The 288,358-nt window shown below is 48.3% G+C and overlaps 4 protein-coding genes across 6 annotated transcripts in view; all 4 read left to right on the forward strand.

The window, feature by feature from the left end:
• Positions 1-70,768: 70,768 nt before the first annotated feature.
• PTGR3 (prostaglandin reductase 3) lies at positions 70,769-83,822 on the forward strand. Of its 3 annotated transcripts, none has more exons than XM_078617471.1 (5): positions 70,769-70,898; positions 74,079-74,441; positions 75,575-75,800; positions 76,581-76,850; positions 80,938-83,822. In XM_078617471.1, the coding sequence occupies exons 2-5, from the start codon at positions 74,194-74,196 to the stop codon at positions 81,388-81,390; spliced, it is 1,197 nt and encodes a 398-aa protein (XP_078473597.1). In that variant the 5' UTR covers positions 70,769-70,898; positions 74,079-74,193; the 3' UTR covers positions 81,391-83,822. The 3 variants fall into 3 exon arrangements, with proteins under 3 accessions (XP_078473597.1, XP_078473598.1, XP_078473599.1); XM_078617472.1 differs by having other exon boundaries at positions 70,772-70,875; XM_078617473.1 differs by lacking the exon at positions 70,769-70,898 and adding an exon at positions 70,917-71,803.
• Positions 83,823-88,904: 5,082 nt separating this feature from the next.
• On the forward strand, positions 88,905-231,928 carry LOC144735180 (protein phosphatase 1 regulatory subunit 16A-like). The gene is made up of 11 exons (XM_078617633.1): positions 88,905-89,193; positions 102,114-103,377; positions 167,708-167,778; positions 180,297-180,442; positions 189,171-189,274; positions 193,451-193,575; positions 215,194-215,319; positions 220,764-220,839; positions 222,500-222,629; positions 223,110-223,239; positions 224,628-231,928. The coding sequence occupies exons 2-11, from the start codon at positions 103,092-103,094 to the stop codon at positions 225,471-225,473; spliced, it is 2,040 nt and encodes a 679-aa protein (XP_078473759.1). The 5' UTR covers positions 88,905-89,193; positions 102,114-103,091; the 3' UTR covers positions 225,474-231,928.
• A 19,224-nt stretch (positions 231,929-251,152) lies between these two features.
• On the forward strand, positions 251,153-275,330 carry LOC144735183 (protein FAM83A-like). The gene is made up of 5 exons (XM_078617639.1): positions 251,153-251,473; positions 256,535-257,125; positions 259,205-259,372; positions 268,635-268,759; positions 270,865-275,330. Exons 2-5 carry the CDS (start codon positions 256,619-256,621, stop codon positions 272,090-272,092), a joined length of 2,028 nt encoding a protein of 675 aa, XP_078473765.1. The 5' UTR covers positions 251,153-251,473; positions 256,535-256,618; the 3' UTR covers positions 272,093-275,330.
• Positions 275,331-276,619: 1,289 nt separating this feature from the next.
• The window catches only part of LOC144735184 (leukocyte elastase inhibitor-like), a 16,534-nt gene continuing 4,795 nt past the window's right edge, over positions 276,620-288,358 (forward strand). Inside the window, exons 1-3 of the mRNA XM_078617640.1 lie at positions 276,620-277,464; positions 286,383-286,520; positions 287,807-287,924. Coding sequence (XP_078473766.1) covers positions 276,793-277,464; positions 286,383-286,520; positions 287,807-287,924 — 928 coding nt within the window. The 5' untranslated portion in view covers positions 276,620-276,792. The remainder of the gene's footprint in view (positions 277,465-286,382; positions 286,521-287,806; positions 287,925-288,358) is intronic.

Here is a 288,358-nt window from a genome sequence, read left to right on the forward strand (position 1 = left end):
CGAATGTGTTGAATTTTTTCAGAAAAATACAAAGTCAGTCTGTCGAACACCTTCCTAGATTGTATCAGCTTTGTAGTGTCAGAGGCTAGGGGGGGAGGGGTAGAGGCTCTGAGACTTCTCCCTCCCATAAAGTCTCGGCGCGCCCCTTCTAAGTCCCTTGTTATGGAATGCACAACATCGTACGTGTTTGTTGAAGGAGGCCTAGACAACATTGAGTCGAGCGTAACACGGTGACGCAGTGGGGTTCTTAACCTGGGGTGCACCCCCCCCCCCCCGCCTGGGGGTGCAAGATGCCCTTTCTGGGAGGTTGCGAGACATGGGCAGAATTTTTTTTTCGAAGTTATAATCATCGAAAACACAAATTAAGTATGGGTACGTAAGCAACAACTTACGTTGTTTCATCAAACCCCGATGTGTTTATTATAACATTCTATATTGAAGCTTTCGTGACTGCAGGAATCCATACTCGTAGATTCTTTCGGTAAAGTCACGTAGGTATCAAATAAAATCAATCACGACGTTTCGGGCGCAACACAAGCGTCTGTCATCAACATTCTACTTTTTATTTTTTAAAGATTGAGAACAATGGTGGTGCAAAGGCTGCAACGAAGGTTCAGAACCCGCTGCGGCAATGCGATGATGGTGCGTCGCGTACACTTTTATCCTCGATTTAAAGCTTTCGTGACTGCAGGGATTCATCTTCTTGGCTCTTTCGGTAAAGTCACGTAAAAGGGAAGTAATAAAATAATAATCATAAAACATAATAATGTTATGTTTTATTTTATTACTTCCCTTCTACGTGACTTTACCGAAAGAGCCAAGAAGACTTTTATCCTCGTACGCAAAGGTCCCGAGTGAGAGGAGACGCGCGGGGTGGAGGCGAATGTCCACGCATCGTGTGCTCGTTTCTGCGTCGCGTCCAGCGCGTGTGTTCGTTGACCCCTCGGGAGGAATTCACTTGCACCGTGCCCGCTCCGCCCGCCTCTAGAGTTCGTGTTAAGTCCACCACCACCACCCCCGCTTTTCCTTTAGGGGCCGTCCATGAATGACGTCACGCACCTAGGGGGAGGTGGGGGGGGTCAGACATTTGTGACGATGTGTGACGAGGGGGGGGGGGTATGAGAAATGTGACGTCACATCAAAATGAGCAACTTTAAATAAATATAGAATTGTTATAACAACGCTAATTGTTATAACAACACTCCTACAACATCAGAGTGCAGCGCCACATTAAATACGCACTACAATGACAAAACTTTAAAGTGATTTGAAGCATGTTTTATTTCACTGGTAGGAACCTCCTGGTTACACCAGCCCACATAAGATTATTGTGTCCGTCGTGCAGGGAGGGGCTGGGTGGGGAGGGGAGGGTAGGGAGGGGCTGGGTGGGGAGAGTGGGGAGGGGAGGGTAGGGAGGGGCTGGGTGGGGAGGGAGGGGCTGGGTGGGGAGGGTGGGGCTGGGTGGAGAGTGGGAGGGGTGGGGCTGGGTGGGAAGGGGCTGGTCACCCCGTGGTGCCCTTATAAAACTCAACGTTTAACCTACTCACGCCGGCTTGTGCCCGCCCTCACAGTCGGGCATATTTGCAGAATACACCACGCCGCCGTTGACCCTGGCCATTGACCGAGCAACCCAACGTTCCTACCAGCTCCCTCCGCAGGAATGTGTTAAAAATGTAAATATGGTTTTGGAGTGGGGGGGGGCAGAGCTTCGTGACGTCATATTTGAGGGGAGAGTCTGACTTTTTGTGACGCCGTGTAACGAGGGGGGGGGGGGTCAAAAATCGTCCAAAATCGCGTGACGTCATTTATGGACGGCCCCTAGGAGCCAGCTTTCTGTGTTGTAACTGAATCGTCGACTCTGACGAACAGAGTTCACGAGCCAGCCGGGAATTCCATGGGCCAAGTGTGAGAGCGTTTACCGCTCTCAACGCGCACCGACAATCGCGGTGAAGTATGTATGTTACAGTATGTTGAACTTCTTTCGCACCGTACGTATGGTGAAACAATCTGGGGGGGGGGGGGAAAGTGTGGCACATTATTAATGTGGCGTCGTTGCTGTTATTATAATTAGTATGATTCATCCTGGCTGTCCGTACTCACCCCCGCAAGAGGATTGGGGGATTTCCCATCACCAACTTGGGACCGCTAAGTAGAGAGGAGCACGACTCAGTGCTCAATTGAGCATGGAGATGCGCTGACACTTTGACGATGCAAAGACAAACTGGAGCGCGCCAATGTCTTCATCTTCTAGATTCTCCATGGATTCTTCCTTTGCTGAACTCCGCTCTCATCTCACTCTACTCCCCTCCACGCACTCTCCTACCTCTCATCTCACTCTACTCCCCTCCACGCACTCTCCTACCTCTCATCTCACTCTACTCCCCTACACGCACTCTCCTACCTCTCCCCTCTTATCTCACTCTACTCCCCTCCACGCACTCTCCTACCTCTCCCCTCTCATCTCACTCTACTCCCCTCCGTGCGCTCTCTGCTCGAGTAACCACGGATTTATATTCGCTACGAACACACACGCACACAATGTCACTGACTGCAGGGTATTTGGCCCGAACAACCAAAGGCTGAAATATTACCTGCAAATTACTCAGTTGGGATTACACGTGGCAACATTGCACCACACTTGCGAAACCTTCCCAAGACTCTCCTAAAAATAAAGTTGAGACCCGGTGAGGCCTTGCTAGGTAAACAACTAAAATAATTTCGATTTAAAGCTTTCGTGACTGCAGGGATTCATATTCTTGGTTCTTTCGGTAAAGTCAAGTAGAAGGGAAATAATACAATAATAAAAATAAAGCAATATAATTCTCACGACGTTTCGATTACTGTGGTTTTCACACCTGATGATGATTGTTTGTGTTGCAATCGAAACGTCGTGAGAATTTAATAGTTTTATTTTATTATTTTGCTATTTCCCTTCTACGTGACTTTCCCGAAAGAACCAAGAAAACTAAAATAATGATAATAATACAATCAATCTTCGCTCAAAGGGAGGTCGCTCATTCTCCTCTGCTGTTCCCAAGGTCTGGGACTCCCTTCCATCAGGCATCAGTGCTGTTGGCTCCCTGTGTTTTGCATCTGATTTGGCTGACTGCCTCTCTCTAAATAAAATAAATATGCCCACTGTCTCTATACAGCGGTTGGAGATACGGTTACATGCAGAGGCTATATAAATCTACACGACATTGTTATCGGATTGAGGGCGCAATGTTCACATGACAGTACAGTGCATGGGACACTTTGGGAGTGCGTGTTCTGCAGATATTAACGATCAGCCAAGGCAATCGGAGATTTTTCTTTTTGCCCCGGGTGTAGTGGTGAGCCCAGAGCTTCGCACGTTCGATTCGATCTTCCCACGCGGCAGATCTTACATCCTCCGCCGCCCGACACTTCTGCCCACCCAGCGGGCCAGGTGAATGTGTGTAGAGCACCGTCGATTGGTAGGCCCCTTCCGTCGGCAGTGGCGGCGTGCGAGTAAAATTGCAGGCCTGCGTCTTTGCCCTTCGTCGAGGCCAAATCGAACTACCGAGTCGGCGCCAACACACACACACAACAACAACAGCAACAACAACAAACTGGCGATTGAATAGCCGCAGTCACCGTCAACCACTCGATCGCGGCAGCAGGTAGTTGAGTATCGTGCTAACGTTTCAGTTTCATGTATGAGGTTTAGCCCTGTGAGCCATTCGGCTCTTGAATCGGGTGCAACCGCAACAAACAAAAACATGAACAAGAAAACATCTTATAGTGACTACGCGCAAACAGAATAATCCAGGAAAAAACATCAAAGTCTTCCAGAAAAAAAGCACCGTATTTCAATGCTGTGTGTAAGTGGGATGCACGTCAAACAATAACAACCATGAGACAATTTAGATTAAAGTTATCAATCTAACTCTGTACTACAACAAACAAATATGGCTAAACCAAAACATTTTCGAAATCACCAAAAGAAAGCTATAAAAGCAATGTAACAGTGATCATAGGAGCTGTGATTGAAATTTTACAATGAATGATATACACAACATGTACGTTGTGCATTTAACGAAGCCGCAACGTGATAACAGTGGCTTGACACTAAACACGCGCGCATTGTGCCAAAGTTAACCGCGATCACGCTTCATTATTTGTCCGTGTGTTCGCCGCAACCTTTAGCAGAGAGAGACAGATAGAGAGAGGCAAGCTCACACAACTGTGTACGATCATTACCTGAGTGTGTGGGGGGGGAGGCTGCCATGTGGTTATTTACTTAAGGGAAACAAAAACTAATTAAACGTCTGCATTTTTTTGTTCATAACACCGTGTATACTTTTTGGACATTATCTAAAAAATGTCGTTCCAAAACAAAAAAAAGCATGAAAAACAACACGATGTTCTCTTTTTTTCTATAGATATCAAATTCCATTTAAACATGTTGTGTGCTGGCAAGATAACACACCCAATGTGAACACCGCGGTCGTTTGTCCTACGATGTTCAGTCCGTTGTGTCATGTTTATGTATTTAGCGTCGTGAATTACAATGTTGTATGTGTTGGATATCTGTAAAGACATGTGGCGGCGCATCGGAAGGAAGGCATACCACCCAAATGTCTACACACAAAGTGCAGCTTTAAAAATTAACTCACCGTAATGGACACTTCTTTTTTTTTAAAGCCAACATCACGTATCGTATAACATTACACTTTAAATCTACCACATGCACCGACTGTATGGTTTTCATAGAAACATTATATAGTGTATACAATCTAGTTTCCAGCGGTAGTGCCTAATGCAGTGGGGGGCCCGAGATAGAAATTATTTGGGTGGGGCACCCCTAGCCCCCCTTTCGATTTATAAAATGCAAGTGATTTTATAAATCTAAAGAAGAGAAGAAGGCGACAGATCGAGATGTATTGGGACGAGAGAGAGAGAGAGAGAGCTGTAGAGAAACGTAGAGCATTTAAATCAATACAAAAAGAGGATCAGAGATGTCGTGAGATGAGAGGAGAGAGAGAGACTGTGACGAGGGCAAGTGTTTGGAGTGAAATGAGAGCGATGTGGACAAGAGGCAACGATTGGGTCCGATACAAAAGAAGAGCTAGGCAGACAGACGAGAGAACAATGAGAGAGTTTAATTATCTTTTCGCGTTCGTGAGATGGTTTATGTCTATTGCGATCTGAATTTAAGCTGCCATATGGCTCATCCCGAGTTGCCCATGAATCGGGGTTCCCGACCCGTGGGTTACTTAAGGCCCTGAGCATTTGCTCACGTTTCTCCTCCTACGTGGCTTCACCACAGTCAGCCCTCTGGGTTGGGAAAGACTGCCAGATGAAAGGCGACTGGAACACAATATCCCTTTTGCAAGAGAGACCTGGGTTTGAAAAGCAAAGCAGGAGCGTTATGAATGAGAGTAATACATATTAATGAATCTGACAATAGCGCCGTACAGTGTAACAATGCAGGCATGGAAATGGAATCAAACAGGGGATATATTAGAAGCGATGGCATTATTTTTTAAAATGATATTAAAAATGTGCACTAACACGGAAACGCATTTATATTTTAAGCCGCTGAGCACACCGCGCACACAAAGCTAAGTTGACCTGAGTTTAACTCCCAGCCCTGGCTAGCATTAGCGGCGAGCGACATCTGACCCGCTACTTGACCTTTCGCCACCCCCACACCCTTCACCAACGCACACTGCTGACCGGCGTGGTGAAGTATGGTCGAACAACATCCAACGACTGACTCGGCATTGAGAGGCTGTAATGCAGCAGTGAACCGACACACTGGCCGTGAATTGTTGTATTGTGTGCCCACTCTGTGGCCCGTCACATATGCAGGGATTAACAGACCAATCAGTAAGGACCGTCGCTGGGTGGCAGGGGGGGGGGCATCATCATGAATCATGCGTCAGATTACGTGGGCATCAGGGGGTAGGTTGTGGTTGGTGGCAAGAGGGGGGTGGTGGGGGGTGGGTAGATGGAGAAGGGTTGATAATGAGAGCCTCTGGTGAGGATGATTCTTAAGCGGCGAGACAAACGTCGGAGTTACAGTCAAAGGAGGGAAACACACCCCGGAACCCCTTGCGTATTGCCACACATTGCGGATGAGGAGTCAAAGCAAAAGGATACTTGGGAATCCATACGCTTTGGTTATTTCGGTAAAGTCACGTAGGTATACGTAAAGTCACGTATACCTACGTGTACGTGACTTTACGTATGCCTACGTGACTTTACCGAAAGAATCAAAGAGCATGGATTCCTGCAGTCACGAAAGCTTCAAATCTAGATTGATACTTGGGAAATATTCCTCTTCCTGGCGCATCAGCTCGTGGATAAACGTCATGTACTTTTCAACGATCGAAACGGGCCGCTTTATTCACTTTTTTCTTGTTTTGACGTTACAATTACGAAGGGATGTTGGCCTGTGGTCGAGAGTAGCGATGGAGTGGCAGCCAAATGAGTGAAGCACGCCCGAGAAGATGTCCTCTGTGGAGATGGAGTAATGAGCCATGCTCGTGCGCAGGAGCTACACGGATCGTCACATCGCGAGGGATGACGACGGCTTGGGGGGGGAGGCCTTCATCCAGGAGAGGATTGAGCAAGGCCCCTGTCCCTGCTGCTGCTGATGATGAATGAGTGACAGAGGTGGAGGCGAGTGGCTGGCAGATGGCCCTCGTGACGCCCACGTATAACGCGCCTCCCTCTAGTTGACACCAGTGGCTGGAGTGGAGTAAGACAAAGAAAGGGATCATTAATCAGTGACAATGAACTGCAAAAAAAAAGAAATCGGCACGCATTTGATTTAGTACATCCAAAAACGTGTGCGCAATAGCGCTGCACAATACATTTCCGTTGTCAAAATGATTATACCACGTTTCGTATGATACTTCAAAATTAAACAAATTGCGGTATTTGGTGATGCCGCTGTTGCTGTGTTGGAAGTTGTCGCACACCAGGGATGTGTTGGCAGGCGAGGCAGAGCCTACGAAAAAATAAAAAAAATAAAAAAAATTCCACTGATCTGTGTTATAAATGTAATTTCTGTATGATTCAAATCATTACCGGGAGATAGCAACTAGCACGCGCTCATTGCCCGCGCTCCATCCAGAGTCTGCGGGGTTGCACAATCAGAGTGGAGGCTGAGCTCGTCGCTGCCTGCGTTTGCAACGGAGCTCCGCAAATTTGGCGATTTTGACTCTAAAAACGATTGGAATCATACAGAAATGGCATGACACAGATCAGTGGGGGAAAAAAATCTTATTTTTTTTTTATTCAATCTTGATTTGAAGCTTTCGTGACTGCCGGAATCCATGCTCGTTGGTTCTTCCGGTAAAGTGATTTATTTTATTTCTAACTACGTTTAATTTTCTTATTTGTTTACTTTTCATTGGAGTATGACAGGCGAGGTTCTGCCTCCCCTGACCGCACATCCCTGTTGCGCACGCACATTTACGCTCCTTATTCAAGGTAGTGTTGTCTACGAATGTGGCTCGTAAATATTGTATTACTACTGCGCTGCTCTGCCTGCCACTGACCACTCCATCGCTTCCGCGGATTTCTAATGGCCAGGTTGTTGGCTCAGTTTAAGCCCATATATTGGCAATGATGGGGCCATAGAACCTAGGCAGCGGTCGGAGTGTAAGGGGCTTATCGGAATCGGGTCACAGGCTCGGCTAGGCTAATGAAATCCTCTTGACGTCACTGCGAGAGACACTTACGCACTAATCTATTTAACAGGGCGAACAACTCGCTTCCCAGAGTACTATTAAAACTATCGTGCGAGATACGCAGCGTCGAGTGGCCGGGCCAAAACCCAGGCGCTCACTCGATCGCGCACTCACTCACTCACACACTCATTCACACACTCACTCACACACTCACTCACTCACACACTCACACGCTCGCTCACTCACACACTCACTCACACACTCACACGCTCACTCACTCGCACACTCACTCACACACTCACTCACTCACTCACACACTCACTCACTCACACACTCACTCACACGCTCACTCACTCGCTCACTCACACACTCACTCACACACTCACTCGCTCGCTCACTCACTCACACACTCATACACTCACTCACACACTCACTCACACACTCACTCGCTCACTCACTCACTCACACACTCACTCACACAATCACTCACTCACTCAGTCACTCACACACTCAGTCACTCAAACACTCACTCACACACTCAGTCGCTCACACACTCACTCACACACTCACTCTCACACTCACACGCTCACTCACACACTCACTCACACACTCACACGCTCACTCACACACACACTCACACGCTCACTCACTCACACACTCACACACACACTCACACGCTCACTCACACACTCACTCACACACTCACACGCTCACTCACTCACACACTCACACACACACTCACACGCTCACTCACTCACACACTCACTCACACACTCACTCACACGCTCACTCACACACGCTCACTCACTCACACGCTCACTCACACACTCACACACTCACTCACACGCTCACTCACACACTCACACACTCACTCACACGCTCACTCACACACTCACTCACACACTCAAATGCTCACTCACACACTCACACACTTAAGCAAACAAAGATACAAATCCCCCGTATAGATAGCCTTTAACAGACTGCTGGGGCAAGTGCTGTTAGCGAGCAGCTATGAAAGCCGTAACGGCACACGAGGGGGTGGGTGGCCAACACCACGACCGACCGCTTTTGTCTCCCCAGTGGTGATGTTTTTTACCCAGGTACTCATTTGAGGCTGAGTCAACCTAGGGGAGGCCCAGGACCGGTTCAGATAATTGTCACCGGTGTTGGCGGTATGCGTGAATTGCAACCCGGGTCGCCGGGTTCGTATAATAGCGCGCAAACCGCTACACCACCGCTCCCCACTACACACTTGTGCACGCACTCACACACGCACACGATACACTATGAGTTTAACACGTCGTACTCAGATTGTAAATCTTGTGGCTTGGCCCTCCAACACACCGGTGTGCTGTACTAGTGACGAATTGGCCACGTTCTGTTTACGTGACAACCCTTACTAGTTGGCCGTGTCGGGTGGTGGCGGGTTTAAACGACACGTTTATATATTTACGCGATGACACACACACGATAGTGATTCCGAATGGTACAGTGTGTGGAGTTGGCGAGCGTTTAAGAGCCGCGATGATATATGAAGAATGAATACACACACACACTCACGTGTTCCATTCACTCTCACGGCTTATCGTTTTCAATTCATGCCGGTTCCAAGCACTTGTTCAAAAATTACAGGGTAGTCTGTGAAGGTATCATCCATTATTCATCATCATCATCATCGGCCTTGGTCAATCCATTTCTGGATGAAGGAACCTCCTCTCGTTATCGTCGTCACATCTCATGCCCCTGTGATGTCATAATCTATTTACTATTAACTTGTTTTCACCAGGCAAGGCCTACTTGAGCAATGCAGCTCTTTTGAAGATGCGACCTGGCCACAAATGATGGCTCAACGAAGTGGCTTATCACGTGGAGGGAGGTAGAAACCGCAGGACCCGGCAAAAAAAATCCACGCGACCACGAGGGGGATTGGGGGGAAAAGAGAGAGAGATGCAAACTCGAAATATACAGCAGCAGGCGTCAGTGTCGGAATCGAACCCACGACCTCCTGTATACCAGGCGAGGTAGTCAACATCTCATAGCCACCGTGGCGACCCATCTACCCAGGAGCCTGCACAGGGGCTGATTTCATCAACGAGTCGTCATCGCCGTCGTGGACGTCGTCACGGACGGTGTAACTCCATCCCTCTCCATCGTTATTCTTTACAATCTGCCGTTTCATTGTTGGAGAGTAATAATTACACGGCACTCGAGAGTTGAGCTTTTGTTCGCGACTGATGATGCTGGATGTAACACCCAGCGAATCGTCGCACACAATTGTCAACACTTCGCTTTTTGCTTTGCAGCCTTGCTCCGGTGTTGCTGATTTGAAAACAACCCCACAAATCCATCGTCACGTTCGCACCACGACGTGGCCACTTCATTCGTCTGGCTCTGGCGCTGGGTGGTGGAGGCTTCTAGTGAAAAAACAAACTAATTGGCATTTTTTTCTAGATTTGAAGCTTTCGTGACTGCAAGGATTCATATTCTTAGGTTTTTTTCGGTAAAGTCACGTAGGTAAAACATTTTATTAATTTTAATGTTTTACCTACGTGACTTTACCGAAAAACCCTAAGAATATAATTGGCATTTTGTCGATTTAAAGCTTTCGTGACTGCAGGGATTCATCTTCCTGGTTCTTTCGGTAAAGTCACGTAGAAGGGAAATAATAAAATAATACAAATTAAACATAATAAAATACAATTCTCACGACGTTTCGGCCACAACGCAAGCAGCCGTCCTCAGGTGATGAACAGGTCTGTCGGAAAGACAGCGTCTGAATGAACACCACCAAGCTTGGCAGCGTATATTTAAGCTGGGTTAGAGAAGGAAGGGCGCCTTGACTAAGGAATTATACCTCCACGATGATCTAAGCCAAAAGAAAACAATTGCGAGTCGTAATGTTGGTTGTGAAACCGCGAGTAAAATATCCATGACACAGCAGTTTGAACGAGCGCGCATATCTATGAAGACACGTTCGATTCGTGCCTACGGCTGACATCACTGACAAGCGATGGCTGAAGAACCGGTCCTGCCCACACCCGAGGCCGGATTGAGGCGTGGGGGCTTTAGTGGCTGCAGCCCAGAGGCCTTCGCCGGCTGGAAGGCCTCCAGAGATGAAGTGAAAAGTTATTTCACTTGTGAATGCTGAATTTTATTTGTTGTTAGTCTTGTAAAAAAAACATTTTTTTCCTTAACTTTGTTTTCCTTTTGTAGATATTACTGGGGCCTCACAGTACCTGTAGCCCAGGGGCCTACACAATCTTAATCCGGCCCTGCCCACACCTCCTGCCTTGTACCCTGACCCCTCACTAACCGCGGCGAAGTATGGTCAAACAACTGCCACGATCGACATTGCACGGGGGTGGGAAGGCCGCTGTCCGGCAGTGGCTTGCCAAAGAGGTGCACGTGAATATTATCACACCACCTGTCCAACGTGCTCCTGTCTCTGCTGTGCTCGTCCCGTGTTCGTTTGCAAGCATCTGCTCCGAGAGAGGAGGGGTCACTTAGGCATGGAGTCTCATTCGGAAAATTAAGGTGACCATCGGGCAGTCTAGAGGACGATAGCGAGGATGCCTCCCTGTCATTCCCAGACTTCTGCTCGCATAGCGGCGAGTTGTAGTTCCAGGATCATCGTAGCTGACCTATTGCTCAACACAAACTAACAAAACAAAGCTAAATACGTTTGTCAATAGTACTGCCTATGGAGGGAAGATTATACAATCGTCCAGGTTTATTGCAACGGTCGTTCTTCATACATTGCACATTGCCCGAGACGGTGCCCATATCATGCATTTTGTCCTCTTTAAGGCGACACGTCCTTATTGACAAGTGCGTCGAATTGCTTTGTTGTTATTTGTGCTTGTGCACCACTGCCAATACAACAGCAGAAGCAGCAACAGAAGCATCAGTAGAAGCATCGCCAGATCATTGATTTCCCAGCGCCGTCTCGATCCACAGCGTATCATTTACCCCCACCCCATGCACAAACACCGGAATGCCCCCAGCGGCACGCAGAGGGACGCGTCTCTCTGCTGAACCGTTGAGTGAGACGCGGTCTGTACATTTCATCATGTCATTGATTGGCATCGTTGGCCCACCCCTAGTGGAGATTATCTTGAGATATAGATGACCTGCAACGATGTTGGGATTAAACGGAGGGGGGGGGGGGGTTGTTTGCGTGCGTGAAAAAAGTCTAGGGAATGGCTAGAACCGCCCTCGTAAGTTGGGTTGTCCACCTGGCCCTGTGAACCAACACAAAAAGTCAGAACAAGAACGTCAGATGCTTGAAATGAACAAACTCCCAAGGTTATGACAATGCCATTTTGCACCTCCTGGCATCGCTGTGTGAAACCCGTGAGCGGATTAACATTTCTTCTTCGTCATTAACTACTTGGGTATCCTCTTTAGCTGACTATTCCCGTCTAGGGAATGAGATGATTTCTAGAATAAAATAAACCCGAGCGGTGCCCACGTGGCTCAAAGGTCAGAAGCGCTGAGCTGGCGCCGTAGGGGAAATCCTGGGTTCCTGGGTTGGTGAAGCCATGTACTCCACTGCAGTACTGCAGTGAGATGATGGTCTCATTCCGGTCACTAATGCCAAAAACAACTTTTCACATTAATTGGGTTCTGCAGTTAACCTGGCTATATTATTTATATATATATTGGATTGATTGGAATGCGACGAACATTGCTCTCATACAGAGAGTCGATTGGAGAGCGCTGCCCTCTGCTGTGTGGACCAGAGGTGACCTGTAGAACGGATCTCCGAACTAGCTCTGTGATATCCGCTGCCGTGGGGCCGTTCTCTAGCAGGGAGGGCTGCGCTGCCCTGCGAGCCGTCAGCATGGATTCGTCATCTCACGACATGACGCGGACAGCACAATCGGGATAACATCGGTTACATTTTACGAAGAATAATTAGAATAATAAATCCGGGCGACGCATACTCTACGCAAGTGTGTCCCTGCACGCGTAAAATTTTTACTTATCAGCATTCCGTCGCGCTCGTTATATCCCGTCGCCAAAATGTTCGCTAAACCTGTTTTTTTTATTCCTTGCCCTCCGGCAGAATCTGGGTCTTTTCTTGTTATATATAAATATATATTCCCCCCCTTCCTTTTCAAATAAAGTTCAAAATAATTTCCAGATGAATGGGTTTTTTGTGCGTTAAAATGCTCCATTGACCCGCTATTCCCACTCCCCCTTAAATGAACGCACGTCAAAATTTCCTTTTCAGGCAACACTCCGACCCAGACTGTGCCACTTCGCAAACGTTAAACGCACACCGCTCATGGGTTTTTTTTACTTTAAGTAACGCTGAGCTGGAGAGGTTTTTTTGACCGCACGATGCTCGGATTGCTGCCGTGGTGTAAATGGCCCTCGCACTTGACCCACCAGTCGCGACCCGCTGGATTTACTCTAAACTATTTAAACTAAACTAAATCATTTTTCCTATTTTACCAACTAAGGCCCCACTGAGCTATGTAGCTTTTTGTTTTTAGAAGCCACCTGGCGCAAGTGATAGGCCAATGCAGAGGCTTTTCACGTGGAAATGTTTAGCAGACAAATACTCTGAACGCGTGTTGACTTCTAAATGTGGAGGGAATAAACCGAAGGAGCGGAGAAAAATTCACGCGACCACGGGGAGAGAGAGAGACATGCAATATACAGGCGTAAGGGTCGGGATCGAACCCACAACCTCCTGTATACCAGGCGAGGTAGTTAACATCTCGCCTAGGTGAACCCATTCACACTGCTGCAGGGTGGACAGAGGCGTTGAAGGGAGATTTAAGAAGCTTTCCCCATTGTATGTACTGCCTCGTGGGGAGATAAAATCGAACTGGTGACTTCTGGATTGAATGTTCAGTGTTGCTAACTGTTACAATAAAGCAAAATAAAAATAAAAATCCGAAAAAAATTGCGATGAGAAAACAAATTATTCTCAGCCAAATCATTATATACGCCGTAACACAATGGAGAATAAACTTTAAACATTAAGCAAAACCTCTTAGTTACACATTTCACAACATTATTATCGCTATTGTTATGCTGGTTTACTCAGGAGAGCCTCCCTGCGACTCAAGATATCTGTTTCAGGAGGGCCCTGCCAAGTTTTCGTAGTTGGGGGTGATGTTGCTACTGCAGTGCGTAAATCCAATTGAGTAATTTGCAGGTAATTCTTTCAGGATTGGGATGTTTGACTAACGTTCTTGACGCTGTTTTTATTAGCTCTGGGAGGAAACCAGTGTCGCCCGCAGAGAACAGGGGGGAGACCAGACAGACAGATGACCGAATCAGGATTCGAACCCAGGCCCTTCTTGCTATGAGACACACAAAGTGTTACCACAGCTTCCGTGCTGTGACGGTTCCACCTGAAGACGGAAGCTTGTGTTGCCTCCGAAACGTCGTGATTTTTATTTTATTTTTATTTTACTTTTATTAATTTAAATGTTTTACCTACGTGACTTTACCGAAAAAACCTAAGAATATGAATCCTTGCAGTCACGAAAGCTTCAAATCTAGGATGTTACCACAACGCCCGCTGTGCCGCTCAACAGGCAGAGCTGACGATGAAGCCATCGGAGGGCAGCACAGCAAGGAGGTCCCTGACCGATGCACGCAGATCCCTTTCGCGTAATCACCCAGGGCGCGAGTTTCCTTCTGACGCTGCCATTACTCCGTTCCGCTTTGCACAGATCCTGAGCATCGCCTTCGCGGTTCATCCTCACTGGGGGTGGGATTGTACGGAGGAACGGCTTCGGTGCCCGTTTCTGACAATCTCCCTTACCAGCATTTGTGATGAAGCTGTTGACCCCGGCGTGACCTTGGCTAACTCGCACACGCAATGACGGACGCGGATCACCGCCGCGTCTCTCCCCGACACCCACCCGCTCCATCGCACACACGCCTCAAAAACACACACACACACGTGCGTGCGTGCGTAGAGCTGTGGGTTTGTGTTACCCAGACACGCGTACAAGAGTGCACATTTCACAGACGATCAACACGAGCTCACTTGCTTAATCCGCTCTCAAACGAACCGCGCTGAAACTGAGCACGCCCTCATCCAGAAGTGGATTGACCGTGGCTTCATGATGATGATGAATTTAAATATGATGTCATCTGCTTATGAATCAATAGAATGGCATGTTCCATACACACGCCTTTGCGTGTGTTCAGAAGCATGTACGCCCATGTATTTATATTTTTTGTAACAAAGACAAAGATCCCCCGTATAGCCTTAACGGACTTTTGAGGCAAGTGCTGTTAGCAAGCACCTATGAAAGCCGGCACGGTACACGAGGGGGTGAGTAGCCAGCAGCACACCCGGCCGCCTTTGTCTCCCCATTGTTGATGTTTACATACCGCACCAGGTACCTAATTTGAGGCTGAGGCGACCTTAACGAGGTCCAGGACTGGTTCAGATATTCGTCACCGATGTAGCGCATAACAAAGACACACACACACACACACATGGACGTACGCACAAGTATATGTAAAATGCACACACTCGAGAAACCGTCATATCCATTTCCTCCTCCAAGGACAACAACATAAATAATGCATTACATCACCGCACAATGTAGCCATGCGTTTTTTTTCTCCCGGCTTTGCTAAATACATAACCTGTTCAAACAATGCTACACCGATGCACGACAGAGCAAAATGTTCCGCCTTTGCGCTTTATATGTATAAAGAGATTTTTTCTTTTTTTTAAAACAAGACCGACCTACCGAGAACACGAATGTGTGTGCGCGTGTGCGCGGGTTCCACTCTGCCAGACACTGGGGAAAATTCATGCGTAATATCTGCGAATGCAACATCAGCACATTATTTAAGTAGTAGTGGTAGGAGCAATAATACTAATGGAGTCATTCCCGTCATCTCTATACCACGAGCAGTGCAGCAGGGGCATAGCACTTCAACAGATTTTTGGGCCAGACCAACAACAACAACTACATTGACGTCAAATATCGTTGTAACACAAATAATCGGTTGCGACGATCGCGAAAACGATGGAAGTTATTCAGTCAAGCTACAATAATTATACTTTAGTAATGTTTACAGTATGCGCCATGCTTAAAGGAACGTTGGGGCAGTTTTTGTTTCAGCCAGATGTGTAAATGACACATTCCTTACGGCTAGAACGGTGGTAGTTCGCTAACTGTGCTATGAACCTGTAAGTATGAGTTCGGTTCCCGGCGATGGCTAATGGCGAGTGATATTTGAACTTTTTCTCGGTCTTCTCCCCCTTTCACCGACCTGCGATCACCAGCGTGGTGTTGTACGGTCAAACAACATCCATCGTGCACCTCCGATTAGCACGGTTGGCTACGTATGGTGCGAAAGAAGTTCTACATACATCCATGAAACTCCCTGGAGAGGCCTTCATCCAACGGCGGATTGATTAATGGCCGTGACTTATTGATTAGTTGTTTTTGTGCCAATTGGCAAATCCTCACCAGGTGATAACTTATTTTACCCACCGCAGACAGATGATTATGGCGATGATGATGATGACGGTGGTGGAGCTGGGACGGACCTGGGCAGAGATTGAACCCACAACCTGACAGAAGCTCTGCTGCTCTTATCACTGGTGACCTTTGTTCTGTATCGTAAACGCAGTACGGTAAGGCAGCATTCGATATGCACAGGAATCTGTTTTAGCACGTGGCGTTTACTGATGCTCCAGGTAACGGCCGATTCACCTGGGACTCGTAATCGATTGTAGCGCAACAGCAATGCGACTATCACTCTATACACATGCAGCTAAAACATGACCAATTAATCGAAGGTAAAGGCACAACCCTGCAATTGCTTCCTCACGTGACTGCTGCCGGAAGAGCCAACACAGCGGACAGCTCGAAAGAGTCCCGATCGAGAATACCTTGGTCTACTTTTCCACGCTGCGGGATGGGGGAGGTTGTTGGGGGGGGGGGGTAGAATTTAATAAGTTTGCACCATTGTTTCAACTGATCGAACACACGACTTCCGTATAGTGCTGTGATCATTATGCCACGGAGGCATGTTGCAAATGAATGGATATTAAATATAATAAGTACGTTACCCCTAGGAATCTTTATTTTAATAACTCGTACAAATACACAATTTCCAGAAAATCTCAGGGACTCAAGATTAAATTATTGCGCTTCCTTCGTGTGATAATAATTCAATTATATTTAAGCAAGGACCCAACAACAATAACCGGCTGCGCAGTGAATGGCCGTGGCAGTGTTGCAACTGAGATTTTATTTTCTATAGCACTGGGGTAGAATGTTTGGCCACAATATGGAACGACTTACAATGCAATCCCCCGCGAGTTACTTTAATAATGCGCTTGTTTTTCGGAAACACCAAAAATTTAAACAAAATAATGTTTACATGAATCACTTTATAATTCCAAACACTCCGCTCGCTAACATTTTCCAAACCTTGTGTGTGTGTGTGTGAGAGAGAGAGAGAGAAAAAATATAAAGTTTTCTTTTACAAACCAGTCCGAGCGTAACTGGTGGCAGCTGATACACATTAGCCCGCCTTGGGTTTCTGAAACAAACAAATCCCTTACAGCAACGACACAGAAAAGAAAAAATTCGGCGAGGCGTGCCAAAAAAATTAAATCCACTTTTCCGACATTAAAATGTCAGCGCGCTGTATATATTTACTCGCGATTCGCATAAACACACGCGCCATTCATGCAACGCGTCGTGCGCACAAGGGGTCCCCGCGTACGATACAGTTGCTAACAATATTAGGAAAGTGTAACCCTCTCCAGTAATTTACCGCAGTATGTTCCGAGCGCGCACGCCGAGCGAGCGTGCGTGCGTCTTGCTCTGGCTGCGTGGATATGTCTTTGGGCCTTTTTAAATCCTTTATATTAAGTTCACTTGCTTGCTTGCTTGCGCGCTTACGACCGTGCAAATCTTTCGTTCGTTTTTTAACCCACTTCCCGTGATCCAATCGAGCTGACATTTTGCACACAGACTCGTTGTGCGTGACAATTTATTTTCGTGAAAAAAAATTTCCTAAATTTTCCACTTTTTAGGACATTTTTTTTTCATATTTAATTTAAAATACCAATGTGATAAAAATGAAACTCTTACTCAAGAAAAACAGAAATAATAAAATAAAACCGATGCCACGCATATAAAGGATTTATAGTGAAAAACTTTGTTTTTACGGGTTAATTTTTTCAAACGCCCTCTTGTTTCTGTGTTACACGCATGCGATGTCCTAAAAGAGAGAGAAAGAGATAGAAAGTCAGCCCAATCCCGATAACGTTTCGGAACGCCACCTCGGTTCAAGTTCAAGTTCATTTATTAGGTATAGCCCTGTGAGCCATTCGGCTCTTGAATCGGGTGCAACCGCAACAAACAAAAAACATCTTAAAGTGAATATGTGACTGAGTGCAAACAGAAAATCCAAGAAAAGACAGCAAAACATTGCAGAAAAAACACGATCGTACGCTGTGACGTGAAATCGCCCTCGATGTTAGCGAGCGATTACTACATTCAAATGTTTGTTTTTATTATCATTATTATTGTAATGCGTGGTGGATTCTGTGTGGCTTTTTTAATATCCGGTTTTCAAATATGTTTGGCTTGCCCATTGTGTGTGTGTGTGTGTGGTTGTGGGTTTATCAGAATATTTAATCGTCAAGTTTATTTATTTAACCAGGTGTTAGCTCAAGCGACGTTATACGATGATGGTGGTGGCGGTGGTCAAGAGACCATCAGCGTAATGTGAAACCAACGTTGTCAATCCACTGCTGGATGAAGGCCCCTTGGCGATGGCGTCATCGTACGTGAGTCATTTGCGGGTTGTTGAAGTGAGAGAGCCAATGTTGTGCGGAGAACCCCAGGACCGGTTGAAATATCACCCGCACTGATGGTCGCCGCTGGCGTGCGCTAACCGCTGCGCCACCGCTCCACCTGGTGTGTATTATCCATGTCTGATGTGTCGTTGTGGTTGTTGTACGTGTGTACGTGTGGCTTTCACGGGGCTCGGTACACGTACCACGGAGGTGTCAGGTTACAGAGGTTCATTCATTAAAATGCCAACTCTGCTCATCGATTAAAACAAATAATGCTCGACGAAGGTCTCCCGATCCCGTTTGGGTCATGGAGATTGTTTGACCATACTTCACCGTGCTGGTCAGTGCGGGGTGATACAGGGCGAGGTGCCCAAAACCAGTTCAGAAATCATCGATGTTAGCCGTGGCAAGGAATCAAATTCAGATCATTGGGTTCACAATGCAGTGTGCTAAGCACTCCGCCACCACTCCACCCCCTCTCATGTCCAATAGGGGCAGGGTTGAGCCAGTGCTGGGAATTCCACATTCTCATGGCCGTGACTAGCGTGCCTCGACAGAATAACCACTAAATTTCCCTGAAGAGCGGTGGATGAGTGGTTCAGAGGTCAGAGTGCCGCTGGACGGGAGGTGATAGGCTTGATGACGTCACCAGCTGCGTGAGCCACTCAACGATTGCCATAGCTGGTTAGGGGCTGCCACCATTTTTAAAGGGGTCAGAAAAATCGACCACGAAACAAATATAAGTGGATTAGAATACTTAGTCGATTGATTTGCTACATCGACCGAGGTCATACTCGTTACACACGAAGTGCTTGCTACAAACGAGCAAAAATGCCTCGCTGACCTCGTCAGGGAGCATAAACCATCATCATGCGAACTCCGATAATGCTAACAGCGGCGGCTTTTGGCTCGGCCGTCTGGAACGCTCTTTCGTCCAATATAATGAAGCCACTGGAGCTATGCACTTTAAAATCTAGATTGAAAACTAATTTCCTTAGAACTGCGTTTTTTGTTTTAGATTTTTGTCCTTATCCCGCACCTTCGATGAGCGTGGTTGACTACGTACGGTGCGAAACAAGTTCAACATGCTCACGTTCCATCTCTACGATTATCGCAGTTTGTTATTAGAAAGGTTTATTCTGAGTTGGCTGAGTGGCTCAGGGGAGGGATCGGAGTGCTGTAGCAGGCTCATGGCCCCCCCAGCTTAAATCCTGAGTTCAAATCCATGCATCAGCCACCAGGGATTAAACCTCGTTCTTATCAGTGGCTGCTCTCAGCACAATCATTAACGACTGCACACACACACACAACAACGCCATCGCTTTAAATATGTTTCTGAAAAACGAGCATAATTATTAATATTATTGTTAATGAACTAGCAATATTCGCAGACAACAGCGAAAACGGTCAGATGTATTTTGAAATGTGCGTGCGAACTCCGAACTGCAAGTATCATTAGATGCGTGTGAATTTAAATGGTTGCAACAACAACAACAACAAAACTTTGTTAAACAGACATTCTGCCTGAATAAGAAAAGTGTGACCTCTATTATTCAAAAATCACGGGGGGTTTGGGGGGGGGGGGACAGAGAGAGAGAGAGCGAGAGGGAAAAATATATTGCATTTTGCGAGGGAGTGCATTGTTGAGCAGATAATGTGGGTTGATGCACGATGCGCCGTTTTGTAATTCACGCTCGGTTCGGATTGATGTCAGTCGCAGAAATGGCGCTCCGTTGAAACATATCGGTCTCCTCCGTCCCAAGGATTCCCCCAGCCGTTCACCAAAAAAAAAACCAGGACGGATCACCGCATCCCGACCAGGGAGGCGAAAACTGTCCGAGCGTACAGGCGGTGCAACTGCACAGGGGTTCTACGGGCCAGAGGTTTCACGGCACCAGTCCACAAAGACATGGGAATCATTGACTGGATAGGGAGACCCCCCCCCGCACCCCACATTGCATTACTTACGGCAGGGTCGATTACAAAGGGGAGAGAGAAATAAGAACGCCGTGATTGGAGAGCATACGCAGGACAATCAACGAAGTCGCCTTGTTGAGACGTGGAAGTTGACAAAATGATCGCCAGTGGTTTTGGATTCATGGCGCAGTGGCAGCAGAGGACTGGAACGCGTCCAAGGGGTAGGGACCTCCCGAAGAGACGGAGCAACGAAAATCAGATCGTGTGCAGGTGCTGGGTGGATTATTACACCGTAGGACCCGTGGAACATGGGCCGCAGCTTGTGAAGGCCTTCATCCAGCAGTGCATCGATCATGGCCGATGATAATGAACAGGGCTCATGCCGACCGTGCTATGCCACTACCCCAGTCCCCCATCGGGCGAGGTTTGATTTTAGCGCGCGCGATAGCAACGCTAGACTTCGTCGGCTTTGTTTAATCTATCGGCGTTAACAAAATGGGTCGACCGATAAGGATGTGCGAGTAATAAGATGACAATTGCGAATGGGCTCGCCAACAAAAAAAAATCTGCACCAAAGCGAATTGCGTCGCCGGGGCCGCTCGGCGTTCGAAGCCGTGTCGGGTGTAAAAACGCCCCGCGATCAATTTGACAGCTGCGGAAAGCATTTGTGGTGTATCGAAGTGCGTTAATCACTGCGCCACGGCTCCCAGTGTGCGTATATCCACGCAGTCACACACACACACGTGAACATGCGGCACCATGACGGCAATTTGTATCACATCCTTAATTCAACTTGCAGTCCACACAAGGGGAATTAAACTAATGCCAACACAATTAATTTGTTGTATTTAATTATTATCGGGCCTCATGATATGGAGTACGTTGCGCCAGCACTTTGCCTCTCGAAGTGCCGTTAAGTAGGGCCATTGCGCAAAATATCGCAAGATAATATCTCTTTGTTTATCCGCGTATTTTGTTATATCAACACAACGGGTTTATGCGTCTTTGGCAAACCCTATCGGATGGTTGGAATTCAGACAAGTAAAACATCGAGATTGAAAACTAATTTCTTTCGAACTGATATTTGTGTGTTAGTTTGTAGTCCTCCGATTAGCACGGCTGGTTACGTACGGTGTGAAAGACGTTCAACATGAATACAAAATGCAGCGATATAGATTATAAAGAATCCCAGTGTAGCTGTCCCATTTACAAGAATAGGCCTTGGCTCGTAAGAGCTTGAATAACTGCATCAATTTCCAACCGATATAAATAACTTTCATAGTTTACAAAAGCCAAGCACAATGGTTTTTATCATTCAGTCGTATTTATCCAGATTCCGATTCATAGTACGAACATAATTAATGGTAGTAAAAAAAAACTTTCTCACACTCTGCTTGCCCACCTGGTTGATTGCCTTCAAAGTTTACATTATTGTGTTGCCAATTCACCACGTGAATAGTTTATATACATGCTGCTAAGTGACGATGTTGTACGCATGGATGTTGAACTTCTTTCGCACCGCACGTAGCCAACCGTGCTAGCCGGAGGTGCAGGATGGATGTTGTTTGACCGTACAACACCACGCTGGTGATTGCAGGTTGATGAAAGGGGGATAAGACTGATAAAAAGTTCAAATATCACTCGCCATTAGCCATCGCCGGGAATGGAACTCGTACTTACAGGTTCATAGCGCAGTTAGAAAACTTCCACCGTTCTAGCCATAAGGAATGTGTCATTTCCTCATCTGGCTTAAAAAAAACTCGTGATTGGAGGCAGTGTTTCCAATCACGAGAATATGAGTCTTAATCCCAGTCAGGCTCAACCATCGTCGTAATCGTTATCATCATCATGCTCCCACCAAGGTTGATTTAAAAAAAATACGTCTTACGAATTCTAGATTTGAAGCTTTCGTGACTGCAAGGATTCATACTGTTAGTTTTTTCGGTAAAGTCACGTAGGTAAAAAATTAATAAAAATAAAATAATAAAAATCACGACGTTTAGGAGGCAACACAAGTCTCCGTCATCAGGTGCTGTATTACTTGATACAGCAAATCTGGCTGTGACGGTCCCACCTGATGACGGAGACTTGTGTTGCCTTCGAAACGTCGTGATTTTTATTATTTTATTTTTATTAATTTTTGACCTACGTGACTTTACCGAAAAAACTAAGAGTACGTCTTACGAAGTCAGCATCCACAGCGGTGGTAATGAAACCAGCACTGGCTGTCAGCATGAATGGGCACTGTCCGATGTCGTGTGTTTGAGAAACGGCAAGTGTTTGATGATGAAGGCTAAATGCATGCCGCGTTAAAGTAACGAGCGTGGAAAGCTCATACGCACACACGTGAGAATAATGAGTTCCGTTACCACGTGCGTTTGCCCACAGGTTTTCGACTGGATAATTCCCGAATAATTCCCCTGGAATGAACCGGAAAGAGAGGAAGACCCAACAGAGGATGGCTTGACGGCGACAATTAAGAGATTTGGTGCCAGAAAGATGTGGCCACGACTTGAGCGTATTGTCACAAGACGGAGGAAAGTGAAAACAAATAACGAAATTCGCAGTGGACACAAACGGGCTATCTGCCCATCGATCATGATGATGATGAATTCCCTAATAACAACACACTTCTGCATTAACGTTTCATTCTCATTGGATCATCGTTACAGGGGTTATAATAATAATAATGATGCAATTTGTAACGCGCGCAAATTTTGCGGACAAAACGGCCGCAACTGGGAGGCGCGGAGCCAAGCTCAGAGTCACTCGAAAGCACGTGGTCGCAGAGGTGAGTTTTTTTAAGTGTCCCTTGAAGATTCTAGATTTGAAGCTTTCGTGACTGCAAGGATTCATATTCTTAGGATTTTTCGGTAAAGTCACGTAGGTAAAAAATTTAAATAAATAAAAGTAAAATTAAAATAAAATAAAAATCACGACGTTTCGGAGGCAACACAAGCTTCCGTCTTCAGGTGGAACCGTCACAGCACGATTACTGCATCAAGCACCTAGTTTACACAACAAAGGCTCATTCCTAACAGCGTGCTTCAGCCGCACCGAACCTCACAAAAAATAATATTCAGGGCCTACCTTGGCTCCTCCCACCCTCAACCAGTATATATATACACAAGTCCCTTGAAGGTCGAGACGAGGCAGGTGATGCCACGAATGTGCAGAGGGGGTGGCGTTCCAGACTGTGTGGGCAGCCACCGAGAATCGGCCTGGATCTTGGTTTCATGCCTCCCCGTTTACAGGGCGGAGGGACGGACCGATGGTGGCACGCACGCACGGACGGACGGATGGCAGGACGGAGCTCATGCATAAACACTTTCAATTTTAGTTGGAAAGCGGAAAAAATATATATCTCGCTTTCATATTCTTAGGTTTTTTCGGTAAAGTCACGTAGGTAAAACATTAAAATTAATAAAAGTAAAATAAAATAAAAATCACGACGTTTCGGAGGCAACACAACCGTCACAGCCACGACAGCTGTATCAGGTAAATGAGAGATTGCAGGATACAGCTGTCGTGGCTGTGACGGTTCCACCTGTAGACGGAAGCTTGTGTTGCCTCCGAAACGTCGTGATTTTTATTTTATTTTACTTTTATTAATTTTAATGTTTTTCCTACGTGACTTTACCGAAAAAAACCTTAAGAATATGAATCCTTGCAGTCACGAGCTTCAAATCTAGGAATATATCTCGCTTTGCTAAAAGGCGTCAAACCCCAGTGCCGGCGTTGAGGCTGAACGATGAGACGAGGAAGGCAACTCTTCACGATGTCCCGTTCGCAACGCTCAGTCTGGCAGATGGGATGGCATATTTCACTGATTGACGATTCCCGGGCCAGGAGATGACACATCACTAAAGCAAGCGATCAAACGACCCCACGTTTGGCCGGGGACAGCCCCTGGTTTCAGAAATGCTGCTCCCGGTGTCTTAAAGAGTTTGTCGTGAAAATCTCGATTTCGTCTAAAACAGGGGGTGTCCAAACTTTTTGCAAAGAGGACCACATTTGATCAAGTGAAGATGCCCGGGGGCCAATAGCTCCTTTTGACATTGATTTAACCACAAAAGTTAGGTGGAAATACACACCGTTGTAAAACAATTTTCATTGTCACAATTACCTTTATTTTTCAAATGACAATGTAACCAAATATAAGCCACTCAGGCAGACGGGAACAACTCTAAAAACGCAATTCTGCCTTTCATTCAGTCAGATAACATTGAACAAACTGTATAGAATACCTTACATGTCCATGAGTTTTATGATGTATTTATTCTGACAGAGCTTGCGAGCCATAATTAACACGTTATAAGACCGAAGCTGCGGGCCGTATGAAATCTGCCCGTGGGCTGTGATTGGCCCGCGCGCCGGACTTTGGACATGCCTGGCTCTAAAACGTTCTTAGCTTCTCGCTCGACTCGGAATGTGGACAAAGGGCGGAGCTACGTCAACAGTGGGTGGGGGCTACTCGTGTAGTGGGATGGGCCACCGTGGTAGCGGGCGGGGCTACCAGAATAGTGGGCGGGGCTAACAGAGAAGTGGGCGGGGCTATGTGGATTGCGGGCGGGGCTTATGTAGGAATGGGTGGGGGTCTATGAGCAGTGGGTGGGGGCTGTGGGCAGTGGGTGAGGCTATGGGCAGGACGAGCACATGGGGCCCTTCACTGTGCGTGGCTGTGCTAGTGGCAGAGTGGGTGTGGCTATGTGAAAGTAGGCGGGGTGGAAGCAGGGGCTCTGTCAGCTCACCACCACCACCACCACGTGTTCACATTGAAAGGCCCCAGAAACGTTGTAGCTTTACGGATCACCTGAATTTGTGCAGAATATGCTACAACTATCAAAATTGGGGTTTGTTTTTCTGAAAAATTACCACATTTCACGAACTCTTACAAGTAAACAATAAGCAGTCTTATGTTGCTCGTAACTAGGTCGCAACCCACCAAGATACATTCCTGTTTTGTTATATTTTAAACCAAATGAAATACACTCGGTATATATTTTAGACGAGCATAGTATTATACATATTGTTAATTATAATCATAATATGTAATTTTTATACTGGTAGGAACCCACTGGTTCCACCAACCCACAAGGGATTATTGTGTCCGTCCGTCCGTCGTGAAGGAGGGGCTGGGTGGGGAGGGGAGGGTGGGGAGGGTGTGGCTGGGTGGGGAGGGGAGGGTGGGGAGGGGCTGGGTGGGCAGGGTGGGGAGGGGATGGGTGGGGAGGGTGGGGCTGGGTGGAGGGTGGGAGGGGTGGAGCTGGGTGGGGAGGGACTGGTCACCCCGTGGTGCCCTAATAAAACTCAACGTTTAACCTACTCACGTCGGCTTGTGCCCGCCCTCACAGTCGGCAATATTTGCGGAATACACCACGCCGCCGTTGACCCTGGCCATTGACCGAGCAACCCAACGTTCCTACCAACTCCCTCCGCAGGAATGTGTTACAGCCATTGAGTAAAATACTGGACGAAAGCCTCCCCACGCCGTGTCAGCAATTAGTGTTCTTGACCACAAACAGGAGGCCAAATATCCTCTGCAGGGGCTATTTAGAGAGCTCCGTACAGCAGAGGCCCTTCCATCCACAGTGGCGTGAGCGAGCACATGCAGGACCGCGCGTTTACCCTTTAACTCAACATTGGTGAATGGCAGAGAAGATTCCCCATCAGCATTTGATCGCAACTCTAACATGAAATCTGGATTCAAACTGAGCATCCACATGCTGCGAAACAGTCAGTTCGAGCCACCTCAAAATGTATTAAACATCACAGCACCATCATCATCATCAAGAGCCTTGATCTATTCACTGCTAGATGTAGGCCTTCGAACGGCGCATCCATCCAACAATCCGGTGCCACAATCATGTTTTGCATAGAGCTGGCATTGACACTAAATAGAAAACAACATAAAACGGGGAGCGAGGCTGTCAATAATTCTCTCCAATTTTCACGAGTTTCAAAACTATTACCGCTAAATTCTCCAGCTAGTTTATGCACTTGACTTCCGGCATCAATGTGACGAGACCTCATTAAGATTGGCCCGCGCACCTCCTCGTTAACACTCCTGTTTATATCACCCTCCAATTAACAGCCAGGCAGCCCCGTGGCTACATTTAGACCCAGTACAGTGAACTGCCACTAAGTATTATTCTCCCCCACACCCCCCACCCCACCTTTGTTATTTAGTGCGCACAACACGGCACAGCTACAATAATAATATTTTATATCGCGTCCTCGTCGTCGTTCATGCAAATTGCATCTCACAATTGGAGAGGAACCACAGACAAGTTGGAAGGTAAGTAGCAGGCAGGCGGTGAGCTGGCGCCGCCAAAGATTGCCCAAGCTCTGGCATCCTCTATATATTAAACATGGTATCAGCCATTTAATCAGTGATAACACACATGAGAGGAAGCCAGAGCTCTCGGAGAGAGAAAAAAAACACGAGTGCGAGGGGACAACGCTCTATCTCATACATGTGGGACAGATGGAGATGGGGCGCCACAGTTGAAAGATGTTAACTATCTCGCCTTCTATGCAGTAGGTCGTGGGTTCGATCCCGACCCGGATACTTGCATATTTGGAGTTTGCATGTTCTCCTCGTGGTCGCGTGGATTTTCTCCGGTTTTTCCCACCCACATTTAGAATCAACGTGCGTTTAGAATATTTGGCTGCTTTATATTTCCACGTGATAAGCCACTTCGTTGAGCTTTCATTCGTGTGGCCAGGTGGCTTCTGAAAAAGAGCAATATAACAGCTCTGCGGACCCTACCTGGTAAAATAAAAAAAATAAAAAAACATTGTTTACTTTATAATCCACACTTCCTGTACCGCATTCTCCTGGCAAGCCAGGGTATGGCACCTCAACGGCCGCAGGGAATGAAGTTTCACACCATCTGTACGGGCCGTCAACCCTCGGCTCCACAGCGGGTGGGTGACAGGCGTGTGCCGGCACTAATGATGACAAATCCCAACGTGAGCGACCACGACAATCCTCCAACCAGGATCTGACCTACCAAGGAAGATCCTGGTCCTTCTTAAATTGGAATCCATGGACGATGTGAACACTTTCTCAATGAGTGGAAAATTAACGAGAGTCCGGTTTCTGAATGCGTTTTGCGACATCTGAGACCGTGCAAACATAGCGTGAACGGACCGCCCAATCGGATCATTCAACAGCGATCTGAAACAAATACACGCGGCTACTCCTGAAGCAGTCGAAACGGGATATCAAATCTCGACATCAATTTGTAATTTGTGGCAATCTCCAACAATGCCAGACCGAAGAATAAGAAGAATGGTAATAACGAGAAATGTCAAGGTTTACATTCTTGTTACGCTCGTTTACCTAGGAAGGCCTACTTGAGTAGAAGATCTTTTTTTACTTTAGAGAGCGACTATTGATTGCGATGCACATTTCATAACAGAGTAATTCGCGGATAACTTTTTAAAATTTGTAATTTTTTTACCATGACGCTGGCACACAAATTTGAAAAAACCGCCACTTTTTTCAAATTTTCTTGCTGTGTTTTTCACACCTGATGATGATTGCTTGTGTTGTAATCGAAACGTCGTGATAATGTTATTGTTTCATTTGTATTATTGTATTATTTTCCTTCTACGTGACTTTACCGAAAGAACCAAGAATATGAATCCCTGCAGTCACGAAAGCTTTAAATCGAAATAGAACGAACGACGTAAAATGGAACAAAATATGACAAATGCAGAGCCCAGGCAGCGTTGAGAGGCGAATTCTGGGAATTAAAGACAGAATGAGAAAAATAAAAAAATAAAGAAACATTTATTTTTTGGGAACATAACGCAGCAGTTTGTGGTCTAGGCTTCACACTAGGGGGTGATGACGGTGCCTTGGCAATTGTGACAACACCTAAAGTCTGCCACTCGTCGCACATCGAGGTCTTTGCATCTCGACGAAAAACGTATCTGTTGAAAATGTCCTTCTCTCTCGACGGTTATTTTTCAACCGTCTTTCTCACTTTTTCGTTACTCGGTTGTTGTTGTTTACTTTTTTTTTTCCACTTTTCAATGCATAGCGCCACTGAGAACGATTGTTTAAGGGCGCTTTATCTTTTTAAATTATGATTATTATTACCATGACTGCCAAGATAAGTACGTAGCGTAACCTCAGCAGTGTGGGTCAGAGGAAGGCACGATGGGCGGTGGTCGAGGCTATGAAAGGAGCAGCAGCCAAACGAGGGTGTCCGTGCCGGAGACAGAAGTTTATAGATACACAGGGTGGTCCAAAATTCAGGACACATCGGGTTATTATCTTTATTTTAGCAACTCAGACGGGGTTATTTCATTTGCTTGAACGCTGGCATTAAAATATTAAATGTGTTTCTTTTTTAAGTTTATATTTTGTTTATTATCAAGATGAATATTTTAGTTTTTTCTTCAGCTTCAGACGGCGTTCAAAAGTAGAAAGAAAATTGCCGAAAGATGTACGCGTTCAATGTAGTGTTTCTGTATGCTGGAGATGAAGAAGGCAGCCGTAATTTATTTTTTTAAGTCCTAAATTAATTTAATTCTTGTTAATGGAAGTCAGTTTGAACATTTGTGAAAATAATGAAATAACCTTTTGTGATTTCTGAAAGTTAAAATAATAAGCCTGCGTGTCCTGGCTTTGGGCGTCACGGGCACTAGAGTCATTGACGAAGGCTTTGGGGGGAAAAACCTCTCATCCAGCAGTAGATAGACAATAGCGACCACAATATATACATACATGTATGTGTGTGTGTCCGCACCAGCACAATACACGCGATTGAATTACAACTCAGACGAGTAGAACGTTAATGCATTTAATGTACATTTGTGATGAATGCCATTAATAAATGAAATCGCTGCCGCTTTTACAATTAGGCAAGGGTTCATTAAATATAAATAATAGCCGCATTTTCACTTTCCCCCCCCCCCTTTCACCCTGATTGGCAACAACGCAGCGGAGGACGTGGGATTATTATTATCATCATCATCATCACCCTGGTGCGACTCTCTTCAGTGACAAGATGTCGTTCCGTTACCCCAGAAGCACCAAAGAAGTCGCCCCTCGTGTTTCAGAAAGGTCAACCACTGGAGTCGTTTAAACCCAGAAGTCGCCCCACGTGTTTCAGAAAGGCCAACCACTAGAGTCGTTTAAACCCAGAAGTCGCCCCACGTGTCTCAGAAAGGTCAACCACTGGAGTCGTTTAAACACAGAAGTCGCCCCACGTGTTTCAGAAAGGTCAATCACTGGAGTCGTTTAAACCCAGAAGCCGCCCCGCGTGTTTCAGAAAGGTCAACCACTAGAGTCGTTTAAACCCAGAAGTCGCCCCTCGTGTTTCAGAAAGGTCAATCACTGGAGTCGTTAAACCCAGAAGTCGCCCCACGTGTTTCAGAAAGGTCAATCACTGGAGTCGTTTAAACCAAGAAGCTGCGGTGGAGGGTGGAAATATTTAACTTTCAAACTGCGGAGTGGTCATTGAGACTACAATGTCAGGTGCTGCGGTTATTTATATTTATTTTTGATGGGTGGGGCGGGGGAAGAGGCACTGTACCTGTTAAAAATTTCATGCACAGCTCGTTTTCCATTTAGGCCATCCGATCGTGTAATATTACGCGCCTTGTTGTGTGCGTGTGGGGTTTTTTTTTTCGTGCGTGTGTTGCTGCAGCCTCGCGCGCTTTTGCTTTGCCTGATCAGCTACGCAGGGCCAAATTGAATGATGCTATCGGACTGATTTATGTCGTCTAATAGCGTAATTGGGCCCCCTTCTCAGCGTTCGCCTCGCTCCCTGAGATTTGTGTTTTCTGAGATATTTCAATTGAAAACATTTACTCCATGAGCGTAATTTTTGTTGTTATATTCACATATATATTTTTTTTAAAATAGCAAGCGAACGGAATAACCGTAAACCACGCTACCACTACCTAAGTGACCATAGTTATTACGGGTTATTTATTTAGTTATTTACAAATGTAATTCATCTGCAATTGCCTTTGCTCAAGGTTATTAAGTGCGCGGTATTGTGCACATCACGTGCGCACGCGTCCTTGGCTGCAGTTAAATCATCGCTGAATGGTAATTTGGACTAATTAATGCAAATTAAGGTTTGTTTTTGCAAAAAAATATATCAGAAGTAACTCAAACGACTGCTCCACTCAGTTGGGTGTAAATGCCTTCACGTCTAAACAATACATTCTTGATGTGGCTTTTCTTCTCTGCCTCCGTTGGCCATATGCTATTGGCCCATTTGGCATTATTTTGTAAAGAAACTATAACTATTAAAATAAATAAAATCATTGAAACAATAATTCAGCTATTGTGTATTTATATCCCCCTCCCCACCCTCACACCTCCCACCACAAACAATTCAATTCCCGGTTCATCATCATCACCACTTCATATTTATACCGCACCGTATATATGAACATTATGTTGAACTTCTTTCGCACCGTACGTCGGCTAACGAGCGCTAATCGAAGGTGCGTCGACCATGAAGCACACGTTGAGATGCCCCGTGGCAGGGAACCCCTCCCAGTCCGGCACAAATGTTGAACGTGCCACCGGCATGCACGTGGAGATTCATCGGCCAGTCGGGAAATGATGTTGCTTAAGTGGCCTTTTCCCCCCAATTGCGGTTTGATCGTCGATTATCCGACACCGTTCGATTATCCGGCTGCTTCCAAAGTTATCCGATCCGACGAAACTGCTCCTGAGGCTGAAACTCAGTCCGGCGGTCGGCACCGTTTGCGTGGCAAAAAAAAAGTAGCTATGCTTGATTTCAGTCTCAAATATTATATGCAGTACATTATATACTACGTACAAATTATATAATGAAAACACTGAGCGTATACAAATCACCCCATGCAGAGTACTTGGGATTGGAGTGGTAAGTACGTTCGAGTAAAAAGTAAGTAGGGTACAGTAACTTCTTCTTGGTTATTTCGGTAAAGTCACATAAAAGGGAAATAATAAAATAATAAAAATAAAACATAATAAAATAATTCTCACGACGTCATTCAGACGCTGTCTTTCCGACAGACCTGTTCTTCACCTGAGGACGGCTGCTTGCGTTGTGGCCGAAACGTCGTGAGAATTATTTTAATATGTTTTATTTTTATTATTTTATTATTTCCCTTCTACGTGACTTTACCGAAAGAACCAAGAAGATGAATCCCTGCAGTCACGAAAGCTGTAAAATCGGTACAGTAACGTTTTAAAATCGGATACTTTTTCGTCTATTTGTATGTTTATTGATGCGAATGTCACATAGTAAACAAATTTTAAAACATAAACATATGACAACACCTAGAACCATAACGTCGTGATTATCCGGCGTTTTGAAATTCCGGCGCCGCCTCCTCCACCCCCGAAGCAGCCGGATAATCGACGATCAACTCGAAGTGAACTGAGAGCAAGAGATCAAATTTGACAAACTTGTACCGTGATGCCAGCTCGCAACGTGACCACCTCTTGTTTTTCTATTTATATAAAATTTCACGGGATCTTTAACGTCCACTGGGAAGCAGACGTGAGTGTATTTGTACGGTTAGTACAGAGCAGTGGTTCTTTACCTTCACTGCAGCCTTGCACCCCTTTGGTTCGCAATCGCTTAAACACGTGCGATGTTAATACGTACGTAGGATTTGATGAAACAAAGTAAGTTGTTACTCACGTGCCCCTGCTTAATTTTGATTTTCGATTATTTATCTTCGCAAAAAAATCTGCCCATGTCTCGCACCCCCACGGGGTGCAGCGTGCAACCCAGGTTAAGAACCACTGATGCAGAGTATTAACCAGAGGGGGGGGGGCATTGATACAGAGTATTAACCAGGGGGGCCCACCCAGGCTCAAACAGCAAGTCTCTGCAACGAGTGGCACGCGCGCCACGACTGGGCCACGTCACCGTCCGATGAGATGAAGATTCCCCATTCGGAACTCTTCCGGAATATCGCACCACCGTGTGTTGGAAGAACGGCCCGCGGAAGATGATATCGCAAAACTACCGTCTGAGAGGTAGTGCTTTTCCACACCGCCCTGCTAAAGGGAGTGACGCACATGGCGTGATAATTAAAGCGATATATTTGAATCTCAGTTGGAATTTTGCAAAACCAAAGTGCAGAACCAAATTTTATTGTGATGGTTAGGGCGTTCCGTAATCGCTGAGTGGGCTGAGACCATCAACTCACTACGCTTGACAGTCACGCTTTTTGTTCGGGGGGGTGGGGCGGGGGGAATGTAATCAACTTCACAATTTCAGCTTTCAGCGAGGCTCAAGGCGTGCGATCTCAGCACAGGAGAGGAGTAGAACAGAGGGAGAGGAAGACACGGGCAGTCCGATTTTATTGCACGCGCAGGAGCCAATGTTGACCGCGCGAGGCTTTCGCCACCACGGGTCCTACAGGAGAGATTCGCAGATGGCGCGTGCACGTGAACCGCTAGGACGCTGCGCTGCAATGCCACTTAAACCTATTGAGAAGCGGCCGAGAGAGAGAGCGATGGACCGCGAGGCACCCCACGGGATGGGGGATGCGATGGCCCATCTTCGGCCATTCCTAACCTCCAGGGGCATTTACAACAACACACAAAAAATAAATTCGGTTTTTTTTTGTAGGCGCCCGCAGCGGTAAGAGCGATCTCATTCGACAAGTCGGGCGATGTTTATTCTCTCTCTCTCTATTCTAAGAGAAGAGGTGTTGTCTGAAATTGTAGCCAATTAAATTGGGGGGGTTTTCGATCAGAAGGCAGTAACACAGATGAAGGTGAGCCATAGCGCAACAGGTTTTGCTAAACGCAAAACAATCTTTGTTGGCGGGGCGCAACTGGACAGCACAGAGTTCAGGTTTGTGGTTCGAGCTCAGCGGCCGCCCTGGTCAATACCGTTAGTGTAAATGAAAACAACTGTACGTGCCGTCTGCTTCACAGAAAAAGTTAAAGATTCCGTTACGTTCACAGTGGACGTTAAAACAATCCCGTGACGTCATGCAAAAAGCAACAGGCATTTTTTTGTGCCGAAGTCACCATTCGAATTTGGCAAAAATGTTCCATTCATTGGGTTGTGCCATTGCAAAGCCATGAGGGATGACGATCGGCATAGGAAGGAATTCGTCCAGCAGTGAATAAATCACTGCTGATGCTGATGTTGACGATTATGATGATGATGGTGACGGCAGTGTTATTGATGAATGTGGTGAGCCTCATGGGTTCTTTCCTGTGCTTGTGCACCGCTTTCCGTGCGTGCAGTCCCTTAATGTAAAAAAAAAACTCACGTTAAATTACGTTTTTAACACCACCCAGGATAGATGCAACCGCGGTGGTTGTAACGGTTAGGCCACTGCAGTTCAGCCTCCCCGGCCAAAACATTGTTTTTTACACCCCCCCCCCCCCCCACTACATCAGCCCCCATCCAGCAGCATAAATGGGTAGGCCAGAGTTGAGCGGCAGGTCGTGTGGAGTGGGGTCAAGTATGGGTACCCCCACCTCGTCAACAACATTTGGCCAGCGTGGAAGAGTAGGCCAAAATCCCCTCCATTGGAGTGGGGGGGGGGGGTCTTTACAGCGGCATTATTACGCAATTACAGGGCTGCACCTTTGCCTTTTACCACCCAGGATGAACTTTGCAAGCACCTTCGTACAAAAAATGGTGCGTTGCTCAGCTAATGGGAGCGAACCATTATTTGTCACAATTACAGTGTCACTGCCGTTAAGTGGAGGGGCTCACTTTGCTCGGTACGGGTGTTTGCGGAAAGTGTCCCTCGGGGCTGGCATTCCTAAAAATACAATCTTACCCCCCCCCCCTCCAAAAAAAACGGCCCCATTTAACATGTTTCATGGCTACGGTCTCAAAGCCTTTTTTACTCTAATAACCAGCACCATAACATGCTGTTATTTTGATACACGCACGCCTATTTTGCTTCGTAAAAGCAAATACAGGTTCATATTCTTTGGGTCTTTCGGTAAAGTCACGTAGATGGCTTCAAAGAAAATAACAAAAAATTGCAAAAAACGACGACGTTTCGATCGCAACGCAACTAGCTCTTTTTTTCTTCTTGATGACGAACGCTCGTGTTGCGATCGAAACGTCGTAGTTTTTTTGTTCTTTTCTTTGAACCAACGTACGTGACTTTTACCGAAAGACCCAGAGAGTATGAATAAATCCAGGTTGAGGATATATCCTCCGTGGCGCCACGGCGGGGCTGGGGCGGCAGTGGTACCACGGCAATTACCGCGCCGCTCAACGACACTTGGCCCACCGACAATTTCGACGTTGAGGAGGTTAATTCGGTTTCACCCGCAGGGCGGGGTCAGCCCCACAGTTCCACGTCGCTTCATGTCTGGCGCTTGAACGCAGTCCGTGAACCGAGTAACGTCCCTGCAGTGGAGTGTTGACGCCAACGCCTCTCGCAAGGTGTGCAGATCGGCCTCCTGTCGTGGATACTGGTGACTTTATATGCAGTTGGGTGCAATGGGGTGTATTTTTCTGCTTGCCACTGCACTGTGGACGCGCCGGGTCGCTGAGTTCGATCCCCGGCCACGGCTGACATCGGTGGGGGATTTGCGATGTGAACATGGTCCTGGGCCATCCACCTCACCGAACAGGCAGTCGCCCATCGTGGTGAAGTATGGTCAGACAACTCCAATGCGCAATAAAATGTGTTTGGGGGGAGGCCTTCATCCAGCCCACACCACCCCAGCACTCACAGTCGTCTTGTTTGACTTTCGCCAATGTTTACACATTTTACAACCCACCATTATCTGTCCTCCAATCATTACCCGACACGTTGTTGCCGAATGGATGGCAGCTATAGTTGATGAAGCAGCCAGCTCATAGACATCGGAGCGTTATCCCAGATACCTAATTATTTTGTGTTGCTACATTATTATTATTATTTTAGCGTTAATGGCTGCGTCAGTGGCATCTGGCCAATTTGAAATTCAGCAAATGTGTATAATTCATTAGTGGCATTTGCAATTAAAAATGAGTTCTCAAATGCATCATATCTGGCAGCGTTGCTGAACATTAAAAATGAATGTAATAACTAAACGAGTTTTAAGACGCGTTATCACTCATCAGGTGTCGCCCACAGGCCCTGCAACAATCAATAACGGCTAACAATAGTCAAATTTGGCTATCTTTAAGGACATTTAATTACTTAAACAAGCCAATAAAAACCTCTACTCGTTGCTGGCAGACGCGCAATGCAATATGTGAATGGATGAGGGGGACACATTATTTTTTCTACCTCATGCGCTAATGTAATCAAATCATAAAATCGAATTTTATTCCACCCTATCTCTGTTTGCATTAATATAGAGGAAATTAATTTCTAAAAAAGTGTTGTTTAACAAAGCAATAACTACGTCTGCAACGAAAATCAAAGTGGGGGCGGGATATCTGTAAAGAGACATCGTCTCCTCTTGGTTATTTCGGTAAAGTCACGTATTTTATTATATTATTTTATTATAATATTATATTATTTTATTATGTTTTATTTTTATTATTTTATTACTTCCCTTCTACGTGACTTTACCAAAAGAACCAAGAAGATGAATCCCTGCAGTCACGAAAGCTTTAAATCGAAAAGACATTGTCTTCTCTCCCTTGCAGCAACATCATGGGCCGGGCTCGTGATGTGAGCCCGTGTGGTCCCAACCCATCACCCTCACTGGCCATGATCTTTCCACAGCTGGATTTAAGGCCTTCCTACACCAAGTTTCAAGTTTATTTATTAGGTATAGCCCTGTGAGCCATTCGGCTCTTGAATCGGGTGCAACCGCAACAAACAAAAACAAAAACATGAACAAGAAAACATCTTAAAGCGACTAAGTGCAAACAGAAAATCCAAGAAAAGACAGCAAAATATTGCAGAAAAAGCACCGTACACCAACACTCTGTGCAAAAATCCCAACACAAAGTCATCGCAAATCTCGCGATGCAACGAACGGTCCGTCTCGCTCCTGCACGCGGGTCGACCTCGTCGCTCCATCTCTCAGGTTGGATGGAACTCCCCCTCGGCTGTGTGGGGGGGGGGGCGGGGGGACCTCCCTCCCCCGTTGTGCAGACACCCCCCCATCGGATCGTTCCGTTCGCCGGCCACCGTCGCGGTCCTGCCCCCAAACAAATCCGACCCCCCCCCCCCACCTTTGAAATGAAAGCTCTGAAGAAATTCGACTCTCTCAGGTGGTGATGTAACCTGACCCCCCCCCCACATCCACCAAACCCTTGGGCAAATGAGGCCCGGAGGACGACGCTTGATCTGAACTCTCCATGGTTCGCGTCGAAATGCAATAAAACAGCATAATTTAATTACGGTTTATATCCATCCATATATAAATATAACGCTGCAATAACGTGGACGACGGTTTGTCCATCCATCAACAGGATTTGCGTAAGCGAATGCAAACGTTCGCAGAAGAAGACGAAAAACAGAGGAGGGACGCATGTCCCTTGACTAAGATTTCTAGAGAGCACGTGCTCTCTGGGAGCACCTATGCAGTGTGGCCAGAACAATGCCCCATTGTTGATGTTCACGCCACAAGGTTGAGCTGAACTCCCCGCTTGGGGATGTCAACGGTGGCGGCTGGAGGCGAAACAACGGTGCTGTGCTACGAACCGGCGTGGTTGAAATTGTGGCCAACTAACCCTCACTATGACCTCGACGGCGTGGGGAGGCCTCCATCTAGCTGTGCTTTGGTGTTAATATTATTGACGTGCTTGGGACCCAGCCCGGTTGATTTAACGAACGGTTCAAACGTCGCTCCTAAAAATTCGGCAAGCTCACAGTCGAACTTTCTAATCACCCGTGCCATACGTATGGGGTGTCATTTTGAAGGTACATTCTACATCTGCAGAACGCGAAGAACCAGTGGCATCTACATCTACAGGAGATTATGCAACTTTTGAAGCCATTCCCCTTGTTTAGTGGACATGCCGTACAACATGTTTGGAATCGACGGGAGTAAAGTTGGACTTGCGGGCAAATCGACTTACGAACAGACCTCTGGAACCGAACTCGTTGTACCATAGTTTCAGAAAATATTCTTCAAATATGGATAAGGTTAATAACGGTGTGACACACACACGCGAATGCCCAGTCGCCACAATCCCCAAGCGATGGATTAAACAAGCCGGGGTCGTCTTTGAAGTCGGTCCGACCACACCGTGGGCAGATTTTACGAGAGAAGTTTTTCCTCCGTCATCGAGAACAAAAAGGCGGCGACGTTGTTTCTGAATTGGCAACTTTAAATTCGTCGTTCAGATACAAAAGCCACTTTGCAACAATGGTGACTCGCATCGTTGAAGTGTCTGCAACGTGGAAGATTCGCGGTGGCGGTGGGATTTGAGGGGGTGTACCGACCCCCGTGCCACCCCACGTCTACGTAAAACTTAACCCCTGACACTCCTCACAACGGATTTCTTTTTCACCACAGGCGTAACGGAAACAAAAAACCACGTAGTAATTATCAACAGAGGCAGATTTCCACTTTTATGCCGGGCGCGTTATCAGCATTCAACCTGACCTTCACGGAAACAGTTTGCCTCTCGGAGTCAAACAGTAAATAAACAGCCGTAATACGTAACAAAAATATTTTCCGGCAGATTGCATTAAGCCTAATTGGGCCAGTGCCACAGAAGCCCATGCACTTAATTGAGGTCAAAGCGACGCGCGTATGATTAGCACCTCGCTCGCTGCCCAAAACGCCTACCCACTGGCGCCCTGTGATCATGATTATAGTTAACATCTCATAGCCACCACAGCGGTGGCCATGAGATGTTAACTACCTCACCTGGTGTACGGGAGATCGTGGGTTAGATCCCGACCCTGACTGGACTGTGCACCTGGTGATCCGAGCAGTTCGGTCCCCTGCGGCGAGTGATACATGAGCTGGTCTTGGGCTCGCGGGCCCAACCTTTCCCAACTCGCACTCGCCAGTTGCGGTGAAGTATGATCAAAGAAACCGAGCATGGGGAAGCCTTGATCCAGCAGTGAATTGGCGAAAGGGCTGCAGCATAATCTCTGAAGAAAACGACGACATCCTTCAACAGCAAGTGTAGAACATTACGCGCTGATACCAAATCGCAAATGCCCAAAATTAAATGCACTTATAAATATTTCAAATGTCTCGTGGCTCCTCTGAGCTTTGGGTAAGTGCTCGTTTTATGGCGGTGGTAGAAATTCCCTGCTCCTGTGGAAGGCAGCGGGAGACCCGCTACTCGATTTACAACAACAACCAAAATGTCCAGTCCGTTGTCAATCCACTGCTGGATGAAGGCCTCCCCATGGTGTCGTGGGGGCTTCTTTGAGACTGTTTCGCCACACTGTGGTCACCGCGCCCTGGACCCGTTTCAGATACGAGTCGCCAATCACCGCCCGTCCAGCGGCACACGTGGACACAGAGGTGAGAACAGAGGTCAGACGTCGTCTTTTTTTTCTTCCCCCAGCTACCCCGCAGAGATCTCCACGCTCTCCGAACGGTCGAGCAACGGGATCGATAATGTGTAGAGTAATCGATCACTTAAATAATCCGATTATGCAGCCCAGCTTAAGCTGATGGTGAGCCAACAGATTCGGTGACGTGGCTGCCTTTGGACCGTGCAGGCTGTGGAAACTGCAACTGGGACCAAGGGCCGTCTGGAACGCTCTTCCTTCCAATATTAGGAAGCCGCTGGAGCTATGGACTTTGGAATCTCGTAGATTGAAAAGTAATTTCTTTAATATTCTTAGGTTTTTTCGGTAAAGTCACGTAGATAAAAAATTGAAATTAAAAGAAATAACAATTTTTTTTATTAATTATTACTTTATACTTTATTTTCTACGTGACTTTACCGGAAAAACCTAAGAATATGAATCATTGCAGTCACGAACGTTTCAAATCTAGAATTCATTTCTTTAAGATTGCTTTTTGTGGTCAGTTTGTTGTCCCCCCCCCCCCCCTCCGATTAGCACGGCTGGCTACGTACGGTGCGAAAGAAGTTCAACATACCTAATATGTGTAACTCCGTTCAAGCCATTGTCTGTACGGCCCTGGAGAGTTCAAGGTAGAAGACAGCCGTAGCCACGACGTGTGGTCGCGCGTTGAAGGCGAAACGCGAGAGGGCTCCGTCGTTGTTGTTGTTCTGCCGCGACTGGAAGTTTGACTTGCAGAGCGCGAGTGCGATTGCAACTTTTGACGACAAAATGAGATGCCCCTGCGGGAGATGGGTGAGTGGGTTGTGGAAGCGAGGTAGGGAAACGCGTTGCTTGTTTATTTAAAGATTAACACCTGGTAGGGCTTTCGTGACAATTATTATCCATAATTCAGGCTTTTTTGGGGGGGGGTGAGGGGGGTTAAATCGCGTAAATATGTGTCGTTAAACCCGCCACCACCAGACACAGCTAATTAGTCAGGTTTGTCACGTAACCAAAACATGCTCTCCAACACACCGCTGTGCTGAACTAGTAACGCATTGGCATATATTTGTTTACGAGACAAACTCTACTAATTGTCTGTATTGACGCGATCTAAACCACAACCCGCTAATATGGATGTTCATTTAAAGTTCGCGAAAGGCTTTAATTGCATATTTACTTACCGCAGGTTTCTTTCCTCGCGTTGTCGACGCATTTTTGTAATTCTCACATTCAATCTGTCGCTATGCCTCTGACAATGTGGCAACGCTGACGCTCATTTAAATGCGGGTGGAAATCGACGGACGGGGAAGGACACTGTCCACCAAATGATTAAGTCGTTCACACCGTGTGATCATTCTTGCAACTGGTGATAATGTTTTCGTGTTCGTACGTAGGCGTCGCCGCTGATTTATCTGTTATTTTTTAGCGAGCGGTCATAGTTTCTGCACGGAGGGCGCCAGAAACGGTGTCAACAATCACGGAAGTCCTGTGATGCTGTATGTAGGTGGTGTTCTAGCTCAACTCCATCATTGAGTGTTTGTCCACGTGGGAGGGAAACCAGCGTGCGAGTCGGGCAGCACACGGTCCGCCTGTGTGCCCACGGGTGGAGAGCGAGCTTCGTGAATTTGTGTGATCCACCGGCCCCCGCCACCAGAGCGTGCGGATTACAGGGGTGTTTCCATCAATAATATAGCGGCGTACTTAACCACTGAAGGAAATCGTGGAGTGGAGGAGGAGGAAGTTCGCCGTGCAATAATTGCTATACTGCCGAGAGGAACATTTCGGTTTAAGAGTAATGGGCAAAGGAATATATTACATTATTAATTTATTCATGTTCTATTATAGAAGAACCATCGTTCTGCTAAGTAACCCGTCCATGCCGCATCTGTTTTTTTCATTAATTTATACAGTGCGCCTGCTTTCCTGAAGCCAGTTATTCAAGCATCGATTCAGGCATTTATTTATTCATACAAACAATGTGTTATAGTCATCCGTCCATCTATAAACTCATTCATTTAGTCATTCATGATTCATATTTTCATTCGCATCATTGCCTTCCCTGCGACAATTTTTTATCCCAAGAAAAAGGGCCGCTCGACAAAAATATATATAATAATAAAGAGACGTGGAAATTCCCACGGGAATACTTTGCTCACACGCTGGGCAGTCACTGCATGCTAAACAGTACGCAGATAAGTGCATTGGGGTCGCATACAAAAAACATCATTATCGGCCGTGGTCAATCCACTGCTGGATGAAGGCCGCCCCAGGGACATCGCCATCCCACGATCCTGCGATCTAACAACTGCACACGAACTGATTTCATCGCTCCATCTCCCCATCAGTTCCATTCCTTGGCTGCCACTCCGTTATTGTACTTGGCCATTGGCCATCATCTCTTCTATCCATCACGTGTCCTGCTCAAGGCCGTTTACTTTTAGTAATAGTTTCCGATACGTTTATTAACCTGTGACTGTTCTGTAACCAATGTGTTCCTCTCTCAATGTCAGTCCAAGCATGCGTCTCCCTATGCGTCTTCGGGCACACATTTGTGCCTTGTACCCTATGTCTATCTGCGGGGTCGTCTCACACTGTGGGATGTTGTCAATTGAAAGGAGTGGCCCCACAAAAATGACCGCACTCACGACGCACAATTTCTCACGAGACGCACAATCGTGTTTGGAAGTCGTTCAGAACGAAGCCGTTCAGCCATTCACGGAGAGCGTCGATCCATGCAGTGGATGTTGACCGATATAGGGGGGCCGTACACAGACATTATATTTGCCCCCCCCCCCACATCACCCACTTGAAATATGTAAACTCACTATGGGAACCTCATTTGCCAGTAAAAATATGATAATTGGTTTTTACCCTTCTATCTGGCAACAAAACTGACACCTTTTTACAAGGAGTCATGTTTGCATAGACCGCAATACCTGCAGTCATAATACAAACAAAAGAACATAACTCTGATAATGTGCACTGTCCTTAAAGTTGATTGATCCACACCCGAGACAGCTTTCCTTAGAGCCTAGTCTCATATGGGTTGGACCAGATGACGCCAAAAAGCGCACAACTCAAAGACAATGCACCATCAGAGTATGAGAGCTCGGGGCAAGCATCTACACTATGGGAACCTCATTTGCCAGTAAAAATATGATAATTGGTTTTTACCCTTCTATCTGGCAACAAAACTGACACCTTTTTACAAGGAGTCATGTTTGCATAGACCGCAATACCTGCAGTCATAATACAAACAAAAGAACATAACTCTGATAATGTGCACTGTCCTTAAAGTTGATTGATCCACACCCGAGACAGCTTTCCTTAGAGCCTAGTCTCATATGGGTTGGACCAGATGACGCCAAAAAGCGCACAACTCAAAGACAATGCACCATCAGAGTATGAGAGCTCGGGGCAAGCATCTACACTATGGGAACCTCATTTGCCAGTAAAAATATGATAATTGGTTTTTACCCTTCTATCTGGCAACAAAACTGACACCTTTTTACAAGGAGTCATGTTTGCATAGACCGCAATACCTGCAGTCATAATACAAACAAAAGAACATAACTCTGATAATGTGCACTGTCCTTAAAGTTGATTGATCCACACCCGAGACAGCTTTCCTTAGAGCCTAGTCTCATATGGGTTGGACCAGATGACGCCAAAAAGCGCACAACTCAAAGACAATGCACCATCAGAGTATGAGAGCTCGGGGCAAGCATCTACACTATGGGAACCTCATTTGCCAGTAAAAATATGATAATTGGTTTTTACCCTTCTATCTGGCAGGTATTGCGGTCTATGCAAACATGACTCCTTGTAAAAAGGTGTCAGTTTTGTTGCCAGATAGAAGGGTAAAAACCAATTATCATATTTTTACTGGCAAATGAGGTTCCCATAGTGTTGATGCTTGCCCCGAGCTCTCATACTCTGATGGTGCATTGTCTTTGAGTTGTGCGCTTTTTGGCGTCATCTGGTCCAACCCATATGAGACTAGGCTCTAAGGAAAGCTGTCTCGGGTGTGGATCAATCAACTTTAAGGACAGTGCACATTATCAGAGTTATGTTCTTTTGTTTGTATTATGACTGCAGGTATTGCGGTCTATGCAAACATGACTCCTTGTAAAAAGGTGTCAGTTTTGTTGCCAGATAGAAGGGTAAAAACCAATTATCATATTTTTACTGGCAAATGAGGTTCCCATAGTGTAGATGCTTGCCCCGAGCTCTCATACTCTGATGGTGCATTGTCTTTGAGTTGTGCGCTTTTTGGCGTCATCTGGTCCAACCCATATGAGACTAGGCTCTAAGGAAAGCTGTCTCGGGTGTGGATCAATCAACTTTAAGGACAGTGCACATTATCAGAGTTATGTTCTTTTGTTTGTATTATGACTGCAGGTATTGCGGTCTATGCAAACATGACTCCTTGTAAAAAGGTGTCAGTTTTGTTGCCAGATAGAAGGGTAAAAACCAATTATCATATTTTTACTGGCAAATGAGGTTCCCATAGTGTAGATGCTTGCCCCGAGCTCTCATACTCTGATGGTGCATTGTCTTTGAGTTGTGCGCTTTTTGGCGTCATCTGGTCCAACCCATATGAGACTAGGCTCTAAGGAAAGCTGTCTCGGGTGTGGATCAATCAACTTTAAGGACAGTGCACATTATCAGAGTTATGTTCTTTTGTTTGTATTATGACTGCAGGTATTGCGGTCTATGCAAACATGACTCCTTGTAAAAAGGTGTCAGTTTTGTTGCCAGATAGAAGGGTAAAAACCAATTATCATATTTTTACTGGCAAATGAGGTTCCCATAGTGTAGATGCTTGCCCCGAGCTCTCATACTCTGATGGTGCATTGTCTTTGAGTTGTGCGCTTTTTGGCGTCATCTGGTCCAACCCATATGAGACTAGGCTCTAAGGAAAGCTGTCTCGGGTGTGGATCAATCAACTTTAAGGACAGTGCACATTATCAGAGTTATGTTCTTTTGTTTGTATTATGACTGCAGGTATTGCGGTCTATGCAAACATGACTCCTTGTAAAAAGGTGTCAGTTTTGTTGCCAGATAGAAGGGTAAAAACCAATTATCATATTTTTACTGGCAAATGAGGTTCCCATAGTGTAGATGCTTGCCCCGAGCTCTCATACTCTGATGGTGCATTGTCTTTGAGTTGTGCGCTTTTTGGCGTCATCTGGTCCAACCCATATGAGACTAGGCTCTAAGGAAAGCTGTCTCGGGTGTGGATCAATCAACTTTAAGGACAGTGCACATTATCAGAGTTATGTTCTTTTGTTTGTATTATGACTGCAGGTATTGCGGTCTATGCAAACATGACTCCTTGTAAAAAGGTGTCAGTTTTGTTGCCAGATAGAAGGGTAAAAACCAATTATCATATGTAAACTCCTCGTGAAATGACAGTAGAGATATAGACGTGAAATATTGGTGAAGCAAGGTAAAATAAATGTAGACCGTAATAGAGAGATGTGGACAAGATATTGATTAAGGTGGCTTTTTTTTGGAATTTTAATACGCTCGTTGGGTTGGTCTGAATTTGAGCTGATATATATTTTGATGCATCCCTCCATTCTACATTAATCAGAGGGTGGACCCCCTTGAGCCACCTGGGTCACCCCACGCCTTTGCTCTGTTTGCTTTACACCCACCGCCTTCGCCGCCTCCGCCACTTGATCCGTGCAAATCGAGTCCGATTGGCGATGGCACGCAACGCATCGCCCGTCGCGATGTCCGGCGATCGTGACCCCTGGAGGTCAACCAGCACGCGCGCCGCTCCCGTGGTCCGCGCGCCCGCACGCCCGCCCCCTCGCTCGGAAGAGCCCCGCGCGCGCGCCCGTGTGTGTGCGCGTGCACGTGACTGTCTCTCACGAGAGAGAAGGTGGGGGGGGTGGAAATGCTGTGCATTAATAATAAAATTATAGTGGCTCTTGCGTGTGTGACAGCTTTAACGAAGATTAATAGGCACGAGCAGCCAGGATAGCTTCACACAGTATAGACCCTGCGTTTGGGGCGCAGCTGAGAATGCTCTTAATGCGGTAACAATTTCAATGTCATTTGTTTTACCGCAGTGAAAGGCACACACACAATATAGGTGGCGAATATGCAATGTTTATATCCTTACGATGGCATCAATTATATATTCCAAAAAAAATGTGTCGTGCACGCCGACGCTGATTGGTTAAGTCTGCGTGTTTATACAGTGCCCTTTTTACAAACAAGACAAGCGAATATGAATATCAATGAAATTTTTAATTTAAATGAGACGTTGGGTCTTCGACAGGCCGTGCTCTTTCTGGAAATCCATACGCACTTAAGTTAAATAATTTGCAGAAGGACAATAAGATACAGTGTAGATATATAGGGATGCAATACATGCATAAATGTAAATACGGTACCATTATGTGGGGCAATATATATAGGACAAATTAAAACATGTTACGTGCTTGTGTTTATACCCAGATGGCACCATCTAAATATTACATACCATGCGACAAATATATTTACAATATTACATATCGTACAGCAAATGTGTTTACAAAAACATTTGAAATTATAAACACGTTTGAATTCTTGAATTTGGGCATCAGCATGCTTATTACGTGGATTGGTTTTCGCCGCCCTGTTTATGACATTCGCCTATTGTGCAGAGGCGAAAATAAAAGCGTGGAATTCAATCATAATTTATATTCGCGTAAGGTCTCGTGGTTTGTAATATACACACGCGAAATGAGCCCAGGCTCGCAGAACCAGGCACACTCAGCTTTACACAATCAGACGTGGCCCGCCAACAATAAGCACGCGTTTCTATCCCGTGTCTGGAATGTGGAATGGGCCGACTGAATTCGTCAAATTGACTGCCGATAAAGAGATGCGCTAAAGTGGCAGGAGGTCGTGGGTTCGATCCCGACCACGACAATTCCTGTATATTTGGAGTTTACGTGTTTTTTCACCCGTGGTGGTGTGGAATTTTCTCCCGGATCCTACGGGTATTTTCCCCTCCACGTTTAGAATCAACGTCACGCGTTTAGAGTATTTGGCTGTTATAAATGTCCACACGATGATAAGCCACTTCGTTGGGTGGGCTATCATTTGTGATATCCGTGTCGCTTCTGATAAAAAGTGAGCTAGATAGCCCAGTGGGCTTTACTTGATAAAATAAAAATAGTAAACTGTGAATTCACCTTTTGACCCGCTTCTTGATGATGCCAGCGTGAATTGTACGCAGATTTGCGTGAAGACCCTTGTGTGTGTGTTGGGGGGATGGTGGTTAAAAATGAAAGTTTTATAGACCCAGCGGTTTTTTACGTAAAATAATTAGAGGTACGATATTTCAAAAGTTGTCAAATGGATGGATGCTGTAAATGAAAATTCATATTTTTGTGTCTTGCGAGGTGGGCAGAATAAAGTGTAATGCATCGACCAAATGCATATCTTGACGAATACTGTATTGTAGGTGTGTTATATACATTACTGTATATTGATTTTTTTTTTCCAGAGCGGGTCTATGCAAAAGAAATAATGAATTTCAATGAGCTCTCATCTCAAATAAAGGATTGAATCAAATTTCATGCAGTATAATAATAAGAACATATGCCAACAGAAGCAGGTGTGCCTCCATGCATATGCATACGTGCTACACATATACACAGACCTCATATACTCTGCTGTGATATGTGTGTGTGTCTATATAACAAAAGTGGGGATAAGTGGCACAGTGGTTGGCGCACTGCCCCACGATCCTGGCCACCCGCTCACGGCAAATAACAGTAGAGCATATTTAACCAGCTCGGGGCCTCCCCTAGGTCGACTCAGCCGTTAATGACTACCTGGGGATACATAGGCGGCCAGACGTGGTGTTGGCACACCCAGCCCTCTCGTGCGCCATGCCAGCCTTAATAGGTGGCCCTGTCAGTCGCTGTTAACCTAACCCTACCGAAAACCTAACCCTACCCAAACCTGACCCTACCCAAACCCTAACCAAACCTTGTCCAGCCCAACCCTCACCCAACCCTAACCCTACCTAACCCAAACCCTACGCTAACTTTACTGAACCCTTACCCTACCTAGCCCTACACTAACCCTACCCAACCCTAACCCTACCCAACCCTAACCCTACCCAACCCTAACCCTACCCAACCCTAACCCTACCCCTACCCAACCCTAACCCTACCCAACCCTAACCCTACCCAACCCTAACCCTACCCAACCCTAACCCTACCCAACCCTAACCCTACCCAACCCTAACCCTACCCAACCCTAACCCTACCCAACCCTAACCCTACCCAACCCTAACCCTACCCAACCCTAACCCTACCCAACCCTAACCCTACCCAACCCTAACCCTACCCAACCCTAACCCTACCCAACCCTAACCCTACCCAACCCTAACCCTACCCTACCCAACCCTAACCCTACCCAACCCTAACCCTACCCAACCCTAACCCTACCCAACCCTAACCCTACCCAACCCTAACCCTACCCAACCCTAACCCTACCCAACCCTAACCCTACCCTAGATGCTCCTCTTTGTATTTAGTTTGTTGTCCTTCCCACGCACCTCCGATCAGCACGATTGGTTACCTACGGTGCAAAAGGGGTTCAACATACACACACACACACTCACCAGCCGAAGGCGAGGCTCTCTCCTCCCATCTCACTCAGCCCTCGCCTCCAATCCTGATGGAGACCGCCCGCCAAAGCCGTATCCCATCCGCAAAGTGAAAGCTCAAAACCCCCATGGTGACATTGGGGCTCAAATGATTAAGCCCGCAACGACTGCGATGTGATGGCTATTGAATGGATTGCGTGTGTCGCCATTGTCGTTTAAACACTTACACAATTTGTTTGTTTTTTCCAGTGTAAGGCCCACTGAGCTATGAAGCTCTTTTTCAGAAGCGACCTGGCCACAAATGATAGCTCGACGTAAAGTGGCTTATCACGTGGAAATGTATCGCAGCCAAATTACTCAAAACGCGTGACGTTGATTCTAAATGTGGAGGGAACCCCCGAAAGGACCCGGAGAAAAATCCACGCGACCACGGGGAGAGAGAGACACGCAAACTCCAAATATACAGCAGCAGCAGGCGTCAGAGTTGGGATTAAACCCACGACCTCCTGCATACCTGGCGAGGCAGTTAACATCTCCTAGCCACCACGGCGTCACAGCTGCCAAGTAGAGTGACGATGTCGATGATAGTTATGTCAATGATGGCCATGTTGACAATAATGAAGAGGACAATGATGGTGTGATGATCATAACAATGGTGACGACGACGACGATGATGATGATGATGGTGACGATGATAATGACAGCACATCCAGGGCGCGGACCACGACACCACGGCAGCGTCTCCTTCAATCCGAATCTTTATTTACACCACTGGAGGAAATCCGATGAGCTGTAGAGCTTTTCGGATTGCCGTCGCCCGTAGAGTTGGAACGAAAATTGGCTAAGCAAACAAGTGTGTCCCTGCTGCGTGGAGCAGGCACACAGCATGCAACGCGAAATTTCACAGTCAAGTTTGAGAAAGCATACAACCATCAACTAGTGCGATTGTGACCGTATTATCCGAATTATAACATCTCCCCCCCATACTAATAGGGGTTTTTCCCCTTTATTCTGGCAACAAAACTGACACCTTTTGCAAGGAATCATGCTTACATTAACCACAATACTTGCAGTCAAATGCAAACAAAAAACAATACTCTGATAATTTATGCATTGTCTTTGAAACTGATTGGTCCACACCAGAGACAGCTTTCTTTGGAGCCTAGTCTCATATGGTGTTCGACCAGATGATGCCAAAAGGCGCACAATAGTTTAAATTAAAAGTTTGACGGATTTATGTTATAACCTGGTTGATGTGATGTGTGAGTGTGAGAGTGAGTAAGCGAACACATCTGTTTAATTTCATCGATGCCGCCAGGGCTACGTATTTGGGGTGCGTTGTACTCGTCCCGAGTGTCCCATCGTAAATCTGGAGAATACGGTAAGCGTCAAACTTCGCAAGTGGCATTTGGAAGCGGCAACTCTTAATTCCCGGGCTGTCCCTGTGCAAACATGCCCAGATCTTGAATTCTGTCGTAAACAGGCGGCATCTTCGCAGACACTGGCGGTTAATTTACACTTGTTTAATTGGACACAGGGAGATGACTACTTGTTTTTTCCCCACGTCAACAGCGGCTCCTGTGGGGAGGTTTTTTTTGTTTTTAAAATAGAAAATCTACTTTTGAAACGTGAGCAAAGTTTGGAGATTAAATAATAGCCTGTAGACATAATTTGTTTGTTTTTTCAATGGACGTGTTGAAAGAAATACATTAAAGGTGCTGCGAAAATACTGTGTTAAGTATACATATACCAGATGTGGCAACCCTTTCTCACTTTAAACGTGCGTCTTTGTATAATTCGGAAAACCCTTAATCTTGAGTTGAATAAGTCTATTTTATTTCTTGGCATTTTTTATTTTACAAGGTAAATGTATAGCTGCCCACTATTCTAAACGCGTGATGTTGATTTTGATCGTGGAGGGGAAAACCGGAGGACCCGGAGAGAAATCCACACGACCACGGAGAGAGAGAGAGAGACGCAAACTCCAAATGTACAGCAAGCGTCAGGGTCGGGATCGAACGCACGACCTCCTGCGTACCAGGCGAGGTAGTTAACATCTCCTAGCCACCGTAATTGCCTGTTCCACGCCACTGCCGACAAAGGGGCCTCCACTAACTACAGGGCAGCTCTAAAACAGCCTCATCTAGAGGCTATATGCTTACCTGTCAACCCCTTATCAGTGCCTACCTTAATACAGGCCAATTCAATATTACTTTTTGGTTCTGTCGGTAAAGTCACGTAGTTAGAAATAAAATAAAACAAATCACGACGTTTCGATCGCAACATAAGCGGTCGTCATAAGGCAAAGGAGTCAGCCTCTAAAGGCAAACTGTTTATAAGGGTTTGGGGGTGGACACTTGTGCTACGCCCATCGAAACGTCGTGATTTGTTTTATTTTATTTCTAACTACGCGACTTTACCGAAAGAACCAAAGAGTATGGATTCCTGCAGTCACGAAAGCTTCAAATCAAGATTCAGTTCAATATTGGTCACGCCCTGCCCTTATACATCTCAACGTTCATCCTACAAAGTACCATCACTTGGGAGGAACAAAAACAAATAGACGTCTTTTTTTTGCCCGTTTTGAAACGGCTCTCTGCCTGCCGTATGGACCTGAAAACTCAATTTCCCTGCACAAGAATACGAGTAAACCGTACGGGCCGGCAGCTGTATCTGTGACCATGCCAGATATCTTGCAAGTGGTTGGGATGTCGCCACACTTTCGCCCCGATCGGATTACAAGCGTAGTCCGGAATCACCGATCTTGCTGATATTTAACCATTCAAATGAAGGAGGGGGGGGGGGTCACACCATTAATCGATCCATGGATCGATCAAAAATGGAATCGACACAGCGATTTAACCCGCAAATTACGATCAACCCGGGTGTTTTGTGATGGTTGTTTATCATGGATCGACTGAGCGGTATTCGATACAGTTAATTCTCGATTAACGATCCGCAATGCCATATATGGGCAAATCTGTGATCGGTGATATTGCCGGGTGTACGATTTTGTTGTTCTATTCCGGCGCCGCGATGTCCACCGGTCTGTCTCCTATAATCCTGTGCGTGACCCAAACAAATCTGGACGCATCGGTTTATTTAATTTGTTTTTAACACTGCCGTTAAAACATTTTGTTATTGTATATTCCTTAAGTTAATGTTTTGTATTTATTTTCATGAATACCGCTCATAGTCTTATTTTTTTCGGATGACATTTAAAAATGGAAAACAAAATGTATCGGACTATAAACGCGTCCAATGTAGTTGTTGTGTATGTGTGCTAAAGACGGCAGCGATAATCCGTCGACGGAGAACAACAACAACAACAGAAAGGTCATAAATTTCACGAGATAATTCATGCGCGCGTTCGTGTTAATAGGAAGTCAGTTTGAACATTTGTTAAAATGAATGGGTGGGGAAAAACCTCCTTTTGTTTAAATATGTGCAATAACCCTATCATTGTTGGGCAACCCTGTATATTACGGGGGGGAGAGTGGCAGAGCAGTGTACTGCGAACTATGCCACAATCCTCCTGACCTAAGTTCAATTCCCGGCTATGCACACCATTGGCGATTTGTATCTGGGCAAGGGAGGCGGCAGTGTGGGCAGTGCAGGGCAGCAAACCCCCATTGTTGTGCTGTACACCTATGCTCCTATGCCTATGCTGCCTGACTTCCCCCTTTCCCTGCACTGACCAGTGTGGAGAAGTGTGGTCAAAGAGCCTCCACTGGTGGAGGCCCTCATTCGGCAGTGGATTGACAATCGACTGAACCTAGTCTGGGTCCATTTTCTTGGTTCTTTCGGTAAAGTCACGTAGAAGGGAGATAATGACGATTGCTTGTGTTGCAATCGAAACGTCGTGAGAATTTAATTGTAAAAAAATATATTATTTTATTATTTTCCTTCTGGTCTGGGTCCCTCCGACATTCATCGACTCTTCTTGACATGGGCATCCAAGAGGCGCTCGCTCGCAAAAAAAACAATGCTGCAAGGCAGTCGTCGATGGCTTAACAAGAGATGAAGAGAGTTGCACGAGTCATGGAGCACAGCACCTGGCTGATCTCATCAAGGAGCGTAAACCATCATCACGCGAACTAACCGGTGTCATCCACGCAGCAGATGCGGCTTCTGGCTGCTAGCCGTGGAACAGAGACGGCGGTCATCGCGCGGCGCTTTCAGATGCGCTTCTGCGGCCGTCTGGAACGCTCCTTCCTTCCGATATTAAGAAGCCACTGTAGCTATACACCTTTAAAATCATCCATATTGACAAACTCATTTATGTAGAACTCCTTTTAGTGTTTACTTTTTTGTATATACCTTCCCCCGCACCTCCGATTCGTGCGGTTGGTTACGTACGGTGCAAAAGAAGTCCAACGTACACACGCGCGCGCGTGCTTACACACAGAGAGCGTTCGCTCGATGACTCCTCCCAAAGCATCGCGTTGCACGACACACCATCTTCAAGCACCGTGCTGAGACGTCGGCTGAAACGTGGCCAAGAGGGACTCGTTTCACCTACTTAGTCACCACCAAGTGCTCCCTGGCAGTGACCTGATTTAACTCGGTCTCAGCATCGCAACAGAGGGGGGAAGCCGTTTTTGGCGTCCTCCCGACTCCATCGTCTGCGCTCCAATTTGCGCTCGCCTTGGAGCGGCGACACCACCGCGACAAGCTGCGACGCGGGACATTGGGAATTAAGGGAGCCAGTTAACGGACGACATTTCACGACGCACAAGTGTGGAAAAGGAGGCTGCGGCGCATCGCACGGGCACACTGGACCACGCGCGCATCTAATTACGCACGCGAACTGTAGCTTCTAAAAATTAACCCGTAAAAACAAAGTTTTTCACTATAAATCCTTTATATGCGTGGCGGCTAGAGTCCTCTCGTCCTCTGGCTTGAGATGGCTGCCACCTATGGGTCAGATGATTGTCTGCCACCATTAAGCAATTGGTAATTAAACATTTAAAAAAATTTCCCTAAACAGTGTAAAATTTAGGAAAAACAATTTCACGAAAATGTATTGTCACGCACAACGAGTCTGTGTGCAAAATGTCAGCTCGATTGGATCACGGGAAGTGGGTTAAAAAACGACCGAAAGATTTGCACGGTCGTAAGCAAGCAAGCAAGCACGCAAGCACGCAAGCAAGCAAGCAAGTGAACTTTATATAAAGGATTTAAAAACTGTGCGTGGGACGCACGTTGGAATACTGCCAGAGTGGTGGGGTGGCTAGAGCACTGGGCTTGCAACCCCAGAGGTCACCGGTTCGATTCAATCTCCCGGTTGTTTCTCATTTCTTTCTTGAGAACCGCCTTTGGGGCCGTCCATAAATGACGTCACGCACCTAGGGGGGGGGGGGAGGGGGGATGTCAGACATTTGTGACGATGTGTGACGAGGGGGGGGGGGGTTTAGAAATGTGACGTCACATCAAAATGCGCAACTTTAAATAAATATTGAATTGTTATAACAACACTAATTGTTTTAACACCACTAATTGTTATAACAACACTCCTACAACATCAGAGTGCAGCACCACTTTAAATACGCACTACAATGACAATAGTTTAAAGCGATTGAAAGCATGTTTAATTTTCAAAATGGAAATACGGTTTTGGGTGGGGGGGGGCAGAGCTTTGTGACGTCATATTTGAGGGGGGGGTCTAACTTTTTGTGACGCCGTGTGACGCGGGGGAGGGGGGTCAAAAACCGTCCAAAATCGCGTGACGTCATTTATGGACTGCCCCTTTTCTGTTTAGCTGCCCCCCACACACACCTCCGGTTAGCACGATTGGCTAAGTACGGTGTGAAAGAAAGTCGACATATACACACACACGCCGTTATATTAGTTTTTTTTAGCAAGCTGGCCAGGATTGGGCAACGCTTAGCCTAGCAGCTGCGACAACTTTCCACGCGATAAAATATCTTCTTGCTTGTCTGTTCCCCTCGTCGTCGACACGAGTAAGCGTAAATAAAATAATAAAAATGAAACTTAATAAAATAATAATATTATTATGCACTCTTATTATGTTTTATTAATAATAAAATAATAAAATAGTAAAAATAAAACATAATAAAGTAATTTTATTATTATGCTATTTTATTATGTTTATTTTTATTATTTTATTATTTCCATTCTACGTGACTTTACCGAAAGAACCAAGAAGATGAATCCCTGCAGTCACGAAAGCTTTAAATCGAAATGTGCTGATAGTGTAGCGGCAGAGTTTGGCGAGATGCATGCACGAGCGCGCAGTGAGATGGCCGGACAAATAACTGAGGGTCCACGGCCACGTTTCGTATGTGTGTGTGTGTGTTGAACTTCTGTCACACTGTACGTAGCCAAGCGTGCTAATCGAAGGTGCGGGGTGCTCAGCTCAACAAAAGTAGTTCGTCATCGACCGCACAGAAGCTGCGTTGTAACGGTGCGAAGCGTTCCGCGTTGTAGCGCAAAGCGTTGTGAACGCCACGCGTCAAGCCAGGACTACTTACCGTACATGTCCACACGCCCATATTTGAAAACATATTTTATACTTCGGTTTAAAGCTTTCGTGATTGCAGGGATTCATATTCTTGGTTCTTTCGGTAAAGTCACGTAGAATGGAAATAATAAAATTTAAAAAATACAAATAAAAAATTATTTAATTATGTTTTATTTTTATTATTTTATTATTTCCATTCAACGTGACTTTACCGAAAGAACCAAGAAGATATTTTATACTGTTAATTTATTTTGTGTTTTATTTTTTTTTAAATTATGCCATTCGCTTTAAAATCGACAAACCTTGACGAGTTGTAACACATCTAACAAGAGTACGGTCTTTTGGCTTTAATCAAATAGCATACCATTGTACTTCCATACGCTTCCATCTCTATGTGTACGTATTCGCGTGCTTAATTATGAAAGCGAATCAATAGTTATTTGTCTATTTATAGATAGCTCCGGGGTGCTAAATGTCCCACCCTAATGTTTTTGAGTCTCCGTTGCCAAGCTGGTAGAAGGCAACATGATGCTGGATGTAATTACCATCCAAACGTCGTACTACTTAAATCGTAAATGTTGTGGATTTACTCTCCAACACACCGGTGGGCTGAAGCAGTAACTAATTACCTAGTTAACTACGTGCCTTTACCGAAAGAACCAAAGAGTATGGACTCCTGCAGTCACGAAAGCTTCAATTCAAGATTAGTAACTAATTGGCGCATCGTTTACGCGACAAACCTCACTGGCTGTGTCGGGTGGTGGATGGTTACCACACAAAACTTACGCGATCTAAGCCAAAAACCTTGATTGTGAATAATATCGGTCGCAAAAGCCTCCTTACGTGTTTCTGGCCTTTGTCAATTCCACAGTTGGATGAGGGCCTCCCCTGTAACGCGTCGGTGTTTCTGGGGTTAGATCGACCATACTTCACCCCGCTGGTGGCACGCAGATTGGTGAAGGTTCGCGGAGAGCACAACCAGCATGTCACATTACTTTTTTGTCACCAATACCAGCCCGCACCGGGAATGGGACTTGGTCCGTCGGGTTCGTAGATCAGCGTGCTAACCACTGCGCCGTCGCTCCCACCCTCCGATTCGCCAACACACATACACGATGCACACTTACGCACGAATGCAAAAGACAAAGATCCCCCGTATATCCTTAACAGACTGTTGGGGACAAGTGTTGTTAGCGAGCACCTGTGAAGGCCGGAACGGCACACGAGCGGGTGGATGGCCAGTACCACACCCGGCTGCCATTGTCTCCCTCGTGGCAATGTTTTTATACGTCACACCAGGTACCCAATTGAGGCTGAGTCGACCTAGGGGTTGCCCACGACCGGTTCAGATAATCGTCACTGGTGTTGGCCGTGAGCGGGAATCGAACTTTGGTGCACCGGGTTCGTAGCGAAGCGGAGCGCTAACCGCTCCCCCACACACGCGCGCGTACACGCACTTCAATTTGTTTATCTGCGAGGACATCCAACCGAGATTCTGCATCTCATTTACAGTGCTGTCCTGGAGGTGGCATAGGCTCAAATAAGGGCTGTCATCAGGATTAAGGAGGGAGGCTTCAATTTGCACACCATAGGGTTGGTTTTTTTTGTTGTCTTTGTTGTGTGCCAAACGCTGAGCAGAGTCAATATCCAGGGAGCGGGAGAAATGAGAACGGAGAATTGAGATTTTGGGGTTGGGGAGGCAGTGAAGGGCTATGATCGTGCATTGTCCGATATCGCAAAAAGGTTCGTGCGGGGATAAACTCCACGTGGACTCCGCCTGGAGACCGTTGTGGTGTTTACGTTGTCCACGGTGGACTGCCACCATGGTGGACTACCCCAGATCGATTCACTCAAGCGAGATACAGTGGCGGGCGGAATAGTAGCCACCGACGTTACAATGCGGGCACTTGGGAATGTATTTCAATAATTAAAAATGTGTTCTAAACCGCAGAAAAAAAGTGAACGCAATTTCGGGGGTAAATTTTTTTGTCAGTTAATTAGCTGGACAAAGGTCTCCGCCTGCCCTGTCGATCGCAAGGATTTGTTGGGCGATACTTTTCGACCCCGGTCAGCGTTTGGTTTGTGACAGCGGGGGTTGTGGTGGCACAGGGTCCGGTTCTCATGTCAATCACCGCTGACGTTAACCGTGGCCGTGCAATCAGTCAGGCCACTGGGTTCGTAACGGAGCATGCTATATCCACCGTGCGACCACTACATTACGCATTATTGCAGTGCACATCCTGAATTGAACAATAATAATAATACGAATCGTATTGGATTTACAGGTGCACAGTGCTGTGCGCGACATTCTGGATTCGTACAGCGTGTACGAACCGCCCAATGCACGCCCGATGTGCTGGGAAGCTTAATTAATTCGCATTGAAGCCGGGTAAATACGCGAGGCCATTATCAGCTGGGCTAATTAATGCAAAATGTCCACAAATTACATGTTGTGCGCGAGTGTTTGATCCAGTTCTGTGCAGATGAAAAAAAAAATCTAAAGGTTTTTTTTTTTCTAAAATAGCGTCTGTCAATAAAATCACATTACCGCCATCATCATCGTCGTCGTCATCGTCACTGTCATCATTATAGACACATTATTTATAAGCCACAACTAAACATCTGAAGATCATTATCACCACCACCATCATCATCAAACCACCCGAGGCATGATATTGATCGTCAGCATTAAATATTCTCATGCCCGTTGGTGCGTGCAAAGCAATAGACAAAGGTAGCAGCAGCGGCGGTGAAAAGGAATGAATGCCACCTGCGCCAGCGCCAGGATCCCAAGCAATGCAGAGCACATCGCGAGCATGCAGCCAGGCAGCAGTGGCTACGCACGACAGAAATCCAGCGCTGTTGGGGGGCGAGGGTTGGCGGATCACCAGAGGTCGCAACTGGGTACCCGATACCCGTACCCTACCCGATACCCGGCTACGGGTACGGGTACCCGTTGCGACCCTGGTGCGGCCGGGTACGGGTAGACCGTGAGTTACTGGTGATTAAACTGTTTGTCACTCATTTCCCAACGTCTTGTCTTTTCTCACAATTCAAGTTCCTAGAATCAACCCACCCGCGCCTGCAACATGGCTTCATCCCAGAGGTCGCAATCAGGTACCCGATACCCGTACCCGGCCGGGTATGGGTAGGTTACGGGTACGGCCGGGTACGGGTACGGGTACCCGTTTGCGGCCCTGGTGCGGCCGGGTACGGGTAAGGAATCAAAACCCGTTTGCGACCTCTGCGGATCACACATGTCCTAAAACTCCCTTCCCCGTGGGCGTCCCGATGTCATACCGCGGCTCGCCAGGAGAAGGCGGTGCGGCAAATGTGGACTGATGTCATCTGTCCCTGTCTGTATGGGATAGAGCGTTGCTCCCTCGTGCTCCGTCCGGTTTCTTCCCATACGTATACACGCTCATCGGTTTGCTGAAAACGTCTTAATCCATGCGCTCCCCGTGTGAGTTGATTGTACAGAATTTACACAAATGAAGCTATAAAAAGAAACTCAATATTACGTAATTAAATTATTCGTACATTTTGTATGTGCGCAATCCTGCAAGGGCTATATCGTGCAGTTTCACGAACCCAGTATAGTCTGTAGTCGTTTCATGGCAGAGGGCGATGTTGCAATCTGGCTTTACCCAAAGAGGACATTTGTGAAAATGTCTCAATTTGTATCGTGACACCGGCACACGTGGGCCTACTATTTTGGGAATATCATCGCTGGATCGTAAAACATTCAACTCTGAAGCACGTGTGTTTGTTTTTGTAGAGAGTCAAACGGAACTGAACACCGATATTTTTTCACCCTTCATATTCTAGAACTGAAACGGAAACCCGAACACAAATAAAACATCGATTGGAAACCAGTAAAACGATTCGGTTTAAACCGGTTCAAAAATAAATCGACATCGTACTTTAGTAGCTGGGGGTGTTAAAGTGTGAACAGTCTGCGTTCCCTGGGCAATTTTTCACAGTTAAAACCTATCATGTAAGAGGGATTGTGCGTCGTGGTCCGTCGATGACTCGGTGAGACGTCTCGTGCACAGAGTACTTGGCAGTGAGTCTGCACAAGACCACAAAGTGAGAACTGAGCACACTCACCGAGGCTCAGAGAGCGACATTTTTGTTACATATGTAGTGACATATAATGGGTCACTACGGCGCCTAGCGCCATCTACCGACATAAAGAGTAATTACGTGTGTAGTAGCCCTCTCTGCCAGCAGAGTACACGATGTCATGGAAGAGGTCTCTAGGGGAGCATGGTTCTGGGGGCTGGCAGAGTAGGGGGCATTTGAGGACGTAGTAGCCCGATTGGCTGGCAAGGGCACGTGATAGGGCAAGGTGAGGATGTAGGCCAAAGGTGACAGAGGGGACACGTGTTGTAGGGCCCAGAAACTTCTAGTGAGTTCCAGAAGGGGATGTGGCCGAGGGCGGAGCCAGGCAGGGGACACGTGGAACCAAAGGTGACCCAGAACCTTCTAGTAGGTTCCACAAGGGGGCGTGTCCGAAGGCAGAGCCAAGCCACGCTGGGGGGCATAAAAGGGGAGTCCCGGGGCTGCATCGGGGCTGTCTGCTGGAATGGATCCCGCCGTGCTGCGTCTTCTCCTCGGTCTCCGGTCTCCGTGCTCGGCATCGTGGGTCAGGCAGTGTGCCGACTGACCTGACCCGTTTATGTAGTTACCCCGTTGTGGTTACGTTTATGTAGTTACCCCGTTTTGGTCGTGGGATAAACGTGTTACCTCCTGAGTCAAGTGTGTCTCTCAAGTGAACCCACAACACATACATAGATTCCCCCGTATAGCCTGAATAGACTGTTGGAGCAAGGGCTGTTCGCGAGCACCACCTATGAAGGGTGGAACGACGACCCACCATGGGGTTGGGTGGCCAGCACCACGCCCGGCCGCCTTTGTCTCTCAAGTGGCGATGTTTACACATCGTTTGAGGCTGAGTCGACTTTGGGAAGGCACAGGACCGGTTCAGAAAATCGTCACCGGTGGTGGCCGTGAGCGGGAATTGAACTCGGGTGGCCGGGGTTCGTAGCGCAGTGAGCTTAACCACTACACTACCGCACACGCAGATGGACAGCGATTGGGCTAGATCACAGGTGCCAATTCTGCAATATTATCTCCATATTTCACAGGAGATAGACATTTCAAGTGGCTAATTCTATCCTGTTCTACAACTGTAATATTTCAATTAGAGATTAAAATACATTTGATAAATTCAGTGCAATGTTTATTGCTTTGTTTCCTTGCTCATGGGTGTACGCATTGTTATGTGTGCTATACTGTAGCGCTTGCAATAATGCGTACACCATGAGCAACAAAAAATAATGTCATGAAACACTCCGCAGCATTTATCAAATATTTTTTAAATCCCTACTATATTGATCATTTTGTTGGAAATGCTACAGCCCGCCCCTTAATACACGTTTACATATTGATATATTGATTTAATCTAATAGGCAAAATTGGCGGGATATAAAATTAAGGCTTCATGAATGCTGTTTCAATGTTTATCCGTGCCTCCGTTTGTCTCTCTGTATCAACATTTGTCTCTGTAGCTCTGTCTCTGTGTTCCTTGCAACAGAGAAAGAGAGAGGCGTGTTTGAAGCAATTCAAATGTCTCTCTGCTTTGAAATAGCAAAAAAAAGACAGCTTTACATTTTGGGAATGAATACAGATTTCAATCGTTTGAGACACATTGTTAGCAAAACGGTTGTCCAGAACCGAACCTTCTGAGAAAGCACTTTGAAATAAACCATAGTTAATCCGAACCATACCCAAAAACAATCAGTTTCACTCTCCGTTTTTATTTGTTGCTTAATATATTTACAATTATTAGCCAGGGCTGCCACTGGGTTCCAACCGCGCATTTATTTGCAACAAAAATCAAACGCCCTGCAGCTCGGCCGTATCATCACTCCGCAAAGTAAACCAGCTCCACATTCATTCTCCGCTGTTTGACGGCTGCCACGCAGCCGATGGGCCGGAGCGAGTTATGTTGTTGCAAATTGGTCTGGCGCAAAGCAAGAGGGGGGGAGGAATGGCATGTGATGGAACTTTCACACTGTACGCAATTTTTTTTGCCCCGGTACGCGGATACGAAGCGGCCGAACGGCCCCACAGCGGAGTCCGAAGCGCTGGGAAATCGTCCCTTGTTTAAACAAACAAACAAAAACCCCGATGCCTTCATCTGCCGGCGTACTCACGAAAAAGGGGTGTCCTGGCGTGCACAATTGTCTTTCTGTTTCTGCAGCAACTCAGCTGTGGGGTTTTTTTTTGGGGGGGGGGTGGGGTATTGCGTTAAGATGAATTTGAGCACGTACAGGGAATCTTTTTTTTTTCTCGCTCTCTCTAGCTTCGACAACTATCAAACGGGCACTAAATTTGAATGTTTTGCCGTTAGATGGATGTGATAGCTCGTGCGCTAACATTGTTGCCCTCGGATGACCTGACACCCCCAACCCCTCAACTATATGCTACGGGGAAATTACGGTAGACTAAATTTGTACGAAATGCTGTAATATTAAACACACGGCAATCCCTCCTCTCTCTAACCCCCCCTCCTCCTCCTTTTCTGCGAGGAATAATAAATGATGTAGATAGTTTAATGGAGAATATGAAAAAAAATGTGGGTGAAAGGGATTTTTTTTAACCTTAATCTGACAGAGTAGGTTGTGCTAATATTATTTCACTCGGGAAGAAAGATGATGGAATAAAAAAATGCGTAGATTATAATATCAACAACTGTAAACTGTATTGTATAAACAAAGCTCTTAAATTCTCCCAACCGGAGGACCCCATGTGGAGTTTGAATTTTTTTTAATGCTTTGGGTTAAAAAGGTTAACGTCATTACAGCAGCTAGGAATTGTTTATGCTCAGAAGTATTTTGTGAGCAGGCAAGCTGTGATTAAATATTAATGCCGCAGAATGTGGATTGCTAAGATTATTTCTCACATACAAATCTATATTGCTGCCAGTTTTGACATTTATAATATTGCAATAAACCAACACTTTGGAAAATGCCACACATTGTATATGCAAGATTTCTTTTAATATTATTACTGTTTTTCGTTTTCTAATCTCAATTGGTATTTTTATGTCTTTGACTTTTTATTTTTTTCCTGCCACGTATATACATTTTTACATTAACCTTTTATGTAACCTTATATAAATTTATGGCTGATAGATGACGTCCTTCTTTGACTCCGCCAATCCACTCGCAGATTGACGGCACGCGCCGTTTCGTACAATTATAAAGAGAAAGCACGAACACGATTAAGTGTAACATTTATTTTGACTCTTTGAGTTACCGAATGTCACCATTATTATTGTGTACTGTATTGTAATTTAATTCTACGTTTGCTATGCGGTGACTGTCCGAATGCGTGCATGCGTGCGTGCCGTTTTAATTCAAAATATTTTATAGGTTTGTAAAAAAAAACAATATTTATACCACACTGGTGAAACCACATGACTAAGACATAAGCCGTATTTTAACAATGATATTTTCCAATTTCAATAGAATTCATACATAAAGGATTTTTTTTAATATGTGCAAAAATAAATAATATTTGGAAAATGATGACGCTGCAGCAAAATACAGCATGTCAATAAGCAATTACCAAGACTCGACACGTACACACGCGTGCGTGTGTGTGTGTGTGCGTGCATGTACGTATCGCATATAAAATTTATATTAGTCTATGCATATATATAATTATATATACGCAGTACATGTATGCATCCAATCAAAGATAATGTACACGCACACTTAAATGCACGTACAAGCAAAGCATATGCTCGCTTGTGTGTGCAATATTGCACGCGCCAGGTATGCTCGTGTGTTGCGGACACATTTACGATGCATTGTTTTCAGCGAGAGAAATCGGCTGTACACATGCCCTGCATGTTTCCTTGACTTCCACCGTTATATCTGCCACTTTTATGAAATGGCCCAGTAGATGTGTCACCCATGTAACAGAGCCAGCTGCGATGCCAACAAAGATAAAGATGAGCGTTTGAATTATCAGATAGGCACACTTAACAATAAATGATTTATGAGCCCAGCTTCGGTGTTAATTATGCGCTTGTGTGTTTAATAAGACACATTTGCATAATGTATGCAAATTGCAGAAAAAATGCTTTGCATGTGCGTGCGTGTAGTTTTGGTGCACCGCGCGCGCGTGTGTGTGTGAGCGAGAGTGTGTTCCTTTGTGTCCCTGCAGATGCGTTTCTGCGTGCGTCTTTGCTTTGTGTACTTACGCATTTTACAACAGCGGTTGCTCTCTTACCCCGAGGCTGAGAAGGCAGAGTCCTTTGATTTGTTAGAAATAACATGTCCTAAACACACACACACGCACATGCCTCGAATATACACCATACACACACACATACGCGCGGTGTACATATGCACCATATCAACAGGCATTGGCTGGGCATTATGAATCAAGAATCTTGGGCAGAAGTCAAGAGGGCCCTGCCTTTTGTTTACGAGCCTCAATAGGAGCCCAATCGAGATTTCTAAATTAACGTGGCCCATCTTGGTGTAGACTGCTCCCAGGTTCCAATAATTTAAGCCCACACTCTACAAACTGCCACACTGTCATGGTTAGCACACTGGACTTGCAATCCCAGAGGTTTGCCGGTTCGATCTCCTGGCAGCATGGTAGTTGGATTAATGGTGCCGTGGTAGGAATGGTCACCACCGGCCACAATTCATAAGCACCGGTTCTATTTCCAGGCGCGGCAGTTCAAGCAATGGGTAAAGTTTTTTTTTAAATCGCCTACCTCCGCATGTGTCCACCCAGCGGTGCAATTGGATACAACCACGGTTAGTTGATTGGCCGGGCAGTGTGTGGTGGGGTAAAGTGTGAGTATTACGACCTCCTACGAGACGTTTGGCCGTCGTGAAAGTTGAAGACTAAATATCATCGAGAGCTCAATCTAGTGCGGGTCTCTTCACTTTTCACTTTACATTTCACTGTCAACAAAAAAACATTTTAGCCACATCACCTCACATGTCTGAGGCTCAGGATTACGGGTAGTGCGTGTAAAATAGAACTTGACATTTAAAATCCAGGCAGTTGCCACCCAGACTGCCTGTAAATTCGCGCGGTAGAGTAAACCGAAGTTTTGTTGACTTTGTCACTCGACTCTCTGACATTAATTAGATTGTATATAATTAAACGTATGGGTTTATATAGACGTAGTAATTTCTGAATTACTTGCACCACCTCCAAACCTTCAAAGACATGATATACCTAAAGCATGTGGGATCTCAATCTGACACGCCCCGAGGTACAAACAAAAGATAAAGATCCCCCCTGTAGCCATACAGACTTTTAGGGGCAAGTGCTGTGGGATGAGCATATATTAAGGACGACATTGCACACGAGGAGATAGTGTGGCCACAACTATGCCCAGCCACCTTTGTCTCCCCAGTGCCGACGTTTTACACACCGTAGCAGGTGCTCATTTAAGGCTGAGTCGATCTAGGGGAGGCCCAGGACTGGTGTAGGCAATAAAATACTTCGCAAATGACATATATTTCAAGGGACATAATATATCCGTTGATAATAGAGACACACTGTACAAATACATATTTGGAAACTTTTCGAGTACGGATATTGTTTTTGTTCCTTTATTGTTTTATTTTATTATTAAGTATTGCGTACACACAGTCCTCCTTTTGATGTTCCCACTGTATTCTGGGTTCTTGAAAAACTCATTTTTTTAATGCTTCTAAAAATACTGCACACACAAATATAAAACACACACGGTGAAGCAGGCGCATGTCTGCACACACGTATACGAGTCTGTGAGATCTTCAACAACAAAAGGGTATTTTATTACCCACCTCAATGTAGGCAAGGCCAGAACAATGTAAATTACCTTAACCATTAACATGGAAAACTTACCACATTATAGAGTAGCCTTTGACATAATAGTACAATCAAGGAATTCAAAATAATTTTCATCTCTTTGTCAATCCATTACCGCATTGAAGACCTATCGGTACCATATCCAGTCATGGGAGTTTTTATTTTACCATACCTTACCACTACGGTCAAGGTATGATTACTCAGCACAATAATCTAAACCATGTTTTTTTTATTTGACCAGGTAAGGCCCACTGAGCAGCTACATATCTCTTTTTTAGAAGCGACCTGGCCACGAATGATAGCTCAACGAAGTGGCTTGTCATTTGGAAATTAGTAACAGCCAAATAACTCTAAACGCGTGTTTCTAGATGGGGAGGGAAAACCCGGAGAAAAATCCACACGACCACGTGGAGAGGAGACCTACAAACTTCAAATATACAGCAGGTGTCAAGGTTGGGATCGAACCCACGACCTCCTGTATACCAGACGAGGTAGTTAACATCTCGCCACCGCGGCAATTTGTAGTGATCAAATTCACTCCAGTGAACAAACCACTGCCACCACCCCCACGTTTACCAAGCAGGGCAGGATTTTGATTGCATCCCCTTGTTTTGGAGCTTTATCAACCAATCTTGGATTCAAGATCAGGACTCACGTGCCAAGCCGGGGCGAAGACCAGCAGCCATTGATGTGAAGGCGTGTATCAAGGCCTGTCAAATCCGGGCCCTCTAAGTCGAATACAGTGTCAAGGCTAGGATTGCCACCTGTCCTGGTTGTCCCAGAATCGCCCTCTGTTTGAGGTAGCTGTCCTGATAAATCTGTGGGTCTTCCCAGGACACGCATAGTCCCGGTGTTAGTCAGTTGCTTTGTAAATGCAACCATCAGCGGCTATGAACTCGATGACACATGTTCGTCTTGATCAAGACAACGCATTTACATGCGCTTCTCCGCTCTTCCGGTATTTTGAGATATTCTCTTTGCCACGATTTGTCTCCGTTACTCCTACCTCAGGGGTGGTAAGCTTCGTCAATGCTGGTGCCTCTATAAGCCAAGTTCTCGGACTGAGTTCCAAAAGAAGTGAGAGCTGAGAAAACGTCCTGAAGTTGACCTAGAGGTTGATGCATGGTCTCAAGGATCCAAGACTTCTACCAACTGAGACACAGCTGAGTGGTACAAAGCACGGGGGCATATCATGGGGGGGGGGGGGGGATAAAAAGGGTGGACTTGTCATGTAAAATATTCTGGGAAGATTGCCCAGGACGACTACCTCAAAGAGTATGACCTTGGGGGGGAAAAACACCAGACAGGTGGCAACCATATATAAAGCCGAACTATTTTTACACTACAGTATAGAGTTTCAATATATTTCTCAAGGCTGATAATCCGTTATTTAAAGTATAACTTGTAGGTCAGCTGCATACGTGGCGTTGGAGCATGCATACAAACCTTACCGGTCGATTTCCATTGAAAGTAATTTATAATTGCCCAGAGACACACACAAATAATCAGGAAAACAATCAATGGCAATCTCTAGAAACAGAAATATAATTCACACAAAGTGCCGTTTGTAAATTGGAGAAATTATGCAACCTACCCAAAAAAACGTATGTGCATTTACCGGGACTTAAATGATCTGGTGAAAATAATGTTTCATGACAATGTGTGAATTATACATGACATTCTGTAAAATGAAGTAATTCTTCAGATATGTATGTATTTAGCTTCTTGGTTATTTATTAACGGGATACATAATGGTACAGTACAGTTCCACAAGGCATTAATAGCACTTATTCTCAAAGACTCTTCTAATAGAGGCCTATTTATCGCACAATACACTTGCTGTTCTGCAGCCAGTATAGGGGTTTCTTATATAAAAAAAAAACTAAACTGCTCGCTCGTCTACAGAGATACTACACTGGCTGTTCACAGGAAGCTCAGACTTAACACCTCTATCATCAAATCAAAGCAATTAGTTCACAAAATCCCATTTTAAAAGCTCTGAAACAATACACTACCCCATCAAAACTACATACAGTACATGCGTACATTCGATAAATAAAGTTTTCGGTGTCACAAACTTTGGATTTTTTTTACATAGAAAGCTAAAAAATAACGGTAAATAATAAATACATATACTGAAATGGACAAAACAATAAAACATTAATCGATCGACAGGACTATGGAAATTAAAAGTAAATTATGTGTCTTCTCTATCTTTCGAATACTTGGGTCAGTTTGTTTTTATTTTAATACTGTACAGTATAACGTATACTATTAATTTATATTTTTAAATGGCTTTGTTTACAAAATGAATGGTAAGCAATGAAGTGTTTATGGTATGAAATGGTAAGTTAGGAAGGCTGGGAAGACATCCTCATAGTACTAATGTTATAAGTTATTCACGATACGAAGTTTCAATATCCGAGGCTCCAGGAACGCATCTTACTCTGTATATCGAGTTATTATTGTATTTATGTTGTAGTTAGAATTTTGTTTTATTTTAATGCTGAAAATGATTTTGGATTAGCTCTATCCGTCTCTCGTGTCGATAATCCAATATATATGAACCAACATCGAACTATAAGTTTTGTCGCTGTTGGAATATCACCGCATTGAAAACCAACCAACTCGATTTGAGGGTTTTGCCCACAACTTTAAAGTCCGAGACAAGCTTCTCAGACGGCCCCGCCGTTGGCTTCCCAGCCTGCTAGATGAAGCATCATCCTCGCAAGGCCCTGGCGTCTCCACTGCCACTCCACCTCCCACATTCAGGCGCTCTATGCTTCAGCAATACCATGGACGTTCTGTTGAAGCCCCCCTTTCAATGTTCACGATGCCGGAGGTCGTTCCTGCTCTCCTGTTGCCACCGTGTTTTGCAATTTGTACTTATATACAGGGACGCCTCTACTTACGAACATTTGACTTACGAACTTACAGAGATACGAACAAACCTGGTCCGTATGTCCAGTTGCCCGTTTCGATTGAGAGTCGTAAGTTCAAGCATCCCGCAATAGATGACGGTGGTGGCATCTGCACCTGAAAATCGTGAAGAACCAGTGGAATCTACATCTACAAAAGATGATACAACTTTTAAAGCCATTCCCCCGTGTTTAGTGTACATGCCGTACAACATTTTTGGAATCGACAGGAGTAAAGTTGGACTTACGAACAAATCCACTTACGAACAAAACTCTGGAACCGAACTCATTCGTAAGTAAAGCAGTCTCTGTACTGGATTTCTTTTAGTGACTAGCTTACTTTGCACTCAACTATCGGCTGTTGTATTGTTGTTGTGACTTTCTGCCCGTTCCTGCCGGACAGCTGTGAAAAAGATCTTCATAGCTAATCGATTTTCTTCCACAGTCTAAATCAGGATTCTGATTTCTCACTCTGGCACTCCATCCTATAGCCATCCATATTGCTGAATCAACTCCAAGCTCAGAGCTTTCCTGTTCTCCTACATTATAATTAATTTACCCATGCTGCTCATGTTTGCACGCAGGCCTATTGAGATGCGGTTGCATTTAAATATTGTGTAAATACAAATTGTATTGTATTGCGAGACCTCGCAGTCCACACACGAATCCATCTTTCCACGTCAGCTTTCTCAATTCACCTGCGATAACGAGACACTTGGCGAATGCTTAACACGAAAGATTGCATCAGTCCCACTCTTGTTGCAACGCCGCAACCAAATAAGTCAGATGAATGTTTCACTTTTGGTGTGGGAGAAAGCTACCGACAGAAACCCTTGAAACCTTGCCCGTGACCTGCGTGTGTTTGTCTTGCAACTAAAATTATCTATGGCATTAATAACCAGATAGCAACAACGGCCCCCTTTATTTTGGGCACAAATGAATTACGATTCACTGCACCAAGAATTTAGGAAGCCAGACTTGGGTGGAGTTGCCCTCTGTTGGATTTTTCACGTTCGTGCCAGAGGAAAGGGTTATATTTGTACGTATTGTGGATGAATTGCAATTACAGAGACTCGATCATAGATAGACCTATGCTGAAAATGTTATAAGCTAAGGCTTGTCATAACTGAAATGCCATGAAGGTGCAAAGGCAGTAAAACAATTATAAAGTTACGAGAGAGCTGAGGAGTGTTAAGGACCAATCGTCAGTCAATTGTCAAAGTAAGAAAAATGTCCTTGCAGTTTTTTTTTACATTCTTTAACTTTGTCCTGCTGTTCGTTGCTTGTGTCACTAATATATGCACTGTAGAACATCTGTACCGTCGCAGAACACCTATGAAATCGAGCTCATTTTGGCCCTTCTTGCTGAAATAAATAGAATCTAAAATCGAACAATAATGAATTTTCCCTCAGAAAATACAATAAAATGTATCCTTAGTTTAACTAGAAGATTTCGGGCCCACATCTCCTCGGTCCTGCAGAGGACTTGGGGGCATTTGGGCCTCATTTAGAGCCTATGAAGCCTAACCTAAGGGATTTATATGCGATAGTAAAATCTAAACTACTCTAAGCAAGAAATGAATCGACAATAACGTTCAGGATGATTATTTTTGTTACTTCAAAAATGTAATAATTTTACAAAATCTTTTGATAGACCACATTCATCCAAGCATTAGCCATCTTTGTCCTGGGCCAGAATCTTGATGGCTTTGCTGGGTACAACCATGGGTGGAAAAAAACCCGATTTTTCCAGCGGCAGGCATCGGGTTTTTTTCTTTAATACAATTAAACCCGATTTCGGGGAATTAAAACCTGGTTTAATGAATACGAAACTCTGATCCAAGGCTTAGGCTGCTTCCTCATCGGTGCTGCTATCGTACTCGGGGCCATCGGGCACGGGGTAGTCGTAGAATGCGGCGGGCAGGTTGGTCTTGATGAACACGAGGAGCTTCTCCTCCACAATCGTGGGCGCCAGTGAGTTCCTTCGCTTGGAATGGATGAAGCCCATCGTTGAGAAGTTGTCGAAGTGCGGTTCTGCAATTAGAATCAATTAAACCGGATTTCTCCCAATCTCAGATGATCGGGTTTAATATAAAAAGACAATTAAACCCGATTGTAAAAAAACCCGACTGTGCCACCCTTTGGTACAACACGCGTGGTCCGTCACGTGTAATAATGTGCGTTGACTAAACACGCCAGAAGGGAGGAAGATGCCCATTGTGTCTGCGGTGTTTGTCCTTGGCTCGTGTTGTCGGTGACTCCAAAAGCGTGCTGGCTACGTTGCCGAACACGGGCTAGAAACCTAAATTTTCACACAAAAAAGGTTAGAAATATGGGATATAGTAAAATATATATATGAAATAATCACCACTATTCATGTTAGAAAACAGTCCCTCCGTGCTATAAACTCAGAGGGCAAGAGTGTTAAGTGCACAGTACAGGACTGAATATACAATTTTTTACGAAAATCTACACAAAGCAATTTTAAAAATGAAATTTTTTAATTACATTCTGATGCTAAGGTGACTTGACCTTTTGAAGAAAAAGAAAAAAAATACTCACTGACTTTCGATTCCGTTTCACATTAGAAACATCACTGTTCAAATGTGTTAGAGGAGTCAAGTGGGAAGATGCGTCGCAAATGAAGTTTCTGCGTCTTAAATCGAACCACGGCAACGTTCTATAAGCGTCGCAAACGTGGGTCGTAAATCGGACCGACGTAATGCTTCTCACATTTTTTGTTAACCGACGCAATTTTTTAGCTGACATTTCAAAATGCGTACAGATCAATATTTCATTGATCATCAATGTCTAACGCCCTAGCCACCATCGTCTCCCAGTTGGCCGATGTTTACTCCACACCGCACCAGGTAAACCAATTGAGGCCGAGTCTACCTAGGGGAGGCCCAGCACAACGGTGCGGAAGTGATCGTCACCGGTGAGCGGGAATCGAACTCGGGGTGGCCAGGTTCGCAGCGCACCGCTGCGCATACCCCAGTGACATAGGAACTTTGCATTGTCACATCAGAGATTTGGGTGGGTTGGGTGGTGATGGTGGTGCGGCAATCAGTCAGGGTGGGGCCCCGGTTGCCCCCCCCCCAAACTTCGTGCCCCCCCCCAACTTTGTGAGCCCCCCCCCAACTTTGTGATTTGTCTCCCCGCCCCGTCGCACCACCCCGCGGCTATTCTCCTCTCTTCACGGGATCGCATCGTCCTCACGGTCTCGAACATTTAACGCTGTAGGGAGGCGCGGTGTGGGGTGTGGGAGGGGCACAATCCGTCTTCGCAAACAACGCAACCTCGACTAAATGGAAAGCATTTTCATTTAAAAAAATGTTTTTATGTAAACCGCGTTTTAAATGAGTTGTTGTTCTTTTACACTGATGTTGCTTGTCAAGGGGTGGGGGGGGTGGAGGCCCCCACAACTTCAAGTTCATTTATTAGGTATAGCCCTGTGAGCCATTCGGCTCTTGAATCGGGTGCAACCGCAACAAACAAAAAACATGAACAAAAAACATCTTAAAGTGAATATGTGACTAAGTGCAAACAGAAATACAAGAAAAGACAGCAAAACATTGCAGAAAAAAAAATTAACCCGTAAAAACTAAGTTTTTCACTATAAATCCTTTATATGCGTGGCGGCTAGAGTCCTCTCGTCCTCTGGCTTGAGATGGCTGCCACCTATGGGTCAGATGATTGCCTGCCACCATTAAGCAATTGGTAATTAAATCTAATTTATTTTTTCCTAAAAAGTGTAAAATTTTGGAAAAAACATTTCACGAATATAAATTGTCACGCACAACGAGTCTGTGTGCAAAATGTCAGCTCGATTGGATCACGGGAAGTGGGTTAAAAACGACCGAAAGATTTGCACGGTCGTAAGCGTGCAAGCAAGCAAGCAAGTGAACTTAATATAAAGGATTTAAAAATCACCGTACACCAACGCTGTGTGCAAAAATCCCAGTGGGATGCAAGCCAAACTCGTAGCTTTGGCCACCAGGGGGACTTTGTGGGGGTGCTCCCCTTGCATGCTGCATGCCCCAGGAGTGGGGGGTGGACATCACAGCTCCCCACGATCGCAATCAAGCCCGACACTGCCACCTGCGGGAAGGAATGTGACACGTGTGAGCTGTGTGGGAGGGTGGCAGGGACACGCGGCCCAGGGCTTTGCGGTAATCTACGTCGCAGCAACGCGGTACAGTGTACTACCACCGACTGTGTCTACAGCACGAAGCCTGCGTGTGTAGTGTGTGTGGTGTGTGTAGTGTGTAGTGTGTGCTGTAGTGTGTGTGTAGTTTGTGTAGTGTGTGTGGTGTGTGTAGTGTGTGTGTAGAGTGTGTAGTGTGTGTTTGCAGTGTGTGTGTAGTGTGTGCAGTGTGTGTGTGTAGTGTGGTGTGTGTGTTTAGTCTGTGTGGTGTGTGTGGAGTGTGTAGTGTAGTGTGTGTGGTGTGTGTGTGTAGTGTGGTGTGTGTGGTGTGTAGTGTGTGTACTGTGTGTGTGCAGTGTGTGTGTGCAGTGTGTAGTGTGTGTGCAGGGTGTTCGGTGTGTGTGGTGTGTGTAGTGTGTGTGTATAGTGTGTTTACTGCGTGTGTGTAGTGTAGTGTGTGTGTGGTGTGTGTGTGCGGTGTGTGTGTAGTGTGTGTGTAGTGTATGTGTGTGTACTGTAGTGTGCGTGTGTAGTGTGTGGAGTGTGTAGTGTGTGTGTAGTGTGTGTGTGTGCGGTGTGTGTATTTGGTGTGTAGTGTGTGTGCGTAGTGTGTGTGTAGTGTGTGTGTAGTGCGTGTGGTGTGTGTGTAGTGTGTGTACTGTAGTGTGTGTGTGCGGTGTGTATGTGTTTGGTCTGTAGTGTGTGTAGTGTGTGCGCAGTGTGTGTGTGTGCAGTGTGTGTGTGCAGTGTGTGGTGTGTGTGTGTGTGCGGTGTGTGTGTAGTGTGTGTGGTCGACTCAGCCTCAAATGAGTACCTGGTGCGATGTCGGCTCAAAAGCGTGGGGAAAATGTACTACCCCCCGCGGTTTGTAAATTGAGAAGTCATCGGGTGAGGTCATCGGGTGAGGTCATTGGCTAAGGTCATCGGGTGAGGTCATCGTGTGAGGTCATCGGGTAAGTTCAGGTCATCATCGGTGGCCTGTGGAAGCGCAGTCTAGGTAGTTGACCACCGAGGAGTCTGGGTAGTTGACCACCGAGGAGTCTGGGTAGTTGACCACCGAGGATTCTGGGTAGTTGACCACCGAGGATTCTGGGTAGTTGACCACCGAGGAGTCTGGGTAGTTGACCACCGAGGATTCTGGGTAGTTGACCACCGAGGATTCTGGGTAGTTGACCACCGAGGAGTCTGGGTAGTTGACCACCGAGGAGTCTGGGTAGTTGACCACCGAGGAGTCTGGGTAGTTGACCACCGAGGAGTCTGGGTAGTTGACCACCGAGGATTCTGGGTAGTTGACCACCGAGGAGTCTGGGTAGTTGACCACCGAGGATTCTGGGTAGTTGACCACCGAGGAGTCTGGGTAGTTGACCACCGAGGAGTCTGGGTAGTTGACCACCGAGGAGTCTGGGTAGTTGACCACCGAGGAGTCTGGGTAGTTGACCACCGAGGAGTCTGGGTAGTTGACCACCGTACATTGGGCAGGCGTCATCGGCTAAGTTGGAGGAGAATCAATGGTTGTGACCTTTCAGTATGTAGAGCATATCGTGTGTATATATAAACACACAGGGCGCTATAATTTGCCACACTCCCACCTGGAGAAGATTCCAGGTAATGCGTTGACAATGGTGGCGAACAAGTGGAGACTCGTACTTTTTGAAGCTATTAACATTACATTTGTTATCCTGTTACAGCGTATTATCCGTTCTTTTTCCATTAAAAACGATAGTCCCATATTAAGTGTGAAAACATGTTTTCGAAGCACCCTGAATATATCCTCGGCTTCAACCCGCAACGGACCAGCGTGGTGAAGTATGGTCAAACTCACACCCCCACCCCTCCCCTGGCATGACCGACACAGCGTGGGGAAGGCCTGTCATCATCCAGCAGTGGATTGACAACAAAGGGTAGTAGATTGTTATTTAAACCACCACAGCACTATGTTGCTGTGATAACAATGGCTGTATAATCCTCACGCTTGTTGGAGAACGTACGCTGCCGGGTGGATTATTTTCATGGATTATTTTACATCCAGTAGTGGATTGACCATGGCTCATAATGAAGACATTATTCGTGATGGTGTCGAAATGTTCAAATGGGTAATACAACGCACATGGGGAGTAGAACACAAAGGCAAAGATCCCCCGTATAGCCTGCACAGACTGTAGGGGCAAGTCCTGTTAACGAGCCCCTATGAAGGCCGGCACGGCACACGAGGGGGTGTGTGGCCAGCACCACGCCCGGCCGCCTTTGTCTCCCCAGTGGCGATGTTTACACACCACACCAGGTACTCATTTGAGGCTGAGTCGACCTAGGGAAGCCCAGTACAGGTTCAGCTAATCGTCACCGTGAGCGGGAATCGAACTCGGGTCGCCGGGTTCGTAGCGCAGTGTGCTAACCGCTACCCCACCGCTCTCCACAGAGTATAGTACGACTACTACCAATAACCTTTATACAGGGAAACCTCATGATAGGGTTTGATGAAACAAAGTTGTACCTTACGTGCCCTTGCTTAATTTGTGTTTTCGATGATTTACCTTCTAAAAAAATCTGGCCGTGTCTCAGCTACTCCCAGAAAGGGCATCTCGCACTCCCAGGGGATGCGTGCACCCCAGGTGAAGGACCACTGCTTTAAGTGGATGACACGAAGGTTTCAACAATTTACCGTTTTCTCTGCTGACATCTTCCGGCCACCTCGTGAGCCCAGCGGGTTTGGATGGTTAAACACACGCGTGTTCCACCAACCCTCGCCTATAGGGTGGAATTTTAGTGTAAAGTCTTTAAAGTCAAAAGGATGCCGTTTTAGTGTTACTCCTAGTCTAGTCGACTAAAGCAGTCAAATATTAGTCCACTCTTTATCATGTCAATATTATCAGGTCAGCCAATTAATGCATTCCGTAAATCATTTAATACACTGTACGTATCGTATCAATTCCCATGCAGTCCACTGCAGCCTCTTATGATGTTACTTGATTACGTTACTGATTTGTATTATATTATATTTGTATTAGTAGTCCACATCCTCATTCGTACGTTCTGACTCCTCAAAGTCAGGAACGCTGTTGTGTTCAGTGTTAGTGGTAGGCATTGCCACGCTTGATGGTTTTCGTCCCCGCACAGTCAATCGCCGACTGAAATAAACATATAAAAACACTTGACGACAAATATCTCCAGCACTGATGAAATGAGCAGAGCGAACACTGGTTACCCATTGCGATTCTGTGCGTACCACAGTCCACAGGTTCAAGCCCCGGAGCACTGAAGGATTTCCCAACTTGCCAAAAGGCAAACACGAGAAGAGCGTGGCGTGGGACTTTGAGCCCTCGGACCCCAGAGCGGACCGCGCGCGATGCTTGGACCTGGCGCTCCCCGGCTGGTGACGCTGCTGCTGCCGCCGCGACGCCTCCTGCGCCTTCCATCTCGCGGCATCATCGACATGTCGTACACGCAGCACTTCGTGGAGGGCGGACGGCCGCTTCCGCGCTCGCACTCCAAGCTCGTGGTGACGGCGCTCAGCACCGACTTCCGCGAAGCCGTTCAGCTGCAGGAGGCGCCCGTGCCGAGCCCGGACAGCGACCAGGTGCTGGTGCGCAACAGGTAATGGTGGGCCAACGTCACCGCCAGCGCCTCGTTTTGTTCGTACGCACGTACGTGTGCACGTTGAACTTCTTTCGCACCACCGTACGTAGCCAACCGTGCTACTCGGAAATGCGGGGAAAGGACAACAACACTAAACGCAAGAAGCAGTTGAAGTTGTCCTTCCCCGCATCTCCGATTAGCACGGTTGGCTATGTACGGCGCGAAAGAAATTCAACATACGTACATACGAGGCATTGCCCTATTGAGGTCTCACCTCTATACTTGCCGCCTCCACAAGGCAGCGCTGACAGCGTGAAGTATGGTCATATAACAGCCGTGACTGACGTGGCATGGGAGGTCAACATCCTTACTTCACCAAACTGGTCTGTGCGGGTTGGTAAAGGTCAGGGGAGAACCAGTAACCTGCTCAGATATCACTCGCTACTGACTTTAACCATGGCCAGGAATCAAACTCATAGCGTTGGGTTTGTTGAGCAATGCTGTAACCACTGCACCACCGCTCCAACCCCATCCTATATACAGTACCAATTATTTCTGGTATTGGCTCATGTTCATAATCCTAAATAATTGCCCAGAGACCCAGGTGTAGTTGATCAAGTCTGTGTAATCTGCACCTCTAAGGCACTGGATTACAGATGTGCACCCCTACCAATTATGCATATCCAGTTTCCAAATACAGTGCAGCAGCTGGGATTCTCACATTTTAAACCTGAAACCTCTATGGTGTTGGTTTGTGAAGGCGGCGAGCATAGAGGTGGGAGCACAATAAGACAGTTCAACAATGGCTTTTGCTCCACTTCGTTATATGTATGTATGTATGCTGAACTTCTTTCACACCGTATGTATCCAACCGTGCTAATCGGAGGTGCGGGGAAAGGACAACAAACTAAACACATAAAGTCTCCTGCTACCCACCATTTATACAGTACGATGTAATATAAAAAACAATAACGTACAGCCTTTTTTCAATACACTGCCGGATGAAGGTGTCTCGATTCTATTTGAGTCATGGGAGTTTTTTCACTAGACCGCGCCATGCTGGCCAGCCAGTGCGGGTTGATGGAAGGACGGGTGCGAGAACCTGGTTGCCGGGTTGGTAGCGGCATTGCGGTTACCGATCCTTCGCGCAGGTTTGTGGGCATCAACGCGTCGGACATCAACTTCTCTGCGGGGCGCTACAACCCGCGCGTGCGCCCGCCGTTCGACGCGGGGCTGGAGGCAGTGGGCACGGTGGTGGCGCGAGGGCTGGCGGCGAGCGCACGCTTCTCGCTGGGGCAGCCCGTCGCCTACGCCGCCGAGGGGGCCTTCGCCGAGTACAAGGTCGTCCCGGCCGCAAGCATCTTCCCGCTGCCGGAGGTGCGTCGATCGCGTGCGCAGTGCGACGTCGCGACATCCGACCGTCGCTTATCTGCAGTGGCCGATTAACTGCCCACACCCAGTACAGTGCTTGTGCGTGGTGTAGCTGTCATTTCTACAGATATTTACGCGCGCAGCCGTTTCGCATATCCGCCTGTAGTTTATTCCACCGAATGTTGGATATGCGGTGTTGTGCTCGACTATGTTATTAGAATTCAGTGGTGGGGAACTTATGGCCCATGGGCCACATCCAGCCCGCGACTATAATTCAGCACACGGGCACATGAGGCCTACAGCTTCAAAATGGCCTGCAAGCGATTTGTATCCTTCACTGCCAGTATCGACGGCGCACTAATCGGGTACTGGAGGTGAATATTTTTGACTTGGCACATTAGCTGGCCCGTATCAGTTGCGCAAATCACATAATCCTGTGGCTGTACCTGCTTGGCAAACCGTTACGCAGAAAAGCCACGATCACCATTGCAAATAATTAATGAAATTATAATATATATCCCTTTGTCATTTGTCTCACCGCCTAGAAATGTCATGTGGAACTCAAGGGGATTGCATACCACAGATCAATTATCGTGGAACAAAGTGGCCAAATAATTATTTTTAATACTTGCTGCACCACTCCCCCAATGCCCACAAATGCAGACACTACGTCAACACAACTTTCGTCGCGTTTCACCTCGAAGGCGCCGCCAAGCAATCTCAACACGACCCAGACCATGTCCCCATAACCCCCCCCCCAACTCTCTGAATGGCTCCTGTCACCAGCTGAAGGCCGAGTACCTGACGCTGCCGGTGAGCGCCCTCACCGCGCTGCTCAGCCTGGAGCGTTCCGCGGAGCTGCGCGCCGGCGAGTCGGTGCTGGTGACGGCCGCGGCCGGCGGCACGGGCCAGTTCGCCGTGCAGCTGGCGGCACGCGCCGGGTGCCGCGTGCTCGGCACGTGCTCATCCGACGAGAAGGCCGCCTTCCTCGCCACGCTCGGGTGCCACCGGCCCATCAACGTGCGCAAGGAGAGCCTCGCCAAAGTGCTCAAGGAGGTGCGAGGGGTTTTCGACGGGGCGTGGAATGCGGGTCCCCACGCATCTTGGGCTGCGTGGAGATTTTTCGACGTTCTGGCCTTTCGGCTGACCATCGAAAACGACAGACGGCCGCCGCGTGGTCGCACGTCCCTTCAGACACGCTTCTGCGGCCGTCTGGAACGCTCGGCCGCCTTTGTCTCCCACGTGGCTATGTTTTAAACGTCGCGCTAGGCACTTCGTGCGAGGTACACATTTGAGGCTGAGTCTGCATAGGGGAGGCCCAGGACCGGTTTAAATAATCGTCACCGGTGTTGGCCACGAGCAGCAATCGAACTTGGGTCGCTAGGTTTGTAGCGCAGCGCACTGATTACGACACCGCCGCTTCACACACACACGGACATTAAGCTGCAGAAGGTGTACATTAGTGACAACACCAGGAATCTGAGCGATTGCGTATGCCTATTCCCACGTCATTAAAAATGAACGTACAATTACAGCTCTTCACTTAATGAATTCTGTGTGCTCTTCAAAGCCCTTGCAGGTGAGATCTTAAATGGATAATTATCCCAGTTTAAAAGACGGTGACGCCGTATGCATTTGATGTATGTCTTGACTACTAACACTGAATAGTAAAACAATGTATGCACTGTAGGTGCGTGGCATTCATGTTTTTGGTGAACTGCTTTCCTTTGTAAATTATGTCGATTTTAAAATGTTTAAATAATGTCAGCTGAGATGTTATCAATCTCATATGTAAAGGATGATTCGGGGTGAAACAAAGGGAACATTTATATTGCATTTCTGCTCATAATTCTGATAATTAAAATACATATCACCCATTCTCAAGACTCCAATGGGTGATGGTTTCCCAAAGAAAAGTTTTGACCATACTTAACCACCATGGTCAGTGCGGATTGGCGAGTTTTGGTCAGCACCGGTTGGCGAGTTTGGAGGTAGCCAGGACAGGTTTCTGATGTCACTTCCTGCTGATGTTAACCATGGCCGGAAATTGAACCAAGGTCAAAAGGCTCATAGTGCAATACACTAACCACAGTGCCACCACTCGACCACGATTGGTATATACTCTTCGGTTTTTTCCACGATTGGTATTCTCAAAACAAATTTGGTTGGCTGCAGGGAAGTGCGTGGGGGTGACATCATCAATGCCCAGCTGTGTGATGACGTCACCCACATTGCACAACGCTGAGAAGGGTTCGTGCATATTGACGTCACGCCTCTCACCCCTCCACCCACCCTCCACCACAGCCGTGTATCCCACGCGAATGTGCGGGCAGTGCTCACAAAAAAACACATCAACAGAGGACAGTGCAGCGTAATCTAAAATTTTACTGTTCAGGGTAGTCCAGATGTCTTGTGGCCCAAATTTAATTCTGTAACATGTATATACTTTACTCAAGTAAGATTAATTTAAAACATAAATGAATATCTACATCATTTCCCAGTGCCAAAATATGATCATATGTTTTACCCCTTATTTTTTCTGGCAACAAAACAGTTGTGTTAAGATGTTAAAACACCAAACTGAAACCTTTTACAAGGATTCATGTCTGCATTAACCACAATGCTTGTGGTCAGAATACAAAAAACACACTCTGATAATATATGCATTGTCCTTGAAACTGATTGGTCCACACCAGAGACAGCCAAAAGGCGTCCTCTGGTCTAACACCGTTTGAGACGAGGCTCAAAAGAAAGCTGTCTCTGGTGTGGGCCAATCAGTTTCAAGGACAATGCATACATTATCAGAGCATGTTTTTGTTTGCATTCTGACCACAAGCATTGTGGTTAATGCAGGCATAATTCCTTGTAAAAAGGTTTCAGTGTGGTGTTTTAACATCTTAACATTTGTTTTGTTGCCAGAAAAAAGTGGAAACTCCCTATTATCGTAAACTAATATGTAAATAAAGTTGTAAATAAATATGTAAATGAAGTTGTAAATAAATATGTAAATAAATATGTAAATGAAGTTGTAAATGAATATGTAAATGAAAAAAAATATGAAGTAAATTAATTGGAGGGGGTCACAAGACATGGACCACCCTGTACTGTACCACCATGTCTATGCTTGCTGCCTTCACAACTAGCACTGACCAGCGTGGTGAAGTATGGTCAAACTAGCCCCATCATCATCTAGCAGTGAATTGACAAATGGCTGCACATGTAAATATGTCATGCTTCCTTTCTTTTTGAAATCCTTTATATTAAGTTCACTTGCTTGCTTGCGCGCTTACGACCGTGCAAATCTTTCGGTCGTTTTTTAACCCACTTCCCGTGATCCAATCGAGCTGACATTTTGCACACAGACTCGTTGTGCGTGACAATTTATTTTCGTGAAAACATTTTCAAAAATTTTCCACTTTTTAGGAATTTTTTTTTTTTCATATTTAATTTAAAATACCAATGTGATAAAAATGAAACTCTTACTCAAGATAAACAAAAATGAATAATAAAATAAAACCGATGCCACGCATATAAAGGATTTATAGTGAAAAACTTAGTTTTTACGGGTTAATTTTTTACCCAGGATAGTCTCACTATCATTTTCCTGGAGGGCCCGGATTGAGGTGGTTGCCATTTTGCTACGATGTGTTTTTTCAGGATACGAAGCAATTATTTAGCAGACAATCATTGCTGCATCGCTTTCCCCCGCACTGTTTTAATTGTATTTGACATTTTTACGTAATTGTTTTTTTCTTCCCATTGCCATACTTCCAGTATGAATAATGGTTACTTGAAAGCTCTCTAACAGCAGAATACTCAACGTGGCATAAATCTTTCAATAATGTCAACTTTACAGCCTGTAACGTACACGGCGCACACGCTTTCTATTACACGAATAATTATATAATTACGTGCATCTCAAATATAATCTCGTCTTACAACTACCACGCCATAAATTACTACAAACACCTTTTTTTGGAAAGTACTCATTTAATGGTTAATAACTATTTCGTAATGTACAATACAAGCCGAGATATGATATTTTGCAAAACGGACAGTCCGATTACACTGGTCAACACACTTTTTCTGGCATAAGGTATTCCAAGGGTTTTAATGTAATTTTGGGGTGCTGATTCCAAATCTGGCATCAGGTTTTTTGAGATATCAAATATTGCATTTCCAATAAAAACTGCAGAAGAAAAATATTAAATAAATGTGGATATCTACATAAAATTATATTATAAACACACTCTCCTAAAAATACAGCACCATATTTTAACACTAAAGCAGTCACTGACTCGCAACAACTTGCAATCATAAGTGACAGAGTTAATTTTGGGTAAAATCAATGAAAATGGGGTATGCCGATAGCATAAAATGAGATGTGATAGAGCAAATCTGAGATCAGATTTGGAATCAGCACCCTGAAATTAGTCTAGAACAGCTGCAAAAGTCCAGGCCAGAAAAAAATGTTTTTTTTTTTTTGACCATTGTTATCATCGTGCTCTATATCACAGTGTTGCCAAATCACGAAAACCCTCGTGCCAAATCACACACGTCGGTGCACCACCACCATTGGCGAAATAAGTGACATTTTGGGTGCTGTCTAAACAATTTTTACAGGTAGGAACAACAGTACCACACTGCCCACCAGGGAGTATTTGTCTGTCGTGCATAGCCCCTCCCAAACATGTACGCTCCCGGATTGGTTGAAGTGCGTCACGTGACCGCGAGCTTTCTGTCGTGCACGAATGCGCTGTCCAACCAAGTTCCTACCTGCCCACTCCGAAGGAACGTGTTTATTTTACCAGGTAAGGCCCGCTGAGCTATACAGCTCTTTTTCAGAAGCGACCTGGCCACAAATTATTACTAAATGAAGTGGCTTATCATGTGGGAATTTATCGGAGCCAAATACTCTTATACGCACGTTGATTCTAAATGAGGATCTGGAGAAAAATCCAAGCAACCACGGGGAGAGAGACATGCAAACTCCAAATATACAGCAGCAGGCGTCAGGGTCGGGATCCAATCCATGACCGCCTGCATACCAGGCGAGGTCGTTAACATCTCCTAGCCACCGTGGCACCCTACTGTCGCTTGTTACCTTCAGTGCGACGTGTGTTACCGTTTCTCCCATCCCCAGGAGTGCCCCAAGGGCGTGAACGTGGTGTACGAATCGGTGGGCGGCGACACGTTCGAGACGGCCGTCAACAGCCTGGCGGTGTGCGGCCGCCTCATAATCATCGGCTACATCGAGGGCTACCGGGCAGAAGCGGGCAGCGCCGGCGGTGACAAAAAAACCAAATCCGCCAGGGTCCTGCCGAGCGTGCAGGCGCACCTGCTGGTGAAGTCGGCGAGCGTGCGCGGGTTCTTCCTGCCGCACTTCGTGGCGGAGCACGGGGCCGGCGTGGAGCGGCTGGCGGGGATGGTGCGACGCGGCGAGCTGCTGGCGGCGGTCGACGGCGGCGCCGCCACGGACGGCGGGCCGTTCCGCGGGCTGGGCGACGTGCACCGCGCCGTCGAGCACCTGTACTCGCGCCGGAGCCTCGGCAAGGTCGTGGTGGAGCTGCCGGACTCGCCCGCGGCCAAGCTGTAGTGGCAGCAGTTAGTCGACGGGCAGGGTCGCGTGCGGTGTGGTCGGTCCAGTGCGGGTACTCTCCCTCGCCTCTTCCAGGACTTTGCAAGACGTGAAACAGTACGTCTAAGTACCCTCTAGAGAAGTACTGTCTGCCAGCAGCGGTGTGGGCAAGTCTTTACAGGGCTACAACTTTAAGTAAGTCTTTGCAGGGCTACAACGTCTAAGTACCCTCTAGAGAAGTACTGTCTGCCAGCAGTGGTGTGGGCAAGTCTTTACAGGGCTACAACTTTAAGTAAGTCTTTGCAGGGCTACAACGTCTAAGTACCCTCTAGAGAAGTACTGTCTGCCAGCAGTGGTGTGGGCAAGTCTTTGCAGGGCTACAACTTTACCTTCACCAAGCTGTAGCTTAGGTTGGTTCTGACTGGAACTCGGGAGGGCTTCAGAGTTTTTGGCAAAGTAAGCTTTGACGGATGGTGTGTTAGCGGGCGCCCCTAGCATCGGCGGACCTCAGTAAGAACACAATGTGAGGTGGGCAAGTGGTGAAGGAGGAGGTCGATGGTGCAGAGTTAGAGGTTCTAGATGCTTGAGAATGTTGTGTGTGGATGTGAGCATGACCAGATGTGTGATGAGCGCGAGCGTAAGTGGGTATTGTGGGTGGTTGGTGGTGGAGAGTTATGGCTGTGTGTGCGAGTTATGTGTTATAACGTGATCATCTAGGAGGGCTTGGAGTGCGTGCTGGAGAATTGACGGACGTGATGCAACAAAATGGATATCTAGGTTGGTCCGATGTGATTGCTGTGCTGTTATGGCCAATTATTTGCAGAGATTACTTAATGATTCGGCTACAGGAATCGAACTCAACTCAATGTAGTGGAGTGAACACCGACTACTAGCCGACAAAACTAACAATACAGCTGCAGAAGATGTTTTAACTGTGTATGCCAAGCATGCCGTGATGGTAATTGGCTCATTACTCAGTATGTAATTGCCTGTGTCTTAATGTCAAACTTGCCTACTGTTTGATTTAGCCAGGGTCTGCCAGTGATTGCAAGCCGAACGCAATTACCAGCGTGTATACAATTAACTAGATAAGGGTGAATAAGCGTTGTGATATAATGTTTGAAGAGTTATTTGCTAAAGCGTGTTTGACACCTGCTTTTTGAATGCACACCCACAAACGCGCGCGAAACATTGGGATGCAATGTCTAAAAAAATTAACCCGTAAAAACAAAGTTTTTCACTATAAATCCTTTATATGCGTGGCATCGGTTTTATTTTATTATTCATTTCTGTTTTTCTTGAGTAAGAGTTTCATTTTTATCACATTGGTATTTTAAATTAAATATGAAAAAAAAAATTCCTAAAAAGTGGAAAATTTTGGAAAACATTTTTCACGAAAATAAATTGTCACGCACAACGAGTCTGTGTGCAAAATGTCAGCTCGATTGGATCATGGGAAGTGGGTTAAACAACGACCGAAAGATTTGCACGGTCGTAAGTGCGCAAGCAAGCAAGCGAACTTAATATAAAGGATTTAAAAAGAAAAGAAGATGGTCTGTAATTGGGAACCACACCGACAGGATAAGCTCGCAAGAGACGAACACATTCTTAGTTCACTCACGAGAGGGCCAACGCCCCTGTTGGCATCGCCTAGGAAAGAATTCAAGACCTCATGGTATGTAAATGTCAAAAATAAAAGTTGTAGTAATTAGATAAGGGACCAGGTGTTCTATTCATGTCGGTAATTTGGCCATCAGTCCAATTTTTGGAGGAGAGTTATGGAAATTAAGGATTATTTTGCAAATTGCTGTTGATGCTGATAGAACCACCATCGTCGTTATGTCCAACATCGTCATTATTGTTTTTAAGTGGCGCTCAGCTGCCTTTGCGCTACTATTCTGCAGCTCGCTGGAAGGGCAGCACAAGTTACTCCTGCACACTATAAACGCCAACCCAGATGTGCGCAGCAGGACTAGTAGCTGCGTTCGATCGACACCAACTTTTCAGAGACATTTAAAGGCCCCCACCTCTTTCGCCCGGCTTTCAAATAAGACTTGAGCCTGGCTCAAGTCAAGCATCATTTATGTCTAAAATATTGGGCACGTTATCATTTGCATAATTATAAATGCGTTTTTTTGTGTGTGTGAGACGTAGTCTGATTGGTTTAGCTCGTTCCGTCCACGGGATTTCGCGTGCCGACATCAGAAAGTACGTCCCTCGGTGGCTGTGGGGAATTCAGCCAACGCCAAAATGCCACAAAAGGGTGACAAATATAATGTGAATGGGGCCACAGAAGCCTCTTGCAAGGTTAGAGCTGGTTTAGAGTAAAACTGGAGATCCCAAATTGTGTACAGAATTAGGAAATTTAAAAAAAACGCTATTTGAAAAAGTAGTTTCAAAATTAACAAACTTACTGAATAAAACGTTAAAAATAAAACTTGACAAAGAAACGTGGTCTCCGCATTGTTTGATTTACCTTTTTTAAATGTCCACATTCGTGCTCGCCAATAAATGAACGAGAGCCTATTGAAACTTTTGGTGAGATGTAATGGATTTGCAAAGTGGTGTAGTCCGTGGTATTTGTTTTTTTTTTTCCCGAGCCTCATCGCTGCGTAGACGACGAGCAGCCCGGGGCGTGCGTGGCGTTGGCCACCCCAACACCGCCGTCGCACTGCGGACTATAGTCGTCACTGGCCACGGGTGGAGTGGGAGATGGCCACATCGGCCGTGCGATGTTCTGATGTGGCTCAGTGCAGTTGGTGGGGTGAGTTGAAATGGGAGATGTTCTTCTGTTGGGGTGGGCGATGAAGTTCCCGTTCGGGTTGTTAGCATTGTCACAGGGTGCTCTGCACCGTGCTTCCTGGTGAACTCAAGCCCAAATTAAAATATTTACATCTGTGCGTGGCCCCATTATGCCAAAAGAAGAGCCCTATTCCATGTTATTAATAGCTGCGTGACTCTCGCCCAAATTCTTAATTTAGAACTCCGTGAAAACCCCATGACAATATTGCGAAAACTCATTTGCAAGGGTGGTCTCATAACGCTGCTCGGTGAAGTGTTATTATGCAAGATTACATTTTCCGCATTAGAGTTGATGGTAATTTTCAAAGCGGAAAGGGGCAGACGTGATATTTGTACGGACATTGTTATTCCACTGCTGGATGGGGCATCCTCCATACCATGGGGGTTATTTCACCATACTTCACGCTGGCAAGTGCAGGATGAATACAGGGAGCATATAAGTACAGAACAACAAGAATGTTTTGTTGTTGCACTGTCCTATGCTCACCCACCACGTAGCTTTGTTTGCATGGTCGCCCATCGAACCATTATCCAGGCTCAGGCCTGCTTAGCTTCCGATATCCGACTAGATCGGGCACATTCCAGGTGACTTGGTTGTAATTTTATTCGTGAAAATTGTTAGCGATTTTTCTTAACTACCAATATAACTGAGTGCCCAAATTCTTAAAGGTTAATTTGGATTGATATATTTGTTCAAACTTTCTCATTTTCGGTGGCAGGTAACCAGCGCAATCTGACGAATATTCTCAGAAATTTTTTTAAAATAATTTTCACGTTTTTTTATTTAGTCGCTTGCTTATCATTCTCTCCATTCTACACTGCTAAAGTTGCTTTTGTATTGTTCGCTGTCGTAACTTGCTGACCCCCGTGGCCATACCGGACATCCGTGAAAAATGAGCTTCATAGATCATCGGATTCCTCCTCCTGCGTTCTAAACAAATATTCTGATTCTGAGCAAGTGGACATCTCGCCATGATAGATGCAAGCAGCGATGCTGTTGGTGTTTATGCTCACATGCTCACAGCATCGCCTTTCTTCTGGACTCTCCCCTCTGACCCAAATCCAAGAGAGGTGTTTTACATCTTCGTTTATTATTTTCATTTCCAGGACTGCTCTTGCAAATTATTGCTGCTCTTTAACATTTCGAGTGAGACTCAGGCAGAAAAAAATATTAATGCCTTTGGAGATATCTTTATTTGCTGTCGCCTGGGCTATCCGATGTATTTGACGCTTCGTTAATGAGAATCCTAAAGGTACTGGGTGAAGTGTCATTATGCCACCCAGGTGGTGTGTATATGCATTAACATTTTAACAACGTATCGGAGTAACGCCACGCGTGCCAAAATTGCATTTATAACGGCAGTCATTTTCCATTAACAAAGCGTTTAATCTGTGTGGATCAAGCCCGAACACACACAGCTTAGCAGTGGGGCTGCAAGCGTGGAGCTGTGTCTTTTCGTTGCGTTTTAATGGGAAATCACTGTTTGTGTCGACAACTCCTGGTACTGCAAGTCTAAGATCCACTCACACTGTGTAAAGCTTTGGCCTTCAACAGAGTGCAGGGTACTTGTGAACGGGCTAAGAACTTCACTTGAAACGACAGTTCGGGATGGAAACTGGTAGGGATTTTATCTTGAGCCGATCAGCAAGTACAGCAAGTCATTGAATTAAATGAATTACGAAATTTTCAACATTGTTCTGTGAATTGTTACATAGCCTTGTACTAAACAGTTACAGGTTGTCTCTTCCATTAGCGTGCAAACAGTGTTCCGGCTGGAGTTTTTTCGGGGTTAGTTTTAAATGTTTGTTTCTGGTAACCCGATGGCTTGCCAGAAATTGCAGCTTACTCAAGTCTGGCGTCGAGAGATGTTATTGTGTATTTTTGTGCAAAATGCCGAAACACATTGGGGAACATTCTAATGAAAAGAAATGTGTTTAGGGATTTTATCAGTACGGAATTTTAAATACCAAAGCACGCCCGTGCCTGTAGGCACGCTATGAGAGGCTCATGCAAATTGCATCTCACAATCGCTGGATAGGAACCACAGACCAAACTATAAAGCTTCCAGATAAGGAGCTAGCGCCAACAATTGCTCTGCAGTTCTCTATATATTAAGATGTGTTCAGCCAATTGTGGAGTGTGCATACATGTGGGAAGAGACCGGAGCACCTGGAGAACACCCGAGCATGCGAGGGAGCAACACTCTATCCCATACAGAATGGACATATGATCATTAGTCGCAAGCCAGGGTATGGCACAACATGTGTGAGATCTACCAACCCTCGATCCACAGGGCTGGATTAGTGGCGTGCGTCGCCACCACGACCCGGCTGAACCTTCGTCCATGACTGCTTGGGTGGCTGCTTAAGTTTCCCTGAATTAAAATGTATTTTCACGAGAATACTGTAATCACAAAAAGCAGACATCTGTAAAACAATGAGGGAAAGATTACAACGTTAATCGGAGAACAACACTAAGGCAATAGCGGATGTTCTCTTAAACAATGGGAGCATGCAAAAAGGAAATTGATGATAAGTAAAGCTTAGACGCAATGCTTTAGAGAGCAATATGTAACAATAATTATATATGATAAGAGACTGAATTGTAAAACTAGTGAAAACAAAGTACCCAGATGACGATAGACATTAAGAAATAGACAATCATTATTTTTCAATCTGTGGGCAAGCGATGGTGCAGTGGCAAACATCCTTCACTTTGAATCTGGAAACCCAAGTTTGTTCCCCACTATAACCAACATCAGCGGTGTTATCTGGACCGGTCTCGGGCCCTCCATCTTCACCAACCCACACTAACCAACGTGGCTACGAATGCTCAACTCCCCATGACAAAGGGCCCTAAATGTGGCAAACATACGTTAGAGTGTTGTGCCCGCTCTGAATGTCCACGTGATTTGCATCCCCGGATTAAACGTCACCCGCCAAGTCACACATCCTGAAGCAAGTATGACAACTTTAAGGGTGCCACAATGACGAGATGTGAACTCCATCGCCTGGTACGAAGGGGCCGTCCATAAATGACGTCACGCACCTAGTGGGGGGGCGGTCAGACATTTGTGATGATGTGTGACGAGGAAGGGGGGGGTTTGAGAAATGTGACGTCACATCAAAATGCGAAACTTGAAATAAATATAGACAACACGTTCTACTTAATTAAATATACTTTTTAATAAATGTTTTCTCCTGCAACATCAGAGTGCAGCGCCACATTAAATACGCACGACAATGACAATAGTTTCAAGCGATTTGAAGCATGTTTTATTTTTGGGGGGGTGGGCAGAGCTTTGTGACGTCATATTTGAGGGGGGGGGGGTCTGCGTGTGACGAAGGGGGGGGGGTAAAAAAATTGTCCAAAATCGTGTGACGTCATTTATGGACGGCCCCGAAGGAGTTGGGTTCGATCCCGACCACTGCCTCCTGCTGTATATTTTGAGTTTGCATGTCCCCCCCCCCACACACATTTAGAAGCGTGCGCTTAGAGTATTTGGCTGCTATAAATGTCCACATCAAGCGCCACTTCGTTGAGCTATCATTTGTGGCCAAGTCGCTTCTTAAAAAGAGCTGTATATATATAGCCACGGTGGGCCTTACCTGGTGAAATAAAACGTTTAGTTTGAAATTATATTATTTTTATGAACGTCTTACGTACATTGATATCGATGTTACCAGCTAATAATGAGGGGCCAATCAACCACGTGATCGAGCTGCATTTAAGAAACAAGGATTCACGTCATTGTGGAGCATATCTACGTCACAACATAGATAAGCAGACGAACTTTTGTTTACGTGGAACAAAAACAGATTTACCCTTTGAAGGAGACAGTCCTACACGAGTATTGTCTGTTTTGTTACGAATTCTCAGCTTTGATGAATCGAATGCTGCTGAATTGCCACGAGCCGCACATATCGTCGCAGAGAGAGGTGCCTGAGTATTTGATTCCACCAGAGGGCACTGCTCCACCACAAGCCTGCGGGACATGGGTGGTGGTGAGTGGGTTGGCGGGTGGGTGGATGAGTGGTGAGTGGGTGGATGAGTGGTGAGTGGCTGGGTGGGTGGATGAGTGGTGAGTGGGTGGATGAGTGGTGAGTGGCTGGGTGGGTGGATGAGTGGTGAGTGGGTGGATGAGTGGGTGGGTGGATGAGTGGTGAGTGGGTGGATGAGTGGTGAGTGGCTGGGTGAATGGATGAGTGGTGAGTGGGTGGATGAGTGGTGAGTGGATAGGGTGGATGAGTGGTGAGTGGGTGGGTGGATGAGTGGCTGGGTGGGTGGATGAGTGGTGAGTGGGTGGGTGAGTGGTGAGTGGGTGGGTGGATGAGTAGTGAGTGGATGAGTGGTGAGTGGGTGGATGAGTGGTCAGTGGTTGGGTGGGTGGATGAGTGGTGAGTGGGTGGGTGGATGAGTGGTGAGTGGATGAGTGGTGAGTGGGTGGATGTGTGGTCAGTGGCTGGGTGGGTGGATGAGTGGTGAGTGGCTGGGTGAGTGGATGAGTGGTGAGTGAGTGGTGAGTGGGTGGGTGGATGAGTGGTGAGTGGGTGGGTGGATGAGTGGTGAGTGGGTGGATGAGTGGTGAGTGGATGGGGTGCATGGGTGGATGAATGGTGAGTGGATGCATGAGTGATGAGTGGGTGGGTGGAAGAGTGGTGAGTGGGTGGGTGAGGGGTGGGTGATTGAGTGGTGACTGGGTGGAAACTCAAAACCCAACTATGTAAATATTCACAATTCTCCACCCCATTCGAGCGTTCTTTTCCGGACATTTGAGGCAGCAGGCCAGGCCTACTCATTCCCGTGCTGAAGGCGTGGCAATGAGTGATCTCATTCTTACAACTGTTTAACGCACTTTTACACACACCGCACAGGAGAGAGAGAGTGTGTGTGTAGATGTGCTTTGTGTCTTGTGTGTGAGCTTCAAGGTGTGTCGTTGTGTGTTGGGGCGTCCCCGTTCAGCTGTTCAGTGACGGAGAACAATTTGGAAACTTGGATCTTAACCAGAAAACAATAAGGTGAGCTGCTGCTGCTGTTGTTGTTGCTGCTGCTGGTGGTGGTACAGCGCGCGCGTGTGTGTGTGAACGATACAGTACAGTATGAGCATTGCTTCGGTGCTGTTGTGAGATCGCAGACTGATGTGGTTTGTTGAGCAAGCAAAGGCTTGCCTGGCTGGCTCTGTTGAAGACTCGCCTGCCAACTGAAACTTTTTGTGTTTCGATTGAAGTTTCGGTGGTCGTGATGGCGGTGGGGAAGCGGTAGTGATGGTTGGGGAAAGGTGGTGGTTGGTGGTGAAAGAAGTGGTGGTGGTGCAGCAGTGGTGATGGTAGTGGGGAGCGGTGGCGCAGTGGTTAGCGCTACGCCGCGCTACGAACCCTGCGACCCGGGTTCGATTCCCGCTCACGACCAACACCAGTGACGATTATCTGAACCGGTCCTGGGCCTCCACTAGGTCGACTCAGCCTCAAATGAGTACCTGGTACGATGTCTAGTCAACGTCGCGACGAGGGAGACAAAGGCGGCCGGGCGTGGTTTCTGGCCACCCCACCCCCCTCGTGTGCCGTGCCGGCCTTCATAGGCGCTGCTCGCTTACAGCACTTGCCCCAACAGTCTGTCACAGGCTACACGGGGGATCTTTGTCTTTGGTGTGGGGGTAAGTGAGTGAACGAGTGAGTGGTGGCGCTTTGGTGAGCGCATTGCGCTGACGAAGCCGGCGAAGCTCCAACGCCTGAATTCGATCCCCGCTCACGGGCGAATACCCGGACCGAGGGGGAGGCGGGGGCTGCCCCTAGGTCGACTCGGCCTCAAATGAGTGACGTAACCGGGGATGTTCGCAGAGGGGAGACAAAGGCGGCCGGGCGTGGCGTAGCGTTGCCATTCGGCACTTTAAATCCGCCAGCGCTGCGTTCAATTGGCGATACGAGCAGACATTGTTTGGGACTTGCCCGCCCAGGGCACGCGTTTCGATCACGATGAAGTTGCCGGCGTTCTTGGGAAGTTACTGCGCGAGTCGTGACGTCACATCAAAATGCGCAACTTTAAATAAATATTGAATTGTTATAACAACACTAATTGTCATAACAACACTTCTACGACATCAGAGTGCAGCGCCACATTAAACACGCACTACAATGACAATAGTTTAAAGCGATTTGAAGCGTGTTTTATTTTCAAAATGGAAATATGGTTTTGGGGGGTGGGGGGGGCAGAGCTTTGTGACGTCATATCTGAGGGGGGTGGGGTTCTGACTTTTTATGACGCCGTGTGACGGGGGAGGGGGGTTAAAAATCGTCCGCGTGACGTCATTTATGGACGGCCCCTTAGGCGCGAGACGTTGAAGGGTTATCCATCCGTCTGTCGTGGCCGTTGTGCTGTACCGACGTTTCAGACCGGGGGGCGATCGCCAGAGTGAAGTCGGAACGACCTGTCCGCCAGGCAGGGTTGGAGTTCGCTGGGACTTGCCTCCCAACAACAATTGCATCATAATAACCTTTGGTTCTTTCGGTAAAGTCACGTAGGTATCAAATAGAATCAATCACGACGTTTCGGGCGCACACACACAAGCAAGCGTCCTTCGTCACGCTTTCCCACCTGATGACGATTGCTTGTGTTGCAATCGAAACGTCGTGATTTATTTTATTTTTCTACCCACGTGACTTTACCGAAAGAAACAAAGAGTATGGTATTCCTGCAGTCACGAAAGCTTCGAATCGAGATTGCATCGTGACACATTTAGTGCAGAAACGCCGGTGCCTCGCGAAGTCCTCCGTGGAAACGCGTCGTGTTGGTTTTGGGTTTCGGGTTGTGAGACCCGTGAGCTTCGCCACAGGCCAGAGACAGAGAGCCCGTCCCTACAGCAGAGCTGTCAACCCCTTATCAGTGCCCCGACCTTATTAAAGACCAATTTAGACCTGATTTGGTCACCCCGTGCCTCTTATAAATCTCAGCGTTCATCCTGCAAGGTCCCATCACAAGGAGAGAAACACAAATGGACAATGAATCTTGACTTGAAGCTTTCGTGACTGCAGGAATTCATATTCTTTGGGTCTTTCGGTTAAATTCACGTAGATGGGTTCAAAGAAAATGACAAAAAATAACTACGACGTTTCGATCGCAACGCAAGCAATCGTCATCAGGAGGAAAACAAAGAGAGGAAAGCTGCTGAGGCAGACTGTTTTAAAGGTTTGAAATGTGTGTAGCCCAAGGGTCATAAACGAAGTTGGCGGGGCTATTGATGTTAATGTGAGAGAAATTAGCATGTTGGTGTAAGATCGGGGAGCGACCTCCACAACGAGCGCGCGGAGGTGGCTATGTTAATGTGAGAGAAATTAGCATGTTAGTGTGAGATCGCAGAACTACAGCAACTTCGTGTGCCGACTTCATGCACCAACTTTACTATACAAGTTAAAAATGTATGCTTTTAATGTGTTTTTTTATTTTATTTAGGGCCCCTATATAACATATGCTACAGGCCCCGCTCCTAGCTTAATCCAGCACTGGTGGTGGGGAAACGTTTTACCTACTGAGAGCCAAATATGAATGTAGGACACCATTGGGCGGACCACGCACGAGCACGCAACTTTATCGTCATCAAAATAATGACACAAAAAATAATGACGGCTCACCTTTAACTTCGACGGCGGTGATCGAGCGTGCTAAAATTAGACACGCGTTGTTGTCAGGTCAACAATATTCCTCTCGAGTACTCGATCAGATGATTCAGAACTTATTTTTGGGTTGGGCCCCGTAATGTTCTGACTAAATGTGTGCCATTTAGAACCCTCGGCCCCCTCTCGGGCCGAGCTAAACAATTTTAAGTTTCACGTTTCCAAGCGCTTAATGATGCGCCAGTTATTATTCTTTCAGCCTAAGAGCAATCCTGACAACCACCTTTAGCATACGAATGACGTTTAAGCTACAATTTCAGTATGTCAAACATCATCTGGACCCTATTTACAAAAGCAAGAGTAACAATACAAAATCAGGTTGTTCCGACTTTCCCGGATTATTAACAGAAAATTACATTGGCGCATTAAACACTTGTACACGTGGAAATTAAGTCGTGAGGTTTTGTCTGGTGGTCGAGGATTCCCAATGACACAGAGCTGGTGAGATCATCACGTGGCCTGACCCAAAAACCCGTCATGAATTATAATATTGGCTGCGAAAATGCACGCGCTAACATTACATCCTCGCTTGCAGTGACGGAAAAACATCGTTTTGTGTGGCCATTTTAAGGTGGCAGGCCTCATATGTCAAGTGGTGGGGGTTTCCCCACCACTGGCCTACGCTGTTAGGGGATGAGAAAAAGACGAGGTCTGTGGATAATAATAATAGCGCGAAGATTTAATAACTCCCAACTGTGGGGGCGCCATGTTGGCGAGATGTTAACTACCTCGCCTGGTGTGCAGGAGGTCGTGGGTTGGACCCCCACCCCTGACGCCTGCTGCTGTATATTTGGAGTTTGCACGTTCTCCCTGTGGTCGCGTGGATTTTTCTCCAGGTCCTCTGATTTTTTTTTCTCCACATTTAGAATCAACGTGCGTTTAGAGTACTGTATTTGGCTGCTGCTATAAATTTGCCACTTTAGTGAGCCATCAAAAGCCACTTCATTGAAGTCATCATTTGTGGTCGGATCGCCTCTAAAAAAATAGCTTTATAGGTCAGTGGGCCTTACCTGGTAAAATAAAAATTGATTAAATATTCCCCACCCAGATAATAGGGTCACGGATGAGAAAAGCTTTCCTGAATTTCTTGGCCAAGGCTCGGGCAGAGTTACTCTTCGTCACGCATAACTGCGATTCGCGCACGCTCGTGTTTTATTACCGGCTGTTGATTCGGAGAGAACCGCCGGTAACACTTGGAGGGGTTATCCCAAATTCCCTGTGGGTCCTCGCTAAATGCGTGAATGTGATCAGCCCAGTGCTACACAACAAAAGATCAAGGCTCCTGGCGGTGATAGGTTTTTACCCTTTCAACTGGTACAAAAACTGACACCTTTATACAACAAGGCATCATGTTTGCAATAACCACAACACAAGCAGTCAAAATGCAAACAAAAAGAAACAACCCTGATAATGATATGCACTGTCCTTGAAGTTGATTGGTCCACACCCGAGACAGCTTTTCTTAGAGCCTAGTCTCCATTGGTGTTGGACCAGATGACGCCAAAAGGCGTATATTTTGCCACTGGTAAAGGAGGTCTCGTAGTGTAAACTCCTGGCGGTGTTCACGCACCGCCGTGGATTTATCCGTACAACTTTGCGACTGATGTATAATGGTACCGTCAGCAGTTTGGTTCTGTTCAATCGCGACTTTCTAGAGCTTGGTGTCATCCCAAATCGATTCGAACCACCTGTGTTGTGACCCTTTTATTTCCATTGTTTCCCAAACTGCAGGTCTCATGCCCCCCACCTTAACGCTGGTTTCCAAATTTCAACTCTCCTAATGCCAGCCGAATATGGAATGCTGCCATTGTATAATTAATGGTTAGTAACAATGAGCTATCAATCCAGAGGTGGTCACTGGTTCGTTCTCTCGATGCGGCAGCTAAAACAGCGGTCAAGTTTCCTTAAATGCCCCCCCGCCTCTGTCCACCCCGCAGTATAAATGGGTACAGAGCAGTCTGTCGATCGGAAGGTGGCGCGTGGTGGGGTAAAGTGTGGGTACCCGCACCTCTTCCAAGACGTGTGACCAGTGGGATAATTTACCCTCCAGTGCTCAGGCCCCTTTCGCCGTGCATGTATATGTACATATGTTGAACTCCTTTCGCACCGTACGTAGCCAACCGTGCCAATCGGAGGTGCGGAGGTGCAGCGTCGTGCAGGGCCGCACCTTAACTTTTTGCTACCTTTACAGCGATATCTATAAATCGTATAATGTTTTTAGCCTCGGGCACACATCGTCACTTTTGAACCTCGTGCGCTGGATTGCCCTCCTCTGTGAGGAAGCGGCGGTGGCGGTCTGCTCGTGGGGGGGGGGGTGCGGGGGTAGATGAGCGAGCGGTCCGTTTGTGGCATGCGGTCATTTCTCCGAGTCTCCCAATTCCGGCGGCCGCTCCGCTCAACTTTTCATCCGTCCGCTCCCCTCCGTCGTGGCAGCGCTTGGCGGTGGCGGTAACGGCAGCAGCAGCCGCAGCAGCAGCCGCTTCGGTGCGAGCGGCTTTTCTTTTGATTGATGAATCCGCATGAGAGATTGCGCTCGTTATTTCCATTTTATCAGAGGCACTCCGAGACCTTTTCATGAATCAGATGGATTATCTGGGGGGGGGGGGGTGGTTTTTTTTCTCATCCAGTGTTGTTAATGCGCGTCTAAGCGATCGACGCAGCCCGCGATAATTGTATTGCCTTGATTCATTCTCTCGCCTGAAAAAGATAATCCGAAGCGAATTTGTGGCTTTGTCGTTTTTAGTTAGCGACTTGTTTTTTTTTTCAAATGGAAAGTTGCATATGGATGTGGTTTAAAAAAAAAAGCTGAAAGGTTAGTTTCAGCATTTGCTACCTCGTGCCGTTGATGGTTGTGAAGGTCCTCCACTATAGCCTACAGAGGGCATTATTGCCTTCTCGTCAACGTTGGCCAGACGTCTTGGAAGACTATCCAGACTCCATCACACAAAACCTATAAATCGACCAACTGATATACTCGTTTATACTCCTGCATGGACAGAGGCAGAGAGGGGGGGGGTAGGTTTAAAGAAAAAAAACCGTGCACGTTGTTTATCCTGCCATGCTGGGAGATTGGATTAAACCGGTGACTTGTACATTGCAAGTCCAGCGTGCTAAACATCACGCTGCGGCCACATCTCCTGTTGATGTTGGCGCTCCAGGCTCGATATTCGTTTGCAACCTCAAGTAAACAAAACCCTGAATTCAGAGATCCTTACAAGCAGTTGCATAAATCTTCCCGAAAAATAAACACCGCCGCTGTGACGCTGGCCCTTGGAATAACTTAATGTACGTGCGTTTACTCTAGCCCTTCCGGTGACCATGAAAAATGAGAGTTTCCCATTTTATTTCTTGAGTCACCTTAAAGTCGGGGGGCGGGGGGAATGCAATCTTGGTAAATGGCTTTCATTCTTAATTGATTGCCACGCAGACTCCATCCATTTAGTGGCGCAGCACATTGAACCAAAGCGATACAACGAGAAAGGTTCGTTGTGGTGTCTCATAACGAAACAGGAACACAAGAAGTGCCCGACTTCTTGTTTTCCTGTTGCGTTATGTTCACGCATTTGCCAGTGCATTGTTGAGCGAAAGACAAAATTGTAAGCGTTTTGTATGTCGTATATCAACCGCTTGTAAGGGCCGGTGAGAAAATTGCTCCCGTATTCTCTCGTTTAAGAGACGCACCTTCCCCCCCCCCATGTATTTTAAATACAATTTTGGGGTTGCGTCATATAATCCAGTCAATGCGTGTGTGTGTTCTCGTGACAATATATGCATGACTTTATTGACACCGGCCAATAAGGCCGAGGTGCGTCTTACTCTCCGTCATCTTTTTCTTTCTCTTCTTCGGAGACTGTTGTGAGATAAAGTCGGGATACCCCCCCCCCCCACCTCTTCCATGATATCTGGCCAGCATTGAAACGTCGGACAAAAATAATCTCTGCGTGTGTGTTGAGGTTAAAGCTACCCTTCTATCGGAAGCCCTTCCGTCGGCAGTGGCGCCGATCAAACAATTACTGGGCTGCACATTCATTCCCCTTATTAAGCATTGTGTACTGTGCGTTGGATATCTTAAGGGATTATGGCCAGGGGAGGGAGGGGGGTGTGGGGGGTTAACTTCTCTCATTATAAATGTGGTGGACGGTTGCGCTTCGCGTTTCTCCAATTAGGGGAAAGCGTTTGCCCGGGCCGAATTATTCCGTCGTCAGCGCCGTGCGCCGCTCTGATGTTTGGCGCTTTCTATGCGTCGATTCGTGACCACGTCTATTTTGGTGCTGACACTGGACGGGGGTCCACTGAGAGTTCTAGATTTGAAGCTTTCGTGACTGCAAGGATTCATACCCTTAGTTCTTTCGGTAAAGTCACGTGACTTTACCGAAAGAACTAAGAGTATGTCCACTGAGAGCATGGAGGCTTGTTTAGATTGAGGGCCCCCTTCATCAAAGGTGTGTCCCCTCTTGCATTATCACACCCCATGACGCCTCATGTGTGCGGACCCCCCCTTAGCTCCCCTGACACCCTGCTAAGTCATCCAGAGGGGATAATAGATCCCGAGGAAATAAGTGTTGGGTCATTGATGCTGTTCTTTCCAATTACTCTACTTAAATTTTTTTATAATGGTTCGTCATCATCATCAGCCATAATCAATCCACTGCTGAATAAAGGCCTTTCAAAGATGCCAACATCTCCCGCCGATGTAATAATCCATCTGGCACCCGCATATGAGCTGATTTAGTCGCTCCATCTCCTCGATAGGCTTCTTCTCTGACGCGTTCCATTCCTTGGCTGCTGCCACTCTGTCGTTAATCTTCATCCGTGGCCATCATCCCTTGGAGCGGCGTGTCCTGACGAGCCCACTTAATTTTCAAAACACTTGAGATTGTCAGTCCACTGCTGGATGAAATCCCTCCCCCCGCCCCCCCTCCTCACTGTTGGCCGTGGAGGTTGCTTGAAAATAGTTCAGCCTGCTCGTCAGTGCAAAAAACACAAGCAGGCAAGAATGCCACCTCCATACAATCTGTCTCTACATGTAGAATGTGAAGTATTTCTTGCACAACCCATTGCCCTAAAGGCCTTGTGGGGGCGTGAAATCATTTCGGCAGCATTGATTCGGTACGGTACAAGCAAACTCTGGACTGGATCTGACGTAGTGTCTCATCAGCAGAGTCAGGCTTGCTTGAATCAATGGCGGTGAACGCCCAGATGTTTATCGGCAACGACTCTCTCCTTAAGATACTGGCCCTCGTTCAGTTCAAAAGTATCGTCAACGTGTAAATCGTTGGCGTCGTTGTGGCGAATATTAAATAACAAAGTCGACGAGCGGTTAATACGACGCCTATCGCGCAGACGCGGACTCGTGAAGGGGGAAGAATCCTCCGGACGAGATCGGATGTCTCCCGTCACCTATTTTTGTTACGGCTCATCGCCTCTTGTTAGCTGCGGGCCGGTTCATCGCCGGGGTCAAAGATTGTCGCCCAAATGATCGTCGCCGCTTCGTGCGATGACCATGAACGCTGCGAGAACACCGCCGCCTGCTCCGCTCGCAACGGACATTAAAGGTTAAAGGTCGCCCCCCACGTCATTCGCCAGAGTGGGGGCAGCTATCGTGTGACGGCGTCGGGGTACAAATTTGCTAAATAAAGTTATTTTTTACCGAATTGGGGTTACACACACAGCAGCGGCAGACCAGAGGTCGTAACCGGGTACCCGATACCCGTACCCTACCCGATACCCGGCTACCCGTACCCGGCTGGGTACGGGTACCCGTTTGCGACCCTGGTGCGGCCGGGTACGGGTACGGGTAGGCCGTGAGTCACCGGTGAGTAACCGTTTGTCACTCAATTCCCAACGTCTTGTCTCTTCTCACAATTCAAGTTCCTAGAATCAACCCACCCGCGCCTGCAACATGGCTTCATCCCAGAGGTCGCAATCAGGTACCCGATACCCGTACCCTACCCTACCCGGCCGGGCCGGGTACCCGATACCCGCACCCTACCTGTACCCGGCTGGGTACGGGTAGGGTACGGGTACGGCCGGGTACGGGCGGGTACGGGTACGGCCGGGTACGGGTACGGCCGGGTACGGGTGTGGCTGGGTACGGGTACGGCCGGGTACGGCCGGGTACGGGTACGGCCGGGTACGGGTACGGATACGAGCGGGTACGGGTGCGGGTACGGGTACGGCCGGGTACGGTTACGGGTGCGGGTACGGGTACGGCCGGGTACGAGTACGGGTGCGGGTGCGGGTACGGGTACGGGGGGTAAGGAATCAAAACCCGTTTGCGACCTCTGTGGCAGACTATTGCCCCAGGTTGCTCTTGCATCCAATTGAGACCATCCTCTCGCCCCTTGAGCTTCTCGCCTGCTTGAACTGGATCGACTAAATTCACTTAGTTGCAGTGCAGCACTAACCGCTGTGCCACCACGCCGCCCCTGTTATCTTGTGACGGATTTGTTGTTGTTGTTGTTCGTATCTTGCGCAGCTGTGGCTTTGAAGGCTGAGTGCCTCATGGCCCCGGAGCTCTTGTCAGACGCGTTCAACTGCGGACAATTGCTGTTTTATGTTTTTTTTGTATTATAGTCGGCGCAGTGCAGGATTATGACTGCGTTGCAATAACGGCTGCGGATAAGCGTGCTCGGGCGGGCACGTGAGTAACAAATGGAGGAACAGAAAGACCTCGGGCGTAAACAGCTCCGGAGCAATGGAGATGCAGTTAACACTCGGGCATTGCAGCGATGCCTCGGTGTTTCGTTGGTGTACAACACTATGAATGCCCCGTGACCATATCACCCAGAATACGAGTTATTTATCGATTGCCACTCGCTTACCCCCCAGGAAAGCTCTCGCCGAGTCTCAAGACTTCTTGCCAGGGGCCGTCCTGCCAAGTTATTGCGCTACGGGGCGACAATCGCTGCGTGTTTTCCCCATTCCCGTTATACACGATTACACTTTTTAAAAAAAATTTGGACCGCGATGCCGGCACGCAATTAACCAACTCTTCCCCGAACAAAATCTCGCGGTCTTTAATGGTCCAGCGTGCAGCAGATGGCGTGTGTTTATTTTATGGTTCTCAATTCAATCCGGCGGTATGAACGAGGGCGAGTTTAACACGCCACATCGTACTCGGATTGTAAATATGAAAAATAACAACAGATTTTACCCTCTCTGGCCATAAAACAGGAGGAGTTCAGATAATCATCCACCAAATAGAAACATTTTGCAAGGAATCGAGTCATACCTGTGAGCATGCCAAAAAAACATGCTCTGATAAAATATGCATTGTCGTTGAAACCGATTGGCCTACACGAAGAGAGAGCCTTCTTTAGCCAATAAGTGTCAAAGCCAATCAGGCTCAAAGACAATCAGGCTCAAAGACAATGCAGATATTATCAGAGCATATTTATTTGCATGTTCACCACAAGTATGTGGTTAATGCGGACATGATTCCTTGCAGAAGGTTTATATTTGGTTTAACACGTAGGCTTTCGCGACCAGTATTACCTCCATATATATAAAAGGCAAAGTTGTGATTATGTGTGTCTGTTCAAAATGTTTAGCGTACTTCCCGACATGCAACAAACTTGAAATATGCCATGTGGGTACTTTCCAGACTGTACACCATGCACAAATTATAAAAATACACTTTAGCGTTTTTTTTGGTGGGGGGGGGGGCTCAATAATGCAGAGATTTTTTGCATGGCAAGTGAGCTGTGACGTCACATCTGTCACGTGACCCGCGCACGTGGAAGCCTAACGCATTGTAGTGTTGTGGGTAGCACGCTGCGCTTCGAACCTGGCGACCCAAGGTCGATTCCCGTTCATGGCCACCACCGGTGACGATTATTTCCAACCTCTCCTGGGCCTCCCCTAGGTCGACTCGGCCTCAAACGAGTGACTGCTGTGGTGTGTGAACATCGCCACTAGGGAGACAAAGGCGGTCGGGCGTGGTGCTGTCACCCACCCCCTCGTTAATAAATAAAGTTTTTTGGGTTAGATCGCATTATTAATAAATGTGTCGCAACCCTCCACCACCCGACACAGCTAATCAGTAAAAAATGTGTCATGTTGACAAAAGACAAATAGTTCACTACTTTAGCGCACCTGTGTGTTGAATAGTGGATCCGCAACATTTACAATTTGAGTAGTACGACGTTTCGCTGAACATTTCATCCAGCATCTTCTGGCGATTTGGCAGAATAGTGAAGCCATCCACCTGCTCCCGGTTTTAAATAGTGCAGGATGACGTCATCACTGTTGAACCCAATCAGGATTCGAGATGAAAGGCGGAGGTGGGGGTGGGGGGAGACAAAGGCGGTCGGGCGTGGTGCTGGCCACCCACCCCCTCATGTACCGTTCCGGCCTTCATAGGTGCTCGCTATCAGCACTTGCCCCAACTGTCAAGGTTATACGGGGGGTCTTTGTCTTTACATGCAATTATGTAACATATCAGTAATCAGCCACTTAGCATGTGACTCACCTGTAAGGAATTGCAATATGTGTTGTGTATTACTTAATAACACGCTTCCAGGCTGCGTTTATCGCTATCACAGCGATGAAAATTATTTGAATTCTTCTCAATTTCAATTGATTCTCTTAACTAATCTTGGCCAGTCATAATTAGTTCTGCCTAACACTTCAACGTTATCAAAATATATTTTATTTGGTGTTTGAACATCTTAACACCTGTTTTATTGGCAGGAAGGGTTAAAACCATGATACCCATTGTAAATGTGTTGGTTTACTTTCCAACACACCAGTGTGCTGAACTGGTGACTAATTCATCTTCTTGGTTCTTTCGGTAAAGTCACGTAGAAGGGAAATAATAAAATAATAAACATAAAACATAATAAAATAATGCTCACGACGTTTCGGCCACAACGCAAGCATCCGTCCTCCGGTGAAGAACAGGTCTGTCGGAAAGACAGCGTCTGAATGAGTCTTTCCGACAGACCTGTTCTTCACCTGAGGACGGCTGCTTGCGTTGTGGCCGAAACGTCGTGAGAATTATTTTATTATGTTTTATTTTCATTATTTCCCATCTACGTGACTTTACCGAAAGAACCAAGAAGATGAATCCCTGCAGTCACGAAAGCTTTAAATCGAAATGTAGTGACTAATTGGCACGTTTTGGTAACGTAACAAACCTTACTAATCGCTTGTGTCGGGTGGTGGCGGTTTAACGACACATTTTAGATTCACGTTACCTAATCCACATTTTTTTAAATTATGGATTATTAACAAGGGTGGACTGCGGGGTTTTAATCGCACGCCCAAACAACAAGTGGCAAATGCGCTTCCACCACTAGGCCATGTCACCGCCACAAGTGAATGAATGCCCTCATCTCGTAAGGTCTCAGCAGGGTTGATCCGAGGCAGCGCTTTCGATGGACGACAAGTGTTATAGACTGCTGGGCAGCGTGGTGGACGGCAGGGGACATTGCTTGCAAGATCCGTTATTGTACTGTACCGCGTTGACCGGTGTGGTGGAGTGTGGTCAGATAGCCCCCCCCCCCCCGGCGATGACTGGTGGAGGTCCTCAATGAGCTGCGGTGACAAAGTGCCGTGCACGTGCGTGTACACGCGCGTACTCTCAACACTCTTGGAATAGGACCGCTGGCACGGTGTCAGAGTTGGTGAGCGCACGTGGCTCGCAATCCAAGCCAGCGTGGAAGAGGAGTCCAACATAGCCTCGAGTGCAGTGGTCCTTGAACTTTACTGCAGCCTTGCACGCCTTTGGGTCTCAGTCGTTAAAAAGTGTTTAATGTTAATAAAAACATCGAAACGTCGTGATTTTTATTTTACTTTTATTTTACTTTTATTAATTTTAATTTTTTACCTACGTGACTTTACCGAAAAAACCTAAGAATATGAATCCTTGCAGTCACGAAAGCTTCAAATCTAGAATAAATACATCGGGGTTTTGTGATACAAAGTAGTTGTACTTGAGTGCCCGCGCTCAATTTGTGTTTTCAGTTATTTACCTTCTAAAACAATCTGGCCCGTGTCCCACACCCCCAGAAAGGGCATCTCGCCCCTCCAAGGGGTGCGTGCACCCCAGGTTAAGAACCACTGATCTAGAGGAGCTCGCTAGAGCGTCCTAAATTAGAGGGGCCTTCCACCAGCAGTGGTGTGGCCAAGCAATTGCAGAGCTGCGCCTTTGACCTTTTTTTACGCACCATCGGAATAGGTGACCTGCAGCAAACGTGATGCGGTTAATTTTTTTCTTTAGTTCGCCTCATGTCTGTGTTTAACGCCCCTGCCTCTGTTTATTGCAGATGTGATTGGAGCAGTGCCTCTGGACGAAGGGTGAAGCGTCTCCTCACGGGAGAGACAGGTGGCAATTTGAACCGTTATCTGCGAGCGCTAATCAATGCTTTCTTCGCGCCCAAATGGAAAAAAAAGGATGAACGTGACGAACGACGCCGCTTTGAAAACGCAACGATAGAATAACCACAAGAAAAACAAGAAGAAAACAACCAAAGCACCCCCATGCCAATTCAATGCACACATTTAGTTAGCATTGAATGTGATTTCATCACAGCAGGGAATTGCAGGGCTGCACCTTTACATATATATAAAAAAAACGATTGCAGTCACGCGCCTTGGTGCGGTGACCCGTCGCACCGCATGGGCGGCTCATCACACCTCTGAAAGATTTTACAACGGCCCCGTTTTAAGAGCTACGCAACGTGTCGCTCACAGTCTCCAGGGATCGTTAACAATTTGCCATCCATTAAAATTAAAAAAATAGTTGTTCCGTTCAAAAGCCCATCGTGCTAGTAAATGGTTAATTGAATCGCCGCCGGCTAGCAGTGATTTTTTTCTCTCTCTCTCCTCCTCGCTATTGAATTGGATGGGCTTGGTGCAGTGGGGAGGCCGACGGGAATAGGGCACTCCAGCAGTTGAGTGCTACATTGTGGTGGGCACGTTCGCAAAGAGTGGGGGGGACAGGGTGATTATGGATGGTGGGATGTGGGCGCAGTGCCCAGCTCTGTTCGAACAATGACAGCCAAAGCAAGAATCCTGGCACAAGGACGCATACAATAATCACAGCAGCGACAACAAAAACCGCGCGACGTTAACGAACCGTACCGGCGACGGCGGCAACGACCAGCAACCGGGGGAGTGGGTGACGTAAAGAGCGACGAAAGAAGAAGAATTCGAAAAAAAAAACTCCACGGGGGGAGGCGGAGTTGAATTTCGAGGCGGGGATTTGAACGCACGAGAAAAAAAAACGCCCCTCGTATAAAGCCATGATTTCGGCAAGCGAGGTTGGGGAGGCTGCAGCTGCGATGCCACGCGGCTCGGGGCAGGAGAGAGCGCGCGCCGCACAGCGCGAGAGGGTCCACCAGGTGCGGCGCTGGATGCAGTACGACAAGGACGAGCAGAGCAAGGGCACCAAGAAAAAGTCCGGCGGCTCGGCCAAGAAGGCGAAGAAGGGCGGCAAAAAGGGCAGGGACGGAGGGCAGCAGCTCGGCCTGCGCTTCACGCCCAGCGTCACCCTCCTGGAGGCGGCCGCCCGGAACGACGTCGAGGAAGGTGAGGCTTCAATTTAACCTGCGCCCCGTTTGCTGCCGGCGTCGGCGCCACCACCCGCCGCCGCCGCTGCCGCCGGTGATTAAGAATTAATGGAGTTATAGATCGATCGCTTTGGGCATGCAGCGTGTTTTCGTGAACGCTTTCCAAAGAAGGGTTGAAGGCGGCGAATGCGTTTGCTCGTCCGTCCACGCGTCTGTCCACCTGTAGCGGAAGGGGGCCTCGGTGACTCGAGCGCTGAAGGACAATTCCATTACGAGTTAAACTTTTGTGAAAAAAATAAAGGTTGTGTTGCTATTTTGGACTCACCCTGTCGTATAAAAAAAACTGCACAAATTGATCGAAGGGTTGCCGAAGACAAACCAGACCAAACAGGACTACCGAGTAAACATGGCAACAACATTCGGCTAATGTTGGCATTTGGTTGGAACCGTTGGACCAACATTGCCAAAATGTTCCATGTCTTCTGCGTATTTTCAATTATGAAAGCGTGGTTTTTTTTTCCCGCCCTGACGGCTCTGCCGCCAGCTTCTATTCTGCTAATTAAATGTATCTGAACACTGAAAAGAGCATGTTGGGAATCATTACTTAATCCACGGCGTGTGCGCGACTTATTCTTAATCGGTTTTCAACATTTTTTACTTGCCCGATGTGCGATACTGTGAGCGGTAAAGTTTGGTGCCGTCTTTAACTTTGATCTGCAGGGTATAACCACCACTCCGAGTATGAAGGGGCATTGCTTGCGATGTTAACTCCTTATATATACACATATTCTTTTTCTCATTGGGCATTACAGTAAAACCTTAGATTGCGAGTAACTTGGTCTGCGAGTGTTTTGCAAGACGAGCAAATTTTTAAATAAATATTAATTTGATAAACGAGCGAGGTCTTGCACTACGAGTAGCGCGTATATACGCTTCGTCTGCCGAGCGTCACGTGATCACAACTGATACACGAGTGCTTTGGATTACAAACACGTTTCCGGAACGAATTATGCTCGCAATCCAAGGTTTTACTGTATTTGTTAAAGAATAATGGCAGTAATATATGTTATGGGCTCTGCACTCAGAAGCCAAAAATAGTCCAGTAGATTTCTACGTTTTTACACCAGGGAAATTCCGCAATTCCGGATGTACATTTCACACACTTGTGTGCAATCATTAGTGTAATAATGGAGTACCTGTTTACTTGGGCATAGCGTGTCAATCATTTAGGACTATAATTTGCACCTTTATCACGTTTTCCTGCTTTCTTGATGAGGGATGAAAATGCTCGTAAAGTAGCCACGTTGTCGGATGTACTCGGACGCACTGGCTTTTTTTTTTGTATCCACACTTGAGATGGCGATGGGTGAAGTTCGTACCGTGCACATTGTCACAGCGTATTCTAAAACGTCTGATAATTGTTCCCTCCTGTGTATCATTACGAACGTGGATTTTCTTTTTTTTTAAATCCTCTGTCTGAGGTTGCATTTTGAAGTCTGCGGCGCTGTCCCCAGCCAGTCGCTCAAATCTGCTGCGCGGGTTTTCGCCGTTCTGCCGCCCTGCGTCGCTCCGTCCGCGCGTTGTTTGGGTTGCACCGCGGGCGTGTAGCGCGTGTTTTTCGGCACGGTGTCCAACGTTTCGCTGCCACTCTCTCGGAGATTTCTTCGAGACGTGGCACAACCCTGTGAGTCACATCCAAGAGAGATATGGTCGCCAAATGCCCGAGACCTCCTTTGCCAGTACCAATATATAATAATTCAATAATAAACTGAAACATATGTAATAATAGGTTTCGGTTTTGTTGCCAGAAAAAAAGGGGAAAAACCCCTATTATAATGTTTTGGTACTGGCAAAGGAGGTCTAATGATGTAGATGGTTGGTCACCACGAGCCCTCATTACTTTGATAGTGGCATTGTCTTTGTGCTGTACACCTTTTGGTGTCATCTGGTCTAGCACCAATTGAGACGAGGCTCAAAAGAAAGCTGTCTCTGGTGTGGACCATTCAGTTTCAAGGACATTGCAAATATTATCAGAGTGTGTTTTTGTTTGCATTTTAACTGCAAGTATTGTGGTTATTGCAGACATGAATCCTTGTAAAAAGGTTTCTGTTTTGTTGCCAGAAAAAATGGGAAAAACCATTTTTCGATTTGAAGCTTTCGTGACTGCAGGGATTCATCTTCTTGGTTCTTTCGGTAAAGTCACGTAGAAGGACCTTCTACGCGACTTTACCGAAAGAACCAAGAAGAAGGGGAAAAGCCCTATTATTAAATGCTCGAGACTTCCCCCGTCGCATGGATGTTCACGCGACTGCTGTATGTGATAGTTGTCAGTTCATATGCATCTCTTCCAGCCCACCTACCCAGGCTGTTTGTTTTTTTCTTAGCGTGCTTTCTGCCCCCCCCCCCCACCGTGTTAACTTCACCAGCTGTCCGTTGTTTTATCAGCCTCGGGTAGAGAAACTTTTTGGCGAAATAACTAACAGGACACTGCTACGTAGTTTTTTGCGGTTGTGTTATATTATACGCATCTCGCCCAGTGTGTGTCCTTGCGATATGGCGCGTGGTTGGGTAATCACAATAATTAAGATACAGCGGCCTATTTGTTCTGCGTGAAGTATTGTCAACCGAATTAGGAATGTAACTCTTCAGCTCCTAAACAAGCGCCCGGCACGGGGAAGCAGGCAAGCCGCTGCCAAATGTAGTTATCTGTGCCTCCAGGACATCGGGGCAAAACCATCCCCCCGTCCACTGCCACCCCTGGGGAAACGGTTAATCTATGTCACAGGGGGAAAATTGGAGGATTGAGTTAAAACGACCGTGCAACATCCATGAAGCTGTTATTCACGTGAGTGCGACAGTACGACATTTTTTTATTTTTTTATTATTTCCCTTCAACGTGACTTTACCGATAGAACCAAGAATAGGCGTGCTCTTCTCGATGCAAAACTCGCATCGCACGTCTCTGCGATGTGTGTGTTCGGGCTGCGTGCCGGCCGTGCCGTGGTGCTGCCTTGCAACAATAATGTCTCCATGTTTCCCTCCGCGTGCCCCGAGAGTTTTCTCCGGAAAACTGAAATTCAGTTCCTGTAGGCCGTCGCTGTCGTACGGAGGAGCTCACGGCGGGTTTGTAGCGAAGCGGTAAACTGCACGCGGCACAACCAGAAAGCGCACGGGGAGATGTCGCGTAACAAATCGCCTTTTGAGTCACTGCCCTCGATTTGACAAGGGGGGCTGTCAGATTCATCTCAAACTTCTATTGCTGAAAGCTCGTCAGCCAATTTATATTGCCCTGCGGCAAACCCGACTCGGAGCCAATAACTCTCCCCCTTGTTGGCGTCAGGCCAGCTTGTCTCGATAACTGATTGGCATAATCCTCTTAGCTTCGAAAGGGCGCTTTGCCAGCCTCCGCTAATAGATTCTATGCAAATATGCTTGGGAGACCTGTAAATCATTAAATTAACTCTGATAATTATAATTGTACCTGAAGGCTCAGGCCAGCAACAAAACAACGACCCCACTGTGGTGGCAGGCTCCGGAAAAATGTGGGCAGCTTCAGGGTTTACGTTCAAATGTACTTAAAACTCTTTGGTTATTTTGGTAAAGATGATAATAATGATAAATGATCACGACGTTGCAAATGTACTTTCTTGCGGATCAGCTTTTCCATTAAAAAAATGGGTTGAGAAAGTGCAATGATGATGACGACGCTGCTGCTGCTCTTACCGAATCCAATGGAGTAAATCCAGATTAAGACCACGGTGTTTCGGCTTCAGCTAGCCTCGTTAGGATGGTGATGCTACCCTCGTTAGGATGGTGATGCCACCCTCGTTAGGATGGTGATGCCACTCTCGTTAGGATGGTGATGCCACTCTCGTTAGGATGGTGATGCCACCCTCGTTAGAATGGTGATGCTACCCTCGTTAGGATGGTGATGCCACCCTCGTTAGGATGGTGATGCTACCCTCGTTAGAATGGTGATGCTACCCTCGTTAGGATGGTGATGCTTGCCTCATTAGGGTGGTGATGCTACCCTCGTTAGGATGGTGATGCTACCCTCGTTAGTATGGTGATGCTACCCTCGTTAGGATGGTGATGCTACCCTCGTTAGAATTGTGATGCCACCCTCGTTAGGATGGTGATGCTACCCTCGTTAGGATGGTGATGCCACTCTCGTTAGGATGGTGATGCCACCCTCGTTAGAATGGTGATGCTACCCTCGTTAGAATTGTGATGCCACCCTCGTTAGGATGGTGATGCCACCCTCGTTAGGATGGTGATGCTACCCTCGTTAGGATGGTGATGCCACCCTCGTTAGGATGGTGATGCTACCCTCGTTAGGATGGTGATGCCACCCTCGTTAGGATGGTGATGCCACCCTCGTTAGGATGGTGATGCCACCCTCGTTAGGATGGTGATGCCACCCTCGTTAGGATGGTGATGCTACCCTCGTTAGAATGGTGATGCTACCCTCGTTAGGATGGTGATGCTTGCCTCATTAGGGTGGTGATGCTACCCTCGTTAGGATGGTGATGCTACCCTCGTTAGTATGGTGATGCTACCCTCGTTAGGATGGTGATGCTACCCTCGTTAGAATTGTGATGCCACCCTCGTTAGGATGGTGATGCTACCCTCGTTAGGATGGTGATGCCACTCTCGTTAGGATGGTGATGCCACCCTCGTTAGAATGGTGATGCTACCCTCGTTAGAATTGTGATGCCACCCTCGTTAGGATGGTGATGCCACCCTCGTTAGGATGGTGATGCTACCCTCGTTAGGATGGTGATGCCACCCTCGTTAGGATGGTGATGCTACCCTCGTTAGGATGGTGATGCCACCCTCGTTAGGATGGTGATGCCACCCTCGTTAGGATGGTGATGCCACTCTCGTTAGGATGGTGATGCCACCCTCGTTAGGATGGTGATGCTACCCTCGTTAGGATGGTGATGCTACCCTCGTTAGGATGGTGATGCCACCCTCGTTAGGATGGTGATGCCACCCTCGTTAGGATGGTGATGCCACTCTCGCTAGGATGGTGATGCCACCCTCGTTAGAATGGTGATGCTACCCTCGTTAGAATTGTGATGCTTGCCTCATTAGGGTGGTGATGTTTATGGAGATACCGTAATTATGTGATTTCAGTTGCGACGGTGCTAACATGGTAATTGATGGCGAGGAGGAAAACAAGAAATCGCTTTTCATTATTGCACGTAAATGTTCCTAAACGTGGCACACAACAAATGCTCCCAATTATGTGAACGGTGAACGGAGAAAAGTATTTCTTATTGCTTCCCTGTTTTTTTCCCGCGGAAAATGTAATTACTGAACGCAAGGCAGCGTTTTTGTTGACGACTCTAAAGGTTATATATTTTCCACTGAAACAAAAATGTCAATCCACGAGTACATCAGCTGCGGTGGGTTTAAGGCGTAGTACGGTTAGTGCCACAATAGGCCATCGTGCAGCGTCCGCCTTGATCGGCATCACTTGTACGAAATATTCTCTCTAAATTCTGGAAAATGTGAAATATCACAGCAGAACACATAGATACGTTATTTAACATCGTCGGCCGTTATCTGTCCACTGCTGAATGCACTCCCAAATGCGTCACCGTATCCCACGCGGTCCTGCGGAACGACGACCTGTCTGGCTCCTCGTGACAGCTACGCCCGTGGACACAGATACTGCGCTGGGGTGGAGGAGGGCGCACAATTGGATCGGGGCAGAAATATGCGTGTCCGTCGGGGTGTATTTGATGTTGTGCTGAAAAATAACAAGACAAGAATCTTTCGATTTAAAGCTTTCGTGACTGCAGGGATTCATCTTCTTGGTTCTTTCGGTAAAGTCACGTAGAAGGGAAATAATAAAATAATAAAAATAAAACATAATAAAATAATCGCCACTTTCAGTGAGCTAATTGCTCTTCGAAGGGCTCCGTGAAGATTTTCACGCCGCCGTCTGCCATGGTTCTCCGAGTCAGGGCGATGAATGGGGGCCGGGGGAGGCCTTGGGGCTAATTTTTTTGGCGTCACCTTGAAGGGGGTCGGGGGGGGGCACGGGCGTAATTATTGCGTGCCATTAGGCAGGCGAGGTGTTTAATGTTGCGCGACAAATGTGCGCGTGGGTTTATTTTTGTCCGTGCCGTTGTTGCCCCAAACCCCAAACGCGGCAGACGTCAGAAGGGCCGGAGGAGCGGGGCCGGGGTGGGGATGGGGGCCGCTGACCCAACGTGGTGACCCCCGAGATTAAAATACGACGGGGCAACGTAATTAAAACGAAATCTTTAGTCGCCACTCTGCGGAATGTGCGAGTGTGTAGCAGCTTCTGCCCGGTTTTCCTCTCGTCGATAACCCTTTGCCATCATCCCGCACCTCCCCTGTGGCATTGTCGCCTCCTTCCTCGCACTCAGGGCTCCTGTTTGCTGCCTGGGTTGCACGAAAGGCCCCTATTAATGTTCTTGTGGGCCCAAGGCACCTTGTGTTTCGTAGGCCTTCGGCGATAACTTCCTAGAGTCGGTTCTGCTGCCCCATGTTACTACTACCACCGTCGCTGTCACTCGCTCGATTGGGCGAAAAACACAATTTGAAGATGTTACACATTGACATGACTCTGCCTTCTTTGTATGTACAGTGTGCCTATCCTTGTTGCTATATAAATGTACTTATCCAAGAAGATATTTTGGTGAAATGTTTTATCATACATATACAACATTTAAAAAAACATGGTCACATGTTTTTGGAGGCCCTTTTAGTGTTTCGTAGGCCCTAGGCACAGTGCGTACTGCGGCCTGTTGGATCATACGGCCCTGGCTGCACGGCGTGTCTTTTCCGCGTTGACGTAACCGTTGTTTTTTTCAAATGCATTGGCCTTAATGTGACTTTAGCTGGTCGTCTGCATGTTCGTGTGTAAGCCTCGGTGTCCTGCCGTCAATCCGCTGCTGGATGAGGGCCTCTGCCTCACATCGTGCAGGCCATGGCGGGGGGTGGGGGGGTTATTTGAACATACTTCATGCCGGTCAGTGCGGTGTCGTTCACTTTAAGATACACCTTGGAGCATAGCACATTAAAGTATTGGGTTGATGTCGACTGCTCTCTGCTAACGAAGCACAGCCACCGGTTTTACGCCTGTTGGGCCTCCCATCCAAGCGTTGTCCAGGCCCCAACCGCAGCTTAGCTTTCCGTGATCGGTCAACTGGGAAAAAATGTATCTGTGAAAGGGAAAAAAACGGCTACTTTGCCAGATCGCAATGCACACTTGGAGCACGATAGCGGACCAGCAGTGCAGAACTAGGTAGGATTAGAGCGGAGAGATTTGGGGATTTGTTTTTTTTCGAAGGAGGATGTATCTCGCACTCTCTTCAGTCGGATACCACAAACACAGGAGGGCGTGGGTTCAATCCTGATCCTGACGCTTCTATAGTTGGAGTTGGCATGGTCGCGTGGATTTTTCTCCGGGTCCTCCAGTTTTCACATTAAAAAAAAAACGCACGTGTCGAGTATTTGACTGCTATAAATGTCCACATGCCAGGCTGCTTCTTTGAGCCACGTCGCTTTTGAACGATAAGTTAATACCTCAGTGGACTTTGTCTGGTAGGATGTGATTACTTTTATTTGTATGTGTTTGGATGATTTGGTTATCTTTCTTGTACTTTGCACTCCTAACGTGTTTTTGTATTGTTGTTGTTGTATTGTTCTTACCCGCCCCCCCCCCCCGACTGGACGTCTGGGAAAAACAGCTTTTTAGCTCATCGAATTCCTCCTCAAGTACAAATAAATATTCTGATTCTGAAAAAAAATTAACCCGTAAAAACAAAGTTTTTCACTATAAATCCTTTATATGCGTGGCGGCTAGAGTCCTCTCGTCCTCTGGCTTGAGATGGCTGCCACCTATGGGTCAGATGATTGCCTGCCACCATTAAGCAATTGGTAATTAAATATTTTAAAAAAAAATCCTAAAAAGTGTACAATTTTGGAAAAAAAAAATCACGAAAATAATTTGTCACGCACAACGAGTCTGTGTGCAAAATGTCAGCTCGATTGGATCACGGGAAGTGGGTTAAAAAACGACCGAAAGATTTGCACGGTCGCAAGCAAGCAAGTGAACTTAATATAAAGGATTTAAAAACACTCAAACCGGAGAGCCACACGGCCCATCCTCGAACACCTCCGCAGTTGTACTGCGAGTGCCACTTTGTGTAAATTGCTCGTCCCATTGATATGCTAAGCCACCACCGTCAACAACTGTGGGACGTCCACCGTTGGACAAGTGCCGCCAGCGTAGCACTTGCCCGCGCGCTTGTGGCGCACGCAGGCACTTTCACCGTTTGCCGCTGTTCGCGCTCAATCCGTGTTATTTTTGTTCCCAATTGATGATGCTCGTCGCGTAATTTTATTTGCACGCAGCTCCCAAATGCAATTGCAGCAGCACTGGCTTTAGAAGAAGAATCTAATTAATCGCACGCGGGTGGTTAATGCCCCTCGGTGTGAACCCGGTGACCTGGGTGCGGCTCCTGGCCGGGGCCGACGTCGGTGGCGAGTAATATCCAGACCAATCCTGGAACATCCCCCCCCCGCCTCTCACTCGTTAACTTAGTCCAGCAGTGGATTGACACACGCGCAGCTGTCTGTCAATGCCTCGTGCCGTGTGGAGGCGGGATTCGTTTGGCCATGCTTCACCACGTCAGCCAGTACAGATTGGTGATGGTGGTGGGAGGGGGAGTCATACATGCGGGAGCATAGAAGAACAGTACCAACACTGGCTGATGCTACGCTGGCTTTTGCTACCCGCAGCGTAGCCTCGCAAGTCTGTAACACCTGTTATCGAGGGTCGGCGGGCGAATTTAATATTTTTAGCATTTACAATTCCGCCACTTAGCGTTGTTATTCGGCCGCAGTTGCTTGCCCCCCTCCTGCCCCCCCCCCCCCCCTCCGTCAACTGAACTGCGAGATTTTACATCCGTTGCGGGCAGCGCTTGAGATGTTCACCCTTTCCCAGCGAGACTCCTCATGAAAACCGGTGCCCCCCCCCATGGACTTGCTCGCCAGTCAGCGCACGGAATAATGCGTAGAAGGAGAAGGTCGCTCCGCAAGAACCAGAATGGGGAATCTTTTATTTATCCTGGAGAAACAAAAGCAGGCGCCGGTTGGGGTGATTAACGCAGATGCGCAGACACGCGCAGAGGGGCCTCTCGCACGACGGTACGGCCGGTACCCCCCCCGCCACCGTGCGTCCCCCACTCCGTCGAGTGATCCGTGACGGGTTTCCAAAAAAACATTCGTCCGCACCAGCTGTGCCTGTCAGAATATCGGCGAAATGTGCTGGCATGAGGTTAAGAGTCCAGCGACGACGGGGGGAGGTTGCGACTTTCTCCCTCTCTCTCGCCCTCTCTCTTTCTCCCTCTCTCTCTCATTCTCTCCCTCTCTCATTCTCTCTCTACCTCTCTCTCACCCTCTCTCGCTCTCTCTCTCGCTGTCTCTGTCCCCGCTTATCATGGCTGTGTTTTGGTCCAATTTCGGCCGCAGGTGGACGCCGCACGTGGCTTTAACGGCTAATTTGGTCAGCTGTTTTTATTTGATTGTATTCATTCTCTTAGCTCGGCGTTCTTCACTAATTTGCAGAGGGGTGGGACACTTTCGCCGATAAGACATCAGTGTGAGAGCCGCCACACATTTGAAATCATTGGGGTTTGACAGCAATATGGGGTCATTTCACATTTGTGTATTGTCGAGGGTCGCGCATTAGGGGCCAGGGGCCGCCAGTGGCCCGCAGGCCTTGCAATGAAGAACGCTTTCTTGGCTTGTTCGGCGAAAGCAGTCAAAACGTTTAGTCCACTCTCGGTTATTAAACGGCGGCATGGGGGCCATGCAATTTTTTCCACCCCAGCCCAATATTATCAGGTCCGCCAATCGGTGAACTTTGCATTGGCTATATAGCTAAACATATGGAACCAATGACCATGAATGGTCTTCCTCGGGACCTCTGCTGTCTCTGATAACGTTGCAACAGACTCGTTCATCTCGTCACAATTGGTCGCACATTGGTATGTAAAAATAAACTGGCCACAAATGATAGCTCAATGAAGTTGTTTATCACGTACGAATTCATAGCAGCCAAATACTCTAAACGCATGTTAATTCTAAATGTGGAGGGAAAAACCAGATGACCTGGAGAAAAATCCATGTGACCACGGGGAGAGAGACGTGAAACATATGCAGGCATCAGGGTTAGGATAAAACCCACGAACTCCTATATACCAGGCGAGGCAGATAACATCTCGCCACCGCGAGATGAGGCTGAGTCGACCTAGGGGAGGCTCAGCACCAGTTCAGGTAATCTCCACTGGTGTTGGCCATGAATGGGAATTTTAATTCGGGTCACCGGGTTCATAGCGCAGAGCACAAACCACTGCGACTTCCCACACACACACGTACACACACGTGTACGCACGCACACACACACACACACGGACACACACGTGTACGCACGCACACACACACACACACACGGGCTGATATTTGCACACAATTTAAATGTAAACTGATGAGCCAGTACCAGTTACCAGTGATGTTGAGTCATGTGCGTGCACAGCAAACAGAAAGCACAGTGCCGTCTTGAATTATAACGTGAAAAAAATCTGCACGGACGTACGTTGGCTGGGAGAAAAAATCAACAAAGATGATCATCTGCAGCCTCTATCTCAGCCCGCTGCTGAATGAATGCCTCGCCGCGCCATGTCAGGCGTTGGTGGTTGTTCGACCATATTTCACCACGCTGGACAGTGTGGTTTGGGCTGGAAGGGAGAGGGCCCAGGACTGGTTGAGGTGCCGCTCCCTCCGAATGTTTTCTCTGGCCGGGAATCAAACCTAGGTTTCCAGTCTCGTAGAGTAGTGCGCTAACTACTGCGTCACGGCCGCCTCCAGGGTGCTTTGTAATCGCTCGACAGGTTTTCGTACCGACGTGTTTGCTGCTGTTCGAGTGAGCCTTGATGATGCGTGAAGAAATTAGGGTCACGTACAAAATTAGTTTTTTTGCCAAACGGGAAATGAACTCTGTGCTGGGTTCATAGTTCAATGCGTCAACCACGGCGCTGCCGCTCAACCTCGACGCTTGAGTGAGTGACATTATAGATCATTAAACGAGTGATCTGGCGGCGCTGCGTTGGCAGCAGAGGTGCACAAGCAAAATTAACAACGAGAAAAAAAACCCTCAACACATTTGTCAGTCTCACACTGTTGCCTTCAAAGAACAGAAAATACATATGGAACACGCCACGTTTGCAGCTAATGGCCCCTCTGCGCGCAGCACACTGGATACTATTTTGCACACTTATTGCTGCTGTTCCAACATTGTTCATTGACCTGCTGACCCATAAAAGGCGATGAACGTTGCCGCCACTCTCCGTTTACACGACTCGAACCGAAGCCAAACGCATTTCACAAGGCGATTAACGTTGCCGCCACCCTCCGTTTACACGACTCGAACCGAAGCCAAACGCATTTCACAAGCCAACGGTGGCCGCGTCGAACCAGAAGCAACAAACTCAGAACGGTGAGTTCCAGCGTCTCTGACTGTGGCGCCGTTTGTGCGCGAATGATAAATTGGCGCCGTTCGAAAACCCGAGCCAAGGGCTTTCGCAATCTTGAGTTTCAGATGTAACATTTCAAACAGAAGTAGCCGTGTGCACGCGGCACGAAGCATCGTCGTCCTCTTTCCGTACAGGCTCGCTCTTTCAGGCGCGCTGGGTTTTTACGGGTTTTTTTTTTACGTTGAAGACCTTGCAAAATAAACCCGTCCTAAACACGCGTGCGTGTGTGTGTGTATGTGCGGTGGTGTAGTGGTTAGCGTACGGTGGTGTAGCGGTTGCTTTGCAGCGCTATGAACCGGCGGCCCGAGTTCGATTGCCGCTCACGACCAGTAACGATATGTCACACAATTTTTGTTCCTGGGTACTAAGTGTTATTTTTTAATTGCTTGTGCCTAAAAAGTATAGAAAATGGCTATTCCCCACAAACTTTGCTTTTGTGGCGTGGCCACCATCCAGCAGTGGATTGCTGGATGGTGTTGTTATTTACACGTCTGCTATGTGTATGCATGTTGAACTTCTTTTGCACCGTACATAGCCAACCCCGCTAATCGGAGGCGCAACCTTGCTCATCAGAGGTGTATGAGATGTTGATGCGACACTGGACTAGGTTGCGAAGCAGTGCGATTCTGTGCATAGGACAATCATCGTCACCATCATAGGCTATCCCGCGCAATCAAGGATGATTGTCTTCCATAGAAAAGTTGGATTATCTGTGGGTCCGAAGATTGCCGAAGAGACCGCGTCCGGGATTGACGGATTCTGCCGCAGCTCGGGCACATGCGTGTCCAGAACGAGTGCGTGGGTTGGAACTGGATTAGTCAGTCGGGCTTGCAGCATAGGACAATAGCTGGCAGGTGTGCACTCTGACACCTTTAACTCTCTGCGCTCCCTTCCGGAGCAATTAACGTTGACGGCCAATTTGGCGCGCAGTGACCCCCGCGCACCGAACATGTTGGCGAAACGCGATATCCCGTGGGCTCGTGGCCCTTTTGACGTGTTCCCCTGCGCGCTTTAAAAGAGCTCCCGGTGCGTTTTCCAAAATCCGCAACGTCGCGCGCGAATTTGATTAATGGTTGAAGCGCTTTGTTCCGCATAAATTTTGCACGTGTGTTAATTGCTAAACGTGCCGTGCGCAATTTCGTTCGGCGTTGTGTACCCAAAAATAAAACCATTAAGTAACGATTTGAATAAGAGGGGGGGGCGGAGCGGCGAGCAGCGGTGAGCAACAGTGTGGAACGTTCCTGCGACGCCGGCTTGCACTTTGGCCGAGATGAGGTTTTTTTCTGGGCTCGGCAATAAAATATAACGGGTGAGAAACCCAGCAGATAATTTTATTTATGAACTATTATTTTTTAAATAATAATAAAAAGAAATTGTGCGCAGCCAAACGCCTTGTGGCATGGGCAAAATGCAATGACGTGCGCAATTACTCGGCTGTCAATTAAAGTGTCTCTATCTTAAATAAGCCTTCGGCGAAAATAAATATTCTAGAACTTATCTCGTGCGCTTCGCAGTGAGCGTTTAGTGCAAGCGAAGCAAATTTTTATTTGCTCAAAATTTCTTCTGTGCCTTGTAAAAGGGGCAAAAGGCGCAACCCTGCAACTTCATTGCTGACACCACTGCTGTTGGAAGGCTCTCCACTCGAGGGAGCTTTCGAGACCCGCTCTTGGAGGGTATATATGGCCTGCCCTTCCACGCTGGTCGGGCATCTTGGGAGAGGTGGTGGGATTACCCACTCTTTACCCCACCACACACTACCTGCAGATTGATAACGCGGGGTCGACAGAGGCGGAAAGGGGGTGGGTATATTACAAAACTGGCACCGTTGTTTCAACTGCCGTGCCCGGAGATGGAACCCCACGACTTCCGGATCGCAAGACCATCGTTTCACCACGGCAGCCTCGTACCTCCTTGTGCATGTTACACATTCGTAAATAAAAACTAAAAGCAACTATTTTCAATTGACCAGTTGAGGCTCACTGAGCTGCTATACAGCTCTTTTTCAGAAGCGACCAGGTCACCATAAACGATAGCTCAACGAAGTGGCTTATCACGCGGAAATCTATAGCGGTCAAATGCTCACGTTGATTCTAAACGTGGAGGGAAAAACTCGCGCACCCGGAGAAAAATCCGCGTGACCACGGGTGTCGGGGGATCGGGATCGAACCCACGACCACCCGCATACCAGGCGAGGGAGTTAACATCTCATCATTCTGGGCCATCCTCATTAGTTGGCACGCTTGCTTTGGGATGTGTGATTTGGTGGGTGACGTTGAATCTGGGGGTGCGTGTCGATATTCTTCTGCACCAAATGTAGCACTCTGTGCGGAGAGGCGGCGGCGCTGCTCCGCTTGCGCTAGCGTCCTGCGAGCACGTCCAATGCTCACGGACGACCGCTCCCTGCGTCATCATTAAGGAATATCAGCCATCAATCTCCAACTAAAAAAAAAATCCCTTCTGTCTTCTCCACCCCCCCTTGTTCGTCTCCCCAATGCTCTCTTGGCACACCGCAGAGGACCGTACGATTACCGGGGGGTCTTAAAATGCGCCCGATTTTTCTGAATTATTTTGAGAAACACTCTGCGACGATGTCGGTCGTTGTAATTGAGCAGCGCTGCACGTGAAATACAGGTCAAGTCAAAAGCAGACGAAATATTATCCTGATCTAGATGTAAAGCCCTGAGTCATTGGGAGAATTACACATTTCCCTGGCTAGAGGCTGGTATCTCCACGCCTTGACCACTGGTGATCTGCCCGGATAATATTGGTGTGAAAAGCCAGGAGGCCGGCCGGTGCACTAAGATGTATTTGAAGTTATCGGTGAGGACACGGAACAGAGTTCTGATCGTAAACATTTTACCCAAAGTGTTCTGCAGCAACGCAAAATGAGTTTGTTGCAATGGCTCTCTCACCAAATTAACTCGTCACGAGCCGAATTATTCTATCCTCCTCCAGGATTTGAACGTGCATGCTTCCGACGGTGAATTGAGGATTCTGTCCAGAGCGCTAGTTCTACGCGGCTCAAGGGAATGACCCTCACATTTGCATCATCATCAATAGCCATGATCTCTCCACTGCTAGATGCCACAACGCATTTTTAATCTCATCGCGCCCTTCCATCCTTCGACTGCAATTCTGTGACCAGTCTCATCCGTCGGCCGTGGTCCTTTCTAGCGATGTATCTTGCTCAAGCCCACTTGCTTTTCTTCACCCCTCGAATGAGGTCTTTAACCTGCTTGTGTTTTCCATTGCATGTGTCCCTCCGGCAATTAAAACGGAATTTGAATTTGCCGGCGGCGGTTGGCAAGTGGTCGCATAGTTGTGGTGTCTCGGCGACGTCCGTTCTCCGATCCCCGTGTCCCCCCCTCTCCGTCTCTCAGCGTAGTTCTCAACACGCACCTCTTTGTGCGTTTCTCAGTTTTCGGTTAGCTTCCATTGTCAAGCATCCGCCTTTCACAACGATACGTCATGGCGGGCAATATGCACCCGATTTAAAACTAGGGCTTGAACACCTAGGAGGCTTTCGCCACCAATTTTATCCATAATAGAGGTTTTTGGGTGAGACGGCCTATTCGAATTGTAAATGTTGTGGGTATACTCTCCAACACGCTGATGTGCTGTGCTCGTAACGAATTGGCACGTTCTGTTTACGTGACAAACCTTGCTCATTGGCTGTGTCGGATGATGGCGGGTTCACCGACATATTTATATTTACACGATCTGACCCAAAAACCTCTATTATGGGAAAACTTTCATCTATAGGCACATTTGTATATTCTTTTTTTTTTATTATCATGAAATGAGCATCGGGCATTTTTCTTTTCCAATATCAAAATAACAAAAGGCATCGTCGTACGACTGAGCTCACGGTAGAAAGTTTCCAGTCGATGCATATTGGCCGCTATGAGAAATGGATCGAAAGCATGACTCACTTTAAATGCCGCCCACTCACGTCTGCACGTATTCCCGACTCGGCGTTGTGTCCTTGCTTGTGCGGACTGAACCCTGCAGGAGCGCGAAATTAATTTAAACGGGGGGGGGGGGGGGGGTTGGGGTAGGCGAGTGTTTAAAAATTTTGGGGGGGTGGGCCACTACACGACCTTCTTCTTCACCAAAGCCACATCGATCGGCGTGGTGAAGTATCGTAAAACCAGCGTTGGTGTCCTTGGTCCACTTGGTTCATCGCTGCTTGGAGGAGTGGCGGCGCAATGGTTAGCGCACTGCATTACGAACCGTTCGGCCTGACCCGCATTTCACGGACGCGGTTAGCCCCAGGTGAAAGATGTAATTTTTGTTTCGTTATCCACGCAATTGTTTGTTCTAGAATCGGAGCGGATCTCGTCCATTCCTACTTTAAAGGAGTGGAGACTGCAGCAGCAGCAGCAGCGGCAGCAGCGGAGGGTTTACGACGTGGTGGATGGCTTGGGATTCGTGGCTAATGTTAATCAAACTTTGAACGAATGTTAAACGAGAAGCAGGGACGAGTAGCGACGCCATCCGCTTGTGTCTGAGCAAGCTCTCACCCCCCCCCCCTCCCACCCCGTGTGTGTCTGAGTAAAGTATGAACTTCGATGTAAAGCTTCTTTCGTGACTGCAGAGATCCATCTTCTTGGTTCTTTCGGTAAAGTCACGTAGAATGGAAATAATAAAATAATAAAAATAAAACATAATAAAATTATTTTAAAGCTTTCGTGACTGCAGAGATTCATCTTCTTGGTTCTTTCGGTAAAGTCACATAGAATGGAAATAATAAAATAATAAAAATAAAACATAATACAATAATTCTCATTATTTTATTGCTGCTTGCGTTGTGGCCGAAACGTCGTGAGAATTATTTTATTATGTTTTATTTTTATTATTTTATTATTTCCATTCTACGTGACTTTACCGAAAGAACCAAGAAGATAAAGTATGAACGTTGAACTTAAAGGGCGCGCGACCCCCACCGCTTAATCTCCGCCGGTGATCAACATTGTACCAATGTTTTATTTTTTTACTCGACCTAACGGTTGTGGACGCTGCCACGGCGGTGCAATGTACGTGTGTACGTTGAACTTCTTTCGCACGGTGCGTGTGCCAACCGCGCCAATCGGGAGGCGCAGGGGAAGGACAACAAACCAACACGCAACAAGCCTTTCCACTGTTGCGTGAAGCCACGGCTGCAAAGGCGACGTCACGCGACGTCGCACGCACGCGTGCGTTTTGAGCCGCTTCGAAGTCCTGGTGGGGCGAGCGCGCGACTCTTGAGATAAGAAACGGAACGCGTCCACGGTGCGGGTGGGCAGGGGGGGCACAGCGACGAGATCCACCGCTCGTGCTCAGGCACCAGGGGTGGGTTGTCACGGCCCCACGTCGCGGGATCGCGAGAGACGGCGATGGCTTGGGGCGGGCAGAAGGAAGGAGGAGGCCTTCACCCAGTGGTGGATTGATCCTGGCAGATGTTGGCGATGAATGTTGAGGTCGTAGCCGCGTTGCTATTGACCCACTTTGCTCGGTCGCGGTCGGGCGATGATGAGGCGTGTGCTGCTGGAGACGAGAAATGAAATTGAAAATGATCTCTCTCTCTCCCCGCTCGCGTCCTTTTCATCTTCCCCCCTCCATGCTGCCGTTTTAAAAGGCGGTTTGGTAAAAGGCGGCGTTACACCTTCCGTAAGTGCTAGCGGGGCCTGGCGTTCATTACAGCGGCACTTTCTGCCCTGGAAAGCATTACAACCCCATTTCTGATGGAATATTGAATACGGCTCTCGCTTGATTCCATTAATACGGTAAACCTGCCACAAGCAACGTGACGGTGCACTTTCAGTTCGTGGCCGTTCCCGCTCCCCCAGCGTGCACGAGCGTTCAGATTCGGTTTGGATGATTTACGTGTTGCCATAGCGGCTTCGGGGGAGCGTCGCAAGTGGCCAATTTCCACTTTGTCACTAATTTTATTTGTTTATAACAAAATAAAGTGCGAGAGCGGTTGTCGTTGATGTATTGACGATGCCGCAGCGGGCTGTACAAGTTGCAATCGGAGGCTGTGGCCGCTCGCGTTAAAAGTGAAGGTGGATGGAGGAGGCCTTTCTGCTGCTGCTGGTTGAAGGAACTCCACACGGCAACTCCTTTAGAAGGACCTACTCTGCCACGCCAGCCAGATGCACGCGGCCCGACGATTGACTTCACTACGGCTGTACCCACTTTTACGCAGCTGCGTGGGTGGAGGCAGCAGGGCTGGGCACCGCGGTGGCGAGATGTTAACCACCTCGCCTGATATACAAGAGGTCGTGGGTTCGATCCCGACCCTGACGCGTGTATATTGAGAGTTTGCGAGGTCTCTCTCTCCCTGGGGTCGCGTGGATTTTTCTCCGGGTCCTCCGGTTTTTCCCTCCACATTTTAGAAACGTGCGTTTAGAGTATTAGGCCGCTAAACATTTCCACGTGTAGAGGCACTCTGTTGGGCTATCATTTGTGATAGCCAGGTGACTTCTGGAAGAAAAAAAAAAGCTGTACAGCTAAGTGGGGGTCTTACCCTGGTAAAATAAAAATAGTAGAAGTCGGATTGAAGAAAACCCGCGCCGTCGTTTCAACTACCACGACCGCCGGGAGATCGAATCGAGCCGTCGGTTTTCGGCATGCCGGCCATCACACCACGGCGGCAGCATAAAACCCTTGCCACTTGCACGGTACCGAAATGCCGAGCCGTCGTTCTTCGCGTTGGTACTCTGCCCCCCGTCTCCTGCCCAGTCGCCGTCGGCTAGCAGAGCGACCGAGCGTGGCGGTGCGCTGGCGCCGTTCGCTGTCACATTTGCAGTGTAACAAAAATTACAAGACAGTGGAAGTTGGATATGAGTACGCCTCATATAAGCACTACTATGAAGAAGGCCCATTACCCAAAACATCACCTATTTATGTACATATATAGATTTTCTCTTTTCTTTTCCTGTCTAGGGCAGTGTTATTGACAACACCATTGCTAGCAATTAGTTTTTTTGCTCACGTTTTCATCCCCTCATCTCCTTGGACTTTATCCTCTTATATATAACTTATTTCTGAGCCCCATCGGCATGCCTGCCATACATAGACCGGTAGTGTACTAATAGTAACGTTGAAATATCCCACATTGTTTTTTATAATAATGCCCCGGTGACGGTTATAAATTGTGGGGGGGGGTGGCACGGCCACGTGACTTGCATTCCCACATTCCCACTGTTCAAGAGGTATAGTAGAAGCTGCCGCCTCCTCCTCCACCTCCTCCTCCATTAACCCATTGACCCCCCCCCCACCTCGGTCCTCCCACGCCCGCAGGAAGGAACATTCTACAAACAAAAAATAGCCCAAAAAGTAATTCCCGTAAAATGTGCGCGGCAATCAAATCCAGTGGTCCGGAGGTGGTGGACGGGGCAGAGAGGGGGGTGGGGGAAGCCCCGCAACGTTTTTTTCTTTTTACAAAGGAAAATGACTCACTCCAAATACTGTTATATGAAGAGAAAAAATAATAAGGGAAAAATGTGTGTGATGGGTAATTCCACTGGTGGCGTGAATTGTGGGTATTGTGTGATCACGGTGCTCCGGGTGTGGTGCGCCGGCCAGATGATGGATGGTCCATAATAGCGGGGAGGCTGGTAAGCCCGCGTTTGTTTGTGTTATTTGTTGGGAGCGGCGGTGTCGTGGTTGTAGACGCCACTACACTGCGACGAACATGGTGACCTGAGTTTTATTCCTCTTTATAAAATGTTACGCTGGCACTTTATTCTTTTATTGTGATCGTTCGGCAGTAGAAACAAAGATTGTGCAGGTTTCATAAATCCCCCCCCCCCCCGCCGCCTGTCCACCCAGCAGAGTTAGAAAAAAAAAGGGGTTCACAGCAGTTAGTCGATGGGCAGGTCACGTGTTGTGGTTGGGCAAAACGTGGGTACTTCGACCTCCTCCGAGATGTCCGGTCGGTGTGGAAGAGGAGGGCAAAATACCCTCCAGACGGGGCTTTGTCAGAGTCGGCAGCCGTGGTGGACCTTCAACCAGCGGGTGGTGTGAACAAGTAATTGGCAGGATACACCTTCAGCTTCTTACCTAATTTCTATGTTGGGCTTATTGACCTTTTTTTTTATTTTTTACAAATCTACAAGTTGTTGGATTCCATTGGCAGTAGCGCTTAAGCCAAGCACACAAACAAATACGTGCTCTCCGGGCGTGACTCATTCATGCGCTGGCATTTTAACTGGATCATAAACTCGACACATTCATCAACAGCCCTGCCTTGCCACAGAGAAGGGGAAAAAGGCCCTATCCAATATGCTGATAGTTTGGGCAATTTGCTCCCAGCCCCAGAACGAAGAGGGCAGAGAGGCTGACTAGCTCATGTGGTTATTCAATCAGCTCAGCCCAGCCCAGCACCAGTCTCGCAAGCCCCCGGCATTAATTTCTCTCTGGAGTGCCCAGTACATGAGCAGCACACGCGTTCCTGGTAAACGCTCTGCGGCGTGTGGTGCAAGGTGGAGCCTTCGTGCAGAACTCCAGTGCGCGATGCCAAAGCCTCTCTCTCTCTCTCCCGTCTTCCACGTCTCCCTGCCTCTCTATTCCTCTCCTGCCTCTACTGTATCTTCCCCCCCCCCTATCTCTTTCCATATTTTTCTCTCTCCCTCACACCCTCACTCTCCTCATTCCCATCTCTCCCTTTCCGCTCTCACTCTCTCTTCCCTCTCCCTAATTCTCCTCCCCACCACTTGCCCACTTTCCCTCGCTCTCCTCTTTCCATTTTGCTCTCTCTCTCTTTCCTCTCCGTTTCAAGCCCTTTCACTCTCTCCCCACCCTTCTCCTCCCTGTTCCTATCCGTCTCTTCACTCCCTCCTCCATCCCTGTGACGGGGGCACGACGCACGAACCCGGTTGAAGCAAACCCGCGCCACGGTGCAGTCGGACCTTCGTCTGGCAGCGGATTGCCAACGTGACGATACGTGTATGGGATATATATTTTAAATAATGTTTTGAATTAAAACTTTCGTGACTGCAGGAATTCATGTTCTTGGTTCTTTTGGTAAAGGCACGTAAATAGAAAACAACAAATCTAAAAATAAAATAGAAATTTTAATAATAATAAAAACATTTTTTATGGAAAATAAAAGCTCAATTATTTTTATAACTGTACATATTTTTAGCCAATTAACTTAGAATCTCATGAGCAAAAAGGCCACGAGACACAGCCCAGCCCCGTTCGTCTGCCTTGTCTGCAGCCGCCCACGCCGCGTGTGTGGGTGGCTGAGTGCTTTGCGTGTCCTGCTGCATCCAGTTGACTCCCACAACGCAACCTCTCACTTGTAGCTGGTGCGGAGAGACACAAAATCTCTTAACGCCATTAGCGCCTCTATCCGCGATGGTCCGCTGTTGACATTGATGCTTGTCTCTGACCTTGGGGGGGGAGAGGTTGGCGTGCTTCGGGAAAGAAGAGATTTTCTAGGTTCTCAACTTGAAACTTTCATAATTGGTGATACCGCATTGGCGGTGGTGCCACACGCACAACAACTCGATAGCGCTGGCCCAAAAGAGTGACATTTTTTTTTTTAATTCACGTGCTAAAGCAAGTGGCCTGGAGGAACACGTGCCGACCTACTGCTTCGGAAGGTCCCAAGGTCGCGGCGTGGTGGAGGTTAACGACGGCCGAGTCACCCCGAAGCGGGCGCCCTGACTTTCGAATGGGTCACCGGGAATAGTCGGGAGGAGTGGTCCCATAATCTGGAGAATACGGCACAGCGGAGGAGAGCCCTCTTCCACGAGACAATTGTGAACGCGCCAATTTAACACGGGATGAGATGTCCTCGGGGAGATGATTGTGAATAATTAGATGAAAGCACGTGCTCCCGAAGGCGATGCATTTGCCGGATTGTAGGATGCGTTGCCCACATTTTTTTTGCTTTCAAACACGGTGGGGGGGAAAAAGTGCACCTTAAAATCGGCAATGTGTCATTTATGCGGAGTAGCGCTTCATCGAATACCTCTCTGTGAAGAAGATGATCCATTGCCCTAAACATCACCCGTTATATAAATGTCTTTCTCTCTTTAGGGCAGCGTTATTGACGAACCTCTTTTCATTGTTGTTTACTTTTCCGGTCGGTAGAAATGTTGTTGCCTTGGGATGCAAAGCCGTGGGGGTTATTCTTATTGATGGAGCGGCACCTCCACCTGGCACCCCGCCCCCCTGGACCCCCAACCCCCCAGCTCCCCAGCCCCCCAACCCCCCGAGCCCCCCAGCTCTCCCGCTCGCCAGCCCCCCGGCCATCGGCTCCCTAATTGCCCATGTTCGTACATTTGGCAGCAAATTGAGATAAAGTATGGTGCCAGCGTGAGTGATTTTATGCTCTGGCTATAACCAAATCAAAGCCACTCTCCCTCCGTGTTACATTTCAGAGACTCTCTCCGCCACGCTGTTATCACATCGATGGCGCTAAATTATTCACTTCTGAAAGCATTTTCACGGAATGTTTTTTTGCTAAGTGCTCGTTATTTTTCGTTACTTAATATTTGTGACACTTTTTTTTCAATCATGATGATCGTTCGCCAACAATAATTACCGAATTGTTGGTAGGTTAGGAATGGATTTTTTTGACATTACAGCGCCTTGGAGGAAGTTGTCGCTGAGTCGTCAGCCGCGCTGCGTGATGAACCCCGTGACCCGAGTTAGACTCCCGGCCGCAGCTACACGTCAGTAACGAGTGACATGAGCCAATCCACACGGACTGGTGTTTTTGAGGCATCGGAGAACGAAGCCCCATTGACTGACACGCCGTTCCGTTCGGAGGCCCTCATCCATCACCGCATTGACAAAGACCTGTAAATTATGTGTCCACGCTCTCGACAATTTCACGGTAGCATAACGTAATCTACGAGCGTAACGGTGACGGTGAACCATTGCTTGTGAGAGCTGTCAGATGGTCACAACTGGGCAATGTCTGCGTAAGTCACCTCGACCTCCCGTGTGTCTCGTTGATGCGGAGCACTTGACCGTTTGACCTTATGGTAATCTCATCTCGTATCTGCGTACCTTGAGCACGACTGTTTATTTTTATTCGGCCAGACATTTGTTTAGTCTCAATACTATTATCCATTTATTTCGTCAACCTGCGAGAGACTTTGCCGCCGTGGTCGTACGGTCGGCGTGCCGGCGTCGGCATTTCGGCGGTCACCGTTTCGTTCCGATCTCCCGGTGAGGCGGTTGACACAACGGTGCGCGTCTAGGCCCATCGCCGAGGCCCACCCGGCCTTGATAGAAAGCGGTGCGCTGCGACGAGTGGATTGGCACGAGTGAAGCGCGGGTTTCACCCACCTCTTTTGCGAGAGTCGTTTAAGGCGGCGTGTAAAGAGTATGGCCGAAATCCCCTCTTTAGCGGGGTTCCCTGGAGAAATCCGATGAGGTATGAAGCTCTTTGTTCGTCACAGATGTCCAGCACCGGACGATCCGGAGGAGGTCGCCCGTTCGATTCCCCAGCCGCACGACGGTTGAAGCGACGCTGCAAGTTTATTAAAGTTCCCGAAAAGAGTTCTCTCCGTCAGAGCACAAATCCTCCTGCAGTGGCGTGTGAGCAAGTCACTGCAAGGGGCTTTGTGCATTCACCTTTACCGACTGTGTACCCTTTGAAACGTGGGGCATCGCCCGGTGGGCAATGGTATAACAACAACGACAACAACAAGAACGGGCGACGCGGCAAATGAATGTCTCGCCCCAAAAAACAACCGAGGAATTTAATTTCTATCTGACTCGATCACTCTGTGTGTTCTCGGATATAACAACAATGTTAAATTATTATTTTTTTTCTCCCCATCTGCGTGGGTGGGATCCCGATGGATGCTCCGAGCGTCGGACCATATTGTGCGAGAGCCTCATTACGGAGCGAGCGGACAGCCCCCCCCCCCCCCCCCCCCCCACGTGACTTGCCCGCGTTTGTGTTTGCAGCCCGATCGTACGTATGTTGGACTTCTTTAGTACTATTCGTAAGCCAACCGCACTAATTGGAGGTGCGGGGGGGGACAGACAACGAACGAAAACACAAAAAGCAGTTTGGAAGAAATGAGTTTGTCAATGTAGATGATTTAAAAGTGCATAGCAACCAGTGGCTTCCAAATATTGGAAGGAAGAGGCGTTCCAGACGGCCGCAGACTTGCATCTGAAAGCGCGCGATGCTGTTGACCATCTGTGTTCAATGGCGAGCCAAAAGCCGGATTTCGCGTGATGGTCTATGCTCCTTGAGGAGATCAGCAAGGTATTGTGATTCCATTTGTAGCAAGCGCTTGAATGCGTGTTTGTAATGCGTGTTTGTAATGCGTGTTTGCGTGGCCAGGCATTGTGTGATCACTGTCCCCCAGTGCAAGTTACGCGTCGTCGCCGCCGCGGTGTGATGGCTGCAGTGGCGCCGAATTACAGTCGGAATCTTTATCCTGGAGAAATCCGATGAGCTATGAAGCTATTTTATCACAGATGTCCAGCGCCGGACGATCCAGAGGAGGCCGCCCGTTCGATCTCCCCGCAGCGCGACGGATGAAACGACGCTGCAAGTTTATTACATTCCTCCCCACCACCTCCCCCCCCCCCTCGCCTCTCCTTCCGCAGCAAGACACTCCGCAGTCAGTTGATCGACGGGTCACGTGCGGTGCGGCAAAGTGCGGGCACTCCCACCTGCTGCAAAACATTTGGCCAGCGTAATAAAGTGGCTGACGGCGGTTTGTTGCCTGCCACGATTACGCTGCCTTGTACATGTCAATAAATGATTGATTATAATCAAACGATGCCGTGGAGTGCGATGTGACCTTTGTCAACCGGAGTTCAACCTTAATAATACATTAATTGGCTTATTGCACCGGGCTGGTCAGCGTGGGTTGGTGAAGAGAAGTGATTCGAGGGGCAGGGGGCACCCAGGACCGGGAATGGAACGCAGGTTTGCCAACTTCAAAGTGAAAGCGTGACAACTGCTGCGCCACCCCTCACCCGCTGCATTCATTAAACCATCGAATATTAAAATGCACCCACTGATGATCACGAAATCACATAAAACATAAAGTTTACCGAGTAGTGCACTGTTTTCCAACACTTTTTTGTTGGCACCAATGCCATGGAGGTGGTGGTATTTGAGAATGTAATAATGCCGCTATTAAAAATGTAATAATGCTAACTCCTATAAAAAATTTAATAACGCCACGACTGTGAAAAAATGCAATCATTTCAGACGGAAATACAAAATACACTCGAGTGAGTACTGGGCAACCTGTGTCCTGGTGATCTTTACACCGAGAAAAAAAAAAAGGTGAAAGCAAGTGAAAGTTTTAACCTGAATAAAAGAAGATGGAATTTATCGCACGTGCGCTGTAGACAACGATGGCTGCCATGGTCTGACACTGCGGATTTACAGTCTGGAGGTCGCCGCTTTAATCTCCCTGGCTGGCATTTAAAACATCGGGAGATTTTGATTCCGCACGCGGGGCCTCTCGCAAACCACATTATTATTCACGATGAAAGTTCCATCGCGTACGTGTAAAAATTGTGTTGTAAACCCACCGCCACCCGACACGGCCACAGCGAGTAAGGTTTGTCACGTGAACAAAACGGGCAAGTTTGTTCTTAATCCAACACTCCGGTGGGTTTGCTCTCTTTAACACCACCGCTGCTGTCCTGCCAAATAATTGGTAAATAATTATAATTATTTCAAATTTTGCCACATTTGCATTTATGTCCGACATGCTAAACATCACTGTTCCACGCTTTTATTGCGTCGTCGTTATTTATTACGAGGTGTACAGTAGACTTTTTTTTTTGCGGTGGATAGAACATTGCCTGCAGATTCACCGCATCGGCCTAAATCAAGCCCGCGGCATTCAATAAGCAATCGCCAGTTAATGGAGTTCATTGCCGGATTGTAAACATGGGGGACGTGGGCACAAGGTTATCGGGGCCACTGCAAGCTCGCGCACAATGTGGACGCTATCGATTTGAACCGGCGGGTCGCCCGTAATATATTCCGTTTAAATTGACGCATCAAAAATCCTTTTGTCTTGAGAGACGCCGTGGCACAGGCGCGAACGAGACGAGAGTTTCATTTCACGTAAGTTCACTCGCCACTGATGTTCGCCGTGGCTGGGAATCAAACTCAAAGTGGCAGCAAACATTTTAACGACAATTGTTTTCTGTAAAGGAGTACCTCATTTAGCAGAGGATTGATAGAATGGCATGTACTTACAGTGTGCATGTTATTCAATATTAAAAGCGGTTTGGGAGAGAAAAAAAATCTTTAGGATTTGTAATGTTTGATAACAAAAAAAAAATCACCAACTATACAGTTGATGTTCTTTCCTACCTGCTTGTCAGGATGTTGTTGAATGTAATGAATTCCTTTTCATCACTTTTCAGTTTGCATTTTAATCCGACAATCCACGAACATCAATAAAGTTGTTCTTTCTTTTTTTATGGAAAATTGGCAGCAAGCATTGAACACGAATCAATTAAAATGTCACCATCCCACGGTCCGAGTCAATTGATTTACATTGTAGTTTTGTTCTTTAGCCTATGGTGTCGTCAGATATTTTCCTAATACGCCACAGTGCCGAGATGGTAACTACCGTGCCTGGTATGTAGGACGTTGTGGTTTCAAACCTGACCCTGACGCCTGCTGCTGTATATTTGGAGTTTGCGTGTCTCTCTCTCCCCATGGTTGTGTGCATTTTTCTCCGGGTCCTCCGGTTTTTACCCGCACATTTAGAATCGACATGCGTTTGGAGTATTTGGCTGCTATACTTTTCCACACGATGATAACCCACTTCGTTGAGCTTGTGGCCAGGTCGCTTCTGAAAAAGAGTTATGTAGCTCAGCGGGGCCTTACCTGGTAAAAAAAAATATATAAAAGTTTTTGAAGTTTAGTTGAATACCCTTGTCTTTTGATCTCTGTCAGCGGACAACTTTCATGGGATCTAGACGGGGGCAGTGAGTGTACAGGCGCTGCAGCTGCCGTGTTGGAGGCCCAGGCTCTGGGCTACGAAGAGGTGGAGGCTCAGGTAGGACAGGAGGAGGTGAGCTCCTCTTTCGCTCCTTGCACCAGTGGCCCTTGCCACTGGTTCCACCTTTGATCGTCGCTGCGTCTCGTAGAAGACTCACCAACTTGATGATTCAGGAGGCTCGTAAATCCGGACTAAGACTCCCCTGAGGTACCGTTCGGTCCGTGGCACAGCTACCAGATTTGCGGGCAGAGCCACTGCACCTGGGACTCGTGGACTGGAGGGTGGGCCAGGTGCAGGACTACGAAGAGGGGTGGGTGGAGGGCATTTCATGTCTAGATTCAGGGTCCATGCCAACCATGCTCCGAGCTGCTAGCTGGAGGCACTTTTGTTTTGCGATCGTTGGCTTGTTTTAGGGGAAGCACTTGATGAATGCGTGGTGCTATCTCGGCCTCTGTGAACCCGTTCAAAGGGTGGGCGAGATAAAAACAGGGAGCGGGGGGGGGGGCGCTGGGGGAGGTCGAGTCTGGGGACGGTGTGTGCTGGCACAGTCCGGCGCGAGCAATTTCCAGGGTCGCTTGAGGTCAAGGCAGCCTCTCGACCTGGGTTTCGTTTTCTCAAGCCCGCAGCTTTTCTTCCGCGTACTGTAAATAGTGGCACGATGGCCGCACCTTTACCTTTTTACATTATTTTGGGCGCCACGGTGGCGAGATGTTAACCACCTCGCCTGGTATACCTTTTTATTAATTTAAATTTTTTACCTACGTGACTTTACCGAAAAAAGCTGAGAATATGGTATACCAGACTTCGTGGGTTCGATCCCGACCCTGATTGCGTATATATTGAGAGTTTGCGATGTCTCTCTCCCTGGGGTCGCGTTGATTTGTCTCCGGGTCCTCTGGTTTTTCCCTTCACATTTATGGTCAGCATATGTTTAGAGTATTTTCCTGCTCTAAATTTCCACGTGATAAGCCAATTGATTGAGCTCGCATTTGTCATTGGCAGTTCGCTTCTGAAAAAGAGATACAGAGCTTAGCGGGCCTTACTTTGTAAAATAAAATAAAAGTTTTAGTTTGTATTAACTCAATCCCAGTGTGCCCTTGGGGATGAGCTCGCAGATTAAAGCATTCGTTACTTAGTCTTCACTTGTGTCTGCTGTCGCCTCAAACCACAAGCAGCGCTTCTCTCAAAGCTAAAATGCAGGAGGAGGTCTTTGTCGGCCGCATTTTGTTCATTACGTTGGTCCTTTAAAGAAAAACAACTCGTGTTGAAGGTGCAGCCTCAGGCAATGCTCTGAAATTGTTGCATATTGTTACATATTCGCAAAAAAAAGTTACACATTAGCAAGCAACAATTGGGGCCGAGAAAATAAATAAGTGCACGGGCGATGCGTGGACGTTATTGAATTGCCCTTAAGGTTGGTGACGGACCCGGTAAAGTCTGGAGAGCACTGCGTATACAGAATCAGAATCTTTATCTAGACCGCAGGAGGAATCTTGATGAGCTATGAAGCTTTTTTCACGGATGTCCAGGATGCGCGGGTTTCATAACCGTTCCCTAACGGCATCTGTCGTCGGATCCGCTTGGCTTTCGTTTGAATGCGTTGGTTATCGCGGTGGTAGGAAGAGGCGTTTTACCCTTTCTGGCAATAAAACGGGAGGTGTTAGGATGTCCAAACACCAAATAGAAACCTTTTGCAAGGCATCAATTTCGCACTGGCCACACAGTACTTGTGGTGAACATGCAATGAAACGCGTGGCTCTGATAATGTGTGATGCATTGTCTTTGAAACTGATTGGCCTACACCAGAGACAGCCTCTTTATGTCCTCGTCTCTCACCGGTGTCAGCCGAGAGAACGGCAAAAAGGGTCCCATAGATATGGGGGTGGTGGTCTTTGTGGGTCGGTGATTTTTATTTTATTTTTATTTTACTTTTATTAAGTTTAATTTTTTAACTACGTGACTTTACCGAAAAAACCCCAATAATTTGGAAGCTTTGGTTCTTGAAGAGGCTCCCAATGCTTGGGGGTGTGTGGGGGGGGTTGAGACGTCGGACAACGTGGTGAGCAAACATTATTTTAGCACAATTTGAGATCCATGCTTGCAATTGCACGCTCGGAGTGAGCATGAAAGAGACGAGAGGAGTTTCGGAGAAGGCAGGACAAGCAAGGTGGACAGGGATGTGAGTCGGCTCTTTCATATCAAAGCAATGCCATTCATATACCATTATATAACGACAAAGATCCCCCTTGTAGCTCACACAGGCTGTTGGGGCAAGTGCTGTTAGCGAGCAGCGCCTATGAAGGCCGACACGGCGCACGAGGGGGGTGGGTGGCCAGCACCACGCCCGGGCCGCCTTTGTCTCCCCAGTGCTGACGTTTTACACGCCGCACCAGGTGCTCATTTGAGGCTGAATCGACCTAGCGGAGGCCCAGGACCTGTCCAAATAATCGTCACTGGTGTTGGCCGTGAGTGGGAACCAAACTCTAGTTTACTGGGTCCGTAGTGCAGCGCGCTATAACCGCTACACTGCCTAATTCTAGATTTGAAGCTTTCGTGACTGCAAGGAATCATCTTCTTAGGTTTTTTCGGTAAAGTCACGTAGAAAGTAAAATAAAATAAAAACAAAAATCACGACTTGTGTTGCCTCCGAAACGTCGTGATTTTTGTTTTTATTTTATTTTACTTTCTACGTGACTTTACCGAAAAAACCTAAGAAGACGCTACACTGCCGTATATACTCACACACACACATACATCACATGTCACAAAAACTCAGTACATTCGTCAATAATGCTGCCCTAAAAAGGAAAACACATATACTGCACCCGGTGACATTTCTCGCAATGGGCCCTCATTTGTAGTGGAGACAGAGAGAGGCCACAGAAGGCGTGGTGAATCATCGCTGGGGATACCGCAAGTGTACACCGTGGGGCCTTGACAGGAAAGTAATTAAGAATGTTTGTAGATGAATTGTCTTGAATTGGCGGCTGAACTGTTTCCCATTCGGAGACTTTTAGTCACGAGAAAAAAAAAACATTTTGTAAAACTGCGTCAAGCACCTTCCGATTTCCCCCGGTGCCTTCGAGGTAAATTACAGCCCCCGTCTTAATTTGAGTGCTGGATGAAGGCCTCCCTTTGGCTTTCCGGTTGTGGGTTTGTTTTTTCTGTACTTCACCGCACACTGGTCACCGCGGGTTGGTGAAACGGGGCGCGGTGGAGGGCCAAGGACCGGTTAATCTATCACTTCGCCACTGATGTCAGCCTCTCGCGGACATCGATCTCAGGTCGCCGAGTTCATAGCGCTCACGTGATAAACCGCTTGTGCCGATGCACCGCCGTCTTCCAGGTGCCACGCTTTAAAAAAAAAAACGTTTGCCTGCCACTGTGAAGCGCTTTTATGTTTGTAGCCTGCTCCGTCTCCCTCGCCCTACGTACTGCGATGGGGTCGCCGCTCTCTTGAGTTTGTTTGCCTACGAAGTCTTTCTCTGCTAAGCGGTGTGGCGATGGGGCAACTGCTGTGGCGTGATGCTTCACCGTTATTTCTGTTCGAATTATCATTCCTCCCGTCTGTTCACACCCCCACCCCCTCCTCTCTCGCCTCTCCTCCCCACTCCCTCTCCACCGACCCGTACCCTCCGGGTGACCTCGACGTTTGTCAAAGTTTTATAGCCGCACGCGCACGAAAAAGGGGCTACCGTGGTGCACGCACGCAGACTCGGGAAAGATGCATGGTCACACTCGCCAACACGCGCACAAAGACACAGATCCCCCCTGTAGCCTTAACACACTGTTGGGGCAAGTGCTGTCAGCGAGCAGCACCTATGAACACCCGACATGGGGACGGTGTTGTCGGCACGACGCGCATCCCCCGTGGCGATGTTTACACACGACCCGCCGACCGACTAATCGCCTCGCCACTAGGTGCTCATTTAGAGCCTAGTCGACCTAGGGGAGGCCCAGGACCCTTGCAAATAATTGTCGCTGGTGTTGGCTGTGTACACAGCTGTCTAGCGGACTGACGCTCATTGCCAAATCCTTTCACACCCCTCCCTCGCCCCCCCCCCCAAAAAAATACAATTTGATGACATTTAACAAAAATGGGCTGAATATAAAGACGGCACCATTAAAGCACATTGGCTTTATGTGCTGCATTGCACAAAAAGCCTAGACTCCGTTTGTCATCGCCCTTTATTTACTGTGTTCTGCTGGAATCGAACTCGGATCGCCGGGTTCGTAGTGCAGCGCGCTAACCGCTACACTACCGCTCCCCACCTTGCATACATGCAGACGGACACACATACACATACACACACACGCACACCACGCGCACCCGAATATTTACCGCGTGCGTAAAGGTTGCCTAAAGCTTGCCGGTAACCGTGCATAACATGTGCAGAAAAACACGAAATGCATTTTTAACAAGCACCCAAGAGCCTCGGTGTACACAGCTGTCTAGCGGACTGACGCTCATTGCCAAATCCTTTCACACCCCTCCCCCGCCCCCCCCTCAAAAAATACAATTTGATGACATTTAACAAAAATGGGCTGAATTTAAAGACGGGACCATTAAAGCACATTGGCTTTATGTGCTGCATTGCACAAAAAGCCTAGACTCCGTTTGTCATCGCCCTTTATTTACTGTGTCCTGCCCCCTTTTGATGTTGCCTTCGTGTGTTTTACAACCGTAATAATAATTATGCCCAATCTATTCCCACCCGATGGTTGAACCTTTGACCCCCGGGCTTGAAATGGCTCTCGAGCGACGGGAGATTTGGCACGTCTGAGATAATAAATAACGAGCGGGCGCCGGGACCCTAAAAAGTGTCGACGTCATCAAATTGATCTTCTTTGTTTCATCTTCTTTGCGTCGGAAGAATTTTGTAGATGCAGCGGCAAAGGCGCAGCTCTGCAATTGCTCGCTTGCGCCTCTGCTGGCGGAAGGGGCCTCCACTAAGAAGAGGGCGCTCTGTTGATTTTGGCCTACTCTTCTAACGCTGGCCAGACTTTTTTGAAGGTGGGGGGGGGGGACACGCGACCTGCCGATGGACTAACTGTGCTGTGCCAATTGAAACCGCGGGGGGTTGCGTGGAGGCACGGGTGTGAGAGGGGAGGTTTAAGCTTCCCATCCAAGGCGGCACTATCCAGCTACAGCCCCGCTCAGCCGCTGAGATCGGATGAGCTCGTCATCTGATCATAGGCGCATATACATTGTGTAGAATTCTTAGTTTTAATGTACTGTGTGCAGAGAGATGCTGATGTGTGTTCAGTGGTTGAGTGGAGCGGTCGGTAGGCTGCTCTCGGAGAGCTGTTTGGCTTTGGCCAGAAAACCCAAAATAGAACGCGTAATAAACTTGATTCCATCCTTCTGATTGCAAGTAAGTGAGATTGTAGAATTATTGCGAGTGCCCATACATTCCCCCCCCGCCGCCAGTGCCCCTAAACAAAACAACAACCACGCCAGCAACTTGTTTTAGTCTCAATAGGCTCTGCAGCAGGATGTTTGATTTACAATGGGCAGCGGGCCGTGACAGCTGACCAAGCTAAACTCGTGATGACTGCGAGATAAGTGTCGTTTATCTGTCCCGTGTGAAGCATCGCGCAAGTCACGCTGCCGTGCCTTCGGTGGCAGTCTGGGAAAAATGACCAGCGAGTGAACGAGTGATGGTTGAATTTTTTTCTTTGCGAATCGAGTATTATTCAAGTGGGTTTAGAGAGTTTTCATTTCACACGGCCGGTCGTGCGCTGTTATTGTTTTGCGAGGGAAACGATCCCCCCGTGGCGTAATGGTCGGCACACTGCGGGCACCCGAGGTTCGCCTGTTCTATCTCCCGGCGCGGCATTTGAAACAACGGTGCAAGTTTCTCAACAAGCCCTCCCCCCATTACCCTCCGCAGCCTTCGTTCACCTGGCAGCAGAGGTCGCAACCGGGTACCCGATACCCGTACCCTCCCCGGCTACCCGTACCCGGCCGGGTACGGGTACGGGTACCCGTTTGCGACCCTGGTGTGGCCGGGTACGGGTAGACCGTGAGTCACTGGTGAGTAACCGTTTGTCACTCATTTCCCAACGTCTTGTCTCTTCTCACAATTCAAGTTCCTAGAATCAACCCACCCACGCCTGCAACATGGCTTCATCCCAGAGGTCGCAATCAGGTACCCGATACCCGTACCCTACGCATACCCGGCCGGGTACTGGTAGGGTACGGGTACGGCCGGGTACGGCCGGGTACGGGTATGGGTACCCGTTTGCGACCCTGGTGCGGCCGGGTATGGGTATGGGTAAGGAATCAAAACCCGTTTGCGACCTCTGCCTGGCAGTATAAATGGGTGCTCGCCGCACCGAGTCGATTTGCAGGTTGCTTGCGGTGGGGTAAAGTGTGGGGACTCCCAACCTCTTCCTAGACATCTGGGCAGCATGGAAGAGTAGGCCATACTCTAGATTTGAAGCTTTCGTGACTGCAAGGATTCATACTCTTAGGTTTTTTCGGTAAAGCCACGTAGGTAAAAATTAAAATTAATAAAAGTAAAATAAAATATCAGCAATTGCTGTATCAGCAATCGTGCTGTAACGGTTCCACCTGAAGACGGAAGCTTGTGTTGCTTCCGAAACGTCGTGATTTTTATTTTACTTTTATTAATTTTTACCTACGTGACTTTGCCGAAAAAACCTAAGAGTATAGGCCATACTCCCCACTTGAGAGACTTTCTAGACCACCTCCCCTCCGCCCCACCCCGCCCCATCTCGTGGAGAACCTTCCGTTATCATTGCCGTGATGGAGATATATCCACACACATATATAAAATCTGAATGGCAGATTTTTGGTCTCTATTTAGAGCCTTACAATCAAAAGAAAAAGCTTGAAAGATTTTGAAGATGGCCTTTTGGCAAAAAGTGTCAACCATTTTCTATTTAAAGCGATGTCTTTCTCTCGAACTTAGACACAGCACTGTGCGGTAATTGAAGCGGCAACAATAAATTAATTTTTCGATATCTCGAGGCAAGATAAAGAGGAGGGGGGGGGGCGAGATGTATGGCCGTTCGTTTGGGTTGAAGGGACGGATGAAGGTGGCGGGTGAATGATTGGATAGCGGGGGTGCATTGATGTGCCTTCCGCACAGATTCCACCTTCAGATAGAGCCAAGAACGGGTGCATAATCTCAGGCCGGAGAGGCCCCCGTTGAAGTAAATAAACACGTAATTACCTCTATCGCCTGGCTGCTCACACGACCACGGCGGCAGTGTGAAAACGCCGCAGGAATGTCGACAGTGGGCCACGATTCTGATGTGTAAACAAAAAAAAAACCTTCCCGTTTATCGATACGCACGGTTGTCCTTGGCCGCCGGAGATTACCTGCACATTCGCCTAACTTTTTTAAAATCGCGCTGCTTGCTCTCTCGTGTTTATATTTGCGCCGGTTTTTTTTGTCATTTCGCGCACCTTTAAAATTCCGCGCCTCGTTTTGCGGGTTGTGCGGCGTTCTTCGAGGACCGCATGAGCGTGTCCTCGCTCTCCGCAACGTTGACGTCTTTTGCATTTTGTTTTGCTGTTGCCGCGCGCGCTCGCTCGCCACGGATCCACGTCGTAAAAAAAGCGTCGAGGCAGCAGCTGGCCAAACGGGATCATCCGTGCGACAACGTCGAAAGAAACTTCAACTCTAATGCAGCGAGGCTCTCGATCATCCGTGCTTGTGACGGGGAGGACGGCAGCGGATGATTCAAAATTGCGGGTAATTAAAAAAAATTGCCATTTTCCGCGGATCTCTGTGTCAAAGATCACATTTGCCCGCGCAGAAGACTCCGCTCACTAAGTGGATAGCAAGCCACGCCAATCAACATCAACCAAACTCTGCCACCCACTGTTGTAAAGAAATGCAACTCCTGTACTGTAGTGGCAGTCACTTGGATTTCGGATTAACCGGAGCAACATTCGTTCGGTTGAAGTACGTGACTTGCAATAAACATTTCCAAGAATAACAATGTAGAACTCTTTTTAGGTGATCAATCTGGGCTTAGGGGAAATCTACGAGTTGTAGAACCCTGTTGAAATAAATAAATAAATTATATCTCACCATTAAAGTTAGCCGAGGTATATTTTCTTTGCTGTTTTTTTTTTATACAGCTGACATAATGAGTCTGTAAGGGTTTGCTTGCCGTACTATCTTGCTTTCTCACCTGGTTTAATTAACACGATTTGAGCACCCTGTCCTATTGAGAGTGCCATGTTTAAGCGCACGGACGGACGGACGGATGTTAAATCCTCCACTGAACAACTTTCCAGCAATTCGGCAAGATTTCGTAATAATTCCTCGCACGGTTAATTCAAACAATTCGTCTACAGCCCCTTTGTTAATCCACTGCTTGGACGAAGGCCTCCCCAGGCCATCGCCACCTCTCGTCATCGTGCTCCTGCGGTGTGCCGATGCGGCGGGGTACACCCGCGCGCACGAGCTGATTCCCCTCCTGGTGGACGTCCGCTCAGACGCATCCCATTACCTTGGCTGCCGCTCCGCTGTCAGTCTTTGGCCATTGGTCACCGTCTCTTCTGGGCCGTGACGCATCATGTCCGAGCCCACGCACACCCTTCTCAACGGCCTTGAAGTGATTTCTTTAATCCCGCCCGCGTTCTCTCGTCCGCGTTGTTCCTCGTTCTTGAGTCTCGGCGGTGCAATTCCAAGCGTGCATATCTCCTAGGGCGCATTGCTTCATTAAGTAAAATGATAATAGGCTTATAGCTCTTAGTCATTCCACTTGCCGACGAAGGGACAACCGTGTCGGTCGTAGGGCTCGTTTGACCGTCATACTTCACCGCGCTCATCGATGTGGGTTTGGTGAAGGAGACGACGAAGATGAAGACGACGAGGAAGAACGTTCAGATACCGCTCGTCTCTGGGGCCAAACCGTGTCCGTGAAATGCAGTCGAGCCGAGCGGTTCGTAATGCGGTGCGCTAACCGCTGCACCGCCACTCCACTAAGCGGCTATTAACCAGAAAACTAAATTACGTCTAGTTTGTTGCCCTTTCCACCGCACCTCCGAATAGCTTGTTTGGCGACGTACGGTGCGAAATAAGTTCACCATAGATACGTACAAATGCATACAATGATTACAACATCATATACAGGAATATGGACTGTACACTGAATATTACATCGAGTTATTTGGCACGAAATTTATGTTAAATAGGCTAACTTCAGTCATCGCTAGCGTTCGGCGGCGAGTCATATCGGAACGGTCGCGTGTCTCCCCGCCTGCAGCAAACCCGCACTGACCAGCGTGGTGAAGTATGGTCACACAACCCGCACGACCGACATGCCATGGGGTGGCCTTCATACAACAGTGGAGTGCCCAAAAGGCTGTACATTATGATTATACATTACGAGGGGGTGTCTCCCCCAGTCGTGATGTTCACACACCACAGCAGTTATTTGTTTGAGGCTGAGTCGACCTAGGGGAGGCCCAGGAGCGGTTAAAATAATCGTCACCGGTGGTGGCCGTGAGCGGGATTCGAACTCGGGTCGCCGGGTTCGTAGCGCAGCGCGCTAACCGCTACACTACACTGCGTTACGCTTCCACGTGCGCGGGTCACATGATAGATTTGACGTCACAGCTCACTTGCCATGCAAAAAAAAATGACATTATTGAGCTCCCCCCCCCCCCAAAAAAAAATCAAAAGTGTATTTTAATCATTTGTGCATGGTGTACAGTCTGGAAACTACCCACATGGCAAATTTCAAGTTTATTGCATGTCGGAAAGTACGCTAAACATTTTGAACAGACACACATAATCACAACTTTGCCTTTTATATATATGGAGATTATACATTATGATTATTGTACATTATTGTACATTATTAGTATACGTTATTATTTATGATTATTATACATGACTATACATTATTATTTATGATTGAGCTTACGAAGAAAATGTTTTATATTGTGCGACAATATGAAAAGGATACAATACAACTGCAGTCGTGGAATACCTCTAACATAGTTTATATATATAGACACAATACATTCTGTAGACTCGGTTTTATTTTTATTGCGTGGGATAATTCTTAGCGGGTTTATGGGTTTCATGGCGTTTCCCTGCGTGTCATTTTGGTCTTGCCCCACCGTATCTCTCCCTTCTCACCCTCTGCCTTCTCAATCTGTGTTGTCTCTCTCTCTCTCGCCGTTCGTCTTCCTCCTTGCGCTCAATCCACGCTTTCACTCTTTCTCTCTCTCTCTTCTAGCCCCACCACCCTTCACTGGAACGAACTTCCACCTTTTACACCTTCGCTCACCAAGTTTCCGCTCCTCACTCAAAACCAGAGGTCACAAACGGGTTTTGATTCCTTACCCGTACCCGTACCCGGCCGCACCAGTGTCGCAAATGGGTACCCGTACCCTACCCGAAATGAGTGACAAACGGTTACTCACCAGTGACTCACGGCCTACCTGTACCCGTACCCGGCCGCACCAGGGTCGCAAACGGCTACCAGTACCTGGCCAGGTACGGGTAGCCGGGTATCGGGTAGGGTACGGGTATCGGGTACCCGGTTGCGACCTCTGCTCAAAACTCACACTCGTTGTTGCCTTGCTCACCCAATGACCCCCTCCACCTCTTAACCACTGCCACCGTTACTGTCCCCTCTTCCTATTCTCATTACTTGGCTATCACTCAATAACCCCGTTAATTAATTCATTCCATTCATCATCATTCACTGTCATCAATTTCGCTTTTATGAAATTCACGCATCATCACAGAATTGCCTCCCATAGCGTCCTCTCATCGATTTCATTCGCCTTACCTCCACCACTGCATCCATATGTACAGGGGCTCCTGTACTTACGAACGAGTTCGGTTCGTAATTCGATTTGTTTGTAAGTCCAACTTTTCTCCTGTCAATTCCAACATGTTGTTCGTTAATTTTGCGCGAAGCGCCTTATTCAAGGCGCTATGTAAATTATTTTTGAGATAAGGTTTAAGAGAAGATTTTCACGAAGGTGTCACATCCACGATTAAATGATTACGAGGAGAGGGTGACGTGAGCCGTAATCTTGTTGAGATGTTCGCGGTTCAGTGAGCGATAATAATAATAATGAATAATAATGAATAATAATGATTTTTTTACAGATAGGCCGTGTCGGGTGGTGGAGGGTTGCGACACATTTATAAATAACGCGATCTAACCCAAAAACCTTTATAGTTAATAATACTGGTCGCGAAAGCCTACGTGTTAAACTGACATTTAGATGACTCTGTTCCATGGGCCATTTCTTCTCGGTGAACGAGTTGGGTTGTTGCTCTGGAGGCTGGGAGACCGTTGATCGATGTTCGGTCGCCGGGTTAATGGCATTTGTGGTGATTTCTCACTTAACGGAAGGCTGCCTTCTCCAGCTTCCACAGCAACACCCCCCTCTCCCCGCCGCCGCCGCTGACGCAATTATCCGGCTCGGCCATCTCAACGTGAAGTCGGAGTTGTTGTTGCTCCGCGTCTGCAGCATCGGCCGCTGCGAGGACACGGACTGGATGTAACAAAAACACGCGCCTTTGTCTTCCCGCGTCGCGTTGGTTTTCAGGCTTTGTAAATGAACGAGTCGGCGCCGCTCATCTTGGCCCATTGCTGCCAACGGCCCCTTTGACGTCGCGTGGGCCGTGCCCGCCCGCGCGGCGCTCTGCCGTAGGCGACCCGTCGGCCCCCAACCACCCCCCCCCCCCTTTTTTTTCCCTGTTATTTTTTTTTCCCTGTTATTTTTTTTCCCGTTACTTTTTTTTCCCTGTTATTTCTTTCCCCCCGTTGTTATTTTTTTTTCCCCCCTTATTTTTTTTCCCTGTTATTTTTTTTTCGCCCGTTATTTTTTCCCCCCCGGCAACGGGCGAAATGCCCCCCCCCCCCCCCTCGTGAGTTCCCCGCTCCGTTCCGACCGGTTTCATCTTGCACGACCGGCGTCCGAAAATCGTCGCGCACAGCCAATCGTTTCCTCTCGGCCCTGGCGCTGGGACCCTGCCCATCAATCTGGGGACGGAGAAGGAACGGGGGGACGTAGGGGAAGTCGGGCGGCGAGAGACTAGGCAGACGGGACAGATTGATTTATGATTGTTGTTGTTGTTGGGTTTATTGTTTTACCCACCGCTCTGCCGACAGTGAGCGAGAGGACCCGCAAGCCACGGCGACGCTTGGGAGCCGCGCTTCACGTTAACGATGAACTTCGGTTCTGAGTAGATCACTAACGTGGGGCGGACTCGAGACTCCGCGCTTCTTATAACGACTCCCGCGGCCCCCTCCGCGATTTATCTTCCTCCGTCGTTGTCACGGCAACGTCGCCACGATGCCGCCACCGTGTTGTGACGGTCGACGCGCTGGACTTTCATAGCTCACCGGAGCTTCATAGCCAATCGGATTGCTCCAGTCTGGTCTGCCAGCAGAGTGACACGGTTAGTCGATCGGCAGGTCACGCAGTAAAGTTGCGTCTTACTCCCGCCTCTTCAAAGACGTCTGGCCCATCGTGGAAGAATTTTGGAGGCCAAAATAACCCTCCTTGAAAGAGTTCGCTCTCATGGAGGCCCTTCCGCCACCAGTGTCGTGAGCAGGTAATTGCAAGGCTGCGCCTTTACCTGTGACGGACAGCTCTATCCTGTCAGGTGTTGCTGTGGTTAAACCGCTCCACTACCAGCCAGACGTTCCCTGTACATAGTCGTGAGACGCGGTCGCATTTCGACGCTTTGTTAATCTACGTTTTATTCCGCACGGATGTTGAATATCAACCGCTCGCTGTGGGCCACCAGCAGAGATAGGCGTTGCTCCATTGCTCGATTTTGTATTAAACACCCCGCTTTCACCGTTCTTAGAAAGCGTCGTCACAAACGCACGAATTTTCCATTTGTCTAATACGTGAACGCGCTCGTCAATAACGCCCCTGTGTGTGTGTGTGTGGCCTTGAAAGGAAAAAATATATAAGAGGCTGACGTTCTGGGCAAAGGCCCATTCTTCATAGCACCGAAATCATCGCACGTGAACCATTTATTGGCTACTAGGATGGGCTATTGTTTGAAAAGTTGCCTAATATATATACTTACATTTTAACGCCAAAGTGCTGTTGATGAATGTGTCGAGTGTTTTAGACCGGGTGGGCGTGAAATCCCAAGTGAGAACTAAACTATTAAACTAAACTCTTTTTTATTTGACCAGGCAAGGCCCACTGAGCTATGTAGCACCTCCGATTGGCACGTTTGGCTACGTATGGTGCGAAAGAAGTTCTTCATACATATGTAGCTCTTTTTCAGAAGCGACCTGGCCACAAATGATAGCTCAACCAAGTGGCTTATCGCGTGGAAATTTACGTCAGCCATATACTCTAAACGCACGTTGATTCTAAATGTGGAGGGGGAAAACCAGAGGACCCAGGGGAAAATCCACGTGACCACGGGGAGAGTGAACACGCAGCCTCCGAATATACAGGAGGCGTCAGGGTCGAGATGGAGCCCGCGACCTCCTGCACCCCAGGCGAGGGAGTTAACATCTCGCCACCGCGGCGAGACGTTTGGTGCAGCAGGAGTCTTGCGACAGCAGCGGTCGCCTGACGCCTGATCCGCAACCTCCCACACGTTGCCCCCTTCTCAACGTCGTGCAGGGGGGGGGGGCTTCTGTCGCGGGCTTTCGCGATGCATTAAATCGGCGCTTCCTTGAATAGCTGGAAATGTGTCAGCCGGCGCTGCTTAATAAGGCCTCGAACAAGCCTGGGATTGCGTAACGCGACACGGTTCGGCAAATTGGCAGACGTGATGAGGCGGTTGGCGGGGTTGGAAGGCGAGAGGGCAGAATCTCGTTTGAAATCCTTGAAGGCGAATGTGCCAGCTACATAGAATAATTACTCTTTTAAAGTATTTGAAATAGCTCTTTTTCAGAAGTGCCTTGGCCACAAATGATAGCCCGATGAAGTGGCTTATCGCGTGGAAATGTGTAGCAGCCAAATGGCCGAAATGCACTTTGATTCTAAATGTCGAGGGGAAAAACGGGAGGGCCCGGAGAAAAATCCACATGGCCACAGGGAGAGAGAGAGACACCGCAAACTCCAAATATAGAGGCGTCACGGTCGGGATAAAACCCACGGTATGGTTTGACAGGTACGAGAATCGTATTTGTTTAACCAGGTGCGAACTCAAGAGACGAGGACGAATCTAACTTTCGCGAGAGTGGCGCGTGGCATCAGCCTGCCAGTAGGGGCGCGATGGCCGCCGATGTACACGAGCAGTAAACTCCCCCAGTCGAGTCGCTTGCGGTGTAAAATGTTGACCCACGTGACGCCGGCCCACGCGACGGCCACCCGCCCCGGTCTAGCGAACGACGCCGCTGGATCACCTTCACGTCCGCCGTGAAGCGGGGCGCCGCGTAGCAGCGTTCTCGTCACGGTTAATACGCACGCACGCACACACACACACCGCTACTATGGTATTAACCGGGGCTCCCACTGGGTTTCGAACCACGAGCCTCTGCGACGACGAACGGAGCTAGGGGGTCGCGTCACCGCCCGCTCGCACGAAGCTTTGATTGAACGAGTTAATTTGCTTTAATAAGGTGCAGGTATGCATTTCTATTTTTGAATAAATGTGCCCCCGCTAACCTTCGTGTTCGTTTTACTCGGTTGTAGCGCCAATAATGGCGGTTATGTAATCAATTATCACGTGACAATGGTAATGGTGATGGTAATGCGAGTGTGGGTTATGCATGACTGAAAATATTCAAATGTTTCCATTTAACCGTGGCGCACAGGCCAAGACGGAGTGAGACATGCATTATGATTGTATGATTAAAAAGATAATCTCAGATTCTCTGATGTCTCGGTTTAACTTTAAAAAGTCAATGCTGAGCTAACATTAGCCAATGGCATTTACCGTATTCTTTCAATTATAGAACCCCACTGGTTTTTTCCTTCTTTCTCGTATTTTAAAGCAACGAGTTAGTGTGTGAGTGATCATGATTTGTGTGACTTTGTTTGCACCAGGTACAGCGAACAAACAAACATTATTGCCACCACACAGATATTCCCAACCGAACATCAGTTCGAAAGTGCAGAACTGCATTGTGGGAGCGAGCGGTTATCGTTTTCTCCAGATTATAAGAGGCACTTTTTTTGCCCCAGTGTCGACCCTCTATTTTGTGACTTTCATATTTTTGAAACCCTAGTATCTCACTTTGCCAGGACATCATGTTTTCCTGACAATCCTTTTTATTATGTGACCTCATTGTTTGGTTGTCTTTACTTTTCCGGAGCATCTCACAATCCACAGTGCTGTCAAAATCGTGAATGTTGGTGCAACACCGAATTTTAATGTGGTGGTGGTGGTGGGCGGTGTTTTCATTGATGACCAGGCTCATCCCGTCAGCTCGCTGTTCCGGAGGGTCAATCCTGTTTCAATCACAGGTGAATCAAACCTGGATTCGCAACCAAGATTTTTTTGCATTGTAAATGGTAAAGGTGTAAAGGTGCAGTCCTGCAATTTCTTGCTCACGCCACTGCTGGCAGAAGGGCCTCTGCGCACGGGAGCTATAGAGAGCCCCTCGAGATGGTACTTTGGCCTACTATAAAAACGAAACTGTTAAGCTATGTTTAATTTACCGGGTAAGGCTCACTGGGCTATGTAGTTAGTTTTTCAGAAGTGACCTGGCAAAAAAATGATAGCTCACCAAAGTGGCTTATCACGTGTTCATTTCTAACAGCAGCGAATTACTCTAGACGCGTGTGAATTCTAAATGTGTGGGGAAAAACCGAAGGTCCCAGAGAAAACGACACGGGACCAAGCGGAGAGAGAGACATGCAAACTCCCTGGGAGATCGAATCGACGACCTCTGGATTGTATGTCCGGTGTGATGATCATTACAAAGACAAAGATCCCCCGTATAGCCTTCGACAGACTGTTGGGCAGCAAGTGCTGTTAGCGAGCACCGATGAAGGCCTACACGGTTAGCACTCACCCACCCCTCCGGTATTGAACGAATGCCCAACAAGAGGGGGCTGCCAAATGCTAAAAGGCCCTTCCTCACATTCTAAAGCAGTGCGGCGACAGCATTAGAAATTAACGATAATTGTGAGTGCATGTACCTTCACTATCTGCTGCTGACAACATTTCCCCCCTCCTCCCTGGGTCATCACGTGTATCACGGTCTTAGCGCGTAAATGTCCCATCTGGCTCCTAGGCACGAGTTGATTTCTTCGCTCCATCTCCACGGTGGACGTCAGCTCGGGTGTGTGCGTGCGTGTGTGCGTGTTTGTGCATATCTGTGTGTCCTTGTGTGCGTGCGTGCGTTTGTGTGTGTCTGTGTGAGGGGGATATGTCTAGGTTAGCGTGCTGCGCTACGAACCTGGTGACCCAGGTTCGATTCCCGCTCACGGCCAACACCGGTGACGATTATCTGAACCAGTGCTGGGCCTCCTCTAGGTCGACTCAGCCTCAAATGAGTACCTGCTGCGATGTGTAAACATCGCCACTAAGGAGACAAAGGCGGCCGGGCGTGGTGTTGGCCACCAACCCCCTCGTGTGCCGTGTCGGCCTTCATAGGTGCAACTCGCTAACAGCACTTGCCCCAGCAAATCTGTTAAGGCTACACGGGGATTTTTGTCTTTGTGCTCTCCTTTGTCTGCCACTCTTCGTCAGGAGTTTAGATGACAACGCCCTCCTAGGGGGAGGCCGTGTGGAGCTCCCTCTAGCATAGGCCGTTCCGCCAGCAGGGGCGTAAGGAAGCAATTGCAGGGCTGCGCCTTTAGCGCCTTCTTACCTTTTAAATAAAAACACACGGCCTGATTTAGTTTACTCGGCGTGACAACGCCTTTCAAGCACAATGAGATTACGATGATTTATATGTCAACGCTGTAAATTATTACCGTCCGTGCAAAGGGAGATTTATTTATATTTTTTTCCGGCAAAACAGAAGTTCCACTGAGCCGAATCGCATTATGCACAGTCGTGGAGGATTGCGATGAATAATGCACATTTTAATTCTGCAGATTAATTGAACGTAATAATACGTCGCAGCGTTTGGTCAGTCCGAGTCTTGGATGAAGGACTCCCCATACCGCGTTGTTCTGGGAGGTTGTTTGTATGTATGTGTGTATGTGTGTGTATGTGTGTGTATGTGTGTATGTGTGTATGGACCTTATGGGTGAGCGGTAGTGTAGTGGTCAGTGCGCTGCGCTACGAATCCGGCGACGCGAGTTCGATTCCCGTTCACGGCCACAATATTATCTGAACCGTTCCTGGGCCTCCCCTAGGTCAACTGAGCCTCCAAGGAGTACCTGGTGCAGTGCGTAAACATCGTCACTGGGGAGGCAAAGGCGGTCGGGCGTGGTGCTGGCCACCCACCCCATTGTGTGCCACTGCAGGGGCAAGTGCTCATTAACAGCACTTGCCCCTGCAGTCTGTTTAGGCTATACGAGGGGTATGGTGAACTTCTTTCGCGCCGTACATAGCCTACCTTGTTAATTGGAGGTTTTGTGAAGACAGTGACGTCACCTATCTCGGGGCTGGGAATCAAACTCGGGTCTGCCGGGCTTAGAGAGCAGTGCAGGAATCCCTGCGGCAGAACCTCTTCTGCCTTCCAAAGTACCCTTTTGGTTGATTTAGTCAAGTTGACGAAAGCGGTCACACGTTCAGTTTGACGCCCTTAGTTTGTTAAACGTCGGTGTGAGTGGCATGCAATGTCCTCTCCCCATATTATTACATCACCCAATCGGTAAACTTGGAAATACATTTTTTTTGGAGTCTTCACCACATTCTCTTACAACGCATCTCCGTCAGCTCGGTGCATCCGACGTCGAATTCTGCTTCTGAAGGAGGCCTCCAGCAAGTTGGCACGAAACGTCGGACATCGTGCCCGAGCGACACGCAGCACTCGATGAGGTCCGGGTTACTGAGGTGGCGGGCGGACGGGTGGTGGGTAGGTGGCACATTTTAGGCCTGCTAGGGACTTTTTTTTTTTAATACGTTGAACATTTCGGCAGAGTTAATCATTTCCGTCGACTTATAATTTTGTCGTTTTCGAGCTCGGGCGTGGAATCTGATTTCCGTGATTAGTCGTTAATGCGCCCCAACCCGTGCCAGCGCGCCTTCGGCGAGGAGCCGGAGGAGCCTGGCTCCTCCGCTCGTGCCGCTCGCTGGCGCGTGCGTAATTGCGAGCGCGTGTGCGCCTGCAATCACCTCCGCGTTTACGTTTCTCCGACGGACAGGGAGTGGATTTTTTTTTTTTTGGGGCCTGCGGAAGTTTTGGGGAAATGTCGGCTCGCATCGATTTGGAAATTTTGGCCTTTCATCTTCGGCATGCCGAATTTTTGTACGGTAGCTGCGATTGTTCACTTGTTTATTTATTTATTTTCACCCTTGGCTGGTTCATTTGCAGCGAGCATCTCGCTGCGCACGATGCACTTGCAGTAGACGTTTATTTGACGTGATAGAGTTTCATCTTGTTTCAGTTCAAGTTCAATTTTGTTTCACCGGTTGAGAACTCAAGAGGCACCAGGATGATCATCTCAAATGTGCAAGAGAGTGGCCCAGGCCATGTATACTTTACTATAGGACTGGACGTAACAGACTGTTGCCGCAGTCTACGCGGTGTTGGATACTCCCCACGTGTTCGAAGACGCCTGGCCAGCGTCGAAAAGTAAACCAAAATATCCTGGAGATGAGACCTCTAGAGTTACCGCACGTGGAGGCCCGTCGGACAGCAGTGAGCGTGAGCCCGGACATTTCAGGGCGGCGCCTTTACCCGCCTCTTTCCCACCGCCTCTACAAAGGTCGCTCAAAGCCACCAGAGAGCCCGTTGCATTGCTATCCCCGGGAGAAGTGTTAAATCCTGTGCAAGGTCTCTGTGTGTGTCTGTGCATTGTCTGTAAACATGGACAGCCCAGACAAAGATCCCTCAATTACCCTCGCAGACCGCCGCCGGTGCAAATATCGTTATCGGAGCACCTCTCGCGGCCTGGTTAAAACCCATGGCTTGCCGTTGCCAACAAAGACAAAGGTCCCCCTTGTAACCTCGAGGGACATGTGCTGTTCGCGAGCACCAATGAGTTGGATACCTGGCCACAGCTGGCCGGTCTTTGGCGCTCGCTTTGCCAACCCTGTACGGACCAGTGTGGTGAGATATGGCCCAACAGCCCCATTACCAACAGAGTATGAGAAGGCGTTCATCCAGCAGTGAGTTGACAAAAGGTTATAAACTTGTGCTATATATATTTTAAAAAATAGTGTTTTTTTATCACTCGCTGAATAAAGTTCTCCCGGTATGCATTCACTGAGTCTCAGGACTCTTTTTTCGGGAGGGCCCTTGCATGCTTTGGGTTGTTTGGCAAATTCGGTTTTCGCTGGGAGTTGAAGCCACGCATCTCTCGCGCGCTCGTTACGGCACGCAGTGACAACGCGGTTTGACAGCGGGACCTCGGGTTTATGCTTTCTGCCGTTTAGCCAGGCCCCGGCTCCAGCTTCTCTCTCAGATTTGGGGACGGGTGGCGGTGGTTAGTAGAACTGGCGTGGTTGTTTGGGGGGCCACCATGACGGTGATTCAGGAGAGTTAACTTGGGTGGCGGGGGGGGCAAAGGGATGACATTCGGTGGTGCGGGGCCCACCCCCCCATCAGCCCCCCCCCACCCTGGCCCGACCCCACCCAAGCCAGCCCCCCCCGCCCCCAGCCCCCCACCCCAGCTCCCCTCCGTCACGTTGCGTTGAGTCCGATCGATTTGCGCCGATGGAGAAATAAAACATCCCGCATGGTGGCGAGGAACCTGCCCGGTCTCCCGCGGCGCCCCCCGTGGGTGCCACGCCGTCACCCGCCCCGCCAGACCTGCGCCCCTTTTCCCCAACCCCGACGGCGGCCCTCCTTCGGCCCCCCCCCCCAGCCCCCCACCGCTCCGTCTACCCGCTCCGTCGAAGCGCGGCATTAAAAAGCCACAGCCCCGGCCGCGAAGGGTCTGCTGCTACTGCTGCTGCTGCTGCGTCCATCTCCGACTGCGGAGACGCTTTGGCGGTTTTGTGTTTTCAGCTTTCGACGTTGGTTCCTTCCCTTCTCTTCGCACTCCGTCCCCCTCCCCCCCTCTCTCTCTCGCTCGCCCAACACCACTCCAACCTCGGAGCTTCAAAGTTTTCAAGGTAGAGTTGAACTCTAGATTTGAAGCTTTCGTGACTGCAAGGATTCATACTCTTAGTTCTTTCGGTAAAGTCACGTAGGTAAAAAAATGAAAATAATAAAAAATTAAATCACGACGTTTCGGAGGCAACACAAGTCTTCGTCATCAGGAGGGACCGTCACAGCCAGATTTCACTTGATGCAGCAAATCTGGCTGTGACGGTCCCACCTGATGACGGAGACTTGTGTTGCCTCCGAAACGTCATGATTTTATTTTTTATCATTTTCATTTTTTTACCTACGTGACTTTACCGAAAGAACTAAGAGTATAGAGTTGAACTCATTTTGTAAAAGGTCGGAGGTCACAGGCGCCTTGTGCCTGCTAAGCGCGCCCGAGTTGCGTCCGCCACTAAAAGTACGTACAGTAAAAATCGATGTTTTTTTCTTTTCTTTGAATCCAAATGAATGGAGAAGTGCATTGGCGAATTTGCTTCTCGCGAGTTAGAAAGCAGAGTCGGGGATTATTTTACAAGTGCAGCCAAGGCGTGAGTGAAGGCGCATGGATCGGCCGGGTCCAGGACGGCTTGGGACATTCCTTGCCCATAATAGAGGTTTTTTTTAGTTTAGATCGCGTAAATATAAATGTGTCGTTAAACCCGCCACCACCCGACACAGCCAATCAGTAAGGTTTGTCACGTAAACAGAACGTGCCAATTCGTCACTAGTACAGCACACCGGTGTGTTGGAGAGCAAATCCACGACATTTACAATCTGAGCACGACGTTTCGCCAGTGATTACAACCAGCTTCATCAGGCGGACAGCCAAATTCATTGCCCACTGCACTCGGGGATTTTTGTTAAGTTTCTTTATTTCCGTGGTTTGGAGCGATTGCTACTTAACGCTGAATTGTAAGAAGTCGACTCGGCATCAAATGCGTACCTGGTGCGGTGTGTAAACATCGCCACTGGGGAGACAAAGGCGCCCGCTCATGGTGCTGGCCACAAACCTCCCTCGTGTTCCGTGCCGGCCTTCATAGGGGCTCGTTAACAGCACTTGCCCCAAAAGTCTGGCTAAACGGGGGACCTTTGTCTTTTATATATAAAAACTACATGTGCCATGGATTTTCATTTGTACGCATCATTAATTTTAAGTCGGTAGCGTTCCGACAGTTTGCCGTCGACCATGATCGATCATCTGCAGGCTGAAGGCCTCCCCCCAATGCCATCGTCACAATCCCACACGGTCCTGCGATGTTGACAGTCCATGCCAGGGCACCTGCGCTTGAGCCAAAAGTGACAAAAGGGGCATAACGGTGGCTAGGAGATGTTAACTACCTCGCCTGGTATACAGGAGATTATGGATTCGATCCCAACCCTGACTCTTGCTGTATATTTCGAGTTTGCGTGTGTCTGTCTCTCCCCGTGGTCGTGTGGATTTTTCTCCAGGTCCCTCGGTTTTTACGTCCACAATTGGAATCGACATCACGCGTTTGGAGTATTTGCCTGCTGCTATAAATTTCTCCACGATGATAAGCCACTTCGTTGCGCTATCATTTGTGGCTTGACCACTTCGGAAACTCGTGGCTGTACGTTTGCAGTTAACGAGCGAGCGGACGACAAACGATGAGGTATGCGTATATTAATGAAATTCCCCGTCGGGGATATGTAACTATCTCCCCGTGGGAGAAATTAAAGCTATGCCTCCTCTGCGTTGCTGAATATATTAGCTTGCTGCTACCGTGTGTACGTTGCCTGTCGTAAGTGGATTAGAGCTGTGACTCGGTGGCTCGCGTACCGTGCCGTGTCCTGAGTTGTAGTCGTATGTCGCTGGTTGAAAATGACTTTAATAATAATAACAATATGCGGAGTCGATTGCGATTGTTTTTCGCCACGCGTATGTCTGCCTGGACTACGGGTCGGCAACCTGCGGCTCCGTAGCCGCGTGTGCGGCAGAGGTCGCAAACGGGTTTTGATTCCTTACCCGTACCCGGCCGCACCAGGGTCGCAAACGGGTACCCGTACCCGGCCCGATACCCGGCTACCCGTACCCGGCCGGGTATCGGGTAGGGTACGGGTATCGGGTACCCGATTGCGACCTCTGGGATGAAGCCATGTTGCAGGCGCGGGTGGGTTGATTCTAGGAACTTGAATTGTGAGAAGAGACAAGACGTTGGGAAATGAGTGACAAACGGTTACTCACCAGTGACTCACGGCCTACCGGTACCCGGCCGCACCAGGGTCGCAAACGGGTACCCGTACCCGTACCCGGTCGGGTACGGGTAGCCGGGTATCGGGTAGGGTACGGGTATCGGGTACCCGGTTGCGACCTCTGGTGTGCGGCTCTTCAAGGGCCGCTCCGTGACGTCGTTTATTAAGGGATCAACGCCGGTCTCGTATTCGCCACGTGGCAGTGCGGCTCTTGAAATATAGAGTTTTTGTTGGGGGGGGGGGGTTACCGAATTCGGTTGCTGACCCCTTCCTGGTCTATACGGACCATTTGAGGGGGTGGAGCGGTGGTGCCGACGATCAGCGCCGCGCTCTTATGAGCCCGGCGTCCCGGCCACGGCTAACATTGGTCGGGAGCGATATCTGAACCGTTCCCGGCCCGTTACCTCCGCGCCGCCGCTTTGTATGTGTGTTGAGCTTCTTTCGCACCGTACGTAGCCAACCATGCTAATCGGAGATGTGCGAAACTAACCAGCATGGTGAAATATGGTCAAACAGCCCCAGTGAGCAACCAGGCGTGGGGGAGGCCTTCAATCCAGCCATCGTTTAGCGGTGGCTGTACGTTGCACCTGTGGGGGTGGAGCCGTGGTGCAATGGTTGGCTCGCTGCGCTCTGCACCCGGCGGGCGACCCGTGTTTGATTCCGTGCCACGAAACGTCAACGTCGCATCTCATCAACCGAGGATTTTTGTTGTTGTTGTTGTGACCAACTACAGGATGGAGTCTCCACTCTGAAAGGGTCTCCTATAAATGATGTAAGTGAGTAAATAATGCACTTGATGAATAAATAAACTCATAAGCAAGGGCTTTATATATCGTGTTTATGCGGTTCAGCGAGGAGAGGTGCCAATGGTTCACACAACGTACCTTGAATCCGGTCACCCGAGTTCAATTCCCAGCCAAGGGTGAGATCTGAACCAGTCCCCGAGCAGAATCATCAGAATATTGACACTGGAGGAATCCAATGAGCTATCAAGTTATTTCCCACAGATGTCTGGAGCAACTCCCCCCCTCGCCCTTCACCCAAGACACGCACACTGACCGGCACGGTGAAGTATGGTCAAACAACCCCCACGGCCGATATGGCAGATTTCCTAGAACCTCACCCGGCCACCGGGAACCATGGTGTTAAAACAACAAAGTTGTGCAGACAAAATTTATATTTCGAAAAGTGCAAAATGTGTTCGTACGGCGGCCGTCGACTCGCTGCCGCTCCGTAGCGTGGAAGAGTAGGCCAAATACCCGCTGGAGGAGGCTCTCTAGAGAGCGCCCTCGAGCGGAGGCCACTTCCACCAGCAGTGGCCAGAGGAGCAATTGCAGGGCTGCACCTTTACCTTTTTCTACCTTCATAATGACACTAAAACATTGCGTTATTTATGCTCTTTAGGACTTAAAAAACGAGGCAGTGGTTTAATGTTCGTGCGCACATGCGCAGATGTAACTACGCTTGTTAGCGGCTGGAATAGACGAATATCCGTTCATCTCCGCCTTGAATATATTCTCCAAAACGCTTTTGCCGTCACCGCCACTACCACCACCTCCACCACCATCGCCACCGACGACGCCACCACCGCCACCACCCGTACCAGGTGGCTGAGGATTGATTTTTTTCCCGGCCATCTTTAATTGCAGGACGGACAAGAGAGAGGTGGGGGGGGTTGGTTGGTTGCTTGAGTGCATCCCGCTTGTCGTGCCTCTCAGATCGGGAGATCGACCGACGGCTCCACGAGCCCATGAATAAATTATGGAAACCGCAAAAAAGTTGGACCCACGCCCGGGCCAAACAGACACGGGCCGCCCCTGCCAAACGGTGTTGCTTGGGCGTGAGGCCCAAACCACCCACCCCCACCCCGGTTTTTATGGACGGTGGGGCGGATTGCGTACGAATAAGGACGTTCGTCCCGTGCCCAAAACTCTGCAGAGTTGGCCGACGACAAAATAACGGCGTCGGATTGACGCTGCCGGGAAGCGTGTTTTTTTTTGTTTTGGGTTGTGCCGTAACTCGGACCCCGCAGAGGCGCTCTCCGGCACGTGGGGCGGGAACGTCGGACGCCACGCGGGCAAAGATGCGTCGGCGAGAGAGCAGACGACGGCTCAGCCGCAAACGCCTTCGCGCTCCCAGTAACTCTCAACCTCTTACACTATGAGACCTCCTTTACCAGTAGCAAAATATAGTAATAGGTTTTTACCCTTTCAACTGGTACAAGAACTGACACCTTTATACAAGGCATCATGTTTGCAATAACCACAACACAAGCAGTCAAAATGCAAACAAAAATAAACAACTCTGATAATGATAATGATATGCACTGTCCTTGAAGTTGATTGGTCCACACCCGAGACAGCTTTTCTTAGAGCCTAGTCTCCATTGGTGTTGGACCAGCTGTCTCGGGTGTGGACCAATCAACTTCAAGGACAGCGCATATCATTATCATCATCAGAGTTGTTAATTTTTGTTTGCATTTTGACTGCTTGTGTTGTGGTTATTGCAAACATGATGCCTTGTATAAAGGTGTCAGTTTTTGTACCAGTTGAAAGGGTAAAAACCTATTACTCTCAACCTCTTGTTCATATTTACCGCTCGTCACGGGAACATTTTATTACAATCGCCGGTGTGAACTGATACCCGTGAACATTACAAACAGCGGAAGAGGTTGCGGTGCCCCCCCACACTTTACCCCGCCACGCTCGACCTGCCGATCGATCGACCCGCCGTTCGGTGAACCCATTTATACCTCTGGGTGGACAGGGACACCTGGGTGGGGAATTAAGCGCCACCAATTAACTCGGTTGGCTACGTGCTGTGCGAAAGAAGTTCCATGTGCGTACAGTGCATGTTTATTTGTTTGCACGTTCGAGGCATCGTTACCGTGGAAGAAAAGAAAAAGGTTTTACAGCCGCTTGTATGGCCTACTCTTTTCCCCGCTGGCCAGCTGTCTTGGATAGAGGTAGAAGTACCCACACTTGCCCATCGACTAAACTGTGGCGTGTAAGATTTATATTGCTGGGTGGACATAGGTGGGTTGAGGGGAGGTATTTGGTTAACTTTTGCCGTTGCTCTAGCTGCCGCGCCGGGAGGTTGAACCCGGCGACCTCTGTATCGCAAGCCCAGTGCACTGGCCCCTGACAACCACGGCGTCATCCAATCGCCGTTAAATTCCCAGAGTGCGGTACATTTTATTTGACTAATCTTGGATGTGTGATTGGTTGAATTGTCTCGGTTTTTTTAATTGCAAAACATGCGCTTCAATAGATTGTTCCTGAAAACGATTTGTCTCGCTTCTTATAACCGTCGGATGTCAGAATAAGAAATAATTAGCGTAACGTGGAGTTCTTTTTGGCTGGAACATTTGTACAAGTAGTAAAAAAACAACTCCCTACACTCGACGGTGGCTGCTGTGCTACAAAATGCAATATCTCTAATAATTTGGGGGCAGCATTCCCCGGTGCTAGCCAACGCAGTTTTTGGCTCTTGATTTCTTTCTTGTGCCAGTCCAGAGAATCCGGCCAAAGCCATTGACAATCTGGAATGGTGAGTGAATACAAAAAAAAATCTAAACCTACTTAATGAAATTAAACGGAATGGAATGAGAATGTAAATGGGCGACACAAACGCCAAGGGTGATCTAGCTGGGTTGGTGCGGTGGTTTTATAACCCAGTGACTCACGATTCAAAAAGGTTCAGAGTTCAAGTCCCGGTCAGGGGTTCGACTCAGCTTTTCGTCCCCATGGGGTGATAAAGCGAATACCACTTTGTATAAATATTAAACTCGCCCCTGCCATATGAATGTGGAATGCCAGAACAGCGCTTTGACTCCTGATGTCACCAGGCCACTTCTTTGCATCATCTTATCTTCATCAAAATTAGATGGGTGAACTCGATAACCCACGGAGAAACCCACCCACGGGGTCTGGAGGTTGAAATCCTCCGGCCTAATGGGGCGAGGTGTGTGTGTGTGCGCGCCCTTTTTACCCGCAGTGAGATTTTCATTTAAATTATTGAATGTGTGAAACAAAAAAGACGTATATATTTTGTCAAAAAAAAAAACCCCACATGACCACGATCTTCAAAGGCCGTCTGCTGTCTCTAGATGAGGAGTTTGGGGGGAGGGGGTGCAGGGGGCAGGGGCGTGCCCCCCAAGTTGCAGACCCACACTCGCACCGCGTCGCTCAAAGTTGATTCTCCCCAGTGCCGGCGGTGTTCCTGCGGTGCCGAGTTACATTTTTAAAGTCTGCATCAACGATTCAGAAGGAAGTCGCTTTTTTTTCATGTTTTTTTTAATGTTCCCGATGCTCGCATGCACTCCGTGTTTCGTTGCGTAAATTGAAGAGGGGGGTGGGGGGGCGAACGGTGGTGCGGTGAAATTTCGATTTAAAGCTTTCGTGACTGCAGGGATTCATCTTCTTGGTTCTTTCAGTAAAGTCACGTAGAAGGGAAATAATAAAATAATAAAAATAAAACATAATAAAATAATTCTCACGACGTTTCGGCCACAACGCAAGTAGCCGTCCTCAGGTGGAGAACAGGTCTGTCGAGCTTGTCATTCAGACTCTGTCTCCTCGACAGACCTGTTCTGCACCTGAGGACGGCTACTTGCGTTGTGGCCGAAACGTCGTGAGAATTATTTTATTATGTTTTATTTTATTATTTCCATTCTACGTGACTTTACCGAAAGAACCAAGAAGAAGAAGGTGGTGTGGTGGTTTCGCTGCACCGCGAATGTGTAGGCGGTGGTGTGATTGTATTGATCTGGTCCTGGACCTCCCCTGGGTCGACTCGGCTTTAAATGACGCGGCGAGTAAACTTCAGCGATGGTGGAGACAAAGGTGGCCGGGCGTGGGGGATGCTCTTGCCGACCTAGGGAGGTGACTTTTCCCTCACAGAGCCGAATGTCCACACATACTATTCTAGATTTGAAGCTTTCGTGACTGCAAGGATTCACACTCTTAGTTCTTTCGGTAAAGTCACGTAGGTAAAAAAATAAAAAAAATTTTTTTTTTATTAAATAAAAATCACGACGTTTCGGAGGCAACACAAGTCTCCGCATACCATATTGTGGTGAGAATTTATAAAACTTTTTTTTTGCTCCAATTGCCTGCATTTACAAGGGTGACCTCGGTATAATATAATGCCATATGACGAATGGAAATAAAGAACAGTCTTTGGGTTACATCGTCCTCGGATTATTGAGAAAGTCGAAATAGCTTAACATTGTTGAGTTTCCCATTCTCCGTTGGGAGTTGATTTCGTTTTGTAGTGCGCTCAACAGTTGTGTAAAAGACTTTTTAAACGTCCGTGGAGGACGACTTTTAAATGTTTGGGGGTGGGAAAAGATAGGATGAGAACATCGGGCGAACTTGAAGAAAAGCAAAGTCTGCAATGCCCTGGATTTTTTTCGTAATTAAGTTAAGAAGACAAACCAGGAGACTGCAATACATATGAAAAGCAATTACTGCTTTCAACTGCATTATCCTGATGTGCAAGGTACATTTCTCTTTTCTTAACTTCACATTCATGTTTAAAAATGAACGGGGTGTCAGATATATATTAATGTTTCACGGCTGCAGCCGGTCGCATTTTTTCGTAGTTTTTACATTTTCTCTGATTTAAAAATTTCCCCCGTTATTCTCTCGCGTATTTCCAGTGACGTTAACTTATTATCGAACACCGGGACACTTTTTTTTCCCATAAGGAGTCTTACTCGTACCGTTTGTTATTATAAATAATATAATGATGTTTTGCTTTTGTGTGTATATATATATCTGCGTTGTCGTTCGTAAAGATGTGCATCTCACTATTCCCGAGGAACCGCAAACACGAGCCGAAAGGCAGCAGCAGCAGCAGCCTCGCGACGCAGTTGCTAGGAGATGTTATCTCCTTCGCCTGCTATACAGGAGGTCGTGGGTTCGATCCCGATCCCGACCCTGACGCCTTCATATTTGGAGTTTGTGTGCCTGTCTCCCCATTTGTCGTGTGGCCTTTTCTCCAGCTCCTCCGGTTTGTCCCCTCCACATTGAGAATCAACGTGCGTTTAGAGCGTTTGGGAGCTATACATTTCCACGTGATAAGCCACTTCGTTGGGCTATCATTTGTGGCCAGGTCGCTTCTCAACAAAGCGATATAGCTCAGTGGGCCTTACCTGGTAAAATAAAAATAGTTTAGTTGAATGAGTTTGAGTTTGAGAGCCGGCAGCAACTGTTTCCCAAGCTCTGCAATCCTTACACTTCTACGTTGAGATTAATAATCGTGATAATGACCTCTATCTTATCAAGCGCCTTTCGTATTGAAGTATCTCAAAGCGCTGTACGTAAACATAAACCGAGTGTCGATACAATCTTAGGCGGAATACAAAGGTGATAATAGCCATGTCAATATCAATGACTACAACTCGAAATTCCAATACAATGAAGAAATACGATGGAAGCGAAATAGTAATAATTATAGAGTAATCTTATCGGACAACAAAATCAAAAGTTTTAAGTTACGGGGGAAAGCCCGTTGTACAAATAGCTGAGTTTTAAGACGGTGATCTAAAAAGTGAAACACACTCGGAATCCCTAATAGAATCAAGGGAAGGGGATTATTTTATCCCGTGATCAATTTAAAAGATCTTAAAATGTAAAAGACATCCGTCGAGGTAGCTCAGTGCGCCAGCCAATTATTGATGGGCATGAGGAAACCAGAGCACCCCGATACAAAGCGATGATCGATCATCAGCCATTATCTATCTACTGCTAGATGAAGACCCCCCGCCCCCCCCCCCCCTCCGACCAATACTTCACACCACGGCGGTCAGTGCAGACGCATCCTGCCCAAGCCAGTTAACTTTTGGGGGTTTTTTTCACAGTCAATACAATGCGTCTGGGTTTGTGTTGTTTCATCCGCGTGATTTCTGCTACTGTCTATCCGTGTAATTGCAAGCGCGCATCTGGTCCGTGCGTCTTTTTGCGCGTTTTTTTTCACTCACGCTTTGTCCTGTCCCGCGTTGCACAATCGGGCGTTACGCACTGATTAAAAGGCACACTGCCACGTTTTGCTTTTCGCAATCAGGTTCAGCTTTCCGAACGCTGCCCCCCCACCCCCTCCATTCCCTTCATCTCAGAGGGGCACTGCAATGGACGAGATGTTAACTACCTCATCTGGTATGCAGGAGGTCGTGGGTTTGATATCGACCCCAACACCTGCTGTACATTCTAGATTTGAAGCTTTCGTGACTGCAAGGATTCATATTCTTAGGTTTTTTGGGTAAAATCACGTAGGTAAAAAATTGAAATTAATAAAAGTAAAATTAAAAATAAAATAAAAATCACGACGTTTCGGAGGCAACACAAGCTTCCGTCTTCAGGTGGAACCATCACAGCACGATAATTTTTTACCTACGTGACTTTACCGAAAAAACCTAAGAATATGAAACCTGCTGTACATTTGGCGTTTGCACGTTCTCCCCGTGGTTACGTGGATTTTTCTCTGGCTCCTCTGCTTTTTTCCCTCCACATTTGGAATTGCCATGCAATAATACATTTCCACGCTGTAAGCCACTTCGTCGAGCTATCATTTGTGATAGCCAGCTCGCTTCTGAAAAGATGCTATACAGCTCAAATGGGCCTTACCTGGTCAAATAAAAAAAATGTTATTAGCTTCACCGTCGGTTCCACGTCCGATAGCCGCCTTGGGCAACGCACATTCATTCCCTGCCGCGTGTTGCAGCAGTGTGCCCTTCCCACGGAGATCTCCTCCGCCGCTTGTCGAGCGAACGCCCTTGCACCGTGACCTTTGCTTCCTCGCTTCGTATGAGATAAACCGGCACCGCCGACTGGCCGCGCGAGACAACCGCTCGTCTCGGAGGAGTGTTCCGGTTCAAAGGGCGGTGGACCAATTGGTGTTGCTGTGATGATTCGTGGTTTTGTTTTTACTTGCACGTTGGAGTTCGGCTGGTCAGGGGTGGGGGAGGGGGGCAGTGGGTGTCTCGCACGCTTTGCCCTCGGTAGAATTGAAAACTTGTAAAAAAATATTTTTTATTTTACCAGGTAAGGCCCACTGAGCTCTACAGCTCTTTTTCAGAAGCGACTTGGCTATCACAAATGATAGCTCAACGAAGTGGCTAATCACGAGGAATATTTATTGCAGACAAATAATCTAAACCCATGTTTTCGAATTGCGGAGGGAAAAACCGGAGGAGCCGGGAAAAAAAAATCCACGCGACCACGGGGAGACAGACACTCAAACTCGGAATAATACAGCAGGCGTCGGGGTCGAGATCGGGTCCACGGATTCCTGCGTTACAGGCGAGGTAGTTAACATCTCCGAGTCACCGTGGCGCCCTTCCGCAGTCCTTCAAGCCCTCGAAATAGCAGCGCGGCGCTTTGGCAGTCACATTCACGCTCCGGCAGTGCTGGGTCACCCCGAGAAATGATTCTACGGCTGGCTGAACTTTGCTAAATTAAGTTTATTTATGCGTCGCCTTGCAGCGTGGCGTTGGGGACATGCTTGGCCTGGCCTGTTGCTCTCGAGCACTCTGTCTTGAGTTAATTCGCCTCGCAGCTGTTATATTTAGTATTCTCTCGTATTAGCTCTTATATTTAGTCGCAATGTTTGCACGTGTGAATTTTTGGTTGTTATTTACGTATTCTTGAAAGAAGAAGAAAAACGTGTACGTGCAATGGAGAAGGACCATTTCCCCCAGAGCGTTCTCTCTGTTGTGTTTCGTTTAATTTTGAAGGTGGCGATATTGACGACTGTGTGGCAGCATTGTTGTTGTTGATTATTATTTTATTTCTATTATTTTTTTACGTGACTTTACCGAAAAAACCTAAGGGTATGTTGATGATGGTGTTTGTTGCACCGCGGCAACGCAGCAGCAGCATCACTGCCAAGTAATTTGGTTAATTTTGAATGATGTTACGTATTAGCTGTGTCCGTCCGTCCATCTGTGGCGCAGGGATTGCGGCAACCTGTGCAAAGATGATGGAATGTAAATTACGTTTTGGTCATGATGTTGTGTTACTACTAGGGATAACCCAAAAGTGGGCAAATTCAGAATCGGTGTCTTTTGTTTCATACTGGAGGAATCCGATGAGCTATGAAGCACTTTTTCACGTGTCCAAATTTATCTCAGGGTGACCCACAAACCTGGAAACCGATAAAAAAACAGCGATAATAGGAAAGCTTTTTACGCAAAGGTGGTGACATCACACTCCGTGCGCCCCCATGTGACACTATCTCATCGCGCGGCTTGTCGTCAAGTCATTATTGTGACTTAAGTGATCCCGACGATGCACACGTGTTGGAAAGTGGTCAAGAAGGCATGCATATGCAAAAACTAATTAAGCGCGGTGGATTTTCCCGTGTCCTGTTTTTGACACTTATTCTCATGGCCTTCGCCCCCACACTGGTGAACCAGGTGAAATGCAATTTCCCACCAGACACTTGTACAATTGGCCACGTAAATTGCCTGAAGGCTATGCCGTACCAGCAGGAATTTTTTTGGTTTAAAAAATTTAATGGGGTTTTTTTTTTCTTCTCCCATTTATATGCCAATGGGTCAATCGATAACCTGTTGTTGTTTTTCCAAACTTGCCGGTGAGGAAATGAACGTTTGTCATTCCCCTGTGGCTTTAGCGATGCTCCATCACCCTCTGTCAGAGAAAGGCCCGTGGAAAATGATGTCATGGAACTACTCTTGAAAGTCACTTCAGTCGGCCTCCTTTATATCCACACGAGGGGCGCCGCTCTTTGCTAGAACATAACTTCAATGACCATTGCAGTGGTGCATTCTGGGTCACACAAACAAACAAAAAAACTGTTGTTCCTTATCTCCGCATAAATGTGAATTGTGTTTCAGTCTTATCAGCCCCGCCGGGCTTTCCAGACACATATTAAGCAGCAGTGTCTGTTTTTAAACGTGCAAACCCTGGGACCAGAATCACTCTCTGGTGCTCATCGGCAGATTCAGGCGTGCTGGCAGCAACCACTGCACGTGTTAGCGGGCGTTATTGGCAGCTGCCTTCTCTCTCTCTCTCTCTGCAACGAGGGCCGTCGGGAAAAAAATAAAACGCAATCTTGTGTCGAACCGCACCGATCAACTGCGGCGATGGGGAAGGACCACTTTTTTTTTTCCGTGTAATTTCAGAGCTGCATTTTCTTTCGCCATTTTTCGGAGGAAAACAAATTTCCCGTGCGACCCTTTTCTTGACACGGTCATTGGTGACCAGGCCTGATGAGACCACCAACTCGCAACACTGGAGAACCGGGTTTACTCCCAGCACCTGGGTTTGAATCCAGGTCTTCAGTGGTGTCAATCGAGTGTTGTCTAACCCTACCCCCCCTCCCCGTGATCCACCTCAAGAGTCGAGCATATTTATGGTTCAGCACATCTCTGATGGCTGATAAATGTCACTATACTCTTTGGTTTTTTCGGTAAAGAAAGAAAATAAATTAAATCACGACGTTTCGGAGGCAACACAAGCTTCCGTCTTCAGGTGGAACCGTCACAGCAACACTTCAAATCTAGAATAAATTTCACTATGTCAGAAAAGCAGTGATGTGTGAATGGCTGCGTTTCAATTACGTGCCTCCGGAGATGCTTCCTGCTGCTTTGACTCCCACTCCTTTGTTTTCCTTAATTATCTTTATTATGGCCTGTATGACTGTGGCAGATATTCTCTTCATGCAATGTATTTGTTTATTTGGGTTGACAGTGGATGGTGGTTCTGTAAACGGTTGGGCACAATTATTTGGTGATGCTGATGATGCTGATGATGCATTAGCAGTGGTGCACAAACAACAACAACTCTACACGTTCGTCAATAGCACTGTGTGTGCGTGTAGCCTTAAAAGAAACAAACATTTTTCGGGCGACGTTTCGAGAGATGACCCCTCCTCATCCATAACTTGCTTTCCCTTTGAAGACTGTGCTATCGACGATTGCGTTGAGTATTTTTATGAAGATTGCGATGGGCTCTGTGTTCCCACGTCCGTGCTGCCCTCCGTCGCTGGGCCAATGTAACCCCGGGCAACGCACGTGGTGTCTGAAAGGCCCTCATCCAGCAGTGGATTTTTAAAGAAGGGCCGGTGATCTGCGGGAGTCTGTGCCATGCGCGCTAGAATAAATACCATTAAAACGGCGATGTACGCCCCACTTCCCTCAGGGGAGCCGTCCCAACACCTAGAACACGAGAGATGCAAGGGGCTATAAATGCACGCATCATTAAATAATCCGTGAGTGATTTATGCGTAATTAATTGGCTTACAGAAAGGGTTCCAGTTGCGTTTGTAGATTCTCGTTTTTTTTATTGGATGGATGTGCCTCATGTACTGGAACTCCCAGATAATTTTTTTTATTTTTGTTTTACCAAACATTAAACTTTGCTTCTAGTGTCTCCTTTCCACTCTCGTAGTACAGCAAGTCTCGCCATGCAGTGCGGCAAAATCTGTAAGGAGCAGTCTCTGTTATCTCGTAATGGAACTGGGGGCAGATTACACCAGCCGTCATGATATATAACTAATTAATTTTTATTTTACCAGGTAAGGCCCACTGAGCTGTATAGCTCAACAGAGCGGCTTATCGCGTGGAAATTTATAGCAGCAAAATACTTAAAACGCGCGATGTTCATTCTAAATGTGGAAGTGAAAAACCGGAGGCCCCAGAGAAAAATCCACGCGACCACGGGGAGAGAGAAAGACACGCAAACTCCAAATACACAGCAGCAGGCATCAGGGTCTGGATCGAACCCACGATCTCCTGCATACCAGGCGAGGAAGTTAACATCTCACCGCAGCGGGGCCCCAGGATTATGATTGCGGTGTGTAATAGCCGTGATAAACAACACTCCGGCACCGACTGCTTCGCAGTGGACGTCAAAGGTCCCCTGGCCTCATTCGTGAGGGCAAGCCCATCTTGTGCCATTGCCAGGGTCCAAAGTTGTAAAATTCTAAAGTTACACCGCCGCAGGTTACTCAGTTGGCAATCATCGCCCCCTACTGGCAGTCTTAATGCCCCAGGTCGCTTGTGAAATATGAGAATGTTGTGGTTGTTGAGGGCAAAGTCTTCACTTGGGCTCCAGGGAAAGCAGTGTTTTACCGCAAAGGCAGTGTTTTTCATGCAAAGGTCATTTAGCGCAGCAGGTCGTTACTCACGGCGACTTGTTAATAATTTAAGAAAACCCAATGAGGCCTGGAAAATGTTTTCCCGCGCGATCACATCTCGGCGCGACACCCGCCAGGTATGGATTCTCAGTCATGTGACGCTGCCCGGATTATTCCCCCCCTCCTCATGCCTACGCACGACCTGTCACGTCGCGTCGGGGTCGGCACGCTTGACCTCATGTTCCAGAGATGACCGGTTCGATTGTCGATCTCCCGGCACTGCACTTGCAAACTACAAACTATTTGTATTTTACCAGGTAAGGCCCCGCTGAGCTGTCTAGCTCTTTTTCAGAAGCGACCTGGCCATCACAAATAACAGTTCAACGAAGTGGCTTGTCACGTGGAAATTTATAGCAGCCAAATACTCTTAAAACACGTGAAGTTTATTTTAAATGTGGAGGGGGGAAACTGGAGGGCACAGAGAAAAATCCACGCGACCACGGGGAGAGAGACACACAAAGTCCAAATTTACAACAAGCATCAGGGTTGGGAACATATCCACGACATCTTGTATACCAGGCGATGTCGTTAACATTTTTTCACCACGGCAAACGGGGCCACGTTTATTTTAAATCTCTCCTCCCTCCCCACCACCACCCACCAGGCTACTTCCTCTGTCCACCCAGCATCAGGCAGCGGTATAATAGGATGAACCACATTTAGTCGATCGCCTGGTCGCGTGTGGTGAGGGTAATGTGTGGGTAACTCCCACCCCTTTCGAGATGTCCGCCAAGCGTGGAAGAGTAGGCCAAATAACGTCCCCGAGGTGAGCTCTCTTAGGGCTTCGCTTGCGCCAGCGGTGACGTGTGGCAAGAAATTGCGGGGCTGTGCCTTCACCTTTGACGCGTGGCACATGCGTGGCACATGCGTGCCACATGCGTGCCACATGCGTGCCACATGCGTGCCACATGCTGCTAGAGGCGGTGAAGTGGTCACGCACCTCACTGTATCACTTCCGTCGTGAAAGCACCGTCAGCATCCACCGCATACATAAGGTCTATACATTCGTAATAAAACTGAATAATTCACAACTCTCTGTCAATGCAATGCTCGCCCACGCCGTGATTGGTTGTGGGGGTCGTTTGACCATACTTCACCGTGCTGGTCATTGAGCGTTGTTTTGGGGTAATGAGGGAGCCGGGACCAATTCGGATTGACCATGGCCGGGAATTGAACTCTCAGCTGGGCCCGATTGATGGTGCGAAAGCACTGCGTCTCCGCTCCCCTGCCGCCCCCGCATAAATAACATCGCACATCAATAATAAATTCAGGTGTACGTGTGAAATTCATCACCTGGCAGAGTTACGCGTTTCTGCCCGAGCCGTAGACTTGAGTTCACCCTTTTCCGCGTTCTCCGCTGCTGTTATTATTGTTATAAATCCCGCTGTGCCAAGTCTCTGTCCGCTGGCTCAAACTGTGTCTTCCCATCTGGTGCGACGTCTTCTTCTTCTTCCGTGGCCTCACGAGCTCTTCCCCCCCCCCGCCCCCCAAGTTGTTTTTCCCCACTGCAAAATCCGAGCCGTGCCGTTGCTGACGACGCGCGCAGTGGAACGAGTCGCGACGCGTCGCTGCCGACGCTGTGTGTGTCCTCACAGCCTCCTGACTCGACGTCGCCCCCCCCACCACCACCCCCCCCACCCCCTGGCCCTGCTTGGCCCCGAGCCAGATTCAGAAGTCTCGCGAGCAGATTCCCCCGCTTTGGTTCTGGCTCGGCGCGGCAAATAACCTGGGCGGTGGGAGAAACCACCTGTGCCGCGATTGGACTTGCCTGGAGAAATCGGAGTGTTCTTTACATTTTTCAGCGCTCCGTCACTGTTCTTCTTCTTGGTTCTTTCGGTAAAGTCACGTAGAAGGGAAATAATAAAATAATAAAACATAATAAAATAATTCTCACGACGTTTCGGCCACAACGCAAGCAGCCGTCCTCAGGTGAAGAACAGGTCTGTAGGAAAGACAGCGTCTGAATGGAAAAAAAAAAAATCCGTCACTGTTATCGGTGAAGTTACAACGGAGTAGTGGTGGGGGGGGGGTGTTTGAGGGGGGATTGGTGGGAGACCGGCACGCCGCACGGCATGGTTTACATGCGGCCTATTTAACGCCTCATTTGACGCTAGGAGGCAGGCAGCCAGCCTGTAACTGCGGATAGAGTGGAACATCTGAACGTGACATTCCGTGCTGGCTGTTATGGCTCGTGTGCTAACTACCAACTCCGGCCTCATCAAAACGGCGTTGCGGTATGAATGCGCTGCTGCTGCAATGAATTTATTAAATTACCTCGCGGAAAGTAAAAATCCGCCTTGGGTGGTGTGCGATTGACGAAGCGCTCTAAGTTAGCGTATTTTACTAAACAAGTTAGAGAAGCCACGGGCGTACGCGTGGAGTGACGCGAAGCCCTTCAACCACCTTTTTCGCTTCGGGAGTCTTTCATGAGCAGTGAGAGAGCTGGCGGATACCTGTCGGGACGTGTGTATGTATTCTAGATTTGAAGCTTTCGTGACTGCACGGATTCATATTCTTAGGTTTTTTCGGTAAAGTCACGTAGGTAAAAAATAAAAATTAATAAAAGTAAAATAAAAAATAACATAAAAATCACGACGTTTCCGAGGCAACACAAGCTTCCGTCTTCAGGTGGAACCGTGACTTTACCGAAAAAACCTAAGAATATGTGTGTATGTATGTTTCTAGAACTTCTTTCGCGCCGTACGTAGCCCAAGCCTGCTAATCGGAGGTGTGGTGACAAATGTGATTTAGCCTTTTTAGAATGTAGTCTTTTTGTTTTTTTTGCTCTGCTTTGTCTCCATGTTATGGGCAACCGGTTAACAAATTGTTAGTCCACGTTAGTCCTCAATAGCAATTCAACTCTGCACTCGAGTATCTGTCATATTGGATCAACTTCAGGAGAATTATGTTACAGACACATGGACGGACAGACAGACAGAAATAGTAACTGGAAAGATAACTACCTCGCCTGGTATACAGGAGGTTGTGGGTTCAATCTCAACCCTGACGCCCGCTGCTGTATATTTGGAGTTTGCATGTCACTTTCTCCCCGTGGTTGAGTTGATTTTCCACTGGGTCCTCCGGTTTTTCCCTCCACATTTAGACTCAACGTCGTGCGTTTAGAGTTTTTTTGTCAGCTATAAATTTCCACACGATAAGCCACTTCGTTGAGCTATCATTCGTGGCCAGTCCGCTTCTGAAAAAGCGGGCCTTACCTGGTGAAATACAAATAGCAGTCTTAGTTTGGTGCTTAGAATGATAATGATCATTATTATGAGCGGCACTCGCTTCAACAGTCTGTTCGCGTGCGCGGTGGCTAAGCGTAAGACCCCCCTGTGTGTGTGCGCGTGTGCAGTGCGTTCCTTGCTGCGGAGCGGAGTGAGCCCCGACCTGTGTAACGAGGATGGATTAACGGCCCTGCATCAGGTGAGACAGCCTCCCGTGAAGGGGGGGCCGGGGGGGGGGCCGGGTGGGGGGGACTGTGTGGGAGAGGGCGGACGGGGGGGGGAGCTTAGAGCTGCGGGGACGTCCCACGGAGGAGGTGGAGGGATTAAACCGCGGGCGGATTGTTGCGTGGCGATCGTTGCCCCGGCTGTCCTGTGGGTTTGAGCGCATTGACGTTTAATGGACTGCCTCACCTCAGATTAGCCCAGTTGGCTACGTACGGTGCGGAAGAAGCTCAACATACGTACGTAGATTCATACATACGTACATACGATCGACTCCTTTTTTTTAAATCGTCGATTAACAGGCCCCCTTTAAACAACAAAAACATCCGCCCGGACTTCCTGCCTCCCGAAGGCGGGCAACCCCGTACAGGCCACGCCCAGCATGGCATGGCCAATGAAGATGGCTGTGACTTCACCAAGTCCTGTCCTTCACCTCCCGTCCAGCAGCACACACGTGGGTAACGGGCAGGGCTTTTATTACGCCACGTTTTGCTATCATTAATCCGCTGGGTCGAGTAATGGAACCGAAATCCAGAAGGCCGGTGACTCAGAATGCCCTATTTGTCGATGCAGACGAAGAGCGGAGGTCTGTTCCGAAATATAAATCTTTATATAGGTCATGAGACGTGATGCTTCACAGCAGTTGCGCCATAAAGTTTCATCTAGTATTCCTTTTTGCATTGCACAGGGTGGCATACTGTGTATGGAGTGCTCTTGCCAGTAGCATTTGGCAACTCAGCAGCGTTTGCTTAACAAGTCCGACTCTGCTTATGAAACCCGGAGTTTCAAAACCGTGTTGGCGCCGTGGGTGGAGGAGGTGGTGCAGTGGGGGGAGAGGTGGGTAGAGGAGGTGGCCCTGTGGGTGGAGGAGGTGGCACGATGGGAGGGGGGTGGGGGGGTAGGTGGCGCGGTGGGGCAAGCTGAGTGCGTCGGGGACGTTTCGTCTGCGCCGTATAAACCGCGCGGTACAGTTCGTTAAGAAGCATCGATTGTTGCCGGGGATTTATGCCGCGGCGCCGTCGCTCGAGGGCTCCGAGATCACACGGAGCCACGCGTTGATCTTGCCAGGGATTACGCTGCGACCGGGCCTCGGAGCGCCGCCGTGTGCCCGCGCCGGCTCTCAGCGGAGAGAAGTTTGCCGACGGCGTGTGTACGAAATACCCCAGAGATGGTCAGGCAATTAATATCGGGAGGCTTGCCGTGAAATGTTTGACCGCACGGGGTGTCGGGAGGCCCGATGTGATAAGCGGCCAGCAACGAACAGCACCGTTGAATGTGTAAAATATGAGCGTACATTGGTTTCCTGAACTGAGCGAGGTTGTAAGAGAGGAGGAGTGCGAGGGAAGAAGCCGAAAGGGAAGTGATGTGACCTGCAGTGTGGTGAGTGGGTGGGTGGGTGAATGAATGAATGAGTGGGTGTAACAGTGAGTCAGATGTGGGTGGGGTGAGTGAGTGCCTTGTTGTGACCTGCAAGTGTGGGGTTTGTTGAACACAGTACGGGTGAAGCAAAACAGTCGGTTTGATCGAGATCGAGTCCTCACCATGGGCGGAGGAATCAATGAGCAAAGTCATGGGGACGTTAACCACGGTGGTAATGGCGATGGAGGTTTTGGCCGTTCTGCCAAAGATTAAATGTAAGCAAAGGCCGGAGGAAACGCGTTCCTGCATCAGCCCTCTACGTTCAAGGCCTGCCGTCGACGTCCTAGTGGACATCTGTGTGAAAAAGAGATTTGTAGCTCATCGGATTCCTCCGATATAGGTAAATATTCTGATTCCGATTCTGACGTACGTCTCCGGCGTATGTCGGAGACTTGCGGCGATATCGCGTTCTTCATTGCAAGGCCCGCGGGCCACTGGCAGCCACTGGTGGCCTTTAGTGCGGCCCCTGACGTGCGGCCCCGACAGTGCACAACAGTTAAAACAGCCCCCATTATCCACCCAACAACGGTTTCAAATGTGAGGCGGCTCTCACACTGATGATGTCTTATCGGCGAAAGCGGGTCCCCACCCTCTGAAAATGAGTGAAGACAACTTGTCTAGCCCATCAGCACCTCCTCCGGCCTCACCAGACTGGACATCTGTGAGAAAGAGCTTTGCGGCTCATCGGATTCCTCCAGTGTAATATTCCGATTCTGATTCTGACATTACCGGGAGATGGAAGCAACGGCAAAAAAAACGAATTTCGGAGTCGTACGGCGAAATTGCGGAGATAGAACGAGGCAGTCGTGATACGCGTGGTGATATCGCAGAGATAGAATGCGGCAGTTCCGAGCACGGAGCGGCTTTGGCTGCGGCCATGTAAGAGACAGCCGTGAGCGGATTGTTCGGGGGGGAAAAGGAAAACAACAAAAAACGCGACGCGTGACGTTCTCCCGCCGATTGCAATCTAAATGCTATTTATATTATTTTAGTTTGTAATGAGAATCTCAGGAATAATTTCACATTTTCGGGCCCGCTTGGATGGCTGCCGACAGTTCATTTCCATACCGTGCCGGGGCGTTATTATTTGTCTAAGCGTGATGTGTCGTAATAAATCAAATTCGCAGATAATTTCCTGGACATAGCAGCCGCCGCTTGCCTTAAGACATTAATAACCTTCATGAGAGCACGCGCCTCACTTTACGTGAATTAGAATTCGGGCCAAAATGACCTTACTCTGATTATTTCCGAAAATACACATTCCCTTAAACGCATCGGCGCCGGTTTTCAGTCGTGCTTTCGCGCTCGCTCTATCGCTCGCTCGCCCGCTCGCACTGCAATATTTGAACGCATGGCGCAGCGTCGCGTAAACGACCGTCACGTTCTCCGTCCCGTCTGATTAGCCGCGTCTGCACTCTTGTTCACCACCCCGGCCATTTCCCGACGCGGTCACGCCTCTCTTGAATCTCCTGCGTAGCATTCGGCCACTTCTGAAGCGCGGTGAAGCATTGGGGCGCCACGGTGGCGAGATGTTAACTACCTCGCCTGGTATGCAGGAGATCGTGGGTTCGATCGCAGCCCAGATGCCTGCTGCTGTATATTTCGAGTTTGCGTGTGTCTCTCTTTTCCCGTGGTCACGTGGATTCTTCTCCAGGTCCCTCGGTTTTTCCATCCACAATTGGAATCGACATCACGTTATTTTCTTCCACAATCAGTGTTTGGCTGCTATGAAAAAAAATTCACGTGATAAGCCACTTCGTTGAGCTATCATTTGTTGCCAAATCGCTTCTGAAAAAGAGCTGTATAGCTCAGTGGGCCTTACCTGGTAAAATAAAAAAAACATTTTGTTTAGTTTTCCCCACGATGTTTGTAAAGCAGTTTGCACTTTGATTGTGTCCAGTAGGCTATCTCTGCACGACGTAGCTCCAGTGGCTTTCTAATATCGGAAGGAAGATCGTTCCAGACGGCCGCAGAAGAAGCGCATCTGAAAGCGCCGTACAATGCGGTGACAGACGCCTTTGTTCGACGGCCAGCCAGAAGCTGCTGCTGCTGCGAGGACGACAAAGGAGTTCGCATGATGATGGTTTACACTCCTTGACAGATACGCGGACGTTGTAATCTATTGAGAGCCAATCCTTAGCAGCAGGCCATTGTTGCGTTCGTCCAAGAATGTGAGGCCAAAGGTAGACTTATTTTTAGCAGTCGCGCCGCCAACGTAACCGCGTTTGTCACCATCGCTATCGTCAGACAGGGCCTTTGATGACTAAAGCACGGCCCGTCCCATCGCGTCTCGTCTCCGCGTCCGCTCCCCGAGGTTGTCTTGTTTTTAGCGCAAAGACTGCCTCCCTTGACTGCCGCTCGCTCCATCAACAGTTTTGTTCATCGATTTTTTTTTTTCTGCCGGCGGCGTTGAACTCGCCGCCGTTTTTTTTTGCACCGCGAAATGTACAGGTGACTAAATAAATAAATAAGCAGCCAGCGGAACCGGCTGGATAAATAAATAAAAAACACCGAGTGTGATTCGCATCTCGCTAGCATTGATGATAAACTCGTGTTTTGTCCGCAAAACTAATTGGTGAATAAATCCTAAATCCCCTTTCCGCAAGAGAACTCGTGACAGTAATGGACTCTTATCTCCTTTTGTACAAGTATTTTCTTTAGTTGATAAAAGTCAATAAGAGACAATCATTGGACAGGAAAGCATGTCTTTGTAAACAAAAATCTACTCATGGCCATTATCATCATCAACAAAACTCCGACATGTAATTCACGAATACTAATACAGAAGTAGGAATAATAATAAAGGAGCGGATTCACTTTGAAGGAAGACCATTGCGGAGATGGAACAATGAGATCGGCCCGTGTGTGGGAATGAGATGGATCATTGCATCCCAGGACTGGAGCAATGTGATTGGAGCAATGAGATTGGAGCAATGAGATTGAAGCAATGTGATTGGAGAAATAAGATCGGAGAAATTAGATCGGAGCAATGTGATTGGAGCAATGAGATCAGAGCAATGAGATCGGAGCAATGTGATTGGAGCAATGAGATCAGAGAAATAAGATCGGAGAAATTAGATTGGAGCAATGTGATTGGAGCAATGAGATCAGAGAAATAAGATCGGAGAAATTAGATTGGAGCAATGTGATTGGAGCAATGAGATCAGAGCAATGAGATCGGAACAATGTGATTGGAGCAATGAGATCGGAGAAATAAGATCGGAGAAATAAGATCGGAGAAATTAGATCGGAGCAATGTGATTGGAGCAATGAGATTGGAGCAATGAGATCGGAGCAATGTGATTGAAGCAATGTGATTGGAGCAATGAGATTGAAGCAATGTGATTGGAGCAATGAGATCGGAGAAATAAGATCGGAGAAATAAGATCGGAGAAATTAGATCGGAGCAATGTGATTGGAGCAATGAGATTGGAGCAATGAGATCGGAGCAATGAGATTGGAGAAATGAGATCGGAGAAATGCGATCGGCTTGCGTTCAGGAGTGAGATGGATCGTGACGATGATGACGTGGGGCTGCATTTATCGTCGCTGCCAAGCCGTCACCATCTCCCTCGGTCTTACGATGCAACGGACGATGTCGCCGCTGCCTGCGCTCGCCGATTTCATCGCCCCGCCATGGCTTTCGACGCCCTCTCGGGCGTGCTTCCTCCTTGGTCGCCTCTCCAAAGTTCGTCTCAAGCGCTGACCATCGTCCCCCTGTCAGTGACGGGTCTTGCTCAAGTCCGCTTTACGTTTCTGAACGGATCTCCGGTGCCCCACGTGTCCCCCCCTTCCTGTCTCTCAGTGCAGATCCGAAGCGTGGACTTCCACCGTGCTCTGTGTGCACTTTTCGGCTCGCGTTCCAATCGCGCCATGCAACGTTCCATTTTTCTGAGTTTCGTTTCACTTTTCTGACTTTTATTTTTCTATACATTTTACCCTGGGGGCCCCACCTTTGCGGCCTTATTTATCTTCTGTCATTTACCGTAGTTCATCCCCATTGGTTGCGATCATCATCATCATCATCGTCATCATCGTCGGCCGTGGTCAAAACCTCCGCTGAATGAAGGCCTTCACAAGCCCGTCATCACCACCCACAATGCTCCTGGGATGTAGCAGCACGCGGAGTTCCCCAGCGCACGTGACCTTCCGATTCGCGACCTGCGGCGAACCCATTTGTACCGTTGGGTGACCAGGGCACGTGGGTGGGGTGGGGGGGTTTGTGGTAAGGCGGGAGGTGCGTGGGAGATGGAGCGTTGGGGGGTGGTTGGGGCGGATTTAAGACTGGTGGGCTGAAGTAGTAACTAATTGGCGCGTTGTTGACGTGACAAACCTCACTGGCTTTGTCGGGTGGTGGAGGGTTACGACACAACATTCATACTTCCGCAATCTAACCCAAAAACCTTGATTATGAATAATATTGGTCGCGAAAGCCCTCCTAGGTGTTAAAGCCGTTTCAACGTGGCTTGCGTTGGGAGATCAACCCGGGCGAGCCGGCTCCCTCCACGTCGCGAGCCCGGCCCAGCGAGCGCTGACCGTCGCGCGCGTGCGTCCGGCGTGACGCGTCAGCTCGCGTCGCTCGGCCGCGAGGGAAATCACAAAACGTCGGCCGCCCCCCCCCCCCATCGCCTTCCAGATTAAATAAATACGTAGCTATAAATAAATATAAAAGAAATAACCGCACAGCCTTGCTGCGCTGCTCAGATACCCACTATCGGCCTTTCAAAGAAAAAATGCGGTCTTTGTAACGAGAAAAGGGCATATTGGTTTTTTGTGTCTGTGGGAGGAGATTAACCGCCGACAAGGTAATTTGTGAATCGCCGAAGGCTAACGCGTTTCGGTTATACTTTGAAAACCTTACGGTAATTAGGTGCGACAACTACTTTTAATTTAATGACCTACGAGGGGAGGGAGAGATTTATTTTTGCTCATTCGAGGGGAGTGATGAGTGTCGCTTTGTCAGAAGGCCGGCGGGTTTTTTACACTACCACCTCCCCCCCTACCCTGTAAATGAACCCCTGATGGAGAAAATTGTCACGTTCTCATTTTTGCATACGCGTTTTATTTAGAGTGCAAGGCTTTTAACGTCGAATTACAAAATGAAAGTGCCCCACGGAGCAAACTCCAAAAACTTCTCCACCCCGCAAGGATGACTGCGAAAGGCTGTGTGTGTGCGTGTGTGCGTGCGTCTGTACGTTGGCCAATGTGTGCTAATCGGAGGTGCGGTGAGAGGAATAATCGAGAGTTGATGGGAAAGCACACTTGGAGTGGATTATCTAGTATTTGTTTTTATATTACTCTCACAAAAAAGAGGAGTGAAAGACGTGCAGTGCAGATAATAAACCTTCGAGGTAAAAAAGGTGATGCAGGTGAGGTTTGAAACCGCCGAGGGCTGACATGAAAACCACACCCAAACAAGTACAACACAGATTGTTCAATCAATTAAACAAAGCATACTAATTACAATTAAACACGTTACACGCGAGTGTAAAACAAAAACACGTTTGTTGTTTGTGTGCGCGCGCGCGTGTGAGCATGTGTGCGAGTTAGTAGGGGGCACAGGTGGTGCATCAGCCAGTCATCTCAGTCGGTCGACCCGTGGCACCTGAGTCTGCCCTGTGACCTCCTGCCAGGGGACGTTCGACACTTCACGTGGCCTCAACGTGCACATAGCCTGGCACAAGCATCGTGGTGACATCACCGCCACTTAGTGGCGAATGGCGGTTGTTGTTGTTATTATCGGGAGTTAGGCTACATGGAGGAGACTACTGGGTTGTTTTGCTACCCATCAGGCTGATCCGTAGTCTATGCTTGAAGTTGTTGAGGGATGATGATGATGATGATATTTTGGCAGTGTGAAGATAGGAATCCAAGAGTCCGTCCCTTTGTTTGTGTAGTGAGTCATTCAGAGACACTATTTAGGAGGCAGCATCGTTTATTCTACACTTTATGCAACACCGTTACACACGGGACTAAATACATCTATTCTCACTCTTGTTACGCGTAGGACCACAATACACCTATTTATCTTACATACGGGATAACTATAATCGGGTCAGAGCAGCCAACGTGTGCTGCCTGACTCACGATGTCGAAGACAGGGACGGAGACGTAGCACTTGGGTTCCACTTCACCTGCAGACAGCCCGGATCTGTGATCGGGGCTTCCCTTTTATCCCTCTCGGCGCGGCCTGGCTCCACCCTCGGCCGCGCCCTCCATCCAGAATATTCCCGACGGTTCCAGGTTACACCGCAGGTGTTCCCTCTCTGGCTCCGCCCTTAACCACGCCTCTTTCGGGAACTCTGTAGACGTTCTCAGCTACTCCCGCTATGCCACCTCGTTCACCGTCGGCTCACATTAATTACTTTCCTTCCGATTTAAAGCTTTCGTGACTGCAGGGATTCATCTTCTTGGTTCTTTCGGTAAAGTCACATAGAAGGAAAATAATAAAATAATGATAAATAATCTCATGTATTCTGTGAAAAGTCGATGGCATGTACTTACAAAAAAAAATGCAAGTAATTTATCCCAAAAAAACTTTGTCTCAAATGTGTTTTTTGTTGTTTTGGGTCGTTGTCTGGATTGTCACAAGTCCATGGACCCTCTCGCTTAAGTCAAACCCTCCCTTATCAGCCATCAACCACTCCCCAGCTCCACCCATGACCCCACGTTCTTGCTGCGATTGCAGTATCCAGCTCAGGTCCTTCCCAAGGCAGTTAAACATAACGAGCCCCGATAAAGCTGAAACTGCAGGGCAGCCCAACCTTCACACAGGGTGAGGTAACACTCATCACTCAACTGACCCTCCGATACCAATACCTGCTATTCGCACACGAAGTGACGGTGACATCACCACGGTGCCTGTGCCAGGCCAGGTGCCATCTTGAGGCCACGTGAAGTGTCGAAGGCTCGCTGACAGGAGGTCACGGGACAGACCCAGCAGGTGCCGTGGGTTGACTCACTGAGATTCCTGGGCAGATGCACCAGCTGTGCCCCACTACTTTGCCGGCTTGCTGTATTTTAACTGCCCGGCGCTCCGCTCATTGTTGTGAGCGTCACTCCTCTGCCCTCCGTTGTTGTTGGAGGGCGACTGCCTCCAACTGACCAGTAGCGGCGTCATTCACGAGCCTCCTCCACCCCGAGACTCACTACTCCCAAGACATTTCACACTCACCAGTAAGCACTCACCACTAACCAGATATTGATACTTACATTGACAAATCACCAGACACTCACAGGAAGTGATGTCACTTATGTGCTTTTCCCACCAAAAGTGTCATCACATGACACCGTTTTAACAACACATGGAACCTGCATTGGCTTAATTTCTGAAAATAATTGCTTTACAAAAAGCACTTTTGTGTATTACTTGGATGACGAATTTTGCAAATCATTATTATTAAAGTTTTACAATTTTCTGCAAAATTTCACACTGAGAGGTATGAAAATTGCATTAATTTAAGCCCAAAAATAGCGGCAAACATCCTAAATCGGGCCTGAAAATCCCAACGCCCCAAAAGAATAAATTCCGAAACGCGTCTCTCATGCGCGCACACACTACACTCCGTAATGAGGTTGATTGCTTTAATTGGATGTTCCAAATTTACACAACGCAGAACGCGGGGGGGGAGAGATCTCAGCCTTTCACGGGAAGGGTGCCGGAACAAACGGAGGCGCAAACGTCGTTGATGACGCCAAGGACACCGTCGGTGGTGCCACCAACGCCGTCATTGGCGCCAACGCCATCGCCTCGGCGCTGTCACAGAGGCGACGGTGTTCTCGCGTGTAATCGCGAGCGGGTAGTGAGCTTGGGAGTTCAAGGGTCGTGTGGGCTCATCCGGGGACCCCCAGCGCAAATTATCTATTTTAACTCGTACAGTATTCCCTCGTTATCCGCAAGTGATGTGTTCCGGAGATGCTGGCGAATAGCAAATTTCGCGGATATTGACATTGGCTTAAGAAAACCTACATTTTTCATGAATTACCTTAAATACGAAAAAAAAATGCTATTAAATGCATGAAAATGATCTCACCAATTTATCTCATCACTTTCTCTATCGCTCTGTCGATGCATTGGTCGTTTTGAGTTCCAGATGCGATTTGCGGAGAGCGGATAGCGGACGTTCTTGAACAGCGAGGGAATACTGCAGATGTGCTGGCCGCCACGTTCACCACCCGCACCCCCCGCCCCCACCTCCGATGGAGAAAATTGTCACGTGTTTTTCATTTGTGTTTTACAAACTCGTCGTGAGATGCAAAAAGGATGTAGTGACACGACGGAAGAGGTTCGGACAACGGAGGTGTAGTGGTATGGCATGAGAGACGTCGGATACGCGGACGCGTAGAGATGTGGAATAGACGTTGGCAGTGCACAGGGATGCGTGGACGAGAGAAGTGAGCGATGTGTGGGGGAGGTGAGAGAGGTGTAAGATGGAGGTGCGGTGGAATGCAATGCGATGACACGCGAATGTTGACGGAATCGGCGGACGTTCGGTGCACCCCGATGTCCCAATCGGGGTCCCTGAGCTTTTGCTGAATCCTGCTCATGCGCAGCGTCGCCACTGTGAGAGCGAAACTGTGGCCGCGCTGAGACGTGCGGTGTAGCGAGCAATTGATAAATAATTGCGGTCTCATAAATGCTCTTTCATAAGCGCCCGCTGATGGTAATGAGTATCTGTGACGGTGGCGATTACGCTGATGGAAAAATCAATGGTGGTGGTGGTTTTAATTAATTTAAGATTTGCTTCGGAGCACTGCCGCCTCCCGAAAATGGGTCATCACACAAGACATTAGATTACGATGTGGCTTATCGTTCAGTCAGAGGGCAGTGTTTGTTAATGACGAAGGTTGGTCGGGAGTGTTTTAATCATGCGATTTTGCAGCCGCTTCTCCATTCCTTCTCTTCTCACCGGCGGCCGTTAACCCTTTCCCGTTCAGCGAGACGTCTGCAAGTGGGGGGGGGGGTGTCCCCGTTCACCGATGGTTCTCGGGAACGCCCCAGCGGCTCAGCGTTAATTGTATTGAGAGAGGCGCCGTTGTTTTTAAAAGACGTTGTTACTCACCGCGGAGAACTGTAGCGACAAAACCGCAACTCGACGATAGCTGGCGGCACCAAGCTGTGTCACAAGTTTATAACGCAGTAGGCTTTCGCGACCAACATTATCCATAATAGAGGTGTTTTTTGGGGTTAGATCGCGCAATTATATACGTGTTGTTTAACCCGTCACCACCCGACGCAGGCAATTAGTAAGATTTGTCATGTAAAAAAAAGTGCCATTTCAGCCTCATTTGGCGACAGCCAGAGTTGGCTGTTGCCTGCTGATGCTGGTTGTGACACACGCCCTCCCGCATGGCCTTGTGGGAGCCTCTGTGCGTCTTCCAACCTGAAGACGGACGATGATGTAACACGTGCATCATCGCAAAGAGAAAGGGTTAAGAACCCTTCACCGATTCCTCCGACAGATTATTTCGGTTCTCATCGTCTAGGCCCATTGGTTCGCAACCTTTCTTGGAGCCACGGTTTTTTGTCAACCGCTGAAGATAAATTTGTCACCACCATGCACGGATAAAACATTTTAAAAAATCTAAATCGTAATGTCTGCAACAGTTCCATGGACTACTTCCGACGGCCGTGTGGACCACAGAATGGGAACCTCTGCCCATCATCCCTCTGGGGTCACCTGGTACGCAGGAAGCCGTGGGTTTGATCCGACCCCTTGACGCCTGCTGTATATTTGGAGTTTGCATGGCTCTCTCCCCGTGGTCACGTGGATTTTTCTCCAGGTCCTCCGGTTTCTTCCCTCCGCATTTAGAAACATGCATTTAGAGTGTCTCGCTGCTAGAAATTTCCACATGATGATAAGCCACTTCATTGGGCTATCATTTGTGGCCAGGTCGCTTCTGAAAAAGAGCTATACAGCTCAGTGGACCTTACATGGTAAAATAAATAAAAAACATGTTTTTAGTTTAGTTTTAAAATACCGCATCATGGGGAAGTCACCGGTGGTTGTGCTATGGATAAACTCGGTGGGCGGGCCATAGGAACGTGGAATTTCCACCACTTTCCCAGGGCTGTATTGATGAGCAGCGAGCGTGTCGATGCTGATTTGAGGAGGAAACCACTTTGACACTTTTTGTGAACCAATGTGTTGAGGGAAATCTTAGTGGGGGTGCGCTCCATTGATTTGAGAGTGGCGGTGACAAAAGGGGGTAGGCTGCTGCCCCGAGAGGGGGCATCTGCGTTCAGGAGCCGACAGATGGTCCATCATCGGTGGTGGATATTTTTAGCGCACACACACACACACGGTCGCATGGACGCACGCAGCTATGCACAGGCACACATGCACGCACACACGCACACCTCGTATACAAACATACGCGTCTGGCGCATGAACGCACACAGCTATACAAATATGTGCAGATATGAAATTACAAATATCCCCCCATTCCTCCCTGTAGCTTACATAGACTGTTGGGGGCGAGTGCTGTTAGTGAGCACCTGTGAAGGCCGACACGGCGTGCCAATGAGGCGAAACTGTCGCAGACGCCGCGCCCGGCCGCCTTTAACAGGGTGGCAGAGTTAGGCTCGGTCACGGAACGGGGAACGCCCCACCGAGGGGACGGAGCGGTGCCGGGTGGATTGCTACATCGCAGGATCGGGAGGTAGTTGTCAGCGGCTTGGGGAGGCCTCCATCCAGCAGTGGATCGACCATGGCTGATGGCGATGTGGGCCGTGGCTTGAGGATGGGTTCATCCAGCAGTAGATCGGCCATGGCTGATGATGATCGGGGCCATGACTTGGGGATGCGTTCATCCAGCGGTGGATCGACAAACGCCTCCCTGCGAGTACTCACACCGCTGCCACTAGGAGAGCGTCCCTCCACTGGACGGAGCTCCGTAGGCTGGTATTTGGCCTACTCTTCCACGCTGATGGCCGACGACGAAACGCCGATTCCCCCGGTCGGGGACCGCCCTGCGAATGACGACGCGGGGGGAGGATGTTGAATCTGCAGCGTCGCTGACCGACGTTCCTCACCGTGTGTTTCCGCCGTGTGCCCCCCCCCCGCCCACCGGCAGTGCTGCATCGATGACTACTCCGAGGTGGTGGCGCTGCTGCTGGCGCACCGGGCGAACGTGAACCCCCGCGACTCGGAGGGCTGGACCCCGCTGCACGCAGCCGCCGCCTGCGGGAACCTTCCCCTCGTGCAGCAGCTGCTCGGCCAGTCAGTGGCACACGCACACACACGCACGCACACACACACGTGCACACACGCACACGCACGCACACGCACACACGCACACACACACGCACACACACGCACACACGCACGCGCACGCACACGCACGCACACACGCACACGCAAGCACGCACGCACACACGCACGCACACGCACGCACGCACGCGAAATGGCAAACATCCCCCGTGTCGCCTGTTGGGTTACGTGGTGGTCAGCAGAGAATGGCAGAAAAATAGCATTGTTGTATTGCACGTCTATGCTCCCACATCTACAGCTCCCCACTTTTAACAACCACCACGAAACCGCATGGTGAAGTATGAGTAAATAACACCCCCCCCACACACACACACACACAAAAGAAAAGACCCCCGTATAGCCTTAACAGACTGTAGGGGCAAGTGCTGTTAGCGAGCACCTATGAAGGCCAGAACGGTACACGAGGGCGTTGGTGGCCAGCAACCACGCCCCACCGCCTTTGTCTCCCTAGTGGCGATGTTTACACACCGCACTGCGTACTCATTTGAGGCTGAGTCGAACTAGGGGAGGCCCAGGACCGGTTCAAATAATCGTCACCAGTGTTGGCCGTGAGCGGGAATTTAACTTGGGTCGCTGGGTTCATAGTGCACTGCACTAACTGCTACATTACCGCACACTCACACTCACATGCACTCACACGCACACACACGCGCGCACTCACACACACACACGCGCGCACACTCACACACACACACTCTCGCACATGCACAAACATGCAACAGCAACAACCAACAACCGCCATTCGCTACTAAGTGGTGGTGACATCACCACGACGCTTGTGCCAGGCCAGGTGCGCTTTGAGCCCACGTGAAGTGTCGAACGCTCGCTCGCCGGAGGTCACGGGACGGACCCAGCAGGTGCCATGGGTTGACTGACTCGCACATACGAAGACAAAGATCTCCCGTATAGCCTGTAACAGAGTATTGTGGAAGGTACTGTTAGCAAGTAGTACTGATGAAGGGGGTGGGTGGGAAGCACCACGCCCGGGTCACCTTTGTCTCCCGAACGGCGATGTTTAAACACACCGCACCGGGTACTCATTTGAGGCTGAGTCGACCTAGCAGAAGACCCAATTTCGGTTCGAATATTTTCCACCGTTGTTGTTCACGAGCGAGGATCGAACTCGGGCCGCCGGTGCGGTTTGTAGCGCGGTGCGCTAAACAGCGCGGGCGGGCGTGCGGACGGGTGGACGGGCGGGCGGGCGTGCGGACAACGGTTCAGATGGGTACCCGTGCGTTGTGACTCGTGGCCACGGCGCAAGAGTCGGGGCACGGTGCGAGTGACCACGGCCGACGGGCGAAGATTAAAAACGCTTCTCCGGGCGCACGCGTGTCCTCCCACTCGCCCGCCCGGCGGGCCCCGCACCGCGTCGCGTCTCCACAATATCACGAAGAGTATTTGTTATTTGTCGATTGCCTCCCACTGCTCCGAAGCATCCCGGTGCGTGGGGCTCCTCCGACCCGAACGTCTTCCACCTTGACCCCCGGCAGAGTCGTCCGTCTGGCGAATTGTTGTTCACCGTCTTGCTCGCTCAAACGCTTTCTTTGCCCGTGAATCTCGGCCGCAAACCAAGCGGAGCTTCGATTCTGATTTTCTTTCTCCTCTCCTCTCTGCCTCCTCTCCTCTCTGCCTCCTCTCTGCCTCCTCTCTGCCTCCTCTGCCTGCTCGTGTTTCCGTGATTCTTGGCCGCCAGTTTCAGTCGCCCCTGTCACGTGCAGGGCGGCCGTGGCCCCGCGTCGCAGGCTCTGATCTCGCTGCGGTGACCCAGGCCTCGACTCAAATCTTTGTTCTGGCGACGAGGCCCCATCCCCCTCAACCCTCCCCCCTCACCCCCCTCCACCCCGACAATTTGGCGCGGCTTGAAATTGAGCACCTGGAGCTGTCGACAGAGACGCGGGGATCTTTCATTTTTAGATTAAGCGCAAAAAGACACAAAGGCTGCCCTGGATGCCTCAAGTAAAAAAAAAAAAAGATGAAAATATTTTTGAAAGCCGCGGCCTTCTATTGAGAGGTTGCTCTCGATGATGCTGCGCGTCAATCAGTGGTAGGCGTGGGATTTGAGGCCGACCCCTTGTCGTGGGTATTCATGCCTGCCCACCTGCCTGAGTTCCCGCGCGCGCGCAAGTGCACGCAAGTGTGACACTCGGCCTCCTTTGTGCGTCGCGTGTCAAAGCCACGCACATTACCGCAGGTGCGTCTCCTTCATTCGAGCAAATGTGAATGTAATAATAGTATTAATAATGATGGGGAGCGGTGGCACAGTGGTGAGCGCACCGTGCTTGAAACCCGTTGAGTTTGATTTACAGCCGCGGCCTAAGCATGTATGTTGAACTTCTTCCGCATCGTACGTAGCCAGCCGTGTTGTTCTGTCAGTCAAATTTTAATCGCGGATGGAAAGTTTCGCCGACTGATCTCCCGACAGTGGCCCTGAGGGCGGGGCGCTTTGGCATCGTTGAAGTTGCCATTTGTTGTCACCCTGATTTCGGTGAGCGTCGTCCGGTGGCCGTGGCGATGGCGATGGTACGGGCCGTCGCAGGTGGACTGTTGCGGAAGATCCGCGTCTTGCACCCCCACGCACATCAGCGAGGGGCAACAGCAGCGAGTGGCGGGGTCATATCCGAAGCAGCCTTGGGCTGCCACCACCATTTCACTGACCCGCACTGTGAAGACGACGACGAAGATGAAGACGACGAATTTAGTCAAATTGAGCGCGCTACGAAGTTGTGTTCACGTTCTTTTTGCCTTTTTTAATTTAAAAAAAGTGTTTTCCATTTGTCTCGGAGGTCGCCGCATCTGCCGTGCGCGACGATTTGAGATGGTCATCGTTTTTCTCGGACACTCATTCCCCCCCCACCCCCCCCCCCCCCCTGGCAAATGCTGGCTCAGCATCCGGTAAAAAATCACGATTCCCCCTCCTCTGAGCCACTGCGACCATTTCCACTCAGAATGGATCGATTTCATAAAGGGGGTTCAGTGATTGGGCGACACTTTATCCTCGGCTCGATTTCTATTTAGTTTAAATTTTTTTCTCTTCCCCTTTTCCCGTAACTTTGCAGTTAAAATAGTAATTGCGTTTGGCGCGCGGCTTAGACATTGAGACGGATCCGCAAATAGTGGAAGGTGAAGGCTCCGTCATTGATCACGGTTGGTAGCGTGCGTTCAGTATGCAGCGCCGGCGCCGCACGTGCCCCTGTGTTCGTTCTGTCTGTGGCCCGGCCAGGGCGCCCAGGTGACAAGATGTTAACTACCTTGCCTGCTCTGCAGGAGGTCGTGGGTTTGATCCCGACCTTGATGCCTGTATAATTGGAGTTTGCAAGTCTGTCTCTCTCTCCCTGTGGTCGCGTGGATTTTTTTCTCCGGGACATTTGGAATCAACGTGCATTTCGAGTATATGCCCACGTGATAATAATCTACTTTCGTTTAGCCATCATTCGTGGCCTGGTCGCGTCTGAAAAAAAGAGCTTTATATCTGAGTGGGCCTTACCTGGTCCAATAAATAATAGTTTAGTCCTTTATTAATTGTGCTGTAACGCGATAAAAGCGGACTGCGAGCAGAACACCGATCACGCAGATAATTATCAATCACTACTCTTTGGTTCTTTCGGTAAAGTCACGTAGGTATAAAATATAAAATAAATTAAATCACGACGTTTCGGGCGCAACACAAGCGTCCGTCATCAGGTGGGAACAACCACAGCAAGACACGCTTGCTGAAGTAGGCCAAAGAGCTGCTAGTAACAAGGGATTATATAGATGAGGGAGGGGGAGGAGCCAGGGATAGAGAGGGTGAGGGGTATGGATCCTTGCAGTCACGAAACTTCTAATCTAGAATTAGCAATCAATCCATATCGGCCCGCTTTTCCGAACTGAACTGGGTCATGGGGGGCAGCACCTCCACCAAGGCCTCCTTCCATCCTGCCCTGTCCTCCGCCAGCGGCATCAACTGTGGCTCTCGGATCGCCGGTTTCTCCTCGGCCCAGGCGCACCACCACCTGGTCTTTCCAGCACGATAGCAAGCGCCCTCTGGGGATGATTAGCCAATCAAAATATGGCGGTGGAGCCGTTTCAATATACGGGCAGATCCACCGAACGCCGATCTCGTCGGGTGTCCGATTTAATCGCGGTGGCGATGTCGTGGGCGGTTTTCATGTTTCACTTCACTCGCCGTCTCAGTCTCGTCTTTCACCAACTCAGCTCGCGCCAAAGGGCAACTGTTGTTGTTGTTGTTTTTGACAACTTTCCAACGCAAGTGAAAAAGACATGAGTGGATTACCTTCGTGTCTTGTCAGTGTTCGTAACGGGGGCGGTGGGTGGGTGGGGTGACGATGGTCTGGGTGGCAGTGGCGGGCGGGCCGGCGGCTATGATACATCGGATTCCTCCGGGAATAATTAAAGATTCTGATCCTGATCTTGTAAACAAGCTTCAATTACGAAGACGACTTTTGTTTCAGCGTTGTGTCGCTCATGAGGACCCTGCCCCGTTGAAAGAAAAACCGGCCATATTGATATAGAGAACAAAATGAAAACATTACTCCTGCGCAGTATTTTGCAAATACGCAAAACAAGTTTTGCCCTCAGAGCTGCGTGTCGGGCTCCCTGCTCATGCATATTAATAACCTCCAAATGAATTTGTTAAAATGCATCTGCAGAATCCACGTCCGCCTGCCGCGTGATTTATCCCCACTTTTTTGCATTGCCCCTGGAGTGTAGAGGTTGGGCTCTTCTGACATGATTATCTGCGTTGCGGAGTTATAGTTCGAGGTTCATAAAAAAAAATGCACGCATTGAGCTTGGCCGTCGGCCAGATCTTGTCCTGAGCTAGAGAGCGAGCGCGTCCCAGATAAATCAAAAGCAAAGAGAGGTACACGATAAATTAAAACGATCGCACATTGAAACGCTTTCATATTCAAATTGCACCTTCGCTTTTCATCACTTTGTCAGTGTATCGGCGATAAATAATCGCGCCCTAAGCCGTTCCGCGAAAACATGACGGAAAATAAACACGTTTAATTCAGAAAGTAAAACAAAAGCAGTGAATAGCTGATGCACAGTTCGTTGCCATGACATTAAAATTAGTTGTCTCTCAGCTTCACTCGAGCATCAATTGCGCCTGTGCTGTCTTTACACCCTTTTGTTTTACGCTTTGCTTTGATAACACTTGTAGCTTCATGATGATAATGATAACATTTATTTACCTCGGGAAAACATCGTTGAGTCTCAAGACTCTTTTTTTCCAGGAGGCTCCTGTTTAAGTTTTGCAGTTGGGAGCGATGCTTCTGCCAATGTGTTGTTTTTCTTTCAAATTCGCCAAAAGCTGGACCCACGGTTGTGGCTGGCACACGCACGCACGCACGGCGTCACTTTTCTTTTTCTCAAACGTCCGCGGCGTCTCTTTAACGCCCGTTCCCCTTTCGAAGCAAGTCGCCGACGGTTAACGCAGCCATCGGCAGTTTTAGTTTGGACGGAGGGGTTTGGCTGCCCGCTGCGGGATTTGACGACAAACTTCGGCAGGGCCGTCTCTCGCGCTCTCTCTCTCTCTCTCCCCGAACGGAGATGCGCGCGGTTTCTCAATTCCTGAGTCAGGCCGAAGTTTGTCTCGGCAGAGGAGTGACGTCGGGTTGAAAACTTTCCCCGACGTCACTTTCGTAGTTCTATTTTTATTGATTTAGTGGACGTCTTAATCTGCGTGGACGAAAGCGGGGGTTCACGCATCGTTAGGAGAGCCAGACATTGTCCACCTCTTCGCTGTTGTTAGATCAGCCAATCGGTGAGCTCCGTGGATCTTTTTATACTTACAGTATATATGTACAGTGTATATATACACATAAAGTATGTAGTGACAGCCGAAACAGCGGTCATCAACAGTAGTAGTCTTTATTTCCACCCCACCCTTATATATACCTCAAGCCCCCTTTCTCGAAGGTTCCTTGACCCACTCTCCCTCCAGCCAATCACCTTCCACTTTGCTGAACCGATCTCAACTGACCTCCCTGTCAGTCATCCTCCGTTTCCCTGCTCTGTCCATGTTGTATTTCTCCCTCCAAACCCCTTCAATTTCCCTGCCTCGAACCAGAGGTCGCAAACGAGTTTTGATTCCTTACCCGTACCCGTACCCAGCCGGGTACGGGTACCCGTTCCCTACCCGTACCCTACCCGAAATGAGTGACAAACAGTTACTCACCAGTGACTCACGGCCTACCCGCACCCGGCCGCACCAGGATCGCAAACAGGTACCTGTACCCGGCCGGGTACGGGTAGCCGGGTATCGGTTAGGGTACGGGTATCGGGTACCCGATTGCGACCTCTGCCTCGAACCCAATCCCCTTTCAGCACCGTTAGGTACCAGAGGCCTTTGTTTTGACTTCCTTAGTATCCGTGGCACGCGGTGTCCCCCACATCAGGTGAGTTTCGTCAGTCGGTGATATAATCTCGATGCGCACACACACACAGAGTACATAGCGGCTTCATTCAGACTCGCTCGTCTGGGCTCGCCACGACAGAGTTGCGCTTTTGGCCGTAGCCGTCGCCGCGCTCGGTGATATTCTCTGTCCCGCTCGCGTCGCGACGTCGCTCGCGAGGGAAACGAAAACCGATTTGCCGTCTGGAGCCTCGTCGGCCGACTGGGGGGGGGGGGGGGGGGTTGCGATTCGTTTGGTTTACAGCCGCGGGGGAAAAACGAAATAGGCGCGCCGCCCCCCTCCGCCTTCCGTTGGGAGGCTCGTGCGCGCTGAGCAGAACGTCGCACGGCATCGTTGAAATGTCACGGGGGGGGGGGGGGGCGTAATTAAAATAATTTCTATCAAGTAAAACTGGGAGGATAACCTTTTCGGATGCAGTGTGCCGTAATAATCGTGAAACACAGAAGGCCAACACCGATGCATGGTTTCGCCTGCTTCATAACGACACACCGCTGGAAATAATGTTTTTATCCCTGACGGCCCGCGGCTAATGGACCCCCAAATGCTATTTGTTCTCTTGTATAGGAGCAGATGTTGTGTGATCTTTTCAGATTGATCATAATTGTTTATGGGGCTGCCGAATTTTCAGGACAATCTATATCTGGGCGCCACGGTGGCACGATGTTAGCTGCCTCGCCTGCTATACAGGAGGCCGTGGGTTCGATCCTGACCCCCTGACACCTGTATATTTGGAGTTTGCGTGTCTCTCTCCCCGGGGTCGCATGGATTTCTCTCCGGGTCCTCTGGTTTTTCCCTCCAAATTTACAAACGTGCGTTTAGAGTATTTGGCTGCTATAAATTTCCACGTGATAAGCCACTTCGTTGACCTATCATTTGTGGCCAGGTCGCTTCTGAAACAAAAAAACTACATAGCTCATCGGGGCGGGCCTTACCTGCTCAAATAAAAAATACATATTTTTTTATCAAGGTGCCTGACCACAAAGCACGACGGCCAAAAACGTAAAGTGTCCAGCAACCAACAAACAGCACTGTTGATTTTGTAATAGATAAGAGCGCGTAATAAGCTTCACGAATTTGGAGCGAGGTTATATAATGCCGTGGGGAAAGAGGCAGTGGCAGTGCCAGAGAAGAAGCAGAAAAGTGGGTGTTGTGAGTGAGTGGGTTGAATGAATGAGTAGGTGAGTGGGTGGTTGAGTGACGTGTCAGTGGATGAGTGAGTGTGTTGTTGTGACCTGCAGTGTGGCGGTTAAACGCAGTGTGGATGGGACAGTCTGCTAGACCGAGTCCTCAACATGAGCGGAGGTATCGATGAGAGACGTTTGCGGGAACAGTAACCATGGTAGTAGCAACAGAAGAATGAAACGGAGGCGACTGCCCGCTGGTGAACGAGCGAGCGACCGGATTTAATCCTTATCAAGTGCAGTGATGAAAGGAACTGGGTTGCCCGACCCATATATGACAACATCAACTTCATCCAAATATGGGCTACGAGTAATCATCGTCCGTAATTAAATACGACTTTGGCATGGAAAATAAAAAAAAGCTTCTAAGATGCTTCCTTGGGCCAGATGAGTAAAAGAGCCGTTACATGATAGGTCACGTGACATCATTGTGCCATGCAAATTCGTGGTTTTCCTGTGGACCAGAATATCATTGTTAATAATAGCATTGAATATCATTGCTGTCAAGAATATAATTGTTCATGATGACGGAAGAAAATCATTTAATATTGTTGAATAATGAATATTGTCAATACACAGTGAAGACTGTCAATACAATCCTGACAATACACAGTGAATATTGCCACTGAATATTGTCAAAGCTATAATTGTCGTCAAGAATATCATTATTGTCAAGAATATCATTATTGTCAAGAATTTAATTGTTGTCAATAATTTAATTGTTCACGATGATGTTAGGCAGAGCGTGGAATCGCCATGCCTGCCTCTGGATATTACCGTCGACTTGAGGGGCTTTCTGTTTTTTGTTTTTTCCCCCCTGATGCGTTTACGGGCTTGCAACCACGTTCTGATCCGCGCGGCGTTCCGCCGTTTCTCCTCCGCGTTGCCCCGGCAGCTTCTTCTGGTTCCTGGAAGCGCGTCGGCGAAGCCGGAATTGCGCGTCGTGCAGCAGCAGCCTGCGAAAAAACCCGCACGCGGGAATGCCGTTTGCGTGTGTGACGCGTGTCCGTATTTCTTCGTTGCTTCCGTTTTTTTTCAACTCGTTGAAATCAAACCCGTGTGTGTGCCGGCGTGCAGTGGGGCCGATCTGCTGGCGGTGAACGTGGATGGAGACATGCCCTATGATATTTGCGAAGAGCCAGACACCCTGGAACACATCGAAGGTGCCATGGCCGCCAAAGGTAAATATTTGATCTTTGTGCGTCGCGTGCGGAAATAAAAAAAATGTATATACACGCGCACGTCCCGGAGTAGCCACCAACTCCTCGCGCCCGACGCTCAGTCGGTTGAATGCAGCAAAAGGCAAAGGTGCGGCCCCTGCAATTGCTCGCTCGTGCCACCGCTGGCAGAAATGATCTCTGCTCGAGAGAGCTGTAGAGAAAACACCCTCTGGTCGCGGGAGGGGGTATTTTTGGCCTCCTCTTCTCTTTCACGCTGACCAAACGTCGGGGAAGAGGCGGGAGTCGCCCACACTTTACCCCACCGACGCACGTGACCTGCCCGATCGGCCACCAAACTGCGATGACGTTGCTCCTGCTGTGGGCCGCTGGGCGTGTAGGCGGTGGGGATTCAGGAAGCTCGTTGTTTCAAACGGCTCGCTTTTGGAGAGATGCAATCGAATCGGAGACCTGTGGATCGCGACGGTCCGGCGCTCCGCCGACCGTGAACGTCGTCGTGGCACTGGCGTGCGAGCGCGCTTTCGTGAAAATTGAGGCTTGTAAATTACACTTGGTGAATTACATCTCGTAACGAGGGTCTCTCAACCAATCGGCGGCGAGAAATGAAAGGGGGGGAGAGAGAGGCCAGCTGCCCGCCGGTCGGCCAGCTGCGTTTTGAAAAGGCTTCGACTCCGCATCCTTGGGAGGCGAGAGAGCCGTTGATTGTACCGTTAAAGAACGGCGCTCGCTCTCTCTTTCTCTCGCTCGACGGTGGAGGCGGTAGGCAGGGGGGGATTACCGTTTTATCTCAGCGAGCGAGACGCTCGCCGAGTGAAATACATCTATTGCGCACCGGGCTCTACCGGAGAATCCTTTGCAGCTTTTAAATTAAAAAGCCCCGAGGGGCGATGCGCCTGGAGACAGGACGGCGATTGTTGCGGAACACTCGAGGTGGCGCAGCGTTAAATCCCGAAATCCACTCGCACGAACCGCGTCGCTGCGGTCACCGCTGTTTTATGCGCTGTGGTTTTAGTGCCGTTGTAAAACCCCGTGACGGATCGCGGAATCCTGTCCCTGCCGATGGGATGACTCTGTGTATTAACGATTGACTGCCGCTCGACACCGTGAACTCGTAGCTCTCTTGCCCCTGTGCAACCGAGCCGCTCTGGGTGGCACCAATAGCCCAGCGCGGCTCACGAGGTGCCAGGTTGGTTTTCCAAAGGCGTTAGGGGGTGGCGGGGGTGGGGGTACTTGTGGTCTCCCGTGAATCACGTGTGATGGGTGGGGGGAGGGGCGGGAACCCTGCAGTAAATTTCTTCCGTTTTCCAGCCCCTGATAATAACGTGTGCACGTACTGCCCCGTGAAAATCCACTGCTGGATAAAGGCCGTGTCGGTCTTGGGGCTTGTTTGACTATGCTTCGTCACGCCGGTCAGAGCCACAGCAATCAGAGCCACAGCAATCAGAGCCACAACAATCGGAGCCACAGCAATCAGAGCCACAACAATCGGAGCCACAGCAATCAGAGCCACAGCAATCAGAGCCACAGCAATCAGAGCCACAGCAATCAGAGCCACACCGGTCAGAGCGGGTTGGTGATTGAGGGGGGCCAATGGCCACTACCCCCGTCTCCCACCATGGCTGGGAATCGAACACAGGTCTCGTCCAGCAGGGTACGAACCACTGCACCACTTCTCGCTTGAGCCCCGTACACAATACACAATATATATACAAATATAAAAATGCACCAACGGAGGTGGTAAGCCTCCCGCTGATGCGTTTATTTATTCATCAGGCGCATTATTTACTCACTTAATTATTTATGGACGAACCTTTAAAGCGCAGACATGCCTTCACGGTTAACTTATTAAATAAACAAACCACGCTGCTGCCGGTGACGGAGGTGACGCTGGCACCCCGTGACGCGGGGGTTTGCCGGCTCTGCTCCCCTGTCCACCTCGGCTCTCTCTTGCCAGACTCGCGCTTTCAGTTGGCGCGTCACGTCGGCTGAACTTCTCGGGGCGGTTCTGTTCCGTTAACCCATGGTGTAACGGTCAGCACACCGAACTTGCAATCCAGAGGTCGCCAGTTCGATTCCATCCTCAGGTGCGGCGGTTGAAACAGTTGTGCAAGTTTCTTAATTCTTCTCCCCCCACCCCTCATCTGCCGCCTATGTTCACCCAGCAGTGTGTGGGGTCACCACGGGAAGCCGCAGTGGCTAGGAGATGTTAACTACCTCGCCTGGTGTACAGGAGGTAGTGGGTTCGATCTCGACCCTGACGCCTGCTGCTGTATATTTGGAGTTTGCATGTCTCTCTCTCATCATCATCACGGTGGCAAGGAGATGTTGACTACCTCGCCTGGTGTACAGGAGGTCGTGGGTTCGATCTCGACCCAGACGCCTGCTGTATATTTGGAGTTTGCATGTCTCTGTCTCTCTCTCCCCGTGGTCGCGTGGAATTGGTCTCCAGGTCCTCTGGGTTTTCCCCTCCACATTTATAATCAACGTGCGTTTAGAGTATTTGGCTGCTATGAATTTCCACGCGATGATGAGCCACTTTGTTGAGCTATCATTTGTGGCCAGGCCACTTCTGAAAAAGAGCCATATAGCTCAGTGGGCCTTACCTGATACAATTTAAATAGTTGATAGTTTTTTGTAGTTTGTCGATTGGCAGGGCGTGTGTGGTGGGTTAAAGTGTGCGTACTCCCACTTCTTCCAATGTGTCCGGCCGGCCAGCATGGAAGAGTAGGCCCACGATACCCACTAGAGGGGCTGTCGAGAGCTCCCTCTGCTGGGGGGCACTTCCACCAGCCGTGGCGTGAGCGAGCAGTTGCAGGGGCTGCACCTCTACCTTGAGACGGCATGTGTTGGGGATTGGCTTATCGAGCGTGGGATCGATGGTGTGGTTAATCGAGCGCCACCTGCACGACAGTCTGGCCCATGTGGTTCTGCCGGTGGAGCAGCTGTCTCACAGCCACGAGGTTGTAAGTTCAAATCCCAGATGGGGTGTTGAATCAGCCGATTGTCATCATTCCTTTCGGGTGGGGGAGGGTTAATAGAAATTATTTTCGGTTAAGGAAAAAGCTACAGCGGTTGTCATTCAGAGAGATTGGTCCCCCACCTTTATCATCATCATCATCATAAGCCATGATCATTTCCTCTGCTGGATGAGTGCCTGCCACAGCCGTGTAACAATCAATTGACAGTCCACGTCGCTCGTGCACACGATCGGAATGTAGAATAATTGCGTAAGGCCGGCTCAGGATCTCCGTGGGCGAGGAGCTTTGCCCAATTGGTTGGCATTTTGGGCACGATTCTCACGTTGGCAAACGTTACCTTTTCATCAAAGTTTGATTATTTTGCTAAAATGCGCCAAGGGGGGGGGGGGGGTATCCATCACTGACAATGCGTTAACTATCACTTGGCCGATGTGTTTGAGACATTCCATCAAGGCTTGAAGCTGGCCCCTTTTGACTTTTGGCACTTTGCTTTTCCTCCACAGAAATGTATTTTTAAACCGTCAATTTTATTCCATTTGTGCTATTGACAACCGTGTCATCAGACAATTTGTGTCCAATTTGAAGGTTGGAACTGTTGCTGAGCAGTGCATTACATGGTGTTCGATCTCAGTCTTCATCACAACTCATTGCATGCGAGTCTATGGGTCTCTATGTAAGTCTATGGGTCTATATATGAGTCTATGGGTCTCTATGTGAGTCTACGGGTCGCTTGTGTGAGTATATGGGTTTCTGTGTGAGTCTACGGGTCTCTGTGTGAGTCTATGGGTTTCTGTGTGAGTCTACGGATCTCTGTGTGAGTCTATGGGTTTCTGTGTGAGTCTATGGGTCTCTGTGTGAGTCTACGGGTCTCTGTGTGAGTCTATGGGTCTCTGTGTGAGTCTACGGGTTTATATATGAGTCTGTGGTCCCTGTGTGAGTCTACGGGTCTCTGTGTGAGTCTATGGGTTTCTGTGTCAGTCTACGGGTCTCTGTGTGAGTCTGTGGGTTTCTGTGTGAGTCTACGGGTCTCTGTGTGAGTCTACGGGTCTGTGTGAGTCTATGGTCCCTGTGTGAGTCTACGGGTCTCTGTGTGAGTCTACGGGTCTCTGCGTGAGTCTATGGCTCTCTGTGTGAGTCTGTGGGTCTCCGTGTGAGCTGCTGACATTGCTGCGCCTGTCCGTGCCACGCCGCGCGCCGCCAGGCATCACGCAGGAGACCATCGACGACACGCGCTCAGCCGTCGAGAGGCACCTCATGGAGGACGTGCGGAGGGCGATCGCCAACGGCGACAGCCTGGAGCATCGCGACGCGCAGGGCGCCACGCTGGTGAGCGCACCAAGCAGCCCGGCTCACCACACTAACCGCACCATCCCCAAAGCTACTAACCATCCCGGCGTGACCGGGGCAGTCCCTGTGTGTCCCCTCCCTTTCTCTACCACCCCCCACCCCCACCCCCACCCCCCCCCCCCCCGTTGAAAATTTGAATGTCGTGCGAAATCTGAATGTGGGTTCTGGCCTCGCGCTTCGCTCGTCATTTTTGGCAGAGGACCCGGGAGCACATGTGCAGTGGGCTGGGGTTGGCAGAGGTGCGGGCTGCGTGCAGTGGCTTGGTCACGTCTCTTCGGAGATAAAAACGTTACGAAGGCCGGGCGTGGTGTGCCTACGCCGTCTCAGAGTGTTGTTTTGCTTTTGAACGGAAGGCACGGCAATAACGCGATTCACTCGTGTTCGGATCGGTACGATGGAGGCAGGCTCGGCAGCTTCGAGGTCAGCGCACCAGAGCTGACACCGCTGAGATGCTGGGCTCAAGGCTGGATTTCAGCCGCCCACCTGCAATTATAAGCCGGCTTGCTGCGTTCGCAATTATTTTTCTTCGTAATGAATGCCGTTCGAGATTAAACCGGACTCTCGAGTGTGGCGAGTTGATGGGTCTCAGGCCATTCACCGATGACTGCAATCAACCAAATCACATTAAAATTGGATTTGCACTCAATTTGGCAAAATTCCACTCAGGAGAATAACTAAATAATAATATTACCTTTCCCTGTCGTGCGACGATTTAATGTAACAACATATATATAGGTTGGTGCTATCCCTGCTATGAAGGTAAAGGTGCAGCTCTGCAATTGCTTGTTCACACCACTGCTGGAGGAAAGGGACCCCACTGGAGGATATTTGGCCTACTCGTCTAGGAGCATAAACCATCGCTACGCAAACTCTGGTCATCCTCGCAGCGGTTTTTGGCTGCTCATCAAACATAGACGGTCACCGCATCATCGCGCGCTTTCGGATGCGCTTTTGCGGCCGTCTGGAACGCTCTTCCTTCCGATATCAAGAAGCCACTGGAGCTACGCGCTGTTAAATCGTCCAGGTTGAAGACGAATTTCTTTCGAACTGCTTTAGTTTGTTGCCCTTCCCCCGCACCTCCGAAGAGCACGGATGGCTTAAGGTACGGTGCGGAAGAAGTTCAGCGCGCGTGACGTACAAGGCGTCTCGAGTGAGGCAGCCCCTACGCGACCCGCCGACCCGCTGGGTGTCGTCGTTCAAATCCGTGAACGACGAGAGGCACCATCGGGGCAGGAACATCACCGTGGCGTGACCGTTCACGCCGACGACAAACGTCACGTCCAGGACGATGTGCGTTGCGGCCGTTTCATCGGGACGCAAATCTTGCTCCCCCTGTGACTCGGCGGGGCCCAGTGCGGTTTGACGCATGAGCAAGTTTTAGTTTGTGGGGGATGGGAGTGGGTAGGTGGGTGGGTGGTGGACCGCAGTGATTTCATAAATGTGTCCGTTTTCTTAAGGAAAAATGAGGTCTTGGGGGGTTTGGATGAGTGTAAAAAAAACCTGTGAAATTTCACGACATCTGGTAATTATAGATACGTTCTAACGGCAGCAAAGGTCAGTCGGTGAGATGTAGTAGATTGTTAAGCCCAGCCGGTGGAGACGCGTTGGCTTCGCAAGCGTTTGTTTACAGACAAAAAAAAATCTTCATTGTTTACGTAATGGGCTCTGACACAGCATAGGGCCTGTAATATAATTGCGCTGTAATGCGCTTGTGCCTCTGTTTCCCTGGAAACTGCTCTTTAAATCGAATCATCGTCCCCTGCACTCGCGCTCGTTTATCCGTCGAAAAATCAGCGCGGCGCGGCAAAAAGCGTCGATGTCTCTCCTCGGTGAGTGCGCGCAAGGCCCCCGTTAACTAGCGGCGCCCCCGTTAACTAGCGGAATTGTATTTCATTTCATCATGGCATTCATTGCAAAATAAAAAAAGCAGTGAACGGAGCAAGCCGGTTTTATTATGGGGGGGGGGCGGTTAAGAGAAAGACTTAAGGCCAGGATCTCAGCGGCATCAGCTCAGGTGCTCTGACCTCGCAGCTACTGGGCCCACCTCCATCGCACCTAGCTGAACATTAATGAATCACATTGCCGCCGTGCCTTCAGCTGTTCCAAAGCAAAGCAAGACTCTTGAGACGGCGCACGTACGGCGCGCCCAACCATTGCGTCACGTTTTCTCTAAACGCAAACTCACCCAGACTCTGCATTCAGTCAATTACCACAAAAAAACAAAGATCCCACCGTATCGCCTTAACAGGCTGTCGGGGCAAGTGCTGTTAGCGAGCACCTATGAAGGCCGACACGGCACACGAGGGGGTGGGTGGCCAACACCATGCCCGGCCGCCTTTGTCTCCCCAGTGGCGATGTTTTACACACCGTGCCAGGTACTCATTTGAAACTGAGTCGACCTAGGGGAGGCCCAGGACCAGTTCAGATAATCCCCATTGGTGTTGGCCATGAGCGGGAATCGAACTCGGGTGGCTGGGTTCGTCGGGCAGCGTAGCGCTAACCGCTACACTACTGCTCCCCACAGTCAATTACCACACACACACATCGTGCGCGCTTCCCGTAAACCGTGTTTAGATTTAACTCAATTACAAATCACTGGCGCTTTGAGGCCTGGCTTGAAACTCGATGCAGACTTGCGTGAACGTAGTTTCTTTTCTTTTCGTAATTTCTTCTCTCCCGCTTTTCCCCCATGTTTGTGCTGTCGACGACGTCGCGTCACGAGTTGAAAATCGATTCGAGCGTCGCGCAGAGCGGTGCAACCCTCCGTGTTCTGAGGATGGCCCACGGACATGGGTATTGCAGAGCTAGCTCTGAGACCCACTTCAAATGACCTCTGGTCCACACCGTACATGGCAGCACCCCCTTACCTCCTCTGCGTATGAGAGTAATGCTCCTCGCATATATATATTTAAATTTCCAAAAGAGACTACATAAATTAAACACCATGAGTTTAAATTGACACTCAAAAAATTATCCACCTCACTGATGTTTGCCACTCGTCCACATTTCATTAACATTTTATTTGACCTTGACCCAAGACAAGAGGACCACAATGCAGTTCTTCAGGAACTGTTGATGGTTTATTTTTGCATTATTATAATGACATATTATAATAGTGCACAAAGCCGAGTGCTTTTTTAACACGTTTTTTTGCGAACAGTTTCTCAGTCAGGAACTCCCTTCCCTCTGCAGTCTGTGCTCTCAACGTCCTACCCCTGTTCAAGTCCAGGCTGAGGACAGCCTCTCTTTGTTCCCTCCGCCGATGACCGACTGCATCTCTCTCTATATATATGTAACATGAATCAGAATCTTTCTTTATCCTGGAGGAATCCGATGAGCCGCAAAGCTCTTTTTCACAGATGTCCAGTGGTAAGCCGGCTATTCCTACGCGGGCGTCTTGGGGGTGCGGTTACATTTACACGTGATATGAATCCAAAGTGCGTTATCGCACTGTAAATGTGGGAAAAAAGATTGAAACGGTTAAGACAAATTGGAAGTTATTAAGTGTCTAAATATGATCGTATTTCAAGGTAATTGCCCGTAAATGTCATCCACAACTGCAGTTGGAATCCCTCTTCTCCAGTCTCCACCGTAAAGTGGGTCCGCGCCCTGACACGTATTGTTACAAGCTAATTATTAGGCGTTTAATTAATGATCGAATTAACATCTAGTTCTTACGCTCATCGTACAGTATACGTATCGGATCACGCCGTACGAGAATCGGTTGTTCGTCATTTATTTACATTATGAACTACTGTAGATAATTTGTCTGCTATTATTATAATGAATGGCACCTGAGAGGCAGGAAGAGGATGGCAGCATGGGTTTGAGAACATAGGCAAGATTTAAAGGGGGCCCTGCCACCAACCCACACGTTGACACACTCGCCAATCTAAATTATCCACTCGCTTACCCACTCACCCACACTCTCGCTCGCTCACTCACTCACCGAAAATACATTCTGACAACGGGCTATAGGTAAGGCGTTTTTTCGTGATGCCGCTTTTGTCAGTGACACGCGACCACAAATAAAAACTCAACACGTTTGTCAATAGCGCTGCCCTAGAAGGAAATGTATATGTAATAGGGGCAATTGCTTTAGGCAGTGGCCGTTCGTGTGCTCTAGAGAAGGGGACGTTGCTTGACAAGCAATACCCGTACACAAGTGCAAAATTAACGCCGGCCGGTGGATTGAGTCCAAAAGTAAGGGGCGGCCACCTCCCACAAAGTCTCGCTCGCCACTATCGCAGACCCCGGGCGTGCAAGCGGCGGCTTTCCGCTCATTGGAGAACGGTCCGCACCATCGGGCGTTTGCCGAATTCACCCGTTCGGTGCCGGAAACGTCTCCTCCAATATCTCTGCTTTTCGCCACATCAGGTCACATCTTACCCCCCTCCCGAGCAGTTCAAGATCTCGGGATGAGCGTCCGCTCGCAGTCATTTTTAAACAAGAGCCGTGCCGCCATCGCGGATGCTCGGGTGCCACTTATTTGGCGAGATCGACAAACAGAGAAATATAACAGTATTTTTTTTGGTTCTTTCGGTAAAGTCACGGAGAAGGGAAATAATGTCTTTCCGACAGACCTGTTCTTCACCTGAGGACGGCTGCTTGCGTTGTGGCCGAAACGTCATGAGAATTATTTTATTATGTTTTATTTTTATTATTTTTATTATTTCCATTCTACGTGACTTTACCGAAAGAACCAAGAAGATGAATCCCTGCAGTCACGAAAGCTTTAAATCGAAAAGTTTTATTTTTTTTAAGAGCAAGCGGGCTGCCAGCCGGCTCGGTGCGCGTCAGCACGTAGCCTGATGTTTCTGCGGACGCTGGCGAGCGTGCCGTCCGTGCCGTGCCTCCGCGTCCCAGGGCACGCCGTCTTAAAAAAGCAACGCCCTCCCCATTGTGCTCATCCATCCGGCCCGCATTCCAAACAACCTGCTCGCTCGCTGGGTGGGTGGGGGGCCTTACGCAATTGTCACGCCAAATATTTGGCTATTCGACTGTACAACTGGCCCTGGGAGCTTTCTGTGTATCGTGCTCGGCTGAGTTGAATCTAATAAATCTAACCGGCTGAGTTAAATCTAATAAATCTAACCGGCTAGGTTAAATCTAACCGCCTGAGTTAAATATAACCGGCTGGGTTAAATCTGACCGTGCCCTCGGGGCCAATGACTGTCGCACCAGCCAACCCAAAGCATTGTGTGGTCACACGAGAGCCTTGGTGTGGTGATCTGTGGATCATACAAATATCAGCAGAACTCCCCCCCCCCCCTTTGCTGAGTAACGTTCCTTCCCTCAACCACAGTCTCTCACTGCCAATCACGGACACCTTCTCTTGGTCCCCCCCCACCCACTCGCCCACCCCCCCCCCCACCCTCCGTTCATCAGTAAGTCGGTACATGCCACCTAGCGTCCGGCGGTAAATCCGGTCCGGGAGCAGGTGCCGACCTCCACAGCTCCGGGGCACTATGGGCCTTCCCTACCGGCGTGTGGGCATCTCCGGAGACTCGGCAACGGAGCTCTCCCCGTTCCCTTGAGGTTTAAGTGGCAGTCGGTAGGCGGCTTTCGCTTCCGGGAACCCGACATCGGCATTCCCAGCCCACGCCTAACCCTGTGTCCCGTCGGCAAAGGGACCGGCGGGAAGTTGAACGCCGACAACTCCTCCCGTGAGGGACGCCGCCGAGCGGTGCCGGTACCTTTGCACCGCACCAGCGCTCGCCTGCGGCACCGCAATGTGCTGCTGCTCAAGATTTGGCAATGCCGATCACCAGAAGCGGCGGGGGGGGTGGCCTGTGCAGAATGTTTGGAAAAGACGCCATATCGGTCGGACAGGAGACACGACGACTTCGAAGAATCATCATGGGACCTCCTTTGCCAGTACCAAAATATACTAATAGGGGTTTTCCCCTTTTTTTTTCTGGCAACAAAACTGACACCTTTTGCAAGGAATCATGTTTACATTAACCACAATACTTGCAGTCAAATGCAAACAAAAAACAATTCTCTGATAATGTATGCATTGTCTTTGAAACTGATTGGTCCACACCAGAGACAGCTTTCTTTAGAGCCTCGTCTCATATGGTGTTCGACCAGATGACGCCAAAAGGCGCACAAGACTTCGAAGAAAACGACGAAGACGACGTAGAAGACGCAGAGGAAGAACGGTATTCATGACGCATGTCAAGCCTGGCTGTCAGGGCCCAGTCGGTGGTGCTCGCCTTGGGTATTGAAAACCTTTAAAGCTCATCTTGGGGTCCGAGACGTTCGGTTTAGAAGTCGCCCATATTTTTGAAGTCAGTCGATAATATGGGCGTCGGTGATATTTTGAGCTTATCTCAAAGACCCGCCCGTACATTTGACATTGGCAGCAATTTTTTTTTTACATAGAAATTAATGAGTTCTCTCTATATATTTTTTGTAATTGATTTGCTCTCTTGCAATGCACACGACGAGGAAAGGTGTTGACGCTGATTGCAGCTCCGGTGATGCCTGGTGTTTTCTTTCCCTGCCTGCCCCAATGAAGTGCCTCGTGACATCATCAGCGACATTTGCGTTGTGCCATAATTACCTATCCTGGTGACACCAAGGTTCTTCTGGGGCGCCACGGTGGCTAGGAGATGTTAACTACCTCGCCTGGTGTACAGGAGGTCATGGGTTCCATCCCGATCCTGACGCTTGCTGTGTATGTGGAGTTTGCGTGTCTCTCTCTCTCTCATCATCACGGTGGCTAGGAGATGTTAACTACCCCGCCTGGTGTACAGGAGGTTGTGGGTTCGAATCCCGACCCTGACGCCTGCTGTATATTCGGAGTTTGCGTGTCTCTCTCATCATCACGGTGGCTTGGAGATGTTAACTCCCTCGCCTGGTGTACAGGAGGTCGTGGGTTCGAATCCCGACCCTGACGCCTGCTGCTGTATATTCGGAGTTTGCGTGTCTCTCTCTCCCTGTGGTCGTGTGGATTTTTCTCCGGTTCCTCCCTCCACATTTAGAATCATCGTGCGTTGCGAGCATTCGGCTGTTGCTATAAATGTCCACGCGACGGTAAGCCACTTTGAGCTATCATTTGTGGTAGCCAGGTCGCTTCTGATAAAGAGCTGTACATAGCTCAGTGGGTCTTACCTGGTAAGATAAAAACGAGTGTAGTGTCGTGTTTCATCAGGAGTATGAGGATCCTAGAACCTGGCTTCTGCGCCCCCCTGAGTCACGACTGAAAATGTGTTCTCGTGACAATGTGTACGTTGTAAATTGTGTTTTACTGTTGTTAGTATTTATACTCTTGGTATGTCTGCTTGGTGCTGTGCATCAGTGACGTTGCTGTGAACACAATGGACTTGCAATCCGATGGCTGAATATAAAATATGTTTTAGTCTTATTGGCCTATTGGCTTTCCGGATCAATATTATCCGGCGGCATTTGTCTAAGCGATCAACCTCCCAGGCTGATTTTCACTTGAGTCACCCTGGCAGGGAGGCTGGCCGTTCGCAGATTGAAGAGGCGTTTTTCTGCGATCGGTTTGGAGAAACGTTATCATAACGCTCCCCTATTATTTGAGTAGGGTATCTATAAATAACTCGTCTGCATATAATAATACACGTCTTTCTTTTTGGGGGGGCTGTGGGCTGTTGTTTAAAAGGACCAATTGCAAGGTCGCTAATCGGGTGAAGGGCTGCAGAGGCCGAGATTGAATCACCGCTGGGGCGACTTTGTGGCTTTCTCTGCGGTAACCCGTCAGGTAAACAAGGAGTGTGTGTGGGGGGGGGGGGTTGCTTTGGTTCACGAATGACGTTTTTTTTTCCCGCTTCACGACATCGACTCCGTCTGAAGTCGGACAACAGTGCATCCTCTGCCGGTCGGCGCTTTGAGCTGCATTCGCCCGCACGGTTATCAGCAAGCCCGAGGGCTTAAATGAAAGGAAACCAAAACTGTTGGTGGCTCTCTGACGGCCCGCTTTTTTCTACTGGCGCAAAGCAAGCCGAGCCAGCGCCGGTGAACGCTGTCTTACGGGTGTTTTTTTTCCACTGGACAAAGGTCGACTGGACGTGTGTGTGTGTGAGAGGAAGAGAGCTTTCTAGCTCGTCGTAGGCGGTACGACCACTCCTGGCGAAAAGCCTGTTTGCAAGTCAGGAGTGTGAAGGAGAGCCCACCGGGTCCTATAGCCAAGGTTAGACTTGGCACGCGAAACGTCCGCACCACGCGCGAGACATCACAGACGGCCCAAGATTACCGTGAAGGACGAGCTGGCGGCAGCGGTCGGCCTCTCTTGGGGCGAGGAACAACAAGTTGCCAAGGACAGGCAGAAGTGGGAGGGAACTGATCGCCGCCTCGTGTCCCGCAGGGGATGAAGAGGACCAACTGACGAGCTAAAATCGACTGGACGTCTGCGGGAAAGAAAAGAGTACTCTTAGGCTTTTTCGGTAAAGTCACGTAGGTAAAAAATAAAAATGAAATTAATGGAAGTAATAATAGAAATAAAATAATAAATCACGACGTTTCGGAGGCAACACAAGTCTCCGTCATCAGGTGGGACCGTCACAGCTAAAATTACTGCATCACTTGATGCATCACTTGATGCAGTAATTTTAGCTGTGACGGTCCCACCTGATGACGGAGACTTGTGTCGCCTCCGAAACGTCGTGATTTATTATTTTATTTCTATTATTACTTCTATTAATTTAATTTTCTACCTACGTGACTTTACCGAAAACGCCTAAGAGTATGAATCCTTGCAGTCACGAAAGCTTCAAATCTGGAAAGAAAATAAATATTATATTTTTTCATCATTTGCCGCCTCGCAAGACATCTAAATCTGGCTCGGGGGGCCAGGGGCGGGGATAATAATGCCGCCAACTGCTGACAGTCGTGGGCTTGTGTCGTCCTTGTGGGGATGAGATTTGCTTGGCTCGATAGACCTCGCCAGCTGCGGTAATGTCCGAGTAGTCTGAATTGCGTGATTTTTGTGCACGTGCTGAGTACAAGAGACGCAAACTCTGAACGATCGTTACGGTTTCATCACTTAATTTACATTTCACTTGCGTAGTCTATGGGGGGGGGAGAGCAGTTCATTCCTTAGACGGCGCTGCGGCCACACCGACCGCTCCCCCCCCCCCCCCCGGCGAACCCCCACTGCGTTTGGTCGCGCGTTCTCCCGCGGCTTGCCGTATGACACGGTTCGCAAACTTAGCACCCTCAACGTGCAAATTCGACACGAACTTGCCGCTCGCCGGAAGGTGGGAGGACCCGACCGTGGAAGTTGCCGCGGGTCTCTCGCGACGCGGCCACGGTGGAGCACCGCTGCTCGGACACGGCACGGGAGATGCGTGTCTTCCCACGTTGTCCCACGTCGTCCCACGTCATCCCGTAAGTGGAGAATCAAAGAGTCGCCAATCTGCGGCTGTGGACAAGCCCATAACCATCTGAATCAGAAATCAGGATCTGAATATTTATTTATACTGCAGGAGGAATCCGATGAGGTTCGAAGCTCTTTTTCACAGGTGTTCAGTAGCGGCGGATAAGAACGTCACAACAACAAAGTAACAAAAACACAATAAATTTCGTTTTAAAGCTTTCGTGACTGCAGGGATTCATCTTCTTGGATCTTTCGGTAAAGTCACGTAGAATGGAAATAATAAAGTAATAAAAGTAATAATAAAAACAAAGCACAAAAAGTAATAATAATTAATTAATTGCTCCCTTATAAGCCATAATAAAACATTTATTTTATTATGTGTTTTTTTATTATTTCCATTCTACGTGACTTTACGGAAAGCACCAAGAAGAAAAACACACAACAGGAGTGCAAAGTACAAGAAAGGTAAACAAATCACCCAAACACGTCCAAGTAAAACTAAACCATCCCCAATCCTACCAAGAAAATCCCACTGAGCTATTAACTGATTTTTCCAGAAGCGACCTGGCTCTCGCAAATGATCGCTTGGCAAAGTGGCTCATCTTTTGGACATTTACAGCACCAAAATAATCTTGAACAATCACCGGCGAGTTGCGCCATCCACGCGCACGCTGGCGGCATCGCGGCAATCCGTGCGGCGCCTACTGCCGCCTGGAATTGGTTGAAAGCCCTTCACATTCAACCGTGACATCATCTCTCCAAACTGTTGCTTCCATGCCATGCGACAGAAGAAGCTAGAAGATGAAACGGAACTCGTCTTTCTCGATGCTTTCTCCGCTGTTGGTTCTCAGGTCATTTCTTTTCCTTCCCCCCCCCCCGTTTCATTCGTTATTTATTTGTGTTTTTATTACATTTCTGGCGACATTTATTTATTTGTGTGTCTCGCGTTCCGGCGACCTTATTTGACGTCGGTGCATTCACGAGGACGGAACGTCAAAGCTGAACCGCAAGCCCCGTCCAAAATACAAAATTATATCTCGGGAGGAGGAGGAGGAGACAGGCAGGGCGGTAGGGGAGTGGGGGATGAGAGAGGTGTGGAGGGGGGGTATAACAGCGGAGGGAGACAGCTGGTGGTGGCGGTGGTGGCGGTGAGCGAGGGCAAAGGTGAGAGAGGTGAGAGAGAGCGGTGCGGAGCAGGGCAGGGAGGGGAGGCACCGTGCCACTCGCTTGCGCTCACCAGCATCGGAATGAGCCTGTTCGCCTGCGCGCCGCATCCTTCTCGAGCTCTCAGAAGCCGCTCCCCGCGTCGCTCATAGCCCGACGAGGGGAGGACGTCGCCCAAGAATCAATGTGAGCAGCCGTGCCCTCCACACAGCGGGCGAGGAGGTGCCGTGCTGGGGCTATGAGAGAGTCGGGGTGGTACGCCATCGTCGGCCGTGATCTATCCACTGCTGGAAGAAGGCCTCCTTGAGTCGCCTGCGGGCTGCTCGCGCGAAGCTCCGGTTCGTAGCGGATGGTAGGCGTTCACGACGTTGTGTTTTTATAGCCGCCTGTGGGCGCAGACGCTCGTTTGGGAAGTATTCACACAAACCGAGCGTGCGCGCGCGGTCTCTCTCCCTTGTGTTCCGAGTTGAGTTTTCGGCCACCTCCTATGAACTTTCAACTATGTTTGATTGTTTTACCAGGTAAGGTCCCACTGAGCTATGTAGCTCTTCTTCACAAGCGACTTGGCGACAAGTGACAATGAAGCGTGCTTATCGTGTGGAAACTTATAGCAGCAGCCAAATACTCCAAACGCATGATTCTAAATTTGGAGGGAAAAACCGGAGGACTCCGGAGAAAAATCCACGCGACCACGGGGAGAGAGAGAGAGACACGCAAACTCCAAATATACAGCAGCAGGCGGCAGAGTCAGAATTGAACCCACGACCTCCTGTATACCCCGGCGAGGTAGTTAACATCTCCAAGCCACCGCGTGCGCGATGCACTCTCTGACGCCACGAGCGATGTTGGTTTTGCAAATCCGACGATCCCTCGCTGGCCCTTGTTACCCAACTGTGCCGGGCGCGAGCGCGGCCGTTCAATTTGTGTTCACGGTGAATGGCGGCGGCGACGCTTTGCCTTGGAAGGCGTTCGTTCCTTGAGCGCGACGCTTCGACGGGGCAACCCCTTTCCCCCGCGAGCCTTCTCGTCGTCACTTGCCCGTCATTGGCACATGACGACGGCTAGACGGTTGTGATTTAGGTGCACGCGCTTGACCGTGTGCGTTACTCGCCCACTGTGAGGAGCGGTGGCGTGGCGGTCAGTGCTACGAACCCGGCGAACCGAGTTGGATTCCCGCTCACGGCCAACACCGCTGACGATTATCTGAACCGGTCCTGGGCCTCCCCTAGGTCGACTCGGCCTCAAGCGAGTACCTGGTGCGGTGTGGAAACATCGCCACTGCGGAGACAAAGGTGGTCGGGCGTGGTGCTGGCCACCCACCCCCTCGTGTGCCGTTCCGGCCTTCGTAGGTGCTCGCCAACAGCACTTGCCCCAACAGTCTATTGAGGCTATACGGGGGACATTTAGATGTCTTTGTCTCCTCGGTGCTGATGTTTACACACAATGGTCACTGGTGTTGGCCGTGAGCGGGAATCGAACCCAGGTCGCCGGGTTAGTAGCGCAGCGTAGTGCTAACCTCTACGCTACCACTCTCCAAAGACAAAGTCAAAGATCCCCCGTATAGCCTTAACAGACTGTAGGGGCAAGTGCTGTTAGCGAGCACACAGCCACACACACGCACACACACATGCACGTGAGTCTTCCCAGGGTGCGCATTGTTGTTTTTGCACGCATTCCACATCAGAGTCCCGATTATACATTAATATTTTTTTGTTCCTCCTTGTTATTTTACGGAGAACAATGACTGACTGGAATGTCAAACGGAATGCAGTCTCACCGCGCAAATCATATTTATTTATTCGTACATACCATATGTGTGTGTGTGGGTCCATACGCCAATGCCAGGCAGTGTTGGCGTATGGACCCACACCGTCGCGCGTTATTCTCATCGCGCGTCTTCATCGTCGTCGTCGTCGTCACCATCGCTGGGCTCCACGGCGGATCGCATGTCACAGCGCAGTTGTCAAGAGCCCGGGGCCAGAATAAGAAAAACAAAAAACACCGACGTTTTGTTTTGTGTGTTTGTTTGTCGCCCGGACTGTGATGCCCGGCACGCACCCAACGCCTCCTTTCTTGTCTCTCGTTGCAAAACGACGGCTGTGAACGTCGTCACCTATTTTGAGGGTAGCAAGGCACCGGACGCACCACGGGAAGCCGAATGTACTCCAGATGAAAACTCATTTCTCCGAAAGCCGCTCTTTGCGTGTTAGTTGCTTTGTCCTTACGCCGCACCTCCGATATGCACGGTTGGCTACGTACGGTGCGAAAGTAGTCAAACATACGTACGTACAGTATAATATTACTGTTATGCAAATGATGACAAGCCGCGGTTTTGATGTCCCCGGAATAGTGACAGATTTCCCAGGGCAGCTGCCTCTTCAACAAGAGGATAATCCTAGGTGTTCGAGATGTTAACTACCTCGCCTGGTATGCAGGAGGTAATGGGTTCGATCCCAACACTGATGGCTGTATATTTGGAGTTTGCGTGTCTCTCTCCCCCGTGTTCGCGTGAATTTTTCTCGAGGTCCTCCGGTTTTTCCCTCCGCATTTAGAATCAACGTTGCGTTGAGAGTAAATTGGCTGCTATAAATTTCCACGCGATAAGCCTCTTTGTTGAGCTTTCATTTGTGATGGCAAGGTCGCTTCTGAAAAAGAGCTAGATAGCTCAATAAAAAAATAGTTTCAATAGTTTCAAAGCTTGGGAAAACCAGCACAAGTGGCAACCTGAGTAAAAGCGGACGGTACAGACGAGACAATGGAGACACGACTGACAGTACAAACGAGACGGTACGAAGGAGAGCATTGGTACTGGACAGCACGGACAGCACGGATGCGCCAGTGCACACGACGAAACGAACGAACGAGTCAGACAACATCGAAGAGACGTGCAAACTCCAAATATTCAGCCATCAGTGTTGGGATCGAACCCATTACCTCCTGCATACCAGGCGAGGTAGTTAACATCTCGCCACCGAGGATTATCGTCTTGTTGAAGAAGCAGCTGCCCTGCGAGATCGGTCACTATTCCGGGGCGAACGTTGGCAATTGGTCGGAACCGTTGGGACCAACGTGAACCCAACGTTCCACGTTTACTGGGCCTCTCCACGGGCATTTCCATCCTGCTGTTGCACACCAGCCAAACGTCCTGAAGGAGGTGGGAGTCATACCCACATTTTACCCCACCGCCGACCTACCGATCGACCGAACCCGCGGCGTAACCCGTTGACACCGCTCGCTTGGGCGGAGATCGAACCGGCGACCTCTTACGATCGCGGCTCCGGCGACCCTAAGAACCACGACAACATTGCCGGCGGGCGTCCTGCACCACGCCGCGACCGACCTTTGAACCTGCGTTGGCGTCAAGCGCCCTGGCGAGTGATGGCTTGCCGCGCGCCCCCAGCGTGGGCAGAGCGAAACAACAATTGGAGGATGCATCTGCGGTGCCATTTCCGAGACGTGGGTCGGTGCGAGGTGAGGTGGGGGCGGGGGGCCGGGGGGGACTCCCTTTGAGATGCGCGCAGGAGGAGGAAATGGACTCGAAACCTGCGAGGAAAGCGGAGCAGAGTTGGATTATTTTTTTCATGAATTATTTTCAAGTGAGATGAGTCGGGGGGGGGGGGGGCTGTATTCAGTTTGGAATTTTTATTAGGAGCAGGTAAGGAGGTGTATTCGAGGAGGCGTTGTTGTTGCTGCTCTGATGCCGAAAAAGAGCTTCACGGCTCGTCGGATTTCTCCAGTTTCACTAAAGATTCCGATGATTCTGTAAATCTTCAATGAAATTCTAAAATAGATTGGATTGCTCATTGGGGGGGGGGGGCTGGGGGGGGAGTGGTGGAGGCTGGGGGGTGGTGGGGTTAGCGAATGCTGCTGGTCTGCTGTCATAGTGACGAGATTGCGCCGTGCAATCGTGGAGACGATGCACGGTCCATGTGCGGTGGAGGCCGAGGGTCCTCCACACAGGTGGTCGGAATCGACGAGTGGAGTTCATGGGAACAGCATTCACTGCCGTAGAGGTCTGTGAGCTAAAACAACCTCCCATTTACTCTCACCAGGGATCTGTGGGCACATTTTCCTCGCTCACTCTCACAGAGATCCATTAGCTCAAGCTAAAGTGATCTCCATCCGCTCTCACGCGGAGACAGCCGCTGCGCTAACAGCTGCCATGCTTTTGCCCAGCTCCGCTCGCTTGCACGATGCCGCGCGGGCTCGTGCAAGCTCCGTGATTATTTAACCATTCGCACCATTCACCAGACGCTTCCCAGCAAGAGCTAATTGAACACATTGCCCTACTGCCAATCCATAATTACCTGGATTGGCCGCATCTGGTGGGGAGAATTCTAATGAACCGTTTGACAGTTCCTCCTCGAGGGGAATTGATGAAGTCTGGACCCGCAAGGCCCCTGGCCTTCATTTGTCTGTTGACTCTGCCCCCCAGTGATGCAAGAAATTAAAACCGGGCCGTGTCCACGAGACGCGTTCCCAAAGCCTGCACGCCGAACACCGACACGGCCGTGCGTGTGCATGCTTGGCGCACATTCACGGCCGCGCCGTATCGTGTCGTGTCGTTTGGGGGGTCGCTGCCGCGGCAACGTGCCCGGGGAGGGTGGGGCAGCAAGCTGCTGGACTGGATTTGCGATCCAGGGGTCGCCGGTTCAAATCTGTCTCCCGGCGAGGGCGGGGGGGTTCTTAAATCTCTCCCACGACCTCCACTGTCCACCCGGCAGTGCCACGGTTTTGTCACCGCAGTCACAAGATTGTGGGCACTGCCACCTGTTCCAAGACGTCTGGCCAGCGTGGAAGAGTAGGCCAAATACTCTTTAGAGGGGGCTCTCTAGAGCTCCCTCTCGTGGAGGCCCCTTCAAGCCAGCCGCGTTGTGAGCAAGCAATTGCAAGGGCTGCTTCTTTACCTATAAGGTCACACTGAAATTTGACCCCTTCGGCATTGCTCGTTCCATCCCTACCGTCTCTATGGATTGCCCCCCCCCCCACTCCGCGCGTGTGCGGGTGTTGTCCGGGCGCTCTGCTCTTCCCTGCCACAAGGTGAACCACTTGTTAACCGGCCGATAACCTCTTCGTATGTAGAGGATCGCAGAGCTTGGAGGGTGGGGGGGGTGAATTTGGTGCCGTCGAAGCGCGTGGCTGCTGCTGCTGCTGCTGCCTTCCCCGCTCCTCGCTGCCTCGGAGCCGTTCCCTCCCGTCGAGAGCGAGCGAAAGTTCTACGTATTGTGATCGTTGTACAGTACGTAGCAGCAGCAGCAGAAGTGATGTCAGCACCGCTTCTACCATCCACCTCCTCCCTTTGCCAACCCTCATTGACCAATGAGATGAAGTATGGTTAAAACATTTTTTTTTAAACCCCATCACTGACATAGTGTGGTGGGTTGAGATTGACGGCAATATATATTTTTTGTCTCTCAATAACCTCAGATCTCCACCGCATAAGAGACCCTTATCTCCGTGGATTCTCACCAGGATGTAAGCAAAGGCCGTTGATCGATCAATCGGTGCGGCGATTGCGTTCGTGCCAAAGCTTTCCAATAGAAACGCTTCAGTCGCAGCGTCAAAAGCCCTTCAAGATAAGCACCAGTATTTGTTGCTTTTTGCATGAAGCTATTTTCCAACTCCCCCCCCCCGCCCGCTTCCGACCTTTCAGAATATCTCATCCGTTATATAAGCATTCAGACCAAATTGGCCCTTGTGCATTCTCCGTGCGCGATTTCTCTGAGAGCCCTATTTTTATACGTCGGCACAATTGGGGCCCATTGTAAATGTGCCACTTAACCAGCGACCAATTAGCTCTGATTAAATTTAGCTCTCGGCTCCGGCAGCCACGGGGTCATCGTTCTAAATTAACGGCGCCGTAATTAAAGGGAAGTGCGTTCCCCGCGACCGCATTGCAAACGCGCAGAGCCACCGCTCCGTCGTCGTCGTCGTCATCGCGAGGCGGTTTCTAGCCACTGATGGGTGGGATGGAGGCCCTCGCCCCGTTTGGCCGGCAACCACAGTCCAAATTTGCTACATTTTAAAGTGTATCAGCAAAAGTGCTCATTTGAAATGTACACGGCAATCGTCGTAGCCCCACTACTGCGAAAGCTTGGCAGTGCCCTCCTGAAAAATAGTCTGCAGACTCAGTGAGGCCTTTCCGCATTAACGTGCTTAAGAGGAATAATAATCGTCACCTTAGTACATTTCTTTAATAGTTCATCTTAATCACTCTGTTATAATCATTTTCGTCAGCAAAGCTGAGATGGCTGGTGATTATTTTTCCAGTCTTAATTTCGATAAAATATTTCCTATCCCGATTTCAAATGGAAAATATGCAGCGGGCCTAACATTCCCGGGGACATGGAGCGATAAAATGAGCCCGTGTGTGGGTGCAGTTTGCTTTGTTACCTCGCAGAATCGTGAGAGATTTTGGCAGTGGCTCTGAGGAGGCCTTCATCCAGCAGTCGATTGATCATGGTTGATAGACTTTTTTGGCAATGACCCTCCTGAGCAACGATATGGGCAGTACTCGACTTACGAACACAATTCGTTCCGGGGACCCGTTCGTAAGTCGAACGGTTCGTAAGTCGGAACACGGTAATCTACTGCATTTAAATGCCCACACGCAAACGCTCACTCCCAGCACGCGGCCGACTCGTTTAGATCTCGCGGAGGATCGCACGGCTGGACAAAATAGTGCCGCGGTTCGATTTGCAAGCGAGAGTTCGCTTTTAAAGTCAAGGTAAAAAATATATATATATCTTGTGGAAGCTGGCTCGTAAGCGAGGGTGTGTGTAAGTCGAGGACTTCCGTGTTTTATTCCGTGCTTTTACACGGCTGCCGAAAGTGCCGTGCCTGTCAACGAACTTCGGATTGATTCCACTGATGCCGGTCGAAAGATGCGATTAGCGGCAGGCAATTCCGCATCCCTACGGCAAGGGTGCAGTCCTCCCCGTGGAGCCACGTCTGTTGACCAATGACCCGGGCAGCGCAGCATATGTGATTATGTTCCAGTTCGCTCGCCGTCTCTGAACCCCGGCTCTGTACCCGCTTCCATCGTGCACGAGAGGGAGTTCCAGAGAGCCCCCCCCCCCCATCTCCGGAGGATTATTTGTCCTACTACTCCACGCTGGCTGGATGTATTTGGAGCTGGCGGGGACTAATACTCACGCTTTAGCTCCCCCCTCCCCACCCACCGCACACGCGACCCTGCCGATAGACGAACTGCGGTTTACCCCACGGTGGCGGCGGATGGTGGTGGCGGTTGATGGCTCCCACCGGCCAGCACGCAGCTTGACCGCCGCCAAGCCTGCATCGCCGTGGACGAGTCGACGCTGTCACGCAGTGCCAGGTGCTAAATGCAACCCGACCACTGCCCGCCCCACAGACCTTCGGGCCATGCTTCCACCCCCCCAGATGAAAGACGCCGTGCCACCTGATTGTGCGCGACCCTTGCCAGAACATTGCTCCCTGGACGGATATGGAACTGCCTTGCCGATGAACACATTGTCGGCGAAGTCACCGATTCTTGGTCTTCATGGCCTCCAAATAGCGAGCACACGCACGCATGGGGGATGTCTCCTAACTTCACCGCACGAATTTTCGGGGACTGAGTCTTCGGGCTGCAGTCAACCCACTGAATATGCCGATTAGATGTACAAATTAGATGTACTAATTAGATGAACGAATGTACTAATCAGATGTACTAATTAGATGTACTCATGTACTAATTGGATGTCCTCATGTCTGATATATCAAGTGTTCACAATTGCAGCCAGGGCAAAAAAGAATCTAGTAGACTCTCCCAATTTTATCGGCAGGCAGAACCTGGCGACCCCCCCCCCCCCCAGCATGGTACCCGGGACACTGCAGTAGCAGCATCAGCATCACCACCATCTCGAAGATGTTGCGCTCATTCTAAAGGGGTTGTTGTTTTTCCTTGCCCGACAAAAGAAGATAATTATCGGAGGGACACAGCGTGAAATCACGGCTAGAGTACGCGCACACCTTGGCCAATTATTAAAAGCGCATTTGTATCAAAACGATGATGATATAACGAGGCGAGTGAGAGCAGCATTTGGAACACTGCATTTTCACAATTAAAAGCAACATAGTGTGTCTAAATAAGTACGGCTGTGACAAGTGCTCATTAGCCACAACAACGTGCATCGGCAGACGTGGGCGGCGCCACACTTGAAGGCGATGCAGGTCGGGAATTACGCGGTGGGGCAGCCCATCCGATTGCTCACTCACTCCACTTCTGGCAGAAGAGCCTCCTCCAGTGGAGGGAGAGATCGCGAGAGCCCCATGTAGAGCGGCGGTCCCCAACCTTTTTGGCACCAGGGACCCGGTTTCGTGGGAGACAATTTTTTTACGGACCGGGGGGGACGGGGGGGTTCATCATTGGGTCTTTCCCCCTTTTCAAAGAAGCTCTTCAGCGACGTTTGTTTTTTACTCATTGTGGCTAGGGTTATTAGCTTGTGGGCTCACCAACACTGTGACTGAGACAAGAGACAAGCGTGCAGTGCGGGAGAGCCCCTGTAGAGAGCCTCTCTGAAGATCCCCCGCTGAAGAAACTCACCCATTGCTTTGACTGCCGCGCTGGGAGATCGGATCTGACCTACGACCCCTGGGTGTGCAAGTCCAGAACGCCGGCCGTTAACAGCATCACCGTGGCAGTGCTGCGCGGTGCTTAACGTGGTGTACAATGCCGTGTATAACGTGGTGTGTAACGTGGTGTACAATGCGGTGTGTAACGTGGTGCTTAACGTGGTGTACAATAGTAATAGGTTTTTACCCTTTCAACTGGTACAAAAACCTGACACCTTTATACAAGGCATCATGTTTGCAATAACTACAACACAAGCAGTCAAAATGCAAACAAAAAGAAACAACTCTGAGGATGATGATAATGATATGCACTGTCCTTGAAGTTGATTGGTCCACACCCGAGACAGCTTTTCTTAGAGCCTAGTCTCCATTGGTGTTGGACCAGATGACGCCAAAATGCGTACGAGGGCGGGGTGTACAATGCGGTGTGTAACTTGGTGTGTAACGGGGTGTATAACGCGATGTACAGCGTGCGGTGTGTGTCCCCAGAGTGAGTCTGCGATGCTCGGAATTAAACAAACGGCTCACGTTCAACGAGAAGGAATCCTGCCCAAAAAAAAAATGAAATTTGCGGCTCTTAAACGATCGCCGGCTTCTGGGCAAACACCTCGGCAGCGCCCCGTTAATCCCGGCCAAATTGAAACGAGACGGCGGCGCGCGGTCTTATTAGCGCCTCCTCGTCGAGTGATAGACGCACATCGAGGCAACGAGATGGGGGGGGGGGGATGGGGGGGAGGATGCAGTGGAGGGTAGATTGCAATTTCACATTTTGGGTGACGAGGATGAGGTGGGTTGTTGTTGAAGCCGTGTCTGTGTGTGTGTCTGTGTGAGTGTGTGTGTCTGTGTGTATGTCTGTGTGTGTGTGTTTGTGTGTGTGTCTGTGTGTGTGTCTGTGTGAGTGTGTGTGTTTGTGTGTGTGTGAGTGTGTGTCTGTATGAGTCTGTGTGAGTGTGTGTGTCTGTGTGTATGTCTGTGTGAGTGTGTGTGTTTGTGTGTGTCTGTGTGAGTGTGTGTGTGTCTGTATGAGTCTGTGTGAGTGTGTGTGTCTGTGTGTATGTCTGTGTGAGTGTGTGTGTTTGTGTGTGTCTGTGTGAGTGTGTGTGTGTGTCTGTATGAGTCTGTGTGAGTGTGTCTGTGTGTATGTCTGTGTGAGTGTGTGTGTTTGTGTGTGTCTGTGTGTATGTCTGTGTGAGTGTGTGTGTCTGTGTGAGTGTTTGTGTGTGTGTCTGTGTGAGTGTGTGTGTTTGTGTGTGTCTGTGTGAGTGTGTGTGTGTCTGTGTGAGTGTTTGTGTGTGTGTCTGTGTGAGTGTGTGTGTTTGTGTGTGTCTGTGTGAGTGTGTGTCTGTCTGTATGAGTCTGTGTGAGTGTGTGTGTCTGTGTGTATGTCTGTGTGAGTGTGTGTGTCTGTGTGTATGTCTGTGTGAGTGTGTGTGTTTGTGTGTGTCTGTGTGAGTGTGTGTCTGTGTGGGGAGCGGTAGCGTAGAGGTTAGCGCCCCGCACTACGTACCTGGCGACCCGGGTTCGATTCCCGCTCATGGCCAACACCAGTGACGATCTGAATTGGTCCTGGGCCTCACCTAGGTCGACTCAGCCTCGAATGAGTACTTGGTGCGGTGTGTAAACATCGCCACTCGGAAGACAAAGGCGGTTGGGCGTGGTGCTGGCCACCCACCCCCTCGTGTGCCGTGCTGGCCTTCATAGGCGCTTTATGCTAACGGCACTTGCCCCAACAGCCTGGGTCAGTGGTCATCGGCATTCGGCACTACGAACCTGGCTCCCCCAGTTCGATTCCCGCTCACAGCCAACATCAGTGAGGAATATCTAAACCACTCCTGGCCCTTGAGGTAATCTGCGCAAGCTGATATACACCATTGGAACCTCATTTGCCAGAAGAAAAAAATATGATCATTGTTTTTTTACCCTTTTATCTGGTAACAAAACTGACACATTTTTTTTACAAGGAGTCATGTTTGCATAGACCACAATACCTGCAGTCGTAATGCAAACAAAAAACACAACTCTGATAATGTATGCATGCAAACAAAAAACATATCTCTGATAATGTATGCATACATTATCAGAGTTGTGTTTTTTGTTTGCATTACGACTGCAGGTATTGTGGTCTATGCAAACATGACTCCTTGTAAAAAAAAAAGGTGTCAAGCTGATATACGCTGTTGGGAAGCCGCTGGAGCTATGCACTTAAAAATCTCGATTATAAAACTCATTTTCTTTAGAACTGCTTTTTGCGTTAGTTTGTCCTTATCCCAGCACCTCCGATTTGCACGGTCGGCCACTTACGAAGGTGCGAAAGAAGTTCCAACGTACGTGCGTAACATCTCGCCGTCGCGGCGTCCCCAGCCTCCGAGCCACCCGGCTGCCTCCCCGATGGCGGTGTGGCTGACCCGGGCCGTGTCGCTCTGTCCCCCCCTGCCCCCCCCCCTGCCCCCCCCCTGCCCCCCCCCCCCCCTGCCCCCCCCCCCCCCCCACAGCTGCACGTGGCGGCGGCTCACGGCTGCTCGCGAGTGGCCGAGCTGCTGCTGGAGCAGGGAATGAGCCCGGACGCACGCGACGAGGACGGCTGGGAGCCGCTGCACGCCGCCGCCTACTGGGGCCAGGTACGGGTGGGGGACCTACTGGGGCCGGGTACGGGTGGGGGACCTACTGGGGTCGGGTACGGGTGGGATCCTACTGGGGCCGGGTAAGGGTGGGATCCTACTGGGGCCAGGTACGGGTGGGATCCTACTGGGGCCAGGTACGGGTGGGATCCTACTGGGGCCGGGTACGGGTGGGGTCCTACTGGGGCCAGGTACGGGTGGGATCCTAAAGGGGCCGGGTACGGGTGGGATCCTAAAGGGACCGGGTACGGGTGGGGACTACTGGGGCCAGGTACGGATGGGATCCTACTGGGGTCAGGTACGGGTGGGATCCTACTGGTGTCGGGTATGGGTGGGATCCTACTGGGGCCAGGTACGGGTGGGATCCTACTGGGGCCAGGTACGGGTGGGATCCTACTGGGGCCAGGTACGGGTGGGATCCTACTGGGGCCAGATACGGGTGGGGTCCTACTGGGGCCAGGTACGGGTGGGATCCTACTGGGGCCAGGTACGGGTGGGATCCTACTGGGGCCAGGTACGGGTGGGGTCCTACTGGGGCCAGGTACGGGTGGGGTCCTACTGGGGCCAGGTACGGGTGGGGTCCTACTGGGGCCAGGTACGGGTGGGGTCCTACTGGGGCCAGGTACGGGTGGGATCCTACTGGGGCCAGGTACGGGTGGGATCTTACTGGAGCCAGGTACGGGTGGGATCCTACTGGGGCCGGGTACGGGTGGGATCCTACTGGGGCCAGGTACGGGTGGGGACTACTGGGGCCAGGTACGGGTGGGATCCTACTGGGGCCAGGTACGGGTGGGGTCCTACTGGGGCCAGGTATGGGTGGGATCCTACTGGGGCCGGGTATGGGTGGGATCCTACTGGAGCCAGGTATGGGTGGGGTCCTACTGGAGCCAGGTATGGGTGGGATCCTACTGGGGCTGGGTACGGGTGGGATCCTAAAGGGGCCGGGTACGGGTGGGATCCTAAAGGGACCGGGTACGGGTGGGGACTACTGGGGCCAGGTACGGGTGGGATCCTACTGGGGCCAGGTACGGGTGGGGTCCTACTGGGGCCGGGTACGGGTGGGGTCCTACTGGGACCGGGTACGGGTAGGGGACTACTGGGGCCCCTTGATCTGCGACTGCCAATACGTTTCAGCGGAGACTTTGATCAACGCTCCGCTACATCAAAAAACCGGAGAATTAGCACGGATTATCTCAGCGCCCTTCGTTCTACCAAAGGGGGAATTTCTCGGACTCTTTACGCGGCTATTGCACGCTGGATTTTTACTCACAATCCTTCCCGCACTTCCTCGGTTAATCGTCGCAAAACGGAGCAAATGCGGGAGGGGGGGGTTGCCACCTCCGAGGGAAGATAAACGGGGACGACGTCGTGCCGAGAAGAATATTTCGCAGTAGCAGAAGAGGGGCGAGAGTCGCCGCGTGAATGCGTTGGTCCTCGAGCGGTGGGTAATTGTTCCTCGGCTGACGAGAGACGCGACTTGTAATGCCCGGGGGAGGCTCCCCAATTTCCCGGGACAGCTGCTACCTCACGAAAGAGAGGACAACTCTGAGACAAACCAGGACTGGTGGCAACCCTACCACACCTGCCCGCATCCTCTTTTGTTTTTTTGGATACGTAAAGGGGCACGGAATTAAATCGTGTACGCACATTTATCCCCTCGGCCAATCCGCTGTTGAATGGACCCCCCCCCCTTCCTCCCAAGTGGGTCGGTTATGGTGGTTGTTTGAAAATCACTGATCAGTGAGCGAGTGGTTGGTGGTCAGCGAGGGTTGGAGGGGCCACAGGACCGGTTCTGATGTCACTCGCCGCTGATATTAGCCGTGATTGGTAATCGAACTCAGATTCAGATTCACGGGCTCAGAGAGGACCAATGTGCCACCCACCTCCCCCGCCGCGACCTAGCATGGCAGCGTAAACCTGAATTAAAAAATCTCATTACCAGCCACCGCACGCAGAGTGATGGACACACACGCACAACTACATGAGTCGCACACGCACACACACAACCACACAGTCACACACACACACACACATAGTCACACTAGCCACACACACACAACCACACTAGCCGCACACACACACAACTACATGAGTCGCACACACACACACACAACCACACAGTCACACACACACACACATAGTCACACTAGCCACACACACACACACAACCACACTAGCCGCACACACACACAACTACATGAGTCGCACACACACACACAGTCACACACACACACAACTACACGAGCCACACACACACACACAACTACACGAGCCACACACACACACACAACCACACGAGCCACACACACACACAACCACACGAGCCGCACACACACACACGACCACACGAGCCGCACACACACACACAACCACACGAGCCGCACACACACACAACCACACAGTCACACACACACACACATAGTCACACTAGCCACACACACACAACCACACTAGACACACACACACACACAACCACACTAGCCGCACACACACACAACTACATGAGTCGCACACACACACACCCACACCAGCCACACACACACACACAACTACACGAGCCGCACACACAAACACACACGACCACACGAGCTACTAACGGACGGCGCCAGACGTCACGCACAACGCACAAGGCAGTTGCGTAACGCGCTCGCCGCGTTTGGAATGTCGGGACCGGTGCAGACGTCGCTCGCCTCCGCTTGCCAGTTACAGACGTCCAATTTCACGGAGCGCCGGTGAGCGAGCGCCACTTCCCTCCCCGCTCTCCCTCGGCCTATCCGCCCGTCTCGCCGCGTTGTCTATCCGCTTCTCCCCGTCCGTGCGCTTGCCATCGTCTGTCCCTCCCCGCTCTCCCTCGGGGTGCCTGAGCACGGCCTTGAGTACGGGATGACCGGCCGTTTGTTGAGTTTCGCACAGCGCTCAAATAAAAAGGTGCCTTGAATCTTGACTTGAAGCTTTCGTGACTAAAGCAATTCATGTTCTTTGGGTCTTTCGGTAAAGTCACGTAGAAGGGAAATAATAAAACAAAATAAATATGAGAATTTTAGTTGTTTTATATTTTTATTATTTTATTATTTCTCGTTTACGTGACTTTACCGAAAGAACCAAGAATATGAATCCCTGCAGTCATGAAAGCTTTAAATCAAAATTTAGGTTCAAATCAATGCATTTTTTTTTTACAAAAACCACGACGTTTCGATCACAACACATATTTATTCCTCCTGACAATCGCTTGTGTTGTGATCAAAACGTCGTGGTTTTTGTTAATTTTATTTGTATTAATTCGAACCTATCTACGTGAATTTACCGAAAGACCCAAAGAATATAAAAAGGTGCCTTGCGAGCGAGGGAAAAAAAAACCTCTTGCTGGAGAAGCGTCCACAAAATTGTGGTTTCTCGCTTCTCATGCGGCAACAAAGATTCCGTCGCGGTGGTGTGACGGGTCGGCACGCACGCACCACTTTCCCGCAGGTCACCGGCTCATATCCATCTTCAAATCATCCCCTCCGCTTAGTCGATCGCCACACCGCGCGCTTAGTCGATCGCCAGGTTGCGCGCTTAGTCGATCGCCAGGTCGCGCGCTTAGTCGATCGCCAGGTCGCGCTGTTGGCGGGGTGGTAAAGTGCCGCGGGTGGCAACCCAGAGCGGCTCCCCCACCCCCCCACTTTGTGGAAGAGCATCGGCCAGAAACGGCGCGGGCAATACATTTTTATTGCAGGGCCCGCACCGTTACCTTCGTGCGCGGCGGTACGCACTGCTCAGAGGCGCACGACTGCCACGCACACCGGCGTGGGGCAGGAAGGGCGGGGACCCCCTTGCACTCTGTAGGGAAGGGGATTTGGGGGGACCCTCTCCGAAGTTTTTTTTTCTCGCCGCTGCAGAAGGGAGATTATGCGGTAATACCGGAGGAAATTGCTGCTTTTTGCGGGGTGGGGTGGTGGTGGGTGGGGGTATGAAGACAAAAAAAAGGGACCGAGCGCGCTAATTTAACTTCGGAGCCAGCGATGGGAGCTCACCGCGCGAGCGTGCGTACATCCTACACATGTCCTACACACGTCCCGCGTGTTACGCAACCGCCTGTCTCATATATTATTCCCGGTGTGTGGCGTCTTCCTTTCGCTTGTCTGTGTGCGCGTGTTTGCCTCTGTGTGCGTGTGTGCGCGTGTTTGCCTCTGTGTGCGTGTGTGTGCGCGCGCGCGTGTTTGGAGTGGCGGTGGCGCAGCGATTAGCGCTGCGCTCCGAAACCACGGCGACCCGAGTTCGATTCCCGCTCACGGCCAACACAAGTGACAGTTATCTGAATCGGTTCGGGGCCTCGCCTAGGCCGACTGGGCCTCAAATGATCACCTGCTGCGGTGTGTAAACATTCGCCACGATGGAGACAAAGGCAGCCGGGCGTGGTGCTCGACACCCACCCCCTCACCATTGGAACCTCCTTTGCCAGTAGCAAAATATGATAATTGGTTTTTTACCCTTTCATCTGGCAACAAAACTGACACCTTTTTTTACAAGGATTCATGTTTGCATTGACCACAATACCTGCGGTCGGAATGCAAACAAAAAACACAACTCTGATAATGTGTGCCAATTCCGGGTCTCGTAGGCGCTGCTCGCTTACAGCACTTGCCCCAGCAGTGTGTTAAGGTTATACGGGGGACCTTTGTCTTCGTGCTCATGCGCAGCTCTTGGCCCAAAATCCTACGATGGATCTTTGTTTTTTGTGCACGTAAAGACTGGACACTAACCACTGCGCCGCCACTTTCTGCGGTCAAGGATCACGGCGTAACCCTAAATTATGAACCGCATTCACAGCCGCCGACAGCAGTGTGTGCACATTAACTTGAAGGATCCATCGGAGGCGTTTGGGCCAAGTGCTCCGAGGGTGCACAAAGACAAAGATGCCTCTTTGGGGGAGGCAAAGGCGACCGCCCACGATCCTCGTGTGCCGTGCCGGCCCTCATAGGTGCTACCTGCTTAACAGCGATCATCCCTAAAGTCTGTTACGGCGACACAGGGAATCGTTGTCTTTGATGGCAGTGGAGGCTTTGTGAATGCTAACTTGCACTGTCTTCACGCGTGCATGTTCGGGCATGTATGTGTGGGTGTGTGTTTGCACAGATGCAGTGGGGAGCGGTAGTGTAGCGGTCAGCGCGCTGCGCTACGAACCCGACGACCCGAGTTCGATTCCCGCTGACGGCCAACACCGGTGACGATTATATCTGAACCGGTCCTGGGCCTCCCCGAGGTCGACTCAGTCTCAAATGAGTACCTGGTGCGATGTGTAAACATCGCCACTGGGGAGACAAAGGCGGCTGAGCGTGGTGTTGGCCACCCACCCCCCTCCTCGTGTGCCGTGCCGGGCTTCATAGATGCTACTCGCTCGCACCACTTGCCCCAACAGTCTGTTCAGCCTGTACGAGGGAATCTTTGTCTTTGTCTTTGCACAGATGCAAGTTGCTGAGGTCTTGGTTTGTCACGGCGCCAACCTGAAAGGAAAAACCAACCTGGAAGAGACGGCCCTGGGTGAGTGTTGCCGTGAGGTCCGCTTGTTATAAGTTTTAATTTTGTTTTAACCAGGTTTGAGAACTCCAGAGACCAGGACTCGGTATCGTGTTAGCAAGCGTGACCTGGCGCGTTAGTCCGCCATTCGGGGCCGACGATTGTTGCTGTGCGGGCGGAATCCCCAATGGAGTAATTTTCGCGGCGTCATTTTCAAAACTTGGCAAACATTTCATTGGGCCCCGTTTGCAGGCCACATGGCGGCCGCCCTTCTCGTCGCAAATGACGTCGGTTGATCTTTTTAACGTCCACAGCCAAGCGGGGCGGCTCGTAGTAGCGTTATCATTACGGTTAGTACACACCACTACCACCACCACCCCCACCACCATCACCCCCACCACCACCACCCCCACCACCACCACCCCCACCACCACCACCCCCACCACTACCCCCACCACCCCCACCACCACCACTCCCACCACCACCCCCACCACCACCACCCCCACCACCACCACCCCCACCACCACCGCCACCACCCCCACCACCCCCACCACTACCACCACCACCACCACCACCCCCACCACCACCACCCCCACCACCCCCACCACCACCACCACCACCCCCACCACCATCACCACCCCCACCACCACCACCCCCACCACCACCCCCACCACCACCACCCCCACCACCACCCCCACCACCACCACCCCCACCACCACCCCCACCACCACCACCCCCACCACCCCCACCACCACCACCCCCACCACCACCACCACCACCACCACCCCCACCACCACCACCCCCACCACCACCAACCCCCACCACCACCACCACTACCACCACCACCACCACCGCGGTATTAACCGGGCGGCCGCTGGAGTTTGAACCGCGAGCCCGTGCGACGACAAGCGCCGCTCACGGCTGGAGGTCGCGTCACCGATTGGCGACAGTAAAAACGACCACCATACTCGCCAATAATTTGGGTGGCGGGGGGGGTGGGGAGGGTTCCATCCAGCAGTGGATTGACAAAAGGTGCCTCGCGAGTTAATACCGTGCCCCGGTCACAAACTCCGTCACAAACGGCGGAGTTTGTGACCGCTTGCTTGCTTGCCACTCAGGAGGGGCGAAGGGGTGAGTGGGCGAGACGTGTTGGCGATTAATGCGTTGACGCGACTGAAGGTGTGCAAAGAACTGCCGTGAGTCAGCCGTGTAGAAGGTCAAACGTGTTTTTGAAGTCTCACATTTTTGTAATTCCAATTCCAGATGGCGATGCATCAACTGAGCACACCCCTTGTGACTTTGTCTGAGCTGCTGGTCATTGTTCGGGCTCAGATAGGACTGCTGCCTGAACACCGCAGAGGGTAGCCTGAGCACGCAGACGTGTAGCCTGAACACCGCGGCTCTATCGAGATGTGTCGCAGGGTGTGCCCCTCTCGTGCGTGCGTGCACGCGAGCGTGTGATGCGTTTTCTCGTCACATTAATGCGGCGCTGCGGTGGCTAGGAGATGCAAACTAAGCTGACGATGGCTTTGCGTTTAATTTTTATCTTTCTTTTCTGGTTACTCGTCAGGAGTTTTCTCTTTTCTTCTTTCTCGTGACTCACTGCCTAACACACACTCGCACTCGTTCGTTTAAAAATCGGCGCTTCGCGAACGTTTCCCCGTCGCCCCGCGATTGGACCCAGACCTGTGCGAGAACGACGAGATGAGGAAGCAGCTGCTGGAGATGAAGACGCGCCGGGAGAACATTCTCCGCACGCAGGGAAAGCCGCGCGCCTCCCTGCAGCGACGCACCTCCAGTGTCAGCAGCCGAGGGTACGGTTGCTCCCACGCCGCCCCCGCGCCCCAGCCACACCGCTCGGTCACGTCACCCGGCCACACCACCACTTCGGCCACAGCACCTAACCACACTGCCCGGTTACAGCCTAGGCCGCAACACCACTCCGGCCGCAACAAGGCCACGCGGCCACACCACGCGGCGTCCTCACGGAGTTGTTTACCGCCTGACGACACTGCCCGTAAACGAACCCGTCCTTTAGCCCCCCCCTCGCCCGCTGGCCCTGCACGGCTCTGGGCCAGAGCCGGATGGCCTCTGACGAGGCCGGCTAACCGCCCTCTGGTTTCTGGCTGGGCACAAAATACTGTCGGTGGAGAAAGACGACTCGCAAAGCGAGGGGCCTTCGCTGGCTCGCCTCAGATTTGCCAGTGGTAAAAGGAGGTACCAATCGGTAATCGCCCCCCCGCCCCCCCCACTCCATCTCTCACCGTCTCTCCCTGCGTGTGCGCGCGAGACAGGAAGCTGGAGAGAAAGGCGAGTCTGGGCGAGCGGACGAGCCTCTACCGCAAGGAGCACCAGGACGAGGCCAAGCTGTGGCAGGAGCGGCAGGACATGACGGAGGAGGGCGACCAGGAGAACCGCGACCCCGTGAGTGGCAGCGCAGCAGCCAACGTCGCGACGCACTGCGTTACGACGCACTGCATCGGAATGCACTGCATGGCAATGCACTGCATCGGAATATACTGCATGGGAACGCACTGCACTGGAATGTACTGTAACGCACTGCAGCACGCGAGGCACTGCAGTGTTGTAATAGACTGCAGTTCATTGCGGTATAAAGCACTGCACTGCAATGAAATTAACATTTTATATAATGAATTAAAGCAATGTAATTAATCCGCAACTCAGATTGGCACGGTTGGCTACGTACGCTGTGAAAGAAGTCCAGCGTACGTGCATTAAGTTCCGTACAATACTGCACAGAGCATCGCAACGCCTAGCCCGGAATTTTTTGTTGCATTTGAATGTGATGATTTGATAGCTGTAGAAACAGTGGGTGGCAGGGTGGCGCAGTGGTGGCAAACGTGCCTCGCAGTCAGAAAGGGCCTGGGTTCGATTCCCGACTGGGACAACCTTCCGTGTGGAGGTCGTGCCGTGTTCTCCCCCTGTTCTGCATGAGCTCCCTCCAGGTAACCAATTCGCCCGACATCCTCTTGCACAAGATCGCCTGAAAGTTAGTCGATTGGGATTTCACACGGAACAACATACCCACCCCACTGCCGTGCTACCAGAAACCTTTTTGCAAAGTATTTTATTGAACAGACGATTTGGGAACAAGCAGAGGGTAATGTATGGGAATTGACACCAGTAGTATTGACACAATGCGAAGTGACAATAACAATGTACATGTATTTGTAAGCCGCCTTCCACTAATGTCTCAAGGCGCCTTGTAAGCATAAGGAAAGGCCAAGAGAGACAGAGAAGCTAAATAGAATACGTGGTTTTAAGACGAGACTTAAAAGTGTCCACATTGTCGGATAAACAAACTCCCACCGGTAAGGAATTCCACCACCGTGGCACAGCCAAAGCGAGGGGCCACTCACCCCAGGAACGCAGCCGGGATCGAGGTACGCACAGAAGGGCCGGAGTCTGCAGATCTTAACGACCTTGAGGGTGTACGGATGAATTAATTCGTGAAAAAAATTGAAATATAAGTACAATGGTTATCACCAACGTTTTAAAATGTTGAATCTGTCTCTGTGTTTCAATAAGGTCTACCTCCCTGGTGTCTACTTCCTTAACTCGGACAACCTTCTAGGGGAAGGATGCGGTGGGGGGGGAGAAGTAAAAAGAAAATGGAGGGGTGAGGGGGAGGGGTGGGCGGATGCCTAAATAAATGATCTTAAAAATCATTTCCCACTGGAGGTAAATCAGTGAAGGGGTTACAAATTTGGTGATATGCTTCTTCCCTGCCCCTTGCTGCCAGAAACTTTGAAGCTCAACCCTTTCTCTTTCGCCCGCCCGCTCGTTTGCAGAATGTCACGAGGGAATCTCCGAACAAGAGAGACTCCCGAGCGACGGCGGAGTCTCCCGCGCGGCCCGAGACGAACGGCAAGCGCCCATCGTCCGCCCCGCAGGACAAGGCCCGAAAGCGCGACTCCGTCTCCAGCGTGACTTCGCCCGAAAGGGCCGCCACCGCCACCGCAGACGGAGAGAGAGCGCGACGCGGCGACGCCTCCACCGACCTCGCCGCCGCCACCGCCGCCGCCGCCGCCACGGCCAAACCCTTGAGCTCGAAAGCCGCGCTGTACAAGGAGGTCACTCGGGCGCGCATCTCATCGCAGGAGCCGAAGAGAGAGCCGCGCGGTAAACTGGAGAGGGCGGCCACCGCCGGGGCGATCGCGGTGACGGCACCGGCGGACGCGCGCGCTCCTCCCGCGTCCGTGGAGCAGCGCTCGTTGTCCGTGGGCACCGGCGAGGCGGGCGCCAGGGGTCAGAGGGGGGGCGCGGGGTCGAGGGGGCCCAGGGAGCCGTCGCGTGAAAGGGACGCGGGCCGGGACGTCGGCAGGGACACGAACAGGGACAGCCAGACGCTGAGCGAACTGAAGCGCGATCGCGTCAAGGACCGTCTCAAGCACCAGCTCGCCGTGGACATTCCCACCGACGAGGAGGACGAGGAGACGGAGGGAAGGAAGAAGAGGCCCGCCGGCAAGGAGAGGGAGCGAGAGCGCGACGGGCCGAGGCAGCGCACCGTCAACGGGCAGTCGAGGGAAGCGTCGGCCGTCTCTTACGACGGGAGCAACAGTGCCAAGAAGCCGCAAGTGAAGCGGACAAACAGCACGTTTGCGGGGAAGTCGAACAGCTGCTGCGTGGTGATGTAGCGGCCGCGGGTCGCGGCGTGGCTCACGGCGCGACGGGATTTCTGCACCGGGAGCAAGCGGGGAGGGCGACGGGACCTCTCCGTTTGGCGTTTTGCACTCGCGGCTGGCGGGTTTTTTTGCGACGGTCGAAACGGGAGCGTGCGCGCGCGAAGGAAGGTGCGAGCGAGAGAGAAAGAAAAAAAACGAACAAACGTTCACCGGGGTCGGGGTGCCGAGTGCAGAGCGCCGGTGGGGCGCGAAATCTCCCACCCCCCTCCCCCGGGTGGAATCTTCAGGAGGTGGTGCATGTGCATGTCAGACGAGAAAAATGTGTACCGGTCGCGCGCGATGAGGGGGAACCTGTTACCGGATTCCGGCCAAATTGACGAGAGCTCCGCCGTCGCTGGAATTGTGCCGATTTTTTGCCGACAGGATATGGCACAGCTCCCCCCCCCCCCACCCCTGTTTGGTTCGTCAAAAAACGAATTACAAAAAAAAAATTATTCCCTGCATCCCCAGGGGTAGAGATTTTGAAAATTGGCAACCGATGAGGATTTGTGTTGTCTCTACACTGCCGTTTTTGCTCGTGTATTATAATTGTATTTTAACAAGCACGTATTCATTTTTATAAAAACAATCAGGACCAAAGCCTATTAAATGTAATATATATATACGACAAAGCTCTAATTTGTTGTGGATATTGATTTTTGTCATTTTTTTTTTTAAGTTGTCAAGTCCGCTTGTATCAAATGCTGTCGGTGACTGAACAGTGTTTGGCATGTGTTCCCTCTTGAGACATCTAAGATAGAATCGGAGAAATCCCGCCGTATCGAAGGACCGTGAGATATCCGTTCCTTTTCTTTTCGGTCGCAAGAAAAAGTCTCCCTCGTTCGGCTGACATCGTCGACCGAGTTTGCCTTCTCAATTGAAACCCCTTTATGATTGTGTGAAATTGGCCGTTTTTTTATATATATTATTTTCCTGCCAAGACTGAGAGAGGCGTTGGATGAACGAGTGAAGTGGGGGGGGGGGGTCATAGATCTGTTTGTCTTAAGGCTTCAAACTTTTTCGAAATGGGACCAATTTTCGGGTCGCTTAGATCATGCAAGTTTTCTTTTTTTTTGGTTTATAATCGACGATGCTGCGTTTTTTTACCCCCCAAAACTTGTTCCCAAATTGACTTACCTCATCTGCCATAGTGGATTAGATTAAGATAAAAAAAAAATAATTATCAAAAAAACCCATTGGCTGTAGGAGCTCGCTATTGTGCACACCACCCCTTTCATACAAGCTTATAAAGCACGGCACCAAATAGTAACGCAAGTAAACAAGCAGCTCGTAAATAATAAAACCAACATAAACTTGTTTGTGCCGTCAAGCCAATTTGTTTGAATAAAAATTTCACGCGTAAAAGGTGAAGGTACCGCTACCGGAAAGGGCCTCCAACAGAAGGGGTTCTAGTGAGCCTCTCCAGAGGGCATTTGGCCTACTCTTCCACACCGGCTAAACGCCTTGGGGGAGAGGATGAGGGCTCCTACACTTCACGTCACCTCACGTGACCCCCCGGTCGACTGCGGTGCAACCGCCGACCTCTGAACTGCAAGTCTAGTGCGCTGGACCACAACAGAGCGGCAGTATCGTAAAGAAAACGTATTTGAGATGTACGTTATAACTCTTGTTACGCTTCAGATGACACCGTGTGTAATGTAAACGTGTGAATTGCCTTTTATTTTGGATCGCTTGGAATAGCGCTTGTCTCCCGCGCGCTGTTTTTCCTTGCTTGCCGCAATGGCCTGAAACCCATCTCCTGGGATTGTGGTTTTTTTTGTTCAGTCACAAAGTGGCTCCGTGTTCCCTTGGCTTTTCAAATGTGCCACAGCGGTTTTGTACGCGAAGAATGCTTTTGTTTTACTCGCCTCGAATAGACGGAGGGAAAAAAATGTAGAAGGAAAAGCGGGGGGCGACTTTCTTCCAAAGAACTTCACAATTGTTTGATTGCACAATTGCGTACACCTTAACGTAACTGCACGCTATGTGCTCGCACCAAATGTACAGAATCTATATTATGAATGATTGTCCGTTTGTTATATCTGTGAAACCAACATTCCTCTATAACCATCTGTATTATCAGGTGTCTTCATCTATCCACAGCTGGATGAAAGCCTCTTTAACCCTTCTCCATCCCTGCCCCATGTTTTTATCGCCTCACCGGGAATTCGAACGGGCAACCTTCGTCGCGCTACGGCGACACCCGTGAGAATTTTTTCTCGGGTAAAACATTTTTTAAAACGAAAAAGATGTCTCACCGGGCACAAATCACAGCATTTAAATCCATCCATCGGCCTATGTGCCTTTTGCGTCAAATGTTTTCTGGCAGCATTTGTTCAACGTAACAATCCCAAATTTCCCGAACCTCCGATTAGCATGGTTGGCTACGTATGGTGCGAAAGAAATTCGACATACGTAGGTACACACTTTGTGTAGCGTTCAAATGCAATTGAGGTTCGCAAGATGCTTCACGAAATAATTAAGGGTAGAAATGGGTCTGCCGTTGATCAAGTTTGAACAACCCCCGGGAGAGAGGAGTGATAGCAACTCCCAAGGCGCACAGCATGGGACCCAAGTGACATCAACGAGCCACGGAGACAGCTGGGGTAGTACCAACCAATCACCGTAGTCCATGGGGCCCGAGCAGTAGTTGCTGCTGTTTTTATTTTACCAGGTAAGGCCCACTGAGCAGATGCGCCCTGGTTGTCACAAATGATGGCTCAACAAAGTGGCTTATCGTGTAAAAAAAATTAACAGCAGCCTAATATCCTGATTTGAAGCTTTCGTGACTGCAGGAAGCCATACTCTTTGGTTCTTTCGGTAAAGTCACGTGGGTAGAAAAATAAAATGAAAAATCATATATCACGACGTTTCGACCGCAACACAAGCGGTCGTCCTAAGGCGGAAAAAATAATAATCCAGCAGTGTAACTGCTGAACCAGCGAGAGAGCTGCTACAACAAGACGTTATATATTTTTTTCCGCCTGAGGATGACCGCTTGTGTTGCGGTCGAAACGTCGTGATTTCTTATTTTATTGTATTTTTCTACCTACGTGACTTTACCGAAAGAACCAAACAGTAAGCAGCCTAATACTCTAAACGCACGTTGATTCTAAATGCAGAGGGAAAAGCCATAGGACCCGGAGAAAAATCCACGCCACCACGGGGAGAACATTCCAAATATACAGCAGGCGTCAGGGTTGGGAACGAACCCACAACCTCCTCCATACCAGGCGAGGCAGTTAACATCTCTCCACGACTTTACTTGTACCGGTGCATTTATACGGCTAATGCGAGTCGATTCTTTGTTATACCACTCATTTCAAATGATCATCACGTAATTAACTGTTACTGGAACCACGAAAGTTATGCCAACCTCAAGTGACTCTGACAAGTGACATATATGGTCTTGGACTCATTAACTACAGCGCATTCATAGCAGGCTTGGACCCATCCTCCAAACGAGTCGAGGGGATCGATGAGACATCCTTTCAAGGCTACATAGTTCTCTGATGAAACAAATTGACAGTATGCTGGATAACAGACCTGAAAGCCTGATAGTTCCATTGTCTGAAGTGTATTTGAGTTTCTATTTGTCAGGGTGAAAATGTATCCGTTGAATACTTCTCATGACGCACGGGGCTAAATCGTGTCAATTCATCAGCCGTGGTCCATCCACTGCTGGATGGAAGCCTCCCCATACTCTTTACTCTTTGGTTTTTTCGGTATAGTCACGTAGGTAAAAAATTATATTAAATTAAATCATGACGTTTCGGAGGCAACACAAGCTTCCGTCATCATGTGACTTCTTGTCTCGTTGTCTGTTAAAAACTCTAACAGATAAGTGAAAATCCTCCCCGTAGAGGGCATTAATTCTAGATTTGAAGTTTTCGTGACTGCAAGGATTCATACTCTTTGTTTTTTTCGGTAAAGTCACGTAGGTAAAACATTAAAATAAATTAAACCACGACGTTTCGGAGGCAACACAAGCGTCCGACTTCGTTAAAAACTCTAACAGATAAGTGAAAATCCTCCCCAATCCACCACCGACCTCTCACGATCTTACGACGTTATAATGGACCTGCACACGGGCAGCTTTGGTCGCTCCATCTCCGCTCCGAAGGACCCCTCTCAAGCGAGTTCCATTCCTTGTTAAATGATTGTCCATCTGACGCACAGCGTAGTAGCGTGTATGTGTGTGTGTACATGCTATATACACGCACACCGTACCGTGTGTCAATCGTGGCCGTGTGTGCACTATACCTCTACCGTACGGTCTGGCAATTTATTTTTAATCTGCAAGAACATGCCTGTAGCAAATGAGTCACGTTTCCTTTGAGCAACGCCACGGTCGTTTTTTTTTCTCTTTTCCAAGTGTGAAATGAAATGCAATCAAGCTCGCATTAACCCATTACCGTCTGGATATTAATGCGTCGGTGCTGCTTGGAGCTTCGCGTTTTAAAATTGTCCCGTGGGTCCGTTTCAATTTCCACGCCTCTCCAGAGCGGCGTTTCTCAAACGTGTTCGGGCCGCAGACCGTTCGGCCGATGCAAACATTTCCGCGGGCACACACCCCTGCCCGCCGCACCCCCCTTGGTGACAAGATACATTCACTTATCTATAAAAAAAATACCAGGAATACGACAATTGTTCATATATATTGGAAAATAAAAAAAAATTGTAAACGCAACTACAATGTTTTTGATAATTGTTTTTTTTACCCTTTTATCTGGCAACAAAACTGACACCTTTTTTACGAGGAGTCATGTTTGCATTGACCACAATACCTGCAGTCATAATGCAAACAAAAAACATAACTCTGATAATGATATGCACTGTCCTTGAAGTTGATTGGTCCACACCCGAGACAGCTTTCCTTAGAGCCTAGTCTCACATGGGTTGGACCAGATGACGCCAAAAGGCGCACAACAATTATTTGGTTCTTTCGGTAAAGTCACGTATAAAGAATAATTCCAGCAGTCACGAAAGCTCCAAATTAAGTTTGAGCGCACAACAATGTTTTTGTTAATGGGTTGCATTTAGATATTCGTCGATTAATCGGGGTATTTTGCCCAACTAAATTGTCTTCAATTTAAATACAAGAAAAATATTCATTCATGTCCGGATCGACCTGCGTTTGCATCCCAGCCCCGCGGGCCACACTTTTGAGAACCGCTGCCGTCTTGAGACGCGAGGGTGTGGAGCGGTGGCACGGTGGTTGTGAACGCGTCCCACCTCCGTTCCATTCCCAGCCGTGACTAACTTCAGTGTGAAGGGATGAGCGGAGCCGGACGTTCCCTGCCCCCACTTCTTATTCACCGAACCACCGATGACCGGCGTGGTGAAGTATGGTCGATGAAACCCAATAGCGGACATGGCGAATGAGGAGGAAGTCATAATTGATTTAAGTTGAATGACACCATATACTTTGGTTCTTTCGGTAAAGTCACGTAAAGTGACAAAAATAATCGATCACGACATTTCCATCTCTATCCCACCTGAGGACGATTGCTTGTGTGGCGATCGAAAAGTCGTGATCTATTATTTTTTCTACCTACGTGACTTTACCGAAAGAACCAAAGAGTAAGGATTCTTGCAGTCACTAAAGCTTCAAGTCAAGATTTAATGACACCGTACGGGAGGTTGGGTAAATCTGGCCGTCGCCTGATGAAGCTGGTTGTAATTACTGGCGAAACGTCGTGCTCAGATTGTAAATATTGTGGCTTGGCTCTCCAACACACCGGTGTGCTGTACTCGTATACTACACTATACACTACACGACACACTAGTGCTGTACTAGTGACGAATTGGCGACTTTCTGTTTATGTGCCAACCCTTACTAGTTGGCTGTGTCGGGTGGTGGCGGGTTTAACGACACATTTATATTTACGCGATCTAACCTCCCAAAAAAACCTGTATTATGGAGGTTGGGCTAACGTTGGCCCTTTGTCTTGAATGTTTTCTCCACTCTTGGTTATTTATCCGCACACAGCGGATGGGGTTTTTTTTTGCCCAGGCACCGATTGCCTCCGACTTGCTCCATGAGATGACTGCTTTCCAATCGGCGCCTTCCAGATAGAGAGAACGATGAACGTGACAATTCTTTCCGTGTGATAATGCTAATTTTCTTAATTGATTCCTGGATTTGATGTCGATCGCTTAAAATTTGCACCGTCGCAACTGGTCTAATATCTATTTAAATATCTATTTTTATGGCAATTTGAATGCTGCATGTCTGCTTGGATTTTGTAACAATTACGGTATTGTGGCGAGCGGTGATATATTGTGGCATGTGCGCACGTTTTAATAATTCATGTTTTTCTTACCGATGCGTTTTGTATTGCTTGCTTTCTGAGTTCTGCTGGTGCCAATTATATATTTTCTCGATATTTTGCTTTTTTTAATAATAAAATGAATCTCTATTGACAGTTTCCCTCTGAGAGATTAACAAGTAGCGCCCGTTGGTATTTTTACACGCCCAAACAAAACGAGATCAATTCTTTTCCACAGATACAGAGTACAGCAGAAACCCCTCTTAACGACCGCCCCTGTTAACGACTAATCGCTTAACGACGGGCCTCCATAGAGCCCAACGTGTAGTGTATAGTGTAGTGTATAGTAGTGTATAGTGTAGTGTATAGTAGTGTATACAAGTGTAGTGTATAGTGTAGTGTATACTAGTGTAGTGTGTTGTAGTGGAGTGTATAGTAGTGTAGTGTATAGTAGTGTATAGTGTAGTGTATAGTGTATTGTGTAGTTTAGTGTATAATAGTGTAGTGTATAATAGTGTAGTGTATACAAGTGTAGTGTATAGTAGTGTATAGTGTAGTGTATAATAGTGTAGTATAGTAGTGTAGTGTATAGTAGTGTATAGTGTAGTGTATAGTTGTGTAGTGTGTTGTAGTGGAGTGTATAGTAGTGTATAGTGTAGTGTATACTAGTGTAGTGTGTTGTAGTGTAGTGTATAGTGTAGTGTATATTGTAGTGTATAGTAGTGTAGTGTATAGTGTAGTGTATAGTAGTGTATAGTGTAGTGTATAGTGTAGTGTATAGTGTAGTGTATAGTAGTGTAGTGTATAGTGTAGTGTATAGTAGTGCAGTGTATAGTGTAGTGTATAGTAGTGTAGTGTATAGTCGTGTAGTGTATAGTAGTGCAGTGTTTAGTGTAGTGTATCGTAGTGTAGTGTATAATGTAGTGTATAGTAGTGTAGTGTATAGTAGTGTAGTGTATAGTGTAGTGTATAGTAGTGTAGTGTATACTAGTGTAGTGTATACTAGTGTAGTGTATAGTAGTGTAGTGTATAGTAGTGTAGTGTATAGTAGTGTATAGTGTAGTGTATAGTAGTGCATAGTGTAGTGTATAGTGTATTGTGTTGTTTAGTGTATAATAGTGTAGTGTATAGTAGTGTAGTGTATAGTAGTGTAGTGTATAGTAGTGTATAGTGTAGTGTATAGTAGTGTATAGTAGTGTAGTGTATAGTAGTGTATACTAGTGTAGTGTGTTGTAGTGGAGTGTATAGTAGTGCAGTGTATAGTGTAGTGTATAGTGTAGTATATAGTGTATTGTGTTGTTTAGTGTATAATAGTGTAGTGTATAGTAGTGTAGTGTATAGTAGTGTAGTGTATAGTAGTGTATAGTGTAGTGTATACTAGTGTAGTGTGTTGTAGTGGAGTGTATAGTAGTGTAGTGTATAGTAGTGTATAGTGTAGTGTATACTAGTGTAGTGCGTTGTAGTGTATAGTGTAGTGTATAGTGTGGTGTATAGTAGTATAGTGTATAGTAGTGTAGTGTAAAGTAGTGTAGTGTATAGTAGTGTAGTGTATAGTGTAGTGTATAGTAGTGCAGTGTATAGTAGTGTAGTGTATAGTAGTGTAGTGTATAGTGTAGTGTAAAGTAGTGTAGTGTATAGTAGTGTAGTGTATAGTGTAGTGTATAGTAGTGCAGTGTATAGTAGTGTAGTGTATAGTAGTGTAGTGTATAGTGTAGTGTATAGTAGTGTAGTATATAGTGTAGTGTATAGTGTAGTGTATAGTAGTGCAGTGTATAGTAGTGTAGTGTATAGTAGTGTAGTATATAGTGTAGTGTATAGTAGTGTAGTATATAGTGTAGTGTATAGTAGTGTAGTATATAGCAGAGGTGTGGACTCGAGTCATGTGACTTGGACTCGAGTCAGACTCGAGTCATGAATTTGATGACTTGCGACTCGACTTGGACTTGCATAACAATGACTTTGTCCCACCTATGAGATGTGGACTCGAGTCATGTGACTTGGACTCGAGTCAGACTCGAGTCATGAATTTGATGACTTGCGACTCGACTTGGACTTGCATAACAATGACTTTGTCCCACCTATGAGATGTGGACTCGAGTCATGTGACTTGGACTCGAGTCAGACTCGAGTCATGAATTTGATGACTTGCGACTCGACTTGGACTTGCATAACAATGACTTTGTCCCACCTATGAGATGTGGACTCGAGTCATGTGACTTGGACTCGAGTCAGACTCGAGTCATGAATTTGATGACTTGCGACTCGACTTGGACTTGCATAACAATGACTTTGTCCCACCTATGAGATGTGGACTCGAGTCATGTGACTTGGACTCGAGTCAGACTCGAGTCATGAATTTGATGACTTGCGACTCGACTTGGACTTGCATAACAATGACTTTGTCCCACCTATGAGATGTGGACTCGAGTCATGTGACTTGGACTCGAGTCAGACTCGAGTCATGAATTTGATGACTTGCGACTCGACTTGGACTTGCATAACAATGACTTTGTCCCACCTATGAGATGTGGACTCGAGTCATGTGACTTGGACTCGAGTCAGACTCGAGTCATGAATTTGATGACTTGCGACTCGACTTGGACTTGCATAACAATGACTTTGTCCCACCTATGAGATGTGGACTCGAGTCATGTGACTTGGACTCGAGTCAGACTCGAGTCATGAATTTGATGACTTGCGACTCGACTTGGACTTGCATAACAATGACTTTGTCCCACCTATGAGATGTGGACTCGAGTCATGTGACTTGGACTCGAGTCAGACTCGAGTCATGAATTTGATGACTTGCGACTCGACTTGGACTTGCATAACAATGACTTTGTCCCACCTATGAGATGTGGACTCGAGTCATGTGACTTGGACTCGAGTCAGACTCGAGTCATGAATTTGATGACTTGCGACTCGACTTGGACTTGCATAACAATGACTTTGTCCCACCTATGAGATGTGGACTCGAGTCATGTGACTTGGACTCGAGTCAGACTCGAGTCATGAATTTGATGACTTGCGACTCGACTTGGACTTGCATAACAATGACTTTGTCCCACCTATGAGATGTGGACTCGAGTCATGTGACTTGGACTCGAGTCAGACTCGAGTCATGAATTTGATGACTTGCGACTCGACTTGGACTTGCATAACAATGACTTTGTCCCACCTATGAGATGTGGACTCGAGTCATGTGACTTGGACTCGAGTCAGACTCGAGTCATGAATTTGATGACTTGCGACTCGACTTGGACTTGCATAACAATGACTTTGTCCCACCTATGAGATGTGGACTCGAGTCATGTGACTTGGACTCGAGTCAGACTCGAGTCATGAATTTGATGACTTGCGACTCGACTTGGACTTGCATAACAATGACTTTGTCCCACCTATGAGATGTGGACTCGAGTCATGTGACTTGGACTCGAGTCAGACTCGAGTCATGAATTTGATGACTTGCGACTCGACTTGGACTTGCATAACAATGACTTTGTCCCACCTATGAGATGTGGACTCGAGTCATGTGACTTGGACTCGAGTCAGACTCGAGTCATGAATTTGATGACTTGCGACTCGACTTGGACTTGCATAACAATGACTTTGTCCCACCTATGAGATGTGGACTCGAGTCATGTGACTTGGACTCGAGTCAGACTCGAGTCATGAATTTGATGACTTGCGACTCGACTTGGACTTGCATAACAATGACTTTGTCCCACCTATGAGATGTGGACTCGAGTCATGTGACTTGGACTCGAGTCAGACTCGAGTCATGAATTTGATGACTTGCGACTCGACTTGGACTTGCATAACAATGACTTTGTCCCACCTATGAGATGTGGACTCGAGTCATGTGACTTGGACTCGAGTCAGACTCGAGTCATGAATTTGATGACTTGCGACTCGACTTGGACTTGCATAACAATGACTTTGTCCCACCTATGAGATGTGGACTCGAGTCATGTGACTTGGACTCGAGTCAGACTCGAGTCATGAATTTGATGACTTGCGACTCGACTTGGACTTGCATAACAATGACTTTGTCCCACCTATGAGATGTGGACTCGAGTCATGTGACTTGGACTCGAGTCAGACTCGAGTCATGAATTTGATGACTTGCGACTCGACTTGGACTTGCATAACAATGACTTTGTCCCACCTATGAGATGTGGACTCGAGTCATGTGACTTGGACTCGAGTCAGACTCGAGTCATGAATTTGATGACTTGCGACTCGACTTGGACTTGCATAACAATGACTTTGTCCCACCTATGAGATGTGGACTCGAGTCATGTGACTTGGACTCGAGTCAGACTCGAGTCATGAATTTGATGACTTGCGACTCGACTTGGACTTGCATAACAATGACTTTGTCCCACCTATGAGATGTGGACTCGAGTCATGTGACTTGGACTCGAGTCAGACTCGAGTCATGAATTTGATGACTTGCGACTCGACTTGGACTTGCATAACAATGACTTTGTCCCACCTATGAGATGTGGACTCGAGTCATGTGACTTGGACTCGAGTCAGACTCGAGTCATGAATTTGATGACTTGCGACTCGACTTGGACTTGCATAACAATGACTTTGTCCCACCTATGAGATGTGGACTCGAGTCATGTGACTTGGACTCGAGTCAGACTCGAGTCATGAATTTGATGACTTGCGACTCGACTTGGACTTGCATAACAATGACTTTGTCCCACCTATGAGATGTGGACTCGAGTCATGTGACTTGGACTCGAGTCAGACTCGAGTCATGAATTTGATGACTTGCGACTCGACTTGGACTTGCATAACAATGACTTTGTCCCACCTATGAGATGTGGACTCGAGTCATGTGACTTGGACTCGAGTCAGACTCGAGTCATGAATTTGATGACTTGCGACTCGACTTGGACTTGCATAACAATGACTTTGTCCCACCTATGAGATGTGGACTCGAGTCATGTGACTTGGACTCGAGTCAGACTCGAGTCATGAATTTGATGACTTGCGACTCGACTTGGACTTGCATAACAATGACTTTGTCCCACCTATGAGATGTGGACTCGAGTCATGTGACTTGGACTCGAGTCAGACTCGAGTCATGAATTTGATGACTTGCGACTCGACTTGGACTTGCATAACAATGACTTTGTCCCACCTATGAGATGTGGACTCGAGTCATGTGACTTGGACTCGAGTCAGACTCGAGTCATGAATTTGATGACTTGCGACTCGACTTGGACTTGCATAACAATGACTTTGTCCCACCTATGAGATGTGGACTCGAGTCATGTGACTTGGACTCGAGTCAGACTCGAGTCATGAATTTGATGACTTGCGACTCGACTTGGACTTGCATAACAATGACTTTGTCCCACCTATGAGATGTGGACTCGAGTCATGTGACTTGGACTCGAGTCAGACTCGAGTCATGAATTTGATGACTTGCGACTCGACTTGGACTTGCATAACAATGACTTTGTCCCACCTATGAGATGTGGACTCGAGTCATGTGACTTGGACTCGAGTCAGACTCGAGTCATGAATTTGATGACTTGCGACTCGACTTGGACTTGCATAACAATGACTTTGTCCCACCTATGAGATGTGGACTCGAGTCATGTGACTTGGACTCGAGTCAGACTCGAGTCATGAATTTGATGACTTGCGACTCGACTTGGACTTGCATAACAATGACTTTGTCCCACCTATGAGATGTGGACTCGAGTCATGTGACTTGGACTCGAGTCAGACTCGAGTCATGAATTTGATGACTTGCGACTCGACTTGGACTTGCATAACAATGACTTTGTCCCACCTATGAGATGTGGACTCGAGTCATGTGACTTGGACTCGAGTCAGACTCGAGTCATGAATTTGATGACTTGCGACTCGACTTGGACTTGCATAACAATGACTTTGTCCCACCTATGAGATGTGGACTCGAGTCATGTGACTTGGACTCGAGTCAGACTCGAGTCATGAATTTGATGACTTGCGACTCGACTTGGACTTGCATAACAATGACTTTGTCCCACCTATGAGATGTGGACTCGAGTCATGTGACTTGGACTCGAGTCAGACTCGAGTCATGAATTTGATGACTTGCGACTCGACTTGGACTTGCATAACAATGACTTTGTCCCACCTATGAGATGTGGACTCGAGTCATGTGACTTGGACTCGAGTCAGACTCGAGTCATGAATTTGATGACTTGCGACTCGACTTGGACTTGCATAACAATGACTTTGTCCCACCTATGAGATGTGGACTCGAGTCATGTGACTTGGACTCGAGTCAGACTCGAGTCATGAATTTGATGACTTGCGACTCGACTTGGACTTGCATAACAATGACTTTGTCCCACCTATGAGATGTGGACTCGAGTCATGTGACTTGGACTCGAGTCAGACTCGAGTCATGAATTTGATGACTTGCGACTCGACTTGGACTTGCATAACAATGACTTTGTCCCACCTATGAGATGTGGACTCGAGTCATGTGACTTGGACTCGAGTCAGACTCGAGTCATGAATTTGATGACTTGCGACTCGACTTGGACTTGCATAACAATGACTTTGTCCCACCTATGAGATGTGGACTCGAGTCATGTGACTTGGACTCGAGTCAGACTCGAGTCATGAATTTGATGACTTGCGACTCGACTTGGACTTGCATAACAATGACTTTGTCCCACCTATGAGATGTGGACTCGAGTCATGTGACTTGGACTCGAGTCAGACTCGAGTCATGAATTTGATGACTTGCGACTCGACTTGGACTTGCATAACAATGACTTTGTCCCACCTATGAGATGTGGACTCGAGTCATGTGACTTGGACTCGAGTCAGACTCGAGTCATGAATTTGATGACTTGCGACTCGACTTGGACTTGCATAACAATGACTTTGTCCCACCTATGAGATGTGGACTCGAGTCATGTGACTTGGACTCGAGTCAGACTCGAGTCATGAATTTGATGACTTGCGACTCGACTTGGACTTGCATAACAATGACTTTGTCCCACCTATGAGATGTGGACTCGAGTCATGTGACTTGGACTCGAGTCAGACTCGAGTCATGAATTTGATGACTTGCGACTCGACTTGGACTTGCATAACAATGACTTTGTCCCACCTATGAGATGTGGACTCGAGTCATGTGACTTGGACTCGAGTCAGACTCGAGTCATGAATTTGATGACTTGCGACTCGACTTGGACTTGCATAACAATGACTTTGTCCCACCTATGAGATGTGGACTCGAGTCATGTGACTTGGACTCGAGTCAGACTCGAGTCATGAATTTGATGACTTGCGACTCGACTTGGACTTGCATAACAATGACTTTGTCCCACCTATGAGATGTGGACTCGAGTCATGTGACTTGGACTCGAGTCAGACTCGAGTCATGAATTTGATGACTTGCGACTCGACTTGGACTTGCATAACAATGACTTTGTCCCACCTATGAGATGTGGACTCGAGTCATGTGACTTGGACTCGAGTCAGACTCGAGTCATGAATTTGATGACTTGCGACTCGACTTGGACTTGCATAACAATGACTTTGTCCCACCTATGAGATGTGGACTCGAGTCATGTGACTTGGACTCGAGTCAGACTCGAGTCATGAATTTGATGACTTGCGACTCGACTTGGACTTGCATAACAATGACTTTGTCCCACCTATGAGATGTGGACTCGAGTCATGTGACTTGGACTCGAGTCAGACTCGAGTCATGAATTTGATGACTTGCGACTCGACTTGGACTTGCATAACAATGACTTTGTCCCACCTATGAGATGTGGACTCGAGTCATGTGACTTGGACTCGAGTCAGACTCGAGTCATGAATTTGATGACTTGCGACTCGACTTGGACTTGCATAACAATGACTTTGTCCCACCTATGAGATGTGGACTCGAGTCATGTGACTTGGACTCGAGTCAGACTCGAGTCATGAATTTGATGACTTGCGACTCGACTTGGACTTGCATAACAATGACTTTGTCCCACCTATGAGATGTGGACTCGAGTCATGTGACTTGGACTCGAGTCAGACTCGAGTCATGAATTTGATGACTTGCGACTCGACTTGGACTTGCATAACAATGACTTTGTCCCACCTATGAGATGTGGACTCGAGTCATGTGACTTGGACTCGAGTCAGACTCGAGTCATGAATTTGATGACTTGCGACTCGACTTGGACTTGCATAACAATGACTTTGTCCCACCTATGAGATGTGGACTCGAGTCATGTGACTTGGACTCGAGTCAGACTCGAGTCATGAATTTGATGACTTGCGACTCGACTTGGACTTGCATAACAATGACTTTGTCCCACCTATGAGATGTGGACTCGAGTCATGTGACTTGGACTCGAGTCAGACTCGAGTCATGAATTTGATGACTTGCGACTCGACTTGGACTTGCATAACAATGACTTTGTCCCACCTATGAGATGTGGACTCGAGTCATGTGACTTGGACTCGAGTCAGACTCGAGTCATGAATTTGATGACTTGCGACTCGACTTGGACTTGCATAACAATGACTTTGTCCCACCTATGAGATGTGGACTCGAGTCATGTGACTTGGACTCGAGTCAGACTCGAGTCATGAATTTGATGACTTGCGACTCGACTTGGACTTGCATAACAATGACTTTGTCCCACCTATGAGATGTGGACTCGAGTCATGTGACTTGGACTCGAGTCAGACTCGAGTCATGAATTTGATGACTTGCGACTCGACTTGGACTTGCATAACAATGACTTTGTCCCACCTATGAGATGTGGACTCGAGTCATGTGACTTGGACTCGAGTCAGACTCGAGTCATGAATTTGATGACTTGCGACTCGACTTGGACTTGCATAACAATGACTTTGTCCCACCTATGAGATGTGGACTCGAGTCATGTGACTTGGACTCGAGTCAGACTCGAGTCATGAATTTGATGACTTGCGACTCGACTTGGACTTGCATAACAATGACTTTGTCCCACCTATGAGATGTGGACTCGAGTCATGTGACTTGGACTCGAGTCAGACTCGAGTCATGAATTTGATGACTTGCGACTCGACTTGGACTTGCATAACAATGACTTTGTCCCACCTATGAGATGTGGACTCGAGTCATGTGACTTGGACTCGAGTCAGACTCGAGTCATGAATTTGATGACTTGCGACTCGACTTGGACTTGCATAACAATGACTTTGTCCCACCTATGAGATGTGGACTCGAGTCATGTGACTTGGACTCGAGTCAGACTCGAGTCATGAATTTGATGACTTGCGACTCGACTTGGACTTGCATAACAATGACTTTGTCCCACCTATGAGATGTGGACTCGAGTCATGTGACTTGGACTCGAGTCAGACTCGAGTCATGAATTTGATGACTTGCGACTCGACTTGGACTTGCATAACAATGACTTTGTCCCACCTATGAGATGTGGACTCGAGTCATGTGACTTGGACTCGAGTCAGACTCGAGTCATGAATTTGATGACTTGCGACTCGACTTGGACTTGCATAACAATGACTTTGTCCCACCTATGAGATGTGGACTCGAGTCATGTGACTTGGACTCGAGTCAGACTCGAGTCATGAATTTGATGACTTGCGACTCGACTTGGACTTGCATAACAATGACTTTGTCCCACCTATGAGATGTGGACTCGAGTCATGTGACTTGGACTCGAGTCAGACTCGAGTCATGAATTTGATGACTTGCGACTCGACTTGGACTTGCATAACAATGACTTTGTCCCACCTATGAGATGTGGACTCGAGTCATGTGACTTGGACTCGAGTCAGACTCGAGTCATGAATTTGATGACTTGCGACTCGACTTGGACTTGCATAACAATGACTTTGTCCCACCTATGAGATGTGGACTCGAGTCATGTGACTTGGACTCGAGTCAGACTCGAGTCATGAATTTGATGACTTGCGACTCGACTTGGACTTGCATAACAATGACTTTGTCCCACCTATGAGATGTGGACTCGAGTCATGTGACTTGGACTCGAGTCAGACTCGAGTCATGAATTTGATGACTTGCGACTCGACTTGGACTTGCATAACAATGACTTTGTCCCACCTATGAGATGTGGACTCGAGTCATGTGACTTGGACTCGAGTCAGACTCGAGTCATGAATTTGATGACTTGCGACTCGACTTGGACTTGCATAACAATGACTTTGTCCCACCTATGAGATGTGGACTCGAGTCATGTGACTTGGACTCGAGTCAGACTCGAGTCATGAATTTGATGACTTGCGACTCGACTTGGACTTGCATAACAATGACTTTGTCCCACCTATGAGATGTGGACTCGAGTCATGTGACTTGGACTCGAGTCAGACTCGAGTCATGAATTTGATGACTTGCGACTCGACTTGGACTTGCATAACAATGACTTTGTCCCACCTATGAGATGTGGACTCGAGTCATGTGACTTGGACTCGAGTCAGACTCGAGTCATGAATTTGATGACTTGCGACTCGACTTGGACTTGCATAACAATGACTTTGTCCCACCTATGAGATGTGGACTCGAGTCATGTGACTTGGACTCGAGTCAGACTCGAGTCATGAATTTGATGACTTGCGACTCGACTTGGACTTGCATAACAATGACTTTGTCCCACCTATGAGATGTGGACTCGAGTCATGTGACTTGGACTCGAGTCAGACTCGAGTCATGAATTTGATGACTTGCGACTCGACTTGGACTTGCATAACAATGACTTTGTCCCACCTATGAGATGTGGACTCGAGTCATGTGACTTGGACTCGAGTCAGACTCGAGTCATGAATTTGATGACTTGCGACTCGACTTGGACTTGCATAACAATGACTTTGTCCCACCTATGAGATGTGGACTCGAGTCATGTGACTTGGACTCGAGTCAGACTCGAGTCATGAATTTGATGACTTGCGACTCGACTTGGACTTGCATAACAATGACTTTGTCCCACCTATGAGATGTGGACTCGAGTCATGTGACTTGGACTCGAGTCAGACTCGAGTCATGAATTTGATGACTTGCGACTCGACTTGGACTTGCATAACAATGACTTTGTCCCACCTATGAGATGTGGACTCGAGTCATGTGACTTGGACTCGAGTCAGACTCGAGTCATGAATTTGATGACTTGCGACTCGACTTGGACTTGCATAACAATGACTTTGTCCCACCTATGAGATGTGGACTCGAGTCATGTGACTTGGACTCGAGTCAGACTCGAGTCATGAATTTGATGACTTGCGACTCGACTTGGACTTGCATAACAATGACTTTGTCCCACCTATGAGATGTGGACTCGAGTCATGTGACTTGGACTCGAGTCAGACTCGAGTCATGAATTTGATGACTTGCGACTCGACTTGGACTTGCATAACAATGACTTTGTCCCACCTATGAGATGTGGACTCGAGTCATGTGACTTGGACTCGAGTCAGACTCGAGTCATGAATTTGATGACTTGCGACTCGACTTGGACTTGCATAACAATGACTTTGTCCCACCTATGAGATGTGGACTCGAGTCATGTGACTTGGACTCGAGTCAGACTCGAGTCATGAATTTGATGACTTGCGACTCGACTTGGACTTGCATAACAATGACTTTGTCCCACCTATGAGATGTGGACTCGAGTCATGTGACTTGGACTCGAGTCAGACTCGAGTCATGAATTTGATGACTTGCGACTCGACTTGGACTTGCATAACAATGACTTTGTCCCACCTATGAGATGTGGACTCGAGTCATGTGACTTGGACTCGAGTCAGACTCGAGTCATGAATTTGATGACTTGCGACTCGACTTGGACTTGCATAACAATGACTTTGTCCCACCTATGAGATGTGGACTCGAGTCATGTGACTTGGACTCGAGTCAGACTCGAGTCATGAATTTGATGACTTGCGACTCGACTTGGACTTGCATAACAATGACTTTGTCCCACCTCTGATTATTATTATGAGCAGGACAATCTGTCGACAAATCGGCGAGCGAGTGTGACATTTCGGACTGGCACGCGTGTCCATAAAACACTTCACGTGGACGCTTCCTCTCCTTTGGACCCGCACATGAACATTGGCTTAGCGAGGGGAAATGTTGCGTGCTTTGTTGCAAGCGGCCACATGGTTCAGCTTACTTGGGGGGGGGGGTGGGACGCAGGGTGTGGCGGGCCTCACAGCAAGAAGAGCCTGGGTTCGATTCCGCGAACTGGGGTGCCTTAGGGGCCGTCCATAAATGACGTCACGCACCTAGGGGGGAGGGGGGGGGGTCAGACATTTGTGACTATGTGGAACGAGGGGGGGGGGTTGAGAAATGTGACGTCACATCAAAATGTGCAGCTTTAAATAAATAAAGACAACACGTTCTACTTCATTAAATAGACTTTTTAATACATGTTTTCTCCTACAACATCAGAGTGCAGCGCCATATTAAATACGCACTACAATGACAACAGTTTAAAGCGATTTGAAGCATGTCTTTTTTGGGGGGAGAGGGTAGAGCTTTGTGACGTCATATTTGAGGGGGGGGTCTGACTTTTTGTGACGTCGTGTGACGAAAGGGGGGGGGTGGTCAAAAATCGTCCAAAATCGCGTGACGTCATTTATGGACGGCCCCTTACTGTGTGGAGTTTGTGATGCCCTCCTCCTGTTCCGCATTGGTTTGTTCTGGGTGCTCTGGTCTCCTCCAGAAGCTAAACGTGAGCCCGATGCAAATGCTGTTGGCCAAATAGCGCGATGCTGATAATTGCTTGCAAATGACACGCAAACAAATGTGGGTTACACGTAGCAACATTGCCCCCTTCTGTTGAAATTTGACAGGACATCTCCTGAAAAAAGGTGCTTGAAACTTTTAGGACTTTCTGGTTAAACGAGCAAAATAAAAACGAGCCGATAATATTCTAAAGGTGGCCAAGGTGCAGCCGCACAATTACTGGTGGAAGGTTGTCTGCTAGAGGGACTGTCTAGATCAGGGGTCGACAACCAACATAACAATTAGATTAAAAAAATCGAATTTGGGACAAAACTCAATCTTTCAAGAGCCGCAATGCATGGGGAGCGGTCGTGTAGCAGGTTAGCGCACTGCGCTACAAACCCGGCGACCCGAGTTTGATTCTTGCTCAAGGCCAACACCAATGACGATTATGTGAACCGATCATGGGCCTCCACTAGGTCGACTCAGCCTCAAATGAGTACCTGATGCGGTGTGTGAACATCGCCACTGTGGAAACAAATGCAGTCGCCGGGCGTGATGTTAACCACCCTCAACCTTGCCCCAAAAGACTGTTCAGGCTATACGGGGGGTCTTTATCTTTGTTTTTTACACACATGTCACGAAGCAGTCGGTAACGAGCCACTCCGGAGCCGCAGGTTGCTGACCCCTGGACTGAGGGCATTTTGGCCAACTCTTAAACACTGAATTTTTTCACATTTTTTTGCTGTGGTTTTCACACCTGATGGAAACGTCGTGAGAATTGTATTGCTTTTTTTATTGTATTATTTCCCTTCTACGTGACTTTACCGAAAGAACCAAGAATATATATCTTAAACACTGGTTAGACATGCACGGAAGAGGTGGGAGTTACCCACACGTTGCCTCACCGCACGCAACCTGCTTATTTTAAGTAACTGCTTACCATTGTATTTATTGAAATAGAAGAAAAAAAAACTGTTTTAAATAAATACTCACTTCGAATGGAATTTGTTTCAGGATGAGAAACTGCCGATAAACGGTAGTAAAATTTAAAATAATAGTTTGGAACGGTTTAATATATACATATAAACGCATGCCATGTAACGTATTACATTCACAATCCAGCTTGCAAAGAAAGCCATATTCCGTTTTTTTTGGGGATAAATTGTAGTGAATGGTGGGACATTCGCATCTGAAACATGTTTAGTGTGGAATTTGATCAAGCTATGACTGGGATTGTACAAATTCCATCAACATTGTCTGTGCAAAGATTAATATAATATGCCTTCAGAGGGCTTCAAAGGATATGAATGGTGAGTATAAAAATGGTATTTGAGGTATTTTAAATAACACAATCTGAATAGTTTTATTATTATTTAAAATATACTGTTCTGTGACAATAGAGCAAGAGATTTAAACATTTTATTTTACTTTTACCTTGTTTTACTTTTTTTCTCAGCCAACTGATGTCGATTAAAATTGCAAAAAGCCATAATGCGGAATCAATAAATTTGAGACGAAAACATGTTTTTTTTGTTATGTTTCTGATTTCAGGTGTTTTTTTTTATCATTTATGTTTTGTGTTGCTATTGTACTTGCATAACACGCACTTTTGTATTTAGTCAGGGCCGTGTTATCCAATAGGCAGAACAGTTGGCACTGTGTCTAGGGCCTAGAAAAAACATTTTTGACCATGTTCTATTGTTTGTATGATAACACATTTTTACCGAAATATCTTCTTCAATAAATATTTATGGCAATGATAGGCATAGTGTATATACAAAGGCAGAGTCGATCCTTTTTTTCATAAGGTAAACACCGGAGATGCACCTTTTCGAGATTGTTTTAATTGCAAAATTATCAATAACTTCAAATGGCGTCTTTCGCACAATCTCATTCTCAATAGAGAGCAGTGCAAAGGGAAGACACGCGGTGTTGTTGACCTATGGTTGATCGGATACGTTTTTTTTTATCAGCTTTAGCAACTGACAGCCCCGGTTGTAACATGGGGCAGCATCGACTGTAACACATTCCTCCTGCGGAGGGAGCTGGTAGGAACGTTGGGTTGCTCGGTCAATGCCCAGGGTCAACGGCGGCGTGGTGTATTCCGCAAATATGCCCGACTGTGAGGACGGGCACAAGCCGGCGTGAGTAGGTTAAACGTTGAGGTTTATAAGGGCACCACGGGGTGACCAGCCCCTCCCCACCCAGCCCCACCCCTCCCACCCCCACCCAGCCCCACCCTACCCACCCAGCCCCTCCCCACCCTCCCCTCTCCACCCAGCCCCACCCCTGTATTCCGCAAATATGGCCGACTGTGAGGGCGGGCACAAGCCGGCGTGAGTAGGTTAAACGTTGAGGTTTATAAGGGCACCACGGGGTGACCAGCCCCTCCCCACCCAGCCCCACCCCTCCCACCCCCACCCAGCCCCACCCTACCCACCCAGCCCCTCCCCACCCTCCCCTCTCCACCCAGCCCCACCCCTGTATTCCGCAAATATGGCCGACTGTGAGGGCGGGCACAAGCCGGCGTGAGTAGGTTAAACGTTGAGTTTTATAAGGGCACCACGGGGTGACCAGCCCCTCCCCACCCAGCCCCACCCCTCCCACCCCCCACCCAGCCCCACCCTCCCCACCCAGCACCTCCTCACCCTCCCCTCTCCACCCAGCCCCACCCCTCCCATTTTTGGATTCACGACGGACGGACGGACACAATAATCCCCTGTGGGCTGGTGGAACCAGGTGGTTCCTACCAGTATAAATGTATCACTGAAGGCCTTCAAAACAGAAGTGCCTAGGGCCTACAAAAACCTAAATGTGGACCCTGGGTCACTCTTGCAAATTAAACTATCCTGGTGAAACTATCTGTGGAATCTTCAGTTCTCACCCTGTGAGATACAACGGAAGTTTTAAAATAATTTCAAGAGGGTTGTTGAACAATATTTTGCAAGTGAGACATGGAAATATATTCTTTATTTTCAATTACAATAGTGATAGTTGTGTTTAGCTATTTCTCAAGCCAACACTGCAGAAAGTCCCCCCGCCCGCCCCTCTCACCCTGTTGTCAGCCATTGTGGTTTAAAAAAAATAATTTTCACCACGCTGGTCAATGTGAGTAGGTCAAGGAGGACTTAGAACTCGTTCAGATGTCACCCGCCGCTTGATATTAATCGTGGATGGGAATCGAACTGTGGTGGCAGGGCTTATAGCGCCACCAACCCACGGCAATATTTGTTCGCACTGCTGTATATAAAACGCAGCGGTGTTTAGTTATATTTACATGTGAGATTTTGGCTGACACTTGCACAAAATTTAGCAATTATATGTCAGGTCCTTTGCACGAGTTGGCATTTCGTTTCTGCATTCATAACTCCCTGCAGACATTACCATTTTGGCTGCAGTTCAGTTTGAGAGTCGAAGATGAGGACGTCATTGCGGCCAAAGCCGTCGCGACATGCCACGACACCTCCTCGCCAACGCGGTTAACCCTCTGCCTTATCCCGCAGCTGCTGCACAGTAGACAAGCGATCTTGATGATCTGCCCTAACAGCCTCCCACCATTCGCCCTTAGGTCTTCTCTTCCCCTTGGTGGCCAGACGAGTGGAGACAAATCCAATCCCGGTCTCAAAAACCGGCCCTCCTCCGTCATCTGCACGTCCTACCCAGCGTAGTATTTTTTTGCTATATCATATCGATACAATGCTTAGCTTCCTAGTACCGTGCGATACAATAATATTTGTAATTAGCTTAAAAATGCGGCAGTATCTCAAGACTTTGTATCAAAAGAGTGCATTTATTATATCAGTCGTGTCAAGGGAATAAAGGATTATCTAGAGCCTGCAATTCAACAAGGGCAGGACGTGAACAACAACCAAGGCTTTCGCAAAAAGCCTTGGTTGCGGAGCAGAGAGAGAAGGGACGGGAGCAGAGTGAGATGAGAAAGAGGGAAGATGTGGGCCGGAATGAGTCTATGGAAGATATTAAAGATGGAGAGTGCCATCCTGAAATTGATCTGGATTGGGAACCAGTGGAGAGATGCAACAAGCACGGCTATTTATAAACAAAAAAATAGTTGATGTTTTTGATGAATGGATAAATAACGTTTTCAATTTCCCAAGAAAGCCTCTCTTGAGAGTTTCAGCAGTTCTTTTTTAAAAGTCTGGAGTGCCCTCCATGAATTCCATATTAATTCGTATTTGGAATGTGGCACCCATTCATCAAGTGAGTACGTTGCTCAAACGCACACTGACGCCCTTTCAATCCAGGGGTTGGGCAATTGAGCCACACCGCTGATGGGGGCCTTTTCCAGTCACCACACGCCCTGTAAGCAGACGATCATTACGCTGTAGCATGAGCAGACAAGCCCCCCAGACTTTTAAAGTGAAACAGACGACATTGCTACCGTGCCACAACTCGCATAAGTTTCAGGCTTTATCCGTTTACATTTGACGTTAATGGAGATCGTGCGTGTATTAATTTAGATTTATATACTTGTTGTACTTTTAATGTTTTATTTCTGCTCAGTAAATGATAGTCGTTTATCCTCCCCAAAAATGTGAAGTCTTCTGGCTTTTTTATTATTTTCTATTTCATCGTGAATTATTCATATACTTCTTCCATAATCGGCATTTGTTTTTAATATTTACATTGGTCTTTCCTGGAAACAGTTCTTTAAAAAAAAAACGTTGGAAAAACATGGATGTTTTCATTCAGATGTTTGAATGCACGGCACTGTTTTCATCACAAACATCTCGTGTTCGATACATCAGTCTTATTCTTAGGTTTTTTCGGTAAAGTCACGTAGGTAAAACATCAAAATTAATAAAAATAAAATAAAATAAAAAATAAAAATCACGACGTTTCGGAGGCAACACAAGTCTCCGTCATCAGGTGGGACGAATTGATGCAGCTAATCTGGCTGTGACGGTCCCACCTGATGACGGAGACTTGTGTTGCCTCCGAAACGTCGTGATTTTTATTTTTTATTTTATTTTATTTTTATTAATTTTGATGTTTTACCTACGTGACTTTACCGAAAAAACCTAAGAATATGAATCCTTGCAGTCACGAAAGCTTCAAATCTAGAATACATAAGTCTTTTTTTTCCCCTGTCAATGTCCCATGCATTGTGCTGTATGTTGAACTTCTGTCGCAACGTACGTAGCCAACCGTGCTAATCGGAGGTGCGTCCCTGGTTGATGCATGGTGGACAGGTGACCTTTAATATCTGACAATGTCCCTACATCTGGCACGAGACCTGTGAAAACCATCCCATTTCAACGTTGACGAATTACAGATTTAATTGTTCTTAGAAGATATCTAATCCTTTTTATTTCATGATCACAGTTAAGGAGGCCCATGTTTGATGAACACATCTTCAAATAATCCGTCTGAGGTGCGGTGAAATAAGGCAAAAGCACGAGCAGATTTCCTTGATCCTGTTCCCCGTTTAATGCGAGAATTCATCTTCTCATCTGAACAGGCATTTGGCAGCGCAGGGGCAACTAGCTGAGAAATGATTGCCCTTTTGGCCTTAATTAAAGGTCATTTCCTTCCACTGTGTGATTTTGATGGCGGAATTATCGCCGCATAATATAACACCGCTCTGCAACGGGGCAAAGTCCATTTTCTCCATCAAAACGAATCTTCTGCATTCACACGCAAGGGATACATTGAATAATAATTTGGTATTTCACGCATTCGTTAATTGACCGATTCAGAATACAATTTTTTTTACAGCTTTGTCTAAACCAGCGAGGGCTGACTTTTTCCAGGAATTTTAGATGGTACATGTGGTTGTGCAAAACAAAAAGTGATTCCACTGCCCTTGCAATAGCTAATAGGGTGTTTGGCCTACTCTTTCATGCTGGCCAGGCACCTTGGTGTAGAGGTGAGAGTTGCCCACTCTTTACGACGTTTCGGTCTATAGGGCCGTCCATAAATTACGTCACGCACCTGGGGGGGGGGGGTCAGACATTTGTGACGATGTGTGACGAGGGGGGGGGGGGGTTGAGAAATGTGACGTCACATCAAAATGCGTAACTTTAATCAATATAGACAACACGTTCTACTTAATTCTTTGGTTCTTTTCGGTTAAGTCACGTCTAAAAATAAAATAATAAATTAAACGTGACTTAACCGAAAAGAACCAAATAATTATTCCTGCAGTCACGAAAGCTCCTAAATTATGACGTTCTACTTAATTAAATAGACTTTTGAATGTTTTCTCCTACAACATCAGAGTGCAGCGCCACATTAAATACGCACTACACTGACAATAGTTTAAAGCGATTTGAAGCATTTTTTTTTGGGGGGGGGGGGTCAAAAATCGTCCAAAATCGCGTGACGTCATTTATGGGCGGTCCCGATGTCCCCTTCTTCATTGCACACAGTAATTGCCCAACACGTTGGGGCTATTACGTAGTTTTCCTTCTGAGGCCACTTTGTTATTGAAGAATGCGTTTTTTTGTGGTGGTTGTTTTTGTTGGTTATGTGTGCTTGCGCACCACTGCAAACAGCAGCAGCATCATTAAACATTTTAAATGAATACACAGCAACATTATTATTTAAATTATATAAAGTCCAGTGCAGTCTATTGGATGTCGCAAGGCAACAGCTGCTACCCCCCCCACTACCATCCCAGCTCTCCCATTGGTTGTCGCCACGGCAACCATCACGATTGTAACGAACTCTCCCCCCTTCTCTGTTTGAATATACCAACAGCGGCCCTCCAATTGGCCACCCAATATCCCAACCTCGACCAATCAGAGCTCGGCGATTCGAACCCTTAGCCGCCCCTTCCGGCCGAGGGGAGTTTTAATCGGCGCTGACCCGCGACGACGCTCACGATTGGTCGGCTGACGAGTCACGTGATTGGCAGCCTGGCCAATTGGGAGGCGGTATTGGGGTTTTTTATTTTTTAAACCGCGCGGGGCTTGACGGAGGCGAAGTACGTCCGCTGAGGGAAATCTAAAGAGGTAAGAACTTTACAAAGTTACATTTAAAATACCATTATTATTATGAACAATATTTTAATGATGTTACATTGATATAAATATATGCTGTAACACGGCCCAACGCTTAGCGAGCGACCTCGCCTCCTGAGGTGAACTGACCCGCGTTCGATCCCAGTGCGAGAGGCCTTCATTCAGCAGTGGATCGATAATAATTATCCCATTTATTTCGCGCTTTTCATCAAGGATCTCAAAGCGTTGTACAGGACACAGCAGCAGCGGCAGACAGTCGGCATTAAAATAATATAAATACAAGTTGTGCTTTAACGATGTGTGCTCAATTCACTTCTTGGATTAAAGCCTCACCGACTCGTCGGCTATGGGGGGGAGGGAGTGTTGACCATCGTTCTGGTCAGCCTCATGTGTACCTGGTAGTAAACATCGCCACTGGGGAGACAAAGGCGGTCGGGCGTGGTGATGGCCACCCACACCACCTCGTGTTGTACCACAGTGCCGGCCTTCATTAGGTGCTACTCGCTAATAGCAGTTGCCAAAAACAATCTTGATTTGAAGTTTTCGTGACTACTCTGGTTCTTTCGGTAAAGTCACGTAGGTAGGTATATTTGATTAGATATCTACGTGACTTGGCCAAAAGCAGTCTGCTTAAAGCTATACGGGGGAATCTTTGTCTTTGAGGTGGCCAGGACAACTTGTGTTCAGATTTCGCTCGCCACTGGATGATTACTCAGAGATTGCAGTGCGTTAACCACTCGGATTTGGTTCCAACAACGTGGTACAATTGGAACCTCCTTTGCCAGTAGCAACATATGATAATTGTGTTTTTTTACCCTTTTATCTGGCAACAAAATTGACACCTTTTTAAGAAAAGCTGTCTTGGGTGTGGACCAATCAATTTCAAGGACAGTGCATACATTATCAGAGTTGTATATTTTGTTTGCATTCTGACCGCAGGTATTGTTGTCAATGCAAACATGACTCCTTGTTAAAAAGGTGTCAGTTTTGTTGCCAGATTAAAGGGTAAAAAAAAACAATTAACGTGGTACAAATTTAAAGTCTAGTCAGAAATTTGAACTCGCATAGCTATGCGGCAGAGGTGTGGACTCGAGTCATGTGACTTGGACTCGAGTCAGACTCGAGTCATGAATTTGATGACTTGCGACTCGACTTGGACTTGCATAACAATGACTTTGTCCCACCTATGAGATGTGGACTCGAGTCATGTGACTTGGACTCGAGTCAGACTCGAGTCATGAATTTGATGACTTGCGACTCGACTTGGACTTGCATAACAATGACTTTGTCCCACCTATGAGATGTGGACTCGAGTCATGTGACTTGGACTCGAGTCAGACTCGAGTCATGAATTTGATGACTTGCGACTCGACTTGGACTTGCATAACAATGACTTTGTCCCACCTATGAGATGTGGACTCGAGTCATGTGACTTGGACTCGAGTCAGACTCGAGTCATGAATTTGATGACTTGCGACTCGACTTGGACTTGCATAACAATGACTTTGTCCCACCTCTGCTATGCGGAGTCGAGTGCGCCAATCACTGCGCCACCGCTCCACTCTAGTAATGTGTTTAAACTCTACTGTAATTATAATACAGGCAGTCCTCTACTTACGATGGAGATGCGTTACGACGACCCCATCGTAAGTCAAAAATATCGTAAGTCGAAGACGGCCTAGCCTACCCAGGAGGAGGAAAGAATGATGATAATTTAGCAAAACAGAACAATTTAGAGTACCGTACTATGTAAACTATATACTGTATGTATTTATTAATTACAATACTGTATTGCACAGTAAAATGTAAATAAAAACCAAGGTAAATTCTTAGCCTACCTATATGAACTGCAATTTAATAGAAAGTTTTTCAGGAAACAATCCTATCTGCTATAAAAAGTTTAACATGCATTCAACTATCGTATCGTGGTAACCCTAAAATGAAATCGCTAAAGCGTACCTCTTAAGCTGCTGCGTTTGCCTGCTGCGCGAAATTTAAAATATTTTACAATTTTGTCGTATCGCTATCACCATCGTAAGATCGAAATATCGTAAGTCGGACCATCGTAACTCAGGGACTATCTGTATATAATGCTTACCCCGAGCTCCCATACTCTGATGGTGCATTGTCTTTGAGTTGTGCGCCTTTTGGCGTCATCTGGTCCAACACCATGTGAGACTAGGCTCCAAAGAAAGCTGTCTCGGGTGTGGACCAATCAATTTCAAGGACAGTGCATACATTATCAGAGTTATGTTTTTTTTTGCATTCCGACTGCAGGTATTGTGGTCAATGCAAACATGACTCCTTGTAAAAAATGTGTCAGTTTTGTTGCCAGATAAAAGGGTAAAAAACCAATTATCATATCCGTATATACATTGGAAGCGTATGCAAGCACAGTTCTGATATAAGGAGCACAGTAATTACAATACTGAGAGGGGGGCAGGTAAATGACAACTTATGATACAACCACATTTCGGTTATAAGCACAGCAAGTGATACGCTTGCTCCCAGAGTGCTTTTATTGTATCCGCAAAGCCGTAAAGTTAATGTTAAATGGCCTCTGATTTCCTTATTTTGACGTTACGTTTCGCCGTTGTTTCCACATTTAAACATTTAGAGCTACGGAGTCGCGTCTTTATAGCCAGGCGAGAGGCAATTCGGGCTATGTGATCAGTGCATATCCACTCTCTACTGCTTGATGAGGGCCTCCCCACAACGGGCAGATCGTAGTGGTTTGATTTACTTTACCACAGCAGCTGAGGTGCTAACGTTGTTGTGGGCAGCAGCCAGGGCAGTGCAGCAAAATCCACTGTTGTACTGTGCTCATATGTCCCCACGTCTATACATTACTCTACGCTCAGTATGGCTCAATAACCCCTACGGACCCACACTGCATTTGGGAGGCCCTCATCCAGCAGTAGGATGGCAAAACCGTTGTACATTAAATAAAACCGGAACTGCTCCTTCCATGGCGTGTTTATTAAGCTTAAGTGTCCATTACACGAAGGGTCAAAGAACAGTGGGCATTCGCCTGGTTATCAGCATGAAATGTACACTATATGCAGCACCGTATAAGCCATTTAAATGCAGATGTTCAGCCAGATTATTTTTGATTCGCACGCGAGTGGAAAGCCAATGATCCGGAGATAACCCACCATGGATGAGGAGAAAACGCTCAAAGATAAACACTGATGGGTTTAAGAACCCACTTACTGTACTGCCATCTCGTCCACACATTGCAGTCAAACGAATTTTGGAGTTTTGCAAATCTCTGGTCTACTAATCCTCCAAAACGCTGGATCACGGCCATTTTTTCCACCACACCAATCATAAAGATCCAATTAAATAAGCATCTACAGTATCAATCCCCAGCTCTTCTTGGAAAATGAGAATATTGCCCCATCCAATTCAATTGCCCTGTGGTTCTATATTGAGTACCGTAGATAGATTTTAGGGAATCATGGCTTTGCGATTTTTATACGCAAGAAAAATTTGTATTGGCATGCTCTTCCACACTGGTTCTACTACGCATTGGAAGAAGTGGGAGTACCCACACTTTATCGCACCACATGCAACCTGCCCATCAGCTCTCCGTGGTGTACCAATTTATGTTGCTAAGTGTACAAATGTGGAGGGATTTTATAACACTGACCATTGTTTCAACTGCAGCACCAGGAAAAAACAGCTACCAAAATGCACGAACCGCTGTCCAAACGGTTGACGCTATATTGAAGAATGGATGTACTTTGGGAGAGGCAGCATTCACCTGGGGTGGGTCATCCACTCCTGGTGTGAATAATAATGTCTGATAGAGCAGGCGGCGTTGTATCTCCAAATTGGATTCATGCCACACTGTGTGGGTGGACAGCCTCTCGACTTAAATTACATTCTGGCTGAGGATATGAAGGTTCCTGCTTATTGGACTTAACCCCACTTGCATCCCTTATGTGTGTGTCGTACTGTGTGTGCGCGCACATACATACACATGAACAAATTAAGCAATACATTAAACCCATTCGATCGTTAAATGCAATGAACCTTGCTATACAGCTGGGACAAATGGCCATGATTGGTCATCTTTTAATGCTCACTAATATTACAATTATTCTCACCCGGACTTGTCATATCTCGAAAGCTAAGTACTGTTAGTGCTGGATAGTGCTAGGATGTGTGCCCGCTGTGGATAACAGGTGTTATAGGCTGTGTGACTATATGGTGAGCAATGCTGTGCTGTACTGTACTTTACTCATCTTCCACGTTTGTGCTTCCCTGCCTTTAATGTCCTGCATTGACCAGCATGGAGATGAGTGGTGAAATAAGTCCCACATTTTGCGTGGCTTGGGGGGGGGGTGGCCATCATCCATCAGTGGATTGACGTACACATAGTACTTGACCATTATAACTTGACCAACAGTTTCCACGAAACTCGAGAGTAATTTCACACCGACCAGCATGGTAAATTACAATCAAACCATCCCCATGACCAGACACAGCAATGGGTGGCCTTCATCCAGCAATGGATTGGCAAAGGTCTGATCTTATGAACGAATATTTTTACTTGAAATGTTAGACAATTATAATTTTCGCACATTAAAATGGAAAAACTGATTAGAATTGAAGTTAAATAACCTCTGCTCTACGAGCTAGACCTTTTGAAAGATGTTTCAATTATAAATACAACCGAGGTTGAAATGATTTATACATTTACTCTGGCCAGCCTTCTGTCTGTGACATGCTATATCATGCATTCAGGATTACGCTTGTTATAATATTTCAATATGAATATTAAAACAATGTATGAGGTTTTTATGATTAGGAATTTACCACCGTGAAAACCAAGTCGATCAAAGGTTTGCCAAACACTTGCAGACATAAACCATGAATAAATTACTATTTGCAAAGATACACACACATCCTAAATACCCTGATCCCTACTCATCAGCTTTTGTTCTACTCATAAAATACTTCCAAGTGCAGACACGTGCTGGACAGCATTACTGAATCCGAGCGTTATGCCTGATTTTTTTTCCTTTCTTTCGTCTTTCTCTCCAGAACTAGCGTCACTCGTGCCCAAGAAGAAGTCACCGGGGGGGGGACACGTTGGGCAAAACCCCGCCGTTGACAAGAAACAAAACGATGGCTGGCGAGGGCTCGCAGTGTTTGGAGGAGCAGTGGAGCTCGCAGCAGTGGCTCGCCGCCAAGCGGGAGGCCGAAGAGACGTACGTGGAAGCTCAACGTGAAGCCGTCGAGGCCCTGCTCCGCTCGGGCCGCGCCGCCTACGACGATTTCGTGCTCAAGGAGCACCTGCGCGGTTTCCTTGGCCAGGGCGAGATCGAGGAGCTGCTGCGCTGGGCCGTGGCGCCGCCCGCTGCCGCTGACGACGACGCGGCGGCGGACGCCGAGCGGACGCAGCGTGAGCGGGAGGACGGAGCCGTGCGGGAGGAGCACGAGGGCTCCGTGGCCTCCACCTACTTCCCCGAGCAATCGGACGTGGCGACGCCCATGCTGGAGCTGGGCTGGCCGTGCTACAAGGGGCAGTACCGCGGCGTGTCGCGCGCCGAGGTCTACCTGCAGCCCTACGTGGGCGAGGGTGCCGGCAGCTGCCGCGACGGCGTGCGCAAACTGGCCAGGGGAGCGCAGTCGGTTGGTCCTCCTCCATTGACAGAATTTATCTTCGCCGTTTATATTTGAATACGGTAGAACCCCCTTGCTCTGAACGACGGTAATTGGTTCCACCAAACCGGCCGTTAAGTGATATGGGTCATTAAGCGAGTATAGGAATTGCACGTTAAAGGCGTAATTCGTTTGGATAGCATCGAAAGTGACTTTTTTCACCCCAGAAACTTACTTTGTAATATTTAAACAATGGATATTAATACGTGAATATACTAACAACATTATAAACACGTAATATTAAAAGAAACACGGTTAATAAATGCATTAATTCATATTTACTGTACCTACAACAGCCCGTCGTTAACAGGGGAATGGTCGGTAAGCGAACACGTTGGGCTCTACGGAGGCCCGTCGTTAAGCGATTAATCATTAACAGGGGTCCTAATGTACATCGACACGGCTTCATCATTAGAAAAACGATGATGATGTGCGGCCCTTTGTCGATCCTCTCCTGGATGAAGGCATTCTCAAACCATGTCGTTCACGGGGTTTCTTTCACCACATTTCACTCACGCCGGTCAGTGCGGCTTAGTGAAGGGTTAGGCAGGTGAGCTAGGACTGGTTCAGATACCACTCGCCACTGACTAATGTTCGCTGTGCAGAGCCTTTCCAGGCCTGGTGTAGCCCACGGGTTGCCATTTGAATATCCATCATGGATGTAGAAATGTAATTAAGTTCCACTCTTAGATAGTTCGATATTTGCTGTCTGCCTTTGCAGTGAGAAAGTACATGAATGAGAAGCAGCCCATGGCAGTACGCTTGAAGCTTCTGTGTTAAATGAAAATGCACACACTTTCACACGCATATGCTGACTAAACTGTATACTGGGAGTGTCAAAATATCGACTTCTCCCGCATGCGGTGTAGGCGGTTGTGGAATAATTTTTACGTCACTTAGTCATAGGAAAAGTACAGTGGTAACAAGGATACTAAATTTGCTGAGTGAGAGTGGATCGGGGCATCGATAGGTATATATATGTCTCAGCTGCTGAGATAATAATTTCCTTAAACCACCACATTCTAATGTGGTTTGGGTGCTTCTGCTGGCTATGTTAATCTGTGCAAATTAAAACTCTAATGCAGCGTATGAAAAGCCATCAATATTTACATTATATTGCGGTTATTTTAATTTCAGGAGATCAGTTATTATTTTGATGAAAATACAGGCCTATGAAGTATATTACTTTTTCTATTAGCCAGAGTAGTTCACATTTTAAAATATTTTGCAGTTTCTGATGTTCTGAATTTTTACAAAGCACATTGCAAATGTCATGGATTGCAGTCAAATGGAGCATCATATGAGATGCCCCCTCAATGCGAGAAAATATTGTTGACGATGCAGGAAAGTGAGGTTGGTGGTGTGAGGCTGGATGTTTTAATTCGGTAATATTATGGCTAGTTACAGTGTAATCACACAATACAACATCAACATCATTATTTAACTATACGTTTCAGCAATATTCGCTTCATATGCAATTATCTGCATGTGTTTAAAATGGCAAATAAAATTCTCCCCCACTCAGGACCAACTACTGTAGCGAATTTGATACGCAAACGTTTGCAAGGGGATGCTGGTGAGGTAACAACGCATTTGTACCATTACGTTGAGTGCCCGGAGCATGTGGCTGCATTGTGTTTTCTTGTAATCTCGTTCGCGTGCCTTCCAAACGCTGATGTTGCATGGTTTGAATATAGTGCACAAGTTGGCCTGCGGAATGTTTTTTTTTTATACAGTAAAAGCCATCTCTAATGAAATAATGCCCTGAGGCGCCATTTTCAAACACGTGCCGTTGCAGGAAGATGACCCCCTTTATTTTTGAATAAGGTCAAGAGGTCATTATATCCAGTGTCATTAAAGTCGAGCTGGGATACCGAATAGTTACGTAATTGACTACACTTATCATTTATTGGTTCCATTGCTTGACTCGTAGCCTTAACATGAAAATTGTTGAGAAAAAACAACATACTCTTAGGTTTTTTCGGTAAAGTCACGTAGGTAAAAATAAAACTAAGCATGTGTGTGCGTGTCTCGTGTGTGCCTTCACAGCTGATTGCTTTGGTGATGGACGCCTTCACGGACGTGGAGATTTTCCGTGACCTTGTGGAAGTGTCCGTCAAGAAGAGAGTGCCCGTGTACATCCTCCTGGAGCCCTCGGGGGTCCCTGACTTCCTATTGATGAGCGAACGTGCGGGACACTCGCTGAGCCAGCTCAAGGTAACCCCTGCTGCCACCCATATGTATGTATGTTGAACTTCTTTGCGCCATACGTAGACATCCGTGATAATCAAAGGCACGGGGGATGGACGATAAACTAAATGTAAAAGCAGCTCTAAAAGTACCCCCCCCCTCCCCCATAACATCTACCAGAAGATGCAGCCCAAAGGATCAAGTAACTCTTCTCTCATATTTTTACCAGCACTCGCTAATTCACTCCAGTTATTTGCTTACTGGCAATCAGCCGCCTCGTTTTCGCTTTTCAATGCATGCCTAGGCTCTGCATCCAGAGCTGTCCAGTAAGCTGTTTCGTTCCTTAAACAGAGGGATAGATGTGATGATGTCACTTGTGAGCATTCTTGTGCGAATGGGTGGGGGGGATTAATCTAGTTAGTTGAAGCTAGTTGTAATTACTGGCGAAACGTCGTACTGAGATTGTAAATGTTGTGGATTTGCTCTCCCAACACCGGTGTGCTGTACTAGTAATTCATTGGAATGTTATGTTTACGTGACAAACCTTACTAATTGGCTTTATGGGTGGAGGCGAGTTTAATGACGCATTTATATTTACGTGATCTAACCAAAAAAAAGTTATATTATGGATGTAGATTTTTTTTTATCCTATAATTTTGACCGGACAGTTTTCACTGGAATGTGTGCCCCTTAATTGTCGTCGTCATTCGTGATTAATCCACTCCTGGATGAAGCTCCTCCCCAAGCTCCTCCCCAAGCTTGTCACCATTTGTTGCTGTCCAAACAAAATTAGCCCTTATTTGAACCTAATTAACACTCTTTACACAAACTATAGTTGACTATATGTTGACATAATTACGTTTCAGGCAATGGCCTCTCTTGATCTGTCTGTCAGCTTAAAGCCACCATGTGATGGTTGTTTTTATGGGGCCTGTTTATTCGCCCGGGGGAGTGGGTTGATAATTAGTTTTTTTGTAAGTTTAACTTATGCGTCTACCTTTTTATTGTGTAATAAACATTTCTATTGATTTAATGTTTAATATATTTTCGAGGGCTCCTTTACTATTTTAGCGTGAAGGGCACTAAACTAAATTATATTTGATTGATTAGTTTACTTTCGCCAGCTTTTCAGAGTAGTGCTTTCAAAGAGATGAATGTCTTTAATGGACTATTCAACACGATGTTGTTAACGTCCCACTCGGGTTTCGGCATCCATTTGTTTTCGGTTGCATAACCTTACATTTATAGTTTCGGACTTTAAAAAAAAGTATAACTGGCGGGAGGTGGGGGGTGGATTAGTGTACCCGTGTGATGAACGCGCGCTATTGCTGCGCACGCAGCTCACTGGTCACCCTCATGGCAGGCAGGCCCACAGCGGGGGGGAAACGTGGAACAAAAAAAAATAACCGTTCCATTTGTCATCCAGAAGCATTTCGAGCAGGACCAAAGATATTTTTCAATTCCAGTTTTCGATTGTAATTTTTTCCAACCCCCCTGCCATCTCCCAGTTTCATTCAACTTAAAGAACCCTTCCGTGGGGCTTAAACAGCAGCCCCCGTGATGCTACGTGATTTAGTTTGGGGTGGGGGGGGAGTAAGGCTTTGAAACAAGTTTGACGGTGACAAGGGCCGAGCAGTAGCGCTATTGTCCCTTGTTGCGAGGATCGTGGTTCGAGCCCGAGCAACTGCCCTGGTTAATGCTGGCAGTGTGTTTACCGTTGCACGGTGGACGGGAAAGATCCCGTGATGTTATTTGAAACGGGGGTTGGCCATCGCGTACTGGAGTCTAAATGTACCAAATTCCTAAGAAAATCCAACATTTCTCCATTGGAATTACACGCAGAAATAATCGCCCCCTAATAATAATTTAAATGTATAAAGCGCTCTTATATCTGACCGTACTATCCGCCAAGCTGTCTCTCCCACCACACAGAAACAACCACATGAAACTCCGACCAAAACTATCACGTTACCATACATAGCAGGCGTGACCAAAAAGATCTCCAAAATTCTAAACAAACATAAGATCCAAGTCCGATTCAGCACAGTGCATAAAATCCGTGATCTGATTCCATCTGTGAAGGATGTCGTTCCTGACTTACAGTATCCTGGAGTCTACAAATTGAGTTGCATTTGTGGTGATTGCTACATTGGAGAAACAAAACGTCATGTTGCTGATCGTGTCCGCGAGCACAAGTCAGATCTGAAACACGGCAGAACTGATTCTTCGGCCGTTGCCGATCATTGCTACAACTCGGCGGGCTCTCATGATATTGTCTTTTCCGAGACCAAGGTTCTCTGCAAGCCTCCTGGCTACCATCAAAGGTTTGTACACGAAGCCATACAAATATACAAACACAGACATAATTTCAACCGTGATGATGGGTACAAACTCAGTAATCACTGGAAAGATGTTATTAACCACGCAAAAAAGACTTAATTACACTTTTTGGACCATCTTATCTGACAGGCACTATTTTAATTTACTTCACCGAGTGTTAACATCCCCAGTTATTTTTAACAGTACTCTCTTCATTTTTCAGCCTGCATTGGTATAAACATGGGCATTTTCGTTCCTTTGTTCTATCATGTGTATCAGACCTCCCCTCCCCCCTTTCTGCCCATTGTGTTGGCGTGCGCAGCAGCCGCGTCCAAGCCGTCGCCAAATGTTTTGTTGGCTCCCTCCCCCTCCCACCCCCCTCCCTCCCGATACGTTCCATTCATTGGCTACCACATTCTGATGAACTCCCCCCCCCCTCTCCTCCCCCCCTTCAACTTGCTTATAAGGGATTACATCTTGAATCATTGCTTCACTTGATGCAGCTAATCTGGCTGTGACGGTCCCACCTGATGACGGAGACTTGTGTTGCCTCCGAAACGTCGTGAATTTTATTTTTGTTTTGTTTTATTTTACTTTCATTACTTTTAATGTTTTACCTACGTGACTTTACCGAAAAAAACCTGAGAATACGCTCTTAAACAATTGTCTAAGGGTGCTTTGTAACAATCGTTCTCAGAAATCATCGTCCCCTATTGGCATGCTAATGCCTACTTGCAGGCCAGGTCTTTAGTGACCCTTGTACTGCACATGGACAGCTGCCACTGTGGGGGGGGGGAGGCGCCCTTAAAAAAATTGAGATGTGATGTTAGTATTATCTTAAAAGCACTTTGAGATACCCCAGTGTATAGGATGTTGTATTTTTTTTATATCAATGCTGGATGCCTGTTATGAAAGGTTACAGCGTTGGTTTCCTTTCAATATGTGGGTGCTATGATTAACTGACATGAGTATTGTGTTACTCTACTCATTAATGTCTTAATTTGGCTGTCTGAGCCCACTACCTGCCAATTCTTAGATTTTATATTAGTGCAGTCGGTCATCCCTCGTCACACTCGAGCTTTCTTAATTAAACAAATTATCGTTTGACTCTAAAAGTGGTGCATCAAGTCGTGGTGCTTTGTCACAGTCGTGCAAGTGGAGTCCTATCTATTGTCCTGTCCATTTATATTGAGCACATCCGAGCCCACTGTTGGATTCAAAGCAAGTTCCATGCTTCCCAAGCAGTGGCCCAAGGGAGTCATGAAAAGGCAATTTGGGAGGTCGCAGGATGTCTGTCTCTTTCTTTCTGTCTCCTCGAGTCTCTTTTGCTATCTACTGATCTCTGCTCTGGTCTCTCTATACCCGTGTCTCATAAAGTCATCATATCTCTTTCTCGTTGTGTGTGTGTGTGTGCGTGCGGGAGTGTCGCGGTGAGAGTGCTGTGCTACGAACCCGGCGACCCGAGTTCAATTCACGTTCACAGCCAACACCAGTGACGATTATCTGAACCGTTCCTGGCCCTCCCCTAGGTCAACTTAGCATCAAATGAGTACCTAGTGCGGTGTGTAAACAATCGCTACTAGGGAAACAAAGGCGGTCAGGTGTGGCGCTGGCCACACACCCCCTCGTGTGCCTTGCCGGCCTTCATTGGTGCTGGCTAACAGCACTTGCTCCAACTGTGTTCTGGCTATAGGGGGGGGGGGACTTTGTCTCCCTACTGTCTTGTGTCATCTCTCTTTGGGGGCTTTCTCTCGTACTGCTCTTCGTGGTTATCTGTGCTCGTCTCTCTCCGTGTCTCTCTTCGTGTCACCGATCGTGTCTCTCACCTCGAGTGTTATTACCCCGTGCTGTTCTTTGACTCGTTAGGTCGATGTGGAGCAACCTCTGCGTAACATTGAGCTGTGATCGTCTCTCCCTGTGTGGCGTGCGGTCAATATACTACAGCGCACGCCTTTTTAGCATCCAAAAAAATGGCGTGCTTGATCTTGCCTACAGAGTGCCTCTGATGTGAATTCCATGTTGTGTTGGAGAAGTCGGATGTTTCCATTGCATGAAGATAATGATTTTGATATATACGAAGTCTGTTTATCCTGGGAAAATGTGGGGGCGGGGGAGGCAGTACCCCCGGTCTAAATATACAATTGGAAGAGAAAACCAAGTACTCTTGCCGGCCCAGGATAAACCAATTCACGGATAATTAATCAGACAATAGATAAACCGAATATGGGGCTTGCTTAAATGATTAGCAACTCAAAGTGCCTTACCTCTCACATCTTCATCTCAACCATTCCAATGCCTTGCTGCACTCTAGCTAAGGGGACCCCCAGTGGTAACTGTCCCTGTGGTGCACAAGATGTATGCAGCATAGGTCTGCAACTGGGCATTCGTCTGTCAATGAATTGCTGTTAGCAGTGGGGGTCGTAATGGTGAATCTTCATCTCGCCACTGGTAATAAATCGCATTTTAAACAATGTTCTCCTCTGCCTTCACGAGGTGCATGCTTGTCATCAGACTGCATCAGCCTCTTCCTGTAAATTTTTGCACGTCAGGATTCTGCAGACCCATCGTACACACCCCCCGATGTTTTTCGCCCCAAATTATCGTCCGAGATTGTTTCCACTGATCACACAGAGGCGGCGGCCCTTCGTTGTCAGCTCACTGCAACAGAACCACGGCAGTCTTTCAAAACCTTCCAAGGCTGCGTCGCGCACAGGCCCTGACCTCGGGTTATCTTCAAGGGTCTCTCTGCCACGGCAACATTCTGTAGCCCGCCTCTTGCCCGTTGCGTGCGACGGTGCATTGTCCCCCCACCACCGTACTAAAGCATGTTTTTGTAAATTTCCTTTGGTTCAGTGTTGGCCAAGCGTGGAACAATCGATGACGGCACCACGCTTGATGTTCATGATTTTTCGGCATCCGCGCAACGGTCTGTCTGCAACATAAGCGCGATGCGATGTAGAACGTTGTGTCCGGGATGAATGCGCCAACTCAAAACTGATTACAAATAGCTGCACCATCAACGGTCTCTTAGATTTCCTTTGTATATTAAGCTCAATATAATTGTACCACCTTCGTGTGCATGAGTGCATGTATGTGTGTGTCTTTGTTGCAACTACATTTGAGCTTATACATATGAACCTTGTGGTGGTACCCCGGGGTAACATAGTACCCCGGCTCTCGCATAATGTCCGTGATGCAGTCATTTTTAGTCTGTTGATGATCAGCGATGTGGCAATCGATTATTCTCGACGAGCTGTACACGATGCACTCTTCAATGTAGAGTTTTTCGATAACAGATTTTTTTTTTATGCTAATGTTTGGCAAAGAAGGACCGGATCGATTTATCCCCCTTGAGCGACGCCCGTTTTCTTCTTGGGACACCCAGGCTTCGCCTTCGATGCCGCAGTGGTGTCCAGATCCACCATCGCGTCAATCGAAACAAGCTGGCGTTTGTTCGAGCGGGTGGGGACTGCTTGCCGAATCGGGTCGTCGATGTGCGAGCTGATCTCGCTCGTGATTGCCGGGTAATACGGCAGGTATTCCGTAGGAATAGAAAATAACTTCTTTGAGAGCGAGAGCAAATTCTTCATCGTCAGGCTGCCGACAGGAGCCGTCGGCAAACGGGATTGATTGCAACGTCCCCTTCTCGATTGTGTCTACGTTGTTGCCGAACATATGTAGAATCAATCGACGGACGAGTTCGACATTCTCTTGCTTGATCAGTGGGACGTGGAGGACCTCACTAGAGGGCGTCAAGTTGAGGTATCTCATGTTAATGAGCCCTTCATCGATCTCAAAAAAGTAGTTGAACGTGTAGCGGGTTGGCATCTGCTTGAAGTGCTTCTTCAAAATCGCATGTGTGACCGCAGGAGCGCGTCGCGTATGAAGAGTGTCGATTCCAACTTTGAGGACCTTGCATGGACGCGTGGAGGGAAAATGCACGTGACCCCGGGGAAACATGCAAACTCCAAATATACAGCATACCAGGCGAGACGGTTAACATCTCGCCTTCATGGCATCCCACCGTACCCGCCGTTGAGCTGCGTTGGTGACCTTTGAGAAGTAAAGAATTAAATATCAACCAAAACCGAAGTAAAATTAAAAAAGAAAGACCGACGGAGTTAAAAGAACGAATACGGAGGAGCAGAAAGCAAAATAGGAGGGCTCCTTGTAGTGTGAGACAAGCCTATGGGAAGTTACATGCAGGTACAAAACGTGCACCACCTACTGTGTAAGTACATGCACTGCAAGCTGCGTGCTCTGGTTGTGTTGGAAGCTGTGTCGAGCCATTTATTATCATCGTCACTGACTGGGAATTTAGTTGATTGTAACCAGGTTTTTGTCACCGCAATTAAGAATAGGTAAGTTGGTGGTAATTGACAGTGAATAATATGTGCGTTGGGCAGCGTAATGTCTATTGCCTTCAGCTTGTGATTTAAATGAGTGCGATGCACGAGGCGTGAAGTCGTTCCGCACAGGAGTGCATCATATTGCGAGTGAAAGATAACAAGTCCTTAGTTAAGGGAAGAAATCATGTTGGGAGACAAAATACAACTTGTCGGAGACCATTTTAATTGTGAAACTATCAGTCTGGCTACCCTGAACTTCTGTGTATATATGTTGCGTCGTAGAACCACGCGGAGACAGAACTTCTTGTAAGGGCTTTCGCCGTTTCGTTAACACGGGTTAAACACTCAGCTCACACCAGGGGTAGGTGTTCTCTCTGCTCGGTCCTTCCCGCGGACCCCCAAGCTCTACTCGGCCTAACCTCGGCTATCCCTTGGACTCTCTCACTCGGGCCGGGACGGGGGTTCATCCAACACCGCCCGGCCGAGGAGAGAAGAACCCCACTCACTCTCAGCCGATTCTCACAGACTTCTTTGAGGCCTACTCTCGGCTATCTCTTCGGCTCTCAGCCGACACCGTCCGGTCACGAGCGGGAGAGACCTCCTTCAGCCGATCCACGCTCCGGGGCTCCCACAACGACCGGGGCTCCCACAACGACCATGCCTTCGTCACGGGGTCCCCCTTAAGTACCCCCTTGGGCGGCTCCTCCCCTTCACTCGGACCCGCCCCTGTTCTCTAAGGTGTCTCCTTACAGCGCTCATGACATGACGTCATCACACCTTACAGCGCCCATGACATGACGTCATCACACTATACATTTATATAGACCTGTCATGTAGATAGAAATCCACTTTTTTCCGATTTGAGTGGATTCCGAATGATGGTTGCTTGGAAATTAGTGTGTGATGCCAGACACGATCGATGCTTTAGAAATGTCAAGGGGGCTATGATCATAGACTCTAAAATATCAAGGCCTGAGTCCCAAAGCGTTGACTTACATAAGCAGCCGAATAGTTAACCTCCTAGATTGTGATTAATGGAAACCTATACTGATTATCACTTAGACATCCCAATGACTAGCAAGTGCTGGAGCAGCTGATTGTTGATGTTGTTTGGCGGCCCGTGATTATTTGTCGATGCTGGGGAAGTTGCGGTCCCATACATTATTAACGAGTTTAATTAACTCACTCCCTTTGTTTGATTTTGGAGCAACAACAATTCAAAGTGTAATTTGGCGAACTTAAGTGATTTCGGTTCTGTGATTTGATGCGATCATTTATTCTTTCATCTCAATCGCTACTGCCTCATTTGAATTCTGTAATTTCCCTCCCCGCCCCCCCCCCCATGCAGTTTTATTAGCAATATAAAAATGTTGCCTCGAGCTAACAGCTTATCGTTTGCATAAATCAACAGTGTTATGAATCTGTGTTAATCCACTGTGTGCTACATCTCACCCCCACGCCCCCCACCCCTCCCTATTTGACCCACAATGTTGAAAATTCCACTCCAAAAGGACACTTACTTTCTTTGTATGCGCCGCCCTCTGCTGGTTAGCAGCGCGTGGTCTGCAGTGCTGTCATCGTGCGTGTTCGCGAACGGTCGCCTCTCCTGACGTTGTTGCAAACCGTCCGTCGGTGGTGGCTGTGAGACGATTTATTTTTAACGATATTATCCATAATGGGTTAGATTGCGTAAATATAAATGTCGTTACACCCGCCACCACCCGACACAGCCAATTAGTTGATATTGTTTGTGACTGGCGAAACGTCGTACTTACATTGTAAGTGGATTTACTCTACAAAAGACCAGTGTGCTGTACGAGCAACGAATTGCCACGTTCTGTTTACGTGACAAACCTTACTAATTGGCTGTGTCGGGTGGTGGCGGGTTTAACGACACATTTATATTCATGCGATCTAACCCAAAAAAAAACCTTATGGATTGCGCTCTCATGTTAATTGAGATGTAAACATTGCTGGGGCCAATATGCACCAAGGTTGGAGCTGGGATCATTCTGGCAATGACTGGCCTCTTTATCTGGTTGAACAGTAAAGAATGCCTCATGCACAGCTCCATTGTCAATCCACTGCTAGACAAGGGCCTCCCCGATGGCTGTGCATGTCCTGTGAGTTACATTTTTTTTTATTGTACTTTACCTTCACTATTTTAGGTTGGTGAATGCATGGAGAAAAGTTTGAACATAATACACTATACTTGTGGTTCTTCATGGCAAGGCCTGCGGGCCACTGGCGGCCCCTGATGGCCTTTGATGGGCGGCCCCCCCCGACAATACACAAAAGTGACAACGCCCTCCATCATCATCGTGCTGTGCTGTCAAACCTAACACTGATGTCTTATCGGTGAAAGTGCCACACCCCCCCCCTCTGAAATTTAGTGAAGAACACCGCACTATACAGTGGATATCGCTGCACCGCCCTCTGTTGGTAACGTAGCCTGGCCTCCCCCAAAAGAGGCTGATGTCAGCATTTGTTTGAAAGCACGAAGGCGTCTCGCTCTGCTTCTCCAAACGAGGTTGTGGGTGGGGGCGACGCGTGCATTGGGTCGACAATGGTGGCGACGCCGACGACGACGGGGGGCGGTCTTTGGTCTGTGCGCATGGCAGAACGTGCGGGTGAGGACGGTGCCGGGGCTCACCTACTACACGCGCTTTGGAGTCAAGGTGACGGGGCAACTGCGCGAGAAGTACATGCTGGTGGACGGATGCCGTGTCGGCATGGGCTCCTACAGGTACCCTCCAGTCGGTGTCTTTTGACGGTCCACGTCGGCTGATGTCGTTTCCCGTGCCTGTTAGTGGCGACCAATTGGCCACACACCTTTCTATTTGGCTCTGTGTCGGGTGGTGGCCGGATTAAACGACACATTTACGCGATCTCACCTAAAAAAATGTTTTATTACAAATAATATTGGTCGCCAAAGCCTACGTGTTAAACTCGTTCCCAATTGTATCAAATTAAAATGTTTTTATATCTATAGCCAGTCGGTGGCAGCGGCGGCGTATGCCTGTAATCCGATACTGTGTAGGCGAGGGTTGGTGGATCGCACAAACGTTGTGAAACTCCTTACCCCCCCCCCGTGGGCATCGTCGAGGTGCCCGTAGACTGGCTTGCCCAGGAGAAGGCGGAACCGCAAACGTGGACAGCACCTGTTCCATCTGTGCCAAACTCGCATGTGTTGCGTTTTCTCCTCCCGTGGCTAAACGCTCGTTAATTGGCCAATAACTGTTTAATATATATGGAGGATCACAGAGCTTGGGGGAGAATGCTGGTGGTGGTTTATCGCCTGGCTGCCTTTCCACTTGTTCCGTGGTACCTCCTCGTGTCTCTTAAGTCGTTCTCTCTCTCTTCGAAAGCAAGCCAATACTGTGCGCATGACAAGTCAAAGTATACCAATCAGTGAATTTGGTAAGTGCAAGACTATCACGAAGTAGCTACGTTTCACCGACGGTCTGCGGTCGTCTCACGGCAGGGGGCGATGTTGCTTCGTGACTTTACCCAATTTGGTAATTTGCGAGAAATGTTTAGATTTGGATTGTTATGCCGACACACGTGGCCAGTGTTCTGTACACGTGTACATCTACATCCCTTTGTTGATCCACTGCTAGATGAGAGCTTCTCCATGCATGCCTGGGTCCTGGGGGGTTATTTGACCACACCTCACTGCGCTGGTCAGTGAGGGTCGATGAAGGCGGGGAGGCATAGAATCAGAATCAAAATATTTATTTATACCGGAGGAATCCGATGAGCTGTAAAGCTTTTTTCCAGATGTCCAGTCAGGGCGGGCAAGGACGTCACAACAACAAACAGTACACAACATGATAGTTGTGCCAAGTACAAGAAATGTACACAAATCGCCGAAACACATACAAATACAGTAAAACCTTGGATTGCGAGCATAATCCAAAGCACTCGTATATCAAAGCACTGGTATATCAGTTGTGATCACGTGACGCTCGGCAGACAAAGCGTATACACGTACTACTCGTATTGCAAGACCTCGCTCGTTTATCAAATTAATATTTATTTTAAAAATTTGCTCGTCTTGCAAAACACTCGCAGACCAAGTTACTCGCAATCCAAGGTTTTACTGTACAACTAAACCATCCCCATCCTACCAGGCAAAGCCCACCGAGGTATTAACTTAGGCATGCAAGTGTATCGTACAACAATGGATTTTGCTGCGCTGCCCTCTCTAGCTCACGACGGAACCCCGTACCGCCTATGACAACCTGTTTGTGTGCGGCGGTCGCCCATCCAAGCACCGTCCAGGATCAACTCTCCTTAGCTTCCGAGATCTGATGAGGTTTGGCGCGTCCCGGCTGATTTGGTCTCCAGGCTATGCTAGTGTTGCCGTTGTGGACGTGTGCGTATCAGTGGATGGAGGGACGTAGGTGGAGTCGTACGAGGACGAAGTGGGACAACGACGCTGAATGTAGCAATCGAAACCAAATTTTAGTGAATCGATATATGCCGTGGAGGTAGAACAACGTATACTTTGTATCCCTGGCAAACAGGTTGTCATCTGGCACGTTATATTTCTTTCTCAGGTTATGTTGATTTTTATTTTAGTGCCTTGTACAGGAATTGATTGCTTTTCTTTTTCAATGAAGTTTTAAACTTTGATCGGTGTAGTATCCTCCAGCAAACAGGATGTCACCTGGTAACTGATTTTCTTTCTCAGCTTATATTAATTATGATGTAATGCCTTGCACAACAATTGACTCATTCTTTATAGTTTGAAACGTTTAACCGGTGTTAATTAATAATATAGAAAGACGTGACTTTGTGAACGGCTCGCGCAAGTACGGTTTGTCTATTCATTGTCTCACCCCGCAGCTACACGTGGTCCGACTTTAAGCTGCACCGCAGCACGCTCACCGTGCTCTCGGGCCAGATCACCGAGGTGTACGACAACGACTTCCGCATCCTCTACGCCCTGTCGCAGCCGCTTTGCGTGCCGGGCGCCGGCGCCACGCCGACACCGTCTCGGCTGCCGGGAACACTGCAGCCCGCCCTCGGTGAGCGGCGCGAGACGGCTCCGGGCCAGGAGTCGATCCGGAGCCCCGCGTCGCCGGGACGGACGGCGGAAGTCCGCCCGGGCGCTGATGACGACGACCCGGTGGCATCCTGGTGTCGGCGCCACGCGGCCGAGCCGCCCCCAATCACGCCGGGTGCCGCCGCCGATGCCGCCACACAGACGGAGGAAGCGACGGCGGAGGAGCGCCCTTCCGATCGGCGCAAGAGCTTCCTGGCCCCCCACAAGAAGCCGCTCCAGCCGATTCCGCCGCCGCAGCAGCCGGCAACGCCGGCGAAGAACGCGGCCCCAGGCCGGCGCTCGATGGTGAGCGGCGGTCCCGGGGTGCCGCGCCGCACATCCATGGGTCCCGGGACGAGGCAGAAAGACGGGGGAGCGACGCCTGGTCCACAGCAACATGGCACCACCGGCGCCGTCGTCGCCCGCCGGCGCTCGCTGACGCAGAAGCGGCGGAGATCCGACGCGCCGGCGCCGGACAAGCGCCGAGCCGTGAACGGTGCCTCCCCCGAGAAGCGGCCTCGCAACGAGGACGGGCAGGAAGTGGGGAACCAAATGGAGGTTATGCAAGTTGGCGCGGCACAAGAGCAGCGTCCGGTGCCGGTCAAAGTAGGCGGGGAAATTTCCGCAGGCGGCATCGGCGAGCAGCAGAACAGGCAGGTGGCGGTGGCGCGGGGGGCCGGAGGGACCGAGCTGCAGCAGTACTTGGGACAGCTGCGCGTCGAAAGGCAGGTGCACTACGACAAGCTGCGGCTGAAGGTAGACGGCTTGCTGGTAGGCATCAGCCGCAGGCCCATCGCCAACTGGATCAAGGCGCACCAGGCCGCGACGGGCCACAGCTCGTCGCGGCAGCAGCAGCAGCGGCGGAGGGAAGCGTCGCCCGGCGCAGTCACGCGATCCGCCGGCGTCCACAGGGACGTGCTGCCCGGAGCCTTCACCAGGAGAGCACGAGAGAAGAGCAAGGAAAACCGCAAGCTGCCGTTTGGGCCTCTCACACATTCCGGCAGGCCCATCTCGAGGACGGGATTGTGATTTTCTTTTTTTCAATCGTTCTCACACGCTCTCTCTCTCTCCCCCTCCGATGCGTTTGCGGGTTTTGTTTTGCGTTCCGTTTGGCGTGACGTTTCACTCCACAGGCTGGGAGCAGGGAAACGCCGGATGTCACGCAGAATGGCACGCAGTGCATACTCCCGCCCTCTTTATTTCCACATTTTGCTTTACTTGAACAATTTAATAATACAGAAAAATGCATTCCTAAGTTCAGCGCAGCGCGTTAACCTTCCCGTACACCAAGGGTGGGGGAACTTGAAGCCCATGGGCCAATTTCGTACGGCCCACAGCCATATGAGGCCTACCCCCGCTTCGCAATGGCCGGAACAATGTTTTTACCCATCACTGCAGGTTGTCTTAGCCAACTAAAGGGGAGACCATTTTCAAACTGGCACAACTGGTTTTTATTTTAGTGCGTTCAGTCACTTCTGTGACTGACGCGCGTGTATTTTCATGTGTGGGGAGCGGGAGTGTAGCGGTTAGCGCGCTGTGCTACAGACATTGCAATCCACGTTCGATTGCCGCTCACGGCCAACACCGGTGACGATTATCTGAACCGGTCTTGGACCTCCCCTCAGTCGACTCGACCTCAAATGAGTTCCTGGTGCAGTGTGTAAACATCGCCACTGGGGAGACAGGCGACCGGGCATGGTGTTGGCCACCCACCCCCTCATGTGCTGTTCCGGCCTTCATAGGTGCTCGCTAACAGCACTTGCCCCAACAGTCTGTTCAGGCTATATGGGGGATCTTTGTCTTTTGGTTGTCTGCCAAAGGAAAGAAATACCTATTTGTCTTTCCATATGGATAGGTCCCCCACCGCTGCACTACTCACTGATTTGTAGCTCATCTTGGCTTTATCTCCTCTTGGCTTTATCTCCTCGCTTCAGATTGCTCGGGCATTTAGACGCCATCATGCGAACGCCGTTCAAATAAAACTGTAAAGTGCTTGGTTTCATAAAGTGCGGCTCTATGAAGATTTTGTTGAGAAAGGAAAGCATGATTGAGAAACTCCCATTCGATGCACAAGCTGCGTGTCCCTGTATTTGCGTGCATCTGTTCCGTTTCAACCATAACTCGACCGCCAACATTTCATGCCTCCTATCTCACCCAAACCGCTTCGCCTGTCGCATCCGCATACCGCCAACGAAAACGTGCGGTGGCTCGTCGATTGCTTTGACGTCTTGCTTTTACTTTGTCCCGAGCCACCAGAACTCGGTCAGTTCATGGTCGTGTTCGGCTCTTCCACGGGCCAGAAGCAGGTTCACAAAAATAGACGGAACTGTGTCAAGCCCGTGAACCCTAGAGTCGATGTTTTAATTTTACAAGGCAGTTCACCTTCCACATGCACTCTTTGTTGATGTGCCGACAAAAGGGGCTGCTAGATTGTTGTTCGATTAAGCTTGTTTGTGCTGCAGCTACTGTAACGGATTGCCATAAAAAGCTTGCATGTAACGTGTGGTTTCACTCATAAGTGGAGCCTTGATGGGGAAATGTTTGTGAAGGCTGTGTCCTGAAATGATGTGTGGGTTGCTAAAACATTCATGTGGAATGCTCTGGGAGGGTTGTCTTGGTGAAGTTCATGTGCACGCACTGCCTTTAGGGTTTGGCAAGCGAGTCAAAATGTGTGGGTAGCATTCTCTTGTGCTTGGATCATCTTGGGTTTTGTGGCACAGGGGAAAGTGTTAGCGAAATGCATTCCTCAAAACGGTGTTTCAGTACAAATGTTTTTGCCATGTTGCACAAAGTACATAGCCGATTCTGTATGTGACACATATCAAGTAGATGGTCAAGCTTTTGCTGGATTACCAGCCCAACATGTTACGGCACTTATCAATGGAAAAATGCACAGTCTCCAATTAAGCTTACAACTGTTTTTATCCATTCCATAAGATTTTCATATTTATGTTCCGTTCACCATTTTTGTTGTTGGAGCTATTACATTGTGTGGGATTTATTTTATTTCAATTTTATCTTAATTTGTGCCATTTGGATTTCGCAAGTAGTGCTGACCCTACCCCCTCTGGGCTACAGAGCAAATATTCCTTGCATGGCAGCGGATCGCAGACAACTTGCCTAGATTCGAACCCAGGTTCTCAGTGGTTCCAGCTCAGCGCTGTGACCTCAGAGCCACCCGGAGCCACCCAGGGCCACCTCGAGACTTTACTTGTGAATGTTGCCCAAGATTCAACCATTACGGAATTTAAAGGGCAATTTTATTTGCTGTTAAATGCTCTGTGAAAACCTGTTTTTGGAAGCGTTTAAAACTTGTAAATTAGAAATTGCTTTTACAAAAAGAATCGCCTGTTGAAACTGCTGTGATCACGATGCTGTTTTCGTAGCTATGAACACTCGGCAAAATTGATGAGGACCTCCCCACGACATCACCTTAATCGCGAGGCTGAAATAAGTCTACTGTTTTTGTCACGGTCATTTTCGGTAAAGTTCGAGACCTGAATTTCGGCTAAAAACGATCAATCACGGAATAAGGCGGGGACGGTGTCTCAGCTGAAAAAAAAGTTTTCTAAAATAAAAAAAGTTGGTAAAATAGCCATATAGCATTTAAAAACACAACTTGAGGAAGTGCCTAATGTAATGTATTTTACGGCCATTTGCAAGGTTTCACGGACTTTCCATGACCTCCGTGCCAAAAATGTGGCCGTACTCATTAAGTATTGGCTGAAAGAATGGGGAGTTTTATTTTCGCCCCAAGATACTAAGTGCTTTCTTATAGTTGTGCGCAAAGGAACATAGCTTTTATTTGAGATTAGTTTCAGATTTCAAAATGGCAGGTTTGTAAGGAAAATTTTCTATCGCTTTTTCCAGTCTTGGAACTTTAAGTCGTGGTTTAAACGTGTCTTCGTGCTAACAAAAGTGACGCACGTGAAACTTTTGGTGGGAAAAGCACGGAAGTGAAGACATTTAAGTGCCATCATTTTCGTTGGCAGTCGTACGCGATGCTCCATCCAAAATATATTGTTTGTCATCGGATCATTAAAAATTGTGTGGGGCCTGATTTTCGATGGGTTTTTTTTTTCTGGATTGGTCCAAAAATTGGCAACTCATCCCAAGCGTTTATGCTTGATGTTGCATGCACCGGTACGGTTTTATTTCCGATTGAGGTGTTGATGCCTCTCAACACTAGGCTTCCATTCTGACATTTATTCGCATGTAACATGCTATTCTGGGTACAGTGTGCTTTTAATAAAGGAAATGAATGTGATATTTTGCTCGTTATTCTTGGTGTGCACATCATCCAGTCGACACAATTAGTTTATGGCAACAGTGAAATTATTGTAAGTTAGGGCACCTTAACAATAAATAACACCGACTCCACATGGAACCAAACGCCCTCTGGCTTTGAGCCAAGCAGAACACACTTTGGTGCCACTCGGCCACATGGTGATATCACAACCGGGGCGCGTTCGTCTCATCGCGAGTGGGGGACAAAGAACAGAAACGCAACAGCAGAGCGCCAATCTTGATTTTAAGCTTTCGTGACTGCAGGAATCCATACTCTGGCTCTTTCGGTAAAGTCACGTAGGTATATAATGGAAAGACGAACAGTCTGCCTCAGTAGCAGGCCATCAAAGTTAATGTATTAGGTATAGCCCTGTGAGCCATTCGGCTCTTGAATGCCATGCTTTACCACCTGATGATGGACGCTTGTGTTGCGCCCGAAACGTCGTGATTTATTTTATACCGACGTGACTTTACCGAAAGAACTAAAGAGCAGAGCCCCAGTTCGAAAATCCTTGACCCCATAATCATAATTGAGGGGTCTACTGCTATATATTATTATTATCAGAGCGTGTTTGGGGCCGTCCATAAATGACGTCACGCGATTTTGGACGATTTTTGCCCCCCCCCCCTTCGTCACAAAGTCAGACCCCCCTCAAATATGACGTCACATTTCTCAAACCCCCCCCCCCTCGTCACACATCGTCACAAATGTCTGACCCCCCCCAACCTAGGTGCGTGACGTCATTTATGGACGGCCCCTTTTATTGGCACGTTCAACACAGGTGACAGAGTGTTGGTTAACGCATACTTTGCGAAAGGGTTTCTATTTGGTGTTTTAACATCTTTACAACTCCTGTTATATTTCCAGAAAGGATCAACCCTGTTCTTATTTTTTCCTACGTATATCATCGATTACAGCACGCTTGATCTCAAATAATATGTACTAATTTAAATCTGTCGTTAATTGTAATGCAGATACGGCTTTTTAAACACGATATCATTATATTGTTAAATATGACACAAACCCCCACACCGCAACACATCATCAACCAGCAGCGTTGCGGAAACTCCCTCCCCCGCGTCTCCAAAAAAAACCGCTAACCGGTTTTAACCGCCGTGTCTATTCGGTTACCGGTTTGCAACCACTGGGTCCGAACCGGGGGGGGCGACTCGCCCGCCCTCTGCTGGGCGCGCGCGCAACGATTCCTCGATTCAGCGGCGCAGCTTTCGTTGATTTAAATCGACTATCGATTCGTTGGGGGCGTGAACGCGCCTCGCTTCTCTATCGATCGCACGGCAAACGCATCGATCCGTCGCCTTCCACAACAACGTTCAACGGCAACCGCGTGGCCCTCTCGTCGCGCGGACAGACGGAAACTCGGGTGTGGGGTGCGGTGGTTCTGGAATCGATTTCTCTCGAATCGAATCGTTCGCGAGGATCGATGTCCACGATGCGGGGCGTGTTCGTCGGGCGGTCGCTTGTTCCGCTGCTGCTGCTGATGACACTGCGCTTTAAATACCAGGCTCAAGCAGCAGCAGCATCATCAGCAGCAGCAGCAGACTCTGCAGCCTCAGTAGCAGCAGCAGCAGTTTCAGTAGCAGCAAAAGTATCGTCAGCAGCAGCATTTGTCGCAGCAGTTACAAGATCATCATCAGCAGCAGTATCAACAGCAGCAGCAGCAGTATCATCATCAGCAGCAGTATCATCATCAGCAGCAGTATCATCATCAGCAGCAGTATCATCATCAGCAGCAGTATCATCATCAACAGCAGCAGTATCAACAGCAGCAGCAGTATCATCATCAGCAGCAGTATCATCATCAGCAGCAGTATCATCATCAGCAGCAGCAGTATCATCATCATCATCAGCAGCAGTATCATCATCAGCAGCAGTGTCATCAACAGCAGCAGTCAAAACACCATCACCACCACCACCACCGGCAGCAATGGACGCAGTGACGGCAGCCAACACGGAGTTCGCCTTGGATCTCTTCAGGGAGCTGAGCACCGCCAGCGGTGCGGGGAACGTCTTCTTCAGCCCGGCCAGCGTGTCGGCGGCCCTCGCCATGGTGCTGCTGGGCGCCAAGGAGGAGACAGCGGCGCAGATGAGCAAGGTGGACGAGATGTCTCTCACACAGCAGGAGGTGGTGGTGGTGGAGGTCGTGGGTTCGACCCCGACTCCACCCCCCCCTGACTACCGGCTGTACATTTGTACCTCACTATTAGTATAGTGTAGTGTATAGAGTAGTGTATAGTGTAGTATACTAGTACAGCACTAGTGTGTAGTGTAGTGTATAGTGTAGTATACTAGTACAGCACTAGTGTGTAGTGTAGTGTATAGTGTAGTATACTAGTACAGCACTAGTGTGTAGTGTATAGTGCAGTATACTAGTACAGCACTGGTGTGTAGTGTATAGTGTAGTATACTAGTACAGCACTGGTGTGTAGTGTATAGTGTAGTATACTAGTACAGCACTAGTGTGTAGTGTATAGTGTAGTATACTAGTACAGCTGTAGTGTATAGTGTAGTGTATAGAGTAGTGTATAGTGTAGTATACTAGTACAGCACTGGTGTGTAGTGTATAGTGTAGTATACTAGTACAGCACTAGTGTGTAGTGTATAGTGTAGTGTATAGTAGTGTATAGTGTAGTATACAAGTACAGCACTAGTGTGTAGTGTATAGAGTAGTGTATAGTGTAGTATACTAGTACAGCACTGGTGTGTAGTGTATAGTGTAGTATACTAGTACAGCACTAGTGTGTAGTGTATAGTGTAGTGTATAGTAGTGTATAGTGTAGTATACAAGTACAGCACTAGTGTGTAGTGTATAGTGTAGTGTATAGTGTAGTATACTAGTACAGCACTAGTGTGTAGTGTAGTGTATAGTGTAGTATACTAGTACAGCACTAGTGTGTAGTGTATAGTGTAGTATACTAGTACAGCACTAGTGTGTAGTGTAGTGTATAGTGTAGTATACTAGTACAGCACTTGTGTGTAGTGTAGTGTATAGTGTAGTATACTAGTACAGCACTAGTGTATAGAGTAGTGTATAGTGTAGTATACTAGTACAGCACTAGTGTGTAGTGTATAGTGTAGTATACTAGTACAGCACTAGTGTATAGAGTAGTGTATAGTGTAGTATACTAGTACAGCACTAGTGTATAGAGTAGTGTATAGTGTAGTATACTAGTACAGCACTAGTGTGTAGTGTATAGTGTAGTATACTAGTACAGCACTAGTGTATAGTAGTGTATAGTGTAGTATACTAGTACAGCACTAGTGTGTAGTGTATAGTGTAGTATACTAGTACAGCACTAGTGTATAGTGTAGTATACTAGTACAGCACTAGTGTATAGTGTAGTATACTAGTACAGCACACCGGTTGTGTGTTGGAGAGCCAAGCCACAACATTTACAATCTGAGTTACGACGTTTCGCCAGTAATTACAACCAGCTTCATCAGGTGACAGCCAGATTTGTGGAGAATCATTTTTCAAGGAATCTGAATTGCTTGTGGTGAACATGCTAACAACACACATGCTCTGGTAGTATACAGGGTGTTTTAAAATGATGGACACAATTTCAAAGCAGTATATTTCACGATGGCAACATGTTGCAATTACACAAAAAGTTACAAACGGTTTAATGAGTTATTAAGTTTTACTGACCATTTTATAAATGCTCTATGTGCCCTCCACCTGCTGTACGGACAACATCGAGACGATAGTTGAATTCGTCCCAAACGCCTCTCTTCTCTCACGTTTTCCTCTGAGGTGCGTGGTTGCCCTGTGCTCTTCCCCTTACATAAACAGCCAGTTTCAGAGGTCGCAAACGGGTTTGGATTCCTTACCCATACCCGGCCGCACCAGGGTCGCAAACGGGTACCCGTACCCGGCCGTACCCGTACCTTACCCGTACCCGGCCGGGTACAGGTAGGGTACGGGTATCGGGTACCTGATTGCGACCTCTGGGATGAAGCCATGTTGCAGGCGCGGGTGGGTTGATTCTAGGAACTTGAATTGTGAGAAGAGACAAGACGTTGGGAAATGAGTGACAAACGGTGACTCACCAGTGACTCACGGTCTACCCGTACCCGGCCGCACCAGGGTCGCAAACGGGTACCGGGTACGGGTAGCCGGGTAGCCGGGTATCGGGTAGGGTTCGGGTATCGGGTACCCGGTTGCGACCTCTGGCCTGTTTCCTCAAATTGTCGGTATCAACGACGAATGCTCTTTGACATTGGCGGATCAATTCCAAAACGCCGTTGAAACGCACGCTGCACCGCAATTACGGATTCGGTCTTGCTGAACTACAGAACGCAAAACGCCTTGCGAATGACTGAGGCTAGGGGCTGTTTGTGCGCTGGGAGAGGCATTGGCGGTGATCATTTGAAACTCCATGCCACGCCCTTTCAGGTGGTAAGAGACTCATTCATGGGCGGTTCGTGGTTGCAGAGATATATCGATTTCAAATCTGGTCCATTTATTTGATGCATTGTCTTTGAAGCCGATTTGTCCACACCAGAGACAGCTTTCTTTAGAGCCCCCAGTCTCAAACGGTGTTAGACCAGAGGACGCCAAATGGCGAACACCCTCGGAGCATGTTTCTTTGTTTGCATGTTCACTACAAGTATGATGTGTGAAAAATATTAAATAAATGTGGATATATACATTAAATTATATTATAAACACACTATTCTAAAAATACAGCACCATATTTTAACACTAAAGCAGTCACTGACTCGCAACAACTTGCAATCATAAGTGACGGAGTTAATTTCGGGTAAAATCAATGAAAATGGGGTATGCCGATAGCATAAAATGAGATGTGATAGAGCAAATGTAAGATCAGATTTGGAATGAGCACCCTGAAATTAGTCTAAAACAGCTGCAAAAGTCCAGGCCAGAAAAAAAAAAATTTTGTTGACCAGTGTTATCAGAGCATGTTTGTTTGCATGTTCACCATAGGTACTGTGTGTGGTTAACGCGAACTTTATTCTTTGCACACGGTTTCTTATTGGTGTTTGAACATCTTAACACCTGTTTTATTGCCAGAGAGGGTGAAACCTATTCTTATTTTTTCATACAGGGGGCTGTTATGTGGAACTTATCTATTCAGGGCCCTCACCCTTCTTGTATTTACACCCATTGCATTGCAGACCTTGGGGAAAAAAAGTTTTTTTAAACGTCTCTTCTTGTTATTTTGGTTGCCTGACCCCATGGGACTAGATCGACAACTCTGGCCAAACGACCGGCTCGATCGAGTATTGTGCCTCTGCATGATCACGTGATCATGCAGAGGCACAGGGGAAGGGCAGTCGCCATGGCAATGCACGTGCCCGTTCTCGTACGAACGCGGAATCGTTGCCCAAAGGTCCGAAAGCCACCCCTTGCTCCTGCCTGTTGGGACGCATGCGAGACGTGTGATGTGTCTCGTCGTGTCTCGTCGTGTCGAAGGCAACGTGAAAGCGCGTGGCAGGTGGCCTGCGAGAAGGCCAAACGTCTCGCACGCGGTGGATCAAATAGTAATCCACTGGGGCTCTGCACCACCCTTCAGTTGGAGAGAAACAGCAAGCGGACATAAACTCTCTCTTTCCCTCGCCGAAGCCCTCTCGTAGCCAGCAGCAGACCTCGCTCAACATTTTATTAACTTTTTGCAGGACATATAAAAGAACATTTATATCCCTTGTGTGGGGGATGTTTCTGCTCTTCCCATGACAATATCTAGATTTTATAATGTCGAGAAGACATGATTTGTCTTCTAGACATTATGTCATGGGGACAGCGGAAAAATCACCCACACAAGGGATTGAAATGGCTTTTATATGTCCTGCAAAAAGTGTTTATCCCGTTAATAAAAACTGTAATTCTTACGTCACGGAACTGACATTTAGCCAAATGAAGCATAACATCAAGTTCTGAGCGGCCCGTGTTGACGGGGCTAAGATCTCTTTATACTTGAGATCCCAGTTGAACGACAGCTGTCTGCCCGGATTCGAACCCTCCGCCCTCAACGAGGTCAGCTCAGTGCCCTGACCGCTCAGCCACCAGGCCACTTCGAGGAGGTGTCCTTGGGCTTAACATCCTGCAACTTGCCACGTGGGGCCATTGCACCGCGTGTGGTTTGTCTTAACCATTGAAGGGCCATAAGCCTCGGATAAACATTAAACAAAACACCCGACGTGCACCGGGTGCACGGCGGTAAAGCGACTGTCGCTTTCAGAGACGTCGCTTTCACCCGGGAGTGTCAAAGGTCAACGCTGCGTCATGTGTGCCGTGTCGCTGTCGTCGCTGCGGCCCTGAAATTGCTTTTTTGTCTCGCGACTCTCCTGGCGGAAGGTCCTCGACTAAAAGGGAGCTCCAAGGGTTTAGTTTGGTCTACTCTTCCACGCTTACCAGATTAACCTGCATCACACAGTTATGCACAGGGCTGCCTGTTGATGGACTTACAGTGGTGCACTCATTCATACTGCTGGGTAGACAGAGGCGGTGGAGTTTTTTTTTTATAAATTAGCCATTGTTTCAACCGCCGTGCTGCCGAAAGGTGGAATATAACCGGCAACCTTTGGATTGCAAGTCCAGCATGCGATGCATTACACCCACCGCAGCAGCTCCTGAGGTTCATGACACACCCCGTCATATACGCAGCCCCTAGCAACCGTTTTTTGTGTGAAATCAGCAGAGCTTTTATCACATGGGTGGATGAAAAATGCAGACTTTACACATTGTATGTTTTAATGGTGTTGACTACTCCCTTCGAGATGCTGCGACAAGATTCCACTCCCAAATGTATCGGGAATTCCTACATTTTTCAAATAAAGGGTGTTTTTGTGCGACTTTTAGCCACAATCTTCTTTGCCAGTGGGGAAGGGTGGGGTTTGGTTTCGTAATTTGTGGCCCCCCGCCTACTCTGTGGGGTTTACAATGAGATGTTCAAACACAAACTCTCGATACCTTTTGCAAGGAATGAAGTGTGCATTAACCACACAGAGTATTTGTAGTGAACATGCAAACAAGCATGCTCTGATAATATACATGCATTGTCTTTGAAACTTATTGGCCTACACCAGAGACGGCCTTATTAATGGTTGGATCGCGTAAATATAAATGTGTCGTTAAACCCACCAACAGCCTACACAACCAATTAGTAAGGTTTCTCACGTAAACAAAACGACGTGCAAAATCGTTAGCACTTCAGCACACCGGTGTGTTTGAGAGTAAACCCACAACAATTACAATTCCAGTACCGTGACGTTTTGCCGGTAATTACAACCAGCATCATCAGGCGACAGCCAGAGTTGTGGGGCGCTGGGAAGAGGGGCGCTGGGAAGAGGTGTGCACATGTCGGTGAGATCATCACATTGGGGCCGTTAGTTTAATAATTTGGGTTTAAATAATTTCAGTAAAGTGCTTTGTTGTTGTTGCTTCAAGCGTTTTCAGTAAAATTATATTTTTGTCATGGGCAGAGTTGGCAAGGGGGGCACGGTGGGGCAATGCAGCAGCAACATTGGATGCGACTGCAACATTTTAGCAGGGCCCTCCTTGAAAAAGAGTAAGGCGTTCTTGCTTAAACAAGCATAATAAAGTATAGTACATACGGTGAAAGCCATTGTGAAGTAAAATTTCACTTTGGTTGTGGTTGCATTTTGTGAGGCAGGACTTGGCAAACCTTGCTCAAATGTTGCACAACAGTTGTCAACCTTATAAAGTTTTATGAAGTGTAAATAGGCAAAGTCTTTTAGTCATCGGAATACTCAAGGCTTGAGTTTGCCTGGTGGTTAATAAATATCCAACAGAATCTCACTGACATTTTAAAGGTTTACATTTTTTTTTACGCGTCAAAAATGATATACAAATTTAAAGAAAAGTGCTAGGGTTTGTTAAGGGTACGCAGTGCGGTACTCCAGATCGGTGAATTCCACTTCGGTCCGTGGCAGTACTCGGCTCAAGCAAACCAAGCAAAAGCTGAGGGACCTGAGCAACTCACGAACCCTAATTCATGACAGAATAAGGAGTGCATGAACTAATTATAATTCAAATGTATAATGTCCATTCCATCCTAGGATCCCAATGCGCAACGCATGAAAAGCAGGAAACTAAAACAGAACAAGGGGCCCAAACGATCGAACTAAAGAGGGAAGGCCACTTTAAAGAGATGACTTCAAGTGGCAAGGTGTTCCATAGCTTAATCTTAATTTGGGAGCTTTCGTGACTGCAGGAATTATTCTTTGGTTCTTTTCGGTTAAGTCACGTCTAAAAATAAAATAATAAATCAAAATAAAACAACACATTACGACGTTTCGATTGCAACACAAGCAATCATCATCAGGCATAAAAGAAATAGCAACAAAAATCTAGATGATGATTGCTTGTGTTGCAATCGAAACGTCGTAATGTGTTGTTTTATTTTGATTTATTATTTTATTTTTAGACGTGACTTAACCGAAAATAACCAAAGAATAATGTTCCATAGCTTGTGGATGCCACGCTAACAAAAGCACCGATCACCAAAAGAGTGCACCTTAGACCTGGAAGTCCTGAGCAGTTGGACATCAGAAGATGTTAAGCACCTTGTTGGAATATAGAAATGTATTAGTTCCTGCAACTAGTGTGGGGTGAGCTCTGTTAAAGCCTTATAGGTTAATAGCAGTATCATAAAATATGCTTGCAAGTTGACCGTTGGCCAATGAAGAGATAAGAGGACTGGTGAAATATTTTCACGGAATGATGTACGTGGTGTACGCACTCTAGCAGCTGCATTCTGAACAAGGTGGAGTCCGCCCAGCGCTTTGCACGGAATCCCAACCATTGAGACGCTGCAGTATTCAATTTGGCATAACACAAAAGCCATGGACCAGTCGCAAGCAATTTTTTCTTAGGTGGCAAAAAGGAAATTTTAATCGCCTGCTGCGATGCATAAGCTCAAATTCAAAGCCTCGTAAAATTTAAATAACAAGGTAATTAATGTAAAAACAACTCCCAGTGAATGTCTCTCCTCTCTCATGCCCACATCTCTCGTCTCAGTGCGTTTCCATGTTTCGTCTACACTTCTCTTATCTCACTACATCTACCGTATATCTCTTGTCTGCATCCCTCTTTGGTCATCTCGCTTGAATTTTATAGATTGAAAGGCTTAAGCGGATTAGACAAAACAAAAATTAGCTTGCTTCGTCCTAAGATGGACACCACCGGGCAGAAGGCGACCTGGGAGAGCCCAGACCAACTGGCGCAGGACTCAGGAGGAGGAGATGGTGGCAGCGATGTGTGAGCAAGGGAGCTTTCTAGCTCGTCGTAGGCGGTATGACCACTCCTGTTTGGAAGTCAGGAGTGCGAAGGAGAGGCTACCGGGTCCCAGAGCCGTGGAAAGTCCGCACCATGTACGAGACGGCCCGAGTCCTCCGTGAAACGAAGAGATTACCGTGAAGGACGAGCTGGCGGCAGCGATTAACATTTCTTGGGGCGAGGCTCGACATGTTGCCAAGGACAGGAAGAAGTGGGAGGTCACGTGTCCAATAGGGGATGAAGAGGATCTCACAACTCTGTTCTTAAAATGGGCGTTGAGTTCATCGTATGCCCACAACGTTCCGTTGGCTGACTCATTGCTGGGCAAGGGACAGCTGCTGAACGCACAACCAAAAAATATATTTATCATGGTGTCACCACGGCACACGTGGTGACGCACCTCGCCTCCGGATTAGCGCGGCATGGCTACGTACGGTGCATACATACATACGTACGTGTTTCCAAATCCCCGAGCACATTTTTCACGGTATTAAATCGGTGCTCGTGTATTAAAACGACGTTAGGTTAGGTTTTATTTTGGCACGGGTAAAAGCCGTTGGGCAATAGAGGGACATTTTTAACGGGGACCTGGTTACACCATAGACACCTGGTTACTGCATGTGACACTATGCTGGCGTTGCGTAACAGGTTTGTGTATGCGTTGTGGCCATGGGTGGAAAAAACCCGATTTTTCCAGCGGCAGACATCGGGTTTTTTCTTTAATACAATTAAACCCGATTTCGGGGAATTAAAACCTGGTTTAATGAATACGAAACTCTGATCCAAGGCTTAGGCTGCTTCCTCGTCGGTGCTGCTATTACCGTACTCAGGGGGGGCCGTCGGGCACGGGGTAGTCGTAGAATGCGGCGGGCAGGTTGGTCTTGATGAACACGAGCTTCTCCTCCACAATCGTGGGCGCCAGTTTGTTGCTTAGCTTGGAATGGATGAAGCCCATCGTTGAGAAGTGCGGTTCTGCAATTAGAACCAATTAAACCGGATTTCTCCCAATCTCAGATGATCGGGTTTAATGTAAAAAGGCAATTAGACCCGATTGTAAAACACCCGACTGTGCCACCCTTGGTTGTGTCCGTGAAATAAACTGGAACTGCCCAAGTGGAATATTCAAAGCCATGATTCGTTGGACATTAATGGAGTTATGCAGAGTCTCGAATCCAGGCCCAATCCTTTGCTCACGCGACTGCCACTGCTGGCGGAAGGGCCTCCAACTCCAAGAAATTCTGCAGAAGTCCCGGTGGGTATTTGGCCTACTCTTCCACACTGGCCAGATGTCTTCGAAGTGGTGGGGAGTACCCACTCTTTTAGCCAACCACACCACACATGGCCTGCTGATCGATTCAATCAAATATCAACAAAATAACAGTTTATATTTGCATTTATGACATTGAATAAAGTCGGTGATTTTTTGTTGCCCAGATGTGGCAGTGCTCATCTCGTATTTACAGCTGTGAGTCGGTGGAAATTCCATATTCCTATGGCAGGAGCGCGAGTCGATCCGTAGGACAACTAAAAAGTGGTCCTCGTATCGACCTCGGAGAGATGATGACCCCAGTCGACGCGCAACCAGAATTTAAACTCGCAAACTCCCGATTGCGTGCGGCCAGCTCTACCACTGACCCACCCCGTCGGCTTAAACGAACGCGAATCACTTGCGTGTGAATTGTTAACGGTACTAATATGTCCGTCTGTGTGTGTGTGCGTGCGTGCGTGTTTGCCCGGCCCTACGCGACCAGTCGCTGCACCTTGACGGAGTGGAGGACGTACACGGGGGCTACCAGTCGCTGCTGGGCGCATTCAGCTCCACCACGCAGGGCAGCGTACTGCGCATGGCCAACCGCCTGTACGGCGAGAAGGGGTACAACTTTCTGCAGGTGAGAGGTCAATTGAAACCACGCTGCTTTGTCTGCGCATGTCCATGTCTCAGTCAATCGGCCGGGTTTTTTTTTTCTTCAAGAGTGCGCAACAAACGTGTCATTTACTTTTTGCTCGAAGGAGCATTGAGCCCTGCTTTGCTCTCATCACGTTTTGACAGCCCTAAGTGGGTGGTGAAAATTCCACGAATACGCGAATTAAAACACGGTTGGGGCAAAAAAAAATGTATCGTGTGCCGCTGGCCTGGAGGTGATGGGCGGGACTTGGTGACGTTTTGGGCGTGGTCATCCGTGTCACGCTGGGCGTGGTTTTGTAGGGGGGTAGGGGGTGTTTCCCGCATTCGGGAGACAATGTCGCGCGGAAGCTGTCGTTTTTAAAGGGGTGGGGGAGGGGGGCGGTGGAGGAGGGCAGGTAACCGAGGCGGGCATTGGAGTGACACTGAGGTCAGGTGACCAAGGAGAAGGCATATAAAGCCGGTTGGTGGGATACGATGAGAGCGGTCGTATGAAGGTCGTGCGTTATCTTTGCAACAGCCACGGTTGTGGTGGAAGGAGAGAAGCGGAAGGAAACGATGATGAGGTATCGTGGCTTTAACGGCACAAGCAGTGATGACCTCTTGACCTTAAAGCATTTGTTAGGAAACAATACTGTAATCACTTAAACGGTCTATGCAGTATGTAATACGCAATAATGTGAATTTACAAACTAAAATGAAAACAAATTACGGAGGCCTATCTGCATATCTTTTAGCCTGGTGGTTCTTTAACCTTTACTGCAGCCTTGCACCCATTTTGGTTCTCAATCGTAAAAAAATGATGATGTTAATGAATACATCACGTAGGTAAAACATTTTTTAATAATAGAAATAAAATAATAATAAAAATAAATAACTCAATTAAATCACGACGTTTCGGAGGCAACACAAGTCTCTTGATTTGATGGCAGACGTGGATACCCGATGCACAATGGAAAATAAAAAAAAAACCCTCCAGTAGTAGGCGACCGCGGTCGTCCAGAACAGACCGTACGACGTATCACGCCGCAATGCTGCCCGATTCACAAATACGAAGGAGGCATCACGGCGATGATACACACTGCTGCTCCTGACGAGATCGTCTGTGGCTTGACCCACCACCTGCATGTGAAGTTGTAGTCGTTGCTCTGCAATCTACACGTCAGCCGCCGTACGAAAGACTGAGATTTGATGCGATCGGTGCGTTGTGCCGTGACCGCGATTCGCATTCCTTAAACGCGATTCGCCTCGTCGGCGTGAACCGCTTGCCAGGACTTCCTGGACTCCTCCGCCAAGTTCTACCAAGCCGAGCTGGCGGCTGTCAACTTCAAGGAGGCGTTTGAAGAGGCGCGCAAGGAGATCAACGCGTGGGTCGAAGGTCAAACGGAAGGTAAAAGTCCACCGGGGCGGCTTTGCGGCTGCTTTGACTCGTCGGTGGATTGCCGCTGTAAAGCAACGTCCCGTCGTTTCAGACTTGAGGTTCGGCGAAGCTTTTGCAGTACACGAGCGACTTTTGGCACTATTTGAGCACGTGTAGGATGAACAACAACGGGAAAATGTAAAAACTGTGTTGTTGTTGTTTGGAAAAATGGAAGGGGCAGGAAAGAGAGGAAGACCCAACTGAGAACGGCTTGACGACGACATAAGAGATTGGTGCCAAAAAGATGTCACCCATTCTGGCAATAAAACAGGAGATGTTAAGTTGTTCAAACACCAAACGGATACCTTTTGCAAGGAATAAAGTCCGTATTAATCACACACGGTACTTGTGGCAAAACATGCAAACTAACGTGCTTTGATAATATACATGGCATTGTCTTTGAA

Source organism: Lampetra planeri, chromosome 54 (genome assembly GCF_965212315.1).
Source record: "Lampetra planeri chromosome 54, kcLamPlan1.2.h2, whole genome shotgun sequence".
Taxonomy (NCBI): Eukaryota; Metazoa; Chordata; class Hyperoartia; order Petromyzontiformes; family Petromyzontidae; genus Lampetra; species Lampetra planeri.

Bases quoted from the DNA above. Each gene is read 5' to 3' on its own strand.
- PTGR3 (XM_078617471.1), top strand. From the start codon at position 74,194: ATGCTTGGACCTGGCGCTCCCCGGCTGGTGACGCTGCTGCTGCCGCCG. The intron at 74,442-75,574 runs GTAATGGTGGGC...TCCTTCGCGCAG, and splicing joins CAGGTGCTGGTGCGCAACAG to GTTTGTGGGCATCAACGCGT. The intron at 76,851-80,937 runs GTGCGAGGGGTT...TCCCATCCCCAG, and splicing joins TCGCCAAAGTGCTCAAGGAG to GAGTGCCCCAAGGGCGTGAA.
- LOC144735180 (XM_078617633.1), top strand. From the start codon at position 103,092: ATGATTTCGGCAAGCGAGGTTGGGGAGGCTGCAGCTGCGATGCCACGC. The intron at 167,779-180,296 runs GTGAGACAGCCT...GCCCACCGGCAG, and splicing joins GATTAACGGCCCTGCATCAG to TGCTGCATCGATGACTACTC. The intron at 222,630-223,109 runs GTACGGTTGCTC...CGCGCGAGACAG, and splicing joins TCCAGTGTCAGCAGCCGAGG to GAAGCTGGAGAGAAAGGCGA.
- LOC144735183 (XM_078617639.1), top strand. From the start codon at position 256,619: ATGGCTGGCGAGGGCTCGCAGTGTTTGGAGGAGCAGTGGAGCTCGCAG. The intron at 257,126-259,204 runs GTTGGTCCTCCT...GTGCCTTCACAG, and splicing joins TGGCCAGGGGAGCGCAGTCG to CTGATTGCTTTGGTGATGGA. The intron at 268,760-270,864 runs GTACCCTCCAGT...CTCACCCCGCAG, and splicing joins GTCGGCATGGGCTCCTACAG to CTACACGTGGTCCGACTTTA.